General features: G+C 44.7%; 1 protein-coding gene across 1 annotated transcript; it reads left to right on the forward strand.

Annotated features, from left to right (window-relative positions):
* The first annotated feature begins 12448 nt into the window (after window positions 1–12448).
* On the forward strand, window positions 12449–189744 carry kcnk2a (potassium channel, subfamily K, member 2a). Its single transcript, XM_078557608.1, has 8 exons — window positions 12449–12579; window positions 13383–13693; window positions 125086–125203; window positions 130126–130286; window positions 145115–145252; window positions 160145–160331; window positions 170776–170918; window positions 188902–189744. Coding segments are annotated over exons 1-8 (1374 nt in total). The 5' UTR covers window positions 12449–12578; the 3' UTR covers window positions 189217–189744.
* The last annotated feature ends 98614 nt before the right edge of the window (window positions 189745–288358 follow it).

Genomic DNA, 288358 nt, shown 5'->3' on the forward strand with positions numbered 1-288358 from the left:
AGGCACTTAAGTGGCCACCGTCAGGCCTTCCCCATGATTGGAAGTCCAGCCTGCCAAGAGCTGCTGACCAATCAGAGGCTGGCAACTTCTCATTGCCATCATTGCCAGTGGGAGTGTTGCAACTGGAGGCAATGCATCCACCAGAGGACCAGGATCGTTGTAGGACCCCCTACCAAAAATGAATAAAGGTGGTATGGGAATTGTAGAGTTGGGGTCATGGAAAGGGGATGGTTTTCACCCTTTCCAATGCCAGATCCCTTGATCAGGCACACAGTGTTTGTCTATCAGGAACCACCACCCCCCCCAACCCCAAATTTGCTGGATGGCCTTCCAAGGGTGCAGGCAATCACTTTGATCCCTGACCCACCATTAAATTACAGTGGGTTCAGGGCTAATAGGTGTTAATTGGCTCATAAATGAGCCTAATTGACATCCTGCCCCTGGCTGACGGGAATCCCATTCACCCTCCAACTTAATGGGGGAGGTTTTGCTGCCGCCGGGGACTGATATGGGGCATCTCCTGCAGTTAAGTGGGCCTGACTGCCATGTTTCCTACTGGGACGGACTGCATTAAATCTAGCCCAATATCTGGGACTGTTGTAGGCTAATTGATTGTAATAGATTGCCATGACTAGGGAGCAGCTGTTTTATTGTTATTTCATGGTTGTTTGTGGATGGTATGAGGCAAACTATATGGACCTAGGTGTTTAGCAATTGCTATGTACCTATGTATTAGCCTTCTCCTGAAACCTTGCCACCTCCACATTCTTGACTACCTATTTACCTATTTTCTGTAGATCTTCTTTACCTGGAGCAAAATTCTAAAATAAAATGACTTTACTGAATGGACAATATTCTCATTCCCTGCACTCACTCATGTGATGCTATGCCACTGAAAACATAACAGCGTATTTCACAAATGTGCCTTCTTTGGTTCTCATATGAAAGGTAATTATTGAAAAATCACACCCACTTAACCTTGTTTAATGTAGCAGAAATTAATGGAATTGTACTCTGTAAAAAATTCTGAGTTTTAATCTTTTAAATGACCAGAATCAAACTGACAATTCCGATTCATGTGGCATCTCATTTCCCTGTGAATTTTCTCTTTGTTCAGGAACTGATGTAAAAGATTTCTGTGCTTGAGTCATTGGCACTGCAAAACATTGCAAACTTTCTTCAAGTGTCATTGAGAAATTAAAGAAATTAAATAAAATAATGTTAAAATGAGAGTCTATGGGTGGAATTTCCCCAAATTTGCACCAAGTGTGGTAGCGGGCGGGTAAAATGATGTTTTACCCACCAGCCATGATGGCGGGTTTTCATGCCCACCTCATTATTTTTGCTCTCCCGCCCGGGAAACATGCCATTTCCGTGGCGGGTGGGCTCTTATGCACCCACCCGCCATTACCCTGCCGCTGCATCACGTCGGACGCCATGTTTAAAGTCCAGCTGCAAGCACACATCCAGTCCTGCCAGCTCACCACTGCTGCATGGAAGACATGGCCCTGAAACTGAAGCCCCCAGTTTAATGACAGGTCTCTCGATCCACTGCTGGATGCCGTGGCGGCCTGTTGGGTTGTCCTGTACCCCCACTCTGGCTGCAGGGTGGGCAGCTATGTGATCAATCCAGCTTGGGAGGCAGTGGCAGTGGTAGTCAGCGCCAACACCCTTCAGAAGAGGGCAGCCACCCAGTGCCGCAAGAGGGTGAATGATCTCCTCTGTTCCGCCAAGGTAAGTCACTCTTCTCATCACTCTCAACTCACACACTTATAAACCCAGCGCACACCCACAAGGCCCTCACTCACGGCCAGTTCAAGGGACATCACCATTCACTCTCTCACACTCACTGTCATTGTCCTCATCCCATCCATGGGACCACTCAACACCCACACATGCCAGGCATACTTATCATCTAGCCTGGCAGGCATTCTGCTTACACTTTCTCCATCTCTATCATGTAGGACAAGCTGACACACAACAAGAGAGGGAGGTCGCAGACCAGTGGCGGAATGGCCGAAATCACGGACTTTGAAAACAGAGCCATCCAGCTGGCTGGTGAGGATCTGGACGGGTCCTGTGCTGACAGTGAGGTCGGCGGTGCTCTACCAAGTGAGGATCCAGCAGTGCAACATCCATCAGACAACCATGCTGTGAGTGATATGTCCTCTTTCACAGGCCACCACCATACACTAATTATCTTTCATTGCTTTCACAGGCACATCTGCCAAACAGTCGACAGAGTCCATGACCCAGGGCCTCCAGTCGAACCCCGAAGAAACTTCTGAAGAGGAATCAGGAGGCACCCTCCCTGAAGTCTCATCACAGCGCTCACCCACACCCTCCACCAGTGCAGAGATACACACATCGGTGGGTCTCAGCTTTAGAGTAGCCTCACGACCACAATCTGGTGAGCACATCATACTTTCTGATCCACAGCAGGCGGTGGTAGGGACTTCCCAGGTGACTAGCACTCAGAGGGCTGCTGGAGGCCAGAATGTTGCTGAGTCCGAGTCAGATGACGAGCCTCTGGTCACGGTCATGTCACAGTTGCTGGAGCTGCAAAGGCAAGCTAGGGAACATCAGGATGGGATGTCCGCTGCACTCCTCAGATTGCAAGGCACAATGTAGGAGTTCATCAGCCTTCAGTCTGAGGTGATAGTGCCGGCATGCCAATGCACTGAGGTCAACACTGGTAGGATGGCAGCCGCAATGGAGACCTTGGTCCAGGACTTCGATCCTGCACTGCTGCATGGGGTCAACTCCATCGCTGATGCCATAATTGGCCTCCATCAGTGTGTATGTGAGAGGGGTGCTGGGCAGCTTGATCTCAGTCAAGCTACCCCTTCCGCTCAAGGAGTCAGCCTGGGGCCCCCGGGCACCCATAGGGAGGAGGATCTGCAGGTGCACACTGCAGGCCCATCCATTCAGGTGACTCCTAGTGTGTCCGGCCATCTGACTCTCCCCTTCCTGTGACCTCAGTGGCTCCAGCTCCACAGGCTGAGGAGGGTGCCACTGCCACACAGCAGGACTCTGAAAGCAGGCAGGGGTCCCCCAAATCTTGGACCTCCAGAGGACACCCGCCAAAGTCATCACAGACTGGGCGTCGCAGTCACCAGGCTGCCTTCACCACTACTGTGGATGTCAGGGGAGGACCAAAACGTAGCGGTAGAGTTAGGAAAGTTAAGGAGAATTAGTTGCACAGTCTGGGCACAGGTGTTAATCACTTGTACATACTGTTCACTATTGTAAATAAACTCCCAAGAATGTTTCCATGCCTATGGCTCCTTGTTCTGATGGGCAGTGTCCTTGTCATTTAGATGTGAAACCTTTCTGCACAAGATAAAGGCAGGTGTCTCAGTCCAGGGCCTCTTCCCTGTGCTTTGTGCAGCCTTCAAACCAAAGTGACGGTCCAGCCTCACACTCCCTGGAAACATTACTGATGCCTGCACCTCGGCAGTGCTGGTCATTGCTGCCAGAATGTAGTGGGCAGGTGCCACAGAGTTCTCTCATTCTCTCAGTGGGCTCTCAGCACCTTTATGGAGGGGTTGGCCTCCATCTCTTCAGCATCTGTGACCATTGATGCTGTGCTCCAGCTCCTTAAGGGCTCAGGTGCTGAAGGTGGACAAAGCATCAGATGCTTCTAAAGTTTCACAGCTCGTCTCTATGTTGTGACCCTGATGATGGAGCACAAGCGAGCTGCCCTCGGCCAGACAGGAGTCGGACATTCTCAGAGGCTGTGTGAAGATTTATGGAGTGTCCTCATTGCATGTCGTCATCATCCTCCTGTAATCAAGCGACTATTAGGGCCTCCACCATGTCTCCATGACAGGAGCATTCTCACAGAGGGTATTCATGCTGCCATAAGCCAGGCTGGAGTCAACATTCACAAATGCAATGTGAGGAACTATGGGGTCCCCTCACTGCATGTCGTCATCATCCTCCACAAATCTAGCAGCTATGAGGGCCTCCCAAGTGCGCCTGCCTCATCTAGCCAGTGCGAGGGCCTCATCCCCATCATCGTCACCTCTGAGGACCTCCTCAGCCTCACTCCCATTGGCATCCTTCTCATCGGAGTAGACGTGCAGCTCATCGATCTCCTCCTCAGCCAGCTCCTCTCCCTGTTGGAGTACCAGGTTATAAAGGGAGCAGCAGATGATGATGATGTGTGACATCATCTGCGAATCGTATTGCAGGGCACCGCCAGACCAGCCCAGGCACCAGAACCTCATCGTCAGTATTCTGATGGTATGCTCCACCAAGGTGCGAGCTGCTGCATGAGCCTCATTATAGCGTCGCTCTGCTGCAGTCTGAAGCCGCTGCATGGGTGTCATCAGCCATGGCCTCTGTGGGTAGTCCTTGAGGAACGAGCCCTGCAGCTTCTGTGGGCCCTGGAAGATTTCAGGCACGTATGACTGACTGAGGATGTAGGCGTCGTGCACTCTTCCTGGATACCGTGCGCACACCTACAGGATGTATTTCTGGTGGTTGCACACCAGTTGCACATTCAGTGAATGGAAGCCCTTGCAGTTGACATAGTCCATCCTGTGTTGTGATGGAGACCTGAGCACCACCTGAGTGCAGTCGATGGCACCCTGTACCTGTGGGAACCCCTAGATCTGGGTGAATCCAATCGCTCTTGCATCCTGGCTGTCCTGGTCCCAGGCGAAATGCACAAAGTTGTGTGCCCTCACAAAAATGGCATCCGTGACCTCATGGATGCATTTGTGGGTGGAGGCTTGTGATATCCCACAGAGGTCACCTGTGGAGCCCTGAAAGGAGCCACTGGCATAGAAATTGAGCACCGCAGTCACTTTCACAGCCACTGGCAGTGGATGTCCCCCATGTCCCCCTGGCGCCAAATCCTGCAGTAAGTCGCAGATGTGTTCCCTAGACGTTTGCAGTCTTCGGCGACACTGGTTCTTGGTCATCTGTAGGAATGAAAGGCGGCATCTATAGACCCTGGGTGTCACTAGGCACCAACCAGCAATGACTCACTGTGGCTCTTGGGCGGCATGTGCAGGAGCCCCAGCCGCCCCTTCTTCCTGAGGTTGCTGCTCCTGCTTCTGCACAGCCAGGAGCCTCAGTTGTTCTCTCCTCCATCTTCTTCGCGCTCTGTAGGCCATCGGGTATACAGCTTGATCACCAGGCTTCATGATCCTGATGTACTCCTCCTGCAGGATGAAAGAGAGAGACATGTAGTTAGCATGGGTGTACTAAGAACCTGTGCTGGTTAAGTGTGCTTCCGGGAGAATGCTGGCCACCACTTGGATGGCCAGGGATTAGTGTGTTGCATGACTGCTCTGTTAGCTTGAACCATGGGGGAGACTGGTCCAAACCGGGATGCTGACATTGTAAGAAGTTGTGAGCGCCTCCTGCAGTGACTGTTACATGGCCAGCTTTAGTGAGGAGATTGTACAACATGTGCAGTCCAACTGCTCTGCAGTCCACTAAAGTCCTGATGAATGTACAGTCTGTGCCTGGGTGTTGGTGGGGGCAGGGGGGCAGAGGTCTGGAGAACTTGGTGACACTTTGATGCCTCTGTGTTGCTTTAGTCATCAGATAGCTATGATCCCGACCTCAATCATATCAATGTGGCTGCGCCTGAACTGTCTCAGTTACAGTGGAATGGTCACTTTCTACAGGTTTCCCGAGCGCGTGGCCCACCCTACCCCCCGCCCCGAATGCTTGTGTACTATATTCAATGGCCGCCCTCCCGCCACTAGTCACCTCAACAGCAAGGCTGCACTTGCCCCCTCACACAAGTCACCTCAACGGCAAGGCTGCACTTGCCTCCCGCTCCCCCTCACACTCAAAAGTCACCTCCGAGACTGGGTGGCACTTGCCCCCCACTCTCCCTCACCCTCAAAAGTCGCCTCCGAGAGAGGGTGGCACTTAACCCCGACCCCCTGGTGCCCCTGAAGTCTGCAAAGCAACAGGCGACCCTGGCGAGCTCTGCAGAATGTTACTGTGCACTCAACTCCAGTTTGCCCAAAGTGCAGGCCGCCAAGTGCACGTCGCTTCTGTGCTTTTGTGAAACACATCGGTGTGCTTTCCTGCCGACGTGGACAGGCGATCCAGCAGGGGTGCAAGAGCCTGACAGGGTGTCCTGATAATGATATGCTAATGTATTACAAGGTTCCCGGCGACCGATGGTGGGAAACGCGGCCCGCCATCGGCAGGCTGAGCGGACAACTGCGACCTGCCTTCCAGCTGTCGTGAAACTGATTGCGCCATATTGTCCGCTCACGCCACCTATCGCACCCGCCACCAGCTGGCACAGAAAATTCCACCCCATATGTTCAGAATGTGTATGGCCATGTGTCACACAAAAAAAATTTAAGTCATGTAATATTATAGTGAATGTAGCAAAACAGACTGAAGCAATGCTGGGGCAGCAAATAGAAGTTAATGGGCGCTTTTTGTTGGCAGATGCAGATAATCATGCCCTCAGGACCCTTATGGAGTCTCTTTTGTTTTCCATTCATATAAATGATTTGCACATAACTTTAAGTGGAGGTTTGATGATACAAAATTTGTGCCCATGGAAAACTGTGAGGAAGAGTTCACAGGACATAGACAGGTTAATAGGGTGGAAAGATAGCTAGCAGATGCAGGCCAGAATGAAGTTGTGCATTACAGAAAGAAGAGCTGTGAAATACATACACCATAAACAGTAAGATTATTGACTGAGTGGAGGAATGGAAACAGTCAAGAATGCAGATGCATATATTTTAAGATGAGATTGCAAGTTAAAAGGGCTATAAAAGACAAATATATATTGGCAGTTTCATAGAGGGGACATTGAATATAAAAGCAAGAACGTAGTGTTGAATTTGTATAAGACCTTCCACTGGACATCGCTGGACTATTGCATTCACTTTGGGACATTCCAGTACAGAAATAAAATTGGAGTCATGGTGAGGGTACAGTGAAGATTCTTAAAATTATACTAAGACAGATATAGTAACGAAGAAATACTCAAATAACTGAGGGTAGTTCACAATGAAAGATAAAGGAAGAATCTGTTGGAGGTTTTCAAAACCCTGAAAAGTTTTGCAAGTTAACATGGAAAAAATTGTTTCCACTGATTGTTAAATTAGTAACAGTGACATTGATCCAAGGTTATCGCAAGAAGAATAAAGGGAAAAGTGAGAACCTTTAGGTATGCATTATAATTTCTATGATTCCAAAACTGACGCCAATATTAAAATCCAGCAAAATTGATCACTGGTAGAAAGATAAACTTTTTAAAAATCAGAAAATTAGAGACGACCTAATCTTTGTGAGATCTACCACATTTCTCAACTAGCATAATTAGCTAACCTACTTTTATATTGGGTTTTAATGATTTCATCAGAGTAGAGATATTACAACTAACTGTCATGCCCAGTAATGGCATATCATATTCCTAACTTTTAAGCTACAAATTTCATTCAATGTGGACTCTTTGAAATTGACTTTCACGAGTCTGCACCGACACGTGAGAAACACCTGACCTACCTATCTAATCCCATTTACGAGCACATGGCCCATAGCCTTGAATGTTATGACATGCCAAGTGCTCATCCAGGTACTTTTTAAAGGATGTGAGGCAACCCGCCTCCACCACCCTCCCAGGCAGTGCATTCCAGACCGTCACCACCCTCACATCCCCCCTAAACCTCCTGCCCCTCACCTTGAACTTATGTCTCCTCGTGACTGACCCTTCAACTAAGGGGAACAGCTGCTCCCTATCCACCCTGTCCATGCCCCTCATATCCTTGTACACCTTGATCAGGTCGCTCCTCAGTCTTCTCTGCTCCAACGAAAACAATCCAAGTCTATCCAACCTCTCTTCATAATTTAAATGTTTCATCCCAGGCAACATCCTGGTGAATCCCCTCTGCACCCCCTCCAGTACAATCACATCCTTCCTATAATGTGGCAACCAGAACTGCACACAGTACTCCAGCTGTGGCCTCACCAAGGTTCTATACAACTCCAACATGATCTCCCTACTTTTGTAATCTATGCCTTGAGTGATAAAGGCAAGTGTCCCATATGCCTTTTTCACCACCCTACTAAAATGCCCCTCCGCCTTCAGAGATCTATGGACACACACGCCAAGGTCCCTTTATTCCTCAGAACTTCCTAGTGTCATGCCATTCATTGAATACTTCCTTGTCAAATTACTCCTTCCAAAGTGTATCATCTCACACTTTTCAGGGTTAAATTCCATCTGCCACTCATCTGCCCATTTGACCATCCCGTCTATATCTTCCTGTAGCCCAAGACACTCAACCTCACTGTTAACCACCCGGACATTCTTTGTGTCATCGGCAAACTTACTAATCCTACCCCCCACATAGTCATCTATGTCATTTATATAAATGACAAATAATAGAGGACCCAGCACAGATCCCTGTGGTTTGCCACTGGACACTGGCTTCCAGTCACTAAAGCATCCTTCTATCATCACCCTCTGCCTCCTACAAACTAAGCCAATTTTGAATCCACCTTATCAAATTACCCTGTATCCCATGTGCCTTTGCCTTCTTTATAAGTCTCCCTTGAGGGACCTTGTCAAAGGCTTTGCTGAAATTCATATAAACTACATCAACTGCACTACCCTCATCTACACACCTGGTCACCTCCTCAAAAAATTCAATCAAATTTGTTAGGCATGACTTCAGTCTGATAAAGCCATGCTGACTATCCCTGATCAATACTTGCCTCTCCAAGTGGAGATAGATACTGTCCTTTAGAACTTTCTCCAATAGTTTCCCTACAACTGATGTGAGACTCACTGGCCTGCACCCTGGCTTGTCTCTACAACCTTTCTTAAATAGTGGAAGCACATTAGCTGTTCTCTAGTCCTCTGGCACCTCCCCCATGGCCAGAGAGGAATTAAAAATTCAGGTCAGTGCCCCTGCAATCTCCTCCCTTGCCTCCCTCAGCAGTCTGGGACACAAATCATCCGGACCTGGAGATTTGTCCACTTTTAAGCCTGCCAACACCCCAAATACCTTGTCACTCCCTATATCAATTTGCTTAAGAACCTCACAGTCTCTCTCCCCAAGTTCAATACCTTCATCCTCATTCTCTTGGGTGAAGACGGACATGAAGTATTCATTCAACACTCTAGCGATGTCCTCTGGCTCCACCCATAGATTGCCCCCTTGGTCCCTAATGGGCCCTACTCTTTCCCTGGTTATTCTCTTCCCATTGATATACTTATAGAATATCTTGGGATTTTCCCTACTTTACCTTTAACAAGTGGACAATATGCTGCAAAGGTGGCCACCAATGAGATGACCTGCCTTGTGTATTAACAAAACTAACTCACTGTCTAATAGAGACAATAGGGAACATCCCAGACAAAAAGGTCTTCACTGCACATATCCTGAGGCCATTAAAGGACATTCTGGAATGGAATGTGTCTTTTTTGAAACAAAGAAGGCAATTGTCTTAACCCCGTCAGGATAAATGTCTTCAAACAATAAACCTGGACATGGCTAATCACCCTAAGGCCACCACCACATTTGGGAAAAGAACTGCAGTTGTGAGGAGTCACATGGTGAAGCAGCCATATTTATCCCTATGTAATCTTTAAGTGCTATCTGCAGAAAGATACAACATCAGAAAAAGGCAGTAACAACTATGCCTTAAAAGAATTAGAAGTTGTAACATTGCAAGGTCTCCAAGCCGTTCCTTTTTGAATCCATGAATTTAGCAAACTGACCTCCTGATAATGAGACTACAAGCAATTAACTTTGTGACATGCAGAAAGTCAATCCCTTTGAGGGGAACATAAGAACATCAGAAATAGGAGCACGAGTAGGCCATTCAGCCTTTTGAGCTCGCTCTGCCATTCAATGAGATTATGGCTGACCTTCTTCTTCAGTATCATTTTCCCACACTACCCATGTATCCCTTGATGTTTTGAATATGTAGAAATCTATTGATCTCAGTCTTGAACATACTCAATGACTGAGCTTCCACAACCCTCTGGGTCAGAGAATCCCAAAAATTCACCACCCTCTGAGTGAAGAAATTCATCCTCAGCTCAGTCCTAAAAGGCTTGCCCCTTGTTCTGAGACTGTGTCCCCTGGTTCGAGATGCCCCAGCCAACGGAACCACGCTTTCTGCATCTACCCTGTTGAGCTCTGTATGAATTCCCTGTAGAAACCCTGAAATGACTTTGTCATATCATTATGGTTGTTGATATCACCTAAACCACTTTTCAGGAGAATGATTGCAGAATTCCAAGGTGCAGAGGGATCTAGGTGTTCTTGTGCATGAGTCACAAAAAGTTAGTATGCAGGTACAGCATGTAATCGAGGAGGCTAATGGAATGCTACCCTATATTATGAGATGAATTGAACATAAAAGTAAGGATGATATGCTTCAGTTATACAGGGCATCGGTGAGACAGCATCTCGAATACTGTGTGCAGTTTTGGTCTCCTTATTTAAGGAAGGATGTAAATGCGTTGGAGGAGGTTCGGAGGAGGCTTACTAGATTGATACCTGGAATGAGCGGGTTGTCTCATAAGGATAGGTTGGACTGGTTGGGCTTGTTTCCACTGGAGTTTAGAAGAGTGAGGAGTAACTTGATTGAAGTATATGAGATCCTGAATGGCCTTGACAAGGTGGACGTGAAAAAGATGTTTCCTCTTGTGGGTGAGTCCAGAACTAGAGGGCACTGTTTGAAAATTAGGGGTCAACCTTATAGGACAGAGATGAGGAGAATTTTTTCTCTCAGAGAGCTGTGCAACTTTGGAATTCTCTGCCTCAGAAGGTGGAGGAGGTAGGGTCACTGAATATTTTTAAGGCAGAGGTAGAAAGATTCTTGTTAGGCAAGGAAATCAAAGATTATCAGAGGGTAGATGGGAATGTGGATTTCAAAACACAAAGAGATCAGCCATGATCTTATTGAATGGCAAAGCAGGCTTGAGGGGCTGAATGGTCTACTTCTGCTCCTATTTCCTATGTTTGTATGTTCGTAAGATGTTTTCTTCAGTTCTGCAGTGCATGTTTTCCAGAATAAGACAATCATGTGAATTATGAACTATTCTTTTGTTTATAACCTGTAAAAGTGCACTATTCTCTTCAACTGTACTTTCCTTGAGTATGTTTGTGTGTGTGAGACTGCATAATTGGGTGCTGTAGCAGAAGATTTTGGGGTGAGATTATAAATAAAGAATCCTCTTTATTTAAACCCATGAAAAGCTTACTGTTTGTTATTTAAATCATCCATACTCTCAGGGTTATGAGAGTAATAACTCTTCCTCTCACTACCTCTCAAGGCTTACTGGTTACAGACAGTTGGGAAGGGAACAGGGATTTCAGTAGTTCTCTCTCACCCTGTCTGTAATAGAAACCTTATCCTCCAGGTGCATTTTTTGGTTGCTGATAGCTCGACTGTAAAATGCTCCCAAATACCTTCTCTGTAACTCTTTTTTTCATCCAAGTACCTGCAAACATTAAAGATCTCTGGAGATTTTTTCCAACTGATTGTTCTCTGTAATTACTATGCCAAACAGTTTTAAAACCCCATTGAAACAGAAATATCAACATTTGAGAAATTAGGAGTGCAGAAGTTTATTTTTCTTTATTTTCTGTTTCCGATCAACCACAGCTATTGACTGCTTATGACCCTGACAGATTCTTTGAGCAAATGCTCCTTGTTGCATGTAATTGATCCTAATTGAGCAGAAAAGTGACCACCCTGAGAACACAAAATCCAGATGTAGCTTTTCCTCATGTATTGTAGTGGGGCTCTAAAAATAGTTGCATGTTTTTCAGAACTGGATTTCGTGTGAAGTTGTCAACTGGGTAGCTTGCTTAAATTCTTAGTGAACCCTTCTCTTGATCATTTGGAAACTGCTGTTGATCATTCAGTTGCCTTAATTTTATCAAGGGATATGTGCTTGCACTTAACGCCACACAGTTAGGATAGCAGTTTCTCTGTAATGTCCAAATATTTGGAGCTACCCCCCCCCCCTCCCCCGCCCCATTAACATAAATGGATTTATGGCCAGTTGCACATGTACAGTGAACCTGGTGGTGAACACAAAAGCAGGTGAATGATAGATACAGGAGAATACAACGTATTAGTAGATGCATTATAAAAGATAAATATGAATTAGCTTATTAAAACAATACTGACAGTTGTTTTATAGGTTATAGGGTTGTATAGGTTTCTATAATATGGAAAGGCTAATACTAATCACGTTTATTCAGTGTGACTAATTGTTTTCTTCCCGTGTATTTCCCATTCCAATAATAATCAGCATTGTTTAATTTACTTTTGGAATAATCGCGCTGTGGAAAGCAGAGGCGGTCTTCTGGATATGGGAGAATGACTTTCATGGTTGTAGATCATTTAAATGAAGCGAGGTGTGAGTGTGTGTGTGTGTGTGTGTCCTTCGGGGGGAGAGAGAGAGAGAGAGGGAGCCTCATGCGTTTGGATTAAGATGAACACGTATAAGCCATGTGGCAACAACATCCACTCCTAAATGCCTGACTCTCCCATTGAAAATGAACAAAAAGGATTGCTGATCTCCGAAAATAGGGTGAATTATTCGAACAAGAAGTAAGTACCAACCGCCTCCCTGGAAATCACTTCGATTTGTTAAATGCATTTTAAAAGCGTCTGCTGCTATTGTCTTTCTGGAATTAATGCTGAGAAAGGTTTTGTAGAGATGCATATTTTATTAGGCTATACTTGGGTCGGCTTTACCGAAAACCTATTCTCTAGATGTGAAATATATTTTTCAGAATATGGTTTTGTCCGTAGCCCGGAGAGTGCCCTGGGATCTTGTAATTGAACACTGTGTGGTGGAGGATAAGGTCAACGGAATTTATTCAGAATTTCTAATAAGATGCATATTTTCATTAATCTCTCATAAAACGTACAACACCTTGCGTTTTGTCAACTGTATGATTAATAACAATTTAGTGAGCGCATTGAAGCACGGTTTAATTTTCAAACATTTTAAATGAAATACGTCCTTTTCCTAAGACAGGAACTTGAAAAGTCTTGCGTGAAATCTTTGTTGTGAATACCAAAAAAAAGGGCTCATTTTAAAACCACTCCTTAAACAATTGTTGAGGCAAAGTGCATCGATGTTGATAATGTATGATTCCATTCATGTGCCCCGCAGTCCTGAGCTGCTCAGTATGTTCCGAGCTAATTTACTTACACTATTAAACAATTGCATTGTTTGCCCTTTTATCGTATTGCAAATATTCTGAACACATTTAAAACTTAGCATCCCTAGCGTAAATTGATTTTATTGCCTGGAAAATAGTGAGGCAGTAAACCATTTTTAATGTGGTTGACAGTGGAAAGAATGCCGTATATTTCTTTATATGTTTGGTTTTTTTTTAACCCAGTGGCAGCTCCTGACCTATTAGACCCTAAAACAGCAACTCAGAATGCCAAACCAAGGCTGTCCTTTTCTGCAAAACCGACCGTTTTAACTCCAGGAGATGACAGCGACCTGAACCCAACTGTCATGAAATGGAAGACCGCCTCAGCTAATTTTCTGGTGGTGGTGCTTTATTTGATTGTCGGCGCCACTGTATTCCAAGCGCTTGAACAGCCTGCCGAAAGCTCCCAGAAAACTGCAATTACCATCCAGAAACTGGAGTTTCTGGAAAAGCACATGTGTGTCAATTCCTTGGAACTAGAACTATTGATTCAGGTAAAAAAACAAGGTGCTTTTACCAGTTACTTACACACACTATAAATTAATGATTTCTTTGACAGATTATGTAATGTGCGGCTATACATAAACAAAACGTGCGATGATTGTTGCTTCCTATTGTGCACTTTGCTTAATGCCTTTACAGCAACAACTTGCATTTATATGGCGGCTGTAAAACAGTGAGATGCTCCAAGGCACTTCACTGGAGTGTTGTTAAACAAAATATGACACCGAGCCACATAAAGTGATACTAGGACAAGTGACTTGGTCCCAGAAGTAGGTTTTAAGGAGCATCATAAAGGAAGGTGAGCAAGGTATTGAGATGGAGGGGAAAAGCGAGATAAAGAGATGGAGAGGCATAGGGAGGTAATTCCATGAGCTTAGGCCGCAGGCAGCGAAAGGTATGGCCACCAGTGGTGTAGCGATTAAAATCAGGGATGCATGTGAGACCAGAATTTGAGGAGCAGAGAGTTCTTGGAGGGTTGTAGGGCATGAGGAAATTACAGATGGAGAAGCGAAGGCAATGCAGAGATCTGACAACATGGGTGAGATGTTTTAAAGTTGAGGAGTTGTTGAAGCTGTGGTGAAGGTAGCTCACTGAGCACATGGGTGATGGTTGAAAGGAACATAGTGCGAGTCAGGTTCCAGGCAACAAGAGTTTTGGAATAGTTCAAGTTTATGCAAGGTGGAAGATGGGAGGCTGGCCAGGAGAACATTGTGATAGTCAAGTTTCGAGGTAACAAAGGCATGGACGAGGCTTTTAGTAGCAGATGAGTTGAGGCAGCTGTGGAGATAGACGATGCTGCGGAGATGGAAGTAGGTGGTCTCGGTGATATGTGATTGGAAGCTCATCTTCGGGTCAAATAGATTGTGAAAGTTTTGGTTCAGCCATAGGCAGTGTCCAGGGAGAGGGATAGAATTGATGGCTGGGGACTGAATGCAGTGGATTTATGTCTAACACTCTGTGATATTGCACGAGGTTTGGTAAACTGTGGCAGTGTGAAATCATGTATGCACCTCTGGTTGGAAGCTGCATTGAAATTGTTCTGAGAATTACTACAACTTAGCTTTGTAACAACAGAGGTTATGATAATTTTGAGTTGGATCACAAACCAACTTCAGAGAGAAGTGAAGAGAAGCCTTACCTCTCAGCATTCTTACGCCCTTGGGTTTAACACTGCATGCTAAGTAGCACTAAACCAGGTTTAAGAAAAGTATTCCGAAGGTCCCATTGATCTCCTGAATGCTTTTTAATCATGCCTGGAGTTAATTTGACTGCATGGATGCCCCCAGTGTGTTCTCCAAACTCCTAGGTGAAAAATGGGCACCTAAGCATCCAATGTGGCAAGCAGGGCAAGCATGCTCATTCGCAGCCAGAAGTGCGCTGCCCACCATAGTAGATTGGGCTGATCCATAGGCAACCAAGGTACAAAACAAAACTACTTGAACTGATGAATAAAATGTTCAGTTAAGGTCCTATGCTAGTCGCCCTTTCTGATATTTGTCTGCCCCAACACTGGATTTGTCTTATATTAAACTTGATCAACAACTTTAACAGACTAGGAGGACCCTGCTGCAGAAACATTTAAAGGTCTCATCCACTTTTTACAAGTTAGTTGCTGCACAGGAAGTCAGGAATTTCCCCTCAGGTTTCCCCCCTGCCCTAATTTTGGACTTGCATCTTTCTCTAGTTTTTCTCCCATCTCCCCTCACGCCCTCTCTAAGCACATTTTAACTCTGAGAACTTTCTTATGTGGGTGTGACCATGGTAAACTATCCCTTCCCATCCTTCTTGACATGTCTGCACCCTTTCACACAATTGACCAGACCACACTCTTCCATTGTCCAACTCAGAACCGCCCTCAACTGGTTTCCATTCAGTCATAGCCAGAGAATCACGTGCTACGGCTTTTTTTTTCCCCATTCCTACACCATTACCTCTGATATCTCCCAAGCACCCATCTTTGGCCCCCTCCTATTTCTCATCTACATGCTGTCCCTTGGTGAGATTATCTGATTCCCAGTATACGCTAACAAAATCCAGTCCTACCTCACCATCTCCTCTCTTGACTTCTCCACTGCCTTTGTTTTTCATTCTGCTTATGTGACGTCCAGTATTAGATGAGCAAGAATTTCTTCTACTTAAATACTGGGGGACACGAAGCCATTATCTGCGAGCCCCACCATAAATTCCATTCTCTAGCTGCCAACTCCATTCTGCTCCCTGGTCATTTTTTGAGGTTGAACCAGACCATTTGCAGTCTTGGTGCCCTACTTGATACTGAACTGGTGACCTTATATCCTTTCCATCATCAGGACTATCTACTTACACTTTTGTAACATTGCCCATTTCTGTCCCTGCCTCTGCCCATCTGCTGTTGAAACTTTCAGCCATGCCTTTGTTACCTCAAGACTTGACTATTTCAGCTCTCTCTTGGCTGGCCTCTCAATTTGCATTCTCTGTAAATTAAAGTCATCCAAAACTCTGTTGCCCACATCCTAGCTTGCATCATATTGTCATTTATGGCACCAAAGGAAGCCATTAAGCCCATTCAAGTCCATGCTGTCTCCCTGTGGAGCTATCTAGTCAGTCCCACTCCCCCTCGATCCCTGCAGCCCGGTAGGCTATTTTCCTTGAAGTGCTCATTCAATTTCCTTTTGAAGTCATTGATTGTTTCCGCTTCCACCACCGTTGCAGGCAGCGAGTCCCAGTTCAATAGAATTAACTGTGTTTATATTAAAAAGTTCTTCCTCACATCAGCCCTGCATCTCCTGCCCAAAAACTTTAAACCTGTGTTTCCTAGTTCTTATACATCAGCCAATGGGAACTGTTTTTCCTTGTCTACCTCGTCCAAACCTGTCATAATCTTGTACACGTCTATCAAATCTCCCCTCAATCTCCTTTGCTCCAAGGAGAACAACCCCAGCTTTTACAACCTAACCCTGCAACTAAAATCCCTCATCCCTGGAACCATTCTGGTAAATCATTTCTGCACCCTCTCAAGGATCCTCACATTCTTCCTAAATTGTGGTGACCAGAATTGATTGCAATACTCCACTTGTGGCCTAACCAGAACTTTATAAAGGTTCAGCCTAACTTCCCTGCTTTTGTACTCAATACCTCTATTTATGAAGCCCAAGATCCCATATGCTTTACTAACATCTCCCTCAGTATGGCCTGCCACCTTCACAGATCAATGCACATGCATCCCCAGGACCCTCTGTTCCTGCACATTCTTTAGAACCGTGCCATTGAATCTATATTGCCTCTCCGTATCCCTTCTGCCAAAATGCATCACCTCACCCTTCTTTATATCAAATTCCATTTGCCACTTGCTTGCCCATTCTGCTAACTTATATATGTCATGTTGCAGGTGATTTGTATCATGCTCACTGTCTGCCACTCCTCCAAGTTTTGTATCATTGGCAAATTTTGGAATTCGACTCAGTATTCGAAGATCCATTTACATGTAGCAAAAAAAAGCAGTGGTCTTAACACTGATCCTTGGAGAACACCACTGTCTACCACACTCCAACCTGAAAAATAACAATCTGCTATGACTCGCTGTTCCCTTTAAGCCAATTTTTAAAATCCAATTGGACACTAACCTTCCTAATCCATGAGCCTCGACTTTGTTAAATCAGCCTTTTATGTGGTACTTTGTCGAGCACTTTCTTAAAATCCCTATAGACATCATGCACTGCATTCCCTTCATCAACCTTTCTGTTACTTCATCAAAAAATTCAATTTGATTAGTCAGGCATGATCTGTCTTTTACCAATCCATGCTGGCTATCCTTAATTAACTCAAACTTCTCCAGGTACCTGTGCATTTTTTCCCCCCTGATTATTGCTTCTAAAACTTTACTCACTGCTGACTTTATGCTAACTGGCCTGTGGTTGCTAGGGCTGTCCTTACATCCTTAATTGGATAAGGGTGTCACATTTGTCTCTCTCCAATCATGTCATCCCCTCCTGCCCTATATCCCAAAAAGATTGGAAGGTTATGGTAAGCCCTTCTGCTAATTTCACCCCGTCTTCCTCCAGGAACCTGGGACGCAAGTCATTTGGACAAGGTGACTTATCTACCCTAAGTATAGCCAGTCTTTCTGGTACCTCCTCCCTTTCAATTTTTACCTTATCCATTATTTCTACTATCTTAGCATCTACTGACATTTTGTCAGGTTATTCTTCCACAGTAAGCACTTGTACAAAGTGCTGATTAAGTATTATAGCCTTGCCCTGCATCTCTAAGCATATATCACCTTCTCTGTGCCTAATCAAACCTACTCAAGCTTTTACTACCCACTTACAATTTACATGCCGATAGAAGATTTTTGTATTGACCCTCCATTCTATTCTCATAATCTCTCCTTGCCAGTTTTATTTTCCTCTTCACCTCTCCTCTCAACCTGTGGTATTTTTCCTGGTTCTCACTTGAAGAACTCACCTGATATGCATCACACACCCTCCTCTTTTGTTTCATCATATTCTCTGTCTCCCTTGTCATCCAAGGGGTCCTGATTTTGGTTTCCCTCCCTTTCACCCTTGTTGGAATGTATCTGACTTGTAACTGAAGCATCTCTTCCTTAAAGGTCACCTATTGTTCCTTTACAGTTCTTCCTGTCAGTCTTTGGCTCCATTTTACCCTGGTATCGTATTGAAATTGGCCCTCTTACAATTTAGGCATTCTACTTTATAACGTTGCTTGCTTTTCTCCATTAGTAATCAAAACCTTATGATACCCAAGTGTTCCCCCACAGACACTCGGTCCACTTGGACCACCTCATTTCCCAACCTCAGATGCAGCAATACCTCCTTTCTAGTTGGGTTGAGAACATACTGATCAAGGAAGTTCTCCTGAACACAGTTCAGAAATTCCTCCCCCTCCTTTACCCTTTGCTCTAACATTTATCCCAGTTGATATTTGGGTAAGTCCTGCAATTCAATCACTCTATAGTTCTTGATAGCCAGAGGCAATGTTGATTATGCCCTATGGCTGCAGCAAGTGACATTGATCAGTAACAGCCTCTTTTGTGGTGAAGGTGCCTAAGACATTGCTCCTCTGAAAAGATTATGTGGAAATGCTCCCTGGAGACCCGCTCCGTGTATGGTTTCCTGCACAGTGTCCTCCTCTTCTGGGAGCAATTCCTGATCTTTCCTGGCTTCCGTGTGATTTTCTCTTCTATCTCTCTCACTCTTTGGAGACTTATAGGATATGCCCACCAAGTCCATTCAATCCATCTATCCTGTGCTCGCTGACCTAATTGGCGCTCTGCTTGGCTTTGCCTAGATTTTTAAAAATTCTCATCCATGTTTTCAAACCCGTTTGTGGCCTTTCTCATTTTCTGTAACCTCCTTCAGCCCTAGAGCTCGCTGAGATCTCTGCACTCTAATTCTAGCCTGTTGCATCTCCGATTTTAATTGCTCCACCATTGGCGGCCGTGCCTTCAGCTCCCTGGCCCCTAAGTTCTGGAATTCCTTCCGCAAGCCTCCCCACCTCTCTTTTCCCCTTTTAGATACTCCTTACAATTTATCTCTTCGAATAAGCTTTTGGTCACCTCTCCCAATATCTCCTTATGCCATTCTGTCAAATTTTGTTTGATAATGCTTAGTTGGACATTTTACTCTGTTTAAATGCAAGTTATTGTTGATGGCTTGTCATTTGAGGCTGCTAATTGCGCATGTTTTCTGACTGTGAAACTGACAGCTGAGAAGAAAATCTTGCTGGTGCTGCACTGTTTTTAGCTGCTTTCAATACAGCTGTACTGCAGTAGTGGATGGTAGATGTGGCTTTGAGTCTGGAGGGGGAGTGTAAGTATCACGGAAGCCAGGAAAGATCAGGAATTGCTCCCAGAAGAGGAGGACACTGTGCAGGAAGCCATACACGGAGCGGGTCTCCAGGGAGCATTTCCACATGATCTTTTCAGAGGAGCAATGTCTTAGGCGCCTTCACCACAAAGGAGGCTGTTACTGATCAATGTCACTTGCTGCAGCCATAGGGCATAATCAACATTGCCTCTGGCTATCAAGGTCACTCTGGATCTCAAAATTTCAGCCATCCTTTCAGGCTGCAACAGCTGACATCACTGATATTTCCCAGTTTGCAGTCCATTGCTTTATTTGACAGATCACCAAAGCTCTCTACACCAGATGGAATAGCTACATTTTATTCTCCATGGACAGAGCAAATCAGAATGAGAGAGAACTAGGTTTTGTATGCATGGCGCACTTTCCCAAGATCCAAGGTGTGGCCTTGGGTAACCCCATCACTAACCTCGGTTTTTATCGTCGGTAGAAAGGAATCCCGCTTCCTCAGTGTCCAGCTGGTCCGTGCCCGGTGTCCTGGTGACATTCATTCATCTGTCATCAGTCCTCTGTTCCATCTTCGTTTTAATAAGGATGTCAGGTCAGAGGGTGGTTCCTGGGCATCAAGGACTATCTCCTTCAGACATTGTTCATAACTCCAGTCAGGAGCCTAGCAGAGCAACAGAGCTCGCTTACATAATGTCACTAAAAACATAATTGTACAAACAATTGGATGCTTAAGCAATGGTTCCACTGCTTGGACTGTTCAGAAGGAGCTTTAGAGTACAGCCTCAAGTGAGTATTCAAACTTGGCATTGTTTTCTGTATGCCTTAATGAAGGGCCAGCCTTTACACCATCTAGGCAGCAAGAGATTCAGCAAAAGGAGGAAGAAGAGGTGCAGCATGAAGAGGAGAAAGAGCAATACAGGCATTGGCACTAGTGGCTCTAGCTGCTCGAGCTCTTAGAGGACAGCTCATCAAAATGTTTCATGTAAACCATTCCTCCCTTCTCAATATACCAAAAGCTACACAATCCTTATCACCACCGATCTATTTATCACCATCCATTTCCTTTCTTGCTTTACAACTCTTGCATTCACTTCGCTACAAATATAAGCACCATCACAAAAAAAAAGTTTATTCAACGACTCCATTTCATTGATATCTAACAGTTAACAGAAATAGTTATGAATAATTATGAATCACCCGTATGTGAGCCATTAGCATTTGTCTTCTTTTGCTCATTTACCTGTTCTAATGCTCCATCAAGAATTTCCTGCAGTGGTTACAGGTTGGGAAGTGGAAGGCTGCTGAGTATCCATTGAGAAGAACTCTGGTGACTGTGGCATAGAACATCAAGCAGCTCAGAGACTGGCTCCAGAATGTGGTGTCTTGTGCACACGCTCACTATCAGAAATTCCAGGGCACCTAACATTTCCTGATGTATGTCCATCATGCTTCTTTGGTAGCCTGTTTTTGGGTAAAATCCAATTTCTAGGCCTTGACTGCTGAGAACTTTCTCCTGAGCAGAAGGTCAGAAATTCAAGCAAGGCAGTGTAAATGGGGTACTACCTAACTGGAAACAATACACTGGAAACTCTCAGTGGTAGCTCCAGTGTAAATAGTGCATATGATTATTTAGCTGGTGCATTGAGACTATTTTAATTTTACTTTCCTGTCATCTATTTCAACCAGCTAAGTAAACATGATGCTCTCTCGATTTTACCAGTGCGCCAATGAATAGGATGAATAGGAAGGAAACATCTATTTAAATTTACTGTTGGAATAGAATGTAATCGTAGAATGATATAGCACTGAAAGAGGCCATTCAGCCCACTGAGTCTGCAGTGGGTTGAAGTGCAATTCAGGAAGCCCCACTCCTTCCCCATTTCCTGCAATTTTTTAAAATCTAATTCCTTACGAAAGCTACAATTCAATCTAGTATAGTAGATGGGTGAAATTAAAATTTATGCTGCTCCATAAGACAGCTTGTGAGATCAGTACTATGTTGTGAAACAGTAAATATGACAGATTTAAAAGGACAGGGTCACATTTATGCCCAGGTAAAACTGAAGTTCAGAGTTTAGATTTTGATTTTCTTTCCATGGCCAGTGCATGGCTTTTTAATGTTTCTTATTTGAGCCAAATTACAAAGATGAATGTTCATAGCTGAGTCAAATGTTAAGGTTAAGGCAACACCAACTTACAATTCTTTAGAGCCTTTTACATGGTTAAAAAGTCACAAGGCACTTCACTGGAACGTAATTGGGGAAATAAATTAACACCAAATTAATGGCTGAATCTTCCAAGCTTCAGGGCAGTATAACTGGGCGAAGGTGGGGGGGTGGGTTGGGGTGGTGGCAGGTACCCCGAAGATGTGCTGGGGATCTCCCCTGACCCCACTGGAAATTCCCAGGTAAGGTTTGCACGGCAATTGCCTGGGAAGTGCAAACTTCCCCATGGCAATTGCCCTGCACTGGGAACCATGCAAAAATGTGATTTAAATGGCAAACTTCGGATGGTTCCGACTGTGTTACATCAATAGTTACCCAGAAAAAGTTAGAAGGATTTAAACCACTTCTAGCTTCTGGGTAACTATTGTACAGACCCAGACCAACCCCCCCCACGGGACTCCCTTGATTAACGCCCCCTCCCCAACCCCCGTGGGGATTCTTTCCCCATCCCCTCCACTCTCAAGGCCTGACCCTTAGACACTTACCTTCTCCCTGGCCTGTCAAATACCTTTAAACTTGAATGGACCTTTAACTTACCTGGTTTATAGCAGCTAGTGCTGTAAAAAAAAGGGGGCGTGACCTCCTTACATCCGACTCTGCAGTGCTTGACTGAAGGCATCCGGAGCATGCTGTCCTGCACAGATCTCGCCTGGCCTCACTCGGAAAGTGGGGCAAAGATTGAAAAACTTTCAGGTAAGAAAGTAAGAACGGAGTGGCAATCTGTGGAAGTTCAGGCCCGATCGTTTCCTACATTACAACAGAGCTTCATTGACCGTAAAGGACTCTGAGAAGTCTGGTTGGTTGTGAAATGAATGTAAGTCTTTCTTTTTACCGAGTCGAAGAAGGAGACATTATTAGGTGACCAAAGCTTGGTCAAAGAGGTAGGTTTTAGGAAATATCTTAATGTAAGAAACAGAGGTAAAGAGGCGGAGCAGTTAAGAGAGGGAATTATAAAGCTTTTAGGGTTTAGATAGCTGAATTAGATAGCTGATTCTATCTATTACCAAGGGTAGGGCAAAGGCAGCTGGGGACGCACAAGACTCCAGAGTTGCTGGAATGCAGAATCCTTGAAGGATTGTAGGGCTGAAAGAGTTAACAGGGAAATGGAGACGCAAGGCCATATAGGGATTTGAATGCAAAGATGAGAAATTTAAATTGGTTACCAAAGCAGTTCAGTTAACACAGATATATTGGGTAAACAAGACTTGGTGTATGTTAGGATATGAGCAACAGACGCAGTCTTAATAAATGTTCAGGATGGTGGTTAGTTACTCCTGAAGACAATTCAGCCCATCATGCCTGTGCCAGCTCTTTGAAAGAGCTATCCAGTTTCTCCCAGTCACCTGCCCTTTTCCCCATGGCCTTGCAAATTCCCTTTGCAAGTTTTGCTTGAATCTGCTTCCATCACCCTTTTAGGAAGTGCATTCCCAATCATAGCTTACTGCATAAAAGATGTTTTCATCATTTTGCCTCAGGTTCTTTTGCCAATTGCTTTAAATCTGTGTCCTTTGGTTACTGACCCTTTTGCCTCTGGAACCAATTTCTCCTCAATTAATTCCCAAAAACCCTTCATGATTTTAAACTGATCAAGTCTTCTCTTAAATGAGTGTGATGGAATACTCTCCACTTGCCTGGATGTGTGTGTTTTTATATTCAAACTTAGTCATATTGGCATTGAAATTGAATTAAAAACTAAAGAGGTAAATAAAATTATCAACATGAATCCTAATTAACTTGTGGATTTAATGTTTTTGATTAATTTAATGCAACATATGGCATTCATTATCTTTCCATTTTTGTTGAGAAACCTGAGCCTTCTATCAATATTTGAACCATATACCCTGCCATAAATCTCAAAGAAATTCATATCTAATTTTAATAGGGTGGCGCACTGATATTTTTACTGTTATATTATTTTACATTTTTTTTGTTGAACATTGTCAATAGACTCCCTAAATTGCTGCAGAACTGAATATATTTTGATTTGTGATAAGTATAGAACCTATACTCTCAAAGTGTAGGAAGCTCTCAGTAATGGGTGAGTTAATGAATCACCACTGTACTGATAATTCTAGCTGTTCAAATATTTAATAATCAATATAACTTATATGAAACAGATTCCCAAATGTAGATCTTTTACATGTTGCAGATGCTTATGCATCACCCTCTGTATATACTAAATGTGTCTGGGAACTATAATGCTACTAAAGCTAGTTGTCATCAAGAGTGGGAAATAGGATTACTCTTTCAATTCATCAAGGCTATTAAATATTGAATTTTTCAAATTTAAAATAAATGAAAAGCTTTCAAATTAACAAATGTATGTTTTGCAATGCCTTCACCTTTTCCTGGATGAACAATTTATATTAACTCAATAATTGAAAATGTTGGGCTGAATTTTACCATACTGCTCACCCTGCACTGGAAGAAAAGTCAGTTGGCCTAAACAAGCTGAGGATTGGACTTCTGCCTTCAGTGGAAAGTCCCACCGTTGCATTGCATTGCTGGTCAATCTGATTGGCAGCCCTAGCAGTGCCAGAAGAGAGTTCTGGATGCTGCTGGAACTGCAAAGAGGCCCACAAAAAAATGTCATGGACACTGGAGACAGGAAGTCCTAGCAGCGAGCGGGGCGGGGAGGCGGGGGCGGGGGTGAATTTTGGAGACCAGGAGGGGAGGCAAAAATGGGTGGGGGTGGTACAATCTTAGTTGGTGGGAGGAGGGTGTGCCCAATGTACACAGCTGGGGCATTGTTTTGTTGTGTGGTACGCGTTTGGCGATTGTCTAGCCTCCCAAAAGTATGCTGCTCGATTCCATAATCTTTTTAACCAAAACTATTTATTTCCAGCAAGTATTTACACAATTGGACCTTCAAACGAGGTAAGAGCTTCTGTTCTTTTCAAGATCTCTCTTACTTTTCAGTCATGTGATCTGGCATCATTATTACATATCTGCTATTACCCTTTACCGGCACCCGCAAAGGACATAACCCCTTTCTTTCCCACCTTACCCACCCACCCCTGCATTATGGGGGCTGTGGGCAGGTGCCACCATGCCTGATGGATCACGTAAAACATAGTGTGCAATGTGTCAAATCATGGAGCTAAAATCCATGATTCTTGGCATCCCTTATAGACCGTCAACTCCTTGAACAGGATATTCGCAATCACCATATAGGAGCCTCTTCTCACAACTCTGACATTTTGCCACCATGGAAGCTCAGCCTTCTGCCAACTTGGCTTTGTGGGGGGTGGGGGAAGTGGTGGGGGGGTTGCAGTGTTAACAGGGTAACAGGGGCTTTCAGATTGTCAGAACACTTTTGTCCTCTATTCGCACGCAGACCTGTAGAAGTGCTAAGGCTCAGCCCTAGGACAGTGGTGTTGGCTCCATGGGAGACGCATCTATTGGCCTCTCTTGGGACAATACCGTGCTTGCTTACCAACCACCCACTCTGCCAGTGCCTGTGTTGCAAGTTGCTCAAACAGTCTGCAGGATCAAGGCTCATTGCTGCTCGAGGTCACTCATGACTATTTGAAGTTTCCTCAGTGGAAGTTCGACAGCATTTCATCTTCAAAATGTTAGCCACTAGGGTAGTGCATAATTAAAATCACAAGATTTCAAGGCACTGGTATCATTTAGATTTGGCAGGTGAACTGAATTGAGGCCTCAAGATTGGGCGCGCTATAGACAGATGGGCAGGGGATTGCAATTGCAGAGATTGGGAAAGTAATTTGGCTACCATAGTCCAAATCATTTTTGTGTCCTCAGCTCCTCTGGGATCCACAAAATTAATTTGACTCTTGCCTTCGGTGGATTTGTTTGGTTTCTTCCAGTTCTGACCAAAAGGCAGGAGCGTATTCATGTCATAGAACTTCCATATCTGGATTAAAAAAGGCCTGTTTTTTTTTCTTGTAATTTTGTTTTTATGTGTTATAACCTTCAAATTAGTTGTATGTGTGCATGATACTTAAGTGTTGTCTAGATGAGCAAGTAGCACTTGTGGATAGTTAGATAGAAAACTGGTGAGCTACAGTAGATGCAGTTACCCTGATGGACCTGAATCAGTGCCAGAAGTCACTGCTACTGCAGTTAATGAGTTCATTGCATTTAGAGAACACTGGCATTGGTGCAGATCTGCATGATGCTGATGATTGCTAACTGGCTGCAATTTATAATGCTCCATGCTGGAAGGTAGCGATGGTGCCACTTGATTTGTGTAAGCATAGAGCAGTAGGCATCTATGAGCTTTCAGGAACCTTTAGTGATAGTAACCTATTAATTATTTTTCAAGTGATGTCGAAGCTAACCTGGTTATGTTATGGGGCTTACACTATAACTTGTCTATCAGCATTGGGGACACTTAGGTGGGACACTCTGGCAGTGTATTTAGTTTGTGTAATTCAGGTCTCAGAAGTTGGTATTGCTACTTGATCACACCTACGTTTTTCATACGTTCATGGAATGTGGGCGTCGCTGGCTAGGTTGGCATTTGTTGCCTATCCCTAATTGCTCTTCAGAAGGTGGTGATGTGCTGCCTTCTTGAATCGCTGCAGCCCATTTGTTGTAGGAACACCCACAGTGCTGCAAAACCTTCAGCCTGGTCTTTTGCGCTGATGTGTTGGGTTCCCCCATCATTGAGGATGGGCATATTTATGGAGTCTCCTCCTCCAGTGAGTTTTTTAATTGTCCACCACCGTTGACAACTGTATGTGGCAGGACTGCAGAACTTAATTCTGATCCATTGGCTGTGGGATCGCTTAGCTCTGTCTATTGCATGCTGTTTGGCATGAAGTAATCCTGTGTTGTAGCGTCACCCGATTGATACCTCATTTTTAGGTATGCCTGGTGCTGCTCCTGGCATGCCCTCCTGAACTCTTCATTGAATCAAGGTTGATTCCCAGCTTAATGGAAATAATAGAGTGGGGGATATGCCAGGCCATGAGGTTACAAATTGTGGTTGTATACAATTCTGCTGCTGCTAGTACTGTAGCTCACCAGTTTTCTATCTAACTATCCAACTCAAGCAACTCAAAACTGGGCATCCATGTGGTGCTGTGGGTCAATAGCAACAGCAGAATTGTATACAACCGCTCCTTTGGTGAAATTAAGGTGAAAAATGACCTGCAATATGTGCTGTTGCTCTAACATCTATGAAAACAGCCCCATGAAGATCTGTATTTATATATCTCGGGTACTGCATTTGTCCTGTAAAAGCTATCCCCTCATCAGCCACCATCATTCCTAATCTTTCCTCACCGTGCTTGGTACCTCACCGTCTTGTGCTTCCTCAACACCATCATGTACTACTTCCATGATTTGTGAATCTGCACTACTGCCTGATGCAAGTGGAGATGTGGTGAAAATTGGTGTCAAATTCAGTTTTTTGGGAATAGTTGTTTGTCTATTTGCTTCTGGAAAGAAAATGGATGGTATACTAAGAGTGTAAAAATGCACTTATCTACTTCGCTGCTGCAATGTCACTGGCTGCCCTATGCTATTGTGGACAATTGTAGTGTGTGATGTTTCTGCATGTGTGCTTATCTATGGACCTGTTAATATAACCTCAACACATTCTAAAATTTCCCTTCCAGAAAAAATCAACTATTAATTCCTCATATGGAATAATTTGCTCAATGTGTGGGTTTTCCCACCTGCTTTCTGCTGTGCCCTTCTGTTGTTTGTTCATTAAACATAAGAGCAGTGGAAACTGCAAATGTTGGAAACCGAGATTAAAAAGTCAAAATGCTGGGAATACAAGGAGGTCTGCTACAACTGAAGTCTTACAACTGGCCAAAGTTAGAAGTCAGGACCTTTAAATGGAAGGCAGACAAGTCCCTTTTATCTATTTGAAAAATTTGTATGGGATATAAGGAAAGAGCAGGGGAGTGTGATTCATTGGTTAGCTCTTTCAAAGAGCTGCCACAGGCGCAATGGGCCAAATGGCCCCCTTCTGTGTTGCAAAATTCTATGGCCACAAATTTCCCCCCGTTGGGGGGTTGTACAGGGGCGGGTGTGACCCCAATCCCGATCCCAATCCTGATCCCGATCGGTGCCCCTGATTGGGGCCGCGCTGCCATTTTACGTGGGCGGGCCAATCAAGGCCTGCCCAGCATGACGCACACCTGGAAGCGCTGCGCGAACGAGTGCAGAGATGTCCCTGAGGCACAGAGGTGCCACAGGGAGATTTGTTTCAGTCTTAAACTTTAAAATAAAGGATTTTTAAACTTTTAAAATATGTCCCCTCATGTGACACTATCACATGAGCTGGGACATGTAAAAGAATAAATGTATACATTTTTATTAGCTTTTAAAACAGTTCATGAAATCTCATCCAACCCGTGGATGAGGTTTCATGAAAAATGTGAAGGCCTCCTGGGCTCTTTGCGTGCCCGCCAACCTTAAGGTTGGATGGGCAGCTCATTAAATTGAGTTAATTAGTTTTTAACAGGCCTTAATAGACCTTTGACAGTTCGGTGGGCACAAAGCCAAGTTGGCTGCACGCCCGCCAAACTGACGATCTAAATGACATGTGGTGACGTTGGGACGTATGCCCAACCTCACCGCCTGTCATTTTACGCGTCAGTGAGCGGACCCTGCCCCCCGCTCGCCAACGGGAAAATGCTGCCCCATGATCCTAAAGAACTAACCAAAACATAGAACTGAGCAAAACAACAAGGAATGTTGCTAATAAAGTATAACTACTGATACAAAGGTGCAGAAAAAATGCCTGAAAGCCTTGAAAAGTATTTTTGTGAAAAGTCAGACAACGACAAAAGGTTAGAAAGACAGCAAATATGAACTAAAGTATTACAAAACAGAAAGAATGGGGGAAGTAGCTAAGCTTTGAACTGCTAAAATTCAGATTAGATAGTTACAAACTGCTGATAACAAAAAAGATTACAATGTTCCTGAAGTTTGATCTTTGTTGAAGCACTATTGGCATCAAAGCTGGAAATTGGAAAAGTGCGCCAGAAAACTGTTACAGAATCATAGAACATAACAGCACAGAAATAGGCCAATTGGCCCCACACATCTGTACCGGTGGCTTCCTCCATGTAAACAATGTAGTTTAATAGCACTTTGCTGCATTTTACCATACACAAACACCAACATAATTACAGATGAGAGAGGTCATAAGCTTCAGTTTGGTTCATCGTATCAGAAACCTTTAAATTTTCTTATTGCAGCATCCAATTAGTTCCTAAATGACTCCAGAAATTTTGCTTCCATCAATCCACTTGGAGTCTGTTCCAAGTATTGATCACTCTTTTGGGATTGGAAGGGATACCGACATCAGCCCTTGCCATGCCAACTCATCCAGTATCCACCATGGACAAATCTCAAGACCTATGCAGTAATGAGATAAAATAAAGTTCTGTAAAGTAATGTTCTAAGTGTCTATTGTAGAATTCACTATGTTGAAAAAAGCACTCATTCAAAAAAAAACAATTTACTAGGAGGTGTGTAAAAACAATAACAATAGGGTAATTATATTAGGTGATTTTAACTTTCTCAACATTAATTGGGAAGAACATAGTATTAAGAGCTTGGATGGAGTGGATTTCTTGAAATGTGTACAGGAGAACTTTTTACGTCAACATGTAGAGGGTCCAACAAGGGATGGCACAGTGCTGGACCTAATTCTGGGGAATGAAGCTGGACAGGTGGCTGAGATGGTGGTGAGGGAGCATTTTAGTGATAGCGACCACAACATAGTACAATTTAAGCTTGTTATGGACAAAGAAATAGACAAGTTGCAAAAAAATGTTTTGGATTGGGGGAGAGTAGATTTTAGTAAAATAAGACAGGATCTGGCCAAGGTAGACTGGGAACAGTGACTTGTGGGGAAATCGACAGAGGAGCAGTGGGGGGCATTCAAAAAGGAAATTGGGAGGGTACAGGCTCAACATGTTCCCTGTAGGGTGATAGGAAGGAGTAACAAGCCCAGAGAACAATGGATGACCATAGATATTCAGGATATGATGCGAAGGAAAAGAGAGGCTTTTAGCAGGTACAAGGGAAGCAAATCAGCGGACGCATTAGTGGAGTACAGAAATTGCAGGGTGGGGCTTAAGAAAGCAATTAGGAGAGCAAAGAGGGGATATGAGAAAGCTCTGGCTGGTAAAAGTAGGGAAAATCCCAAGATATTCCAGAAGTATATCAATGGTAAGAGGATAACCAGGTCCCCATTAAGGACCAAGGGGGCAATCTATGGGTGGAGCCAGAGGACATCGGTAGAGTGTTGAATGAATACTTCACAACCGTCTTCACCCAAGAGAATGAGGATGAAGGTATCGAACTCGGGGAGAGAGACTGCGTGGTTCTTGAGAAAATTGATATAGGGAATGACAAGGTATTGGAGGTGTTGGCAGGCTTAAAAGTGGACAAATATCCAGGTCCGGATGATTTGTGTCCCAGACTGCTGAGGGAGGCAAGGGAGGAGATTGCAGGGGCTCTGACCCGAATTTATAATTCTTCTCTGGCCACGGGGGAGGTTCCAGAGGACTGGAGAACAGCTAATGTGGTTCCGCTATTTAAGAAGGGTTGTAGAGATAAGCCAGGGAACTACAGGTCAGTGAGTCTCACGTCAGTGGTAGGGAAACTATTAGAGAAAATTCTGAAGGAGAGAGTCTATCTCCACTTGGAGAGGCAAGGTTTGATCAGGGATAGTCAGCATGACTTTGTCAGAAGGAGGTCATGCCTAACAAATTTGATTGAATTTTTTGAGGAGGTGACCAGCTGTGTAGATGAGGGTAGTGCAGTTGATGTAGTTTGTATGGATTTCAGCAAATCCTTTGACAAGTTCCCACATGGGAGACTTATAAAGAAGGCAAATGCACATGGGATACAGGGTAATTTGATAAGGTGGATTCAAAATTGGCTTAGTTGAAGAGACAGAGGGTGATGACAGAAGACTGCTTTAGTGACTTGCAGCCAGTGTCCAGTGACGTACCACAGGGATCTGTGCTGGGTCCCCTATTATTCATCATTTATATAAACGACATAGATGACTATGTGGGGGGTAGGATGACACAAAGATTGGCCGGGTGGTTAACAGTGAGGTTGAGTGTCTTGGGCTACAGGAAGATATAGATGGGATGGTCAAATGGGCAGATAAATGGCAGATGGAATTTAACCCTGAAAAGTGTGAGGTGATACACTTTGGAAGGAGTAATTTGACAAGGAAGTATTCAATCAACGGCATGACACTAGGAAGTTCTGAGGAACAAAGGGACCTTGACGTGTGTGTCCATAGATCTCTGAAGGCGGAGGGGCATGTTAGTAGGGTGGTGAAAAAGGCATATGGGACACTTGCTTTTATCACTCAAGGCATAGATTACAAAAGTAGGGAGATCATGTTGGAGTTGTATAGAACCTTGGTGAGGCCACAGCTGGAGTACTGTGTGCATTTCTGGTTGCCACATTATAGGAAGGATGTGATTGCACTGGAGGGGGTGCAGAGGAGATTCACCAGGATGTTGCCTGGGATGAAACATTTAAATTATGAAGAGAGGTTGGATAGACTTGGATTGTTTTCGTTGGAGCAGAGAAGACTGAGGGGCGACCTGATCAAGGTGTACAAGATTTTGAGGGGCATGGACATGGTGGATAGGGAGCAGCTGTTCCCCTTAGTTGAAGGGTCAGTCACGAGGAGACATAAGTTCAAGGTGAGGGGCAGGAGGTTTAGGGGGGATGTGAGGGTGGTGACGGTCTGGAATGCACTGCCTGGGAGGGTGGTGGAGGCGGGTTGCCTCACATCCTTTAAAAAGTACCTGGATGAGCACTTGGCATGTCATAACATACAAGGCTATGGGCCAAGTGCTTGTAAATGGGATTAGATAGGTAGGTCAGGTGTTTCTCACGTGTCGGTGCAGACTCGATGGGCCGAAGAGCCTCTTCTGCATTTGTGTATCTGTGATACTACATTTATATTCCCTCAGCTACATAAAGCCTTATAACAACAAACATTTTGTTCAGATGTACGATCCCTTATAACAACGAGCATAGAAATTCATAGTCCCACTTCAGAGTCTATAATCACTTGGAGCCATCAATAAAACTGTGAAATACCAGGCTACTTACTGTGATAATGGATGGTTCTGAAACCAGACAGGCAGCAGTCATCTAATAATGGAAGCCCCAGGATTATGCCAAGAGGCAAAGTGAAATAGCAACAATGATTCCTTTTTAAACACGCCAGAGATTTTTTCAAAGATTTAAAGGGCAGGACTTTTCAACGGCTTTACAGCTTGACGGCTCCCTTTGACAGGTGCTTTTGACAGATCCTCTTGACACTTCTTGATAGTTGATTTTGACAGGTCTGTCGACAATTCTAATGAGCTTGACAGTTAATTGGGTTTATGCACTTTTACACACATTTGTGCCTAATTTTGACAGTCCCAGAAGGCACTATATCCAAAGGGATACCTTATCTCTTCAAAGGGGTTCCCTGAATGCTCTCTAACACCTCCACATTCTTCTTAAAATGTGGTGCCCAGAATTGGATACAATACTCTAGATAAGGCAGAACCAGTGTTCTATACAAGTTGAACATAACTTCCTTGCTTTTGTACTCTATACCCTTAGTAATAAAGTCTAGGTTTATTAACCACGCTCTCAAACTGACCTGCCACCTTCAATGATTTATGCATATAGACACCCATGTCCCTTTGCTCCTGCATCCCTTTTAGAATATTCTCTTTGTTTTATATTGTCTCTCCATGTTCTTCCTGCCAAAATGAATCACTTCACACTTCTCTGCATTAAATTTCATCTACCCATTCCACCAACTTATCTCTGATTTCTTGAAGCTCTATACCATCCTCCTCATGGTTCACAATACTTCCAATACTGTGAGGATAGGTTTATCTAATTTGGCAGGATGATGGACAACAGGATGAAACATTATAGAAGAAAAACCAAGGTGCACAGAGGACGGAGAGGCAAATAGCACAAGAGTAAAGAATAGTCCAGAAATAGGAGGGCGGGACCAGATATGGTGCAAATGTGAAGCAACCTAAAATGGGTTTGGAGTGCACAGATGATGGTAAATAAGGTTGTTGAGCTGTAGGTGCAAGTTGCTACATGTGAATATGTTATAGTGGCCATAACAGAGATCTGGATCAAAGAAGGGGAGGATTGGGAACTTAATGGACAGAAGCTTCCTGTTCCTGTGAGATGATTTTGAAGGTGGAACCAGAAACAAAATTAGGAAATCCCAAGTCGGACATCTCCTGGATACCTTCCTGTTTCTGAGCGATTTTGCGGAGGCAGGGTTATCTGGCATTGACTACTACGCAGCAGTAGTGGATAACTAATTATTATCAATTAACTGCCACTTTGGAGCAAATTGGTGATGCTGCTGGGATCTTCCTGGTGGCAGATGAACCTCCTGCTGGGGGATCAGTGAGGTCTCTTTAATTCTCCTCCTCCAAAGGTGCCAGAGGACCACAGCTGCGGCCACAGCCCATCCTGTTGAGGGCTTCCCCTTGACAATGAAGCCCTGGCAGCTGCCCACATTCATTTTTAACAATTGAAAGTTTTCAGAGGGCACCTCCATCTTGTGGCTTCCCACCCACATTGGTAGTGCCCACCTCTCCCCAGCTTGGCTTCTGGTCACCACAACCTCAAGTGCTCCAATTGGCTCTCCCTTCCTATTGGACATGGCTCCAAGAGGCCTGTTAATTGTGTCTCATCAAATGCAGATGCTTCCTTTATCTTAACCACTAAAATACACGCAGTTCCTGAGCTGGTGGCTGTGAATGTAAGATTGAGTGATGGTGTCTCTTCATTGTCATTGTTCTCTTCCTCTTCCTCTACTGACTCAAAAGGTTTCAGTTCTCGGTTATCTGAAATGAAATGAACAAGGTTGGATTGTGGTGAAGGGAGAGGTGAAAGTAAATGCATGTTGACACCATCTGTAGCTTGTGAGTCAGAGGAGATTGTAGGATAAGGGAGAAGCGGGATAAGAGATGAAGGAGAGATGCAGGTGTCCTCATTATTGATCCCTTCGGCCCTGCAAATGGGCACAGCTTCAGTGACATCCCTTCCTATGATGTCCAGCACTGTTTTCTACACGGGGGCTAAAATGTGCAGGTGTGCTTGTCCTCCAGGTCTTTGCTGCTGTCTGCTGTTATGTGCCACCTTCTCCTGCAAGAAAGAGGGAAGTGTGTCAGAGAGTGTCCTGCAATATATTTTCGGTTCATGTGGTCATCATGGCTCAATAGCTGCCAGTATGCGCGAGCTGTAAGCAATAGCTGTGAGGCTTGCAATAGTGCTAGGGGGGAGATGCTGATGTAGTGGTATTGCCACTGAGCTCATAATCCAGAGACCCAGGGTAATACTCTGAGGACCTGGGTTCAAATCCCACCATGGCAGGTAGTGAAATTTAAATTTGATAAAAAATTCTGAAATTAAAAACCTAATGACCATTAAATCATTGTTGATTGTTGTAAAAACCTATCTGGTTCACTCATGTCCTTTAGGGAAGGATATTTGCCGTCCTTACCTGGTGTGGCTTACATGTGGCTCCAGACCCATAGCAATGTGGTTGACTCTTAAATGGCTGAGCAAGCCACTCAGTTCTCAAGGACAATTAGGGATGGGTGATAAATGATGGCCTAGCCAGTGATGTCCACGTCCCATAAATACATTTTAAAAATGCATCACTGTGAGGTACAGCATTGAATTTTAGGGTTCAGCACTGATTTCAAGAGATCGTTGGTAGGTGAGTGTGCAGAGAATTGAACAGTGGATGAGGCGAGTGGCACAGTTGCAGGATTTGTCATTTGAAGATTGAGCTCACTTTGACAACTTGTGTGAGATCATTTAAACTTTTTCCTACATGGCATCCATGTTCTTGGAACTACACTCCTAGCATTGACCTCTGCCATTACTTGTTCCCACTGCCTCCTGAGCATATGTCTGGAGAGTCTCCTGGCCCCTTCTTACCACCTCTTCCACCAAGACTTTTAATATTTTAGATATTGAAAACTGTGGTGCCCATTCTTTCACATGTTGAGCCATTGATCAAACTAACACAGCCCTGATTACCTTCTGTAAAATCTCCCACCATTTTTTGCAGCTGCAATGCACTTCCCCTTTGTGCAGCCTGTCTTTAAGTAGCATTAGCCATTTGTGATATTGGGCCTCATGCTGATGAGCACTGCAGACTTGGGGGACAGTGTTGGCAGCATGCAGCATCATGTACAGCAGCAAACAGCACAAATTTAATGTGCAGCCTGTAACATAATGAAGAGGCATATGTTAATCACATACCGTGAACCTCATGCCCTTTTTCGAGGGTTAACTAATTTCTCCACTGCTACCTCTTGAGAAGTGTCAAAATATCAGCAAGCCATGATTGAGTCTTAGTATATGATTACTACTAATAAAAACACATTTTCAGAAATTGTACATCACAGTATGTAAGCTGGAGGAAACTTCTGGCTTGCTAAAGAAAAATGGCGTGAGTTTTGAGCTCTGTTGCTTGAGTGACACTTGCCCTCATCATTGAATTAAAGAAGCAAAACACTCCTATTGAGACTGTAACACTCAATTGACAATATGAATAGTATTCACTTTAGTCCAAGAATGATAAAGGCTATTGTAGTAATTATGGTTCTGGTTTTATTTAGTGTGTAATGTGCCTTTAAGAATAATACTTGTTGGGGAAGATCACATGATCTTTAGTAACCAACGGGAGAGTATTGCGGGCTACTTCAGCAGTCAGTGTAGAGATAGAGTTGGAGTTGAAAGCACACATGTAGTTGCTGCTGAGTTTATTGTAAATAAACTTAATGTTTCCACCCAAGAAGGGTCTGCAGATCAACTCTATCATTAATAGTACAACTCAGCCACCCTACAACAAACTGGTGATGAGGATAAAATAGGATTGAACAGAAAAAATCAAGTTAGAAAGAAATGGGCAATGTATCTCACCCAGTGATTGTAAGTAGCAAGAAGTTAGTAGTAAGTAGTTAGAATTGAAGAAGTTATCCCTCTCAAAATACCACAATTTGGGAGAATTGATCTTTTTGAACCAGCCACAGACGATAGGTCTCAATACATAAAATGCCTCAAATTCTTCTTTTCAAGCAAACGAGATTACGGGGGAAGAGAAGAGGCGAATGATCCTCTTGGGTACTTGTGGGACCAAAACCTACAGCTTGATTTGAAGTTTGACGGCACCCAGTACCCCAGATTCGAAGAATTTTGATGAATTGGTGGACCTCGTGAAGGGTCATTTTCAACCCAAGCCCTCAGTCACGATGCAGAGGTTCAGGTTTAAATCGCAAAATAGAGGCCCGGGTGAGACAATTGCATGCTATGTAGCAAATTTGAAGCAGCTAACGGAACTTTGTGAGTTCGGTACAACTTTGAACAGCATGCTCAGAGATCGTTTAGTGTGTGGTGTGAAAGAGGACACTATTCAGAAAAAATTATTGTCCGAAGTGAATCTGGATTTCAAGAAGGCGCTAGAAATAGCGCTGACCATGGAAAGTGCAGTGAGAGATTCAAAAGCAATACAGGGTGCGCAAAATGGCACCATCCTCCACTTCGGACAGGAAACCTCAGACAACAGAGGCGCGACAAAGCAAGACCTCGCCAAGAAGCAGGAAACAGCCCCTGCTATCCGAAGAATAAAGAAAAATAACTTAGCAGCGAAATCAAAGAATAATTTTAATAGAGGTGGAAACAATCAGTCTTTTAGCAATTGGCAGTTTAAAAAAATCGAATGCTGCTATTGTCATAGAAATGGACATATAATAAGGCAATGCAGGGAAAGATTCAAGCAGGCTTGTAAACAAAAGAAGTCCAATGAAATCTACAATATAGAAGAGCCTGAAACAACAGACATTTACTTGTTGTTTAATCTAAAAGTTGAGAACCAATATTTGTCTCAGTGAAAGTAAATGGCAAACCTGTTAAAATGGAAGCAGACACAGGAGCTTGCAGTACAGTAATTGGGAATCATACCTTCAGATATTTGAATAATGGTGAACATCAATTAAGCTTGGAATGAACAGTGGCTAAGTCAAAAACACACATAGGTGAAGACATTAAAGTAAAAGGCATAAGCAGAGTAACTGCCATTATGGAAACCAAAGAGTAAAGCTACCAGCGTTGGTATTAAGAGGAAGAGGACCAAGCCTTCTAGGGTGAAATTGGCTAAGGGAAATCAACCTTGATTGGCCACTGAGATTTCAAAAGGAAGCTGGAAGCGTTCCTATTTTGAAAAAGGAGTGTGTAAGGACTCAACAACCTAAAGAAATGCAGGCTGTCTTAAGCCAAAAACTGGAAAAACAGCAGAGAAACTCAGAGAGACTCTGCTTGATGACAGAGTTCAAGACGAGGTGAGCAACCTTCCTAGGGAAAAGAAAACCTGTTGAAAGACCTTCACACACTACAAGATACTTTCAGGTCAAAGTTTGTACCTCTGGAAAAGTAGGAAGAGAAACAGAAAGAATTCAGCACCTCTCTGAACAAACTGAAGAATCGGTTGACAGAGGGGACACAACAATGCTCAATTTTCCAGGAGGCAGCAAACAGCTACAAAAAAGAGATAGAAGAGCTGAAGAATCAGCTAAATGAAGCCAAAGATGTTTTGGAAGCAAAAGTTGCAGAATTTTCCAAGAAGCAGACAGATAATGAAATTTTGGGAGACTCAGCCACTGAGCTTAGACAAGTTGAGCTTGCATCTTAGAAGTCTGGCCAACAGTGAAGTCAGAAAGAAGGTTGAGATTAAAGTCTGTGCTAGAAAGAAGAAGGCACATAGAAAGAAGATACAGAAATACTAATATGGCCTTAATTCTGGCAGCAGATGGATTCACTTTTGTACATAGGCCTGGCAGTCAGATTTGCAAACGATGATGCCCTTAGTCATTTGCCTTTATAAGAAAATGAAGAGCACATCCCAGTTCCACAGGAACTTGTTTTCCTGTTAAAGTTTTTAGTTTCCTCAACAGTATGTGCTCGACAGATCTGAGACTGGACAAGTCGGGACCCAGTCCTATCTCAAGTACGAGAACAAGCACTACATGGTTGGCCTCAGGAGCCCGTAGCTGATGAAACAAAACCGTACTTCAACTGAAGACATGAAATAACCAGCCAGGATGGCATCCTGTTGTGGGGTGCACAAGTGATAGTTCCTCCAAAGGGAAGGGAGCCACATTTAATTGAACTACACAGTGCCCATCCAGGAATTTCCCAAATGAAGACAATAGCACGCAGTATCTATGGTGGCCAGGGATGGATGGCAAAATAGAGAGTTTAATAAAGCACTGTGTGCAATGTCAGCAACTGCAAAAGTTGCCAGTGACAGCTCCATTACACCCATGGGAGTGACCAGGTAGACCCTGGCTGTGGTTACACATTCACTATGTTGGACCATTCCTGGAAACAATGTTTCTGCTCATTGTCGATGCCCATTCAAAATGGTTGGACGTATATGAGGTGAAGTCAACGTTGGGCACTACAATTGAGAAACTACATCAGAGTTTTGCCATTCACGGCAAAATTCCAATAACAGCATAGCATTTACAAATGCTGAGTTTCAACGATTTATCAGCCTCAACGGTATCACTCATGTGAAAACTGCACCGTACCACTTTTCCTCAAACAGACTAGCCGAAAGAGTGGTTCAAACATTCAAGACATGCATGATAAAGCTAACTGGTGATTCCTTGGCAACCAAGCTAGCACGCTTTCTTTTTCATTACAGGGCTACGCCTCACACAACAACAGGTGTCACATCTGTGGAGTTATTGTTGAAACGCCATCTCAGAATGAGATTGAGTTTAATAATACCAAATTTAGAGGGGAAGGTGGAAAGGAATCAGGGAAACCAGAAAACTAGGCACAACTGGCATAGTCACAAGAGGAAATTTACCATGGGAGAGCCAGTATATGTAAAGAACTCCGTGGAAGGACCAAAGTGGCTACCGGGTGAAGTAAGTGTGGTGACTGGACCTCTATCTTACCACGTGGAGGTGGAAGGCCGGATCATCCGTTAACATGTGGACCATTTAAGGAAGAGAGAGACAAATCACCAAGGTTTGGTTCCACCAGTGACCATGACCGGGTCTGTATTTCCTGTTGAGGGTACTCAACTCAGGGCAGACATGTCTGATGTTCCTGTAAGGGTTGAGGATACAAAACTGCAAGTGCCCACTGAAGCACCTGATGTTCAGGTAAAGGAGGTACCTGACAAAGAATCTGAAGTTGTGAAGCTGCGACGTTCCACATGAACTAGAAAACCATCTGAACTTGTAAATTCTTAACCCTGTGTAAATATTATGTTGTCTTGAAAAATATGTACTTTAAATATAGCATCTAAAGCTGAGTTAAAGGGGGAGGAATGTAGAAATTATGGTTTTATTTAGTGTGTAATGTACCTTTAAGAATAATACTTGTTGAGGAAGATCACATGAACTGTAGCAACCAATAGGTAGTGGTTAGGTACCAATAGCATAGTACAGGCTACCTCAGCAGTCAGTGCAGCGACAGAGTTAGAGTTGAAAGCACACATATAGTTGCTGCTGAGTATATTGTAAATAAACTTAATGGGCAGAATTTTGCCATCGGCGGGCAGGGAGCGGGGCCCGCTCACCGACGCATAAAATGATGCAGGCGAAATGTTGGGCGAAACCCCCGATGTCATCCCGCCCCATTTAAATTTTCAGGAAGGCGGGGGCGCAGCAAAATCAGCTGTGGGCCCGCCGACCTGTCAATGGCCAATTGAGGCCATTGACAGGTTCAATTATACAATTAAAGGACCCGCCCGTCCAACCTTAAGGTTGGCGGGCAGGCCAGGAGCCCCAGCGGCAAATAGAGAAAACATGAAACCTCATCCAGCGGCGAGATGAGGTTTCATGCAGGGTTTTCAAAATTTTAATAAAGTTATTCTGTAAATTATGAATATGTCCCATCTCATGTGACATTGTCACATGAGGGGGACATGTGAGGGAATTTTTTTTGTTTTCTATTTTTAATATTTTTCAAAGTGGAAGTGCTCTCCCTGAGGCTGCACTTAGCTTCAGGGAATGTGCTTTTAGGGAATCCCCCCCACCCACAGAGGAAGCGCATAGTACTTCCCGCCGGATGTCACGCTGGGCGGGCCTTAATTGGCCCGCCCACGTAAAATGGCGCTGCGGCCCACTTCGCTGGCGGGGATCGGCTCCCCGCCCACCAGAGATTGGGTCTGGCCTGCCCGCCCGACAGGCAGAAAATTCTGCCCAATGTTTCCACCTGAGATGTGTCTGCAGATCAACTCTATCATTAATAGTACATTTTAACCACCCTACAACAGCTATGTACAATTTCACTTAAAGTTAGAATTGAATTCTGATTGTCAGGCTAAAGAGTTAAGGACTTTCTAAATATAATTGTTAATGATGCAGCTAATTTAACAAGAAGACCTGTTTAGCATAAAATTTCTGGTCATTTCACTGACAGTTAGCCATTTAAAATGAATGTGTTCCTACTGTTGTTTCAGAAAACCTAGGCCAGTGTGATACTCATATTTATATATGGGACTCAATACTTACAATGTAAGTTCTTACTTACAATGTAAGCCATGAAACATTTGTTACAGTGAGCGCAGTGCAAGCATAGAGTAGCACAGCAGCAGGAAAGTACAATGAAAATCATCAGACTGATATATGGAGTTGAAGTGACAATTGTACAATGAAGTTTTTTTGTTTTATAATATAAAATCGTTTCTTATTTTTGTGGACCTATTGAATGGATCCCAAATTGCTTTTTATTATGTTTATTCTGCTACATGACTCAGGTGTAAAAGTTCTTAATGTTGATTAACAATTCTATTCAAAGCCTTAAGTCTGTTAGTTAGAGGCAGAGCGAGGGTGTTTCCCCAAGTACCAGTCAATGTTGTTTGACAGTTCTGCATTTACTTTTCAAATAAGAATGGACTGGATTTTTGGATAAATCATTTAACTAATTACTCCTCAGGTAATATTCTAATCTTTTCATAAGGTGACAGGTTGCATTATTAGGTATTGACCACTTAAATTGATAAAACTGATTTCAACAGGCAGAACATTTTCTCTCTAAACTACGCCTTGATTGACAGTGTTGGTGGGTAATAGTACATAGACATTGCAAATCAATAGATAACACAGTAGTGTGCCATTTATGTGGTTATCTATTGTGTTCTCTTGTTTCTTTATGTGTATGTGGGGAGTTTGTCCAATTTCACAGAACACCCTTCCTCAAGGGATCATTCAGTTGATGCAATAATGTTGCCAAATTTGGTATGAATTTACTATAATAGTTCACTAGGCCCAAAAAAGATCTGAGCTTAGATGTTCTGAGGGTATGGCATATCTCTTATTGCTTTAACCTTACTCTTGGTAGGCTAAACCCACCCTTTTCTACCCTGTGACCCAACTACTGTAAAGAGTTTAGAAACATTTCACATTTGTGTGCCTTTGCCCGAACTCCGTGCCTTTCCAAATGTTGAATCACCTCTTCCTGGCTGTCATCATAGGTCTGCCTGTTTGAAGCTGAAATAAGTATTTCATCCAAATAGTACACTACTCCCTGAATTCCTTGCAGCCTTTGGAACTGAAATAGACCTATGTGTGTACTGATGATCAAGTGTTACTTAGGCTTATCATCTTACTCATGTTGCAGACAGGCATTTGTTACATCTAACGTTGAAAAATCTGGCCTGCTGACAGCATTGTGAGCAGGTCCTCCACGTTTGGCAAAGTATTGGGTGGATTACATTTCAGTACCTGATTTATGGTTATCTTATAATCACCACATATTCTTACACTACCACCTTGTTTTGGTGCTACCATTCTGGGAGTAGCCCAGTTACTCGATTCTAATTTAGAGATAATGTTCTCAGTCTCCAGGTCTTTTCAGTTCTTGCTCTACCTTCTCTCTTAGAGCATAGGGAATTGGATGTGGCCTGCAATGAACTGGCCTTGCATTCCTCTGAACATGTACATTACTCTTCTGGCCTTGAATCGGTTTGCTGGTTTCACTAAACACCTCAGTGCACTTGTTGATTTTGATTCAACATGAGAAAGCTCACTCCAATTTAACTTGAGTACTGCTAAAAAGTTTCTTCCAAAAAAGGCTGGTTTTTCACCTTTCACCACAATGATGGGCAATTTTGCACATTGCCAATTTGTATGCGACTGGAAGTGACGCACTTCCAGTTATGGGAATTTTCTCTCCTCCATAACTGCGTAATTCTATTTGCAATTTTCCAGCTGATAGTGACTGAACTTTTCATGATACAGCAATTCAGGATTCATGCTAACTGATGCCCTGTGTCGATTTCTATGTTTACCGGAGCACCATGCAGCACTGTTTTGGATCACGATGCCCTGCGAATTTCCATGAGACCACCTGGGGGCTTCTGACTATATGGATCTCAAGAGACCCCTCATTGACCTGCTTTTGTTCGACAACCGTATGCAGTGACTGTTGTTTCTTCTGGCCAGCATTCCCTCCATTTACCTTAATGCGACTTGGCTTAGCAAGATGAAACTTCTTGCAGCTGTAGCACTCTATCTTCACAAATGAATAATCCTGTGCCCCATGTTGGCCTAAGTGCCAGTAACAGGGCCTTGTTGTACCACTGCTACTACTAATTCCTACCATTGGGGCCTTCTGCTTACTCAACTGCAGCTTATTTACTTCAGGGAACTCCTGATGGTTGTTAACTCTAACTTCTCTCGATTCAGGTTCTGCCATGTCCATGGACAATGCTGTTTGGCAAGCTATTACATAAGTTAACTTTGGCAATGTCATCTACTTACTGCAAATGCAGCCGCTTTTTAAACTGCAAACAAATCTGTCCCACAATGCTCTTACTTGAAATTTTCCAAAATTACAATAAATTTTGGCTTTTAAAATGCCACGATAAACTTTCCAATATCCTTATTGGCAACTGATTCCTTGTTCTGAAATGATAGCTTTCTATATTCTCCAATAGTTGAGGTTTGTACAGCTCAAACTTAATCAAAATGTCTGACAATGGTGTGTCGTTTGGCTTTACTGGGGCTAGAAAATTCTTGAGCATTTCATACACTTCTGGACCTGTTTCCCTCAAAAATATCGCCCTTTTCCTTTCCCCCATTGCCTGGATTATTAGAATTTTTGAGGATATTGTTAGTAGTGAAAAGCATCTCTAGATGCTCCCGATACGACCTGAAAGACTCCTGGTCATGACAGTACTCCCCCAATTGCCCGATAATTCCCATTGGCAAAGCCATCTCCTCAGGTCAGTGCACCTACGTGGACAACACACTTTTCTCTAGACCCGATTTTTAAGCCTTTGTAACAAACAAAGAACACTCTCAAGTTCCTTAGTCGATTAACTGGAAATTTCTCCAACCCAACATTTTTCAACTAGGGAATCCATAATCCCATCCTCGTCATCAAATTTGTTGTATCTCTACAGCTAAAATCACGCTTGTGGACAACATGGTCATTGGTAACCGAGAACTTAGTTCTGCCTTATATACATACACAAATGGCTACAAGAGGGCACTATTACAGGGAGTGGTCAAGGTAAAAGATGAAATAAAACATACTCCAAGGTAAAAGTAACCAACATTGCACTAAAAAATGGCATTTTGCATTGGTCTTCATTCCTGCAACAGAAAAATCTTTTATGATGAAGCTGTATTTTTAAAAAATCAATTATCTTTTCATAAGCAAAAAGTGTCAGTAACACACCATCAGTAGTGCAATATTCTATTCCATGGACGATTCGCTGTTATTTTATTGAACAGATTTTGGAATTGAACTGTTAACTGAATATCCATTGGAGTGAGTGATCATGTCACTAAGCAATGGTATCATCCCTCATACTGACTAGATAAAAAGCAATATTTTCTTCAGGAGGATTTGAGTTAAATTATTTCTGACTGCTATTGTTAAGCACAGATCAGACAAAACTGTGGATTTATTTTATATGGTCCAATAATGGTTATTTATGTTCTTCATTGGGATGGTTTAATCACCTATCTATTATTGATGCTGCTCTAGTGTTCATTTGACGCTGCACTGCTGCATGTGTCTTATGTATTAAATTTAAATTTATTAAAATGTCTTGGTTTATGAAATCATATTGTACCATAATGATTAAAATGCCAGTTTAAAGAAAAAACTGCCAACAAAGTGATCATATAGGTTAAAAAATATAATTAAAGGCTTTCCTGATCTTAATTGTTCATGTAAAATGTTGAAAGTAATTTTATACTTAATGTTGCAGTTTTAGTAGTTTGTTACTCAATCTCCTTTTTACTTCTGGTGCTAGATTCAATCTGTCTATTATTGTCGGTGTTCTGTCCTAGTTATATAAGTTTGTCTTGTGCTTGTGCTTGTCTTGTAGAAATGTCCAAATAAGTTTTTGGAGAAACAATGCTCAATATTAAGGCTGTGTAAGGCAACATGACAGAGAAAACTTTGAAATTAAGTAAAGCATTGGTACCAAAATTGTGTTAGGGCCTTCAAATTAAATCATAGAATTGACAGTGTAAGTAGTGCTACTGCAAAAGGTAGCCATTTTATAATACCATGGAATTGGAAGTGAAGCATTAGAAATCAGGAGAGTATTAGCAGAAGAGTAATAACAATCAGCAACGTGGGAGCAATAGAGATAAATTAAAGCGCGGTGTTAAAATCAAAACAAAAGAGCAAATCAGAGCAAAAGAGAGCTGCTGGAGAGAAATCTGATGATGAGTTGTAGATGAAACTGAAGGGTCTGAAGAGAGAATGCTTTGATGGAGATCAAGGATAAGGATTTAGATTTGCTTTTTGGGTTTTGATTTATGATACCTAATAATTCCACATAAATCTCCTTCGCCCGCCACGCAATCGGCTCGCTGCTTCATCACGCTGGGTACCATATTTAAAGTGCAGCTGCATGCACATCTCCCAGTGCACTCAGCCCAGAAGACAGGATGGCTCTGAAAGGCAAAAAGACTGCAACCCCCAGGTTTAGCGATGTGTACTTCGAGCGCCTTTTGGACGCCGTGGAGGCCCACCGTGATGCCCTCTATACCCCCGCTCTAGCTGCAGGAGGGGCAGCAACATTATCACTCTGGCTTGGTCAGCGATGGCAGTGGTGATCAATGCCAGTGCTGCACAGAAGTGGTTGTCCATCCAATGTGGATAGAGGACAAATGATTTCATCCATGCCGCCAGGGTAAGGCAGCCATCTCATCACTCTAAACTCACACACTGAAGCCCATCACACATTCCCTGGCATCTCACTCACTGTCAGCGCAAGGGACATCACCACTCATTCTTTCACACACACCCTCACATCTCCATCTGGCCTCATCTCCTCTGGAGACTGTCTCCTCAGCCCTCACCATCCTGAGGCCACTTACACAGATCAACTTGTGCCCCCGCACAAACCGTGGGATACCCCCCTTTCCCTGTACAGCCCTCACTCACCCTGTAACCTCTTCCCTTGCTTGAGGCCACTTCTCCCCCTTCCCGAAGTAAGCCCATACCCAGTGCAAAGCCACCCCTGCCTTATGGCTGGTCTGGTAGGTAGAGACCTACCCGTGAACCCCATTAAAGTGCTGCGGTGCTGTCTGTGAAGCCTGGCGCTGATGACTGCGAGTGCTGCCTGAAGCAAGGTAGGCAAATAAACCTCGAAGTCCCGAGCGAAGTGCAGCTTGCTGGGTGCACGTGGCTTATGTGTTGTTGTGAAACACGTTGCACGCCAACATGGGCAGACGATCCAGCGTAGTGGGGGAGTTGAGTTCGGCAGGCTAGCCTTACAATGATATGCTGATGTATTACAATGAGTTTCCTGATGTCCAATGGTGGGAGACGCGACCCACTATCGATGGGCTGAGCAGACAATTGCAACCTGGTTTAACGGCGTTGTGAAATCAATTTTTGGCCTTCTCACCATATTGTCGGCTCAGGCCGCTGAACACGCCTGACGCCAGCAGGCACGGAAAATTCTGCCCAGTGTAAAACAATCAAAGAAGCATTTGCTCGAGATTGCACAGCGAAACATACTTGTCAGACAAGCACTGAATAAAAAAAAGGCAGTTCAGAGAGTGGAAAGCAGTCTGAGAGTGATTTTTTAATAGATGTGATTCAAACAGAATATGATATTGAAATAATAGCCAACCTCAAGATGAATGACAGAGCTTCTTGTATTAAGCTAAGCAAAGCAGCTCAATGTAATTTCATGTCACAGACAGTTTACAGGAAGAAAAGTACAAAATTGAGCAAGTAAAATATGAAGTTGGTGATATATGTTAAGTAAAGTCAAGTACGATATCAAGTCAATAGGAAAATGTAAACTAGTATATTTAAGACAAATAAGACCAGCACCAAAATCTAGAATTTTGAATTCTGAAACAGAGAATATAGTAAATCTTGGACTTGGAGATGCCAGCACTTGGAACTGGTTAAATATATTGGTGGTTACTAACAATAAATACCTAAAAATAGCAAAGAAGTATGTTATATATTTCAAGGTCTTGGAAGCATTGCAGGGTGCAAAGTAATTGATTAAAGCCATAAATTTAATCAGTTATACATTCTTGAAGGAATTTGCCAATCCTAACTGGTGATAAAGTTCATGATGAATTGGATGCAAGCCCTGCATCGCTGGTCTGGTCTTGCATGTTGCTGTTGAACATCAGAAAATTGGATTTGGCACCTCAAATGCATAAGCTGCTCCATGCTGAGCTGCCCAGTTGGAGTTTTTTCTTTGGTATTTTGCAGGCCGTATATGTTTAACTGAAAGAAATTGCAACTCATCCTAGACTAGAATGTCAGTCAAACAGCCTGACAACACAAAGGCAGTGAACTGAGAGAAGTGGTGGAGAAGTAAAACTGGGACTCATCAGCATAAATGTGGAAGCTGGCCCTCTGTTTGTGGGATGATGTTGCCGAAGGACAGCATATAGATGAGGGATAAAAATGGGCCAAGGATAGATTGGAGGAATTCAAACATGGTATTCCAGGAAAGATGGGAATGGATTTGGGAGGCAACAACACATTCAAGGACTTTTGAGAGGAAAGGGAGGATGGTGATGGGATGGTAGTTTGCAAGGACAGTGGGGTCAAGTTCTTGTTTTTTTGAGGAGAGAGATGGTGACAGCAGAAAGGAGAGCAAGACAACACCTGAAGAGATACAACTGTAGGCTAACATAGGGGCCAGGAGTGAAAGTTGGGTGATCAGCATTTAATGGGAATAGGATTGAGGGAATGGGAGGTGTGTTTCATGGGCCAGTTGAGCTCAGAGAAGACAGGTGAGAAACTAAAGAAAGATGCGAGTTCAGGGCTATGGCAGGAGAGAACTTTAGAAGAAATTTGCCCAGGTGGACCAGGGGAAGGGAGGGATGCAGCAGAGGCAGCTGATTAGATGATGTTGACCTCAGGGACAAGGAAGCCCATGAGCTCCCTGGACAGACTGTTGGAAGTGTGTGTGCAGGAAATGGGAAGAGGAGTTTAGGAATTTGGCCTGCAGTAGAGCAAGAACGCAGGGGTTATCTTGATGTTCCAGGATGAATTGTAAGTAGTTTTCACCGTTGCGAGTAAGACCACATAATGCTTTATGTGATCCAGCCAAATCTGGGATGATTGACCAGTGATGGCTTTCCCATTGCGTTTCTGCTATTGGAACTTGGTTAGAGATATTTTAGGGTTTCAGTTATATATGTAAAGGGTGAATCATGGGATCTAATGCTGGTAGGAATGCTAGCAACATGAGAAGGAAATCTTTTAATTTTAAATAAGCAAAATAAAAGCAATACAGTGTTACAGAATGCTGGAGTGATTTCATTTTATTGCAAATATATTGATGGCATCACTTTTCTGAGATGTTGACATGTACTTTGCTTCAAGATTAACAAACCTTCATTAACTAAATCTATGCTGTTGTCTGTTTTTGAAAAAATAAATATAATTTGAGAGAATATGGACATAATACAATTATTTAATATTATTGCAAACCATATGCGCTGCCTGATGCATATTTTATATTTAGGGCAAAAATCTTATGTTGAAATTATTTCCTTTTTACATTAAATTTCACCCAGTTGTGATTATACATCCACGTTAGCCATCTGTTACAATAATATAAAGGCAAAATTCTGGATATCTGAAACAAAAACAAAATGCTGGAAACTCTCAGCAGGTTTGGCAGCATTTGTGGAGAGAGAAACAGAGTTAATGTTTCGAGTCCAAAATGACCCTTCTTCAGAACAATAATCTATCACAATAATGTTGACTTAGTGGCTAGTAACTGAACCAAACAAGGCACTGACTCTGTGCTAGTGAAAAACTACCAATTTCCAAAAAGGTAGCTGTCATCAATGAGTACATTGTATTTACTACACAGGTATCACTGGAAAACTCCCATTACGTACCTAGCATGGAGACAAACCCTATGATACAACATACAAAAACGATAGGGAGGTGAAGACCAGCTGGTCCTTCAAGCCTGTCCCACACTCCTTAAGAGCTGGAGCATCATGATAATATGCTTCCTACCCCTGCAGCCATGTCCAGCAAGAGGAAAAAAAAAACCTGGAGAAATCTTGCACCAATAAGGGAAAATTGGGAAATTCCTCTCCGTTCCCCTCAGACATTAGAAATTCCAGGAAATCTACACTCAACATGAAGCTTGTTTGTAACCTCAGGCAGTGCATAATGCTGGTCTGTACCCAGTTTCCTGGTCACAACATGATTCCTTCATCCTTCCCCATTCCTCTGTTTCATCTCTATTCCAACCATACTGCCATATTTTTGGCTAGCTCCTTGCCAGAAGAGATATCCCATCCAGACATAGGCCGGGATTTTCCACCCCGCTCGCTCACGGGATCTCCCGGCCCCGCGGAAAGTCACTGGATGTTTTGCTGGCCCACCGCGCCACTGCAGCAGGTCCCGCCACAGCGTGGCCAGAAAATCCTGGCCATAGCTCATGACACCGTCAAGAACTCAGGCACAGGGGAAGTGGCAGCCTACAAAGAGATCCATGCCACCACCAGAAACCTTATTGTGCAGACTATCGCTTGCTTCTGAAGCTTGGACCCTCAGAAGAAGGAGCTCTGCAGCAGACACTTTACCATGTCTCCAAATGTGTCTTGGTGTGCCGCATCAATTTGCAATCCAGCGGGATGAGTCCTTTCCACCACCTGGGCAGGACGAAGTGGAGGAGAATACAGAGCAACAGGAAGAAGAGCTGGATAGCAACGCCGAACACCACATCTCCCCACCAACTCACCCAGACCTGTCAGAGAGCACCTTATAAAAGAGTGCTTCACATGAACCACCCCTCTGTTCCTAATACACCAAAATAATTTCTAAACCTGTCATCCTGCAGTTTAGCCTCATGTTACCCTCACTAGGTTTCAAATATTCACACCAACCCACTTCATAATTGGATAGCAGTCAAGTTGCAGAATTAAGATCCAAATTTGCGTGAATCCTCCTTGTCTTGTGTCCTAGTTTACCTATTTTAATGTTCCTAAGAGGAAGGCTACAGGGGCTTCTGATCAGGACACTTCTGATGTCTTTGCACATCTCTGTGCCTTGAAGGTCTGGCTGCAGACTGCAGCATCTTGGTGTGGGAGGGTCTGTCAGGGCTAACTGGCTGTGTAGCACCAGCAAGAGTACTGATGGAAAGGAAGGCAAGGGAACAGGAATGCCATCAGCCTGACAGAGGACAGGATGCTCCAGACCCCAAATACATCTTTTTAAGCAAAGTCCATAAGTAGCATATCACAAGATTCACATCTCTCTTACCAACAGCCTGTTCAAAGAGAGACAATTAAACCATGGAGATCACAACAGCTATTCTAAATGTCAAGTGAAAGATCTGTACTTGTACAACAACTTAGCATTTCTTTCACATTACCATCAATGCTTTTTGCATTTTTAACACCTATGGATCTGTACTTATATAACAGTTACCATTTCTTACATGTTACCATCAGTACATTTTTATTTATAACATCCATATTTAATTAATCAGAATCTGAATGCCAACGGCACTTGTCAGGACATGGTCAAAAACAAAAAGGAAAGTAGAAATGCACCGTTGCCTTAGGACACCTTTCATCATTTGAGAAACCTTGTACTGTATTCTCAGATGTTCATGGGTGGACTGACCCCTATTGCCTCGTAGAAAGAAGGCCAGTCGGCAATCAAAATGAGCAGGTGGCTCATCTGCCTGGATCCTGCTCATTTTCAACCATTTGGAAACGTTAATTTAAAAAGTTTTTCAGGCGGTTGAGATACCCGCTTAAAGCAGGTGGGAGTCATATTTATGCAAATCCCTGTCTAATTGTGTCAATAGGACTCCAGTGCAATTTTAGTTGGGTTCACCATAGCTTTTCCATTGGTCAGAAGCAGTTCTGTGACTGCTCTGAAGGTGCCCTCCTGGTAAAACTTCCCTTTCTTGGGCTGGGCGGTGCAGGAATTTGCCTCCAGACTCCACAAGAAATGCTTAGGCCCCTTCCATCCAGACTGCTCCCCTCCTTCACATACACACATCACTCTCCCAAGCCCCATTCCTGCCTTTTACCTGGAAGCCAGTGGGCACCCAAGGAACACCTAATCTGTGCCTGCAGCAGCCAGTCTCCAAACATCTTTGACACCCCACCATCCCGCCCCCCCCAAACATCTGGCTGGGAACTGTTTCATTTTGAGTTTGGGGTCCAGATAGGGTTTCTTAAGGGTTTGCCTGTTACCCTAAGAATTCTACCACAGGCGGTTATTTATAAAAAACATTCTTGTTTATTTACAGATCTATGTACATCTCAGTCCCCTGGTTGTATTTCTGCTTCTCACCAGATCGCAGTTACTTAATCATGTGACACTGCATCATAGTTACATCAGTAGTTACATCAGCATTAGGTGCTCCTGATGTTAACCCTTTACTCTACATCTCCCCACAAGTCTTTATTCCAACTGTACACATCCTCCTACATCTCCCCCCCAAAGTCTCAGACCTCACAGGTTAGTCTCTGTGGTGCCTTGACCAATCTCCCTGATCTGGTCCTGATTTCATTTTGAGGTTGAGTTGAGGATGAGCTATACTCTATCGTTGTTCTATTGGAGTGTCTTCCACCTGGGTGGGTAATGAATTTCTACTTGTTTCTGGTTCCTTGTCTCCATCTGTATCTATCTAGTATGTCCAAGGTTCCATTGGTTTCCTTCCCGATGATATCAAGGCTCTTAGGTTCCTTCTGATATTTCCGTGCTCCATCTCAATTCTATAAGATCTTGGCTGTGGAGCTCTTTCTATTACAATGCCTTCTTTCTGTTGATTTCGTATCCACACTCTCTCCCTGGGCTACAGCACTTTCAAGTCTTGTGCTCTGTGCCTGAAGTTGAAATTATGAGCTTGACTGTCTCTTTGTTGCTCCTCATGCTTCCTAACTCTCTCACGATCATCTGAGGAAATATAAGGTTGTAGTGTTTGTTGTATAACTAGGAGTTGTGTTCTCAGCTGTCTTCCCATCTATAGTGTTCATGGCGAGAACCCATTTTTTAGTGATGAGGTTCTGTAGTTAAGAAAAGCTACGCCAATTGCTGGGATTTTCCAGTCTCGCCACTGGCAGGCATCGTTGCAGGTGGGATGGGAAAATATGGGGAGCCTTTGACTTTTAATGACCCTCCAAATTTTCCCGTCCTGCCCACAATGATGCCTGTGGGTGTCGGAGTCAGAAAATCCCGAGCAATATCTTTGTTCTTTCTCATCAATTTTTTGGTTTTTCAAATTCGTCTTTCTGATTCTCTGTTCAACTGAGGATCTCTAGGTGAACTAGTCACATGCATGAAACCATATTAAAGCCATTAATTGGCCAGCCAACGTGAAATCGCAGTTGGGGGCTGATTGCGGACGGCGAATCTTTTCCCGGCCGCTCCCAGGCCCACCCACCCAACGACCCAAAAATCCTGCCCTAGCTTGCTATCCAACATAAGATTGAGGGGAATTTGAATGAGGACAGTATTAGGCTCATCTCTGATGCATGTCATGCTCAAAAAGATTGCCGAATCTCTCTACCTAGCCACGCACCAGGATGGCTATATTGAAAAAGTAGTGTACTCCAATAAGAAAACATTCAAGTGTCAATTTTGGCAATACTCTTTCCTCAAAATCTGAAGGATGTGGATTCAGGCCTCACTCCAGGACCTGAAAACATAATCTAGGTTGAAATTTCAGTGCAATTTTTAGGGAGCGTTGCACTTTCAGAGGTGTGGTCTTTTGGATGAGATGTTAAATTTGAGGCCTTGTCTACTCTCTCCAGTGGGCAGAAAATATCAGACGGCACTATTCAAGGAAAAGCAAAGGTACTCTCCTCCTTTCAGCCGATAATTACCCTTCACCAACTTCCCTATACAAAATGATGTGGTCATTTATCTCATTTCTGTTTTAGGAGCTTGCTGTGCACAAATTGGCTGCTGTGTTTCCCAAATTACAACATTGACAGCACATTAAAAGTACTTAGTTGGCTGTGAAGTGCTTTGCAAATTTCTGAGGTCATAAAAGTGCTTTTATATGCAAGTCCTTTCCTTTAATGTCTTCAGGAGAGGGGACAAAGTTAATAAAACAAAAAATAAAAAAAAACATGAAAAAACTGAATGTCTTCAGGAGAGGGGAGAAAGTTAATAAAAAATTTTTAAAATTTAAATGAAAAAAATTAACTAAATTGATAGATACATATATAAGTAATCAGTATAAAAAGATTTGACATGAAGCTATATATGGAATAAAATGTGGTTCATAATATTAACTTGACACGCCACAGCAGGGCTGTAAAATGCTGGCTTATAATTTCTCTGTTGGATATTGGAACATTTTAGTCAGAGTCTTGACATTTTGAGTAGGGAGTCCAAAACACTTTAAGATTATTGGTTGGCAAAACCCTTGGAAGTCGTATTTAGCTTTGCATTTAAAAATCATAAAGAATACTGCATTTTTTCTAATATTGCAAAGTAGTAATACTTAATTTTATATTACAACTGCAAGGAATTTTTCAGTAAGTGTAATATGCTTGCAATGTTTCTCTTTATAGTTCTAGCACAGCTTAAGGTAGCCTAGAGAGGTCAGGAAAAATAGAAACTGAGTTTTTAATAAACAATGTGTAATAAACATGGAATGCAGGGCTAGTTTCTTGTAAGAAACAGTAAACTTTATTTACAGACTCCTGATGAGGCTACATGCTTGTTCCAAGACCAAGGCTAAAAAACTCCACCACTAAGAATCCCCGCACTTAGGGCTCATTCGGCTGTACAGCCATATGATCCCCACAACAGTAAGAAATGGTTTAACTTACAATTATTACATTCATTTAATTTTAATTTAATTTAATCCTTTAATTTTTTTTACCCTCTTATTTACAAAAACGTTAACCCATATTATATACAATTATATACAGTTCATGCCATTATAAATTTAGTCTTTGAGGAGGTTTTCGGATTTGGGTAGAGCGACGCTACTCTACAACTGGATGTTTTTCTATTTGATCGATTTGCACAGGAACTGCAGCATCAGGGACATCCTTAGACAATGGCAGTTTGGAATTATTTACTTCAATAGAGATATCAGATATGCCTATTCATTGACGACCTGACACCTCAAAGGTCAAAGTTTCGACTTTGATTTCAGGTGGATTAACTAGTTGTTGGAGGGTTTCTCGACTTCTGAGATGATCCACGTGTTTCCTAACAATCCTGTTTTTCACTTCTGCCTGATAAGATGAATGTCCTGCTTCGAGATGATTGTACCAGGGAGCCACCTCGGCCCAGTTGCAAAATTTTGTGCAAAATCTGTCTCTCCCGCAGTTAACTCTTGGCCTGTACTGTGAACATTGTGACTCACTTTCTGATTACTCTAGTTTCTCTCCACCTTCCTCTCTAAATTAGGGAATACTAGTCTCAACTTTGTATAAATTGGCGCTTCGTTAACAATTCTGAAGGTGTTAAGCCAGTGATTGCATGTGGAGTTGTGCGATAGCTGAACAGAAATCTTGAAATTCGCATTTCTAATGTTCCTTCTGATAGTTTCTTCATGCATGTTTTAAAGGTTTGTACTGCTCTTTTCTGCTAACCCATTGGGATGATATGGTGCTGTTCTGACATGTTTAATCCCATTTAGGTTCACAAATCCTTGGAATTCATTGCTAGTGAAAGCAATACCATTGTCTGACACATTAACTTTAGGTAAACCATGAACACTGAAACTCTGGCGCTGGTTTTCAATAGTTGCAGACGATATAGGTGATCTCACTTCAAACACGTCCATCCACTTTGAATGTGCATCGATAATCACAAGAAACATGGTACCTAGAAATGGACCTACGTTGTTTATATGTAGTCTAACCCAGGGTCGACCAGGCCATTCCCATAGATGCAGTGGAGTTGAAACGGGTAACTTCTGGTGTTGCTGGCATTGGAGACAGTGTTTCACCATGTTTTCTATATCACTATCTATACCTGGCCACCAGATATAACTTCATGCAAGCATCTTCATTTTCGAAATACCAGGATGCACATTATGAAGTTCTTCCAATAATGGTTCTCTTCCTTGCACAGGGATAACAATTTTTGCTCCCCATAACAAGATACCACCTTGACAACTCAGTTCAAATCTATGTGCAAAGAATGGTTTTAATTCTTCAGAGACTTGTGCATTTGACCATACTTGCAATACCTGTTCATGGACTCCTGCTAAAATTGGATCCTGATTTGTCCAATTCTTTATCTATTTCATGCAGACTGATGAGGAGTCCCAGAAATTCAATACAAGTGCTACCTCTTGAGGTACTGGAACATGTGTAATACTATCTGGCAAAGGGAGATGACTGAGGGTGTCTGCATTTGCTTTATGCACACCTGGATGGCCGACAAAATTAAAGCCCATCTTTAAATTTTAGCAGAAGCTATCGGTGGGGTTGCCTTATCTTCACTAAACAAATCTACAGAGGTTTGTGATCTGACATTATGGTGAAGTGTTGACAATGCAGATATTTTTGGAACTTCTTTATTCCAAATACGATAGATAAGTCTTCTTTTTCAATTTGTGAGTAACCTTTCTCAGCAGTAGAAAGGGTTCTGGATACATATCCTATTGGTCTTTCAGATTCACCCTCCACCATGTGTGACAATACTGCTCCCACTCTGTAGGGAGATGCATCACAAGTGAGTATCAATTCCTTAGATGGATCATAGTGCACTAGCAGACACAACAAATGTTAAAGCTTCTTGACTCTTGTGAAGGCTTCCTCTTGCTGTGCCTTCCAGGACTATCTGTGGTTCTTTTTTAATAATGTGTAAAGGGGCTAACACTATTGATAGATTAGGCAAGAAGCGACCGTAATAATTTACCATGCCCACAAAAGACTTGAGCTCAGTGACATTGGTAGGAGAGGGCGCTTCTTTGATTGCCCTGACTTTCTCCCCTAATGGATGCAACCCTTGGGCATCCACTCGATAACCCAGATGCGTAACTTCCTTTGCTTGGAAACTGCATTTTTTTTTAAACAAATATCTCTAAAAATCTCTTTGAAACCTTTTTCAGGTTTGCCACATGTTTACTTCCATGGATCCTGTGATTAGAATGTCATCCAGGTACACTATAACTCAGGAATGTCCTGATGGTTTCCATGGTTCTTTGGAAAATCGGCAGATGACACACAGAAGGGTAGGCGTATATATTGGTACAGGCCCTTGTGCTTGTTTATGGCGACATAACTTCTCGATGTGTTGTCCAGCTTGAGCTGTTGATACGCATTACTCATGTCCAGTATAGTGTAGGATCTTCCTCCTGCACGTTTAGCATACAGATCTTCAATTCTTTCGATTGGGTATTTGTTTAATTTCGCAGCCTGTTCACAGTTCATTTACAATCTCCGCGGATGAGAATAGTTTAATCTGGTTTCATCACAGAGACTATAGGTGCTGCCCATTCTGAAAATTGGACTGGCTGTATTACTCCTAACTTCTCCAAAGTACATAATTCAGCATATACCTTTTCTTTTAGTGCGTAAGGCACACAGGCCTTGCCTTAAAAAACCGGGGTGTTGCTCCAGGCTCCATGTATATTTTAGCTTGTAGACTGTTGATTTTCCCCAACTCATCTCTGAATAGTCTGTTGTATTTTTTCAGCAGTCTGGAACTCCTGTCCTGACCTGACCTGAAAAATTTCCCACCAGTTTAGTTTAATTTTTTTCAACCAATGACGGCTCAGAAGGCTTGGTTCTTCTCCAGTTACAACAATTATTGGCAGTTAAGCTGTCTGTATGATACAGGTACAGAGGTGATGCCTTTCACCTGTATTGCTTCTCCTGTATCTGTTTTTAACTGAGCAGCGGTTTTCTCCAACTCAATGGCTGGGTACCTTCGCTGAGGTATTTAAAGATGTGTTCTCCCACCACTGTGGTTGATGCTCTTGTGTCAACCTCCATGAGGAGAGGCTTTCCATTTACTTGAGTGTAACAGTGATTGTTTCAGTTTTCCTGGTCTTCAGATTGTGTAGGAAATAAATGTCAACCTCAGTAACTTCTGGCTTATCTATATTGTACACTTCATTTAACTTGACCTGCTGTCTGAATGGCTGCTTTGATCTAGTCCTGCACTGTTTAACATCATGCCCTTTTTTTGTGGCAGTAGTGGCATTCTGCCTCTTTAAATCCACAGAATTCGGGTACATGATTTCCCCACAATGGCAATGCTTTAACTTCTGGGTTACTGGTTACTGAGCTGCTTCCAGCATTTCTTTTTGTTTTTCTAGCATAAGGACTGTGTCCCGCTTTGTGGTAGCCTCCCTGATCTGTGCCATGCCAGTGGCAGGTTCCCGTCCTAGCTGCAAAATGGTGCCATGTTGTACACTCTACAAAGTCTGTGAAACCCTCTCAGCACTATCCATTGCTAGTGCTATCTCCTTGGTGCGCTTCAGGTCTATCTCAATTTCTGCAAGCAAACGCGCTGAATGGTGTCATCATTTATGCCGTAAGTCAAGTTATCTGAAGTCACAGTGCTCCGTTAACTGTTTTAACTTCACAATGTATGTTGCGATTAACTCACTGGGGCCCCTTACTCAAGAGTTAAACTTGAATCTTTGCATGATCACTGGGGGTTTAGGCTGAAAATGGCCTTTCACGAGTTCTACTAGCTTGGTGAAGGATCTGGAATTTGGCACATTTGGAGCCGCCAAGCTACGGATTAGGTTATACATTCTGCTCTCACATTCTGCTCCCACATAAAATTAGGAGAATTGCCTTCTGTTTCTCCTCTGCCGTTATTTCGTTAGCTCCAAAGTAGAAACCTAATCACTCTATGTATTGACTCCAGTGCTCAACGGATGAGTCGCATGGGTCAATTCTGCCAAAGAGAGGCATTGCTGGTGAGTATACTTTTCTTTCGCTTCCTTTAAAATAAAGGAATACTCATAGTCGTGAGGTGAGGTGTTGCGTCGGCACTATTTATCCTCATCGCCAATTGTAATAAACTTGATCTGCAGGGCTAGTTTCTTGTAAGAAATAGTCAACTTTATTTACAGACTCCTGATACATGCTTGTTCCAAGACCAAGGCTAAAAAACTCCGTCCCTAAGATCCCCCGCGCTTAGGGCTGATTTGTCTGTACAGTCACATGATCCCCATAACAGTAATGGTTTAACTTACTATTACTACACAATGCTAATAGAAGTGGGTAAATTATAGTTTATAAAGGCAATCTAAATTCCAGCTTTAAAGGCAGTCACTCTGCTTAAGTGGCAGTTAATTGTCCACTTAAGGGCCTCAATAGGCCTAAGGGCAGTTATCCACCCCTCATAATATGGGGGACAGCTCAAGGATGGATGGGAAGGCAATGGGCTGGCAACACGCTTTATTTTAGGTGCCACCCCCACCCCCACCACCATCAACAAATATGTCAGGGGTGGGGGGGATGGGGAGATAAAATTTTTCTATTTCAGAAATGACATTGTTGCAATGGAAAAATTCAAAGAGTGACAAGGATGATTACAGGGGGTAGTATGAAGTAAAGTAAGATGGAGACATGTTGCAGTTTTTAGAACAGTGAAAGTTATAGATAAAACATAGCAAAACATATTTTTAAGATTCAATAGTGAGCTCAAAACTCAAGGAACAAATAACAGCATTTTGAACAAAATGAAATGTAAGAAGATTCTTCCCACAGAATAGTTGATTTACACAGCAGACTGCTAGACACGTAGCTAAATGTGTGTCAGTTCTTATGTTTTAAAAAATTAACCCTTGTTGAGAAATGGTTTAATGCGTACGGAAATATTAGAAGGTCTGCTTGGGTTCACATGGTGGTTAGGGAGGTAATATCTTCAGTAAGACAAAGTGGAACTCCATGATTGAGGGAGTTATGCATGAAATCTGAAAAATTTCATGGTGAAAACTTCATGGTGGTGGACTGGGCTAATGTAGGTCAATGAGCACATGGGTGATTTGTGAACAGGACCTGGATGTGGGCAACAGAGTTTTATGTGGACTCCATTTTAAGGAAGGCAGAAGAGGGAAGGCTATCCAAAGGAGGAGTGGAATAGTCTAGTTTGGATGTGACAAGACTGTGCATGAGGGTTTCAGCAGCTGAGATGAGTCAGGTGTTGAGGTGGGAGATATTACAGAGGTGGACTTTGCAAAGGAGTAAATGTAGGGTTGGAAGCTCAGTCAAATGGAATGCTGAGGTTGTAAACAGTTTGGTTCAGGCTGAGATAGTGGCTAGGGAGCATTCGTCTTCAAACTGATGATGAGGTCACATTTCAAGGATATAGATAGTTGAGGTGCCACAGGAATTATGTTGTAAAAAATGCATAATGCAAATTCTTATTTCCATATTGTGAGGTAAAAATTTGTCTAGGCCCATTTTCATGCCCAAACTTGGTGCTGAGGAGTTAGATGCACTGGAGGCAAGATGCCAAGGGTTTATAGAAATTGGTTCTCAGGCCTCATCAGGATAATTGGGGTGGCTTTCTGGCACTGGCTGTACAACCATAGGCAACTCACCTGATGAGAAATGTCAATTTTAAGCTGTCTGCCTTATCGGTAGTGGCCCTCAGGTAAGTCCCAGCAGGGGGCTGGAGTGGGCTAGAAGGAAGAGGGGAGAATCCTGAGACCTGGATATTGGGGGAGCATTCCTGCTCCTCCTGACTCCACAAGAAAGTGTTTTTTTTTGAAAAGATACTTTTTGTTGGCAGTTGCAGAGGATGTGAAGAATCCAGAGTAAGGTATGCTGCCCTGCTCATCAAGGACTAATTGTTCAAGGGGTCTTTTAACAGATCTTCACATATTCAAGAGGTTGACATGTCAACACCTGTTTTAGGCATTGCCTGGAATCACTAAAATGAGGGCCCCAAGAACTTAGCAGTGGGACCATTGCATGCATAAATAATACACACAACACCCCATCATTAAATTAGCATGCTTTGTGCCATTTAAATGGGTGCAACACATATTCTCAAGAGCTCACAATGTGCTACATAATCTGTTTAATTTCTTTCCTATAAAATTATAATGAACTATGGCTTTTAATCCATTAATGTCAGCCAGTTCTATTTTTGAGTATGTGCTACAGTACTGTTTACCATGATCAGAGCACACCTCCACAAAACCCTTCTTACTGCCAGTTTTTATTTTGGCACATGTTGTGATTTGACTGTCACAAAACACAATTTAGCAAGGGGCAAAGCATTTGAATTAATAAAAAGAATTACACAAAACACATGCGGCTGAAACATGGAATACTCCATTGCTATGGAAATCCAGGGACAGGTCCTTTTGAAGAGTTAAAGAGAAAGGCGGCTAACCAAATGGGACGGTACATCCAGAGCAGGAGGAGGAGTTCTTGAAGCACAGATTTCCCCAGATGTCCTGCAGATATTTACTGCAGGATGTCTTTTAAATTGTTTTGCAATTCCCGTCCAACAGCCAGCCTGATCAAGAGGCCAGCTGTTTGTCAGGATGGGAGGTGCATGGCATAAGGCCGCAGCTGGGGAGAAGTCCCGGGGTGGAGGTCATACTGGGGAAGAGGTCACGGGGATTTGGAGATTGTAGTTGTGGGGCAGATGGTGTTAGGCAGTGAGAGAATGTGGTCGGGACATGAAGAGATTGTGGTGAGGGGGCCGAGCGTGTTCAGGTGGGGCGGAAGGCAATTGTGGGAAGTCGACGGTCATGGAGCTGGAAACAGGCGAGCTTGTTGGGCCTGGAAGAAGCACTTCTGTTCCCCCTAGCCCATAAGCAGTGGTGTAAGGGCACCTACTTTATGGATCCATGCTTCTCGCTTCCTTCTACCTTTTGAGTTTCCCAAAGTCTGGGGAAACCTGGCTGATTTCAGTTAAAAATTAAAAGTTCTATAAAATGGAGCCTCCTTAAATGCCAATACTGCTGAGCGACCCAACACCAGAGAGCTGGTTGGCCACTTACCACACCCATCCCACCTTTGCTAAAACCAGAAGCAGGTGGGGAAGAGTTTGATATTTGTAAAATTTTAACTTCTCACTTGACCCAAACCCACCTGTTCGGTGGGATAAAATTGTCCCCGTTATCTCCAATAGGCACTTATACAGTGGGTGGAATCAACCCAGAAATCGGCAAAGTCTGATATCGGGCGGGGAAGGTGGCATTTGACCTGCCGAGGGCAATGGTGGCTTTTTCCGCTGTATCGTGCGGCACTTTGAAAAAGCGCAGAGGCACGGCTTTCATGTTGGATCACTGGCCGGGCAGCCTCTGATTTGCCCAATCCGCCATCACCTCAGGCCTTCAGTAATCCGGGCACCATATTTAAAGGGTGCCCCTGCACCCTTTCAGGGACTGAAAGCCGCTGGAAAGTCATGGCTGCCAAAAGGAGGAAACATGCCTCCCTCGAACACCTACAGGATGCAGTGGAGGCCCACCGCGATGTCCTATAATCCCGCTCTGGGCAAAGATCAGCAAGCAAAATCAACAATTCAGCAAAGAAGGACATGGCAGCGGTGGCCAGCGCCAGCACCCAGCAAAAGAGGACAGCCACCCAGTGCCAGAAGAGGATGAACGATCTCCTCCTTTCTTCCAGTGTAAGTCACTCCTCTCATCACTCTCAAATCAATCACACATCCACAGGGCTCTCACTCACTTCCAGCTCACCCACACGTGCCAGGCATCCTTCTCATCTGGCTTGACAAGCGTCCTGCTTCTACTCTCTCCATCTGTATTCACAGAAGGCTTTCGATAAAGTCCCACATAAGAGGCCAGTGGGAAAAATTAAAGCACATGAGATTGGGGGTAATATATTGTCTTGCAATGAGAATTGGTTGACAGACCAGAAAGAGAGCGGGAATAAATGGGCCTTTTTCCGGGTGGCAGGCAGTGACTAGTGTATTCGTGCAGGACAAGCTGGCACACAACAAAATGGAGAGGTGACAGACTGGGGGAGGAATGCCCGACAGCAAGGTTGTAACAGACTTTGAAAACAGAGCCATCCAGTTGGCTGATGACAATCTAGACCATTCATGTGCTGACAATGAGGTCGGTGGTGCTCAAGCAAGTGAGGATCCAGCAGTGCAACATCCATCAAATAACCATGTTGTGAGTCAGTTCCCCTGTTCCGCAGTCCCCTGCCATGAACTATTTATCTCTCCTTTTGCAGGCACATCTGGGAAGCAGCTGACAGGGTCTGCGAGCCAGGTCCTTGACTCCAGCCCCAAGGACACCATGGAAGAGGAATCCTCAGACACTCTAATTGAAGACACGTCACAGCACTCACCCACACCCTCCACCAACGCAGAGAAAAACACCTCAATGGTACTTAGTTCCAGAGTAGCCTCAGGGTCACAAACTGGTGAGCACATTGCACTGTCGGATCCACAGTAGGCAGCGGCAGGGACTTCCCAGGTTTCCAACACTCAGAGGGCTGCTAGTGGCCAGAAATGCACTGAGTTAGAGTCAGATGAAGGTTCTCTGGACTCGGTCATACCTCAGTTGCTGGAGCTGCAAAGGCAAGCTTGGGAAGATCAGGGAAGGATGTCCGCTGCGCTCTTCAGGTTGCAAGGCACAATGGAGGAGTCCATGCGCCTTCAGTCTGAGATGTTAGCGCCGGCATGCCACTGCATCGAGGTCAACACTTGTAGGATGGCAGCTGCCATGGAGACCTTGGTCAGGACATTGGTCTTGAATTGCTGCAGAAGCTGCACTCCATTGCTGATGCACTTGCTGGCATCCCTCAGTGTCAATGCGAGAGGGGTGTGGGGCATCTCGCACTCACTCCAGCTGCCCCTTCCTCTCAAGTAGTCAGCCAGGGGCCCTTGGGCACACACAGGGAGGAGGATCAGAGGGTGATGCACACCCTGGGGCCATCCACCCAGGTGACTCCGGGTGTGTCCGGCCCATCTGATTTCCCTCTTCCTGTGACCCCAGCAGTTCCTGCTCCACAGGCTGAGGAGGGTGCCGCTGCCACAAAGCAGGGCACCAAAACCAGGCCAAGGCCCTCCAGAGGACACCCGACCAGGTCATCACAGACAACAGGGCGTAGCAGTCAGCAGGCCACCTCCACAGCCACTGTGGGTGTCAGGGGAGCACCAAGACGTAATGGCAGGGTTAGAAAGGTCAAGAAGATTTAGTTGTACAACGTGGGCACGGGTATTAATCATTTGTACATAATGTTGACCATTGTGTATATATACTCCCAAAAATGGCTTCTTGTTATGTTGAGCAGTGTTCTTGTCAATAAGATGCAGAACCTTGCTTCCTTCACAAAACAAAGGCTACTGTCACAGTCCAGGGCGTCTCCGCTGTGTAGATTGTAACCTTTTGAACACAGTAACTATTTGGCTTCAAAGACACTGTCCAGATTAGTGATGCCTTCACCTCCATGTGGCTTGTGTTTGCTGCAAGAATCTCGTACTCAAGCGTCACTGGGTTCTGTGATGTTCTCTATGTGCTCTCAGCACCTTACAAACGGGGTTTACCACCCCCTATCTTGTCACCATTCCTGACAGGTGATGGTGTGCTGCTGATGGGAACAGGTGGTGAAGCCTGCCAAAGGATCAAGTTGTCTTAAAATCCATGTGGCTGCTTTTTCTCAGCAGTGTCTCGATGATATGAGCCTCTTCACAGAGCCTATGTGCACTGCCCATAGCCAGACCTTCCCGGGTGCAATGTGAAGATCTCAGGAGTTTCCTCACTGCATCTTGTGATCATCTTCTTGGAATCTTGTGACAATGAGAGCCTCGTCTGGCCAGTGCAATGGCCTCATTGCCTGCACCTTTGTCTGCCAGGACCTCATCATCCTCATCCGCTTTGACTTCCTCCTCATTGAAGGAGACATGCAGCTCTTCTATCACTTCATCACCCAGGTCCTCCCCACTGTGCATCACCAGGTTGTGTAGCGTGCAACAAGCCATGATTATGCATGACCCTCTGGGGAGTGTACTGCTGTGCTCCACCTATCCAAGCACCAGAACCTCATCTTCAGGTTCCAATGGGGGGCGCAACCAAACTCAGGGTTGTGGCATGAGCCTCGTTGTACCTTCTCTTCACCAGGAGTCTGAGGCTGTCACATGGATGACATCAGCTGTGTCCTTTGTGGGTAGCCCTCGTCCCTGAAGAGCCAACCCTGCATCTTGTGTGGTCCCCGGAAGATTTCAGGGATCTGAGACTTGCTGAGGATGTCCGAGTCATGGGGTATCTTGCACATATTTGCATGAATTGTTTGTTATGGTCGCAGACCAGCTGAACTTTGAGAGAGTGAAAGCCTTTGCAGTTCATATACTGGACAGCTTGTTGCCAGGGAGGTTTAAGAGCCGTGTGGGCACAGTCGATGGCACCCTGCACCTGTGGGAATCTGGAAATCTCAGAAAATCCCAAGGTTCTTGCTTCCTGGCTAGTCTGATCCCTGCCGAAATTGACAAAACTGTGTGTCTTGACAAAAAGGGCGTCTGTGATTTCCTGGATACATTTATGGTTGGAGGCTTGTGAGATCCCATAAAGGTCTCCAGTGGAGCCCTGGAAAGAGCCACTGCCGTTGAACTTGAGTGCAGCGGTCACTTTCACTGCCACTGGCAGTGGATGCCCTCTGAGTCCCTGTGGTGCCAAATCCTGCAGAAAGTGGCATATGCACGTGACCAGCTCCCTTGACATGCGCAGGCATCGGCGACACCAGTTCTTGCTCATCTGCAAGTAGCACATGCCAAGTCTGTAGTCCCTGGGCCTAGTGATGCGTCTATGAGCAATGGCTCATGGTTATTTTTTTATTATTCATTCAATGGATGTGGGCTTCGCTGGCCAGGCCAGCATTTATTGCCCATCCCTGAGTGCCCTTGAGAAGGTGCTGGTGAGCTGCCTTCTTGAGCTGCTGCAGTCCATGTAGTGTAGATGCACCCACAGTGCTGTTAGGGAGGGAGTTCCAGGATTTTGGCCCAGCGACAGTAAAGGGACAGCGATACATTTCCAAGTCAGGATGGTGAGTGGCTTGAAGGGGAACTTCCAGGTGGTGGTGTTCCCATATGTCTGCTGCCCTTGTCCTTCTCGATGTTAGTGGTCGAGGGTTTGGAAGGTGCTGCCTAAGGAGTCTTGGTGTGTTTCTGCAGTGTACCTTGTAGATGGTACACAGTGCTGCCACTGCTCATCGTGGTGGAGGGAGTGAATGTCTGTGGATGGGGTTCCAATCGAGCGGGCTGCTTTGTCCTGGATGGTGTCAAGCTTCTTGAGTGTTGTTGGAGCTGCACTCATCCAGGCAAGTGGGAAGTATTCCATCACACTCCTGACTTGTGCCTTGTAGGTTGAGGACAGGTTTTGGGAGTCAGGAGGCGAGTTACTCATTGCAGGATTCCTAGCCTCTGACCTGCTTTGTAGCCACAGTATTTATATGGCTAGTCCAGTTCAACGCTGCAACGAGGGGAGGACCTGGCTGAGGAGGAGATGGAGGAGCTGCATGTATCCTCCGATGAGGAGTCCATCAATGGAGATGACGGTTATAGAGGTGCTCAAAGGCAAGGATGCCTCATCACACTGGCAAGATGAGGCAGGCACGCTCAGGAGGCCCTTATAGCCGCAAGATTCTTGGAGGATGATGATGAGATGCAGTGAGGACAGTCCTGACATCCTCACCTTGCATCTGTGAATGTTTGGCTCCTGTGTGGCTGATTGCAGTGCACATACCCTCAGTGTTCAGCCTCATGTCATGGAGATGCAGGGGAGGCCCTAATAGTCAATAGATTCCAGGGGGATGATGAAGACATAGATCTTCACATTACCTTTGTGAATGTCTGACTCCTGTCTGGCTGATGGCAGCTCGATTGCGCTCCATGATCAGGGTCATATCATAGAGATGCAGCTGTGAAGCTTTAAATGCATCCAATCCTTTGTCAGCCTTCAGCACCTCAGCCCTTCAGGAGCACACTGTCACCAGTCACAGGTGCTAAAGAGATGGGGGCCAGCCCCACATCAAAGGTGCTGAGAGCACACAGAGAAAATGACGGAACTCCGTGATGCCTGCCTACGACATTCTGGCAGCAATGACAAGCACCATCGAGGTGCAGGCATCACTGATGTGCCCAGTGAGTGTGAAGCCGGACCATCACTTTGCTCTGAAGGTTACACACTGCATAGGGAAGAGGCTCAGGGCTAAGATACCTGCATTTATCTTGTGCAGAAACCAAGGCTTCACATCTGAGTGACACGAACGCTGCTTACCATAACAAGGAGCCATAGGCAGGGTGACGTTGCTGGGAGTTTATTGACAATAGTGAGCATTATGTACAAGTGATTAACACCCGTGCCCAGGCTGTGCAACTACATCATCTTAACCTTCCTAACCCTGCCGCTACGTCTTGGTGCTCCCCTGACATCCACAGCAGAGGTGGAGGCAGCCTCCTGACTGCTACGCCCTGTCTGTGATGACTTCGGCGGGCATCCTCTGGAGGGCTAAGACATGAAGGGCCCCAGCCTGCTTTGGGTGTGCTGCCGGTCTGTGGATTGGAGATGATGGGGTCACAAGAAGAGAGGGTTTGTATCGGCCGGACATTCCCAGAGTCACCTGGGTGGGTGGCCCTGGAATGTCAAGCTGCTGGTCTTCCTTATGAGCACCTGACGACTCCTGGCTGACTTGAGGAGAAGCAGAAGCTGGAGTGCGATCGAGCTGCTCTGCATCCCTCTCACATTGACACTGTTGGAGGCCAACTATAGCGTCAGTGATGGAGTTCAGCCCGTGCAGCAGTGCAGGAGTGATATCCTGGACCAAGGTCTCAATGGCAGCCTTCCTGCCAGTATTGACCTTGGTGCTTCGGCATGTTGCCGCTATCACCTTGGACTGAAGGCAGATGGACTCCTCCATTGTCCCTTGCAATGTGAGGAGTGCACCAGACATCTCTTCCTGAGCTTCCCATGATTATCTTTGCAGCTCCACCAACTGATTGAGGACCGAGTGCAGAGGCTCATCATCTGACTTGGACTCAGCAGATTCCTTGCTTCCAGCAGTCCTCCGAGTGCTGGCGACCAAGGATGTCCCTGCCTCTGCTTGCTGTGGAAAAAATTGTGCACTGTGCTGACCAGATTGTGATCCTGAGGCTGCTCTACATCTAAGTCCCATCGAGATGTCTGTTGCCGCTCTGGTGGAGGGTATGGGTGAGCGCTGTGGCGGTTCTTCGAGGGTGCTGCCCTCAGGGTCCTCATCCGAGGTGATCATGGCACTGGGGTCAGGGCCAATGGCAGATGTGCCTAGGAGAGAAAGTGGGCAGCCACATTAAACACAGAACAGACTTAGAGTAATGTTGAGAGGGGGATGATGTGGTGCAGGATCCTCGCGTGGGTATTTGCTCCTGACCTCACCATCACCGCAGGAATGGTCAACCTCCTCTCTGGCCAGCTCCAATGCCTGACTCTCAAATGGAGTGAGGACCTTGATGCCCAGCATCTATCCTCAGTCTGGGACCTCTCCCGTTGATTGTGCGTGATCTTGTCCTACATAAAGACAGATGGGGGGAGTGTGAGCAAGATGTATGCTAGGCCATATAAGAAGGATGCCAGGCGTGGAGCAATGGATAGGATGAGGAGGCTATCTCCAGAGGAGGTGAGGCCAGATTGAGATGTGAGGGTGTGTGTGAGAGAGTGAGTGGTGATGCCCCTTGAGCTGGCACTAAGTGAAATGCCAGTGAATGTGTGCTGGGCTTGTGAGTGGGTGAGTTGAGATTGATGAGATGGTTAACTCACCCTGGCAGCACGGATGAGACCATTCATCCGTTTTCTGCACTGGATGTCCGACCACCACTGCCACCGCCTCCCAAGCCGGAGTGGTGAGATTGATGTGCTTCCTGTGGCCAAAGTGAGGGTAGAGGACATTGCAGCGAGCCTCCAAGGCATTCAGGAGGCTTCCCAGGGATGTGCCACTGAACCGGAGGACTGCACTCTTCTTGACTTTTGTGGCCATGTCTTCACCAGAGCAGTCCTGGGCTACAAGCATTGAGAACTGTGTCTGTGGCTGCAGTTTAAATATGGCGCCCAGCGTGAAGAAGCTGCGAGGTAATAGTGTGGCGAGCAAATCGGAGGCCGCCTGCCAATGATCCGGCGTGTTTCCCGTGATTTTATGAGGCAGGAAGTGGATGAAATGATACAAAAATCCAGCCATTGGGTAAAACATCTTTTTTCATGCCCGCTACTGCATTTAGTGCAAATCTGGGACCATTCCGCCCTAAGTTCCTGATGTTTGATGGCGGAATCATGGCCCGCCATTTCTGGAGGGAGGGGACAATCACATCCTGGATTTACACCATGGAAAATGCGACTAGGGCCTTCTCCCGAGATTCTCCGATCTCGCCACTGCATGATCTGGTGCAGAAAATCCCGGCCAATGTTTCTCGGTGTAATTTTAAACTCTCTCAAACTGAGCCTGAGTGTGCTATTAACAGTATTGGTAATTATAGTTTACCATTCTGAAGGGAACACACCTCAAGGGAGCTTTCTACTGTGCTTCACTCCTGTTATATTCATTCCACAAACAACTGAATGAAATGGATGTTTATACAAATCCTGACCTAGATTCTGACTGTTTGGGCCTTCCACTTTCACACTGCATTGAGGTCCACAGGTAATTCTGGAAGAAAAGGGAGAGGTGAGTGCGAATGTGTGGCAGAGGTGATTTAGATGGACAGAAAAGGTGATCGGGAGGGATTGTGAAGGTGATTGGAAGGGGGTGATTGGGAGGTGACCAGGGAGAGGGTGATTGGGAGGGGGTGTGGTGGTGTGAGGATTGGCCAGCAGAACACTGCACTTGTGTTTTGGAGGCAAAGTGATCACTCCTGCTTCTTCCGACTCCACAAAATACTAAACATTTTCCAAGTTTTCGGAACTATTTGGAGTGGCCTCCATAGTCCACCTATTGACCGCTGGAATTTGCTTGTGTACTCCAAGTGCTAGTCAGAGGCAACTAAGACAAACGAATTTCGTAGGCTATGTCGAACATGAATACAGGAGTCTTATTCCCATATTTAGCAATGGTCACAGTGGCCGTGAGGATTGGGCAAAGGTCTTTAAACTGCTAAATTGGTTATTCTTCTGCCTGTGGGGGTGATAATGCTACATTTAGACCAAATTGCACTTTTTTGAAAAGTTTTCCAATTGATCAAGGAATGGAAGGCCCATGTTGAGAAGGCTAATAGATATGAATGGGCTTGTGCAATGGTAAAAGGTTTTTGGGAAAATTCTTGATTATTATCTCTTTTCTTTCCCAAAATTGACTTGTTGTTTGCTCCTCCATCGTGGTACCATCAACTCTTTTCACATTCATAAGCATCATCACTTGTTCACCTTCCCCAAACATTTAAATTGCTTTTAGGAAAAAATAATCAGATTAATTAAACCGGGTTATTTATTTCATGTGTTCCTTTCACATACTGTTTTTTTTGCCCTTTGGCTTTCAATTATTAGATTTATTAATGTTTGTATTTATTTATTTTATTAACACACATGCATGCAACGCATTAGCCTCGTGGTGTTTTCTCTACCACAATAAAACTTAATTAATCCAAAAAAAATCTATGCAGGTAGAATTCTGCATATGAAGTCTGTACTATGTTGAACATTCTGGAGCCAATTTCTACTTTGCCATCTAGGCACCTGGATATAATGGATTGGTGGTTCCATAGAACCTCCCTGATTTTGGAGGGCTATTTTTAACTAGTGTTGCATTGTTCATGCTCTGCACATTTGTACTTGAAAATTGATGACAGTGACCCTCAATCAGCACAGGATTGCCTTTGCAAACAACTTCCCGTAGTCCTAGATAGAATTTCTGCTCTGATAAGGAGGTGACATATCAGAGGATATATGGAGGCGGGAAAGAGAGAAAATTTGCCATGCCAGCGTTCCAGTTTGCTGGCACCACCTCACCCCCCCAAGCCATTTTCCCAGAGGTGAGATCGAGGGTGGAGGACTACCTGCCCTCAAGTGGCCTGTGGGCCCCATGCAGCATCAGAAACCGCTCCTTTGCCGTGAGGCAACCTCCTGGTGGCAAATTGGGAGGGCGGTGGGTGTTGAGCCGGTGGGAATGTGGCAGCACTCCAGGTCGGCTTTGAGGCCCACCCTGCCCACCTGTCAACAGCTGCAGCTACAGGTCGTCCTGTGGAGAGGCTCCCCCTTCACAATGGTAGCCTGGCAGCTGCGGCTATTTTTAATGCAACGTTTTTTAAAATTGCTGAGAGGGCATCTCTGATGGAGGTGTCCTCTCTCTCCCTTACCTGCAATTGCAGGGTGTGGTTCCTTCTGTGCTGGAGGGCCTCCTATAGGCCCTGTGGCTTTGAGAGCCCACCTGCTGCCCTTAATTGGATGGCAAGCATGCCCTCTGGCCATAATTGGCCAATTTGACTGTGACTGCTCCTAACACCATTCTGAGTCGGGACCTCCATTTGATCCCAGCGTTGGGGTTCCAACCCAAACTTCCAAATCCTGTATTCTGCCTCAAAGTTCACAAAACAGCCTCTTGCCTTTTACATGTGGGAATACAGTGTTGCTATTTTCAGGCCTGCCTTAAATTAGCATCAGGCCTTGGATGCTAAGGGGCAACCACTGTTTCCCTGCCATTATTAACTGTGGATACCTTGTACCTGTGACAACCAGCAGCTGAAGATTGGTGATTTGGCCTGATGTTTACTTTGAAGGCTTTTACCTAGTGGTCCATGCTGGGGGTCACTGCTTTTCCTGTTTGCGATGTTTGATTAATCTGACCATTTGTAATCCATAATAAAAATTTGAGTATTCTGAAAAACATTGCGTGACTTATACGAGTTGCTTTTTTTGTGCTCTCTCTTTACTATTTAATTATGAATGAAGATAGCTGCTTTGGTCTGTAAGCATCTTCTTTGTGTGATCATCGATGCCATTATGGTTCAGTAATGTAGGGGTTGGTTTTCACCTTCGCTGCCTGGATATCGTCGGACAAGCAGCTCATTGTAGAAGCTGTCTGGTTTCTCAGGCCAGATTTCCATTGCTTGAAAATTGGGCTTGCTCTACATCTGCAAGATTTTAATGGAATGAAAACCAGACGGGTCTGTAAACGGCATGTAGTCCATCTTGTGAGATTACCTCCCAAGTGGTGAAGATGAAAATCTACCCCGGTGAACTGAAAAACTCAGTGTTCTGTCAAAATATATTCTCTATAAATAGAACAGATTTTGGCTGAAAAGGAAACATACTGTTTCTCATTAGATTAATGCTGAATGCTGAGCTGTGGTTTTAACCTCAATAATGTTCATTGTGTCTTTCTCTTCGTCCCCGTTTCCTATATTATGTCAACAAATTTCAGTAAAGTTTTTAAATACTTGCAAGATATGCATGTAAAATTTAGCCCTAACCATAAAAAAACAAAGACTTTGCATTTATATAGCACCTTTCAGGACCACAAGACCTCTCAAAGTGCTTTTCAGCCAATTAAGTCATTTTGAAGTGTAGTCATTGTTGTAATGTAGGAAATACAGCAGCCAATTTGTACACAGAAAGCTTCCACAAACAGCAATGCGATCATAACCAGAAGATATGTTTTTGTGATATTGATTGAGGGATAAATATTGGCCAGGACACAGGGGATAGCTCCCCAGCTCTTCTTTTGAATAGTGCCATGGGATCTTTACTTCCGCCTTAGAGAGCAGACTGGACAGTGATTTAATGCCTCAATGAAAGAAGACACCTCCAAAGTGCAGCATTTCCTCACTACTGCGCTGGAGTGTCAGCCTTGATTTTTATGCTCAAGTCCTGGGGTGGAATTTACTTCAGGTGACCATCTATAAGGCATAAGTCAGAAGTGTGATGGAATTATCCCTACATGCCTGGATGAGTGCAGCTCCAACAACACTCAAGAAGCTTGAAACAATCCAGGACAAAGCAGCCCGCTTGATTGGCACCACATCCACAAACATTCACTCCCTCCACCACCGATGAACAGTGGCAGCAGTGTGTACCATCTACAGAATGCACTGCAGAAACTCAACAAGCGCCTTCCAAACCTATGACCACTACCATCTAGAAGGACAAGGGCAGCGGATAGATGGGAACACCACCACCTGCAAGTTCGCCCCCAATCCATTCACCATCCTGACTTGGAAATATATCGCCGTTCCTTCACTGTCGTTGGGTCAAAATCTTGGAACTCCCACCTTGACAGCAGTGGGGGAACAGTGGTAGCTGCTGGAAATGCACATACCAGAGGCCTAGGATCAGTGAGGGATCGAGGCCACAGGTAAATGAGGGGAGCAAGGGGATTGCAAGGTTGTGGGGGGGGTGTTGGGGAGGGAGTATCAGAGGCAAGGGTAGGGGGGGTGACTCTCAGCAGTGCCCCACTGCCCAATATTGGGCCTCTTCCTGATGCTGGGCCCCTCAATTATGCATTGATTGCCTGACAACAAGAGAACCCCCACCCCCCTCCCAAATGTGCCAGTGTTTGATTTGATTTTCGAGCTTGCCGCATGGCAATCGCCTCACCAGCCAGCAGTGGCAGGATGTCGCCCATTAATTGCCCACTTAAAAGTTCTCAATTAGCAGTGGGGTGTGAAGACCGGCCACGAGACTTCCCACCCCAGTCTTAATCTGGGCGGAGGCAGGGAAATGGCAGGTGCCCCACCCTGCTAAATGAGCTTTTGCCTTGACCCCATATATTATTGACAAGGTCAGCAAGGCATACCAAGATCATTTTGCCACCTGCATTGAGATATAATGTCCTACAGATTTTTCTTCTAGTGGTGCAATGCCCACTCATATTAACAGCATTACCTTACCCCAACTATTCCTCCTTCACGGGTGTGTTAGCAACATATTCAGTTGTAGAGGATAACACAGCTGAACTTGATGTTTACACATGCACACTTTCCAGTAGAATTAATTAATATTAATGAGTGGAATTCCTTCTATAGCCTCATGATAGCAGTGTCCTGTCACTATCCCAGTTGAATTCAATTAGCTTAACACAGAGAGATTGTTTCGTCAAGTAACAGCAGACTTAAAAAAAAAATGAAGCGGGTGTATACTCTCACGATTAGCTACAATAATGTTCACATTTTTTCACCCAGTTTATATTTAATTTAGATTTGATTATTTTTCTTCGTATATTTGGTAATAGGTTCTTTGTTTTAAGGATGAACCTATTTGTGGATAAGCTTGTATTCTTTTCAGGCAGTCCCTCTCTCTTCAGGTACCATGCCCTAGGGCCTTGGTAACCATGGACCTCCATGTTAAGTTTGCTCTGGAGCTGTGGCTCATCTTTGTTTTTTTGTTGGAAAAATATACTTTATTCATAAAATATCTGAAAGAACATTACAAAATATTTCTAAATGGCTGTCACAAAAAATGCAATCAGATTCAACTTTTACACATGGTTCATGAGGTGCTTCAAATACAATCAATGAATATTACAGTTATTTCAATATGGTCATTACAGGCAGTCAGACAGTGCAATGCTTTGGAGTTATCGACATACATCATGTTGCACTCTGAGGTGCTTCAACACAATTATGATACATTTAGTATTCACCGCATACAATCTTTGTGAGTCATACAGCCTGAGGTGTCTATACAATTCCCAGCCCCTTGGTGCACTATAGCAGAAAGGTCTCAGACAGTGACCTTTCCCCATTGCACCTTTGTGGCGGCTGCCCCAAGCTTTAGTGCGTCCCTCAGCATGTAGCCCTGGATCCTGGAATGTGTCAGTCTGCAACACTTGGTCGGGGACAACCCTTTGCGCTGGAAGACCACAAATTTTGGGCAGACCAAAGAGCATCTTTCACCGAGTTGATGATCGTCCAGCTGCGGTTGATGTTTGTCTCGGTGTGTGTCTCTGGGAACTGCCTGTAGAGCACAGAGTCCTGCTTCACAACACTGCTCGGGATGAGCCTCGACAAATACCACTGCTTCTCTCTCCAGACCTTCTTTGCAAAGGCACATTCCACAAGATGGTGAACAACAGTCTCTTCCTCACCACAGCCACCGTGAGGGCAACGTGCAGAGAGGGGTGAGAGTCCTGGTATGTAAAAAGGATCTGATGGGGAGGGCCTTTCTCACCACCAGCCAAGCTACATCTTATTGCTTTTTGGAAAATTCTGGCGATGAGGCATTCTGCCAAATGACTTCAACAGTCTGCTCGGAGAACCATCCCACAGGGTCCACCCTCTCCTTTTCCCGCCGGGCTTCGAGGACGTTACATGCCGACTACTGCCTGATGGACTTGCGGTCAAAGGTGTCGCTCTGCATAAATTTTTCCACGAGGGACAGGTGGTACGTCGCGGTCCAACTACTTGGAGCGTTCCACGGCAGCGTGGCCAGGCCCATCCTTCATAACACCGGGGACAGGTAGAACCCCAGCACGTAGTGACACTTGGTGTTGGCGTATCGAGAGTCTACACACAGCTTGATGCAGCCGCACACAAAGGTGGCCATCAGGATGAGGCCGATGTTGGGCATGTTTTTCCCCCTTTATCTAGAGGCTTGTACATCGCGTCCCTGCGGACACAATCCATTTTCAACCTCCAGATAAAGCGAAAGATGGCTTGGGTGATCGCCACTGCGCAGGAGTGAGGAATGGGCCAGACCTGCGCTACGTAAGGCAACACCAAGAGTGCCTCACACCTGATAACCAGTTCTTACCTGCAATGGAGAGGGAGCATCACTCCCACATGCCCAGTTTCCGTTCCACCATAGCCACTCGCTCCTTCCAGTTCCTAACGCATGCCCCGGTCCCGCCAAACCATATCCCCAGCACCTTCAGGCCGTCTGACCTGACGGTGAAGAGGACAAAAGATCGGTCAGCCCAGTTCCCAAAGCAAGCCTCGGAGTGAGAGGGTGAATGGAACACAGAGTGAGAAGGTGAGAGGCCCTTGAAGCGAGCGGAAAGCAGGCCTCGGAGGGAGAATGTGAGCATGCCTGAGAGAGAGAATGTGAGCGGGCGTGTGTTTGTACGAGAGAGAGGGGGGAAAGAGAGAGTGCGTGTGTGTGTGTGTGTGTGTGTGTCTGTGTGTGTGAGAGAGAGAGGGGAGAGCGTGTTTGCGTGTGCGAGAGAGGGGAGAGCGTGTTGGTGTGTGCGTGAGTGAGAGAGGGGAGTGTGTGTGTGTGTACGCTAGCTGCGCCCTTGATATTAACACATTAGTTGGTACTTGAAACAATATAGGCAGAGAGACCAATTAACTGAACAAACACTGGTAGTTTGTTGGAACTAAGAACAGAGCACTAACACGATGTGTGCTTCTTCAGTCACCCCCAGCTCTAGATTTACAGTTACCCAAGACGCCTGCACTGTGTAGCGATTGGTCAATACAGTCACATGGTCAACTAACTACATTCTCTTAAAGGTACATAGCACTCCACTTTACCACATCCCTCCCCCTTTACTTGAAAGTACAATTGACAAGCATCACAACATCCCAATTATATACATGAATAACTGTTTACAAGTCGAATCTCTCAGGAGGCTTCCTCGGACATGTCAAGCATCGTAGCTCAACGGCTTCAGCTGGTTTTTCCGAGACCCCCCTCTCGGGTCAACTGTCCTCCGGGCACTTCGGTGGAAGTGGGAAAGTTTGTGTCTTAGACCCTCTCGGGTCTAACAGGCCCCACCAGTACTTCCAAATCATGTCACATTTCTTCCATGTGCGGTGCAAACGCAAATGATGACGGCATCCCTTCTTGTGGGACTGTCTCTTTTCTCCGGAGATGATCCACATGTCAACTAATTATTTGGCTGTTTACCGACACATTGTAGGAGAGGAATCCAGTGTTGGCACTCACTTCGCCTAATAGCCAATTGAGCCCATCTCCAAAGTTCTTCGCGAGAACTGTCTCTCCCACCGTGAAATTTCTTTCATGATTATGGCCATCAAGTCTAGCCTTCTGGGCCTCTTGGCTTCTCTCCACCCTGCCCCCTAAATTCGGCCTGATAAGAGTTAGATGGGTGGAGATGTTTCTTCATTAGTAATTCAGCGGGGGCAATACTGGTGGTCGTGTGTGGTGTCGCCCGGTATGCGAACAAGAATCATGACAATGTGGTGCTGATGGAATCCCTGTCCAACTTTTTCATCCCGGACTTAAAAGTTTGGACCACCCGCCCAGCCAAACCATTAGAGGCAGGGTGGTAAGGCAAGGTTTTGATATGAGTTATTCCATTGAGAGTTGTAAACCTGTGGGACTCCCTGCTGGTAAATGCAGTCCCGTTATCTGACACGAGCACTTCTGGTAACCCGTGCACTGCAAAACTCTGGTGGCAGCAGATGTGGGTGACCGGACTTCGCAGACATCCATTCACTTGGAGTGTGCGTCTATTAGTAAAAGGAACATCATGCCCAAGAAGGGCCCCATGTAGTCGACATGGAGGTGCACCCATGGCTGCCCCGGCCATTCCCAGGGGTTCAATGGAGCTAAGGGGGGTAGCTTTTGTACCTGCTGGCATTGAAGACAACTTTTGACTAGGGTTTCGATGCCTGCATCCATTCTTGGCCACTACAAGTAGCTGCGCCCGAGCATCTTCATTCTACTAATGCCAGGGTGAGCGCTTTCTAATTCGGCCAGTATTTGCCTTTGCCTTCTTGGGGGCACAATAACCCTTGCTCCCCAGAGCAATATGCCATCCTGGCAGGTGAGCTCCTATCTGTGATTGAAACAGGGCTTCACGTCATCAGACTTTAGCTCGCCTGACCATCCGTTCAAGACCTGCTCCCAGATGTGAGATAAAATTGGATCTCAGCTTGACCACTCATGGAATATTTTGGCCTGGACAGGGGAGGAATCTGAAAAATGTATTACTAAGACAAGTTTCTGGGGAATTGGAACCTTCAAGTTGTTATCTCGCAGGGGGAGGCGGCTCAGCGTGTCAGCATGTGTGACCTGGCTTCCCAATCAGTTAATAAAAGTGTATTTGTAGACAGCCAATATCAGTGTCCACCTCTGGATGCGAGCAGATGCGATGGGGGGTATCGCCTTATCCTCTCCAAATAATCCCAGCACAGGCTTATGGTCGGATATAATGTGAAAATGGCGACCGTGAAGGTATTGATGGAATTTCCGAACACCAAACACAACAGACAAGCCCTACTTCTCAATTTGAGAATATCATTGCTCTGCAGCACTGAGTGTGCGAGATGTACAACCAATGGGTAGTTGGGAGCCATCCACCATCCGATGTGAAAGTACAGCCCCTACTCCATAAGGGGACGCATCGCAAGTTAAAATCAACTCTTTCTTTGGGTCAAAGTGGACCAGTAGGGCCGATGATCTTGACAATTGCTTCACCTTCAGAAACACATCCTGGTGTGGAGCTTACCAAATCCATTTACGGTTTTTCTTAAGCAATGCGTATAATGGAACCAGTACGGTTGATAAATTTGGGAGAAATCACCCATAGTAGCTTATCATGCCTAAGAAGGCCTTTAGTCCTGTAGTGTTTCTCGGTGCAGGTGCCTCGTGAATAACCTTGACCTTTTCTTCCACGGGATGCAGGCCCTGCGCGTCGACCTTATGGCCTATTAAACTACCTCTTTGGCTTGGAAAAGACATTTTTCTCACTTCAAGAGCACCCCTGCTTGTGAGAAGTGTTTCAGCACCTCCTCCAAATTAGCTAAGTGTTCTTTGTCATTTCATCCAGTGACTGAGACATCATCCAGATAAACAACGACATGGGGCAGTCCCTGAAGCAGATTTTCCACAGAACGCTGGAAAATAGCACACGCCGATGAGACCCCAAAGGGTAGTTGAGCATATTGATTCAATCCTCCACGTGTACTGATGGTCGCGAATTCCCCCGAGCCTTCTGCCAAATCTACCTGCTGGTAGGCGTAGCTCATGTCGAGTTTTGAATATGTGATGCCCCTGCCAATTTCGAATGTAATTCGTCAATCTTGGGTATCGGGTGTCTATCAAGTTTGGCCACTCTGTTTACAGTTAACTTATAGTCATCGCATAAGTGAACTCTTTGGCCTGGCTTCAGTACGGGTACTATGGGTGCCACCCACTTGGAAAATTGCACCGGTTGTAAGATACCAAACTTTTCCAGCCTGTTTATCGCGGTCTCGACCTTGTCCCGTTGAGCATAAGGGACTGGTCTGGCTCTGATAAATTTGGGGGTTGTGTTTGGGTCTGTGTGGATTTTGGCTTGTAGTCCACGAATCTTTCCTAGTTCGTGACTGAAAACGAAAGCGTCCTTTAACATTTTCTCTAAGTTTCTTGTTCTGATTTGAAAAATCTCTGCCCATTGCAATTTAATCTTTTTGAGCCAGTTGCAACCAATTAAACTGGGGCCTGCCCCAGCGACTCTATAAGGGGTAAATTTGCAGACTGATCCCCATATTGCACCAGGACTTGACATATCCCCTTTACTCATTTCTTTGCACAAAAATCTTTTTAATTTAGTGTCCGATTCTTCCAAACTTAAAGGATGGACTCATTTATTCAAGTGTCTGAACGTATGTTCTCCTATGACAGGCACAGATGCCCCAGTATCGACCTCCATCTTGATGGATTGCTGATTGACTCTAATGACTACCTGGATTGGCTCAGTTCTACCCACTTTCAGGTTGTATAATGAATTCTGCTTCCTCTGGTTCTTCAACAAGACAGATTTTGCAATTTCTACCTTTGTTTTTAAAATGCTGTCTCAGCCTACCTTGACGGTGCCACATTATGTGACCATTACGGAAAAAGCATTTGATATTTCTGAACTGTTGATCGCCTGCAGGCTGCCTGGATACATTTCTCTCGTTAATGTCATGGGCTTTTACTGTAGTACTGTTGTTCTTCAGTGGTCTGTACATAGTGGGCGTTCCCTGCCTTTCTGCAGAGTCCGCGTTTGAGCCTTTTGTTACTGGCCCTTCCCGCCCTACAAGATGGACAGCGCCATTTTGTGTATCTTTTATTGCCTCCGAGTCTCTAACAGTGCTCTCCCTGGCTGTTGCCAATTCTAATGCCTGACTGAAGTCTAGATTAGTTTCAGATAGCAATCGCTTTTGAATAGCATCGTTCCCGATTCCACATATCAATCAGTCTCTCAACATGTTGTTAATTGAAGTTCCGAACTCACAATATACCGTTAATCCCTTTAAATCAGCTACATAGCCAGCGAAGCCTATTCGTCAAATTGAATTTAGAGTGCTGCATAGTGACAGAGGGCTTTGGCTTCAGGTGTTTTTTTACAATGTTTACTAACTAGTCTATTGCGGCGGCAGATTTGGGTGACCTCACCTTGTATACATCCATCCATTTGGAGTGAGTGTCGTTAAATAAGTAGTCACGTGGAGGCGGCCTCGGCCTTCCCGGCCATTCCCAAGGATGCAGTGGAGCAGGAGGAGGAAATTTCTGCACCTGTTGGCGCTGCATGCAGCTCTTGACCACGTTTTCGATTTCAGTGTCCATCCCTGGCCACCATAAGTAGCTGTGCGCCAACATTTTCATTCTCGAGACGCCTATGTAATTCTATCAATAATGGTTGTCTTCCTCTAGGAGTCACAATGACTCTCACTCCCCACAGTAAGATGCCATCTTGGCAGGTGAGCTCATATCTCCTGTTAAAATAGGGCTTCATTTCATCCAACTTTTGCTTGTTAGACCATCCCCGTTTCCTGACGAGAGACAAAACTGGATCGCAGTCTGTCCATTCTCTGATCTGTTTGGCATTCACTGGTGATGAATCCAGGAAGTTTAATAACAAGACAATTTCTTGAGGGACGGGGATGTTCACATTGCTGTCCTTTAGAGGTAATCGGCTCAGTGCATCGGCATCTGGCATCCCTGCCGGTGGATAAAGGTATACTCGTAAGCAGCTAGCGTCAGTGCCCATCTTTGGATGCATGCCAAGGCGATTGGGGGTCTTGCGTTATATTCTCCAAACAAGCTTAGTGGTGGCTTGTGATCAGATACAATGGTGAAGTGGTGACCATGGATGTATTGGTAGAACCTCTTAACACCAAATACGATGGATAAGCCTTCTTTCCCTATTTGTGAGTATCTTCATTCTGCCACACGGAGTGCTTATGAGACGTAGCCAATGGGCCGTTCAGAGCCAACCGCCATCCGGTGGGAGAGTACTCCCCCTACTCCTTAAGGGGATGCATCGCAAGTTAAAATCAATTCTATCTTTGTGCCGAAATGTACCAACAGGGCTGATAAATGTAGTAACTGCTTTATTGCCATAAAAGCCTGCTGTTGTGCGGCTTGCCAAGTCCACCTGTGGTTTTTCTCGAGTAACCCATATAATGGAGCCAGTACTGTCAACAAATTTGGGAGAAAATGACCATAGTAGTTAACCATTCCCAAGAAGTACTTGAGTTCTGTGGCATTTTTCGGAGCTGGCGCCTCACGAATAGCTCTCATCTTGTCTTCTACTGACTGAAGGCCCTGCGAGTCGACCCTATGATCCAGGTAAACCACTTCTTTTGCTTGGAAGATACATTTTTCCCCTTTTCAAGCGTACTCCGGCTTGTAAGAAATGCTTCAATACTTATACCAAGTTAGCCTGGTGTCCTTCATCAGTTAGTCCTGTTACTAGGACATCACGATAAACCACCACATGGGGTAGCCCTTGGAGTAAGTTTTCCATAGTCCGTTGGAAAATGGCACAAGCTGATGAGACTCCGAAGGGTAACCTGGTATACTGGTAAAACCCGCTATGTGTGTGTTGATAGTCACAAAGTCTCCAGAGGACTTTTCTAGCTCGACTTGCTAGTAAGCGTGGCTCATATATGTAGTGCCACCTGCCAGTTTGGAGTACAATTGATCAATTTTTGGTATAGGGTGCCTATCAAGTCTGGCCACTTTGTTAATAGTCAACTTGTAGTCCCTGCATATTCGCAGACTCTGGTCAGGCTTTAGTACTGGAACTATGGGCGCTGCCCATTCGGAAAGCTGTACAGGTTGTAAGACTCCCCACCTTTCCAGCCTGCCCAATTCAATATCCACTTTTTCTTGTAATGCATAGGGGACTGGCCTCACCTTCAGATATCTGGGGGTTGCTCCAGGATCCACATATTGCAGCCCCTGAATCTTCCTGAGCTCTTCCCTAAACACAGAAGCATATTTCTGTAATAATTTTTGCCGATCTTTCATTCTGAGTTGAAAGATCTCAGTCCATTCCAACTTTATTTCCTTAAGCCAGTTCCGACCAAGTAGAGTTGGACCCTCCCGTGCTACCACTATCAAGGGTAGGTTACCAGACTGGGTTCCATATTGTACTGGTATGTTTACTTGTATGTTTTCGCCAGTATATGTTTTTAGTCTGGGACCTGAGTTTTCCAGTTTTAGTGAGTGGCCTCCTCCATTCAGATATTTAAACGTGTATTCACCTTTGACTGTCATCGATGTGCCTGTATCAACCTCCATTCGAATGGGTTTTCTGTTGACTTCTTTTGTCAAATAGATTGGCTCTGTTTTACCCATTTTTAAGTTGTGTAGCGAGTAAATATCTGACTCCGTTTCTTCTAGCCCCTCCATTATATAAACTTCACAACTTCTACCTTTTTTGAAATTTTGCATCAATCTTTCTTTACAGTATTGCATAATGTGCCCATTGCGAATGCAGTAGAAATGTTTTTAATTGTTGTTTGTTTGCAGGCTGTCTGGTGCCAATTTTATTATTAATGTGGTTTTTATCCGTTAAACCATTGCTTTTTGCTAGTCTGTTAATGGCGGTTGTTTCCTGCCTTTCCGCGGAGCCCTGCGCTTCTGCGCCATTTCTAGCTGGTGCCCCCCTCCCGACGTGAAGGACGGCGCCATTTTGTGCTCCTTTGATTTCTTCTGAATCACTGACTGTGCTTTCCATTGCGAGCGCCAACTCCAGAGTCTTGCTGAAGTCTAAATTCGTTTCTGACAACAACCTTTTTCGAATGTCATCTTCATTAATCCCACACACTAATCGGTCATTACTTAATGTCCCGAACTCACAGTGCTCTGTCAGTTGTTTTAAGGCTGTTATATAGCAAGCGACTGTCTTTCCAGGGGGCAACACATTGAATTGAATTTAAAATGCTGCATTGTTACTGAGGGTTTCGGCTGAAACTGGCTTTTCACTAAATTTACCAACTCATGAAAACTCTTGGAACCTGGGGCATTGGGTGCCATTAGACTACAAATTAAGCCCTATGTTTTACTGCCACATGTCGATAAGAGGATCGCCCGCCTCTTCTCCTTCCCTGATATGTTGTTGACCAAAAAGAAAAATGCGAGGCGTTCAGTATAATGTGACCAGTCATCGGTGGTCTGATCAAATGATTTGATGCGGCCAAATGTGGCATACTGGAGGGGGATAACTTTGACGACTATGGTGAGGGCTTACAATTGTAATATATTTACAATCGGTCTGCAAGGCACGGCTGATTCACTACAGTTGAGTTTTCGTGGCTTTCCTTGGTGTCGTCGACTGGTCGTGTTTTGCCTCGTCGCCAGTTGTTATGTTCTACTACGGGGTCACTTTACTCACGAACCGGTTGCACACTTATCTGTCAGCAGGTGAGTCAATTACAATACACTGCAGATGCAGAGACCAATACGAAATGAAGCACATGCTGTTTATTTACACAAACAACAGAGCACTAACATGATGTGTGCTTCTCCAACCAGACCCTACTCTAGATTAACATTAACATGGTAGCCAGCACTACACACTATTGGGTCTTACAGTCACATGGTCAATCTGCTCACATTCCCTTAAAGGTGTATTACACCTGAGATTACCACAGTATGTGTGAGAAGCAAAAGGGGAGTGTGAGTGTGAGAGAAAGAGAGAGAGGAGTATGTGTGTGAGAATGAGAGAGGGGAGTGTGTGTGTGTGTGTGTGTGTGTGTCTTTCACTACCACTCTCAGGGTTCTCATTCACCCCCCACCCCCACCCACCAACACGCACTCTTAACCATCCTCAGTGGGTGAGTGAATGAGCACCCTAAGACTGGGAGTGAACCGGACACATATACACTCACCCTCTCACGCTCTAATCATCATCTTAATTTATTATTCATTCATTTAAATTATCAGTTTATTGCTTTGACATTATTCTTTTGCTCAGCAAATTGTTTATTTTTATACAGCCACCTTTTTTTTGAAATTCATATTCAACGTTGTGCCAAACCTTGCCTTTCCGAAATTTGCGCATCGGCTGCAAAAATTGAAATGTGACCCCCCCCCCCCTCCGTGAAAAGGTTGGACAAGCCTGGGCAGGTTTTTCCGGTCGGCAAGCGGGGGCGGGGCCCGCTTACCAACACGTAAAATGACGTGGGGATATGTCGGGCGTGCGTCTCGTCGTCACCCTGCGTCATTTAGGTTTTCAGTTCGGTGGGCGCGCAGCCAATTTGGCTGCACGCCTGCCGAACTGTCAACAGCCTGTTAAGGCCATTAAAAAATGAATGAACCTCATTGATGGACCTGCCCGTCCAACCTTAAGGTTGGTGGACAGGCCGGGAGCTCAAGCGGGCCTCAGAAAAAGCACAAAACCTCATCCACGGGTGGAATGAGGTTTCATGAGGGTTTTTAAATTTTTAAGAAAGGTTTCAGTAAAACTTATGGACATGTCCCAACTCATGTGACAGTGTCACATGAGGGGAACATGGCAGGGAAAAATTTTAATCATGTTTATTAAAAGTTTTAAATCGGAGCTGATCTTCCTGAGGCAGCACTTTGCCTCAGCGAGATCTGTGCGCTCTTTCGTGCGCATGTGTGAAACTGCGCACTCCCGGCTGAGGCAATCAGCCCCCATCCGGACAGGGAAGCACTTCCTGGTGGACGTCACGCTGGGCAGGCCTTAATTGGCCTGCCCACTTAAAATGGCTGTGCCCCAACCCCCCGACAGGGGGGTGCCGATCGGAAGGCCGCCCGCCGGCGCCCACTCCTGCACTTCCCACCCGACAGGGGGAAAATGATGCCCCCTGTTCCAGTTATTGGTGTGAAACATTCATGAGTATGAATCTAATTTTGGGGTGAATGCTAATTGTTTGCATACATCATTAAAACTGATGCAGAATCAATAATCCTTACCAACTAAGCTATTTTATATTTTGCACAGGCACGCACTGTCATTGTGACTTTCATGATAAGCTCAGGCTCCTAAGAAAGGGCAGAGCAAAAAGAATTCTCTGTCATATATTCCTGACTGGTTTGATATAGTTTCAGGAAAAACTGCAATATGATCAATATTTAAATAAAAATGTTTCAGAAAATTTTGGGTATAAGTATACCCTTTTTGTTCAGTAACAGTGGTCTGTATGAAATATTAAATAGGTTTATGCTATCTTCCAATGCACTCCCCACCAGCAGACTACCTGCCTGTCCTCTTGAAATAATAATGTCCACCTTTCAAAATTGTGCAATAGCCTCTGAATGTGGCCAAGGACAGCCTAACTGAGTTTTATATTGGTCTTCCTGCTGTTATAAGCAGGTAGCTTTACTATGATCTGGCCAAGGATATACATCTGCTTTCTGCATTTAGTTGAAATTTCTGAGTGGGACAAGTATTATCTCTAAACTAGCAGGGCAAATTTGAAGAATCACCCACATCATATGTGGTCAGTAATATATAGGAACTCAAGATTTTCCATGTGTATATGGGCCTGAATTTTCAGCTTGGCGGGCAGGCGCGATCGGCGATTTCACACTGGCTGCCCAATTAGCTCAGCACTTCTGGGGTGGGGGCGGGCGGAGGGTGGGTGATGATGTCTCAGTGGGCACGGGCCCGTGCTGAGATAAAGCTCCCTAAGGCAGAGAGCTGCAGACCTGAAAACCATGAAATAAAGTTTTGAAAATCAGGAAAAAAATGTCCAAGCATCACAATCTGAGCGTACAGATGATAAAATGCTGTCCATAGATTTTTATTTTATTTAATAACGAGAACCTCATCCCGCCCTTCAATGAGGTTTCATGAAAAATGCCAAGTCCGCCTGGCCAATTCACTCGTCCGCCAACCGTAAGATTGAGCGGACCACAAAAAATCAGAGGCAATTGTGCCATCAATGGGCTTAATTGCCCTCTTAATTGTCGGCGGGCGTGCTTCTGACTTTTGCGCATGCTCGCTGAGCGAAATATCATGCGAGCGCGAGATGCTGTCAGGACACTTGCCCGACATCTTCTCACGTGACTTTTTGCCTGATCGGGTCATAAAATTCTGCCCCATGGAGTATGAAAGAAAAATTAAGGAATTAAGGAAAAGGCAAGAATAGAAACTGAGCCAGTTAGTCCAAAACACTGTGGAGACATAAGAACTATGTTGAAGGGCAAGTACTTTTGATAGAAATACTTGTTGTTTAGCATAAGTCTGAACTCATGGCACATTGCTTTCAGACAAAAAAAGTTAGATAGGTATTTTGAAATTTTAACTAATCTATTTTAGGGAGAGAGGGTAGAGAAAAATGTTGCAGGCAGGCGTCTTGCTTTTATAAAATACAAAGCTGCAAAGGAATCTTTTACTTGGCTCAGCAATGTAGGAAGGATGTTAAGCATTAATTTATTTAAATCAAGAGAGACATTGCACTGGTAGGGGGGGCATTGTGTGTTCAGTATTCCGTATTTTTATTCAAAGACAAGTTGTATTGAATGAATCAAGTGAGTCTCATTTTATCTATTGGTCGGCATGTGATCATAAATAAAACTAAGCAGCTTAAAAATTCATTTCTGTCCTATTATACCAGGTGTTTTTGTGTTCATTCTTTGAAGAGATTAGAGAGGATTTGGGAGACAAATGCAAAAGACAAATATCTGGTTCAGGTATCTTGGGCGCTATTGCAGCACCTGAGTTATTCTATTGCATAGTTAGATATTGAACAGTGCACACACCACTAAATGTAAGCTGCTCAGGCTGTGTGGCTGCAGAGAATACCCAAGGAAAAATCTTAATTTTACAATAATGCCATTCTAATGTATCATGTGTAAATGATAACTGATATGATTTTAACCAATTTTCATTCTCTCAACCTGATATGCTGTGTGGGAGATGCCATTTGTTGATCTGATTCATCTGATCTAGTTCCTTACATGATAAAATCTAATTCTCATTCCTGAAATGAGTAATGGATTTAATTTGTGTTGAACTGAATGTAACTTAACCTACTAGCAATATCTTAATGTAAATTACCTAAAATTCTTCCAAGATTAATTTGTCAGGAATCATGAAAAGAGATGGGGGTTGGTGGCAGGAAGAGGGGTTGGGGAGCCTTGGTTGGTGTTGGTGGGGGCAGTGTTTGTGTGTGTGTGTGTTTATACAGAAAGCCCAGATGTGTATGCCTAGTTTTGCCCTGGTGACATTCTGAAGATAGGAGATGTAAGCACAAGAAAGTCCAACTGGTACAAGAGCAAAATACTGCAGATGCTGGAAATCTGAAATAAAAACAGAAAATGCTGGAAATACTCAGCAGGTCTGGTAACTTCTGTGGAGAGAGAAACATCTGGCTGGGATTTTAAAGGGTGTTGGCAGTGGTGGCGCTGTCCGTGCGGACTGGAAAGTATGGAGCAAACCAGCCTCAGCCATTGAATCGCCTTCAGGAATGAAAACTGTGCTGATACCAATAATTGATAACTGCCCAGAAGGAAAAAACATTTTGGACTAGTACTCTTATTTTCCAGTTTTTACTGGTGTTCCATTTTAAGGTATACAAGACCAGTTCGAACCAGTGTTCTTATTTCCCAGTTCTTACTGTTTTTTCATTCTAGGTGATACCAACTTATTTCTTGCATGTGGCTGTGGAGCAATCTTTCATTAAAAGATTCATGTTCGCATGAAGAAGTTACTTAAGAAAGCTGACCCATTTGAAAATATATTCAAAGCACTTTCAACCCTTGAGACACTGATCAGAGCAGATTGCATAAGTAAACTCCATGAGTTACCATAAGATCACATGACCTTTCCTTTGAGAGCAATTTCAGCTTGCAGTGTGTTTTTCTAAATCATGTTATGTCTGAGCAGTCATTCATTTAAATGTCTAAATCAGTTAATTTTGGCCAAAGAATGAAAACAGGTGCCTAACAGCGTTAAGACTAGCCTGTTTGAAAGTTGGGGTTCAGGACACAGTTTTTGGTCTTCATTATTGATTTCTAGAATTTGAACTTGCCTGGAGGTGTTAAACCAGAAACCTGCAGGTTTAGCACATAAGCGCTGATTGGGCACAATTCTTGTGGAGCAGTATATACAGGCTCCTGGCATCCACTTCCGCTGAAGATATGGAGTGCTCTGGTTGGTACATTGAATGTGGCACCGGAGGTCTTGGTGGAGAAGGTCCAGAGGAGGAATGATGTCCTGTACCTAAAGGAAGAAAGGACACTACCTCGTCCTGTTATCCCTCTCTTCTGCTGTAGCTGGGATTGCTCCACCTGGCTTCATGTCCTCCTCCCATTCCTTGTCCAAACCACGGGGTTTCCTTAATGAGATCCCCATAACCAAGGACTCTCTTTCTTCTGGTGACCAATATAGGAGCTATTCTTTTTAGGTGAAAACCTCACAGAATTTCTAGAATAAATATTGCTTTTGTGTCGATGAAATATTGACAGTGCATCCCAGATAGTCTCCCGAGGTGTTATAGGGGTCCTCTTCACAGCTCCAGCAGCACTGAGAACGAAATGGTGAGTATCCCTTTAAGTAGCTGTTGCAATCAGTATTAATGCCACGTTTAGTGCTGAACAGCTGGTTGCTGTTAGGAAATGGTGTTTGTTGAAGTGCTACCCACCGCAATGCTGTGTAATCTCTTTAAAGAGTGTTAGCAAGCATTTTAAGTAGAAGTCACTTGTTTTATAAGCCAGGTGAATGTTCCTGATACTGGCTTCAATTCTTTTACCAAGATGGTGTCTTGCACTAAAAACAAGCTACACAGGCATTCCTGCTCAGGTACCCCATCTTGGTCACTATGGAGCATCAGTAGCATCTAAATGCACTTTCGGATATCTCCCCCTTTGTGTTTTCAGTCTGATATATATACAATGCATTTCCCATTCCTATGTGAAAGTACTGGTTTTAATTGCAAGGTGGGTTATGTTTGATATCTGGCCTGACCTGAGATTTATTACCTTTTTGCTTGGATATGTTAAACGTGTAGAAGTAATTTTGCATGTTTTACAAGGGAATTTTGTACTTGATACCATGAACTGTACATTTATTTTAGATATTGCATAATTATTAAGAGGGAACTATCATAACATCAAATAGATCTGTCCTTTTATACATTAATCACGTGTTCACTTTCTCACCATGTCCCTCAATCCTTTTTCCAGATATACATCAAATTATACAAGCATACGAAATAGGAGCAGAAGTAGGCCAATTGACCCCTCGAGCCTGAACTGGACTGTATCTCTATAGTGAAGACAGAAGCAAAATATTTGTTCATTTCACCCACCATTTCCTTATTATCTACTATTAACTCTCCATTGTCACTTTCTAGAGGACCAATGCTCACTTTACTTACTCTTTTCCTTTTTTAATACCTGTGGAAACTCTTGCTATCCATTTTTACATTTCTAGCTAGCTTCCTCTCATACTCTAATTTCTTACTCCTGTTTAACCTTTTAGTCATTCTCTGCTGTTCTTTATATTCTGACCAATCTGACCTGCCAGTCATGCTTGCACAGTTATATGTTTTTTCCTTAAGTTTGATGCTTTCCTTAACTTCTTTAGTTAACTATGGATGGTGGGTCCTCCCCTTATAATTTTTCTTTATAATAGGAATATACTTTTAAAAATTCATTCACTGGATGTGGGCTTCGCTGGCTGGGCTAGCATTTATTGTCCATCCCTAGTTGCCCTTGAGAAGATGGTGGTGGGTTGCCTTCTTGAACTGCTGCAGTCCATGTGGTGTAGGTACACCTATAGTGCTGTTAGGGAGGGAATTCCAGGAGTATTCTGAAATATCCCCTTAAATGTCTGCCACTGCTTCTCTATTGATCTATCCCTTAGCCTAGTATCCCAGTTCACTTCAGCTAGCTCAGCTTTTATGCCCACATAGTTGCCCTTATTTAAGTTTATAATACTAATCTTAGACCCACTCTTCTCCCTTTCAAACTGGATCTAAAATTCAATCGTGCTGTGGTCACAGCTACCTAGGGGTGCCTTCACTCTGAGGTCATTAATTAACCCTGTCACTTTACACAATACCAAGTCTAATGTAACCTGTTCTTTGGTTGGTTCGAGAATGTGCTGCCCTAAGAAAGTATCTCAAAAGCATTCTATGAACTCCTTATCCAGGATACTACGGCCAATCTGATTTTTCCAGTTTATATGTAGATTAAAATCACCTGTGATTATTACCATCCCCTTATCACATGCACCCAATATTTCTTCTTGTATACTTTGTCCTACATTACAGTTCCTGTTAGGGGGCTGTAGACCACTCCCACTAGTGACTCCTTTCCCATACTATTCCTCATCTCCATCCAAACCAATCTCCTGAACTAATGTCATCTCTAACTATTACACCAATGCCATCTTTGACCAACAGTACTACCCCTCTGCCTTTACCAAGCTTCCTATCCTTCTTGAATTTCATATACCCCTCAATATTCAGGACCCAATCCTTGTCATCCTGCAGTCACATCACCATGATCGCTATCAGGTCATATTTATTTACTTCAATGTGTGCTATTAATTCATTTACTTTATGAATGCTACGTGCATTCAGATGTAGAGCCTTTAGTTTTGTCTTTTTATCTTTGTAACATCTAGTCTTTACTATTGGTGTATTCTTAGGTTTTATCGCTCTGTCCCTTCCTTATGTTCTATGATCCTTATTTCATATATCACTATTATGGCCCCCTGCCTTGAGTAAACCTTGAGTTGAGTTGTTACATCTACCCAAGCTTGATCCCTCCCCCTTTGTTTAGTTTAAAGCCCTCTCTACTTCCCCAGTTATGTGATTCGCAAGAACACTCATCTCAGCACGGTTCAGGTGTAGACTGTCCCAACAGTACAGCCCCCACTTTCCACAATACTGATGCCAGTGCCCCATGAACCAGAACCCACTTCTCCCATGCTAGTCTTTGAGCCACACATTAATCTCCTTAATCTCATTTGCCCCATGTCAATTTGCACATGGCTCAGGTAATAACCCAGAGATTATTACCTTTGAAGTTCCGCTTCATAATTTGGATTTCTCATACTGACTATGCAGAACCACTTTCCTCATCCTGCCTATGTCGTTGGTATCTACATGGACCACGACCACTGGACCCTTCCCCTCCCACTGCAAGTTTCTCTCCAGCCCTGAGCAGATGTCCTGAACCCTGGCACTGGGCAGGTAACTCAGCCTTCTAGACTCTCGCTCTTTGTTGCAGAGGACAGTGTCAATCCCCCTCACTATACTGTCCCCTACTACCACTACATTCCTGTTGGTTCCCCCCACTTGAAAGGCTCCCTATACCATGGTGCCATGGCCAGCCTGCTCATCCACCTTGCAGACCTCATTTTCATTCACACAGGTTGTGCACACCTCAAACCTGTTTGACAATTGCAAAGTCTGAGGCTTCTCCACTACTGTCTGCTCAGTCCCATCACCTGCCTCACTCACTGTCACATCCTCTTGTTATTCACTGCTGACAAAAACAGACAATCCTGTTCTCAGAGACATGAATGTGTTCTGGAACAAAGTGTCCAAGTAGTTCTCCCCCTCCCTTATGTTGTGCAAGTGCAATGTCTGTAATTCAGCTTCCAGATCAGTATCCCTGATCCTGAATTCCTGTAGCTACTTGCACTTCTTGCAGACATGTTGTCATGGATTGCCTCGACGTCCAAAAGAACCCACATTCTACAGCTGCAACATAACACCTGTCCTGCCATTGCTATTTATGTTATTTAGTTAACTTAATTTAATTACTCAATTATCTTAGAATAATTCCTATGTTTGTCACACCTCTTTCCCCCATGCATCAAATTCCCACATGAGCCTAATTCGCTACTCACTAAGTCACCATCTTACTCCAGCATAGTCAACTGTCTCCTCACATGCCCCTTACTGACCATGTGGTTTGAAAAGCCTGTCTGGTTTATAGACCCTCTGATGAGCCACTAGCTAGTTTAGCTTCCTGCTACAGTAATTAACACCATTTGAACCAACTGGTTTCAGGTGATTGACAGATAACTGCCACTTCAGACACTTTTCTATTTAACAAGCTAGCCTAACTTACTTGAAGGCTAGTACTATGGCTGATCTTGATTCTTAATCTATAGTTAAACCTGAAAAGGACTTATCAGAACTTACCACGTGAATCTAATTCGCTACTCACTCACCCTGGAGTAGTAGCCTATCTCCTTGCGCACCTCTTACTGATACTAATTATCTTTTGAATCTATTTATCAGCCTCAGTTTCTCATTTGGAACATGTTCCTGAGCTTTATTACACTATATGTTGCACCAGTCTACAAGCAGAGCTCTGCACACTTTGCTTTCCTTGACTAAAGAATGGTACTAGAGGGACTGGAATAACTATTAATTATTCATGTGCTTGTTTAGCCTTTGTTGAATACTTTAATAATGTTAAAACTAATTATCATCATGAAAGTAATTAGGCACAATTTGTAAAAGAAAATCAGACTCAACACATTTCACATATCTCTGGAAATTTTCACAAGAGCAGTTGATCATTATATGTTATTTATGTAGCAGATTCTGCTAATTACAATTACATAGCTGAAAGCAATGTGCCTTTTTTCACCCAGCTAGTGGAAAATTTAGACATGCATAACAATTATTGCTACAAAACAGGAAAAATCTGGAGGGTTTTTTATATTTTTAAACATAGGTAGGAGCTAATCAAACTTTCCTGTTGAAACATTTTTTAAAATACCACCTGTTATGAGCATAATCAAGTTTCACAGTGAAATTTGATCTGAAACGATTTCTACAGTTTCTACAGCTTCCTGTTAAATTCTGGCTTTCACCTTTGGATTATGGCTTTCCATAACTTTAATTCCTTTTCTCTGACTTTTATTGCTTTTTTGTCCTTTTGCATCCCTTGTCGTAATGCACTATTGTTCAGCTCAAATGGTAGAGATTGTTGCTCTAGATTTGAATATGAAAATGCGTGCACATTAGAGCAGCTTGAAGAAGACTTAACGATTAAGTTATGGTCCCCCTTGTAGAATATTATCCAGCCTCAGCAAACCTGGAATAATGCTTCTTTTCCAGTTAATGTGCGGAATTTTCCGTTTATGAGACTAAGTGTGGTGGCTGGCAGTTTTGGTGGTGCTCACCCCGCTGCTCGGAATGGTGGGAACTCATGCTCGATACGGTGCTTGGAAGCTTATTAATTATGCACAGGTGAATATCGGACTGAATCACCTGGCAGATCGGGAGCTGATTCATCTACCTGCCATCAGCTGGCGGGGTCGAAGGTCCAGGCGCCATATTTAAATGCCAGTCAAACACATACATCTCATTCTGTCCAGCCCACCTGTCTCTAGGAGTCTGTTACAGGTGTCTTGCAGCAACAAGAAGAAGGCCGTAAGCCTCAAGAAGAAGGCAGCAACCTGAGTCACCCACCAGGCCCTCAAGGCCTTGATCAGAGGAGTGCGAGTGCACAGGGATGTCATATATCCCAGGGATGGACCCAGGAAGCAGACCAGCCTCACCTCTCCGGCCTGGGAGGCCATCGTACAGGAAGTCAATGTGGCTGGCAACCATGCTCAAAGTGCCATCCAGTGCAGGAAGAGGATGAATAATCTCATCTACTCCTACTGCCTTGGGTAGGTCATCCTTCAACTCCCTCCAGTATCAAACTTTCATCATAGCATCATGCACTCAAACGGCTACTCCCTTCAGGGATCTCACACAACCATGAGCGGGGAAAACAAATCACCATTCATTCTCTTAAGGAAACTTTTGCATCACCACCATCCCATCTGTCATGTTGCTCACAATCCATCCTCTGGCCTTTCTAGGGAGGGCTCACCACACACAGGGGACATGCATCTCACCCAACCGCTCCTCCATCCCTTTCTTCCTTCTTCAGACAGGGCAAGCTTGCACACAACCGAAGGGAAGGGGTGCAGACTTGGGGGAGGGACAGCCGACATCATTGCCCTCTCTGAGTTCGAGGAGGCAGCAGCCGAGCTGGCTGGGAAGGATAGGGATTGCTCCTGTGGGAAAGGGGAGATTGGTTTGTCCCACCAATCTAGTATGGATCACAGCTCCATCACTTCATGAAATCCTGCCATTCACAGTGACTCACGTGCAGTCTTATCTTGCTCATGCTCATCAACTAAAACTCAATTTTCTATTTAATAGGCAGCAGTAGATGGAGGCCCACAAGGCAGCCCAGCCTGAGTCGAGCCCCCAGACCACATCTGAAGAGGAAGCTCTGGAAGAACCATCACTGCGCTTACCTGCACCCTTCACCAGCGCAGAGACACACACCTCGATGGGGCATAGATCTAGATTAGGCTTGGGGTCACTTTCTGGGGAACACCTCACTGACACATCCCTGCAGCAGTCAGAGGCAAAGACAGCCCAGGTCTCCTGCAGTCGGAGGGCTGCTGGGGACCAGCCACCCACTCAGTCCAAGTCAGATGATGAGCCTCTGGAAATGGCCGTCAACTCAATGCTGGAGATGCAATGACAGGAGGCAGAACATCAGGCAGAGATTCGACAGCCACTCAGCAGACTAGAGTGAACAATGGAGGAGTCCGTCTGCGTTCTGCCTGATGTCATGGCTCCGACATGCGAGCACCTCAAGGTCACCATGACAAGTTTGTCAACCACCGTGGAGACCTTGCTCCAGCAGGTCTTGCCAGATTTGCGCTCAGCCCTGCACTCTATAGTCACACACCCTGGTGGCCACCACAAAGATGTAGGCGACACTGGGGTGAGGCACCTTGACCTCCCTCCAGGTACACCATCTCCTCAAGGAGTCAGGGCAGGGCCCTCAGGCACCACAGGGAGGATTAATGTCAGCTGGACACCCTGGGGGCCTCCTCTCAGGGCACCCCAGGGGTCTGCAGCCACTCACGGTTTGCTCTACCTGTGACCCCATCCACTCTAGCTGCTCAAACCTCTGAGGGTGCATTTGCCCCTGAGCAAATTACCCTTATAAGGCTGGGCCCTCCAGGCTTCAGGCCACCAGAGGACATCTGCTAAGGTCATCGCAGACATCAGGATGTAGCAGTCAGCAGGCTGCCTCCACCTCTGCTGCGATGTCGGGGCTGCACCCAGGCATAATGGTAGGTTTAGGAAAGTAAGAAATCTTGATCTCACTTTTGGGTCATGGGTGTGCTACCAGTGTAAAAGAATTACAGTTTTGTGAATACATTTGATGGTTATGTGAATATTTTGGTCAACCAAGGGCGTAGTGATTTTGCACAATGGAATCCTCTTGAGTTGAGGTTTAGCCATCCTCCCACTCAGTGATAGTGTCCCACTGTGAGGTTAACATTCCTGTGATGACAACCTCACTTGAACTAGTCTCCGCACCCTTTTGTGATGTCAGGGAGAGGTGTTTAAGTATTTGTTTGAAGTGTGTGATGTAAGCATTTCTAACCCTTCTTCCTCAAGGAGCACCATTGAGTGGGGGCAGCTCATCAGCATTGTTATTCTAGCAGCATTTGTGTCTCCTCAGTGGTAATGGCAGTAGAACAGACATGCACGGGAGGAGGAGTTCCCTAGGCATGTCCACACCTCAGTCCCAGCAGTGTTTGCATCATTAGATGGTGAAGAAAGCTTCAAGACTTCTCTCGCATCACTCTCATTCCTCAGTGGACTCTCAGTTCCCAGGCTGGGCGCATTCACAGGGCACTCACTTTTATGCCATCGGATTTCCAACTTTTTGACCGCCGCTGCATTCTCCGCTCCAGCCCACCACAAAACCAGTGGCAGGAAGGATGGGAAAATTCCACCCATTGAGTTAAATGAGAAAGGATTTCTAACTTTGTAGTTGGCCTCCTGATAGCTTTACGTGGTGAGATATCTGAAGAGGGGACACTAACTCTGGAGTGGTTGAAAATGCCGTATGTCCTCGTGGGCCAATATGTTAATGAGTTTTGTTTACAGTTCCATCAAAGAGAATCGTTGAAATGTAATTTAATTCAAGAGGAAAAGGCCTATGATTTCGGTTTTTGTGCATAAGTAGTGTAGTTGAAATAGTGTTAATTGTATGTTAATTGTATTTAATTGTATCCAAACAGTGAGCATTAACTGGGGATTCACACATGTTCCAAGAGAAAGCAACAGACTGAGTCTGTGCCAGTTGGTTGAGGGGCTGCAAGTTTGTTATATGTATCTCTGTAAATAAATGCTTATAAAAATTTGTAAAGGCTGGTTCCCGTTCTATCCTTCACCACTTGGCTTCCTGGAATATAACATGGTAGCAAAGAATGGTTGCCTCAAGATGAAGGTTGGAAATTAAGAAAATAAATTGAACAAAATGTTAAAATCCTAGTGGCCATTGTGGAAAGTAGCAGAAAACAAGTGTAAATTGTCAGGATATGATTACCCTCTGATGTTGTCTGAATCAGATGATCAGTGGAAGAATGAAGTGGGTATTTGGACACGGGTTGCATCCTCACCAAAGAGAAAACAAGTTACGGCCTTGGCATTGTCACTTTCAACAAGAAATAAAATCAGAGGCATTTTGTGAGCTAGATCCCTATCAGTTGGATAGTGATGAACGCTTGGATCTACTATTTGAGTTCTTGAATGAAATCTGCAAGAAAGATGATCTGTTAAATGCCAAGGAGACATCATCAGAATTTCATAGATTTTATAAAACAGATGGTCATTCCATGGAAGAATATATCATGGACTTTAACAGATTGTATAAAAGATTGATGAAATTCAATTTGAGGATCCCTGGGTTTTAAATTACTGTGTTGTGCCAAGGTGCCTCAGATGGACAGTCCACTGATGTTCTAACTGGAGTTTGGTTCTCGAAGAGGGAGACCCTGTTGGATCAGATGTCTACTGCTTTAAAAAAAAGATTCCTAGTGAATCAGCCTTCATGGAACAAGGAGACATTCCTCTGTGACACAAGGAATATAAGACTCAATGACTGTCAAATTTTGAAACAGGACATGAGCATGAATACAATAGAAGGATTGAAGACGAGTAGAATGAAGATGAAAGCAACTGTAGCACATTTGGATATTACAGCAGAAGACAAAATTGAAACAGCAATAATAGGCAAATTAATCCTGGACCTTAAAACAGTAAATAGGTGCTTCAGGTGTGACTGAAAGTATCATTATGTGGTGAACCAGCCAAAGAGAAGAGACAGATGGTTTGTGGCTTGGTTTCCACTTTGAATAATATTTATATTTCTCGTCGGGTAATTTTTAAAAATTCATTCATGGGATGTGGGCATCGCTGGCTAGGTCAGCATTTGTTGCCCATCCCTAATTATCCTTGAGAAGTTGGTGGTGAGCTGCCTTCTTGAACTGTTGCAATCAGTTTGGTGTATGTACACCCACAGTACTATTAGGGAACGATTTCCTGGATTTTGACCCAGTGACAGTGAAGGAACAGTGATATATTCCCAAGTCAGGATGGTGAGTGGCTTGGAGGGGAACTTCCAGGTGGTGGTGTTCTCATGTAGCTGCTGCCCTTGCCTTTCTAGATGGCAGCAGTCATGTGTTTGGAAGGTGCTGTCTAAGGAGCCTTGGTGAGTTCCTGCGGTGCATCTTGTAGATGGTACACACTGCTGCCACTGCGCGTCAGTGGTAGACGGAGTGAATGTCTGTGGATGGGGTGCCAATCAAACGGGTGCTTTCTCCTGGATGATTTCAAGGCTTCGTGAATGATCTTGGAGCTGCATTTACCCAGTCAAGTGGCAAGTATTCCATCACACTCCTGACCCGTGCCTTGTAGTTGGTGGACAGGCTTTGGGGAGTCAGGAGGTGAGTGGTGAGTTACTTGCCACAGGATTCCTAGTCCCTGACCTGCTCTTGTATCCATAGTATCTATATGGCTAGTCCAGTTCAGTTTCTGGTCAATGGTAACCTCCAGGATGTTGATAGTGGGGGATTCAGCGATGGTAATGCTATTGAATGTCAAGATGGTTAGATTCTCTCTTATCGGAGATGGTCATTGCCTGGCACTTGTGTGGCGCAAATGTTACTTGCCACTTGTCAGCCCAAACCTGCATGTTGTCCAGGTCTTGCTGTATTTGGACATGAATCTGTTCTGGATTGGGAAGGTTTCCCACTATTTATGAGTGACTTAGGTGCATTTCTTCAAAAACTCCTTTATTTACGCTTTGTACATACTAAACCTCTAGGTAAGTACATCTCTCTGTTGTAGACATCTTCTCTTCTCAGTCTCTTGTTCATGGTTGCTGATGTCACTGTTGCATGATGATCCACATCACTATTTCATTACCATAACTATTGACATATCATTCTACAACAGGGTCTACAAAACAACACAGTATGAGGAGAATTCTGAGGCAGAGGATGGAAATAGTGTTGAATCCGATCGGTTAACAGTAACAGTATGTGCAACAGATTGCTTAAAATGTTACCTTGATTCACTAAGCAGTGAAGATGGATGCAAAGTTAAGGAATATAGAAGTATTACTTCCTTTAGCTTTGGTGCTGACACCACAGTGAGGCCACTAAAGAGAGTCATAATTCCATATAAAGTAGCTGGAATAAGCCATTTTATAAGTGCTGATGTAGTCTCGAATGAAATACTGCTACTGTTGTGTAAGCCTTCTATGAAAAAAGGCACAAATGAAATTTGACATGGAGCATGATAAAGCAATTATTTTTGGAAAGCCAGTTGATCTGCTATTCACTGAGTTAGGACATTACTGTAACACCTTCACAAAACCTGATGTTACAAATCAGCTGGTGAGGCGAATATTAATATGGAACCAGGTGATAAGAATCAGAGAGAGAAACAAAAATATTAATTTATATAGATAATTTGCTCATCCTATTTGTTAAAAGATAAAAATCATGCTAAAGGCTGTAGTTGTGGTTGATGGAGAGCATATCAGGCTAATAGAACAAGTTAGCGAGAAGTGTGAAATCTATAAAAATTATCAGAGGGCACTGCCAAGTCCTACTCTAAGCCTTTCATTGGCATGTGACTTTAACACAGTAGTTACAATAGATCTAAAGGTAGGGAACAAAGATGGAAATACTTTCATTCTACATTTTATTGACCTGGCGACCATATTTAGTTTTTCTGCAATAATGCATAGTAAGGTCAAAAGGGTTATGATAGACAAAATCATGGCAAAACTGATAGGGGGTGGAATCTTGTGCACTCCTCTATGGCGAGTTTGGCCGGTGGTTTGGGGAGGTGGTTGGCATTTAATCAGGTGGAAAGGTAACAAGTGGGGACCCAGCCCCCTTCACTCCTCCACCCCGATTAGGTCAATGGCTATGGTCCTTTCCGCCCCGCCACCATTGGGCCCTTAAGTGGGCAATTATTGCCCACTTAAGAGCCTCATTTCACCCCCACTGGGGCCTGGGGGCATTCTGGGGCATGACAAGCAAATCCTGGTGTGTTTTTTAGTGGGCTCCAAGGTGGGGTACCATGTTCAAAAGCACCCAGTGCCTTATCAAGGGACTCAGCATTAGGAATGGGGTTCTACTGAAAGCCAACCCCTTGCTTTGCTGTCGACCTGTGACCCCCACCCTGCAACCTCCCCGCCATCATTGACCTCTGGTCTAGGATCCAGAGGCATTCTTAGGCCACGGGTGGGTGTTGTACCACCAGCAGCCCCCCTGGTGGTGCAGCCGGCCTCTGATTGGCCAGTAGCCCTTGGTGGGTGGGACTTGATCCTGAGGGTAGGCTCACTGTTGGCCAGTCAAGTTCCTGAGTGGAACATGTTGCAGTGGGCCTTCCCAAAAAGAGGCAATGTGGGGCTTTTACCGACTCGCCAGCCAGCAGCTGAGATGCCTGTCGCCTCCACAAAATTCACCCATGGACTGGACTTGGGAGATCAGTGAAGTTCCTGACTGATATTGGAGGGAAATTTCCCAATGGTGAAATCAGAGATGTGTGAAAATATGAACATCATGGTTATGAATACCACAGCTTTCAGCAGTGGACTTGGAGAATGGAATGATACTGTGATGATGAAATATCATTTTAGCTGATCAACCAGACTGCAAGCTGACATGTACAGTTAATGCAAGGAATTCATTCCAGACGGTTGAGGGCACAGTACCTTTCAATTAGCCTCTGGCTGAAATCACAAATTGCCTTCTGTGTGATCAACATCTTTGCTATAAGGTAATTCTATTTTTTTCTGCACATTTAAATGCTTTGCATGGAGGGTGACAGACTTTTATCAAGGCTGAGCTTTTATAGAAAATCCAGAGAGCACTCAGGCATCATGTAAGACCATCTGAGACAGAATGTAATTCAGGAGATTTGGTGTACTATTAAAGAGAGGGTCAAGGGCAATAGAAAGACCCTGGTAATGTAATAGGTTGTGAAAGTGAGACAGCACTTACCAAACATGGCAATCAAACTGTTAAGGTTTATTTCTCACAATTAATCGGAATTAATTACAAATCTAAAATGTGATGAAACTCTTGAGCAACAGAAAGGGGTAGATCAATAGCTGTACAGTGGTAACCTGAGTGATCATGACATACATGTCAGAACTATCACATCGCAAGTCGGTTGCCCAGTGTGGATGCTTGGATGACATATATTCCAGAGGGAAACAAAAACAGAATTACCTGGAAAAACTCAGCAGGTCTGGCAGCATCGGTGGAGAAGAAATCAGTTAACGTTTCGAGTCCTCATGACCCTTCGGCAGAACTGAGTATAGTCAGGAGAAAGGTGAAATATAAGCTGGTCTAAGGTGGGGGAGCGGGGGGAGAGAGAAGTTGAGGTTGGGGTGGTTTAGGGATAAGCAAGCAGTGACAGGAGCAGATAATCAAAAGATGTCACAGACAAAAGGATCAAAGAGGTGTTGAAGGTGGTGATATTATCTAAGAAAAGTGCTAATTAAGAATGGAAGGCAGGATACTCAAGGTACAGCTCTAGTGGGGGTGGGGTGGAAATACTAACAAAGTTTTAGATTTAAAAATAATGGAAATAGGTGGGAAAAGAAGAATCTATATAAATTATTGAAAAAAAAGGGAGGGGGGAGAAACGGGGTGGGGATGGGGGGAGGGGGAGTTTAAGATCTAAAGTTGTTGAATTCAATATTCAGCCCGGAAGGCTGTAAAGTGCCTAGTCGGAAGATGAGGTGCTGTTTCTCCAGTTTGCGTTGGGCTTCACTGGAACAATGCAGCAAGCCAAGGACAGACATGTGGGCAAGGGAACAGGGTGGAGTGTTAAAATGGCAAGCGACAGGGAGGTTTGGGTCTTTCTTGCGGACAGGCCGCAGCTGTTCTGCAAAGCGGTCGCCCAGTTTGTGTTTGGTCTCTCCAATGTAGAGGAGACCGCATTGGGAGCAACGAATGCAGTAGACTAAGTTAGGGGAAATGCAAGTGAAATGCTGCTTCACTTGAAAGGAGTGTTTGGGCCCTTGGACGGTGAGGAGAGAGGAAGTGAAGGGGCAGGTGTTGCATCTTCTGCGTGGGCATGGGGAGGTGCCATAGGTGGGGGTTGAGGAGTAGGGGGTGATGGAGGAGTGGACCAGGGTGTCCCGGAGGGAACGATCCCTACGGAATGCCGCCAGGGTGGGTAAAGGGAAGATGTGTTTGGTGGTGGCATCATGCTGGAGTTGGCGGAAATGGCGGAGGATGATCCTTTGAATGCGGAGGCTGGTGGGGTGATAAGTGAGGACAAGGGGGACCCTATCATGTTTTTGGAAAGGAGGAGAAGGCGTGAGGGCGGATGCACGGGATATGGGCCGGATACGGTTGAGGGCCCTGTCAACGACCGTGGGTGGAAAACCTCGGTTAAGGAAGAAGGAGGACATGTCAGAGGAGCTGTTTTTGAAGGTAGCGTCATCAGAACAGATGCGACGGAGACGAAGGAACTGAGAGAATGGGATGGAGTCCTTACAGGAAGCGGGGTGTGAGGAGCTGTAGTCGAGGTAGCTGTGGGAGTCGGTAGGCTTGTAATGGATATTGGTGGACAGTCTATCATCAGAAATTGAGACAGAGAGGTCAAGGAAGGGAAGAGAAGTGTCAGAGATGGACCATGTGAAAATGATGGAGGGGTGGAGATTGGAAGCAAAATTAATAAATTTTTCCAGGTCCCGACGAGAGCATGAAGCAGCACCGAAGTAATCATCGATGTACCGGAGAAAGAGTTGTGGGAGGGGGCCGGAGTAGGACTGGAACAAGGAATGTTCCACATACCCCATAAAGAGACAGGCATAGCTGGGGCCCATGCGGGTACCCATAGCCACACCTTTTATTTGGAGGAAGTGAGAGGCTTTTAGCTTTTTGTTTTTATCTCTATATTCCAGAGGGGTCTAGTGAATGGAGGCATGCAACAATTGTGGGGTATGCAGGAAAAGCCACTGGCAAGTATGAACATCGGTTGACTGTTCAGATAATGGCCAAGAAGTGAGGTTGGTGGACTAATGGCGTGAAAGAGTGCGGAGCAAGACAGCACAGGGCAAATACTGATAATGGGTCTGGAAGTGCCTCTTGTGTCAGAAAAAAGTGACATAGAATCGCAAAAGAACCTCTGATAGTGCAAGAATGAATTCTCTCAGCAGTAGACATGAAAGTGGAAGTAGTGGCCATAGTTTAAATGGACTTGACAATGAAACAAAGGCCATAGAATAGTCTCACAGCAGAACTAGAAGCAGAATTTCTCACTACCAGTGATTTATTTTAATTCATTCACGGGATGTAGGCTTCGCTGGCCGGGCCAGCATTTATTGCCCATTCCTAGTTCCCCTTGAGAAGGTGGTGATGAGCTGCCTTCTTGAACCGCTGCAGTCCATGTGGTGTAGGTACACCCACAGTGCTGTTAGGAAAGGAGTTCCAGGATTTTGACCCAGTGACAGTGAAGGAACGGCAATATATTTCCAAGTCAGGATGGTGAGTGACTTGGAGGGGATCTTCCAGGTGGCAATGTTCTCATCTATCTGCTGCCCTTGTCCTTCTAGATGGTAGCGGTTGTAGGTTTGGAAGGTGCTGTCTAAGAAGCCTTGGTGAATTCCTGCAGTGTATCTTGTAGATGGTGCACACTGCTGCTACTGTGTGTCGGTGGTGAGAGAGTGAATGTTTGTGGCTGTGGTGCCAATCAAGCGGACTGCTTTGTCCTGGACGGTATCCAGCTTCTTCAGTGTTGTGGGATCTGCACTCATCCAGGCAAGTGGGGAGTATTCCATTACAGTCCTGACTTGTACCTCGTAGATGATGGACAGGCTTTGGGGAGTCAGGAGGTGAGTTACTCGTTGCAGGATTCCTAGCCTCTGACCTGCTCTTATAGCCACAGTATTTATATGGCTAGTCCAGGTTCTGAATTTTGGTCATTGTCAATAAACTCGAGGATAACTTAATAAGAGAGGCAATAAAACAAAGGCAGTAGATAGTTTGAGAGAGTTTGGAGTTTATTCTAAGATAATAGGTAAGGGTCAAACAGCTTTGTTACATGTACTGAACAAGCTCTTACAGATAGGACTTATAAATCTAAAGCTGGGCTAGTTATTATTTGGTTTTGAAGAATGGCTGAGTGATTATAGATGTTAGAGTGTATTCTCACACAGCTAGAAAAGTAATCTTTTAAAAATACTTTTAGTTGTTTTGGAAGGATATTCATAGATGTGTAGATCAATCAATATAAAAGTTGTATTTCTGCGGGGCGATACTTTTCAGAGAAGTGTTTTTGAAACAGTATGAGGTAGTAGATACTGAAGGAAAACTATGAATACTGAACAAATGCATCTGCGGCCTCCAGGATTGGGTATTTTTTGATGAGATCTGTTTGGCTAAAAATAAGGTGCATTCAACTAAACCAGATTCCCCAATGTTTTAATGGTATCATAAATGGAAACTTTCAGTCATTTTCATGAGCATGTTGATAATACCTTATGGGTTGGTAGATAAATGTGTTTTTAATAAGTTTAAGGTCGAATTTAAAAATCAGGCTTGTGGGGCTTTTAAATATATTGATTTAGATATTAAGCAGAGTAGAACATCGAATAACTTGAAATCAACAATCCTATTTAGAGAGTCGCACTCCAATTGTGGTTAATTGTGCTCGGTCATCACAGAAAGATGATGTTACATCCAAAGAAGAAACAGAGCAACTGTGCAGTTTGATCAATCAGTTGAACTGGTTGTATATACAGACTAGACCAGGTGCTAGTTTTGATGTGTTGGAGTTAAGTGCTATAATTAAACACCCTGAAGTAGAAAGTAGAGAATGTTTTAAGGGCAAATTAAACATTAAGAAAGTTAAATTTGGATAAACGCATACTTATGTTTCCATCCTCAGGTGACCCAAGGAATTTGAAGCTAGAAATTTTTAGTGATTCTTCCTGATGGTGCACCAGGGCTTGAATTTTCAGCTCGGTGGGCGGGCCTGGGAGTGGTTGGGAAACGGACCGCCCACCGTGATCGCCCCCCCCGACCACAATTTCACGCTGGTTGGCCAATTAACAGCCAGCCAGCATGAAACACATGCATAAAAGCTCAGCACTGCGGGGTGGGAGGAGGGCGGGTGATGACATTTCCATGGGCACTGGTGAGCGCTGAGAGAAAGCTCCCTGAAGGCAGAGAGCTGCTGCTGGGAACTGCAGACCTGAAAACCATGAAATAAAATTTTGAAAATTAGCAAAAAAATGTCCAAACATCACTATCAGACGCCTGAGCATATAGATGATAAAAATGCTGTCCATGGATTTTTATTTTTATTTTATTTAATAACGGAAACCTCATCCTGCCCTTGGATGAGATTTCATGAAGAATGCAAAGTTCATCTGGCCGATTTGTCTGTCCACTAACCATAAGGTTGGACGGATCATGAAAAATTGGAGACAATTGCGCTTAATTGCCCTCTAAATTGCTGGTGGGCGCTTCCGATTTTTGTGTCCGCCCGCCGAGCGAAATATTGCTTGAGTGCGGGATGACGTTGGGACGCTCATCCGAGGTCTTCTTGCATGATTTTACATCCGATCAGGCACGTTTTACCCTGGTTTCATAAGATTTCTGATGGGTAAGAATGGGAAATGTTGCCCTTTGGTTTTGCAAACTAAGAAAATAAAAAGAAGTTTGATAAAAGTACTTGGGTCCCTGAAACACTGGCTCTTCTGGAGGGTGTGGATATGGGTTCCTATTTTTGACTATTTTAGGTGAGATTCAGTACAATGGGTGTTATGCAGAAAACTGTTCCTTTTGGGGTGATGTATGGGGGAGGTCTTGTGGTGCAGTGGTAGCATCCCTACCTTTGGCCAGAAGCTCCACTTCAGGACTTGAAGGCTACAGAAGGTCTGTTCATAATGTGGCCAAACAGGTTGATTATCAGCTAAAATAAGAAAGCAGATTGATCTTGCTGGCTTGAAACAAATTCTGGAGAGAAAAATAAATCTCTAACATTAAATGGGCTGATGCAAGTCATCAACCATTGGATTGTTTTGTAAAAAGAAATGCATATATGAATAAATTGTTATGGGTCCTAGAGGATGGGTGTCTTGCAATGTAATACTTTGTAGAGAATTATGGAGGTCTTTGATTTAATTTAATTTGAACTTTTGGTTGTACACATAAACTCTAATTTTTATTTAAAAAGAGAGAAAGGAATCTGTGTTAAATTGTACCCAGGTGGTGAACATTAACTGGGGATTCACTTCTGTCCCTATAAACAGACTAAAACTGTGGCTGTTGGATGAGGAGGTTCATGTTTGTAATGTGCATTTCTGTGAGTAAATGCTTTTAAAGTATGTACAGATTGACTCCAATTCTATCGATCACCACCTGGCTTTCTGAAATATAACAAATGGTGTTCAAAGTTTGTCACCAGCCATTTTAGATGACAAGCTAACAATCAATCAAATTGAACTTAATGATGATTAAGCAGATAGGCATCAGAAACTACTTCTTGCGAAAGTAATTCTGGCATGTTTGATTTACACCCATTCTGAAATGTATGCTAAATTCTAGTGGAACTGCCTGTTATCAGAAAGCGAGCCCAGGCCTAAAGTGGTGTATTCATCCAAAAACAGGATAATGAGGGCAAACACTGCTGCCCCAGAATTACACTTGACTTCAAAGAAAGGTATGTTGCCCACGTGACTCTTATTCTGGGTTCACTATAGTTGAAGAGGAAGAAATGATGGAGGTACATTGACAGGGACATGACCACAGCTTCAGAGTGAGAAATTTGAAGGATGTGTGCACAGAGGAATACTTAACATCCCTAACAATATGGACCCAGAAGAAAATACCTGCAACTGGCCAAGGAACAGTACATAAGAAGATTTCAGTTCTTTAGGGAGGCAGAAATAAGTTTGAGTCACACTGTTTAAACTCCCTCCAGACTGACACAGGGGATATCAGCAACATTTGTCAGTCTGCAGCCTATAGTTGCATTGAACAGGAGATAGATACCACATTTATTGGAGCAGATACACTCATCATTTTCTCCATGGACATATGGAAACCACAGGATAAGAGTCTGATGTTCGCATAGATGGCAGGATTTCCCAGATTCAGGTGTCATTCACTGCGGTCATGTCACTCCGCGAGCTCTCTCACAAATGCAACTGTTCTCATGGATTGCAAAGCCTGCCACTCAATTGAAGTGCAGTTGGTGTGTGAGATGACCAGCAACACATCACTGTGCCCACTTTCCTGTCATCACTGGAGGAGGGCCTTTGATGTAATGAGGAAAAGCACACTGATGGCATAGAGGATGTTCAAAAAACAGGAGAGGTTTCATGATTGCCTGCAGCCAGAGCAATTTAGCAGCTCATCATTGAAGAGAACTTCATCTGAACAATCTTCTATATTATCAATCATACTGAACACATGCCCCAGTCCTACTACCTTCATAACAATATGTGCTCAAGTATCAACTGATAATCATGTCAATTAATGTGGCAGGGTCACCAGATACTGTAGGACCACTCTCTACACACAAAGATTTCAAACAACATTGTGGTTTTATTGGTTTCCAGAAGGGCCTACAGATTATTTTTCATCCTGATGTGAGTCCCTAGTGTCTAAAATATTCTCTTTCACCTACTGTACTGCTTCTTTGAGGTGTTTCCCCTCCCCTCACTGCCCACCCCAGCAAGTGACTGCAGTGTGAGAGGAGGGTAGCTGCTCCATTCAAAAGCACAGGAGATGTTCATGGTTGGTGACTTAAACGAGCTCAGGCCTGAGAGGACCCAGCTCCAGATTGCAAAAAGTCAGCATTTGTTGGGGCAATCTACCCAGCTTGCTTTCTGAAACCAGACTGAGCATTGGTTTGGGAGGTCACAAAGGCACAGAAGTATTGTCATCTTTAGAGATCGCATCCAGAAACCAGGACAACTCTCCTGCTAACTTCTCTGGGTGATCATCATTCTTATTCCATCCATTAGTTTATTTCTGGGCGACAAAAGATGTCCTCCTTCTCGGATGTGTTTCGCTGGCTTGAGGTATAGCCTTTCCTTTTAAATAATTACCTGAAGTAAGCTTTCAAAATGGACTTAGTACAACCATTTCAGATCATTCAAAAAAGCCAAAGAGTTTCAGAAATCCTATTGCAGCACAAAGGACTTCTGCACCAAAGAGAATAAATACATTTTCTATAAATGATCATCTTCAAATTCTAAATCTTTCCACAAACAATAAGTTTTCAAATGGCAACTGCAAATGAAGCACAGACAGTAATCAAGCCCTCTGCAATTTTACCCCTCTCATTATCCCTTTAAGAATGTCTCTTGCTGAAGAAAAAGTAAAGCATCTATATTAGCTTCTATATGAAACTTTAATCTGAAATAACTTTTAGAATTCTTTGCCCAGCTATTTGTAATACATAAAAAAATCAATTGGTAAATACTGTTACAAGCTGAAGAAGACATGCCAAGTTGGACTGAGAAAATCATATTGATGTATGCTGGAATATCCTCTGCACTGCAGATGCTTGGACATTGCACCCTGCAGAGTGCAGCCATTGACTTAATGGCAACTGTCTTTAATTCAAAGAATGGTAACCGAGGGAAGAATATTATCAAACTGAACCCCAGGCTTTGGAAAGAGGCTGGAGCATTCAAACAAAATGTTAAAAAAATTATTGGCAAATGTAATATTGGAAATCCAGAACAAAAACAGAGCATTGTGGAAATATACAGAATAGTGGGTTAGTAACCATCTGTAAAGAGAAAAGATAATGTTCCAATGAAGGCTATTATCTGAAATGTTAATCTGTCTTCTTTTTACAGATGCTAACTAACATGCCGTGCATTTTCAGAATTTACAATTTTATAGTTAAATTTCATTATGTTTATGTGAAAGATATATATTGTCTATATCATAGATATCAGAAATTTCAACCACCGAGAGGATAAAAAGCCAGTTCAGAATATTTCGGGGCTGAATTTAAGTCACTTTCCAGTTGAAAAAGGAGCAATAGTGGTTAAAATTATGGTGCTTTATTTATCACCCAGTTCACGCTCAATTCTTGCCTGCTACTATTTACCTGGGAATCTCTACATGGGTAGCCTAAGCACCAACCTGTTTCAGCCAGGACCCTCATTCCAAGCTGCAAATCAAGGTCCTAGTGTACACTCAAGGCCTTGGCATAATTTTATGGCAACAATGGGTAGAATGGTTTATTGGTATTGGGCTGAGCAGCAAAAGCAATGCTCTTTTTTTAGGATTGATGTACAGTGCTCAGAACAGGGTGTGTTTTGGGTTTTTCTTTCTCCCCCAGAGGAGGGAGAGGACAGCTTCTTCAGCCAAGCAGGCATAAATGAAAGTGGCTGAGGAAGTGAGCAGCAGCTGTGTGGCCCCTCGAACATGAAGGCAGTGGGTTAGGAGGATCCAGGGCCTCAGGAGGGCATGATAGATAAGTGGTGTAACACTTGCAGGCCAAGCCCCTCATTCTGATTTTCCCAGAAACCTCCAGTACAAAACACTTGAGTACAACACATCTTGTACCTTCACTCATTCTTCTCTCTGCAGGGACTCACAAACCCATCTGAGCATCCAACACTCACACTCACTCACAGCACATTGCTCTCTTTCTCCATGCTTCACAGTCACCATATTCACATGTTGTCCTTCACTCCTCTGAACAAAAACCATTCCGAACATTCCCAGCTCCCTGCTTTCACTCCATGCAGGAGAGAAGATCTCACAACTTGGCAAGAATCAGAGACATGGGGCAGAATTTTACGCTGATCAAGCGGGCATGCACCTGACCCCATCCGACATGAAATCGCGCGTGATGATGTCGGGCAAGCGTCCTGACGTCACCCTGCGCTTGCGCGTTATTTCGGTTGGCGAGCACGCGCAAAAGTCGGAAGCGTGCCCGCTGACAATTAAGAGGTCACTTAAGGTCATTAATGACGCAATTATCTTTAATTTTACGTTGCCCGTCCAACCTTACAGTTGGCGGACCGGCAAATCAGCCAAGCGGCCTTTATATTTTTCATGAAACTTCATCCAAGGATGGATGACGTTTGTGGGAATAAATAAAATATAAATAAAAATTGGTGGACAGCATTTTTATCATGTATACTTTCAGGAGCCTGGCTGGGATGCTTGGACATCTTTTGCTGCTTTTCAAAACTTTATTTGAGGATTTTCTAGCCTGCAGCTCCTTGAGACAGCTCTCTGCCTTCAGGGAGCTTTCTCTCAGCATTGGCCCACACCCGCGTTGACATCATTGCCTGGCCTCTTCTTGCCCCCACCCCGGCAGCGCTGAGCTTTTCAGTACGCATTTCACGCTGGCTGGCCGTTAATTGGCCAACCAGTGTGAAATTGCGCATGGGGGTCGATCGTGGTCGGTGGTCCGTTTCCCGGCCGACCCCGGGCCCTCCGATCGTGCCTGCCCGTCGACCTAAAGATTCTGCCCATGGGGTTGTGGCAAGTTGGGACGGAGATAAAACGGGGCTGTTGGCCCTCCAGTGACAGGCACCTTGTCAGGCACTGGCATTGTGTGCCTACCTGGTCCACTGGGAAGGTGGTCTTGCACCATAAGGATGCGGATATCAGCAATGACCTGTGCACAAGCCTCAACCTCATGAGGCACTGGCACTTTCACATTTCAGGATAGCTGGTCCCCTGCAGGTAGACCCTCTGTTGCGCATCTCACCACCTTCAATATGTATCTTGGTGGCCATTCTGTCAGTCCTGTGGGAGCACATGTGACTGTAGAGAAGACAGTTTGTGCTTCTGCTGGTGAAGGTTCCCTGCCCTAGACCCTCACCAGATGGGGACTGTGTAGTTGCGTAAGCTATTCCCATGCTACTTCGAAGGCTGGCCTTAGGGAAATGCAGCTGAGGGTGGGTGAAGTGCTGCTTGGATGAAAGGCCTTCCAGGCAGTTGGAACTTGCCTTTAAAGCAACGATAGCATTTTTTGACAGGAGAGCTTTGCAAGGCCACCTCAGAGCCAGTCCATTTCTCAACTCTTCAGTGTAATTGATCAAAGCCTTCTCAGCTTGTCAGTGTCACAAAGGAAGTTCCTCCTGTTGTGCTCTCATGTACTGCTACCTGCTAGCTTGTAGACACAGCTTCATGAATTCAATAGCCTCCCTACCTCAGCTGTGAGGATTCCTGACTCCTCCACTAACCCACCTCTAAGAAAGGCTGATAAAGATGGGATCATGCTGGCAAACTGGCCCAATGCAATCTTTTCTAATTTTTCTGGCCTATCCCACCTTCACCCCTATCTCCAATGACCTAAAAAAAAGTTCTCCCCTGTACTATACTGCTTCTAAAAATGCTTAATGTACAATTTTCAAAAAAAAATCCTACCTGTTATCACCGCATTGTATCTTAATTTAAGGCAGCAATGAATGTGATTCCAATGACATCTGCTGAAATGTTGCAGGTTGAGCAATTTCCTGTAGGTTTTGGGGAGATTTCAGTTCATAGCAGGATCCACCATTTTGCTTTCATTATGAGCACTGCAGATAAAATTTTGCTGCACATTCTGGATTGGAAAGTCATTTAGTTTTTCCTCATTAGGGTGGAGGAAAGATGCTTCATGCTAGCCTGATCATGAAGGAGAAACAGAAATTTAACGATCAATTTCCAAAGTGCTGGATACCAGTTTTCTTGTTTCCACATTTTGTTAAGATCCAGCTCTTGCCCCTACCACTCAATCGGTCTTGTTAACCCAGGGTGGCAATCAGGCAGTTCAGGATCTACTTGACACTGGTCCCACAGATTCATGATTGTTTTTCATCATCAGATTTTGTTATAGATGGAAATCATGTCAGTAGATTAAGAATTGTATCTTCTTCATGATCCAGTATTTTTTAGGTAGAAGTAGCAGCCCCATTGCCTGAAGAACTTTGTCTATTAATGATAATTTTTTTTAGTAGTTTCTGACTCCAACGCAGAAGTGTAGCATTCTAAAGCTTTAATGGTAACAGGCAACTTCTTGTCCTCTTTCTGATTCATTAAATCTTGGAAATCCACCATGGGTACAGCATGGACACTGCTTAACACATCTGGCTTCACAAATTGATTGAGCAGAGCTTTTAGCAGTTAATGCTTTCTTGCCGGAGGTAGGCAACCCTTGAATCCTCAGCTTGGATGAAAATCATTGTAGGTTAATAAATCATCAAGCCTCTATTCAAGGAAAAGAAAGTAAAGATGCATTTCCTTGCCTTGTTAGCTGGTTTGAATTGGCTGAACTCAGCCAGGTTTTTCTGTTTGATTAATGCTTCTAAAATAGATTTTAAGGGGCTCCCATTAATTATTACATTTCGCTATGGAACAGCAGGGACTAAGCCACTTGTTACTCCGTGTTTTATTAGTTGAAGCTCATTTGTATCAAATCAGTGCTGGTATTGCTTGTACACCTCTTTTCATTTTATGTTACCACTAAAATAGTAATAAAATGTCCACTAGCAGATCTTCCACTAGTTTTGAGACTGCTTTAACAGCATCATTTGCTGCAAGATGTGCAAAATGGGAAACACAAGGCTACACAGAACTTGCTGTTTTATCCATCATGATTTTGGCAGAGTCAGAAGGGAAACCAATAACATTCTCCCGCAGAATATGGTGACTGGCAAAAACAAAATTTATTGCACTAAACAGATTTTGGATGTTTTCTATATTACATAGTTCCATGACCATGAGGTCTGTTTTGAAAACGTTTAAGTGTCTAGTGGGTATATTGAAAATACCTGATGATAATGCAAATATCATTGCTCTTATCCACCATTAAAGCAATCAGGCCTGGTTTAGCAAGTTATGACTGATTCAGGCAAGAGCTTTTACAGTGCCTCATGTATTCCCACAGGAAAATTCTTCTGCAGTGTTTGATTTGGGCTGCATCAACTTAATAAGTTTCATGAAATGATCCACGAATGCAATGATTAATCCATGTTGTGCAATAGCTGGGCAAAAAATTTGCTTCAGCATTTGTAACATTCTGGCCTAAAGCCTTCTAACCCAAGCTAAAGAAGCCTGCTATCAACTGTTGTGCTTTGCAGCTTGACTTACGTGTTTGGAATTTTCCAGGTGATTTTTGAGGTTGTTTACTCCAGAATTCCCAATGTAATGTTCTAAGAGCAAACAATATGTACTTATATTTAAATAATGTTCCAAGGAGCTTCACAGGAGCACAACAAAACAAGATATGACACCTATCAAGGTGATCAAAAGTTTGGTCTAAGAGGATTGTCTTAATGGTGGAAAGTGAGGTAGAGAAGCAGAGAGATGTAGGGAGCGAGTTCCGGAGCTTAGGATCTAAGAAGCTGAAGGATTGTCCACCAGTGGTGAAGCGATTAAAATTTGGAGCGGTGAAAATTAGATGAGCACAATTTCTTGTGAGGCTCGAGGAGATTACAGAAATAGTGAGGGGCACGACCATGGAAGAATTTGAAAAGAAGGATGAGAATTTTAAAATCAAGGCATTGCCTGACCTGGAGCCAATGTAGTTCACCGAGCACAGGGGTGGTAGGTGAACAGGACTTGGTGCGAGACATGGGCGAGACAAGTTTTTGATGACCTCAAGTTTACAGAGGTTAGAATGTGGGAGACCAGCCAGGAGTGTGTTGGAATAGTCAAATCTTGAAGTAACAAAGGCATGGATGACGGCTTCAGCAGCAGATTAAGTGAGAGAGGGGAGCAGTCAGGTGATGTAACGGAGTGGAAATAGAAGATTTTGATGATGGGGAGAATATGTGGTTGGAATGTAATTTAAGGGTCAAATATGACAAAGTTGCAAACAAACTGGTTTAATCTCTATGACTGTTGCCAGGGAGAAGAATCCAGTTGGTAGCTATGAAACAGAGTTTGGATCAGGGACCAAAATATTGGCTTCAGTCTTCCCAATATTTCATTGGAAGAAATTTCTGCTCATCCAGTATTGGATGTCAGATAAGCAGTATGATATTTTAGCAACAGTGGAGGAGTTGAGAGAGGTGGTGGTGAGGTAGAGCTGGGTGTTGTCAGCATATATGTAGAAACTAGTGCTGTGCTTTCAGATGATGAAGCTGAGGGACAGCATGTAGAGGAGAAATAGGAGGAGGCCATGGTTAGATCCTTGGGTTACACCAGAGGTAACAGTGCACGAGCAAGAAGAGAAGCCTCTGCATGTGATACTCTGGCTATGGTAAGATAGGTAAGTTTGGAAGCAGTTGAGAGCAGTCCCACTCAACTGGAAGACAGTGGAGAGCTGTTGGAGGTGGATTGTTTAGTCAGCCTAGTCAAAAGGTTGCAGGTAGGTCAAGAAGGCTGAGGAGGACATCACGTGGGATGTCATTTGTCACTTTGATAAGACCTGTTTTGGTACTGTGGGTAGGGTGGAAACTTGATTGGAAGAATTCAAACAAAGAGCTCTGGGAAAGATGGGCATGGATTTGAGAGACAACAACAGGCTCAAGGACTTTGGACAGGAAAGGGACAAATAAGACAAAATGCGTGCCCATTGCTTTATTAGTGGATAGGAACTGTTCCAGTTTGCTTATATTTGCATGTCAATTTTCCTTTTCTAACATTACCAATAAGAAGCTTCATGCAAATATATCCAAGGTTGCTAAATTTGTTGATGACACAAAGATATAAGAAAATGAATTATGAGGAGGACATAAAGAGTCTACAAAGGGATTTGGATAGGTTAAGTGAGTGGGCAAAACATTGGCAGATGGAGTATAATGTGGGGAAATGTGAACTCGTCCAATTTGGCAGCAAGAATAGATAAGCAGTATATTATTTAAATAGAGAAAGATTGCAAAAATCTAGGTGTCTAGTGATCTAGGTGTCCTGGCACATGAATCACAAAAAGTTAGTATGCAGGTACAGCAAGTGATTAGGAAGGCAAATAGAATGTTTTATGTTGCAAGGCGAGCGGAATATAAAAGTAGGGAAGATTTGCTACAGTTGGTGAGACCACATCTGGAGTAATGTGCACAGTTTTGGTCTCCTTACTTGAGAAAGGATATAATGGCATAAGAAGCAATTCAGAGAAGGTTCACTTGACTGATTCACAGGATGAAGGAGTTAACTTATGAGGAAAGCTGTGGAGGCAGGGTCATTGAATATTTTTAAAGGTGAGAGATTCTTGATTGACAAGGGTGTGAAAGGGTATTAGGTGGTAGACAGGAAAGTGAAGTTGAGGCTACCAAGCAGACAGGCTGAATGGCCTACTCCTGCTCCAAATTCATATGTTCGTAAATCAAGGCAGTAGAAAAACCCCCCGAGATTCAAGATTTCTATTGCAAGATCATGCGTGAGGCTTAATTTTATGCAGAAACTATATTTCTTGCAATAAAGTCGCAAGATTTGACATAGATGCAGGAGAAAATTTCTAGTCTGGCTTCATGGCGAAGTCACCATATTTCGTGTACGCCCAACACCGCACAATGACGAGCTGCTTGTGAGCACCTGAGAAATGCTTGCAACTTGTCAAGTTTTTGGAATCAGGCCTTGTGCTCAAAATGGCTTCTCCCTCTCGATGGAGATTTCAGGTCGGTGGTACCAATGCTGCTCCTGGTACCCACTCAATGGTCGGAATCATCCCAGGTTTGCACTAAGTGTGGTAGCAGGCGGATAAAATGACATTTTTCCCGCTGGCCGCAATGGCGGGTTTTCATGCCGCATTGTCCCAAACCCACCGCATTAGTTATGCGTTCTTGGGAAACATGTTTCAATGGTGGGCGGGCTTTCATTTGCCCGCCAAACCATCAACCCGCTGCTTCATCACGCCAGGCGCCACATTTAAACTCCAGACGCGCGCACCCATCTCAGTGCTTCCAGCCCAGGACTACGGCAGGAAAAGGCATGCTCAGCTAATTGCTTTATTGGTTTTTTATTTGGCATGAAAGGCAAAAAGACTGCAGCCCCCAGGTTTAGTGACATGTTCCTGGAATGCCTTTTGGGTGCCGTGGAGGCCTGCCGCAATGTCCTCTATTCCCACTCTGGCTGCAGAATTGTCAGTGGCGTGACCACCCAGGCTTGGGAGGTGGTGGCAGTGGTGATCAGTGCCAGTGTTGCACAGAAGAAGTTGGCCATCCAATGTAGATAGAGGGTGAGTGATCTCATCTGTGCAGCCAGGGTATGGCAACCATCTCATCACCCTAAACTCACACACTTGAGCCCATCACACATTCACTGGCATCTCACTCACTGCCAACTCAAGGGACATCACCACCCATTCTCACGCACATAACCACACATGTCCATCTGGCCACATCTCCTCTGGAGATTGCCTCCTCAGCCCTCACCACCTTGAGGCCACCTGCACAGGTCAACATGTGCCCCTACACACACCCTGAGTTACACCCCTTCCCCAGTACAGCCCTTGTCCTTCAACCTCTTCCCTTGCCTGAGGCCACTTCGCCAAGCAAAACCTTGCCTTGCAGGCATTGAAAAGCCACCCACATTTGGCTGTTCTGGTAGGTAGAAACCTGCTGTGAGCCCCCGTAAAAGTAATGTGGTGCTGTCTGTGAAGCCTGGCATTGATGACTGCGAGTGCTGACCGAAGCAAGGTAGGAAAACAAACCTTGAAGTCCCGAATGAAGTGCAGCCTGCCAGATGCACATTGCTTATGTGCTGTTGTAAAACACGTCAGCGTGTTTTCCTACCAACATGGGCGGACGATCCAGCTGGGGGCGGGCAGGGGTGGGGGGGGGGGGGGGGGGGGGTGGGGGGGGGGGGGCGATTCCGATGGGCTGGCCTAATAATGATATGCAGATGTATTACAATGAGGTTTCCAACGTCTGATGGTGGGAAAGGCACCCAATCACTCACGCCACCGACCACGCCCAGTGCCGGCGGCCATGGAAAATACTGGCCAATGTTCCAAAACATATAAGACTTTTCTTGGGGCAGAATCTTCGGCTCGGCAGGTGGGGGTGTGGCCCGCTCGCCAAGGTGTACAATGATGCGCGGTGACGTCGGGCGTGTGTCCCAACGTTACCGCGCATCATTTAGATTTTCAGTTCGGTGAGACGCCAAACTGTCAAAAGCCTATTAAGGCCATTTAAAAAGCCAAGAAAGCAATTAGCTGAGTTGCCCATCCAACCTTAAGGTTGGCGGGCAGGCGAAGAGCCCAGGCGGCCTTTGCATTTTTCATGCAACCTCATCCACAGGCGGGATGAGGTTCCATGAACGTTTTTAAAGTGTTTGAAAAATTTTTAATAAAATTAATGGACATGTCCCAGTTCATGTGACAGTTTCACATGAGGGGACATGTCCTTAAATTTTTTTCTACCTTTAATCAATGTATAATAAGTGAAAGTAATGCCTCAGGGAGGTTTCTGCGCTCTTTTGCGCGCATGCGCGGAAGAGTGCACTCCCGACTTAGGCAACGCCCCCAGCCCCCACAGGGAGCGCTCAGCATTTCCAGGCACGTGCCACGCTAGGCGGACCTCAATTGGCCCGCCCACATAAAATGGCGGTGCCCAGCTGATCAGGGGCGCAATCAGCTGCGTGCCCGCCCGTGCCCAACCCCGCACAACCCTCCCCGACAGGGAGAAAATTCTCCCCTTGGTTATTTGTATTATATATAGATTTTAATTATATTTTGCAATTAAAGCTATGAGTTGTTGAGCATGCAATTTGCAAAGTTATGTGACATTGAAGTTTAGTACAGCAAGTGTGAGGTTATGAACTGCAGTAACTCATACTCACGTAATGGCTTTAATGTAGAAAATATCCCAAAGCACTGCACAGAGATGTAATCAGGCAAAAACAAATGCCAGTCTGATTAAAGACATAATAGGATGGATGATCAACAGCTTCATCAAGTGTTGGATTTTAAGGAGGGTCTTAAAGGAGAAGAGAAAGGTAGAGAAGTGGAAGAGTTTGAGAAGGTAATTTATTTGATAAAGTAATGGGGAGGGTGGATGGGTGGAATGTGACTGATGTTGTGTACATTGACTCAAAAACTGTTGCGCCTCTACGCACTCTCAGTTCTGATGAAGGGTCATCAACCTAAAATGTTAATTCTTTCTTCCACTGCACAGATTCTACCAGGCCTGCTGAGTATTTCCATCACGTTTTTAAATCTTTATTTCAGCTTTCCTGCATCCGCAGTACTTTTCTCAAATATTACAGACGAGAGACTTCAATTACATGGAGAGTCTAGAGAAATTGGAGTTGTTCTCCTTATGACAAAGAAGGATAGGTGGAGACTTGATAGAGGTGTTGAAAGTCTTCATTGAGTAAGTCAGGAGAAACTGTTTCTAGTGGCAGGGGCATTGGTAACCAGGAGACCCACAGATTTAGGATAATTGGCAAACAAACCAGATGTGACATGAGGAAAAAAAATACACAGCGAGTTGTTGTGATCTTGAATGCACTGCTTGAAAGGGTGGTGGAAGCTGATTTAATAATAACTTTAAAAAGGGTAATTGGATAAATACTTAAAGGGAAAAAAATTCAGGGCAATGAGGAAAGAGCAGGGGAGTGGGGCTAATTGGATAGCTCTTTCAAAGGCATGAAGGGCCAAATAGTCACCTTCTGTGCTGTATCATTCTATGGTTATATGAATTGTAGGCTGAAGGCATAGCTGCCAACTGTGGGGCGAAGAGACATAGGAGCATAGGTACACGAGTAGGCCATTAACCCTCTTGAGCCTGTTCTGCATGTTTAATCAGACCTTGGCTGACCTGCGACCCAACTCTGTACACCAGTCTTGCCCCATGTCGCTTAAACCCTTTGACTAGCAAAATTTATTAGCCTCAGTTGAAAATTATCAATTGATCTAGCATCAATTGCTGTTTGCAGAAGAGAGTTCCAAATTACTATTATACTTTGTGTGAAGAAATGTTTCCTAATTTCTGGCTCTAATTTTAGACTATGTTCCCAAATTGTAGACTCCCCAACTAGCAGAAGTAGTTTCTCCCAATCTGCCCTATTTGCTCTTCCTGAAATCTTTAAACATCTTGGCAGTTGAGGTCAGTTGGGGAGGGGGGTGCGGGGTGCAGGGGGTTGGTGTTGGTGGGGTGTGTGTGTGTGGAAGAGGGCAGTGTTGGCAGGTTCAGGTTTCACAAAAAGCCATAGTCAGTGGAATTTGGGGATGTGTGTTGTAGGCTGCCACAAAAGTACATTCAGAAAGAACGAGCCACTGGGCAGAATCGTCCCAGGTACGCATAAAGTGCAATAGCAGGCGGCAAAAAGGACGTTTTAACTGCCGGCTGCAATGGCAGCTTTTCGCGCTGTATCATCCCATTTCCGCCTGATTAATTATGCAGCCACAGGAAACATGCAGTCTTGCTGGCAGGTGGCCCCTGATTTGCCCACCACATGCTACCTCGCCACTTCCTCACACAGGGTGCCATATTTAAATTGTAGCCCTGCGCACACTTCTCAATGCTTGTAGCCTAGGACTGCTCTGGTGAAGACATGGCCCCCAAAATCAAGAAGAGTGTAGCCCCTGATTCAGAGACACATCACTGGGATGCCTGCTTGATACAGTGGAGGCCCACCATGATGTCCTCAACCCCCGCTGTGGCCGCAGGAGGCCCATCAGTCTCACCACTCTAGCTTGGGAGGTGGTGGCAGAGGTGATCAGTGCCAATGCTGCACACAAGAGGTAGGCCATACAGTGCAGAAAATGGATGAATGGCCTCATCCGTGCTGCCAGGGTAAGGCAACCATCTTATCACGCCAACCTGCCCAGATGGTCCTGCGTAGGGGAATGGTTCTGGTGAGGAGGGCTTATAATTAGATGCAAATGTATTAAAATGACATTCCCGACATGCGGTGGTGGGAAATGCAGCCCGCCATTGACAGTTGGAGCAGATCACAAACTGGTTTCACGACGGCGTAAAACTGATTCTTGGCCTTCTCGCCATAATGTCCGCTCATGACCACCATGACGCCCAACGTCAGTGGGGGTGGAAAATTCAGAGGAGTTTGCAATAGAGTTAGGATAGTTAGAATACTGTGAATCATTGGTAAACAGCTCCACCTTAGAGCTTGTGACAGATGGAAGTTCATTAATGAAGAAGCTGAGGATGGTTGCATTGAGGTCGCTCCCTTGACAAACGCTTATGGCAATGTCCAAGGGCTTCGATGGCTATTCTTTGACAACCACAGTTGTCTTTCTCTTTAATAGGTATGACTCCAGCCACTGGAGGGTTTCCCTTTTAACTCCATTTAGTTCACTGTTTTCAATGCACATTTTTGCTGTTATTATGCTACCAAAATATCTTATGGAAACAAGCTTATTGTACTGAAGGTAACTATTATTTTTATTATTATTATTACGCTGTCAAAGTGTCACATTGTGGCATCCCTATCTACCTCACTGCTGTACTAAATAACATGTAAAGACAGAAGCACTCATCCAGAAATGTCTTTGTGTGAATTCCCATTTGTATGTGATGTGACTGTGAGTATCACATTTTAGAAATGTAAATTTCTTCTAGTGTTACTTCTCTTTATGTGAATTCCCTAGAAGTGGGTGCTGTGTGTATTGGCAGTCAGCCAAATATTCTCAAAGTAGTATTCGTAAATGAATGCATTTTATCAGCACTGTTCCATGCTGAGCAATTATTTATTATACTCAGGAAGCTATTTGGTCTTCATGCCTGTGATAAATTTAGGGTCCTTTTCAGAGCAAATTTTGCATAGTCCCATTTTCATGCTTTCATCCTATGTACTTCTATATTTTTCTACTTTGAGTAATTATCCAGAACCTTTTTGAATGTTGTAATTGATTTAGCACTAATCACACTTATGACTAAGCATCCCACATTATGGTAATGTTTTGTATGAAAATGTTTCCTCTTATCTCCCTGAGTATAACAAAGAAAGAGCTTGATTTAATATAGCATATTTCTTGATGTTAACAGCAACAGCATCAACTTGTATTTATATGGCGCCTTTAACATTAACATCTAAAACTTCCCAAGGTGCTGGATGTCTCAAAGTGCTTTACAGCCAGTAATATACATTTTGAGGTGTAATCACTGTTATAATGTGGGGAAATATAGCAGCAAATTTGCCATAGCTAAGCCCCACAATCAGCAATGAGATAAATACCAGATAGTCATTTTTAGTGGTGTTGATTGAGATATCGGTCAGGACTAATCTGCTCTTTGAATAGAGCCACAGTAATTTTTACATCCACCCAAGAGCAGGCAGGACCTCGGTTTAACATCTCATCCAAAAGACTGTACTTCTGACAGTGTAGCACTCCCTCAGCACTGTACTGGAGTATAAACCTAGATTATATGTTCAAGTCTTTGGAATAGAACTTGAAACCATGACCTTCTAACATGATTATGAGGGGCATAGATAGGGTAGACAGGAAGGAACTTTTCCCCTTGGTGGAGGGATCAATAACCAGGGGGCATAGATTTAAGGTAAGGGGCAGGAGGTTTAGAGGGGTTGTGAGGAAGAAATTTTTCACCCAGAGGGTGGTGGGGTTCTGGAGCTCACTGCCTGAAAGGGTGGTAGAGGCAGAAACCCTCATAACATTTAAGAAGTATTTGGATGTGCACTTGCGATGCCATGGCATCCAAGGCTATGGGCCTAGTGCTGGAAAATGGGATTAGGATAGTTAGGTACTTGTTGATTGGTGTAGACATGATGGGCCAAAGGGCATTTTTCTGTGCCATAGATCTCTATGACTTTATGACTCTATAACATATGGGGCAGGCTGGATGGACTGGAGGGTCTTTTCCTTTCTGTCATTATTATATAACTCAGATGAGAGTGCTACCACCAAGCCAAAAAAAATACATATATACCGATAATCCAGACCATAGCTTCTTCAACTTATCTAATGGAAATAATTTTACATATTCTTTGTTATTTTGAACACCAGTATCAAATCTCCCTTTATCATTTATATTGAACTGAGTATTATAAAAAGTATACTATATTATATATATTATAATATATTATAAAAGTATTATAAAACTCATTTATAAATGAGTTCAAGTGGCATTCTTGGATCATCTAAAATATATTTCCTTTCAAACCAATTCTTTACTAATTGTGGCTATATTGATTTGAAGATTCAGAACACAGACTAAATTAAATTTAGGAGCTAAAATTAGTTTGCATAGCATTAGCTCAGGCAGAGCAACAGAGACTTCCCACTGCTTCCCAGTCTGGAACTGTGTTACTTGCCGCTTCCTGTGCAGCTAGTGTGGTGTTGCTGGATTGACAGACGCATGAAGGTTTATCCCCTGGATGCGCTGGAAGACCTTGAATGGAGATATCCTGAAGTCACACAGCTTAAATGACTGATGCAATGCCAGGATTGGAAACTTGGACCATGTATGTCTAGTCCAGGGATCCCCCCACAAAGATCAAATGGGAACTGTGCTAATTATAGAGTGGGTCTACAAGATCCAGTGTATAAGAATACCTGATCCAGCTATGGTGACAGTTGTTGCAGTGCCTCCTGGTCTGTAACATGATCAGGAAATGGAATGAAGGAGGCAGAGGGGGGTAGTTTAGTGAGAAGGGCAAGAGGAAAAGAAGAGGTGAAGAAAAAGCATCTGGATCCTGTATAAGTGGACAGACAATGAGTGAGTGAATTGAAGGACTCTACTTCAACTTCAGCAACTTCCCTAACCCAAATGGAGCCACCATCACATCTAATTCTCACTCCCTGATACAATGTTTCCCTTGGCCAATATTGAACATAAAAACCACTATCCAAAACCCTCACAAAATATCTTTATAGGATGACACATCCAATTATACAAATAATAGTGAACTATTCACCCTTGTGCATTCCCTTAGCGCCTATCTTGCTGATGCCCTTGCCTGACCTAGAGCTGTATTGAGCTGCTATCCCAGTAGCTGCAGCATGGCTGGTGAATGCTCCTGACCTTCACTGGGGAAGGCTGCAGATGTCCATGCAGGACACCCTTGAGCAGCTCTAGGCCTTGAGGCTTGGTTTTGAACTGCACCACCTCAGCATGGACGACAGCAGCCTGGGCTGTCTGACTGAGGGGCAACAGCAAGGGCACTGGATGAGTGACATAGTGGAAGCACAAATACTGTCATTCTAAGAGAGAATGGCCGGTATGTCCTTCACAGCCACTCCCACTGTTGAAGGACAGAGTGCTGGACTGCTGCGAGAGCCTGAATGCCTCTTTGCGCACTGAGATCCACGCCCACAATCGCAGCAGTTTGAGCCTGCATGGCAGCAAGCATGGATCTCATCTTGATTTCTATCTGAGCTTCCATTACAGCAGCATAACATCAGGAGGATTCTGTCAGAGCTCCAGTGGAAGCTGAGGCATTGGCCACCAGACTCTCCATCATGTGAATTCTGTCACCTTCACAGTGGAAAGGATAGGCTCCAAGCTTTGCATGATGTCCTTTTCCACTTTGTAACTGGATTCCTCTATTACCCTACATGGTGACAGGAGACTTTCTGGCAGGCCTGCTAATGCCCCAAGCATCTTGGTGTTACATCATCATCAGTGTTTTCCTGCGGCCTAGCAGCTCCATATGCCATGGGCTGTGTCACCCCGGGCCCCATAACCTTTGAGTGCCAACTCCTCCAGGGGACTCAAGATGGAGACTTGGAACTCCCTCCCTCTTCAGTTCTCTGAATCTCCTTTGTTGTTGTGTGCTAATTTTTTCCTTCAAGAAAGAGGGCAGACTATCAGTGATTTTGTTGCACTGTGTTTGATAGCTGGCTGGGAGCTTAATAGCTGGCGGTCTGTGGAGCCAGTGAGAGGTGGGTGTGAGGCTGGCAACACCTGGAAGGCATATGTTGCAGTGTGTGATTGTCAGAATCCTGCCTGCCAGGGAGTGTTGCCGGGTGAGAAATGGGGATGTGGTGTATTCAGAGTGAGAGGTTGGTGGCGTAATGGGTATCAGATGCAATGTGAGAATGCTTTCTCTCATCTTGACCACCCATTGTAAAGTCATGATACTTTTCCTGGCATTGCAACCATGTCCTGGGAGCCAGACTGTGGACATTAACCTCCCTGGCAACGTGCTCTCATTTCCTTTTCAGGCTGCTGCCTGAGGGTTTCCTGCTCGCCCAGGAAAACATAATGTCCCTCCTGGAGTTCATCTTGTTTACCAGAGCCTCCAAGATGATGTCACTGAACTGATTAGTGTGCTCCCTTGTGCGCTGTGCCATTGTGATTTCTGCATTCTTGCAAGTTGATTTTTCAGCAGTCTTCAGGTCAGGTGTGCACCCTCCCTTTAAAAAGAAGTGACTCTTTAAGTGGCTCAGGCTGGCTGCACCACATGGTCTGCAAACAACATTGATGGGGCCCCCTGCAAAGCCCAGGCAGCGTGGAGGACAGAGAGGCAGTGCTGCTGCTGCTGCTACTCAGGTAAATGTTATGATCAATCAGGTGTGGTGGGTACGCCAAGTTTAGGTGTTGCCCACTTCAAAATGAATGGGCACATCGTACCCGAAAAGCAGAACTACCAATTTTGAGCCCCAAAGTAGAAATATTAAATGGAGGAAAAGAACTAAACTGAATTGCTATAAAAAATTGCAAGAACAAAGACACTTCTAAATGTGTTATAATCTATCATGTACCATCAGATTGTTGCTCAGAATCTTTGGCTATAGCTTTTTAAACTTTATAAACAATTATTATTGTTGTTAATGTGTTGTAGGTGTGAGTTGGCGTGACTGAAGTAGAAATGTGATAAAAATGTAAAATTAAAGCATTAAAGATAAAGAATTTACAGACCGTTCAGAAGACTTTAGTGAAGAGCTCTGCATGAGGAGGTTCTGTTTGCTGAAAGTTTTCAATCTTCTACAAGGAAACTTGCAGTCAATCTGCAGGGGAAACTCCACCTGCAGTGTTAAAAGTTACCATGGCACTCAATCTTTATGTCATTAATTAATTTCAAGCAGCCATGGGGACCTGTGTAATATCACCCAGGATTCCATCACAACATGCATTTATTACAATTTGATATGAACATTAAATAACAATGTGACAATCATGCAATTTTATTTAAGCCTACATAACAATTCCACGTTGCTCAGAACGGAAAGGCCAGGTTCCTGAAGTACACTGTCCTGAGAAAGTTCCCTGGTGGCAGGAATAAGTTGAGGAACTTATGATGTGGCCCCCTTCTATTTTCCTGGCCTGCCTGCCATCATGGTGAAAATTCAGCCCTAACAGTTGGAATTAGAGTACTCTTGGATATCTAGCATTGGTCGGCTTCTATCTTATCCATGGCATCATAGACTGCACCATACCTGAGCAACACCAGTAGGTGTCTTGGGACCACCAGGAACATGATAGAGTGTACCTTTGGCATTTTGATCATTCTGGGGGCTCTCTACAATATAGCTCAATCAAATGGGATGCACCATTCTGCAAAATGTGGCAATGCAGTGAGAACTGGAGTTGGTGGAGGCACAGTAACAAGAAGAGTCATCGTCGGACTACGAATTGGATGAAGATGAGGGACAACCACAAGAAGGATGGCAACACATAATAGCTATAGAGGCCAGTGAGAAGTTGATAGCACAATGCTCTCGATAACTTCTCTTTACTTAAAATGTGACAAAAAGCAGCTCAATATTCACAGTCCTTGCTACCACTTCACCATTCTTTTCATTCTATATTAAACAAAATTGAAACATGCAGCCAGTTTTTGGGGGTCAATGTCAATTTTGTTTGCTGATGTTCCTGTGAAGCTCCGTTAGGTGTTTTTTTTGTAGAAATGTTACATAAATGCCAGCTGGCATTGTTGTTTTAGCTGGGACTTTGAAGTCTTCATCTATGTCCTCACCAGAGCTGGGAGAAAACCTCGTCCTCTGGTAAGCTGTCTTCTGGGCTATTCCTGGCTCTGTGCACTAGTGCTGGGTGCACTGCCTTGTGCAGACCCCTCTAACTCATTTTCTAAGCCAACAGACATGTCATTCTCTGAGCTGCTGCTTGGGAATGATACAGCGCATGATGGTTCCTCGTTAGAAGAATTCTCCTCCTCTGGTGTTCTTCTGTAGGCTGAGAAGGACCTAGGGGAAAGAGAAAAAGAACAAGATTTACTGAGAAAAACATTATGAGATTACTGGCATCACAATACAGCTTGGTTTAGTCATTGTGTGATTGTGATTTTTTCAAGGCATGCAAGTAATAGTTAAAGACCCTATTCAGAGAAAGCCCTCAGTCTCAAAATCAGCTATCTCTTGTTCTCTTGGCCCAGATTAAAGGAAACTGCATAGAGTGTACATTGTAACATTAAAATCATGAGATTTTTAAAAATAAATACATAAATAAATCTGTTCTGTGCACATTTCCATTACCCAATTCTTCTTATCTAACATTGTCCCAAGCATTTCTTCTTCTAATCAATGAAATAGTCATCTGAAATTCATATTTGCAATAATTTGAACAATTTGACCATGTGAATAAAAATAATCATGTATAAATTGGAACTCTTTGTTGTGGAAGATGGGAAATCAAGACAAAGTGGGTACAGAACTGCCCTCTAAATAGCTATCTTTACAGCATCTGTGAGAATTTAAGCCAGTGAGATGAAAGTAAATACAGAGTTTAAATAAAGATGAAAATGATTAGTGATATGGGTGGAAGTGCATTATTTGTTAAAGGTATGGAGAGCATTGTAAGCTTTTCACATGGCCTCTGAAATAGAAAATGACTTTTCGTAATGTCCTTTTCCTGTGGCTCTGCATGCATGAGGGTGATATATGACAATGTAGAAGAATGACCTTGTCATTTTTTCTTAGGATGCATTTATTTTATGCTTTTGATATTGGTGTGAAGTGACTTTTAATGGGCACTAAACTTGTGTAGTATAACTGCAGTAATAAGGACTGACCTGACGCTCCAGCCAAGTGAAGTATGACTCCAGTGTCAGGTTTCACTCTGCGTTTGGACTGCTATTTTAATGTACCTAGACAGTTCTAATGTGAATGCACCCTTAGAAAGTAATGAGGCCCAATTTGAAAACTCTGTTTTCTTAGTCACGAGTCACTAGACAATTTTATCTTTGGTATTGTGCTATCTGTGTGCAACCTGTTGGAAGTTGGCAGCTTTCCTCATATTAAAACAGTTTAAGAGTGCCTGTGTTCACAGCAACATGACTTTTCCAGATCTCAGGCATCTATCTATCCTATTGACTCCAAATAAAATTGCCAAGTTAACCTGTGGTAAATGATAAATTGGTACTTTTGTGGCGCGGAAATTGAAAATAAGCTTTCCCAAACCTTTTCACTACGAACTTGTAACAGCCGCCCAAAAGGGAGAAGACTTTAATCCCATCTGTCAGACTAAATCTCAGGTTCCACTCAATGCCTAAGATTGTGGGCAACCATGTGCGGGAGAGATAAAAGCCATCAAAAAAACCATGTATAATACAAACAATAAAAATGTTCTTCAAACAAGATGGTGGTGTTCTTACTCAGTGTCCAGTTATGTCAATAAACTAATGCTTTATTATGTATGTCTTGCTGATGTTTGATTAATGATTTTGGAAGCTTACTGATGTATACTTTTCAAACTGACAGCATCTGATGGAAGCTGTAAATGCAGGTGTTAATCCTGCAGGGAATTCTACCAATCAAACCAGCCACTGGGACTTGGGCAGTTCCTTCTTCTTTGCTGGCACCATTATAACTACCATAGGTAAGGAGTTTATAATAAATCTTGCATCCATTATTCATGATATATATTCACTTTATTAATTTTGAAGGATGTGCATCGTGAGACTCCTGTGATTAGCACATTGCAGCTTTAGCAAAATCCACAAACTTGTTGATAACGATTTGTCCAAATTGAGATGAGCCATTTGACAAAATGGCCCCGTTGCCCTTTCAATACAAAGCGGAATTGACACTATTAACAATGCAATATAAGATATGTGGTTAACTTTTTTTTATTTGTGGTAGTAAATACAACTACACTGTAACGATATATAGGATATGCCTTGTATTTTTCAGTTACATTTTATATAGCGTGTAGTAGATTGTTTTCTATTACAGAAATTCTCTGATCATTTCAGGTAGTGTAAAACTATATAGTTTAGTAAATTTTTTGTAGTATTGTTTTTATACCATAGTTCATCTCCTAACCTATTACATATCAAAAACGTTAATTTTGGGCAATCGTAGAAAATGGGCGATATTGGATCAGCTGCCTGCAATACGTCTCTTCTGATTTTAATTTCCATTGAATTCAATGGAAACACATTAATATAGGTGGAGATGACAGGCAAGGTAACATTTCAGGAAAGGACATCATCAGAACTGGAAGAGATCACAGCTCCATAGTATTTAAAAAGGATCAGAATGAGGGGTAGGAAAAAGACAATTACAAACACAGGAAATGAAATAGAATGAACTTGTAAGGTGCTTGAGTGGAAAACTGGAGAAGGAATTAATTTGTAGGAGTTACTGCTGTTTAATCGTTCATTTGAACTTTTACTGCAATTCCTAATTTTTGCCACCGGATGGGACTGTACCAAAACACTTGTTGCAGAATGGTGGATATCTTGGTAAAGGTGAGCAAACGTTACTTTGTCCCTGGCTTTGCTAACCATCCACACACTAAAATACCTTTTGAAGTATGAAATGTTGAATTCCACACTTACCTAATTTTGCTGTTTCACATTGCTGATTCATGGCCCTGCATCTATTCAGCCCAACTGACCACCTGCCCCTGTGGCCACAGTTCGGTTGACCCTGATCGCTCTGAAAACTCTACCACATTTTCCTGATGGCTGTCGCAATCCTGGGTCCATTTATCCTCAAGAGCATCAGCTGCGACATCTGCCACATTTCAAGATGATATTCCTACGGAGCCTCTCCCCAATGGCTGCTCTATATCTCTCCCAATAGCCCTATCAGCACTTCTGAACATTGGACGAATGCCTTTGTCCAAATCTCTGTGCACTTTACCTGATGGTTCTGCTACTATTCAGCCTGATAATCTTCCTGAACCCTGACTTAATTGCTCAAAAGCCAGCTTAACATTTTGTTTATGCTCAGCCAAACCTCCTCTCAATGTTGCCCTCCAACACTCCCAATATTCCTGCTGCATGTTCCGGTTCTGGGGCCATCTCCCCCTAATGCTCTGTCTGTCAGCTACAACTTAACTTCTGAGATTGCTGCTCTTCAGCCCTGTGACCCTGGTCTGATGGTCTGCCTCGGCCCCTAAATGGCCCACCAAGTAACATTTTTGCAGATAGTACCATTCCTAGATGGTACTAAGGTGCCTCCCACCTCACAGTCTAACAGTTTGTGGATGCACAATCTTATTCATCAGTGTTTATTTGGAAGGAAACCTTCATATCAGCATCCCTCCTTCCCTACCTCTCTCCCTTTTTCCCCATCACTTCTGTTGCTCATTCTCCCCTCGTCCACACCCCAACTTTCACCTCATCACCTTTGCTTTTCTCCCTCCTTTGGCCCAATTATTCATTCTAGCCTCTCACCTTTCATGGCTGGAAAAGTTCAGTCAGTCTAAACTGCCAAACCTAGCCATTAACAAAGCTAAAATAAAGAGAGGGGGGATCCACCAAACTATGTAACAGTGTGCATGAGAGAGTAAGAGAGTGTGGTGTGGCGAATGCTCTGGGAACATGGGTTCAAATCCCACCATGGCAACTGGTGGAATTTGAATTCAATTAATAAAATCTGGAATTGACAGCTATTCTCGGTAATGGGGACCATGGGCAGGATATTGAGGTCAGCAAGCGGGAGGGCGTAAAATGACACGGGATGACGTTGGGTGGAACTCCTGAAGTCACCCCGCGTCATTTCAATTTTCAGGTCGGGGCGGGGGTGGGGGGCAAGCCGAATCAGCTGTGCGCCCGCCGACCTGTCAACGGCCAATTGAGGCCATTTAAAAACTAATTGAACTAGTTAAAGGACCTGCCCGTCCAACCTTAAGGTTGGCGGGCAGGCCGGGAGCCCTGGTGGGCTTCAGAAAAAGCATGAAACCTCATCCACAGGTGGGATGAGGTTTCATGTAGGTTTTTAAAAATTTAATAAAAGTTTAATTAAAAGTGATGGACATGTCCCAACTCATGTGACAGTGTCACATGAGGGGACGTGTCAGGGAAATTTTACTTTTCGACATTTACCATTTTTAAATTTGGCACTGATCGCCCTGAGGTAGCACTTAGCCTCAGGAAGATGAGTGCACTCTTTCGCACACATGCGTGAAAGAGCGCGCTCTCAGCTGAGGGAATTCCCCCCCCACACCTGCACAGGGAGTGCATAGTGCTTCCTGGCGGACGTCATGCTGGGCAGGCCTTAATTGGTCCGCCCACATAAAAAGGCAGTGCGCCCCCAATCAGGGGCGCCAATTGGAGGCACGCCTGCATGCCCCTGCTCTTGAACTCCCCCTCTCAACGGGGGGGGAAAATTCTGCCCCATGACAAACTATGGTTGATTGTTGTGAAAACCCATCTGGTTCACTAATGTCCTTTAGGGAAGGAAATCTGTTCGTACGTGGTCTGGCCTACATGTGATTCCAGATTCACAGCAATGTGGTTGACACTTAACTGCCCTCTGAAATGGCTTAGCAAGCTATTCGGTTCAAGGGCAATTAGGGAGGGGCAACAAATGCTGGCCTTGCCAGGGCATCCCATGAAGGACTAAATTTAAAAAAGATAATAGATAAATGCGTCATGTAGTATGCAAAGCCATGCAGACTGTAATTTCAGATTTAATTCCTCATTTATGCTAAATGAACTGATTTCAGCTGGGGTAGCAATAGCAACAATATTGGTTCATGCTACAAAAAGTAAAATAATTTAGGGAACCTTTTTCTGGTCATTGCCTAATATCCCCTGCTGGAAAGTATGTTTACATGGGCCTCAGTGAAGAAAATATTGGGCTTGGCTGAAATGCCATCCAGAGTTGAATATCCTGCTGACACTCTGTTTAGGCTCATGTGAAGAATTGTCACATGGGGGAACAATTGGAAGTTTCCTGGTGCATGTATAATTTCATACCAACAAGAGGGGAGGAGAAGTGAAAAATAGCAACAATAAAAACAGCAAAAGAAAGAAGTTGAATAAGAAAAAATCTTCATTGAGAATTTAACATTGTTGATTGATAAATGATGTGTAATGACACTAGTGTTTTCAACCTGTGAATATGGGATTGGGGTAATATATTGGCATGGATTTAGAATTGGTTAATGGACAGAAAACAAAGGGTGGAATTTTACATTCCCATTGTGGCAGGGGTGGGGAAGTAAAACGCAGCAAGCCATTCAAAATTTCATTGACTTTGGCGGGACTGGAAAATCCTGCAGGCGGGCAGGGCCATAAGATTCCGCTCAAAGAATAGGAATAAATGGGTCATTCTCAGGTTTAGCAGGCTGTGACGAGTGGGGTACCACAAGGATCAGGGCTTGGGCCCGAGCTGTTCGCAATCTATATCATTGATTTGGATGTGGGGACCAAATGTAATATTTCCATGTTTGCTGATGATGCAGGACTAGATGGGAATGTGAGTTGTGAGGAGGAATGCAAAGAGGCTTCAAGGGGATTTAGACAGGCTAAGTAAGTGTCAAGAACATGGCAGATAGAATATAATGTGGAAAAATGTAAAGTTAACCACTTTGGTAGGGAAAACAGAAATGCAGAGTATTTCTTAAATGGTGAGAGATTGGAAGTGTTGATGTCTAAAGAATCCTGGGTGTCCTTGTTTATGAGTCACTGAAAGCAAACATGCAGATGCAGAAAGCAATTAGGAAGGCATATGGTATGTTAGTCTTTATTGCAAGAGAATTTGAGTATAGGAGAAAGAAGTTTTGGTGCAATTGTATGAGGTCTCATCTGGAGTATTGTGTGCAATTTTGGTCTCCTTACCTAAGATGGGAGACACTTGCCATAGAGGGAGTGCAACGAAGATTCACCAGACAAATCCCTAGGATGCCAGGATTGTCCTATGAGGAGAGATTGAGGAGCCTGGCCTATATTCTCTATAATTTAGAGGAATGAGAGGTGATCTCACTAAAACATATAAAATTCTTACATGGCTTGATGCAGGAAAGTTGTTTCCCCTGGTGGGGTGTCTAGAACCAGGGAACAAAGTCTCAGAATAAGAGATAGGCCATTTAGGACTGAGATGAGGAGTCATTTCTTACTCAGAGGGTGGTAAACCTTTGGAATATCGTACCCCAGAGGGCTGTGGAGGCTCAGTCATTGAGTATGTTCAAGACAGAGATCAATAAATTTATTGATGTTAAAGACATCAAGGGATGTGGGGATAGTGTGGGGAAGTGGTGTTGTGGTAGATTAGCCATAGTCTAGTTGAATGGTGGAGCAGGTTTGAGACGCCAAATGGCCTATTGCTCCTATTTCCTATGTTCCTATTCTTGCTCCAGTATAATAACTATTACATTTCAAGGGAATATATTTGTTGAAATATAAAATGTATTTCTCCTATGTAAATATGTTGCATGCTTTCATGCTTGTCTGCTGAGGTACAAAATGCTGTACTGCTATCCTTAAATCCACTGTAAGACTTATTACAACTGTAAGAAGCTTTGATAACATAACTCTAATTCAGTTTGATCTTATTTTCTCCTAGGTTTTGGAAAAATTTCTCCAACTACTGTAGGTGGAAAAGTATTCTGCATTATTTATGCTTTGTTAGGAATTCCACTCTTTGGGTTTTTACTTGCTGGTGTTGGTGACCAGTTGGGAACCATATTTGGAAAAGGAATCGCCAAAGTGGAAGATGTATTCCTTGTAAGTTACATAAATATATTTCATAATAAATGAATGCAAAACTGTGAACTAAAATGTTAGAATCTATATTAACTTTTTGAGTGCTAAATTCCCCCAGGTGATATTTAAAACCCACGTAGCTTAAATAGTGTCGTAGAATTATATTTATTAAAATAATGACAATCAGAATTTCATTGACTTTTTAACAAGGCTATTAAAATAAACAGGAGCATTTTAAGATTGCAATATTCTTTAACACTGGAATATGATAGAACTATTAACAGTTTAAAAAATCTTAAGAATTTTACACAAGTTTACATATTTGTACAGTTGTATATTTTGCTTGCATATTGTATACAGGAGTTTTGTGTATGATCTCAGATGAATTAACAAATTAATTAAAATAAATGAATGAAATAAAAAGGAGAACAAGTCCTACAGAGATTCTGCAGGGAGAGGGGTGAAATGGTTCGCTGGGATCGCTAAGGAACATGTAGAAACATGTTATAATAGTGCTCAGAATGGCAAAGAGAAACCTGGAAATAAAACATATCTGCAGATGAAAAATAAACTGTAAAAAATTCTTTCAGTACCTTAACAGGAGGAGGGCAAAATAAAAAGAGGTGAAAACCATAAAACATGCTAACAGGGCTGTAACAGAGGGTGGATAACATTCCAAATGATTAATCCTTCTTATAAATACAAGACATGATCAGCTTGCCCTCCCTGAGTAGAGACAACCTAAATATAATTAATGGTTTCAATACAAATGAGATGGGAGTGCTAGATAGGCTAAAGGGCTCAAATATTACATTTGAAAGATAGATGGCATTTATCTCAGGGTACTCAAGGAGATTACTTTTATGGGGCATGGCCAGCTACTAATGGATGCAAGTTAAGCTCCCTTAACTAATCTAGTACATCTTCCCACTGCTGTCCCCATGGCAAGAACCAGTGAGTTGACTGTCAGCTAAGCGTTACTGAGAGGCTCTTAATATCAATGTATCTTTTGACTTTGACAGCATGGAATCAAAGTGGTCCTGTTTGGAGCCACTGCCCATCTGCTTGTGGAGCCTGTCTGCCCCTGGCTACTTTCAAGCTGCTGTGAAGTATTACCATTTGGAAAGTTAGAAGCACCACTTATTGGCAGGCTAGCTTCCACTTCTGATGTCCATGTCATTGTGCCTGGGTACCCAGATCTCATTGCAACAATGAGCTGATATTGCTGCCTAATAAGGCCTGTAGAGCAACCATCACTGCTGTCATAAGAGCCTCTGTTATGATGGGCTGTGCTGCAGAAGGCCCTGAAATGATCACTAGTTGCAAGGCTGAATGTATGCTTTTCAAATGTTGCCTGACAATCCTACATCTGTAGCCAGAGAACTCCTATGTTTTTCTGCCATGTATTGCAAGTGCCGAGCCAGATCGTCCCAAAGCTAAGGCAATAATTGCCCATGTTCTAAAATCATGTTTCTTTTAAAAGCTAAATGCCAGTTCTATGGATATTTGGTGTCAACAACTAGGGAGGGATATGACTCGGTGCTCTCAACCGGTGGTTCCTGCTTCTATGATGCCATAACCTCAGACTAGTGATTACTTTTGTTCTGTGAAAACCCAGAGTGCTTCCATCCAGCTGCCTTATCTATGTCCCAACATGTGGATGGTTTTGTGCCGATGCTTCCCTGAATCAGATACTTTCCTTTACTTGCCCGGTGAGGTGCTGATCGGCTGTTCTTGGGAGGACTCTTTTGTAGTTTCTGGTCACATACCTAAGGAGAGAAGCGAGTTCATAAATCGCTGCCATTGTTAAGCAGTTGTCAATGTTGAATTCTTGCATGGGATATTGGTTTGGAACAAAGTATGATGGAACATGCAAAAGGAAGAAGTGTAATGCAAATTCAGGGCTGCAGCCAAGTATCCTGCTTTACATTCTCAGCCTGCTTCATAAAACCCAACACTGGATCTGTGAAACAATTTCCTTGTGTGGGCTGATATTCATTATTGTAGCAAGGCTCTCTCCAATAGTATTCCTCTGCAATCTGTTATTTGCAGTTTTTTCCTACAAAGCAATAGGATGAAATAGTAAAGGTGAATATGCCTGTTTGGACTCTGCCTATCCCATTGATGAAGGTGTATTTTGTGAGAATGTTGAGGACAGAAAGATAGAGCATGCAGATTATGGTAATGAATTATGCTTGGAAGTCCTGGTTTCCTCGTGCAGAAAGAAGTGAGTGTAGTTCTTGCAAGTACACAGTGGTATTTCTTCAATGATCATGGCTGTGTGCAGAGAAGGGGAAGAGATGCATGGGCAAAAGGAATAAGATTTTGCTTACACCGGAAAGAGAGTAAGGCCTCGGTGTGGAGCACTGTAGCGTTACTGGTGCTGGAATTATGGAAGTCTTGAAGTCATAAAATGGCACAGACCGGGCTGCCAGTCACTTCTGGTACAGAGTGCATGGTGCTCCATGCTGGGTATGGGTAGCATGGGTACGCCGTGGAGAGAGAACATGTGTTCAGCTGCATGAAGAACCCTTCAACTAGCACTATTTAAAGGGGCAGACTTCCAACTTGCAGGTGAGATGCTGTTGACTTACTTCTGCAGCAGGTCGAAGTACTGTGGCTTGTTTCTGGAGGTTTTTTGGTCAACTGATGCATCCACCTAGGGAGGGAAGAGGATTTGGCCACCCAAGTCTGCACGAAGTATGGGGTTGTTGTTGCAATGCCTCTGGATCTGCAAAACGGCTGAGAAATGGAGCAGAAGCTTCAGAGAGGAGAAGCTCTGCGAAGAGAGGGGAGGAGAACTCTCCACAGAGAGCCCTACCCATCATGGGTTTTCAGTGAGCACTTCCTAAATCTCCATGTCGCTCTGGTGCAGTACCTGAGGCAATTCAGATTTAACAAGGTGGTAGTCACTGAGCCACACACCATCATTGGATTTGGAGCCTCACACTAGGGTGAGGATGGCATTGCCAGAGGCCATAAATCCCACAGTCACATTAAACTTATACATGGCCAGATCATTCTAGGTGGGTGTGTATGTTATATCTAACTCATCCAAGTATGCCATCTGTTACTGCATCTGGGAAATGACGGAGGCCATTTATGTGAAAAGAGACACTTACATTGTATTCTCCCTAAGCAAGGAGAAGCAGGATGAGAGGGCACATGACCTTGCCAAGATTAGTGGGATTCCTGATGGTGCAGGGAGCCATTGACTACACACATTCTGCAGGTCCCCCATTTCAATAGGAGAGGTACAGGAATCGCAAGGGCTACCGTTTCATCAATATGCAGTTGGTGTATGACCATGCATGGATCAAATTGATGGTCAATGTCCACTATCCTGTCAGCAGTCTAGGTGCCTTCATCTTGAGGCAGTTGGTCATTCCTGCCATCTTTGCACATCTAAGAAAAACCAGAGGGTGGATACAAAGAGACGAGGGATAATCCCCCTATACCTTGCACCATCTGACCAACTGAGGACAGCTGGTGTAGGAACATTGTGGAGCAGCCCATCAGTATACTAAAGCAACACTTCTGATGCCTGGATTGTTTGGGGGGGTGGGGGCGCCAGTATACACCAGAGCATGTTTCCAAGCTTGTGGTGGCCTGTTGCATCCTCCAAAACATCACCATTATGAAGGCACAGCCATTATCACCAGGATCCGGAGGTCAACTCAGGAGGAGATGGAGGAAGAGGAGGCAGAGAGTTTGCATCTGGGACCCTTAAACTCCAGACATGCCATCTGAGAACTTCACTTTACCACCATGGATTAACTATTCCCCACTTTACCATCTATCTGGAATGTCTCATCACAGGGCCCCCTTGGCTAAGATAAGCAATAAAAGCCACCAACAATAATCTTACCGTCACATCTTTATCCAAAACACATCTACTTATACAACAAAAATAAATTATTCATCCTTGTGCATTTCCTTAGTGCCTGTCTTGTGAGTGCTTTCGCCTGTCCAGGTGCTCCTCCTTTGAGATACATCAGCGGCTGCAGCATGGCTGTTGGAAGGCTGCTGACTTTCACCGGGGAGACTACAGATGGCCTTGCAGGATGTCCTTGAGCAGCTCCTGCCCTCGAGGGCCTGATCAGACTGCACTATCTTGGCAAGAGTGACAACAGTGTGGGCTGGAGGCTGAGCAGCAACAGCAAGAGCAATGTTGGAGTGTAGTAGTGTGGGTCACAAATGCTGTCATTCTGAGAGAGGACAGCAGGCTTGTGTTTCATGCGGCCACTGCAACTTCCCCCAGGACGGCACCTCAGCAATGTTAGCAGTCTTTTGGAGCCCAGGTTGTTTGAATGTCACAAGAGATTGCAAGCTGTGTTTGAATACTGAGATCCGCAGCCATGATGGCAGCAGTTTGTGCCTGCATGGCAGCAAGCATGGATCTCATGACCTCAGTCTGAGCGTCCACTGCAGCACTGAGATGTTGGATGACCTCTGCCTGTGCTGCAATAGAAGCTGAGATAGGAGCGAGCAGACGTTGCATCACGCTGGGTCTGCAAGTGCAGTCATGGGGTGGGCTATCGCTTCCGTGCTGGGAAGAATAAGCTCCAGGTTTTGCACAATGCCCTGTGTCATGTTAGTGCTGGACTCTGCACTCTCCTTAACAATGACAGGATGCTGTCTGGCAGGTCTGCTAATGCACTCAGCAAAAGGCCCAGGGTGACAACATCTGCAGCTTGCTCATCATGCCAGACAGCAGGATTAAAGTGTGCTGGGAGTTGTAAGGGACATAAGGTAGGATCATGCCGTTTTCCTCAATGTTCTTAGCAATGCTGTATGCCACAGGCTCAATTGTAGCTGGCTCCATGATGCTGAAACCAATCTCCTTTGTGGTACTCAGGAGATGCAGGCATGTTTGTTCCCCACCTTTTCTGCTCTACTCCCATCTATTGTGTGCCACTTTGTCCTGCAAGACATGGAGGGAAGAATATCAATGATTGTATTTGGATGATGTGCCTGCCTTGGCTGAATAGCTGGAGCAATGTGGAAGCAGTGAGAGGGGAATGTGAGGCTGGCAGCATTAGTATGTATGTGAGGGTGAGGCAGACTATCTGGATTCTAGGTATAAGTCCTGAGTGCCAGTGAGTTCTTCAGTGTAAGTGATGGGGGTGAGATGTTGGAGATGAAAGGCTGGTGTTGTTTGGAAGATACATTCACTGACCTAATTACCTATGAGAGGTCATTAGACTTCTTATGCCACTGCTGCCAGGTCCCTGGGTTTTGACTCTGGGAATTGACCTCCCTGCCCAGCTGCTCCTAATCTGTTCTGAGGGTGTCCTTGAGGTCCTCCTGGCCTACCCCTCCTGTGGAATCATGGTGTCTCTCCTCCTATCCACCTCCTCCACCAAGGCCTCCAGTGCTACCTCTGTGATACCAGAACCTTTCCTCTGCCCTGGTGTTCTATTTTCCTTCTGTATAATTGCAGCGATAGTATTCATCAACAGTCTCCTGTAATTCAGTGCAGCTCACTTTAAGCGGGACAGACTGCTTTTAACATCAGAAGACTGGCGGCACCATGTGCTATTAGCACATGCAGACTGGCCGTCTGAGTGCAGAGGCAGCCACCAGCACAAGAGCTACTTAGACCTAATGCTAATAGCAGTAATTGAGGCAGTAGCACCAAATCTGCATGCTGCCTACTTTCATCTCAACTGTGTGAACCAATTTCTTGCCCTATATATTTTTTCTAGCACGGGTAATCTTCATTTTCATTATAGCAGTAATGAAGTTGTTTTTTATTCTTTCACGGGATGTGGGCGTCACTGGCTAGGCCAGTACTTGTTGCCCATCCCTAAATGCCCTTGAGAAGGTGATGGTGAGTCGTTTTCTTGAACTTCTGCAGTCCATGTGGTGTAGGGATACCCACAGTGCTGTTAGCAAAGGAGTTCCAGGATTTTGACCCAGTGAAAGTGAAGGAATGACAATATAGTTCCAAGTCAGTATGGCGTGTGACTTGGGGGAGAACTTGCAGTTGGTGGTGTTCCCATGTATCTGCTGCCCTTGTCCTTCTAGTTGGTAGAGGTCACAGGTTTGAAAAATGCTGTCGAAACAGACTTGGTCAGTTGCTGCAGTGCATCTTGTAGATGGTAAATTGGCTAATAATTGAAAAACAACAGTGTTGACTTGGTGTTGGTTACAGAAGTGTCTATTAAAGAAGTCTTCATAATCTTTTGTATGTTAACAGCAAATCTTTATTAAATACTTGTAACCGTATACATATGTACAGTAAAGGGTACAGGCAAGGAGCTATCTCCATATCTAGGTCTTAACATGTCTCTGCTCAACACCACACTGACGCTAGGGCCAGGATTTTCCCTTCGTTAGGCGGCTGCGGTGGGTGGGCCTGGGAGTGGCCGCGAAATAGACCACTGCCCAAGATCAGGCCCCGAACAGAGCTGCCTCAGAGAGCTGAAGACTTTGACAAAGGAAAATTATGCTTTAATAAATGACATAAACATGTCCCCACATGTGACTCAGTCACAAGAAGAGGGACATGTTTAAAATTAAGTGGAAATTTTTTTTTGCGTTTTTTTACTTACCGTTGGAAACCTTATCCTGTCCGCGGATGAGGTTCCGTAAAAAATGAAAAGGCCGCTTTGCCTATTCGCCCGCCTGCCAACTGAACGGTTGAGCGGGCAGCGAAAAATAAAACTTAATTCATACTTTAAGGGCCTTAATATGCCTCTTAATTGTCGGCGAGCACGCTGCCAACTCTTGCGTGCGCACACCGACCGAAAGATCGCGAGAGTGTGTGATGACGTTGGGACGCTCGCCCAACGTCATTGCTTGAGATTTTATGCCCAGTTGGGTCAGGCGCGTGCCCACCCGATGGATGTAAAATCCTGCCCTAGTCATGTATTTTCTTACATCACTGTGTAGGTGGTACTATGCTCAGTCCCACCTTAACCCTCTATGTGCCAGACACTTATACTACGTGAGGTAATTAGCTTTCCTGTTATGACTAAGACAATTTTTTTGTGAGTAAATTTAATTTAAAAAGACAGTAAGAGTTTATGTATTGAAAAAAAACACTTTATGTAATATGACAAGTAAACAGTGACAATTTACCTTTCAGGAGGCAGCCTCCAGCGGTCCCTTTAAGAACATTTATTTGGTTGTAAAGTGCCTCAGTATACTGTGGTCAATCACTAATGAATTTGTAAAGTGGGCCTGAAACAGTTACTACCATTTGCATATACAAAGACGATTATGCTTATTCAGACGTGAGCACTGGACACCTATGTAGCAGCCTTTATCAATATGGCAGGTGATACATTTCTGGCATCGAGTGCACATGAATGCATCTTGCTGTACTGGATGTTGAGATACCTGTTTTAGACCTGTAAAATAGGTGTGGCATCAATGAATTTCTAGGTTGTGGTTTCTCTCTCTTATATGTCTCTGTTGACTTCATGTTGCAATTTTTCTCTTTTTCCTTCTTTGGTTGTGCCACTCTTTCTCTCTCTTCTTTCTCCCTTTCCTCTTCTTTTCTTTCATTTTTTTCCCTCTTTTCTTCTTCCCTGTCAGGGATGAGATGGTGGGTGCTATTGTTTTTCCTTCTATCCTTCATGACAAATTCACTAATCACTTAGGTAGGACTGGTAAGCTATGTTGTGAGTTCTTTGATTTGAAGATTGCAGTAGTATATATCACGTTCCTGGAGAGCTCTTACATCTTGCTTGGTCAACTAATCCATTCCAACTACATATGACTTTACATGTAACATCATATCCTGTCTGATGGTGTATACAGATTATGGACCACTTAAAGGCATACTACAACATTCCTCTTTTTCCCAAAGTTGTGATTACACACTTACAATAAATAAACAAATAATAACAAGGATGTCTTAACACTGTTTACATTGCAACAAAACTTTCATGCATTGCGAATTTACATGCCTCTGAAATGTAAGGGTGGTTTGCTAAAGTGACCTGATCTGGTCACCGTCAACTTCTTTCAGATCTCTGACCATTATTGCAGTGGTTTTAATTCATAGGTGTACTGCTTTTTTGTACAACAACATTGTGCTGGCTGTCTTCACCGTGATCTTCCACAGTGCTGTGTTCAGATCTCACCTCTGAACGTGTTCTATTTGCAATAGGTTTGCTGGTTGTTGCATCATTGGATACCTCCCTGAGTTGACATCAATTCCTGCGTAATGTCATTCCATTTGCTGTCACTACTTCATAGGATCCCAGCTCTCAACAAATCTTGGTTATTTCAGTGGAAACCAGGTCCCCTCTGTCGAATGTAGAACTTGAGCCTTCTGTCCTATGGTCAATTCTGTGCCTGCATATCGGTCATGTATATCCTTCACCCTCTCCAGTTTTTCCAGTAACTTGTCTTGTACAGCTGGAAACTTGGATAGGTGATGGCTTGGAAGAGTCATTTGAACTTGCCTTCCAAGCATAAGCTCAGCTGGCAAAGGTAAAGTTGCACTTAGTGGTGTAACATTGTAATGTGGAAGACTTGCTTCGTTTCCCAGCACTTAATTATTAAGGACTTAACAGTACGAACCATGTGTTCCGCTAGTTTATTTGATCGAGGATAATGCAGCGATGAAGTAACATGATCAATGCCTTACTTCTCAAACACATTTAAAATGGCTTGCCCATGTACCAAGGACCATTGTCTAAGACAATTCCTTGTGGCATCCCAAACAAACTGAAAATGGCACTCAGTGAACAGGCAATGCCTGCGGTTGGCATACCGTGTAATTGTCAAATTATCAGAAACTTGGAAAAATAATTCATCAGCAATAGGAAATTGTCACCACAAACACTAATAAGTCTGCAGCAATTCTGGTCTACTGGTGTGGTGGAGTTTTGTGAGGCTTCTTGTGCTGGTTAGGCTAGTGTGCCTGAGTCTCGCAGAGTCTCACCGCTTGCTCTTTATCTCTGCTGATCCCTGGTCAGTATACCGTTTCTCTTGCCAGATGCCTAGTGCGCTCAATGTCCATATATGTCTGGTTTAGTTGTGTCAGAATGTCTGGTCGGAGTGAGGTATATTACCCCTCTGGATATACCTAATTTATCTCAGTAGGCCCAAAATAGCCTAACATTTCCTATACTTCTTGCATGGTATCAGGTCAACATTCAGTTATGGTTTTCCACTGTGCCTAGAGTACTGGGTCTTTGGATGTCTCTTCTTGCAATTGTTGACATTTGTGTTGCTCAAACCCCATCAAATTTTCAACTTCTGCATCCAGTGAATCGACTTGCAGATCCAATGAAACATCTGCACTCTTCGGATTCAGCAACCTGTTCAAGGTGTCTGAGGAAACCTTACAGATAGTGCCTTCCTGCTCCATTTTGTTCAATTTGACTTTTAATTTGTCTTCGATATTAATATTGCATTTTCTCAGAGGGTCTGTTGGCGGAATTGCATCTTCCTTTAGGTGCAAGACAGCATCACCTTTAAAACCGCTCTTGTTCTTGTTGATCCCATGAATAGTAACAAGCTTGAGGTCTCTGCATGCTGGTAGATTTATGGCAGATGGACCTTGCATATCAACAAGATAAAAGATCTGTTGACCGCCATGCCGATTGATTGTAGCTGCATTTCAGTGTTGTCGTACAAATGCAATGAATTCATTCAATGCAGTTAACTTAGCTGTAGTTGGTTGTACCATTGCCTTCCAGTATAGGAGGTACATATCATTTAGTATCCTTAGGGAAAGATATTGACACTTGTCCCGGTATTGATTTTGACCCTCACTGTGTGCTTTCCAATCTTACTAGGACACACAGTATTAATGGTTGCAAATGCTTCCAGCGGTTAATTGCATCTGTGGACCTGGTAATGTTTACAATGTGGAACGCTTGTTTGCTCTCCTTTGTAAGGGCTTGGCCATCATTGTTTTTCATTCTGTCTGCTTTGTTAGCGACTTTGTGTACAACACTTGCTCCTATGCCTCACACATTCTCTTTTGCTGCCAGTGTGTTGCATTTGTTTTCTACTTGGTTGTGGCTTGCCCATGACCTCTTGCCACACCTCCTAAATTGGGTTTCTTACATTGGCATGCCCAATGCCCTTTAACATCACAAACCTTACAGTGATTCTGGTATTTTGGACAGCTTCTTGGTGGCAAAAGAAGCCCACATCTTCCATGTGGCATCTTAGCTACTGTGCCAATGGTTGAAGATGCACCTAGTGCTTTCAAACTCTGTTGGCCTATACAGATAGCTTCGTATTAACCCATCTTTCAATAAAGTGTTTTGGCTTTTCTAGGAGGTCTTCTGGAAAAGATTCAATGGGTGTCAATGCTATTACCAGCTCTGCAATTTTTTCAGATAACTCCATTTCAGAATAGTTGCAGTCCCAGCCTTTGGCTCTGCAACAAGTGACAAATTGGTCAGTTGACTCTTTTGATTGCTTTCTATGTCATAAATGCCAGCTGATGTATCCTGAAATTGATTTTCACACATAGTTGGTCTTCTGAGTGCGGTCCATATTTTCGAGGGTCTTTTTGATCATCTTCAGATAAACCTGGGGTAGAATCTTCGGCTTGGCGAACAGGGGCAGGGCCCGCTCGCCGGGGCATAAAATGATGCTGGATGACGTCGGGTGTTCCTCCCAACGTCACCCTGCATGATTTCCATTTTCAGGTCGGCGGGGGCGCAGCTGAGTCAGCTGCACGCCCGTCGACCTGTCAACGGCCTATTGAGACCATTGAAAAAGTAATTAAGGTCATTAATGGACCTGACTGTCCAACCTTAAGGTTGGCGGGCAGACCGGGAGCCCTGGCGGGCTTCGGAAAAAGCTTGAAACCTCATCCACGGGCAGGATGAGGTTTCATGAGGGTATTTTAATTTTTAAGAAGGGTTTCAGTAAAACTTATGGACATGTCCCAACTCATTTGACAGTGTCACATGAGAGGACATGGCAAGGACAATTTTTAAACATGTTTAATGAAAGTTTTAAATCAGAGCTAATCTCCCTGAGGTAGCACTTTGCCTCAGGGAGATCTGTGCGCTCTTTCGCGCGCATGCGCGAAACTGCGCACTCCCAGCTAAGGGAAATCCCACCCTGCCCGCACAGGGAGCGCACAGTGCTTCCTGGCGGATGTCACCGATTAAGGCCTGCCCACGTAAAATGGTGGCGTGCCCCCAATCGGGGGTGCCGATCGGAGGCGTGCCCGCCAGCGCCCGCTCCCGCACTTCCCCTCTGAGGGGGGGAAAGTTTTTCCCCTGAAGTATTTAGCCTATGAAGCCCCACATTTCTGATAGCTATTCTAATTTTGACTGTTTTTATCTGTTTCTGATGCAGTCAAATCAATGAAGCACAGTTCTATTTTTTGTTTGAAAGGTTTGAATTCGGAAAGAATATTCATTGCCTTTCAATTCATACACGGGAATTTTACCAACATATTACTGATGTTCCCAGGATTTTCCATGGTTTTCTAGATGGGAAGAAGCTTTCCTGCTTTCTTCCACAGCAAGGTTTCAATGTTTTGCAGGTCTGGCTGCCTTCACTACTTTTTTTTTTGCCATGCCCTGTTTTGGGACTCCATGGCACTGTGGGTCTGTGGCGTTGTTGCTCCCCTTTGCGTGTTTTTTTAAGCCCCATCCACGAAGCAGTATTTTGGCACAAACGGCGCCACGCCTCGATTATCTGTAATTGGTGCAATGGCCTTTTTTTTAGACATTTTTAAGCCTGTCTTTGAATCAACCTGACTGGCCCGATCCAAATTGACTGATCACATCCTTTTGCTACCAATCTGGTGGCCTCTTTGCACAGTAACTCACTGTTCCAACAGAGCACTGCCTGCCGATAATGCTTCATATCCCGAAGCTCTGTTGACAGCGTCTGCTCCACTCACAATATGCTGGTGTAGTCCCAAGTTGAATTTGGAGCTCGCCCAATGTTTCTTGCTTCTTTGAAGTTCCCAACTTCAAAGAACTGTGGGTGATCTCTCGTTTTGATTTTCTTTTTGTGTTTGAACTAAACGTGCTACTACTGTGTTGCATGTGGTGCTTTACACTCTGTAGAAGTTTGGGAAAAGAAGAAAAGTTTTGGAAGTTGCAACACTGCTGTGCAGCTGCAATTCTTCCAGATCTTCGAATTCTCAACAGCTGCCACCATGTGTTTCCTTCTATCCTTCAACACAAGATCACAAATCACTCAGGTAGAACTGGTGAAAATGTTGTGAGCTCTTTTATGGCTATGTTGTAATTTCTTTTAATGAAGATTGCAGTAGGATATACATGTTCTGGAGAGCTCCTACTCTAACATGTCTTGCTTGGTCAACTGGCACAGTCTAACTCCACATCACGTGACTTGTGACATCATATCCTGTGGCTGTGGTAAAAAGACCACTCGAGTTTGTAAGTTTCCAGTAAGCAAAGGTTTTATTCAAGCATATGCTGGGAGAGATCAGATCTATCCTGGTTGCGTTCCCAGGGACCTCTCAGTAATGTAAAGCCTGTTTCACAATTTTAAAGCCCTTGGTTCTCACATAGCAAAATACTGTTTGTTAGAACCCCCAATGACCGGTATTGCCTGAACACATACATCACCTAACCTAATCAAGAGTGGGGGTGCTTGTGTTGCAGATGTTCCCTGTTATCTCAGCATTTGGCCTCAGAAAGAGTTTGATAGTTTGTGAGCGTCTGGGGCCTAATGACTCCCTGTCTATTTCCTTATTTCCTTAACTTCTTGTTTACCCAAGCTGTGAAGGCCATTAAGTTTATGGCTTGTGATTCTTAGCTGGTTCCCACAGTACTGGCTATATTTCCTATCATACTTAGAAGCCCTCAAAACAACATTTGTTTACTTTAAGGCTGTTCACGAACGCCTTGATATCAATCTTAATATTAAATTGTTTCAATTATCCCAATTCACTGTCTGATCATGTTTACAGATTATGGACATACCTATTTAAAGGCATACCACACCAGGTGCTGTGATATGGCAGGGAAAACAACTACTAAAGCTGCAGGCTGTATTTGGAATGGGGTTTCATAGAAAATGTGGCTTTCAGTGGTTCTCCTGCTATCACCTCATCCATCCATGTGTGCTTCCCTCTATCGCCTCAATCCCACCACATGCCCAACTTCTTCATCTTCGCGCTATTCATTTGCCTTCCTACTAAACCTTCAATCCCAACACTGTGCCATCTTTTCTCCTTTGGCCTACCCACTCCAGCCTTGTATTCTCCCTTTCCCCTTGCACTGCTGTTACTCACCAGACCTTTAATTCTTCATTCACTCCCCCAGTCCCACTTGTTCAAAACAAAGGCAGATGACAAGTGGCTGCATGGAGACGCACCAACCCTCAACTGGTTTTTCTCCTCACATACCTCCCTATCTGTCTCCTTCAGAGGATTGTTTGCTTTCAATATTCAACTTGGAAAAAAAATAAATCAAGTTGGAGTGAGAAATGAAACTGCCTCTCTGTCTTTTTTCTCCATGCCTCTTCCTTCCCCAATCCCCTCATCTCATAGGTGATGAGAGAAATTCAACTTAGAGCTAAAGGAAGCATAAAGTCAATGGAGAGATGGCTCTTCGTGGCATTCTATGCAGACCTGAACTAAATTTGGCTTTGAGTTACATAAATGCCACATGAGTATGGTGGGCACCAATTGGGCATTCTGCTGTAGCTTTTCAGTTGGGGAGAGAGGGAAATCCACCAGCTCCTATGCTGAGGTGGTCAGGTCTGATCTGGGGCAGGGAGAAGCCATTCAGGGGTGTGGCCAGGGAAGGGATCACAAATCTTTTGTGGCTCATGGGGAATGCTCCTGTTTCTCCTTCCTGTTTCTGACTGGCATCCTGTGACTGAAAGTTGTCAATTGTGTGTATGGTGGAATTCTGCTGTAGTTTGAGCGGGGTAGATCCACCACAAACTTTGAAGCTTTTTACTGTGTAAAGGTAACAATTCTCCCCTCTGTCTCTTGGGTGGAAGCCATTAGTAGTGACCATTCTCAGCAAAATACTGGAAGCAAAAGCTGGAAGTAATCAATTGCGTCAAAATTTAAATGGTGATTTTTTAAGACAACATTATATGAAGGAAAATAATCTATTCCACTTCCTCACCTTTCTCTCTCTTAGCCACCCTTTTGTTTCAGTTTATTTTTCTTTCTGCATTAGTCTCACTTTTTAAAGGTTATTGAACACAAGACAACAAATACAACAGATGTTTATCAGAAAACTGTCATTTCTTCTCACACATCACTGTAAAAAGCAACACTATGAATTTTACTTAAGGAAAGCTTTTGACATTTGACTTCCAGCTTTTCTTCAAATAAATTTAAAAACTTCTGAGCAGAAATTGTCAAGGCTAAAGAAAGATTATTTCTCAGTGTTGCTGACTGAACAGTACTGATGTGCCCTGGACATTTGGGTACACTGCAGAAGCTTTGTTTGAACAATCCTAATCTTGCTCACAGCATCACAGCCCTGGGCAAAAATGTCAAGATCAAGCTCAGGCTTTTGACAAATATTGACGCCTTCCAGTAAATACTTTAATGAGATATTAAAAGATAAAGATTGTGGTGTTATAGATAAATTCAAGTATATTGTTACGAAATATTTAGTTACTGAGATGAAAATGGTGGATGTAAAATAAATTGGAAATAATCTTTAAGAAATCAATAGATGGATTGTGCAACCTACTAGCCAAGTGCACAGTCAGTGTGAAAAGTTTACATAGGTGTTTTCCATTATAAATATGGGCATGGGATTTTATAATGGAAAATTTCAGACAAAAAATATAGTAAACACATGGCAACAAGAAGGCAAGTGCTGTAGGCAAGAAATGTACACAAGTATAAGATTTGTAATATAGCTTACTTTTCCTTTACTTTTTTCTGTCCTGATCCCTTCTCAAAGCTTTCTTCATCCACCTCAAGTGTAACCCATCAAACTGCTCATTTCCACCACAGTCTTCATACAAGAAAATATGAGAGGAAACAGAATCCCAGGACTGTTTCCAAACAACGTTCAAAATTCAAAGTTGAAGGTTTGAAGGTACTCATGTATTCTTATTTACATGAAGAACGTGATGATTATGTTTTATTTCTTGAATAATTTAAGTTCAAAAGGATTGACAAAGCTTTAATTTTTAAAGGTTGAAACAAGGGTAAATCAGGTTAATCTTTTAGAGGTGATTAGCACAATATTGCAAATAAGCTTGAATTTTAAAAGCAGCTTCATTGAAATAAAACATTTAAATCTCTTTTGTCTGATCCTTAATGGCTCCATAGATCCCTTCTTGCATCACTGTCATAGTCATTGCTTTGTGATGCCCTGAACTTTCTTCATTCACATCAGATTTTTTCTTGTGGTGGACGGTTTGGGCGATCCATCTGGTGACCGGAAGTGGCAACCATTGAGGAATTACATTCAAAAGACAAGCGTGGGATTTAAGCACAAGCTCCCCTTGTAGGAATCAAGTGATCAACTGATAGATCCAATAAGGGTTTTAAGCTTTAATATTTAATTCCACTCTCATTCCTGCCTTTTCATTTTCCTTTTCTTCACACTTGGTTGCACATGTATTTTTAGTTTAAACTTTTTAATTAATATGCTTTTCAAATCGTAGATTAGGTATACTTGATTTGATTTGGGGCAGCTATTCAACATAAATTCCCCTGAGTTTCAAACAGCCAGAGCAGGTTTACAAGGTGGGCCAAAATACTTCACATCCATTGAATGACTTCCCAAAGTCAGGTACCAAACCATTTGCTTTTCCTTTGGTTCTTCTAGCACAGTTTGTTAAATTATTAAACAATGTTTTGCTAGATTTTAGTTTTTCTTTAAGCTTAAGCCTGAGATGCAGTTACATTTGGGGATCATTTTTGGGGCGAGGTGACAAATGTGAAAAGGTAACATTTTGTTCATTTTTTTACTATTTGCTCATGGGATGTGGGCATTTCTGTAGTGCCAGCATTTATTGCTCATTCTTAATTTCTCTTGAAGAGGTGGTGGTCTTTTTGAGACAACATTATATGAAAAAAAATAATCTATTTCACTTCCTCATCTTCTTGAACTGCTGCAGTCCATGTGGCATATAGGTACACCGATAGTGCTGTTAGAGAGGCAGTTCCAGGATTTTGACCCAGCAACACTGAAGGAACAACATTTATTTCAAGTTAGGATGATGGGAACTTGCAGGTAGTGATGTTCCCTCCTGCCTGCTGCCCTTGTTCTTCTTGATGATAGCGGTTGGGGATTTGGAAGGTTCTCTCAAAGGAACCTTGGAAAGTTACTATAGTGCACCTTGCATAGGGACATTTAAAAAAAAAAAGACTGTGTCTGTACAGTCCTATAAAATGCCCTTTTTCAGTCTCCTTGCACTGATTTTCAAGCATTGGAGCATGTGGATGACTAATATTGCATGAAGGTAGAATGATAAGGTCCAGTCCAGCCAGTCATCACCATGGAAATGTTGAACCAAATCGAGAGTGTGCTAATTTTCCAACACCTGTTGGCATGGCTAGAACTATGGAACTATAAAAGTAAACATTTATATTTTTATGTGTATTTATTTATTTTTATGTGTATCTGTGCAGTTCTTGGATCTGTGTAGGAGATTATATACAGCAGTATTTAATGGAGGCGAGGGAGCACTGAGTGGACAACCCCAGCAGATTTGATTTTCGGGCTTCCTGCATGGAGAGTCCCCCACCCTCCCTTGGTGAATACCAGAGGCATTCGGATGAAGCCCTTATGTGGGCATTAATTGCACACTTAAGGGCCTCAATTGGCAGCAGGGAGGGAAGGATGTCCAGGAGCCTTCCTGACCCGCACTTAATCACATTGTCAGGAAAGCATCTGGGTCGCCACCTGGTTAAATGCCCTCCCTGCCACCAAACTTGCCTCAGAGAAGGGCATTAAATTCCACCCACGGACTCTGAAATTTTCATGGGGCAAAATTAATGCAGGCTTCAGGGGTCTTGCCCAGCAGTTGGAGAATTAGTGAGAGCTCCATTTAAGGCCTGACACACTAAGCATCAATTAGGCATTAAACTAGGCAGTGCAGAGCATTCCACAGGATCAAGGACCCCGGGGATCAAGAAATCCCACCACCCAAGAGCTACTGGCAAATCTTGCCTTTGAGTCAGAAGGTTATGGGGTGAGCCCTGTTCAGAGCTTTTAACACCTAGGGGAGAATTTTCTGATCGGCGAGCGGGGGCGGGGCCTGCTCACCGATGTGTAAAATGACGCGCAGTGATGTCGGGTGGGCGTCCCGACGTCACCGCACGTAATTTAGATTTTCAGTTCAGCTGGCTCGGCTATGCGCCTGCTGAACTGTCAAAGGCCTATTAAGGCCTGTTAAAAACTAATTAGAACAGTTAAATGAGCTGCAAGTCCAACCTTAAGGTTGATGGGTGGGTGAATAGCCCAGGCGGCCTTTGCATTTTTCATGAAACTTCATCCACGGACGGGATGAGGTTTCATGAAGTGTTTTAAAATTGACGTGACGTTCAAGCGGGTGGCAGACTGCGTCCAGCTCCTGAGGGTGTTCGAGGAGAAGAGAGACCTGCCGGAGATGAAGATCCTGACGGCGGAGCCGCACTTTTCTCTGCCGTTGCAACGGGAACGTGTGGTGATGGTGCATGTGTACAACCCCTTCGTCCCTGTCGCCGACGCGGTCACCTTCCTCACCAGGTACTTCGATAAGGTGGGGAGCGGCACCGAGATTCGAGACGACTTGGGGATCTGGACAGGCAAACGCCTGTTTAAGGTCACGCTAAAGACCGATGGTAAGGGAGCCATTTTCCACCCTCCTTCCAGTTTCGCTATCGGGGGAAACCGTGGCTACCTGGTCTACGCTGGGCAACCCAAGCATTGTCGCTCATGCGGCAAGGCTGGTCATGTGGCGGCCAACTGCAGCGCCTCCCTCTGCAAGATCTGCAAACAGGAAGGGCACCAGACAAAAGACTGCAAACAGGCCAAGTGCTGCAACCTGTGTGGCGAGGCAGGTCACCTCTACAGGACCTGCCCCAAACGCTGCCGTACTTACGCACAGGCAGCCAAAGCCGACCAGGGGGAAGCAGAAGAAATGTTTCGTGTCACTCCAACCACCAAGGCCCCCAGGGAGCTCAACGGGACAAAGGAGGACACAGAGAGAGACAAGGTGGAGAAAGAGATTGAGGCAACAGAGAGCCAATCAGCAGCACTACCCCCTGTACCTCCCAGTCCTCAGGACAGCGAATCAATGGAGGAGGAGGCAGCAGTGGAAAAGCAGCAGGGGGAGTGGCGGACGGTGAAGAACAAGAAAAGTAAGAAGGAGCGAAGAAGAAGCAAAGGCATTTCCCAGAGAAGCGGCAAGAGGCGTCTCCCATCCGACACGGATGACAAGGGCAGCAGCTCTTCGGATGATGAAATGCCAGGGCGGCACCGACAGTAGAGGCGGCAAAGCTCCAGGGCGTTGGAGGACGAGACACCCGAGCTCCAGAAAATTGGAGACAACAAGGAGACCAGCGCACCCCAACTTTGCCTGCAACCTGAGGAGGCCAGTGAACCACAGCCCCTGGAATCTGGGAGCAGTGAGGCAATCATCGCACCCCAGCTCCAGGAAGCCAGGAACAGCAACACCCCAGAGGGGGTGAGTTTTGGAGAAGCTTCTCCAGCAAAGGTCATCTCAAAACCCGCTCTCTACGTGAACCTCCAGATGCCACCGGAGCAGAACACGGCCAAGGAGATCTACCTCAGCCCATCCAAAGTGAAGGAATTTGAGCTCACTACGGGTATGAAGGAGCAGACTAAAGGTCTGGGACTCTCAGAGACAGTGGGTTTGGTAGGAGAATAAATGCTTTAAAATGGGTTTAAAGATTGTATCCATAAATGTGCGTAGCATTAAATCTACTACGCGATGTGTTGCGACCTTGGACTACCTAGCCAAGGTCAAAGCTGACCTGTTGTTTCTGCAGGAGTGTGCGATACCGCACCTCAGCTCCTACAGGCAGTGGTCACGATGGTGGTCCCATGGGCCATCGATCTGGTCGGGCGGAAACGACTCTCGTTCCTCCAGCCTGGGTATTCTGCTGCGGGGAGGCAACTTCACCGTCTCCGAGGTCAAGGAGGTGGTGGGCGGGCGACTCCTCGTAGCAGACGTAATGTACAAGAACGCTCCACTCCGGTTAATTAACGTGTATGGCCCGGCACAAGGGGCTGAGCGGCTGGAGGTTTTTCAGCAGCTCCCACTGCTGCTGGCGACCTCCAGGCCGGTCATTCTGGGCGGTGACTTCAACTGCATCATCGATGCGGCTGGACGATCCGGCAGGGCCGGCAGCAGATTGGACGCTACGTCCAGATCCCTGATGGAAACAGTTAAGGATGCCAAGCTGCACGACGTCTTCAGCAACCCTGCAGACGGAGCGCAGCGTAGATACACCTGGTCGCGGCCAGACGGGTCCATTCGTTCCAGGATAGACTTCCTGTTTGTGTCCCGTGCATTCACAGTCAGATCCACCGAGGTCAAGCCGGTGTTCTTCTCTGACCACTGCCTCCTTCTGGCGGACTGCCACTTGGAGAAGGACCTGAGGGTGGGCAGGGGGGCATGGAAGCTAAATGTGCAACTGCTGACCCCAGAGAACATTGAGGAGCTCAAGAGGGATTACAAAGGTTGGAGAACCGTGAAACCCCTCTTTGAGTCCCTGACACACTGGTGGGAAGCGATCAAGGGAAGCATCAAGAGGTTTTTCATCCTCAAAGGCACCCAGAAAGCTAGAAAGGAACAGAGGGACATGTCCCGACTCCAGAAAAAGATGCAGAACCTGCTCCGGCTGCAGTCGATGGGGGTCGATGTCAAGGAGGAGCTCCAAGAGGTGAAGGGCCAGCAAGCCTCGCACTTTGCCTCGGAGGCCTCCAAGATCATCTTCCGTTCCAGAGTCCGCTCCGTGGAGCAGGATGAGACGTGCTCACGTTTCTTCTTCCAAAAGGTACACAGAGAGTGCTCTGTGATCAGCAGCCTGAAGGAAGAAGACGGCTCAGTAAAGTCATCACGGTCCGACATTCTGAGGATCAGCAAATCCTTTTATGCCGGATTGTATGACGTGAAGCCCACGGACAGCACGGCCTCCCAGTCCTTCCTGTCCTCTATCACGGAGGTCTTAGACCACAGTACGCGGGAGAGCCTGGACAAACCGCTAACTCCTGATGAACTGACTAAGGCCCTTGAGTCCTTGGAGAAGAGTAAAACTCCCGGAAGCGACGGCTTGCCGGCGGAGTTGTATTCGGCTCTGTGGGACTTGATCGGCCCAGACCTGCTAGGAGTGTACGAGAGTATGCTTCTGGCCGGTAGTATGTCAGAATCCATGAGGAAAGGCATCATCACCCTCATCTACAAGCACAAGGGGGAAAGGGAGGAAATTAGAAATTGGCGACCCATTTCACTGTTGAATGTGGACTATAAGATTCTGTCCAAGGTCATCGCCAATCGGGTCAAATCCGCTCTGGAATTGGTGATTCACCCTGACCAGACCTGCTCTGTGCCAGGCAGGAAGATCTCTGACAGCCTGGCGCTGCTCAGGGATACGATTGCCTATGTACAGGACAGGGGTGTGGATACCTGCCTCATCAGCTTGGATCAGGAGAAGGCCTTTGACAGAATATCACACACCTACATGGTGGAAGTGCTCTCCAAAATGGGGTTTGGGGAGGGAATTCGAAATTGGATCCAACTGCTCTACACTAACATCAGTAGCGCAGTCTCAATCAATGGGTGGGAAACAGATAGCTTTCCGATTAAATCTGGAGTCAGGCAGGGCTGTCCTCTCTCGCCTGTCCTTTTCGTGTGTTGCATAGAACCCTTTGCCGAGTCCATCAGGAAGGATCCGGGCATAAGAGGAGTGACGATCCCAGACAGTGGAGGCACTCAGGTAAAAGCCTCCCTGTACATGGACGACGTCGCCGTCTTCTGCTCGGATCCACTGTCGGTGCGCAGACTGATGCACATCTGCGACCAGTTCGAACTGGCCTCGGGAGCCAAGGTAAATCGTGGGAAGAGCGAGGCCATGTTCTTTGGGAACTGGGCTGACCGATCCTTTGTCCCCTTCACTGTCAGGGCTGACGGCCTGAAGGTGCTGGGGATATGGTTCGGAGGGACCGGGGCATGCGTTAGAAACTGGAAGGAGCGAGTGGCTATGGTGAAAAGGAAACTGGGCATGTGGGAGCGACGCTCCCTCTCCATTGCGGGAAAGAACCTGGTCATCAGGTGTGAGGTACTCTCGCTGTTGCTGTACGTGGCGCAGGTCTGGCCCATTCCAGACTCCTGCGCGATGGCGATCACTCGAGCCATCTTCCGCTTTATCTGGAGGTCGAAAATGGATCGTGTCCGCAGGGACGCGATGTACAAGCCTCTAGATAAAGGGGGAAAAAACGTGCCCAACATCGCCCTCATACTGATGGCCACCTTTGTGTGTGGCTGCATCAAGCGGTGCGTAGACCCTCAGTACGCAAACACCAAGTGTCACTACGTGCTGATGTTCTACCTGTCCCCGGTGTTGCGAAGGATGGGTCTGGCCACGCTGCCGCGGAACGCTCCAAGTAGTTGGACCGTGCCGTACCACCTGTCCCTGGTGGAAAAATTGATGCAGAAAAACACCTTTGACCACAAGTCCATCAGGCAGCGGTCAGCACGTAACGTCCTAGAGGCCCTGAGGGAAAAGGAGAGGGTGGACCCTGTGGGATGGTTCCCCGAGCAGACTGTCAAAGTCATTTGGCAGAATGCCTCATCGCCAGAACTTTCCAACAAGCACCAAGACGTAGCTTGGCTGGTGGTGAGAAAGGCCCTCCCCGTCAGATCCTTCCTACACGCCAGGAGTCTCACCCCCTCTGCACGTTGCCCTCGAGGTGGCTGTGGTGGGGAAGAGACCGTTGTTCACCTCCTTGTGGATTGTGCCTTTGCAAAGAAAGTCTGGAGAGAGATGCAGTGGCTGCTGTCGAGGTTCATCCCGAGCAGTTCTGTGACACAGGACTCTGTGCTCTACGGGCTGTTCCCAGGGACACACACCGAGACAAACATCAACTGCAGCTGGAGGATCATCAACTCGGTGAAAGACGCGCTTTGGTCTGCCCGAAACTTGTTGGTCTTCCAGCACAAAGAGTTGTCCCCGACCGATTGTTGCGGACTGGCACAATCCAAAGTCCAGGACTACGTGCTGAGGGACGCACTAAAGCTTGGGGCAGCTGCCGCAAAGGCGCAATGGGGAAGGGTCGCTGTCTAAGACCTTTCTACCACAGCGCACCGAGAGACTGGGAACTGTTTAGAGCCCCTCGGGCTGTACAGATCAAAATGAAAGGCTGTAAATGATTGTAATACTGTTTGTACTGATGCACCTGGTGATACATTTTGTAAAAGTTTAACCTGGATTGTACCCTTGTAATGGTGTTTTTGAAATGGTTTGGAATGTGATTGAAGATATTTTATAAATAAAGTATATTTTTACAAAAAAAAAAGTGTTTTAAAATTCAATATAAATTATTAAAAAGATTAATTGACATGTCCCAAATCATATGCACATGAGGAGACATGTTTTAAGGGATTTTTTTTCCTTTATTTAAGTTTTAAAACCTTAAACTGATCTCCCTGAGGCACAGAGGTGCCTCAGGATGATTTCTGCGCTCTTTGACGCGCATGCGCGAAAGAGCACAGGCCCCGACTCAGGGAATCCCCCTCCCCCTGCCGGCACAGGGAGCGCTTCTGGGCGACTGTCATGCTTGGTGGGCCTTAATTGGCTTTAATTGGCGTAAAATGGCGCCGATCGGGTTCGCACTCGCTCCCGCCCACCCACGCACAACCCCCCCCAACGGGGGAGAAAATTCAGTCCTTAATCTAGTTTGATACTTCGATGTTGAAGCATTTAACCAAGCTCATGTATGCCCCCTCAGTCAGATGTAAATGATCCTATGGCACTATTCGATGAAGAGCAGGACAAGTTCTCCTGATGATCTTATCAATATTTATCCAACAAGGAGCATGAGTGAAAAACTTGTTAGGTATGTTATTGTTGTTTGTGGGATCTTGCTGAGTGCAAATTGGCCACTGTGTTTCCCTTCAATACAACAGTGACTACAATTCAAATATATTCCATAGGCTGTAAAGCAGTTTGGATCATGAAAAATATGATATATATCCAAGTTCTTTCTTTCATTTATATCCTGCCCGGCGTGATGTTGATCAGTTGAGCATGAGACTTCCAATAGGGTCATTCTGGCAATGAATTATATGGCCTCCTGTTTGCCAAATGGTCTTATGAATTTATCTTGTACCCTTGTCTGATCTTTGGCAAAATGTTGGTGCATCAGAGGTGGCTTTGTGCTGATTGTAAATCTGAATTTCCTCCTGTTATGTTGAGGGAATAGGCCTAAATTCCAAGAATGTCAAAGGGGATGGTGAATTGCCCTGAGGGATTAATAATATTGAATTTTTGGCTGTGACATCAATAAAAATGAAGGGGCAGGGGTTTGGCTAAAATTTGATTTGCTCAGTTATTCAAGCATTTAACTTGGCTCCTCCCACCTCATTACCATGACTGTAGCAGCAGCTGAGCTGGTCCCATGCTGCTGGTTGCTTCTTCGCACTGCTGGCTGTCACTGCTCTGCAGGGCACCAAAAAGCATTGCGCTGATAACATGTGGTACAACCAACCTTCTCTTCTTAAAGGCAGTCTGCTCTTCTTAAAGGGAAACTGCACAGAATAATAGGGTTCCAGACTGATGGATGTTGTGCTGGAGATTAGTAGTGGAAATGGGCAGGAGGAGAGATCCCATGGTTCCTCGGGGGTCCAGGAAGCCACTGGGAATTAATCTCCCCGAACACCCTTCGAAGGGAGTGGGAGCAGATGACCAGGGAGATTAATTCCTATTTATGGACCTGAGGACTTGGCAGCAGTGCCACAAGTCTAATGACCTCACATGGATGGTCAAGGTCAGTGAATGCATCTTCACATGACATCTCCTACCCACCACAACACCAGCCTCTCATTTTGCTCAATGCATCGCACAACCACCGCTAACCCAACAGCGCTCCCTAGCACTCACATCCCATGCCTAATATCCAGATACTCACTTCACCCTCAAACATCCTCCTGTGAGTTACACACTCACCTCTCACTGCACCCAGACTCCTCCAACTATTCAGCTATGGCAGGCATATCACGCAAACATATCGCTACACAATCACTGACGTTTTGCCCCCTCTCTTGCAGGAGGAGGTGGCACACAATGGAAAGGAGCAGATCAGAACCTGAGGAGAAAAGGATGCCTGCATCTCCTGAGTCCTACTGAGGGGATAGCTCTCAGCATTATGGTCCCGGCTGCAACAAAGCCCATGGCATCCAGCATGAAAACATTCAGGATGACGGTATGTTCCTATCTTCTGTCCCTTCCCAATTCCCCACAGCTCACGCTCAACCTGTTACCTGGCAACTTGAGCAAGCTGCTGATGGTGTGACCGTGGAACTCTTGCTTCCTACCCCACTCCCCTTTTTCTCACTCCAACTTTTCCCTTCTGGGCTTTCTGCTTTCAGACACCCAAGAACTGCCACCCACCCAAACGCAACAGCCCAAGGGCAGAATTTTCTGCCTGTCGGGTGGGTGGGGGTGGGCCCGACCCAATCTCCGGCGGGCGGGGAGCCGATCCCCGCCAGGGAAGCGGGCCTTGCCGCCATTTTACGTGGGCAGGCCAATTAAGGCCCGCCCAGCGTGACGTCCAGCGGGAAGTGCTATGCGCTTCCTGTGCGGGCTGGGGTTATTCCCCAAAAGCGAGAGTGCCACATGAGATGGGACATGTTAAAATTTACACTATAACTTTATTAAACTTTTTAAAACCCTGCAGGAAACCTCATCCCGCTGTTGAATGAGGTTTCATGTTTTCTCTATTTGCCTGGCTGACCTGCCAACCTTAAGGTTGGACGGGCAGGTCCTTTAATTGTTTAAATGACCCTGTCAATGGCCTCAATTGGCCAGTGACAGGTCGGTGGGCCCGCAGCTGATTTTGCTGTGCCTTCGCCTTCCTGAAAATTTAAATGGGGCGGGATGACATCGGGGGCTCTGCCCGACATCATCCCACGTCATTTTACGTGTCGGCGAGCGGGCCCTGCCCCCTGCTCGCCAGTGGCAAAATTCTGCCCCAAGGAGGAAGAGAGAGAGAGAGAGAGAGAAACAGAATTGGTGAAGAGGCCTTGATACTTGATCTGACACTCTCAGCCATCAGCTTAGATATTGGTACTGCATGTACCTTATAGGCTAGTATAGGGTTAGGATCAGCACATGGTGAGTCAGCAGGCATGAGTAGGCTGCAGCCAGGCTAAGGGTAAAGGATGGCTTGTTTGGCAGCTCTTCAGAAATTGCAGATGAGCCCTGCAACAGAGAACTCAGACGAGGACTGCGATGGGGTGACGTACAGGAGAATGCTGAGGACATGCACACTGACATGGTGGGTGTATTGGCTGGCCTACCAGACATTCTCCTGTCACTGTCAAGGAACATAGAGTAGTCAGGCTTTAACTTAGCAGAGGCCATCGCACAGAGCTTGCCCTCTCTGCAGCTTCCGTCCCATCTGCCTGTCATGCTGCAGACCCAGGGGCGTTGCAACTATAGCTCCCACACTTCTTGCAGCCTTTGTGCGCACAGATCACCAAATCCTCTGTCATCCCAGTGGGGCAAATTCAGGAACTCACCACAACACTTCCTTAAGTGCTACTTAAAGGCAGTGTGTGCCTCTTAATTGGGAAATTAATTGCAGCTACATTAGTTAGTGGGAATTGTTTGAAAACAAACTTTTTGAGAAATGGCTGAATACGTGAGATTGCGAGCAGCAAGGTTTTCTGAAAATACACTTCAGGTCTTGGTGCAGGAAATAGAAAGAAGACAGATGCCCTGTGTCCACAGGCAGTGGAAGCCTTGCAGACGTATGCTCAGGAAACAGTGGGAACAAGTAACTGTGGAAGTCAATGCCAGTGTGTTGCTCCAAAAAGATGCATACAGTGCAAGAAGAAGTATAATGATCATACACAAGTTATCAAGATGAGTGAGTTCACTCTTCAAATGCTATATCCTATCAACAACCCTGCTAGCCTTGTCCACTGCTTAATTCACTACACCCTCATTACCCACCTACCAACAACCTCTATCAATTAGTAACCCATCCTTAAAATTCATATGTTTACCTCACTCTCATGCGCTTAGCACATTTGCAAGCCTCAAAATTCAGAACTCTCACATACAAATAGCTATTCACCTATGATGACCACATCAGTCAAACCTATTGCAGGACACTCCCTGACACTGACACACATCGGAGAAAGTGATGGATAACAGGATTCAGCAGCAGAAAACTGGGGGAGGACCAATGCACCTACGTGTTTTAACCCGCACAGAGGCAACACTGTTGCCATCATAGGAGGGGGCATTGCTGAGGAAATGGCCTCTGGTGGCACTGGAGGGATTGAGGATGAGGGAATCTGAGTACTTAAGCCTCCTGATTTCTTCTCACTTCTCTGTCATCCCACAATCTCTTCTGACTCACAAGATGCAGAAGATGTAGGTTGTCCTCTTCACCCCACCACTTCGCAACCCTTGTCCCTATTTGATTTCAGATACCTGAGAACTGGAACCTGCCCAGTCAGAGCAAGAAGAGGAAGAAGACAGTCATGATGAAGTGACACTGTCACTTGATCTTACGCTCTATTCTTTCAGCTCAGAGACTCACACTGCACATGGTGAGACAATGGGCACACATTTTCAGGCGCCAGGGTAGGGAGATCATAGGTGTCAGCTCACGTGGGGGGAGATCACACATTAATTTTGCTGAAAGGAGCCAGTTGAGGACTTTAATAAGTCAGACTACAGAAGAAGGCTGATGAGTATGTATAACAAAATGCTCAGTGCATTGGGAAGCCTTGCAGAAAGCTTGCACGCAATGTTAAGGAGCATGGAGGTGTTCACCTCAAACTTGGCACAAGGTTTTGTGCAGAGCTTGGAACCCATCCTTTCCAACAGGGAATGGGTGGTCACCTCCATCAATATACCAGTGGAACCCCCATTGCATGACAAACAGCTTCCATCGGAGCTCTCACTGCTACAATGGAATCCTAGACTTCTGCCTTGCAAGCTCAGACTGCTGCCATCACTGTTGAAAGAGGTTTGTTCACAGCAGTCCAGCAATTTGTTCAGCAGGATTGCTGAGGTGCTGCCCCAGGAGTGTGGTCTGGAGCAGAATTCTGGTTGTATACATTATTTAATGAGTGAATTGATAAATTTAGATTGGAATATGCATTAGATGGTGTTCTTTATTTCTATAATGAACTGAGGGAGGAACTAATAATGGTTAGAAAGAGGATGATGTAATGCTCAGTAAGAGGAAAAGTAAGGAGTGTGGCACAATTGGTGAATGGGGACCTGCATTTGAGGGTAGTGATATTGCTCATGAATAATCTGGTCACATAGAGCCTTGGCAGAAAGAAGGTCTGTCATTTGTAGCATCCCTTCCTTTTCCTCTTACCCCACTTCCTGTATACTTCCTCTTCTTCATGCTTCTGCTCCTAAGCTTCTCATCTCATAGGTGATGGCAAGCAATGGATGTTCCCTCATAATGTATGTAGCAAGCAACATACTATGATAATACCCTCTAAGCTAAGTACCACAGGGCTCCTCCAAGGCAGTCCAGCCAGCGAAGTATTGCTTGAGGATGCTGAAGCTGTGCTCTATAATATTCCTTATCACAGCTCTTATTGTAGGCCTGTGCACATGTGCATGGGTTCCAGACCGGAGTCTTGAGCCATGTCATGAGTGGATAACTCTTGTCGCCCAGTATCCTTTGACTTGCTGTGCTGGTTCCGATACTGGTGGATCAGCGTACCATTGCAGAATGGAAGAATCATGATTGCTGGCAGGATGATAGACATGCATATGTTTGTTGCACTGCCAGTGGCCACACATTAACTGCACATTGAGGGAGTGGAATCCCTTATGGTTGATGAATATGGCCGAGTTCAGATAAGGAGCACGCAGGCAAAATGTGTGCAGTCAGTGGCACCTTGCACCATGAGGAAGCCGATAATCCTTGCAAAACCATGGGCTTGCTCCCCCTGCTTGTCTCTGGCAGGAGGGAATGAGATAAAAGCATTTCTCTGTATATAGAGAGCCTACCTGACCTCCTTTATACAGCGGAGTACTTCAAGCTGCAAGACGTTGCTTATATCTCCAGCAGCCTGAAATGAGATAGAGACATAAAAAATAAGAGCCACTGTCAAAGAACAGGCAGAGGCATTATTGTTCTTACCCTAATTTGAGGTTGCAGATGTAGCTGCAGTAGTTGATGGATTTCAGCCAGGATCTCTTTCGTGAACTGAAGGCAACTCCTGCACTAGTCATCGCTGAAGTTGAGGTAAGAGAATTGCTCTCTGAAGACCCTCAACAGATATGACCTCCTGTTGAAACATCTTCTCCCTTTCCTCATCCTTCCTCTTCTTGCAGCATGTCCTACTCTGCATGACCTCACTTCAGTCTCCCAGTCATGTTTAATTCTCAGAAGAAGTTCTGCCAGGCCACCAATGTTTTGAAACTGCTTCTTTCAGTACACAACTTTAAATTGCACAAAAAGTATGGAAAGATCAACCAGACCACTCCCTGTAGAGTACTGCAACTTTAACCAAGTATAAGAAACTCCTCAAATACTTTCAATTACATCAGCAACCAGAAGAAATAATCCAGCAGCTAACCTGCAAATACTTCATGATCCGTTTAAATAGCGCTGGTGGGGGGTGGTCCTTCATGCCATTTAATGTTGTGTTCAGCTGATTCCACCATGTTAAAATGGATCTTGTTTGAGTGGCCTTTCTTTATGTGTTCTCCAAGTTTGAGAGACTGCCCTTGTGAGATTGTACAAATTCTAGGCTGACACTTCAATGAAGTACTGAGAGAGTTTTTTTTTAACCTATCTATTTACACAGACGTGCCTTGAGGAGTTAAAATGTCTTTGAAAGTTGGAGATTTTGTTTTAAAATACATTAATTCCAAACTCAAGACAATTGGTCAGTCACCAAATCCTAATGGAATCTTCTATTGAGCTGTATAGTGAAACTGCACGGGCAAGCTTTCCACCTATGCAACTGTGGTTTTACTGTGTGTCAAGCATTTGTGATTATCTAGTTGATTCCATAGTAGATAATTTGTCATTGTTCCTGTGCATCTCTCTCTCTCTCTTGATGGTAGACTCATAAAACATAATTGGTATTAGAACTAATGGATTTATAGGGCTGGAAATTGGTCTAGAACCTGTTTTTGGGCATGAGGGCTCATGATTTGTGATACGATCATGCCCTTTGCTGTGCTGCCTCCACATTAGAATGATTTCAGCATTCAGCTGGCATGACCAGTGCTACTAGCTAGCTGGACACTCTATAGGGGGCCTGACAGCAGTGAGGCTAGCATGTGTTCCAGCTAGCCTTCAGCTCTTAAAGGCAGCCTGTCCCCCTTAAAGAAAAGCTGCACTGATTCACAGGAAATTGCTGTTAAATTTAATTGCTGGAATTCTGAACAAGGTAAATGGAACACCAGACCAGAAAATGAGCTCCCATACTTACCAGTGCTCCACTGGAGGCATTACTGACACAGTTTGGTTACCATGTCCTTGTTGAAATTGTGTCACTTCAGGCATTGCTCCTGGGTGATCCCAAAGAGAAGTGATCCCAAAAAGCCTCAGTGGATAGGGCCTTCTGCCGAAGCACGGGCAGCGCAATTTTCTTGCCTTGGAGCTACCGTGATGCTTGCACTAGCAGAGTGCAGACATTTGCATTCATAATCTGCTGTTCCATAGTCCTGTGGTAAAAATGTTGAAAAAGGCTTAGGGGGGGGTGGGGGGAGCAGAAAACAATGACATGTTTTAGAATCTTTTTTCCTTCTTTTGCAGGAATGGAAGATTAGTCAAACCAAAATTCGTGTGATCTCTACTTTTATATTTATATTGTTTGGATGTCTGTTGTTTGTGGCTATCCCTGCTATAATTTTTAAACATATAGAAGGTTGGACAGCTTTGGAGTCTATCTATTTTGTAGTGATCACCTTGACAACGATTGGATTTGGTGACTTTGTAGCAGGTAAGATTTGCCTATATTTGTGTTTATAAAATAAAATTACTCATTGAAACATAAAGCGACGTTCTAAATGCATAAATATGCCATGATTTCAATTTTTTCAAAAAGAAATTTGAAAATTTACAACTGTTTCATTGTCCTATTGCATGTTAAAACTTAGCATCATCTTACATTTCTAAATATTAAATATCAGTTTTCATTCATTTAACCAGTTTCAAGTGTCTTGTGGAACTCCATGAAGGATATCCACCTTCAGGGAGTATATAATTTCTTTCCCTTATCTGAATGAGTACTGCATGAGTGGCTGTTTTCTGTCACTGGAGTTACACCAGTAAAACTAGAATTTATAAGCTTGCCCATTGATGTGAAGAAAGTGGAAATGGGGAGTGGAAGCATAACCTCTGGCTGTCTAAATAAACTCAGTGCATGCTATAGAAATTGGGCTGAAAATGACAGCACAGATTCCAAGCTGATATTTTGTTGATAAAGTAACAATAATATTTTTTAAAATCCTAAGGCTGTGAGCTAGCAAGAGATATTACAAATAAGAACAGAAAATGATTAAAATACTCAGCAGGTCTGGCAGTATCTATGGAGAGAAAATTGCAGTTTATATTTCAGATTGGTGACCCTTTGTCGGAGTTGAGTTCTGACAGACTATCTATTAATCAGTTCATTTTCTTGTTTTCACCCCATCTGTTTCCCAAGATGGGCCACCGTTCTCATTCCCTGTCTCAATACAATTGAGTGGAAATCCAGTGCTGCCCCAGTATTGCAAACTGGACAGACATCTGGCATCAAGGGCTGAGGCCAACCACATTGGCCTAAATTCAAGGTCGGGAACCTGGAAGTGGCCGTGGTGGGACTTTGAGCCCGATATTCCCAGAGGCGGCCGATTAAGAAACAACCCCTGCGTGCTCTGCCTAGTTAAGGATGGCAGGCAAATTAGAGAACTGGCAGGACCAAAGGGAGGGCCCACAACGATGTCCTGCTAGTAGCCCCACTGGGAAAGGTGGGCACTGCTGAGGCATCAGGCAAGCACGAGTTTGCCTCAACATGGAGGTGCCCTTGGTTGCCTACGGAGAAGTCAGCAAGTAAAGAGGCCCAAATCCAGTAGTGTCATCATGGGGGAGGAGAAATCCCTCCACAGGAATAATGACAAACACGGTCGCAGCCTTTGATCCCTGCAGCCCCATCATTGGGACATGGAGACCTTGACTCCAATAGCCACCCGGCGTTCTGCTGGGAGGCTGCCTCAAATGAGCTAGCAGCCCCCCCACTCAGCCGCGGGTGGAGGGGAGCACTTCAATAGTGGGAAAATACTGGCACTGTCACAAAAAGGCCCCGAATTGCTGCCTTAATTGGCTGCTAGCCTCCAGTGTAGTGGGCAGATGACCTGGCTCTCAGCCTGCCCCTGAGAAAGTCCCCCACTGGTGGCAATGCATTGGGGAACCATCCCGACATGGCTCCGCCTCCATTTCTGTCCCCCCCACAACCTCCAATACCGTCGCCAAGGATCCGGGAAAATATAGCCCTGAGGTGCCATTATTTTCAACATCCTTGGGCAGCTTAAGACTGTGCCTTTTAAGGGTAATCCTGATGAATCAAAATCCTAATTCTGGGTCTTGCTTTTATGTGTAGCTAAGCAAATCATTTTTAAACAAGTGAAGTGGGCACTCAGTAGAGCACATACCTCTGCCATTTTTTGTGAATAAACACAAATTAAACCTGGGACTATAACAGAGAATGCATGTGAAGTTTACTGAAGGCTTGGTTGTTGCATTGTTATTAATATATTTTGGGGGTGAAATTCAACTTTGGCAGAATCCAAGATGGGAGGTGTCAGATATGCCACTAGTTACACACACTGTCTGATTCAGTTTATTGGCCAGCTTTTATCCCAGTACCACCAAAACAGGTTACCTAGTCATTTATCTCATTGCTGTATGCAAATTGAATACTTCTTACATGACAACAGTAACTTCAAAATATTTCTTTGGGCTGTGAAGCACCTTAAGAAGTTCTAAGGATGTAAAAAATGCCATATAAATATCTTTTGATAAAAAATAATTATCATTAGGCCACATTGTACATAAATACAGTTTACTCCTGTTAATTTGAAGTTGCTTGATTTTAATCATCTGCTTATTCAAACTCAGATCCTGCAGAAAGTGTTTCCTGTGCTGTTTTGTTAAAATAGCTCAATTATAATGATTCATTTGAAGTACTGGATAAATTATTTTTTCAAGAAAAACATGACGTCAAATTAATTGTAAACTGTGCTCACTGATCTCAGGGAAACATATACAAACTGAATCAATAAACCACCTGGCACTGAAGCACTATTTTCCGTCTAATTAGAAAGTCAAAAGTTAAATATATCTCTTCCTCCAGGTACAATTTCCAAAGAAGGGCATTGGTGACCATGGACTTACATGATCATGCTTGGAAAACTACAGCAGTGGTTTGCCATTGCCTTCTGCAGTAAGGCTGACCAGGAAACTCTCCCACTCTCACTGCCTGCCACCAGGCGTATAGGAAGGATTTACAGGCTGATAATCAACCTGTTTGGCCACATTATGAACGTACCTTCCATGGTCATCAAGTCCTGAAGTGGGACTTGAACCCTCTGGCCTAGAGGCAGGTACACTACTACTGCGCCACAAGATCTCTGTTAAACATGCATAGAATAAAAAACACCTATCTCAGTTTATGTCACTTGAGGCATGAGGAATAACAATGAAGAAATCCAGGACGTTAATTGTATATGTGATGGTAATTTTGTGTCACTGCAAATGTAAATCTAGGGGCAGAATCTTCTGTTTAGCGTGTGGGGGCGAGCCCTGCATGCTGATGCGTAAAATGACGGGCGGTGACGTCGGGCATGCATGCCGAGGTCACCCCACGTCATTCCGACCTTTAGTTCGGCGGGAGCGTACCGGAGTTGGCTGTGCACCTGCATAACTATCAAAGGCCTGTTAAGGCCATTAATAAACTAATTAAAGTGATTGTCAGGGCTGCCCGTCCAACCTTAAGGTTGGTGGGCAGGCGAAGAGCCCAGGGGGGGCTTGAGGTTTCATGAAGTCTTTATTAATTAAATAAAATTTTTCATGAAAATTCATAAATGTGTCCCAGCTCATGTGACACTGTCACATGAGGGAACACGTATGAATATATTTTTTTGCCATCTTTATAACTGAACTTAATCGCCCTGAGGCAGCTCCGTGCCTCAGGGAGATTTCTGGGCTCTTTTGCGTGCATGTGTGAAAGAGCACAGGCCCCAACTCTCCATCCTACCCCGCCCGCACAGGCATGTGGCACGCTGGGCGGGCCTTAATTGGCCCACCCACGCAATACGGCGGCGTGCAGCCGATCGCAGGTGGCGATCGGCTCTGCGCCCATCCGCACTCGCTCCTGACCCGCCTGCACGAGGAGAAAATTCTTCCCTAGGAAATGTATGAAAAGTGAAGAAAGATTGGCTAAGATACTTTTAAAAATAAACCACAAACATAAAGGGCACATCAGTATAAGGATAATCAAAATAAGGTTGGGGCTGATAAAAGTTAAAGGAGTTAAGGTTGTAGTGAAGAGTAAACAAATGGCAGAAATATTAAATACCATTCCATTTGGTCAGGATTCCATCCTATGCCAGAAACATCATGATTTCCAGTAGGGAACCGTGGAGCAGAAGGGCTCTGCCTGGATAGTCATTATATCAAGCTGCAAGACTGGGGGAGTTTTTGGGCATTTTCTAGAATTCTGTACATTACACCTTTGTAAGCCCTAAATGGAATACTTCCCAATTGAAAGCTGGCATGAGTTCTGTTGAATTAAAAACAAAAAACTACTGGACTAGTCAGCGGGTCTGGCAGTATCTGGAGAAAAATCAGAGTTAGCATTTCAGATCGATAATCTTTCATCAGAACTAGGAAAAGTTAGGGATGTAGCAGGTTTTAAACAAGTACAAAGGCAATGAAAGGAGAAGGGGGTAAAACAATGAAATGGAAGGCCTGTGAAAGGTAAAAGGCAGGAGAGATTACATGAGAAAAGGGTTGGCGGTATGAGGCAAAAGGTAGTGGTAGTGGGACAAGTAAAGAAATAAGAAATGTATCCAGAGGAAGTGTAGATGTTAGAAGAACAGAAGCTGCAGCATTTTGGCCTCCTGAATTTAAAGATAATAATAAGTAAATGTGCCCTTATGAATGAAGAGTAAAAGACAAAGCGTGAGAGTAGCACCATCACAGACCAAGCTGGCTGAGCACTAAAGGACATAGCTGCTAGATTGGGTCTGCGGCAGTTGGTGAGGGAACCAACAAGAGGGAAAAACATACTTGACCTCATCCTCACCAACCTGCCTGCCAAGATGCATCTGTCTAAGACAGTATTGGTAGGAATGATCACTGCACAGTCCTAGTGGAGACCAAGTCCTGTCTTCACCTTGAGGATACCCTCCATCATGTTGTGTGGCACTACCACTGTGCTAAATGGAATAGATTTTGAACAGATCTAGCAACTCAAGTCTGGGCATCCATGAGACACTGTGGGCCATCAACAGCGGGAGAATTGTACTCAAGCACAATCTGTAACCTCATGGCCCGGCATATCCCCCACTCTACCAATACTACCAAACCAGGGGATCAACCCTGGTTCAATGAAGAGTGCAGGAAGGCATGTTAGGAGCAGCACCAGGCGTACCTAAAAATGAGGTGTCAACCTGGTGAAGCTACAACACAGGACTACTTGTGTGCCAAACAGCATAAGCAGCAAGAGATAGACAGAGCTAAGTGAGTCCACAACCAATAGTTCAGATCTAAGCTCTGCAATCCTGAGACATCCAGTTGTGAATTGTGGTGGACAGTTAAACAAATCAGTAGAGGAGGAAGCTCCACAAATATCCCCATCCTCAATGATGGAGGAGCCCAGCACAGCAAAAGGTAAGGCTGAAGCATTCACAACAATCTCCAGCCAGAAATGCTGAGTGGATGATCCATCTCAGCCTCCTCCGGAGGTCCTCAGCATCACAGATGCCAGTCTTCAGCCAATTTGATTCACTACACATGAGATCAAGAAATGGCTGAAAACACTGATAATTCAAAGGCTATGGGCCCTGACAATATTCCGGCAATAGTACTGAAGACTTGTGCTCCAGAACTTGCCGCGCCCCTAGACAAGCTGTTCCAGTACAGCTACAACACTGGCATCTATCTGGCAATGTGGGAAATTGCACAGCCTTGTCTTGTACACAAAAAGCAGGACAAATCCAACCCGGTCAATTATTGCCGGTTCAGCCTATTCTCCATAATTAGTAAAGTAATGGAAGGGGCCATCAACAGTGCTATCAAGCGGCACCTGCTTAGCAATAACCTGCTTGCTGATGCTCAGTTTGGGCTCCGCCAGGGTCACTCATTACAACCTTGCTTTAAATCCAACCTGGTCAATTATCGCTGGTTCAGTCTACTCTCCATCATCAGTAAAGTGATGGAAGGGGCCATCAACAGTGCTATCAAGCGGCACAAAAGAGCTGAACTCCCGAGGTAAAGTGAGAGTGACTGCCCTTGACATGAAGGCAGCATTTAACCGAGCATGGCATCAAGGAGTCTGAGCAAAATTGGAGTCAATGGGAATCAAGGGGAAAACTCTCCACTGTTTGGAGTCATACCTAGCACAAAGGACAATGGCTGTGGTTGTTGGAGGTCAGTCATCTTAGTTCCAGGATATCACTGCAGGAGTTCCTCAGGGTAGTGTCCTAGGCCCAACCATCTTCAGCTGCTTCATCAATCACCTTCCTTCCATCATAAGCTCAGAATTGGGGATGTTCGCTGATGATTGCGCAATGTTCAACACCATTCGCGACTGTCAGATACTGAAGCAGTCCATGTCCAAATGCAGCGAGACCTGTACAATATCCAAGCTTGGGCTGAAAAGCGAAAAGTAACATTCACGCCTCACAAGTGCCAAGCAATGACCATCTCCAACATAAGAGAATCTAACTATTTCCCCTTGACATTCAATGGCATTACCATCACTGAATCCCTCATTATCTACATCCTGGGGGTTACCATTGACCAGAAATTGAACTGGGCTTGCCACATAAATACTGTGGCTACAAGAGCAGGTCAGGGGCGAGGAATCGTGCAGCGTGTAACTCACCTCCTGACTCCCCAAAGCCTGTCCACCAGCTACAAGGCACAAGTCAGGAGTGTGGTGGAATATTCTCCACTTGGCTGGGTGACAAAAACACTCAAGAAGCTTGACACCATCCAGGGCAAAGTAGCACAATTGATTGGCACCCCTTCCACAAGCATTCACTCCCTCCACCACTGACGAACAGTGGCAACATGTGTACCATCGACAAGATGCACTGCAGAAACTCACCAAGGGTCCTTAGGCAGCACCTTCCAAACCCTCTAACACCTAGAAGGACAAGGGCAGCAGATACATGGGAACACCGCTAGCTGTAAGTTCCCCCCCACAGCCACTCACTGTCCTGACTTGGCAATATATTGCCGCCGTTCCTTCACTGTCGCTGGGTCAAAACCCTGGAAATCCCTCCCTGACAGCAGTGTGTGTGTACCTACACCACAGGAGCTATAGTGGTTCAAGGAGGCAGCTTACTACCACCTTCTCAAGGGCAATTAAGAATGGGCAATGGGCCTAGCCAGTAACACCCACATCCTGTAAATGAATAAAACCAAGCTTCCCAGACTGAAAATATGTGGTGAATAGTTCCCATAGGGGTCTGTGTTGGATTAACTCTGAGTCACTATGGCCTGGATTTTCATCCTGAAGGTGGGTAGTGGGAGTCAGGAAAGCTCCCGGCTGGGCCTGCCTGCTTCGGGAGAAAGTGCATGCACTTGTAAATGCATTAGAAGCAGTTCAGAGAAAGTTTACCAGGAATGGATGGGTTGTCTTATGAGGAAAGGCTGGACAGTTTAGTCTTGTATCCACTGGAGTTTAGAAGAGTAAGTGAGGACTTGATCAAAATCTTTAAGATCCTGAGGAGTCTTGACAGGGTGGATGCGGAGAAGATGTTTCCTCTTTGGGAACTAAGGGTCACTGTTTAAAAATAAGGGATCGCTCATTTAAGATAGAGATGAGGAGAAATTTTTTCTCTCAGAGGGTCGTGAGCCTTCCGAGCGCTCTTCCTCAAAAGGTGGTGGAAACAGAGTCTTTGAATATTTTTAAGGCAGAACTAGATATATTCTTGGTTAGCAAGGGGGTGAAAGGTTATTGGAGGTAGGCAGGAATGTAGGGTTGAGGTTATAATCAGATCAGCCATGATCTTATTGAATGGTGGAGCAAGCTCGAGGGGCTGAGTGGCCTATTCCTGCTCCTAATTCATATGTTCATATGTAAAGTGAGATCTTCATTACTGGGGGCAGGTGCAGGCTGGAACCGAGCCAGCCGATCTGAGAGAAGTTTGGAGGCAGCCACAGGATCTGCTGGGTGCGGAGGTGCGCTGTTTAAATAGCAACAAGCGTAATGGATGTCTGGGCTCTCTGCCAAGCCTCATTATGTAAGCTTGGCTGAGAGCCCAGACAGCCTGTTGTAACACCTGTACCCCAGAAAATACATTGTTTGATTGACAGTTCAGTCTCTCTGATCTCTGCAGCCACCATAGGGTTAATTTGTTCTATACAATGTATAGTGGGTCAATGGGCATGTAAGTGCCATAGGTTGGCATAGGGATCATGAGGGGTCAATGGGGGAGGGAAGGGTGCGGTGGGTGGAAGAGCAGAGTTTGGCATGGGGGGGAATAAGGAGCCATAAGAGGTGGGTGGAAGGGCTGAGTTTGGTATCAGAGGCATGAGAGGCCATGTGGGGTGGGTGGAAGGACAGAGCTTGGCATCGGGGACATGGGGGTGGGTGGGGAACATAGTTTGGCATATGGGGCATGAGGAGGGTCTTTTGAACTTATCTTTTAAAAGGTCCCCTCATGCAGACTAGGGTTCATGACTCCTCTGAGAGGCCGTGAACCATGACTCTTTAAAAACCTGGCACAACTCCATGAAAATTGTGCCGGAGTAGGACATGCCTATCTCCGCAATGGAGCCGCCCAGCTTGGGAGTGCCTGATGCAAGCTTTTGACAGGAACCAGCTCACACCCTTGAAAGGCACTCCCGACAATCAGACAGCCAAGGAAAGGGGTCAGGAATCCCGGAAACAGGACCCGCCCACCATTTTTAAAGGGCTCTCGAGTCATCCCAACTTGGTGAAATTCTGGGCCTAGATGCTTAAATGATCTGGACTTAGGGTGGGATTTTCTGGCCCCTCCCACCATTGGGGTCTTCTGGTTCAGCCGAAGTCAATGGGGATTTGAAAGGTCTGCCGCATTCATCACAGGGAAACCCGCCATGACGGGGCCAGAAAATCCCGGCCTTAGTATTTGGGGGAACAATATTTGGAGACGTGGTAAATTGTGTTGGGTAGAGCAAAAGACTGTAAGAGGATAAAGATAGGCTAGCAGCACAGATGGATAAGGGGAAGACAGTTCAATGTAGCAAAGGCTTAAGTAATACATATTAGAAATTAGAATAGAGAAAGAAAATGATAAAATCTTCAATTGGGTCGAAGCACAGAGAGGCTTTGTTGTTAAGATTCAGGGGTCATTAAACATGTTTCTACAAGAAGATAAGTCCATGAGAAAGGTAAACTGAATTCTTGTTTACTTTAATATCTAGAGGTAGAAGATACAAAAACAAGGAGATAACGTTAAAGTTGTACAAGAACTTGGTTTAGCAGTTGGGGCCATTGTATACAGTTTTAGGCACCCCATTATAGGGAGGATATAAAACAATGGAAAAGGCTCAGTTTATATTCACCAGAGTTGAGGGCTTTATTTTTGAAGTGAAAAATTGGAAGTTTGGCATTTTTTTCACAAGAGCTGAGAAGGTTGAGGAGTGACTTGATAGAAATTATCAAGTAAATAGGGAACATTTAATAAGATGAGCCTAAGAGGACACAAATTTAAGATAGTCACAAAAATAATTCCAACAAAGGTCAAAAAATACCTTTTTCATAAAAAAACAGCAGCAGAACCTAGACAGGGCCAAATGGCCTGTTTTTGTGTTGACATTTGTGATTCTATGATGTTGATGCAGGCTTTTCTGGAAGGTAAGGCATACATAGATAAAAACAAAAAACTACTGCGGATGCTGGAAATCCAAAACAAAAACAAAATTACCTGGAAAAACTCAGCAGGTCTGGCAGCATCGGCGGAGAAGTAAAGAGTTGACGTTTCGAGTCCTCACGACCCTTCAGTTCTGTTGAAGGGTCGTGAGGACTCGAAACGTCAACTCTTTTCTTCTCCGCCGATGCTGCCAGACCTGCTGAGTTTTTCCAGGTAATTTTGTTTTTGTGAAGGCATACATAGAGTTGAGTTGTATTTTTGGGATTTTCCATGATTCTGTTGTTAACTGTCAGTTGAATTCTGGTGTGACTGACAGTTTGAAATACAGCAGAATTATTTTCTACAGATGGAATTAATTTTTTAAATTATTAATTATTTTACAAAATATTATAAAGATAAACTGGTCAATATTTTTTTTGGACCTCACATTAAGGTAGCTCATCCATCCCTCCCATTATTATCTTCAAACCTCTCCATAACTTCATCTCACCCCATCTCTGCAATATCCTCGTTTCTCTTCCTGTCTTCATTCTTTCAACCCTGTGATCTTTTATGCATCTTTGCTGTCCTCAGAGTGGTGAGAGAGCCATGAGCTGTTTTGGCCTTACAGTTTGAAGCCTATTTAAACCCCCAAATCTTCCCTTTCCTCTCCACAAATTTTTTTTCAAAACCAATCTTCTTAATTCGGCTTTCAGTCACTTCCCTTAACTCATTCAGCATAGCTCACCAGTGGCTCATTTATTTATTTTAAATATTTTCCCTAACCCATTCAATGTACTTTGGAACATTTCCTACATTAAAAGTACTGTATAAAACTGCTTCATATTTTCCTCCATTTTTCTGAATGAAGTTTGAATGGCTCTTTTAATTCCAAATTCAGAATCAATTATTCCACAGTAAAATTCAGAAGAATATCAGCAACTTTAGTAGTGTAATATTCCTTATAATCTCTGAGACAGGCTATTAAGTTAGCATCAATTATGTTGTGGTCTAAGCTCATTAGGCACTGAGCTTACATTTTCCAATCCTATTTCACTCATGACTCTTAGCCCATTTTTGGAAACCTTTTGTGGTCACTACAATGCTACAATTTTCCTCATGCCAGTGCTCAAAGTGCAAGTTGAACTTTTGTTGTATTGACCTTAATAAGACAACCTTGTTAGCCTCATATTAACATTGCTTTATGCTAGAGGGTATAACTTTTACTTTTAAAAAAATGCTGGCTTCTCTACTATTGCCCTCTTTCCTTCAGAACAGAACTGTAGGCTATAGTTCATCTGGAATTGACTGACTTACTATTCTTTTAATGATGTTTAGGAGAGAGTCCTGATAAAGAATATTTAGACTGGTACAAACCTGCTGTATGGTTCTGGATCCTAGTAGGACTTGCTTACTTTGCCGCAGTTCTGAGTATGATTGGAGATTGGCTTCGTGTCATATCAAGGAAAACAAAAGAAGAGGTATGTTGCTCTTAACTGTTTACATTATTCCTTTAATACAATATCATTTTTATGTCAGAAATAAAAACTTAAATTACTGTAGAACCTTGTATGTTGACCATCCCTCTAATTTGATGTTCCTTTCTAGTCAATTGTTTTTCCCCCCCCCAAGTCCTGATTTAAAAGCAATGTTTAGTACCTTCTATATATTTGTTCCATTAATTCAACCATCTTGTTATCCACAGAATTGATTTTTTTTTTAAAAATCTTAGCCTACATTTGTAAAGCAGCTAAATACACTTTACATATGGCATTTCTGTAGTTTACACATTCTGACCTATGGTGCCAGTGGCTTAGCTGGGATTATGTTGTTAAATTATGTTCCTACATTACAGCAATGACTGCACTTCAAAAATACTTCATTGTATGTAAAGTGCTTTGGGATGTCCTGAACTCATGAGAGACACTTTATAAATGCAAGTTCTTTTTTGAAAAACTGATTCTTTTATCATAAGGGCAGCATAGAAAACTCAGGCAAATGGACAAAAGAGTCTTTAGTCAAATGTCTTTTTTCCACATTTGGGGGAGTCCAGAACAAGCTGACAAAGATAAGCTAGCTACTAATAGATCAAAGAAAAAAATAGGCATTTTATTTTTACCCAGAGGATGGTGAGAATGTGATATGTCCTGCTACATTCAGTGGCTGAAAGATTGAAGCTGAGGCTTGATGCACAATTAAGGGAGAAGGTAATAGAGAAATACAGAGCAGGGCGGGAACAGATAATCATAACTGGAAGAGGCTCATGCGGAGAATAGTCACTGGCAGAGAGCAGTTGGATCCAATGGTCTGTTTTTTTGGCTTTTTTATATTCTTTCTTGCGATTCTATTCTTGCAATGTGAGCATCACTGGCAAAACCAGCGTTTATTGACCATCTCTAATTGCCCTGAGAAGGTGATGGTGAGCCACCTTCTTGAACTGCTCATATCGCAAGAATGGAATCGTAGAAAAGGATATAAAAAAGCCAAAAAAACAGACCATTGGGCCCAACTGCTCTGTGCCAGTGATTATTCTCCACATGCATCCACGTAGTGTAGGTACATACACAGTGAAGTTAGGGAAGGTGTTCCAATATTTTTCCCCAGCAACAGTGAGGGAATGGTAAATTTGTTTGAAGTTAGGATGGTGTGTGGCTTGGAGGTGAACTTGCAAGTGGTGGTATTCCCATATGTCTACTTCCTTATCCTTATAGGTTGTAGATGTTGTGTATTAGGTAGATACTATTGAAGGAACTTGAGTTGCTGTATCCTGTATGTGGTGCATATGGCAGCCATAATATGCCGGTGTAGAGGGAGTGAATGTTTAACGTTATGGATGGGGAATGAATCAAGTGGGCTGTTTTGTCCTGGATGGCGCTGAGCTTCTTGAGTGTTGTTGGATCTCATCCAGGCAAGTGGAGAATATTCTATCACACTCCTGACTACCTCTTGTAGATGGTAGACTGGCTTTTGGGACTCAGGAGATGGGTTACTTGCAAAATAATTCCTAGCAATCAGAGCTGCTCTTTTAGCCACAGCATTTATATGGCTGGTCCAGTTAAGTTATTGGCCAATGGTAACACCCAGGATGTTGGTGGTGCTGGATTCAGTGATAGCAGTATCATTGAATGCCAAGGGGAGATTGTTAGGTTCTCTCTGGCACTTGTGTGATGCAAATGTCAGGTGCCACTTAAAGCCCAAGCCTGAATACTGACCAGGACTTGCTGCATGTGGGCATGGACTGCTTCAGTATCTGAAGAGTTGTGAATTGTACTGAACATTGTGCAGTCATCAACAAACATCCCCACTTTTGACCTTTTGTTTGAGGAAGGTCATTGAGGAAGCAGCTGAAGATGGTTGGCCCTAAGATACCCTGAGTAACTCCTGCAGCGATGTCCTGGGACTGAGATGTTTGGTCTCCAAAAACCACAGTCATCTTCCATTGTGCTAGGTATGACGCCAACCAGTGGAGAGTTTTCTCCCTGATTCCCATTGACTTCAGTTTTTTTAGGACTGCTTGATGCTACACTTGGTCAAATGGAGCCTAGATGTCAAGGGCAGTCAGTCTCATTTCACCTCTGGAATTCAGCTCTTCTGTCCATGTTTGGACCTAGGCTGTAAAGAGGTCAGGAGCTGATTGGTCTTGGCTTTGATTCGTCCAAATTGAGCTTTGGTCTTCTTTCTTCTTCTTAGACAATCCCTCGGGATTGAAAATTACTTCCTTCCACTTTGGTTTGATGGGTTTGGAGATGGGTGATAAGTCCATCTGCAGAGTCTGCCACATATGGGGCAGGAGGTGTTTGACAGGTTGGCTAAATGGGTTGTTTGGAGGTTCGTGTGCTCCCTCTGATGCCTCAACTTTGCCTCTGCACATTCCTGGGAAGTCTCTCAATGTGTTTGGTGCTCTCCTGAATGAACCTTCTCCAGTTTGTTTGGTCACAAGCCAGGGTCTCCCATCAGTCCACAGTTATGTTTGACCTCTTCAGCGATGCTTTGAGGACATTCCTAAAGCATTTCTGCTGTCCTCTTGGGAGTCTCCTGCTGTGACCAAGTAGAGTAGTTGCTTCGGGGAGTCTGATGTCAAGCAAACAAATGACATATCTCACCCAGCGGAGCTGGTTTTGAGTGATTAGCACCTCGATGCTGGACAAGTTGGCGTGGGAGAAGATGCTGCTGTTGGGTCACCTGATTTGAAGGATCTTGAAAAGGCAACACTGGTGGCACTTCTCCACTGCTTTGAGGTGCCTGCTGTAGATTGTCAAAGTCTCCAAAGCATATGGGAGCTTGCAGATCACTGCTTCCTAGTAAACCATGGCCTTAGTATCGTGTTTGAGATCCTGGTCCTCATGCTCTTTTGCTCAGTCGGCCAAAGACAGCAGGTTATTGTTGAATAAGTGCTGCCTGATAGCACTGTCAATGACATCTTCCAACAGGATGATTGAGAGTAGACTGATGAACAGTAATTGGCTGGATTGGATTTGTCCTGTTTTTTTGTGGACAGGGACATACCTGGAGAATTTTCCACATTGTTGGATAGATGTCAGTGTTGTAGCTCTGCTGGAGCAGTTTGGGTAAGAGCGTGCCTAGTCCTGGAGCAGGAGTTTTCAGTACTATAGCTGGGATGTTGTCAGGGCCCATAGCCTTTGCTACACCCAGTACTTTCAGCCATTTCTGGACTGGAGATTTTATGTAATTCTGTGTTACCTCCTAGAATTCTACTTAATTATTTGTCATGAAAATCTCATGCTGCAAATCTATATGACCCCTTTGAAAACCTGTTAATTTAGCCTCAACCGTCCATTGTTCTACTGACAACCCATTGATCGAATTTATGGGTCAGAACTTCCGAGGAGTGGCAATCACAGTCGGATTGCCACTCCGCTCCTTTCTACTTACCCAGGTCGGAAACTGCACATTTCTTGCTGGCTCTTCCGACCCAGGCCCGGTGAGAACTGTGCAGTGTACCTGGTTCCCGAGGCCTTCCAGTGCAGGGCATCAGCGCTGGTGAAGTGGAGCCATGCCTCATTTTAATGGCACTAACTGTCCGAAACCAGTTAAGTTTAAAGTTTGGGATGCCAGGGAGAAGGTAAGTGTATAAGATAAGTAGGTAGGATGAAGTTGGGTGGTGGGCAGGGGCGGTGGTAGGATGGGCTGGAGGGTTTGGGCAGTCAGTCAGGAGGTGGGAAGGGTAGTTGGCTGGTCGGGAGGGTAGTCAGGGTGTCGAGCGTGCGGGGGTAGTTGGGGGGGATGGGCTGTAGTTGGCTGGTCAGCAGGGTAGTTGGGAGAGACGGGAGGATAGTCGGTGGGGGTGGAGTGTTAGTCATGGGTGGAAGGGGGTAGTCTGGAGGTTGGGAGGGTAGTCTGGAGGTGGGGGGGTGGTAGCCTGGTGGTCAGAGGAGGTGGGGTTAGAGGGGTAGTCAGGGGGTGAGGAAGTAGTCAGGTAGTTGGGTGAGTAGTCAGCATATTGGGGGTGTAGTCAGGTGGGGTGGGGGACTAGCTGGGTAGTTGGGTGGGTTGTCGGTGGGTAGGTGGGTTCGTCCGGAGGGGCGAAGTTGGAGGGGTGCAGCATAATTGGGGGTTGGGGAGCAGTCGGGCGGTTGAGATGGGCATTGGATAGTTGGCTGGGTAGTTGGCATGTTGGGGGTCTTGTTGGGGTGTTAGGAGGGTAGTTGGGGGTTTCGGGGAGGTAGTTGGGTGGTTGAGATGATGGCTGGGGGTGTTGAGGTGGGTCGTGGGTTGTCGATGTTGGGGGTTTGGGGCGGTGGTCGAGGGAGGTAGTCAGGAGGTGTGGGGTGACGGGTGGTTGGAGAGTGGAGGGGGCGGTTGGGAATGTAGTTGGGGAGTCCAGTGGGGTGTCAGTACCAGTTACCCGGGATTTAGAAGTGGTTTTAATTCTTCTAACTTTTCCTGGGTAACTATTCAGCTAAGAGAGTCAGAATCATCCAAAGTCCCCGATTTAAATTGGAGTTTCAGATGGTTCCCAGGGCAGGGTACTTGCCCATTGGAAGTTTAAACTTCCCAGGTAATTGCTGTGCAATCCTTATGTGGGGACTTCCGGGGATTCCACCAGCCCATCTTCTGGGGTACCTCTTGGGTACGAGCCCATCCCCCTGTCCACCCTCCCGTACAAACAGAACATCCAGCTGTTGATAGGAATTTTGTACACCTTTGGGTAATTTAACTCTGTAGGAATGTAACTCATGACAAGCATTCCCATTGACTCTCCATCAGGCTTTTCTCTTTGCTATTTCTGTGCTGGGGACTGAGGGAGTTATCATCAGAGGACAGTGAACAGCTTGTAAGAGACAAAATGGCTCTTCCAGGAGGGCAGGGAGGGAAAGGAATGGTCGATTTAAAATGTATATAGAATCTCAGATGCTTCCTGAGTGATGAAATATTTTTGAAGACACAGTGTTGTTTCATAGGTGAATGTGGCGGCCAAATTGCACATAGCAATATTCACAAATTACTAATGTGATAAAGTACGAGATCTTGATAATAATGATTGAAGGAATCATTTTAGGTGCAAGAATGGCCTTCTATCACAGTACATTTACAGTGCAGAAGGAGGCCATTCGGCCCATCGAGTTTGCACTGGTTCTCTGAAAGTGCATTCCATCTTGTCCCACTCCCCTGCCTTATCCCCTTCAAGTAGTGCTACAGGATCTATATGTGCCCTCAAACTAAGACTGTCCAGTTGTTTAATATTTCGCCTGAAACTCCACTTCTAATAGTGCAGTCAACACTCCATCTACATTATTTATCTACATTATGGAGTGGGACTTGAACCTGCAACTTTCTGACTTGAAAGCAATAACTAAGGCAAGCTGGAACTGAGATGGGATATTCATGTCGTGATTCTTACAGACAGAAATGTGTTTGATTTCAATGCTTACTCTGACCTCTTAAGATTGGAGCCAATTTCATGGGCTACACAAATATTCTTGCTCAATGTGCGGTCTTGCAGAGCCCAGCTACAGTTGATAGAAATGTACTTTGCTTTTTCAAAGCTGTGCAATTTAAATTACTCCCTGCCAACTTCAGTACAGATTCCTGCTGTCAATTTAAAATATTCTTTCTCTTCCTCTATCCTGCTGGGTTGTTTCTGGCTTTAAATCAGTTGCAGGAATTTAAACTGAATTTAGTTAAAGAAGAGAATTGTCATTCACATCACAGCATAGTAATATGTCTGATTTCTATCACCACTGCTGAATGGAAAGTGAAGGAACAACTTTCACCAACAGAAGTAGGGATATCAGGGGTCGAGTCACTCTTAAGTCAACCAATTCACCAAATTGGTCACTTTTGATAGCTGCTGTGGTTGGTTAACTTGAAGTGCTTTTACAGTATAGCAGTGCCATGTACCTTTCTCCATTGGGTTCCAGCAGAATTATTGGCCAGGATTTTTCAGATGGCGGGGTTTCCTGTCCCACCCCCTGAGCCTGTAGGGAACACATCCAATCCTGTACTGGCTGCCCCACAACTTTAGAGAGCTGCTGTGACAGAAGCAGTAGTGGCCACTCCTGGGACTACAAGCAGCCCCCAGAGTCTAAGAGCCGGAGGCCAGAACCAGGTAATTAGAAGGTGTCTCAGGGCGGGATGGGGAGGTGAGGCCCAGGGAGGGACGGGGGTGTTGGACGAGAGGCTGTGGGGAGGAGGGAGCGCATGCAGGGAGCAGACCTTGTTGTGAGGGGTGCCTGATGTTGAAAGGAGGCCGTTGATGGAGATCTCCCTTCCCACCTGAGGCCTGAGCAGAGTGATTTTCTGGGCTTCCCCTTCCTGCTCCTGAACTCCTTCCAACTGCCTCAAAATTGAGGCTGTGCAGGAAACAGACCTTAAGCGGCCATTAATTGCCCACTTAAGGTCCTCAACTGGGTCAAGAGCAGAGAGGCTGGCCTAGGCCTTACCTATCCCGCTGTAAACTTACATGCAGGTGAGGGGAGGCAGGAGCCTGTGGGAAGGCCATCTGGGGAATTTTACTTGCCCCCCTCCACCCCCGCCTGCAAACCCGCTGGCAGGGGACCATAAAATTCTGCCCATTGATTTTGAAATTAAGCCCCACAATGGGCGGAAAGATTCAGGGAAGAGGGAGTGGTTAAAAAAATAAAATAAAGCAATCCCACATTTAGCACTCTTAATGTGTTGCAGAAAAATGGTGTGCTAAAATGAAAAGCATTTCTCATATGAAAGCATGTAATAAGGGTGTGTTAAATTCCTGATCTGTAATTTTTCAATTAAAAACCTACTGGATGCCTTGAACCTAACTGTCCCTAAATCCTCTTTATACTTTCCACTCTTGCTACTTGCCACTCTTACTGCTTAATACTCTTTCTACTTATCTCCTGCTCATTGCTTCCCACCATCTGTTCACTGCCCCTCATGCTCTTTCCTGTTCGCTGCTTCCCTCTCCTGACTCCCTCACTCCCTCTCATTGCTTCCCTCTCCCTACTCCCTCACTCGCTCCCGCTCATTCTTTCCCACCACCTGCTTGTCACACTTCTTGCCCCCTCCCACTTGCTGCTTCTCTCTCCCGGCTTCCTCACTCCCTCCCGCTTGCTGCTTCATCTCCCGACTCCCTGACTCCCTCCCTCTCACCACTTCCCTCTCCTGACTTCCTCAGTCCTTCTCGCTCACTCCTTCCCACCACCTGTTTGCTGACCCTCTTGCTCTCTCCCTCTCACCGCTTCCCTCTCCCAATTCCCTCGCTCACAGCAGCCATGAGTGAGGTGGCAAGAGGGGCAGTGAGTGGGAGGGGGTGAAAGTGTTGGGAGAGGAAAGCGGGTTGGGAGAGGCATCAAGTGGGAAGCAGCAAGTTGGTTCGGAGAGGGGCAGCCAGTTGAAGGGATTGTGAGGGTCAGGAGAGGGGAGCGGCAAGCGAATTGATGGGAGGTGTTTAAAGAAAACAGACTGATCATATGCAGTTACAGTGTGGTTCTTGGTGCATGTACAAAAACCATGGAAAATGAAAGTGGAAGTCAAGGCCGGCAGTGCCATTGGGCAAGTTCCCTAAACCACAAACTGCACTAAAATGAAAATGTGCTATTAGAACGCACTTTAAACAGGGAATATCTGTACATGAAACTTACCTTAATCTGCCATGCATACTTTGAATGACAATGGATATTGGAGAGTCTGAATGTCCCGCTGTGCAGCAATTAATTAACAGGTTTAAATTGGACTTCCAAAGTGCAATTGTGAAGGCAATTTAAAGTTGTGCTGTTGCTGCATGGTTTGCCAGATGTTCGGAAACCCAGTAGCGAAAGTAAGTTAAGAACTTCTGGTTCCAGGAAGTAAGTGCTTCTGCCAGAACACCATGCGAGCCACAAGGAGCTGAAGTGCTCTCCCCCTGCACCCCCCCCAAGACTCCTCGAAGAAATTTTCAGCCTCCACTCCACCAACCCTGTTCACCAGCCTCCCTCCAATGCCCACAACATCCACACCCCCATCCCCACCCCAGCCCACATTGGTGACTTCCTTCTAACAATGTTGGTGGACCTAACTCTATCGGAAGTCTCTCCCTCCTCTGGATCACAGTCTCTCCTAACATCTGATTGCTGGGTATCTTCTCTGAGGACCCCCGACTGTGGCCTCCTGCTGCTGGTGTTCACTCCCATCCACCCATCATAGCATCCATTTGGCAGGTGGGAAACAGAGTCAAAAAATGTTAATGAACAATTAAGTTTGGCAGGACATCAGCATTTCTGGCCTTATTAGGTTCCTCAATTGTTTTTGGTCTCTTCTGGGCCCTTCCTGCCTCCCATTGAACATCAGGGCTATTGAGTTCTTCTGTGCCTTGGAAGACCTATAATATAACCCATTGGAAAAGGGTAAGACAGATATGGCTTAAATTTCCTAGATATTGTTTACTTAGAAATAACAAAGGTAGATAAATGCAAAGTGACACACTTTGGTAGGAAATTAGAACTCATGAAGCATATCGCAATTGGTATTGTGTATATGAACTTTCAAAAGGCATAGGTGAAATTGAAACTCTTGCGAGTAAGGGGACAGTGGCAGCATGGATACAAAATTTGCTAAGGGACATAAACCAGGGAGTAATGGTGAATGGTTGGTTTTCAGACTGGAGGCATGTATCCCAGGGGTCTATGTACTCTTTTATATATATATTAATGACCTAGACTTGGATATATATACAGGACATAATTTCAAACTTTGCAGATAGTTTAAAACTCTAAAATGTAGTAAATAATAAGGAGGGCAGTAATAGATTTCAGGAGAACAAAGATGACAGGTCACAAATGGGGACACATGACAGATGCAATTTAATGCCTCTTGTGGCCTCTCCCTGTTAGAGATGAGGAAGTGTTGATGAGTGGTGGTGGCTTTGGCACCATGCGTGCCTTCCACATTTTTTTGTTAAAATGGCTTTGCAGTGCTAACGATATCGAAACAGGAAGGAAACCCTGGTTGGGATACTTTAATGACCACTGCCAAGATTGGCTTGATGGTACCACTACTCACTCAGATGATTAAGTCCTGAGGGACATTTCTGCGAGACTGGGGTGGCTGCAGTTGGTGAGAAAACCAACATGAGGGAATAACCTTGTCCTCACCAATCTCCCTGTGACAGATGCAGCTGTCTATGACAATGTTGGTAGGAGTAACTAGCACACAATCCTCATCGAGCCCAAATTCCATTTTCTCTCTAAGGACTCCCTCCATCATATCACCTGAGTAAATGCAATAGATTAAGAACAGGTCTAGCAGCTCAAATGAGTGTATCCATGAGGCGCTGTGGGCTATTAGCAGCAGCAAAATTGTATGCCACCAAAATTGTAAATTTCATAGCCCAGCTTAATCCTCACTCAACTGCCGCCATCAAGCTAGATGCCTGCTTCAATGCAGATTGTAGAAGAGCGTGCCAGGTGGTACACCAGGCATACATGTAAGTGAGGTGCCAACCTGGTGAAACCGTTACACAAGATTACTTGCATGATAAAGAGATAAAGAGGTGTGTTATGGACAGGACTAAGCGATCCCACACTAACAGATCGGGATAAAGCTTTGCAGTCGTGTGGCATCCGGTCATAAATAGCGGTGGACAATTAAGCAGCTAATGGGAGGAGGAGACTTTATCAACATTTCCCCATCTCTAACATTTGCAGAGCCCAGTGTTGTCCAGCAGTATGCTCCAGAATTAAAATTCACCAAGCCTGAACCTTAAGCCAACGAGTGTATTTTGGCCTTGCCCTTAACCATCAGCCCAAAACTCACTCCACATTAAAATCGAGTCCATGGTTTTAAATAGTAGAAATTCACAGGGTTTCAGTGCTCAGCCTTTCATTCCCAAGTTCCAGTTTCTATGCTTTAGGCAATGCGACCATGACTCTATTCCTTTTCAGCACTTCCACAAAATGACACCTATTGTTTTCCTTTCTTAATTGTGACTAGTCTTCAGGTACATTGTATTACTATACAATAGGTTGTATTTTCCTCTCAGTATCAAAGGAATGCCTTTCGCCATTTACATCGTGTGTAATTGCCCACAGACTTTGAGTGGCCTTGTCATTGGAGATTGCAATCATCTGGCATCTGCTTCGTTGCGGCGTACTCTACATGGAATTTATTATGCTTATGATCAGTGCAAGCAACAAAGAGATTCTTCAACAAAACAAAAACAGAATTACCTGGAAAAACTCAGCAGGTCTGGCAGCATCGGCGGAGAAGAAATCAGTTAACGTTTCGAGCCTTCATGGCCCTTCGGCAGAACTGAAGCATAGTTAGAAGAAGGGAGAAATATAAATTGGTTTAAGGTGGGTGGGGGGGGTGGGGGGGTAAGGGGAGAGAGAGACATTGAGGATGTGGTGATTGTGGAGATGAGCAGATAATCAAAAGATGTCACAGACAAAAGGGTCAAAGAGGTGTTGAAGGTGGTGATATTTGTCTGGGAAAAGTGCTAATTAAGAATGGAAGACCAATCTGATTGAAGAATCTTCACTGTACCACCAGATTCTAAACCAGGAAGTGAAAAAAGAACAAGGACTATAAGTTACAATTAAACCATGTACAGGAAGAAAAATAAAGATTGGGAAATACATATGGGATTGAGGGAGAGAGATAAAGGAGAGACAAAAAAACTTTTAAAATCATATTTTAATGTTTATCTTCTTTAAAACCTCCAACATTGATTGCCTGCCGAGGGAATGATACTTCATATTTGTAAAAATACTTTTTCAGGACCAGAGAGATTGTTCAGCACTTATGACTATTAAAATCTTGTTTACTCCTAAATGTATCAGCACTAATATTTTCAACCAATTTTTAAAATTTCTTTCATGGAATCTGGCCATTGCTGGCAAGGCCAGCATTCTATTGCCCATCCTTAATAGTCCTTGAACTGAGTTGCTTGCTAGGGCATTTCAGAGGGCAGTTAAGAGTCAACCACATTGCTGTCGATCGGGAGTCACATGTAAGCCAGACCAGGTAAGGATGGCAGATTTCCTTCCCTATAGGGCATTAGTGAACCAGATGGGTTTTTACGACTATGATGATATTTTGGTGGTCACTATTACTGAGGCTAGCTTTCAATTCCAGATGTTTTATAAATTAAATTTAAATTCCACCACCTGCCATAATGAGATTTGAACCTGCATCCCCATAGCATTAACCTGGGCCTCTAGATTACTCGTCCACTACATTACCGCAATATTACCAATTTTAGAGCAGAACTAGTGGATATGTACCACACATTTGTAGATTTTTGCCCTTAACTGTGCATGTGTAGACATAGAATTTGCTGTCAGATTTACCCTGATAGCTTCACTGTTGTCATTACAACAAAATCCATGCCATTGCCTTGATGGCATATATTATCCATGATGCAGTATGACAAAGTGGCTTGCAATCAGTCCAAGCAGCTAATTCTGCAAAGTGGTACAGTAATTGCATCTGGTACTTCGCTTTGTTTGCCTTTGGTTTCATTTTGATGGGTTGTCCTTTTCTTACTCTACGTAGTGCACCTCTGCACTTTTCTTTAATCATGCAATTTCTGCATTGTGTCTAATTTTACTACATTGGACCTCAGCTATGTGGGGGTTTTGCTGATTTGCCTATTTGTTGCTTAGCAGAAATAAGAATAAGTGTTAGAGAATTTTTTGTTCAGTGAGGCATTAGTCTCTTTAAACGTTATACTAAACGTTAGCTGGAGCTTGTTTAAACGGGCGAGCGCGACCTTTGCGCATGTGTGCGAGTGTGCGCTACATAATCTCGCTGAGGCAGAAAGCTGCCTCAGGGAGATGAAAATATAGGAAAAAAAATTCACGTGACTCTGTCACATGAGCAGGGACATGTTATTAATGAAAAAATAAAGTTTTTATTTTTATTTGCTTTTGGAAACCGTAAGGTTGGACGGGCAGCAAAAAATTTATTTTATTTAACTTTTTAATGGCCTTAATAGGCCTTTGAATTGTCGGCGGGCGCGCTACTGACTCCGGCGCACGCCTGCCGACTGAAATATCGCGCGAGTGCGTGATGACGGTAGGACGCTCGCCCGATGTCATCACGCGTCATTTTATGCTCGGTTAGGTCAGGCATGCGCCTGCCCGCTGAACGAAAAATTTTACCCAGTAGCTCACGAATTGGCAATTTCAATTATTTATTAGACCATTTGGGCTGACATATAAACTAGAATTCTAAAGTCTGATTTTATTTAAATTCAGTATATAGTTCTTTTTTATATGCTGAGATCGAGGAATGCTGTGAGTAACTTATTTACACAGCTTTCTAAAATTCAAATAGCCCAGAAAAAAATGTTCATTAATGCTCTTTGAATTTTGGGACCAGTCTGACAAAATGTTTTTTTTAACAATTAAATTTAAAATTAATTCGATAGTCAGTTCTTAAGGGCATTTCCATAGTAAATCATAGAAAGTACATCATGAAAGAAGGCAATTCCACCCATCACACTTGTGTTAGTGGAAGCTCCTCAACGTCCCATTACTTGACCCCTTCACCATGTTCATTTGAATTCTTCCTGTTGTGATATTGTATGCTTGCCAATGAGACAATGACATGTATCTTTAAGAAGTTGCTTAGTGACATCACTATGACACAATGGGCAGAATTTTCCTGTTGGCGTGTGGGGGCGGGCTCTGTACGCCAACGCATAATATGACGCGCGGTGACATCGGGCATGCGTTCCGACGTCACTGCGCGCTATTGTGATATTTGGGAAGGCGGACGCGCTATAAGTTTGGATGCGCGCCCGCCATCAATTTATGGGCCAGTCAAGGCCCTTGAGGCAGCAATTGATCTTGATTTTTCGCAGCCCCTGCAATCTTCAGGACGTTGCACAGGCACAACGGGCAGGTGGGCAGGAGACATTTGTATAAACCTCATCCACGGGCGGGAGAAGAGGGGTGAGTGGGGTCGCGAATGTGATCTTTCAGGTATTTAAATGTGAAAGTTACTTATACTTACCTGTATGAGCAGGAATACTTCAAAACTCATACCGGCTGCTTGGACAGGAATAAAAGCCTTGGTCAGGACTCTACAGTAAAGATCATTTTTGGGGCCTGCAGCTTTCAGGAAGCCTTCCCTTAGCCTGGGAATGGGAGTTGTGCTCACCACTGGAGGCACCTCCTCTGAGGAGGAAGGGAGGGCCAGAAGGGGGAGGAGGCCAGGAGTCCACATTAAGCCTCCAGGGGAGCCACTTTTGGGAGGAGAGGTGCAGGCACAAGGGGCGCAGGGCCAACAGGAACTGCAAGGCAGAAGGGGCCGCAGATGACGCCAATATCGTGCTGCCAGGGTTTACAGGTGGCGAAGCAGCTACCTCAATATGTCTCAGGTCCAGTGCCGAAGGAGGCTCTGTCTCTCAAGGGAGACAGTCACCTCCATCTGTCAGATGATAGGCCCTGAGATCTCCGCAAACTGTGTGGGTGGACACCCCATGCCGGTGCCTCTAAAGGTCTCAGCTGCCCTTAACTTGTATTCCTCTGGCTCTTTCCAGGGGTCGGTGGGTGATCTCTGTGAAGTCTCCCAATCAGCTGTCCGCACTTCTGTCAAGCAGGTGACAGACGCTCTATTCAGACGTGCATTGACTTTCATCCACTACCACTGGAATGATGCCAGCCAGACAGAGCGAGCCAGAGGCTTCGCGGCCATTGCTGGCTTCCCCCGAGTCCAGGGTGTAATAGACTGCACACATGTGGCCATCAAGGTGCCAGCAGGTGAGCCCTGTTGTCAACAGGAAGAGATTCCACTCCATGAACGTGCAAATAGTGTGTGATCACAGGATGCAGATTCTGCAAGTCTGTGCAAGGTACCCAGGCAGCTCCCACAACACTTACATACTCAGACATTCTCAGGTGCCGAGGCTCTTCAGTGCTCCAGCTCGGCTGGATGGATGGTTGCTGGGTGACAACGTCTATCCCCTCAAAAGATGGCTCATGACGCTTCTCCACCATCCAAGAACAGAGGCTGAACAGCGGTGCAATAGGAGCCACGCCTCCAAAAGGGCTGTGGTGGAGTGAAACATCAGTCTTCTCAAGGTGCGTTTCCAATGCCTGGACAGCTCAGGGGCGCACTCCAATATCCCCCAGATAGTGTGTTGCTGATAGTGGTTGCATGTTGCACTCTCCATAATCTGGCGCTGGAACGGGGCGATGCAGTGGACGAGGTAGACATAGACGCAGTTGCTCCAGATGCACATGATGAGTCCAGCAGTGAGTCTAAGGATGAGCACGCACAGGAGAACACTGAGGGGGTTGACGCTGACCCGGGCATACTCCAGGGAGACAGGGACACCCGGGAGGCTTTAATCCAAAAAACCTTCACCTAGCCCAACACAGATGGACCCTGAGCACGCCAGGGCTGCAGGCTCCACACTCAATACCTGAGTGCTAAATCAGCCTGGACACTAACATTAACTAAGGCCCTTGTCAATAAAGCTCAATGTCAAACAACTCACTCATAAGATCATGGCTTCCCATCCACTTGCAGAAGTAAGGAATCACCCTGAAGCATGGCAACATGTCAAAATTTATTGAGGGAACAAATGTAACTTCATAAAGCAAAAAAAAAGCAGTGTTGGACATCACACCAAGTCTTCCAGAAAGTAATAGGGGCCAACATAAAAGCACCAGTGAGAAACCCGTGGTGTGCATAAGATGCCTTAAGTTTACGCTTATGGGTGCTATGCCTAGGTGCTGTCCCCTCGCTGGCACTGGCATCTGAGACAGCCTGCTCACTGTGCTGTCCTGTTGGCCTCGATGACCTTGGCGGATGTCCTCTGGCCTGTGGAGCATTTGATGACCTCCCCCCCACCACCCTATGAGAGGGACCGGCCAGTTCCACAGCTGGCATTTCCCCAGTCACCGCAGCCTCATCGGATCCCACGGTCAGCTGAGGTGACCAGCTGAGGCCAGTGCCACTGTGAGGGCTTGCAGGTCCGAGCACAACCCCAGGAAGCCCTGACTGGTCTCCTGGAGGAACCTCTCTATGGGAGTCGCCACTCTCTCCATGGAGGAAGCATGGCGCTCAGCCATGAGGCTCATTACATCAGTGATGCTCTGCGTGGACTCCTCAAGCATGGGCACCATGCCACACATAGCCTCATGTATCTCCGCCAGATCATCCTGCATACACTGCTGCACTTCCAGCATTCAATGCCTCACGGCTGACTCCAGAGGCACATCATCAGCCACTGACCGAGCACGTACCGATTCCCAGCAGCCTTCCGACTGGTGGTGACCTGGCCACTCTCTGTCTCTGCCCACACCTCAAGCAAGTGTGAAGTGCCCTCACTGCCGTACCCCGGGAACTAGCCGAATATCTAATTCCCACCGAGGTGCTAGTATCTGTGCTGGTGCCTGCCTGGCTGAGATGGTGTGACGCTGGTGAGTAGATTTGCTTTGGGGCTTCAGGGGTGATAGGTGGCCCTCTGCCTCATCCTCCTGTCCCTCGGAAGAAGGACCTTCCGCCGCAATGCCACTTCCTCCAGGAGGGCAGCTAGGCACTCGTCGGAAAAACAAAGGGCACACTGCCCCAATGGCCTATCTTATGGCCTGGCCTGCCCTGATGGCCCACCCTCTGGCCTGGCCTGCCCTGATGGCCCACCCTCCGGCCTGGCCTGCCCTGATGGCCCACCGTCCGGCCTGGCCTGCCCTGATGGCCCACCCTCCAGCCTGGCCTGCCCTGATGGCCTACCGTCCGGACTTGTGTCAGGCACATTGCCCCTCCGATGTGCTCTTCTCCCAGCCATTGTGAGCAGCCTTGCATAGGCTGCCAGGCCTTCATTTAAACAGGCTGCCGGGTCGCCATTGGACCTGGCAGTCTGTGCACACCCGTCGCTGCCCGCCCACTCCTGCTATCCACGGGAGTTGTGAACTACGCTGGGTGGGCCTTAATTGGCCCACCCACGTAAAATGGCGGCGTGGACCTGATTGCAGGCGGCGATCGGGTCGACGCCTGCTCCTGTACGGCCCGCCCGACATGGGGAAAATTCTCCCCAATGTGTAAGGCTGGAGAGTAAAAGATACAGCCTCCATGTTAGATGTTCACTATTGCCTCGTGATCCCTCCTGCAGATGTTCACTACTATCTGTGATTCTGTATTAGTAAGACTTTATGTGTACCTAATGGCTTATAGTCAAATAATTGACCAATGTAACTGTCAGGACCCAGGCTAGATCAAAGCCTGAGCAGAGCTGTATAAAGGTGAAACTAGTAATAAACTTCACGTAATTGTGATTGACCAGAACCCTCTTCAGTCTCAATATGTTTCTTAGCATAGATAGCAGAGAGGCAGGAACAGAAAATGCTGGAAAAACTCAGCGGGTCTGGCAGCACCTGTGGAGAGAGAAACAGAGTTCATGTTTCGAGTCCATCTGACTCCTCTTCAGAGATAAAGAGAAGTAGAAATATGGTGGATTTTATACTGTTTGAGAGAGAGTGAAGCAGGTGGAATGGGATAGAAGGTCGGGGATAGGTGACAGCTAAGGAGAGATTGACAAAGATGTCATGGACGCAAGACAAAGGGAATGCTACTGGTAGTGCTGAAGAGTAGGGAAGATGCTGATAGTGAGGTAAGATAACAGAAAGTGTTCAAAGCAGAACAAGGGTCAGCACTCTGTGAAAGCAAAACACAAAATCAAGTGACAGATGGTCCTGTGGTGGAAGAGGGTTTGGAGAAAGGAATAAAAAAATGAACAAATCATTAAGGGCAGAATCTTCTGTTCGGTGTGCGGGGGTGGGTCCTGAACTGTCAAAGGCCTGTTAAGGCCATTAATAAAACAATTAACCAATTTGACAGGGCGGCCCGTCCAACTTTAAGGTTGGTGGGCAGTTGAAGATTCCAGGCGGCCTTTGCATTTTTCATGAATGGGCGGGATGAGGTTTCATGAAGGGTTTATTAATGAAATAAAAAATTTAATCAAAATTCATAAACGTGTCCCAGCTCTTGTGACAGTCACATGAGGGGACATGTCTGAATAATTATATATTTTTTAAAGTTTCCTTTTGATCTTAATCTCCCTGAGGCAGCTCCATGCCTCAGGGAGATTTCTACGCTCTTTTGTGAGCATGCGCAAAATGCGCAGGTCCCAAATCTCCCTCCCCCCGCCCGCACAGGTAGCGTTGAACGCTTCCGGGTGCACGTCATGCTGGGCGGGCCTTAATTGGCCCACCCATGGAAAATGGCAGCGCGCATCCGATCACGGGCGGCGGTCTGCTCCACGCCCGCTCCTGACTGGCCCACCCAACGGGGAGAAAATTCTCCCCTAAGTATAAAAAAAATTAAACATCTTTTAAAAATAAATAAGTAAATACATTTTTTCAATATTAAATGATTTGTTCATTTTTTCATCCTTTTCCCCAAACCCCCCTCCCCCCACAGGGCCATCTGTCACTTGTTATTATGTTTGGCTTTCACGAATGCTGACCTTTATTCTGCTTTGAACACCTTCTGCTATCTTACCTTTATGTCACTATCAGCACCTTCTTTACTCTTCACCACTACCATTAACACTCCCTTTGTCTTGTGTCCATGACATCTTTGTCAATCTCTCCTTAGCTGTCACCTATCCCTGACCTTCTGTCTCATTCCACCTGCTCCACCTCCTCTTAAACAGTATAAAATCTATCATATTTCTACTTCTCTTTAGCTCTGAAGAAGACTTATACAGACTCAAAACATTAACTCTGTTTCTCTCCCAATAGACGCTGTCAGACCTACTGAGTTTTTCCAACATTTTATATTTTTAATTCAGATTTCCAGCATCCAAGAATTTTGCTTTTATTTTAGCACAGAGACAGATTCCTTTATCAAATTCTTAACTAATGTCTATTATATGATATACTCACTTAATAGTCACTTATGGCAAAGCTTTCCATGTTCCAATGATTTTTTTGTATGAAAGCATTTCTTCTAATCTCCTTTACAATATATAAAAATATATTGTACTTGGAAATTAAAATATATTATGGAAGTCTATTTTGTTTTTATGTTTAGGTTGGGGAAATGAGAGCCCACGCTGCTGAATGGACAGCCAATGTCACGGCAGATTTGAAAGAGACTCGCAGAAGGCTGAGTGTGGAAATTTATGACAAGTTCCAAAGAGCTGCATCCATCAAAAGGAAACTGTCCTCAGAACTAGGCGGGCAGCAAATGCAAGAGTTAACTCCGGGCAAAAGAACATTGTCAGTTAATCTAGCTGATGAAAAAGATACTCTGCCAACTTTGTCAAAAAATGGTAGTCTTTATCTTAATGGCTTAAGTTCTCAATATGCCAGTGGAGAGATCTCAGTAATTGAGGCCATTAAGTAGCAAGCATGAACAGTGATCAATAAATTCATAGAATTTGAAGCCAAAAAAAAAACAAACTTTTTTTTTGAAGAGCAAAAGACAATTGCCCTCAGAGAAACCATCACTGGATAAAATCTTCATTAAATTCACAAGGTCGCAAGATGATGCTGCTGTGAAAAAATGTAGTTTGGAGTTCATTCACTTCAATTTATATTTGACCTGATTTCAATATTGACCTGTAACATTGCTTTATACCTACAGAAATTCTAATCAGTGCCTTAGCTTTTGGCAGATGCAGAACTTATGTCCTTTGCATGTCCGTATGGATATTTTGGTTTATTGTAAATTTTTACCCATGACTTGGTTATGGATTGCAGAAGTGATATCTGAAGATGCCAGATTGAAGGTGAACTCAAAGAACATCAAAACAACACTCGTAACCCTAGTTTGGATACACAGCAGCTACAAGAGTTGCAAAAACATTCTTTGCTCAGAAGGATAAATATACAATGTTCTTTCAGAACAGCATCTTGCAAGCCAATTTTCAGCAAGCAAAGAAGTTTATTGAAAAAATCAGAAAAAGTGTGGGATTTGCAGGACTCAATGACTTAAATTTGAGCACTGTTTAGCAAAGATATATTCGAAAAGCATTGGAAACATATTGCATTTTTTTTTACTATATTTCAGCATTTTAATTATATGTATGCTATAATATAATTTTTTTCCTTACCATTATCAATGAAATCGAAATCCATCAAAGGTTTGGCATATAAAATATGCCGCTATACCACAGCAAATCATACCTGCTTGTATCTTTTCTCAGTTGCTTTATACCTCAAGGTATCATTTTTCCAGACCGTGGGCAAGATTTTGAGTTCAGCGTGCGGGTGCGATTGGCGGACCTGGGAGCAGCTGGGAATAGGGCCGCCGCCCGCGATTGTCCCCCGACCGTGATTTCACGCTGGTTGGCCAATTAACGGCCAGCCAGTGTGAAAGGCGCGCTGAAATGCTCAGCGCTGCTGGGGTTGGGGCGGGAGAAGGGTGAGCGCTGAAGTCAGCGCGGGCGCCGGGGAGCGCTCACAGAAAGCTCCCTGAAGGCAGAGAGCTGCCTCGGAATTAAGATCAAGAGCTATAAATAAAGATTTTCAAATGCCAAAAAAAAATGCCCACGCATCAGGATCAGTCACCTGAACATACGGCTGATATAAATTCTGCCCAAACATTTTTATCTTTTTTTAAATTAACATTAGAAACCTCATCCTGCCCTTGGATGAGGTTTCCTCAAAAAGGCAAAGGCCGCCTGGCCGATTCACCGCCAACCATAACGTTGGACGGGCAACAAAAAAGTCACCGTTGATTGCTATGTTAATGGCATTAATAGGCCTCTAAATTGTCAGAAGGCGCGCTGCCAACTTTCGCATGCGCTGTCGACCAAAATATCGCGCAAGTGCACAATGACGTCGGGATGCTCACCGATACCATCACGCGCGATTTCACACTTACGCGGGTCAGACGCGTGCCCGCACGCCGAGCAAAATATTCTGCCCCATGTATTATATCTAAATGGCAAAGATGATTGTTAGTGACAGGTGCAAAAGGTTTCCTAGAATTCCTTTTGCAAACACCAGTAAAGAAAAATACTTGTAATTGAGACTATTCCCCTTATTCAGAGTATAAATTGAACAAGTGAGTTATTAAATATCTGTTTTATTTTTGAGTGCGTCCCATTTTTCAGAAATACTCCACTTTCCCCTTCAAAGAGGGGAAGGTTTCCTCTCTGCCCTTTCTGTCCTTTATAAACAGGTTTTTGAGTTTGTCACACATAGAACACAGAGGGGAGCTCTCCCAAACTTTCCCAAATAGTTTCAAATTCAGCAAACATGTTGATTTTATTTTCTGAAGGACAGGAAAAGGAATTTCTTTGTCTAGAGGGTGATGATATGAAAATGTTCTTTGACTGTAATTTTAACTCCCAAGAAGAGGTGGGTTTAGGTTGAGTGAGATGTAAAGATTTTCGAAACTTCAAATCTGACCCCAAGCTGACCCTGACCCACTCATGCCAGCTTTTAATAGAGATGGGCCATGGGGCAGATGATCAGTTCACTCTCAGGAGGTGTGTCGGTCAGTAAAATATTTTAACAATGCTATATGGCTCCATTTTAACATAATTTTTTTAATCCATTCCGGCCTTGAGAAACCCGGGTGGTTAAAGAAGGTGAGGAGGGCCAGATCCATGAGCCCTCCTGCATTTACAGCACTGCTTGAGGGCCAGTAGCAGCAGGTGTACTTCCTCCGTGCTCTACAAACTAACCTGTTTCCCTCCACATAATAGGCCAACCCTCGTCCACTTCTATGATCTCCAACACCATCACCCCCAACCACCTCTAAACCCACTATGATCTTTGATACTGCTCTTGATTCCCCATAGCCTGTCCACCATCTACAAGGCACAAGTCAGGAGTGTGATGGAATTCTCTCCATTTGCCTGCATGAGTGTAGCTCCAACAACATTAAAGAAGCTTGATACCATCTGGGGCAAAACAGCCCGCTTGATTGGCACTCCATCCACAAACATTCACTCCCTCCATCACCAACATACTGTGGCAGCAGTGTGTACCATCTACAAGATGCACCGCAGGAACTCACCAGACCTCCTTAGACAGCACCTTCCAACCTATGACTACTACCATCTAGAAGGACAAGGACAGCAAGCACATGGAAACACCACCACCTGGAAGTTCCCCTCCAAGCCACTCACCATCCTGACTTGAAAATATATTGCCGTTCCTTCACTGTCGCTGGGTCGAAATCCTGGAACTCCCTCCCTAACAGCTCTGTGGGTGTACCTACACCACACAGACTGCAGTGGCTCAAGAAGGTAGCTGGCCACCACCTTCTCAAGGGCAATTAGGGATGGGCAATAAACGCTGGCCTAGCCAGTGGCATCCACATGCCATGAATGAATTTTTTTTAATCTCCAAACTTCTCCTGACCATCTTCCCTCAATCTCCCCAACCCCCACGAGCTCCAGCACCCCCAACCACAGTCATACTCCACCCCCAACAACTGCACTCTCTTCCATCCCCTGCCGCCCCTCATTTTTTGCACACATTCTGCTGTTAATTTCAGCAGGACATCCTGCAAAGTTGTACTTCTCTGTTTCCCATCCAGAATTCCTCCCTCCCTCTGCCTGCCCGTAAATGTCAAAACCTAGAAGTCTGCTGTTTGTTTTAGCATAATTAAGTTGTCTAATTTCAGAAATGTTGCATTGCAATGTACAGTGGCAGAAGTCAATTATAATGACTTTTTTCTTAGGAAAGTAGGAACAGGATTAGGTTATTAAGCCTCTAGTCTGTTCAGCCATTCTATTAGATCATGGCTTATCTAAACCTTTCCATTTACCCTCTATATGTGTTGATACTCATAACTAATTAAAACCTAATAATCTCAGTCTTAGAAATTTCAGTTGACCCAGCATTCATTAGGTTAGTGTTTCAATTCACTTACTGAATTCACCCACTGAACAAAACACCAAATCATATTTATATAGCACCGTTAATGTAATGAATTGCCCTGACATGCTTCACAGAAGTATTACAGAATGAAGTGTGACACCGAGTCGCATAAGGAGATGCTAGGTCAGAGGTTCACTCAAAGGGGTATGTTTTAAGGATAGGCAACTGAAAGCAAGACCACCAGTGGTGGAGCAATTATACTTGGGAATGCACAAGAGGCCAGAATTAGAGGAGTGCAGATACCTCGGAGGATTGTGGGGTTGGAGGAGATTACAGAGATAGAGAGGGGAAACGACATGTAGGGATTTGAAAACAAGGATAAGAATTTTAAAATCAAGGCGTTTCTTGACCAGGAACCAGTATTGATCAGTGAGCACAGGCGTTCTAAGGGAACGGGACTTGGTGTGAGTTAAGACATGGGCAGCAGAATTTTGGATGACCTCAGGTTTATAGAGGTAGAATGTGGGAGACCAGCCAAGAGTATATTGGAATAATCAAGTCTAGAGGTAACAAAGGCAAGGATGTGGGTTTCAGCAGCAGATGAGCTCAGGTAGGGGTGAAGTCAAGCGATGCTACGGAGGTAGACACAGGTGATCTTAGTAATGGCAAGAATATGAAGCTCATCTTGGGACCAAATAGACACCCAGGTTGCAAACACACTGGCTGTAGCTCAGACTGTTGCCAGGGGGTCAGCAGCTCGGGAACGGAGTTTGGAATGTGGACCAAAAATGAAGAGCAATTGTTCATTGTTTAGCTCATAAAGAGCAAACAATTGGCCTTTTATAGATAAATGGGTGATTCCTTCAGTAATAGAATATAAAATCTCAATTCAGAAGCAGTCTTGGGGTTCATTCCCATGACAACCAAATACGCCAATGTGAAGCGTACTTTCATTTTCTACAAATGCCAAATTTAGACGTCGGAATTTCATGTCCCGTCCCACCAGCGGGATTTTCCAGTCCGGCAGAAGTCAATGGGCTTTTGAACTGCTTGTCTCATTTAACGGCTCCACCCCTGCCGTAATGGGGCCGTAAAATTCTGCCCAGGCCGTAAATGCCAACTTGAATCTAGAGTTAGGGCCCAACCTAGCACCAAAGTAAATTGATTGAGACTCACTAGAGAAGGGAGCCATAAATACAATTAAGGAAAGATAGATTGGCATCTCACAACCCCAGGACATCCCAAAGCACTTTATAACCAATGAAGTACTTTTTGAAGTATAGTCACTGTTGTAATGTAGAAAATGTAACAGCCAATTTTCACACAGCAAGCTGTTGCAAACATCAATGTGATAATGGTTAGATAGTTTGTTTTAGTCTATCGATTGAGGGATAAATATTAGCCAGGACACCGGGGATAACTCCCCTGCTCTTATGCAAAATAGTGCCATGGGATCATTTACATCCTAAGACAATCGAGGGGGCCACGTGAAAAACAGCACTCCCTCGGTACTGTACTGTAGGGTCAGCCTAAATCATGCGCTTAAGTCTCTGGAGTGGTTCATGAATCTGCAATCATCTGGCTCAGATGCTAGATTACTACCAACTGAGCCACATCATAGCTTTAAGCTACAATAACTAATGGATTGTCTTCATTCTGCAAAACATGATCTAACTCTAGCTTTTCTGTCTGCCTCTACTTTTTACATGTGTCTCATAGATCAGGATTCATTAAATCAACCAGCTTGTGATATTTTTTTATGGTCAGTCCAAACCCTTAACATTCAGATCCTGAACCACAATCCACTAGAATTCCACCTGAGTCCAGCTGAAAGTAAGAGGATGGAAACCTTATTTTTCCCCTTGTTGCCTTTTGAGATCACAAATGAAAGCCATTTTATAGACCTGAATTTAATTCTAAATGTTGTGAGTCTACAGCACAACGTTGACGAATACCTGACACATGAGGGAGGTTGGTTCTAGTTTGTTATCAGTCACTTGCATGATGTTGGACAAAGTAGCAAATGCATATGCAATCATAGTTCATCAGTTCACAACTGAAGGAAGAATAATGGACATCCGGGCAACTGTTCAATATTTATTAAATGCGCTCTTATACTGATTTTGCAATATGTATGTTAAGATAAGTCCTTCATACTTACAAATTAAGAAAAACAAATGATAGATTCTTGATCCCTAAAAATGTAGTAGCATTAGATTAGAAGCTTATGTACTTATGTATTTTAATTTACATTCTTTGAATACATTAGCCTAGTTTTTGCAAATACCTGCAGGGTGTGGGAAGTTGGAATGTTATATTCAAATGTAATTGAACTATTCTAGTTAATATTTCATAATCGAGATTGAGATTCAGAAATGGAGGTTTTGTTTTTCTGTGACGCTGTACCCTACTTTATACCCACATTCCTGTAAACTGAAGAGAGAGAAACTGGGATCAAAGTGTATAATTTAATAAAGTAATTTTACAGAGTCTTCTGGTTCTGTCTCAGTTACCCAAATATGAAATAGAAAACTAAACCATATATCAAGATTAATTGCTTCACCTTTGCCTTAAATGCAAATTTTAAAAACTCGAAATGTAAGTCAGCTTTACTTATGAGATTAGTTACATAGTGACAGCGCTAAGTAAGTCGAATTGCTCATTGCTCTGATGTTTGGGATTAGCTGTACTGTCTTGACAAAGCTGGGAATGCACGCTATCAACGTAATTTGCAGATCCATAAGTTCCAGGACAACAACTACTTGCATTTATGTAGCAGCTTTAAAGGAGAAGAGGCACAATCAAAAAAATGGATGCTGAGCCAAAGGAGGAGATACTAGCTGGGTGACCAAGGAGATGTTAGGCACACTGAAACTTGAATCCATCAGCTAAACAAATGATTATTTTGTTCAGCCCTTGCTTGGACAATTGCCTTCTGCAAACAGAATATCACATCCTTGGTTTAAGAAAGAGAAGAAATGAAGATTCATGGCCCCATCAGTGAGAAGCATTATCGCTGGCTAACGATGGAAGTTAGTGAAAACTATCGCAAATTTCAAAGTGTATTTCATAATTGCTTCAACATTGTTATTCCAAAGCATTTCAGTTAAAATGGCTCATTAATTGGTTGTCCTCTAACTGAACAAACTTTCAAAACCTAACAAATTTCACTCAAATGGTTCGAGAAAATTGGTGTGATAAACAACACATGGCTTGAAGGTTTGCAGTCATGGATCTTCACTACATAAGGTGATTAGGCACTATGTTGCCTATTAAAGAGCATATTGTTGGTGAACACTTTTTATTTTAGACTGAATATGATTCCATGATATAAACTTCAACCATGCTAATTCATATTACAATGAACTTAAATGAGTTTGTATGCTATCAAAACTGACCTTAAGTGATTTGTGCTGTAATTATAGGGTATGAAATAGAATAGTTACCAAACAGGCTTCCATTTGAAAACTTAACTAACTATAAGCATGAAATAAAAGATTAAATAAATGTTCTGAGAATTAAACATTTTATTCTTTCATAAAAGGCGCATTCAAGCTTGTTCTTTAGTTTAGAGTTCCACTATCTTTTTATGATCAATTTAATCAAAATCCAATGAAAATGTAGTAACTTGCAGACCACTGTCATCAGTCACTGAAAGTTTCTATTCTCCTGAAATTAATTAAGGAATCATTACACTACTGGGTGTATTCTATATGCCACTGACAAGTGGGAAAGGTATAAAGGAACAAATTTGCAAGGGAATTACAGAGAGGTGCGATACTATAGAGCAGTTATAATGATGGATTTTAATTAACCTAATAGACTTGAAAGTTATGCCCCTACACCCAACCCCCCCACCCCCTCCACCGCCCCATTTCACCTCAACCCCCCTATGTCAAGCACTGGTACTGGGATTAGAATAGTTAGATACTTGTTTGACTGGCGCAGACTCAATGGGCCAAATGGCCTTTTTCTGTGCTGTAGGCCTCTATGACTTTATGACTAGTACTTCCATGCCCATTGACACACTATACACTGTATAGAACCAATGAACCCTTCAATAAATAAACATTGTGAAGTTGGCTGCAGAGATCAGAGAACAAGAGCTGTCAATCAAACAGTTTTCCTTGGGGCGCAGCTGTTTCAACAAGAGTAATGGATGTCTGGGCTCACAACCAACTCTTGTTGAAACAGCTGCACTCCAGGGAAAACATTGTTTGATTGACAGCTCTTACTCTCCAATCTCTGTGGTCAATTTCACAGGCCAGGAATTTACATTTGGAGGGGGGCAGGAGCGGGAGCGGGCATGGGTGGACGCGGACCTGAATGCTGCCCATGATTGGGTCCGCTCCGCCACTTTATGTGGGCGGGCCAATTAAGGCTTGCCCAGCGTATTTGCCGACTCCCGTGGATAGCGGGAGTGTGCGAGTGGCGGCGGGCACGCACAGACGATCAGGTCCAATGGCGGCCCGGCAGCATGTTTAAAAGAAGGCCTCGCAGCCTCCTGTAGACTGCTCAAAATGGCCAGTTGTAGGCCGCAGCAGAGGGGTTTGGGTGTGCAGGCCAGGCTACAGGGTAGGTCAGAGGAGCAGGGCAGGCTGCAGGGTAGGTCAGAGGAGCAGGGCAGGCTGCAGGGTAGGCCAAAGCGCCCCTCGTTTTTCTGATGAATGCCTTGCTGCCCTCCTCAAGGAGGTGGCAGCACAGCGGGAGGGGTTGGTCCCCCAGGATGGGAGTAGGAGGCCCCCCACCACGTGACCAAACATACCTGGGAGGAGGTGGCGGAGGTGGTGAGCTCCTGCGACGTGGTGCGGCACACCTGGATCCAGTGTCGCAAGCACTTCAATGATTTGTTGCACTCTGGCAGGGTGAGTACCATCTTGGCATCGGGCATTTAACCCAGCAGGTAGCCTTAGCCTCTGAGACCCCCCCCCCAAAGTCTTACCGTTGTGACTGCTTTGAATCGTTTAGGGCATTTTTCCTTTACTGGGTAGCCAAGCAGATAGTGCCCATGCTGAGGTCAGCCTGAGTGGGTCATGAACAGATGAGTCCTCCCCCGCACCATGTCTTAATCTTAGTTGCATGTGACTGGTTTGGGGGCAACCTGGAGGAGCTGCTGCTAGGCGCATACTCAGAACTCCAGGACATGTCCTATTCAGGGTGATCAGGTGGCGGAAGGGGAACCTCAAGGTGTCGTGGCAAAGAACCATCTGCTGCCCTCTATGCTGCACGTGGTTGCGCCTCCTTGCTATGGGAGGAAATACCGTGTGATTCCTAATGTGATGTAGGCAGCATTGTGTCCAAAGGGGCATGGGGGGGTGGGGAGCAGGCCTAGCATCTTGGTCTGAGTGATCAGCAGCAGCGGGGAGAGGACGCACTGGAGACCTGATATGCCCCACTCTGGCTGGGATGTGGCGTGCACGAGCAAAGCCCATGTGCAATTTGCCCTAATGAATGGTCTTCTCTCTTTTTCAGGAGAAGAATGCTTATAATACATCCAAGCATGCGAGGACTGGAGGCAGCCAGGCACAGCTCTCCATGTTAAGCTGTTTCAAACAGGAGGCCCTTGAGCTGGAGAGGCACCATGCACACAGGTCTACTGGTGTCGGTGAGGCTGGGGTGGCATGGCCAGGTATTTAAGGCCAACAGTGAGGTCCGCATTGTCCTCCCAACAGCCATAGCACTGATGATTGTTAAATTAGTTATTGTTGCAACATTGCTGGGCCATTGGTTCAGGAAGGTTGAGCGCATAATGAGCCAGGGAGACAAGCATGAAGTTTGTCAGTGTATGCACGCTAACTGATCCACTGTCCTTGTTCTTCCTCTCAGCATCATCAGAGCACAGCCGGGAGCAGGAACAGCAGATGCCCCCTCTTGCACCTGAGGGCCCTGAAGTCTCACCAGCGTCACACTATTTCTGCAAGGCAGGCACCAGCACAGATACTAGCACCTTGGTGGGAATTTGGACATCGGCTAGCATCCCAGGGCACAGTGGTGAGGGCACTTCACAGTCGTTGGAGCAGCTGGCAGAGACAGAGAGTGCCCATGGCACCAGCAGTTGGAGGACTGCAGGGGACCAGGCACATGCTCAGTCAGCACCTGATGATGTGCCTCTTGAGTCGTCTGCGATGCAGCCAGGACAGGAAATGCGGCCGGGTGTGCAGGAGCATCTGGGGGAGATCCATGAGGCTTTGCTTGGCTTGGTCTCCTTGGTAGAGGAGTCTACGTGGATGATCGCTGAAGCAATGAGCCACATGTCCGAGTGCCATGTGTCCTCCATGGTGAGAGTGGCGACTCTCATAGAGAACCTACTCCAGGAGACCCGCCAGAGCTTGCTGGGGATGCGCGCTGACCAGCAAGCTCTCACGTCGGCAATGACCTCAGCTGGTCACTGCCAGTGTGGGAGATGGTGTGGGCATCAAGCTTCCTGGCTCATTGCACATCCATCCACGGCGAGCAGGGAGGTCCGAGGTGACCTCACGTTGACGCAGCAGCTGCCTATCATCTCTACGGGCTCCTCTCAGGGCGCTCTGGATCAGGGCACCAGCTCCTCCGCCCCTCTCCCAGTGACCGTATCATCCGGTGAGGCTGCGATGACTGGGGTGATGCCAGCTGTGCAACTGGCAGCTCACTCCCAGGTGGAGCCAGCACAGGCTCCACGAGCCAGAGGACAGACGCCAAGGCCATCAAGGCCCACAGGACAGCAGAGTCAACAGGCTGTCTCAGATGCCACTCTGAGCGATGGGGCAGCACCAAGACATAGCACCTGTAAACAAAAGCATAAGGCACCTTAGGCCCACCACGAGTTTCTCGCTGGTGCTTTTCTGTTGGCCTGAGATTAAGTCCTTCTGATTTCTTTTGGATTGTTTACACTATTGTTTAATAATTGTGGGAACTTCTGATTCCAACATTAAATGCCAGATGTGTGACCATGGCTGAGGGTGGCTCATTTCTTCTGCCTGTGTATGTTTAAGAAAAGTGTCATGACTGTTTATTTGGAGATTCATCTTTATGTACAAGGCCCTTAGCTACTGCTGATGATCTGGCAGATTTTGCGCTTAGTTGTCGAGGATTGAGGCGCCAGCCCAGGCTTGTCCTGGTGATCCATCTGTGTTGTGCTAACTGAAGGTTCTTTGGATTAAAGCCTCCCTGGTGTCCCTGCCTCCCTGGAGTATGCCTGGGTCAGTGTCTACCCCAATCAGCATTTCCCTGTGCGTGCTCATCCTCGGACTCACTGCTGGACTCATCTCGTGCAGCTGCAGCTACTGCGTCGACATCTTCATCATCCACTGCGTCCCCCATTTCCAGCGCAAGATTGTGGAGAGCGCAGCATGTGACCACTATCACCAACACACAATCTGGGGGGTACTGGAGTGCGCCCCCTGAATGGTCCAGGCATTGGAAGTGCATCTTGAGAAGACCGATGGTTCTCTCCACCATAGCCCTTGTGGAGGCGTGGCTCCTATTGTACCGATGCTCAGCTTCTGATATTGGATGGCGGAGAGGCATCATGAGCCACCTTCTGAGGGGATAGCCCTTGTCGCCCAGCAGCCATCCACCCAGCCGTGCTTGAGCACTGAAGAGCCTCGGAACCTGGGAGTGTCTGAGGATGTCAGGGTCGTGGGACCTGCCTGGGTACCTTGCACAGACTTGCACAGAAGATGTAGAATCTTCATCCTGTGATCACACACTATCTGCACGTTCATGGAGTGAAATCCCTTCCTGTTGATGAAGGCACTGGGCTCACCTGCTGGCTCCTTGACGGCCACATGTGTACAGTCTATTGCACCCTGGACACGGGGGAAGCCAGCAATAACTGCGAATCCTCTGGCTCGCTGTGCCTGACTTGCCTGGTCCCAACGGAAGTGGATGAAGGTCAATGCATGCCTGAATAGAGCATCTGTGACCTGCTTGTCACAAGTGTGGATAGCTGATTGGGAGACACTGCAAAGATCACCCACCAAGCCCTGGAAGGAGCCAGAGGCATAGAAGTTGAGGGCAACTGTGACCTTCAGAGCCACTGGCATGGGGTGCCCACCCACACAGTTAGCAGAGATCTGAGGCCCAATCACCTAACAGATATAGTTCACTGTCTCCCTTGTCTCCCTTTGGCACTGTACCTCGGACATATTGAGGTAATTGCTTCGCCGCCTGTATACCCTGGCAGCAGGATAGCGGCATCTTCTATGGCCGCTCCACTTTGGACTACCTCTTGGTCCTGCGCCCCTTGTGTCTGCACCTGTACTCCCAAAGGTGGCTACCCTGGAGGCTGAATGTGCACTCCTGGCTTCCTCCCCCTTCTAGCCCTCCCTTCCTCCTCGGAGGAGCTGCCTCCAGTGGACAGATTAGGCTAAGGGAAGGCTTCCTGAAAGCTATAGGCCCGAAAAAGATTCCTCACTGCAGAGTGCTGACCTGAAGGTTAAGAGTCCAGAAAAAGCAGCTGGGATGCATTCTGAGGTACTGCAGATCATACAGACAAGTTTAAAAAACTTTCTCCAATAAATACTTCACAGACTAGATTCATGGCCCCACTGAGCCCTCTTATCCCGCCCGTGGATGAGGTTAATAGAAATGTCTCCTACTCACCTGCCCACTGTGCCCATGCGCTGACTCAAAGATCGCACAGGCGCCAAAAAATTGGCATCAGTTGAAGACGAAAGGGCCTTAAGTGGCCTGTTAATTAATGGCAGGTGTGTGTTGAACTTCATCGCGTACCCGCCCAGTGAAATATCATGATGGCGCATGGTAACGTCGGGGCGCTCACCCAACATCACCATGCGTCATTTTACCGGACGTGCAGGGCATGTCAAATGAAAAAATTCTGCCACAATGTTTATTTACACAAGGTTAAGTGGTTTCAAGGGCTTGCGGTTTCTCATTATGGAATTTAAAGATTCTGGATGACTGACACTTTTATTGCCCTATCGTGAAATTACTTTTTTCTTAACATAGCGGAAAATATTGAATGAATGATTTTTTAAAGCTTTTTTTTTAGCACATAATACTGTCACTAAAGGGTTATTTGGTCCTATACAGTGTATAGTGGGTCAATGGCATGAAAGTGCCATAGGTTGGCACAGGGGGCATTAGAGGCCATGAGGCGTGGATGGAGGGGAAAAGCTTGGTATTGGGGAAATGAGGATTGATTTGTCCAATTTCAGCCTGCAGCCGCCCAATGAAGATCCCATCTTTGCAGGCCCTTTCTCTTTTTTCATTCATACATGGGATGGGGGTTTCGCTGGCTAGGCCAGCATTTATTGCCAACCCTTAATTGCCCTTGAGAAGGTGGTGGTGAGCTGCCTTCTTGAACCGCTGCAGTCCATCTGGTGTAGGTACACCCACATTGCTGTTAGGGAGTGAGTTCTAGGATTTTGACCCAGTGACAGTGAAGGAATGGCGATATATTCCCAAGTCAGGATGGTGAGTGGCTTGGAGGGGAAATTCCAGGTGGTGGTGTTCCCATGTATCTGCTGCCCTTGTCCTAGATGGTAGTCATCGTGGGTTTGAAAGGTGCTGCTTAAGGAACCTTGGTGAGTTCCCTGCAGTGCATCTTGTAGATGCTGCCACTGTGCGTCAGTAGTGAAGGGAGTGAATGTTTGTGGATGGGGTGCCAAACAAGCAGACTGATTTTGTCCTGGATGGTGCCAAGTTTCTTGAGTGTTGTTGGGCCTGCACTCATCCAGGCAAGTGGAGAGTATTCCATTACACTCCTGACTTGTCCTTGTAGATGATGGACAGGCTTTGGGAAGTCAGGAGGTGAGCTACTCACCCCAGGAAGTGTCTCTAACCTGCTCTTTTAGCCACATTACCATGGTATTTATGTGACAAGCCCAGTTCAGTTTTTGGTCAATGGTAACCCCCAGGATGTTGTTGGTGGGGGATTCAGTGATGGTAATGTCATTGAATGTCAAGGGGTAATGGTTAGATACTCTCTTGTTGGAGATCGTCATTGCCTGGCACTTGTGTGGAGTGAACGTTACTTGCCACCTGTCAGCCCAAGGCTGGATATTGTCCAAGTCTTGTTGCATTTGGCCATGGACTGCTTCAGTATCTGAGGAGTCACGAATGGTGCTGAACATTGTGCAATCATCAGCAAACATCCCCACTTCTGACTTTATGATGGAAGGAAGGTCATTGATAAAGCAGCTGAAGGTGGTTGGGTCTAGGACACTACCCTGATGAACTCCTACAGTGATGTCTTGGAACTAAGATGATTGACCTCCAGAAAGCACAAGCATCTTCCTTTGGGCTAGGTATGACTTCAACCAGCAGAGAGTTTTTCCCCTGGTTCCCATTAACTTCAGTTTTGCTAAGGTGACTTGATATCACACAGTCAAATACTCCTTGGTGTCAAGGGCAGTTACTCTCACCTCATCTCTGGAGTTCAGCTCTTTTGTCCATGTTTAAACCAAGGCTGTAATGAGGTCAGGAGCTGAGTGGCCCTGGCGGAGCCCAAACTGAGCTTCAGCGAGCAGGTTATTGCTAAACAAGTGTCACTTGATAGCACTGTTGATGGCCCCTTCCATTACTTTACTGATGATTGAGAGTAGACTGATGGGGCGGCAGCTGTCCAGGTTGGATTTGTCCTGCTTTTTGTGTACAGGACATACCTGGGCAATTTTCCACATTGCTGGGTAGATGCCAGTGTTGTAGCTGCACTGGAATGGCTTGGCTAGGAGCGTGGCAAGTTGTAGAACACAAGACTTCAGTACTATTGCCTTAATGTTGTCAGGTCCATAGCCTTTGCAGTATCCAGTGCCTTCATCCATTTCTTGATATCACGTGGAGTGAATCAAATCGGCTGAAGACTGGCATCTGTGATGCTGGGGACCTCTGGAGGAGCTTGAGATGGATCATCCACTCGGCAATTCTGGCTGAAGGTTGTTGAAAATGCTTCAGCCTTATCTTTAGCACTGATGTGCTGGGCTCCTCCATCATCGAGGATGGGGATATTTGTGGAGCCTCCTCCTCCAGTGAGTTGTTTAATTGTCCACCACCATTCACGACTGGATGTGGCAGGACTGCAGATCTTGCCTGTTGGTTGTGAAATCGCTTAGCTCTGTCTATATCTTGCTGCTTATGCTGTTTGGCACACATGTAGTCCTGTGTTGCAATTAATCAGGTTAACGCCTCATTTTTCAGTATGTCAGTTGCTGCTCCTGGCATTCCCTCCTGCACTCTTCATTGAAGATGGGCAGGCAAGCAACGAATTTACCTGACTCCTGCTACCTGCCTCAGTGGTGGAAATCCAGGCCAAAGTAACAGGGTGGGTTGATAAAGGTAATGTGATTAATGTGGTGTACGTGGGCTTCCAAAAAACCCTTGATAAAGTGCAACATAACAGGCTGTCAGAAAAGTCAAAGCCCATGGAATAAAAGGTACTTTGACAGCATGGATGCAAAGTTGACTGGGTGACAGGAAACAGAGAGCAGTAGTGAACAGATGTTTTTCTATATGGGAGGAACATGTACAATGGGGCTCTCCAGGGGTTGGTAACAGAACCACTACTTCTCTTAATCTATGGGCAGAATTTTGCACCCACAGGCGGGCACGCGCCTGACCCGATCAGGCGAGTCTCCCCATGTCATCATGCACTTGTGCGATATTTAGCTCGGCAGATCCACACAAAAGCAAGCCCGTTGACAGTTAAGAGAGCAATTAAGTCATTAACGGTGCAATTGTCTCCGATTTTTCATGGCCCGTCCAACGTTATGGTTTTTTTTTCACATTACCTTTAGAATGATCAACCTAAACGGAGTTGGTGTACTTGGTGACCGCTTTGGTGCCTTCGGAGATGGCATGTTTGGACAGTTCCCCTGGCAGCATGAGGGGGACGGCGTTCTGGATCTCCCTGGCCGAGATGGTGTGGCGCTTGTGGTAGTGAATGAGGTGCGAGGCCTCGGAGGTGGTGTGATCGAAAATGTCAACAACGCATAACGCTCACGGCCTTAGACGAGATCCTGATGGAAGGGCGGACCTAGGTCAGCACCCTGTACACATAAGTGGAATAGCTCTGCTTGCGAGATTTCCTCTACATCTTGGGCGGCTTCTTGGTGATTTTAGTCTGAGACTGCTTCGACACCTTGCACCGCCCTTAGCCGCAGCCGCCACCTCAGGCATTCCACTCGACTTGGACCAGCTTGGCGGACAGGCGAATCAGCCAGGCCGTCTTTGCATTTTTCATCAAACCTCATCCAAGGGCGGGATGAAATTTCCGTTATGAAATTAAATAAAAATAAATGTCTGTGGACAGCATTTTTATTAGCTATATTTTCAGGCGTTTGATTGTGATGCATGGCCATTTTTTGAAGCTTTTTAAACCTTCAGTTGATCATTTTCTGGACTGCAGCTCCCTGAGGCAGCTGTCACGTACCCATGGAAATGTCATTGCTCGCCCTCTTTCCGCCCCCACCCTGGCAGCGCTGAGCTATTCAGCGCACATTTCACCCTGGCTGGCCATTAATCGGTCAGCAAACGTGAAATCGCGGTCGGGGGCCGATTGCGGTCGGTGGCCTGTTTCCTGACCGCTCCCTGGCCTGCTGATTGCACATGCCTGCCAAAGGTAAAATTCAGGCCTGTATTGACGACCTAGACTTGGGTATTCAGGGCATAATCTCTTAATTTGTTGATGACACCAAATTTGGAGGTGCGTATTTTGAATTGTGAGGAAGATGGTGAGAGACTTTAAGAGGAAATATACAGATTGCTGGTGTGGGCGGACATGCAGCAGATGAAATTTAATGCAGAGAAGTGTGAAATGATACATTTGGCAGAAAGATAAAGGAGGAACAATATAAAATAAAAGGTGCAATTCTAAACGGGGTGCAGGAGCAGAGGAACACAAATATACACAAATCATTGAAAGTGGCAGGCCAAGTTGAGAAAGTGGTTAATAAGACACACCAAATCCCGAGCTTTGTAAATAGAGGCATAGAGTAAAGAATTAATTTTGTTTAGTTTTAATTTTATTTTAGTATAATTTTAATTTGTTAGTTGTAAAGGGTGCATTGTGTGTACTTGTTCCTTCTGTTCTGCACATTGCGCCTTTGTCAACGATGTAAAATAGGTGACAACCATTACCTTGTTCATTCTTCATGGCATTGCCTTGACCAATTAGAGTCAACCTGCCTGTTTTGAATTTTAAAAAAGCTTGGCAGTTAACTGGTGTATTCTCCATGGCAATGCCTCTACCAATCAGTGTCCACCTGCCAACCAATCAGCACTCTCTTCTCCTGCAGTGTAAATTGTTATTCCCTTTACAATTTGGTATTCTTGCAAATTGTTCTGATCAGTGCAAGATAAAATGCTTCAACAGCATGCCTTCTTTCAGCAATACTTTACATTGCTTTTTAACTATATTTTAGATGTCCAAATGAGGGGCTCTGACCCCAATGGCTCAACAAATTTATTTAGTGAACACTTGAGATACATAAAGCAGGAAGATTCCCAGTCTGTGATGAACCAGCTGATCACATAAAAATAGAAGCTTAACAAATTGGACTCGACATGCTCACATTAAGGAGGAAACAATCGTTGTGTGCTCCTGCTTTTAATTACTATCCAGTAACCTCTGCTGGAAATGCACGTGTGCTGAAATCAGGATAAGAATAAGGCCAGAGACAAGTCTGGATGCGATGCTGCCCGCTCCTTCCCACAGGTTCACATGTGATTAATGACTACGTGGATCACTACCGTACAATTGTTCCTCAACAAGGAGTCAATGATCTCAGCAGAAGAGGGAGGGGAAAATGTCTGAAAAAGAAATGTTGCAAAAACATTTTTCAATTATAGCTGCTGGAACTGGAATTGCTCAGGAGACACAGAGATTAGCTCCACAAACTACATGAATGGAAACAGTTCAGTTCATTTCTCACTCTTAACAGGAATAAAAAAATGAACATAGTCTTCGATATATAATTGTTATGTACCAATAAATAAACTAGCAAAGTATGGATACAAATGTTATATGAAAATGTTTGCCTGTTATTTTGCAATGTATTCTTCCTGACTATTCAATAGTGTATATATGTAGTTGTGCATGCTTTTGATAAGATTCTTAATTTGTAGTTTTGATAAGATTTTTAATTTGTAGTGGTATATGTTTATGATTTTTTGTGTTGTTGAAATGTACTTAGTGAGAAATCCAGAAGAGGTTTCAAATTATTAGCCAAATATATAAGATTGGGAGATTTAATCCCCAAGCATACAATATACTAAATTTAGAGCTGCTGTCATTTCAGTCCTGTAGAGGGATTGCAATAACAAACAATTCAAAACACGAACCTCTTCCCTGAATCACAAAAATCAATCACAGAATTTAGCCTCACTGGAATGCATACCAATATTCAACTGTCTGAATTTTCTGTTCATGTTTTTAAAATATGTTTTCTCCAATTGTGTGAAAGCAGAGAGAGGTAGGTTTTCATCTTTTGCTCAGGTGCAGATTAGCCATCCATTGTAGAAAGTGTTAGTTTACATTTCCATTGATTTCAATTAAAATCATAGTTGGACGGTTTCTTTAATGGGCAACCATTCTAGAGTGCCAGATTTATAGGGGAAAGTTGAAAAGATGAAAACTGACCCGTTTATTGGTATGGTTCAACTGATGCTGTTCGCTCTCACTAAAAGAAAGAGAAAATCCGTCATCTGTTTTGATTCCCTGATGATGCAGAGTCTCAAGGCCCACAGCAGAGCACACATCATCTTCTCCAGCGTTGTGATGCAATTGATGTACTGCCAGTCATCTGGGTCAGTCCTTGCCACTGTATAAGTTGCATTAGCCAAGAGATAGCAACTTGGCTCATGCATTAACCTTGTTTCTCTTATCTCACCTGCGCAACAAACATGGTGTTAGCTTCATCAGCCAGTGACTTTTAAAGAAACCAAATCATTGTGAACCAACTAAAGAAGCTCTGTTAGCTCAGCCAGCCAGGATATGATGGCCATTCATGTGTAGAAGAAGCGACTTCACAGTCCATGCAACTGCTCTAGGCAACCAAGCAGCTCCATTTAGAGATGACCTGCCTGCCCTCTGCAGGGGATGTCCAATAAAAAGAGAGCAAAAAAGCCTCGCTTCAGCCGCCTACAATTCCTGACAAAATGTATGACTTCACAAGTTGGAATGTCTGAAATCTCATGGACAATACTTCACTCCCTTAAAAGACAGCAAACATTAACTATGAGCTGTCCCATATGAATGTTGATGCTGCAGCACTGAGTGAAACATAGCTTATAGGAACTGGTTCACTCCGTGATTGAGACAATTGAACAACCTGAATGTCAATTAGAAAGACTCATGTGTGCACACATCCCAATAAATCCAACAGGTTTTGGTACCTTCATCAGTGACTTATGCTTCAACAATGTCCTACAAGTTAAAGAAAAGGGAGAGATTCTATGATGAACATGATCAATTGTAAACAAATGTACCAGGAAGTGACAAAATATTTATTTTAAGAGACTTTATCTGGGGCTTTTATGCGTTATAGCCAAATAAATGTTAAGTCTGAACTCTTAATATCATTATATGCAGTAGCATGCTGTCTCTCTTTCTTTGGCCCTGATAACCCCATGCAAGTTGCTAGTACTTGCGAAGCCTCCACAGGCAGCTCTCCTAACAGGCAAATCAAATATTGGGCTGCCTGTCTCACAGGAAAGAGAAAGGGCATTTCAAAGAGAACAGGCAGAGTAGGTGGAAATTCACAGGAAGTTTTTTTTCAAAATAAAAAGGAAAGTGCTGAGGGTAGAAGTGACTTTTGAAAATTGAGGTGTTTTCATTATAATTAAGTTGGACACATGAAGTCAGTGTGCTGGAAATTGAAGGGAAAATCTGTTGGAATTATAGGGGTGCAGAAAAGTTCTGGAAGTAAAAGTACTGTGGGTTCTGAAGTTCAGGCACAGGAAAATCCAGTGGTTTGTGTACAGGTAAAACAGGGAGAATCAGTGATAGGTAAAGAAGTGGGAATGTGTTCACAATTTGCCCAAGAGAATTCAGAGCAGCTGGTTGCAGAGATGTTTAAAGATTTTGTATGTGAAGAGAAAGTCTTTCCATGTGTAGAGGTGGAGTAGGTAAAAATGTTAAAATTTTAAGAGGCACAGGGGCTAGTCAATCCTTAATGTTGTGGGATAGTGATATTTGTTGTTCAGAGGGAGCATTGCAGAAACAGGTGATAATAAATGGGATTCATTGAGATGTTAAACCTATTCCCTTGTGGAAGGTAAATTTAAAGAGTAAGTGGAAAACAGATGAAGTGATTGTTGGAGTGGTGGAAAAATTGCCCATTGCAGGACTTCAATTTATCTTGTGTAATGATATAGCTGGATCACAAATGTGGGTGTTGCCCTTGGCAGTTGAGCAGCCTGTAGAGGTGTCTTCAACAGAAGTGTTGCAGAGAGAGCATTCTGGATTGTTTCCAGATTGTGTGGTAATAAGATCACAGGATCATAGGTTGAAACAAGAAGAACAGGAAGTTCAAAGGCAGGGAGAAGGTGGTGAAGTCCAATTAGCTGGCACTATGTTTGATAACATTGTTCAGGAGGAAAGGATAAAGGACAATTCAGCTGAAGTGTTTAACTCAAGGCAGTTGGTGGAGTTACATAAAAGGGATTTGCAAATAAAACATATATATCACTCAGCTGACTCAGAAACAGAGGCAAAATGTATTCCAGAATTTTATTTGCTTAAGGATAATGTTTTAATGAGAAATTCGAGGCCATATTGTGTTTCAGCAAATGAAAACTGGAGTGCAGTGCATCAGATTGTATTACCATTTTGATATAAGGATAGCTCATGAAATTCCAATGGGGGGACATTTAAGAATTAGAAAGGCACAGGCAAAAGTACAAAAATATTTCTTTTGGAATGGATGCATAGGAATATAGTCAAATTATGTAGAACATGTCACAGATGTCAGGTGATAGGGAAACCACAAGCAGTGATTAAGCAGGTACCTTTAATTCCAATTCCAGCATTTGAAGAACCTTTCACTAGGGTCATGATTGATTGTGTAAGACTCCTCCCTAAGACTAAAGGTGGAAATCAGTACTTACTGACAATAATGATGTGTCTACAAAGTTTGCTGAAGTGATACTTTTCAGATGTATTACAACAAAGAAGATTGTGGAAGAGTTAACTAAATGTCTTACAAGATATGATTTGCCCAAAGAAATACAATCAGACCAGGGTTCAAATTTTATGTCACAGCTGTTTAAGGAAGTAATGAGCAGTTTGGGGATAAAACAATTTAAGTCAACAGCTTACCATCCTGAGTCACAAGGGGCTTTGGAAAGATGGCATCAAACTCTTAAAAACTATGATGGGAGCATACAGTCAGGATTATACACAGGATTAGGATAGAGGAATTCCATTCCTGTTATTTGCTATTAGGGATGCTCCTAATGCACTGACTTGTTTTAGTCCTTTCAAACTAGTCTATGGTCATGAGGTAAGGGGACCAATGAAATTAATTTATGAGAAATTGGGTCAAAATTCAGAAACTACTCTCCTGGATTACATATCAAACCTCGGAGAGAGATTGGTCAGAGCATGTGAGTTGGCTAGGGAACATTTAAAGATATCACAGCAAGTGGTGAAAGTGAAGGCAGACAGGAAAGCTACAGCTCGGAATTTTGTTGCTGGAGATAAAGTGCTAGTTCTGTTACCAGTACTGGGTGACTCATTAAAGGCAAGGTTTAGTGGGCCTTACAGGATTGAAAAGAAACTGAGTGAAGTAAATTATTTAATAAATATCCCAGAAAGAAGTAGAAGCAGGAGGTGTGTCATGTAAATATGCTTTAAAAGTACTTTGATAGGGAAGAGGACCAAAAGGAGGTATTAGTTATGGTAGATAATGAGAAAAAAGTAGAAATGCAGGATTCTGAAATTTATCTTCCTCTAATCAAATTAGATGATGAGGGGGTACTTGAAAATTTAAATGTAATACTGAATTACCTTCCAGACAAGTGTCAAAATTATTTGGAAAAGCTATTGCAGTCACAAAAAGCTATTTGTGGAATTAAGCTGGAGAGGATGTGTCTGTAGAAATTTCATCTTCGCTAAGGCAACGTCCTTATAGATTAAATCCGGCAAATTTATCACAAGTACAGAAAGATTTTGAATTCATGCTTCAAAATGATATCATTAAGTCTAGTTGCAGTAACTGGAGTTTGCCTATTGTGCTGGTACTGAAACTGGATGTAACACAAATGCTGTGTGTGGACTATCGAAAGGTGAATGTGGTGACAAAAGCAGATTCATATCCAATACCAAGGTTGGAAGATTGAATTGAGAAAGTGGGACAATCAAAATTCATCACAAAGATTGACTTGCTAAAAGGATATTGGCAAGTACCATTATTGGAGAGAGCAAAGGAGATATCGTTTTTTGTGATGCCAAATGGGCTATATCAGTTTAAAGTCATGCCATTTTGTATTAAGGATGCACCTGCGACATTTCAAAGGCTAACACAAAGTAATTTCAGGTCTGAACGAATGTGCTGTTTATATTGACGACTTGATAGTTTTCAGACCTACGTGGGAGGAGCATTTACAGCATCTGGAAGAATTGTTTTATCGACTATGATCTGCACATAGTGAGGCACTGGGCATGAGTGGGCTGCATACATGTCAGGTGACAAGTATAGTGCAGGTGCCAGCTTGCTAGATGTGGTGAGATGGCACACAGGTTCTGCTACAGACGATTCATATGAGGATTTCATTGAGGCAGTTCTCAGAAGAACAATAAAATACTTTGTTCTCTGGGAAGTCTGTCAGAGAGCTTGTAATCAATGTCAAGGACAATCGAGGAGTCCAGCACCAATATCGCACTAGGTTTTGCGCAGATCATGGAGCCCAATCTTTCCAGTATGGAAGTGGTGGTCAACTCCATTCACACATCTGTGGACTCAACTATGATGCAACTTCCATGGTAGGACAAGCAGGAGCCACTCAATGTCTGAGTGCTGCAGTGGCAGAACAGATTACTGCCATCATGGCTGTGGATTGATGTATACAGAAGGGCTTGCAGGGTTTCACAGCAGTTCAGCAATCAGTTCTGCAAAAGATTGTTAAGATTCTTAAGGGGCCGGCCCATGGGTTTGGCCATGCCTCCATGGAGCTTTTCCTCTCTCAAGCAGACTACATTCATACTCCACACCTGCCACTCCACAGGTTGTTGTCTCATTGCCAACCAGCCCAGATGGCTACCACCCATGTTGAACTAATGTAGCCTGCAACGAGGCCTTTCATGCCTAGAGTTGCTCAAGGTTGTCTTCCAAGGCCTTCTGTAGTCTTCTCCCTTGAAAGTCAGCAATCTTCCACCAGCCATGCTGCAACCTCTAGGGTAGCATTGCAAAGGAGCACCAGGACAGGCAAAAGTAGACAGAAGACCTTTGAAAATGGGTGATGTGCTGCCTTTTGAATGCAATATGGCATGATTTCATTTATAAATCTGATTTAGAATGTTTACTTGTGATTACTTTTAGTTTCGTATTCTGGCCAAGTGGACACTGAAGATCAGTGACAGAGGAAAGATAAGGGACAGAGTTTGTGTGGATTCTGCATGTGTCTGAGCTGTGTTGTATATTTTATTTCTTGGATCTGTGCCGAGGTTGTAGTATAAGGGGTTAGCAGATGGGATATGCTAGTGTATGATGTAGTTGATGATGTACCACTGATACTAGTCAGTCATGTGTTAGACTCCACCTTGAGAGAGGATACAATCATACTTAAAAGCTATGTACCTACTCTGTAACCTGTTTAGAAACATAAAAGTAATAAACAAGTGTTAAGCAGATACCAGAGTATGTCTGAAGTTCATCTAAGAACCAAATCCCACGCTTAGAGTCCAAGACAGAAAGACTGAATCTCAGAACATGCTGGCAGCCGTGGAGACATCAATGTAAAAAGAAACATTGATGTTATCAAAGGATCCACAGAGTGAAGAAATCTTTGGAAGCAGCTTGGAGAGATTTTGGCAGAAGAATGAGGCACACTGGGGAGAAGTGCCTGACCGTGCCTGGTGGGGAGTCCCTGCCCTTGCCCCGCCCACTTGACTGCCTCTAGGACCCGCAGAGAGGTCAGCAGTGGGAGTTATAGAAACATCATTTTCTCTGGTACCACATCAGATCTTCATGTTAAAGAGCCCAAGCTCCAAGTTAGTTCCTTTCTTTATGTAGTCGGTCCAATAGCAGATGAGGTTCTCCTAAGGCAGAGGGTGCAGGAGTCCACTGTGGACTTTGACCTCCATTATTAAAGCCTTTGACACTTATTTTAGCCTGAAGCAAAATTTAGTAACTAAACAAACATGTTTTAACTAGCGCTCATAGCGACCTAGGGAATCAATTGAATTATTCCTAACTGACCTCTATCGCCTAGCTAGTTCGCACTAATCCGAGATCACATAGTTGTGGGTGTTCGGGATGAAATACTCTCCGACTTTCTGCAGACCAAAGATGATCTTACATTGGATCAAGCAGTCCAGAATGCAAGGCAGACTGAGCTTCAAGCATTTAATCAAGCTATAATTCGTGATGACGCAGAGGCTTCACATGACTCTGTGGGTTGAGTGGGCCCATAGGCAGTGGTCCCACCCATACGAAAGCCTGCCAAACCAAGCAAAAGGGTGGGAAACTCCACACTGGCAGCCATTTTGAAGTGCTTGCTTTGTGACACAAAAGCCCAGCATAGATGCCAAGACTTCCCAGGAGGGGTCTCGGAATGCTTCCAGTGCAGCAAAATTGGACATTTCAAGTGTTTCTGCAAATCCCGTAATTTTATTCGAAGATGCAGACCAACAAGTATTTATCGAACATATTCCTTCTCAAAAATGGAAAGTCCAGAAAATGATGACTCTACAGAGTCCCTAGGTGAAGTTGATAGTCTTAATCCAGGCTACTGGTCAGTTACAGTCCAAGTTCAAGGCTTTGATACTTCTTCTAAAATTGATACTGGAGCTGCTGTTAACATATTAGCAGATGATCTCAACTGGTTTCAGCCCATGACCTTTTATCCATCAGACATCAAATTACAAGATCCAGGCAGCACAGACCTTCCAATCAAATGCAGGATTATTGCTCCCCTTAGCTACAAGAGCGACAGATTGTTGATTTTCTATATGTTCTTCACAATCAACATACATCCTTATTGAGTGGTGATGTTGGATTTCTAGGAATCCTAGTAAAACCAAATGATGTTCATCATCTCAATGACTCACTGTCTTTCATGCAACAATCTTCAAACTTTTTTTTGGAAGCAATGGAAATTCAGCCTTCAGAAGCTGAGGAAGTTTATACACTCAGCAGTAAGTTCCTTTCTTTCACAGAGACACCATCCACTGCACCCAGGGCAGACATGGAAACTATGAATCTCTCTGTTCTTCATGAAGTAAGGTCAGAGCTGGCAGATATAGAAGGCACTGCAGCAGACAGTGACCATCAACATGAGGATCTGCTGGACCTGAATTAGCTTTTCCAAGAGACTGATGAGGAAAATCCCTTGCAGTACTGAGTGAGCTCACAGAGATTGAGGTCCTATAGATTGATTCATCTTTCCCATTAATGGATGCACCTTGTGAAGTCTCTGTCACCTTTTTAGAAGAATCAGCTGTGCTTTTAGTGGCTGAGCAGCATTCAGATCTTAGTTCTAGTGAATCTAACAATGTATAGCCTACTTTATCTTCTTTTATTCATGAAGAGTCTTTCACAGAGAATGCTTTGTCTGAATCCAAGTTAGAGTCCATAGAGGCTCACACTGCTAAAGAACTGGCACCTTCCAAGGGTGAAAATTAATTGGCACCCATACTTAGTCCCAGCTGAAAGTTTTCTTCCCTCCAGAGCTGGAGGTCAGCACAGAAGCTGTGGCAGGATCTTTAGCACTTCCGAAGCTGTAGAATCCTGCAAAACAGTTTTGTCCCAGAGTTGTTTGTTTACAGGAAATTCTTAATTACAGAAGCTGAGGTTATCTTGTCTCCGTATTCTCAGTAATTCTTCCCATTGACGATAGTAGAGCAGCCTCGTACAGAGAGAAGTGTGGCTCTCTCACCACAGCCTACAGAAAGTAGGTGGTCCTCTCGCAGCATCATTGGGAAACCACCTCTTCTTTTCCTGACAGTTGTACAGGAAGTTGCACATTGTTTCCTCCATCATCTAAGCTCTCAGATCTTCAATGCCTTTTCGGTGTTTGATACAGCAATCGATGATACAGCTGTGACAGTCTTCACAGGAGTTGAAGATCATTCCGCTTCAGAAGCTTCTTCCCAGAATCCTTTGAGAGAGTAACAAGTTCCTCAGAGTATCCTGAGTTCTTTTCTTCTAGTCCCAGAGGGTCCAAAGTTCAATTCTCTTCAGTGTTCCCTTCTTGATCAGGCTTTCGTTGAAAAATCTTCATTGTCCTTGCAGTTCAGTTATGCTACAACCGACACTGAGCTTTCAGCTATACTGGTGGCAATGCTGATAAAGTGTTGTCCTATTCTGCAGATGATGATGTCCTATCAGATGCAGAAGAAAACCCTTATGTCTTCAAACCATCTTCCACAAGGGTTGAGAATACTGAGGGAGATTGAAGCCCCCAGAACTGTTACTTGGGGTGGGGAAGATTGGAGTCGGAGTTGAGTTAAATAGTTAAAGACATAGTTTCATGTTGTTGTTAAATAATAGAATAGCATACTTGGGGGGAGGTGTAGTATAAAGGGTTAACATATGGGATATGCTAATGTATGACGTAGATGATGATGTACCACTGACACCAATCAGCCATGTTCTCCCTGGACTCTATGGACTCTACTTACTATTCTCTATGTGTTCTCTATAGACTCTCAAGAGAGAGGGAGGTTGGAATCATGCCTAAGAGCTACATGCCTACTCTGTAATTGGTGTATATGCAGTACTGATAAACAAATGTTAAGAAGATACCAGTCTGTCTAAGAATCAAGTCCCATATCTAGAGTCCAGGACAGAAAGACCCAGTCTCAGAACAGAAATGACACTAATTTCTGTATGTGTAACAGGTTTTATTCACAGTGCTTACAGACAACAGGCCACAGTTAGCTTTTAGTCAATTCACTGAGTTCTTAACAAGCCACAAAATTCATCACCATCTGACATTGTGATATAACCTGCAATCGAATGGTGGCATTGAATGATTCAACAGGGTGATAAAGGACAGTCTGAGAGCTAGAAGTATGGAATAGGCATTTTAAAGCAATGAATAAAACCTGGAAACTAGTGTCATCTCTGGATAAATCCAAGGTATAAAATATACAACAGAGTGCACACCAGAGTCATCAGTGGATAATCATTGTCACCAAGGAGCCACCATTTGGTTTGCCATGGTGGCTGTAATGCAGCTGGCTCAGCTGACTGCCACAGAATAAAGGCATGACAGAATACTTGTCATCGATCTACGTGAGCCATTGCCTACTGTCACAAACCAGTTGGATGTTGAAGAAGTGGAATCCCTCTCAGTTGTGGTACATCTTATGGTTGACATGTGATGCCAGCAAGGCTATGTGCACACAGTCAATGACACCCTCCACCATGGGGAAGCCTGTCATCCTAGGAAAAATGCGTGTTTGCTCTACCTGCTGCTTTCTGGAAATGAGAGAATGAAATGTAGTTACTTCTCCTTGAATAGAGAGCCTCAGTGACCTGCCTTACACAATAGTAGATGGAAAACTGTGAGATGTTGCAAATATCTCCAACCTCAGCCTGGAAGGAGTCAGACGCATAAATGTTCTTTACAGCCAGTGGCAGCACAATCCTCCTACCCTGACGTTGCTGTTGTGGCTGCCGTAGGCGGTAGATTTCAGTGAGGACATCCTTACTGAAGCGCAGTTATCTCACACATTGTTCCTTACTGAAGTTTAAATAGGAGAATTGATCCTTGCACACCTTGGGCAAATATGATAAGAGCTCTTTTCCACTTCCTCCTGCTCTTACTTTCTCCAGCACTAGTTCTGCTCTGTGTGGCCCCTGTTTATTCTCCAAGTCATGCTGTATTCCAAGGGGAACGCCTACTAATGCACCCACACCTAGGAGCAACAGGGTTTGTACACAAGCCTTGATGTCAGCAAAAGCCCTTTAGCACCTGACACACTATTCCCTGTAAATTTGCAACTTGAAAGAACTATGGAAAGCAACAAACAATTGTAGAATTGTAGCGACGGCCAGGAGAAATCAAACAGCATCTAACCTATAAGTAGCTGGTGATCCCTTTAAATTGATCTGGTGAGGGCTCCTTGCTGCTGCTGAATGCGTGTTCAGCTGTGCTAGTTAAGAAAAGGTGTTGACTGCAGCACTGAGTTCCAAATTGCTACTGCTGGCATCAAATCAATGCTGCACATTGATTAATGTCTCAATCTGGCTGCTCTGCATACTTCCAGTGGATGCTCACTACGCATGCAGCAATAGCTGCACCCAAATTACATCAGCATCGCTCGCCACACAAGTGTGAGTGTGCACTGTGGGTGCTATTTTGGAGCTCTAAGGCACTTGCATCAGCCAAGGAATAGGCACCAGCAAGCCCGATTTCCCAGCCTCTACGTAGGTGGCCATTACGGGAATTTTCCTGTTTGTGAACTGAAAAGCTACTGGGCTCCGTTTCTGGAAAAGTAATTACCCTGAATTTCCCTCTAAAAACTTACCCTTTCGCAGCAAAGTAATTTTACAGCAGGCAAATTTGTCATTTCTTAAAGGCATTTATTGTCCATTAGAGAATGGGCTCAGCTGCTAGCTTTTTTGTGGCTGTTTAAAGAACTGTTGGCTCATTTTTCTCTGGTTACCTTCAACAGATTGATAAACTTTCAAGAGATGTTCCCAGTCATCTGCAGGGATGGCAGACGACGTCTATAGTCCCTGGGTGTCGCTAGGCGCCGACCAGCCACGGCTCGCTGTCGCTTCTGGGTAGTGTGTGTAGGAGCCCCGATTGCCCGTTCATGAGGTTGCTGCTCCTGCCTTTGAGCGGCCAGGTGCCTCAGTTGCTCTCTCCTCCATCTTCTATGGTCTCTGTAGGCCATCAGGCACACAGCTAGGTCACTAGGATCCAGTGAGGTGTCCCCGTAGATCCTCACATCGCAGTTGTGAACGTTTGGCTGCAGTCTGGCTTATCTAAGCGCCAATACCCTCTGAGAGAACGCTTCTGTCACGGAGATGCAGTGGAGGCCATAATAGTCGCTTGATCGCAAGAGGATGATGACAACATGCAGTGAGCACACTCCATAGATCTTCACACGGCCTATGAAAATGTCTGGCTCCTGGCTGGCCGAGGGCAGCTCGCTTGTGTTGCTTGATCAGGGTCATCTCAGAGACACAGCCATGAAACTTTAGACGCACCTGATGCTGTGTCTGCTTTCAGCACATCACCCCTTCAGGAGCTGGTGCACAGCATCACTGGTCACAGATCCTGGTGTGATGGGGGCCAGCCCCATCTTAAAGGTGCTGACAGCACACAGAAAGTATGAGAAAACTCTGTGGCGTCTGCCCACTATATTCTGGCAGCAATGACCAGCACTGCCGAGGTGCAGGCATCAGTAATGTTTCCAGGGAGTGTGAGGCTGCACCATCGTTGTGGTCTGAAGGCTGCTCAAAGCACAGAGAAGAGGCCCTGGACTGAGACACCTGCCTTTTATCTTCTGCAGAAATGTTTCACATCAGAGTGACAAGAACGCTGCTCATCAGAACATGGAGCCACAGGCAGGAAGACATTCTTTGGGAGTTTATTGACAATAGTAAACATTATGTACAAGTGATTAACACCCATGCCCAGGCTGTGCAACTAATTCTCCTTAACTGTCCTAACCCTGCTGCCACCTCTTAGTGCTCCCCGAACATCTACAGCGGAAGTGGAGGCAGCCTGCTAACTGTGACGCCCTGTTTGTGATGAATTTGGCGGGTGTCCTTTGGAGGGCCGAGACTTGGAGGGCCCCAGCCTGCTTTTGAGGTCCTGCTGTGTGGCAGTGGCACCCTCCTTGGTCTGTGAAGCTGGAGCTGCAGATCTCACAGGATGAGGAGAGTCTGATGGGCTGGTCACTCCCAGAGTCACCTAGGTGAATGGCCCTGGAGCGTGAACCTGCTGATCCTCCTCCCTATGGATGCCCGAGGGCCCCTGGTCGACTCCATGAGTGGAAGGGGTAGCTGGAGTGAGATCGAGCTGCCCAGCACCGCTCTCACGTATACACTGTTGGAGGCCAACTATGGCATCAGCGATGGAGTTAAGCCCGTGTAGCAGTGCAGGAGTGATGTCCTGGACCAAGGTCTCCAAGGCGGCCGCCATCCTGCCGGTGTTGACCTCGGTGCATTGCAATTCCAGCGCTATCACCTCAGCCTGAAGATGGACGACTCCTCCATCGTGCCTTGCAATCTGAGGAGTGCAGCAGACGTCCCTTCCTGATTTTCCCAAGCTTACCTTTGCAGCTCCAGCAACTGTGACATGACCAAGTCCAAAGGCTCGTCATCTGACTCGGACTCAGCAACATTCTGGCCTCCAGCAGTCCTCTGAGTGCTGGGGACCTGGGAAGTCCTTGCCTCTGCCTGCTGTGGATCAGAAAGTGCGATGTGCTCACCAAATTGTGGTCCCGAGGCTACCTTAAAGCTAGGTCCCACTGAGGTGTGTATCTCTGCGCTGGTGGAGAGTGTGGGTGAGCGCTGTGATGGGACTTCAGGGAGGGTGCCTTCAGGTTCCTCTTCGGAGGTTTCTTCAGAGCTTGCTTAGAGGCTCTGGGTCGTAGACTCCGTCTGCTGCTTCCCAGATCTCCCTGCAAAAGCAATGGGTGATTATTAGTGCATGGCAGTGGCCTGTGAAAGAGGACACATCACTCATGGCATGGTTATCTGATGGATATAGCACTGCTGGACCCTCACTTGGTATACCAGTACCAACCTTACCATCAGCGCAGGACCGGTCCCGATCATCGCCGGCCAGCTGGATGGCTCTGTTTTCGAATTCTGTCAGGACTTTGAATTCTGGCATCCCTCCACCTGTCTGTGACCTTTCCCTCCTGTTGTGAGTCAGTTTGTCCTGCCTGGCTAGAGATGGGGAGAGTTTATTAGGATGCCTGCCAGGCCAGAAAATAAGTATGCCTGGCCTGTGTGGGTGATGAGTGGTCCCATTGATGGGATGAGGACAATGATGGTGTGTGTGAAAGAGTGAATGGTGATGTCCCTTGCACTGGCAGTGAGTGAGGGCCCTGTTGGTGTGTGATGGGTTTGTGAGTATGTGAATTGGGAGTGATGAAAAGAGCGACTTGCCCTGGTGGAACGGAAGAGATCATTCATCCTTTTGCAGCACTGGGTGGCTGTCCTCTTCTGAAGGGCATTGGCGCTGACCACCACTGCCACGGCCTCCCAAGCCAGGTTGATGACATTGCTACCCATCCTGGGCCAGAATTGGGGTAGAGCACATCCTGGCGGGTCCCCACAACATCCAACAGCCACTCAAGGGATCCATCGTTGAAGCGGGGGGCTGCAGTGTTTTTGCCTTTGCAGGCCTTGCCTCCCAGGCAGTGGTGATGAGCTAGTGGGGATGAATGCTTTGCTGACGGCTGCCTTTTAAAGATGGCAGCTGACGTGCAAAGCGGAGTGATGGCGAGTGGGCGAATGAGAGCCTGCCCGCCATGGAAATGGCGTGTTTCGCGGGAGTGAATATATAATGATGTGGGCTCGGTAAGTTACAGCGTGAAAACCCGCCATTTTCATCGGCGGGTAGGACTCCATTTTACTCACCTACTACCGCACTTAGTGCAATTCTGGGAAAATTTAGCCCTTAGACAAATTCAACAAAAATTCCTTATTTTTGCACATAGTCCTGTTATGACTAAAATGGTCATTATCACGCTGCTGTTTGTGGGAGATTACTGTGTGTGCCCACTGACTGCTACATTTCTTACATTTTAACATTGGATACACTTCAAAAGTACTTCATGGGCTGTAAAGCACTTTGGGACACCTTGTACTTGTCAAAGGTGCTATATTAATGCAAATCTTTCCTTTTTTTCTTTTTAACCCAGAATCCCACTTGCTTTTGTTATGATATTTTCTACCCTTCCTCTAACCTTTCAAACCTTATAAATCAGCACCCCTAGATCTTTCTGTTGAGGATCCAAATATTCATTTCATATTTTCTTTCAAAATTTTATTCTAACACGTACTACATCACATTTCTGCTCATTGAAAGGTAACTGCCATCTGTCTTTGCTGTGCCTTCTGATTTGGTATCATCATCAAAGTTCAATATTGTTCCTCTTTTGCTAACCACCAGAGCACTTATGCAGTTAGAAAACAAAAAAAAAGATTCTATCTCAGTTCCTTGGCAGACATCACTATCCACACCCCACATAAAATATCAATTTACCACCCACTCTTCACTTGCTCTCCATCAATACAGTTAAATTCCTTTTAAAACCTCACACTTACAATTTTTTGACAAGTCTCTTATTAAACACCCTCTGAAAATGTGTATCTACAACAGACGTCACTGTTGTTGTTCATTCTGTAATTTCGCCAAAATATTCAATTAATTTACTCAATTTTGCAAATCCATGTGGACTTTTCTTGATTAACCCATATCTTTTTTAGTGTTCACTAATTTTATCCTATATTTTGACCTCTGCACATGGCCACATTATTCCCACGTGATGCTGCCAGCATGTCACTAACTGCCCCTGTACACAAATGAGTTGACCTTGTCATGATGTCCCAGGAGATCCACGTGACATTGTTGGGCGCTAGCTGCTTGTTATCACCTTAGTTAATTCCAGCAAGTTTGCCTGATGATTCCACTGGACTATGTGGGACCCAAGCAACAGTAGCTGACACCATTGGCTCAGGTTACCTACATTACAAAAGCAGCCTTCGTCAACAGATTTAGTAGCCTGATAATCAATTTTTACTGCAGTACATGAGACAACGGTCAGTCTAGATAAAGGTTACATACACAGGAATAGGAAAGGTAAATGTATTGGAAAGCCAAAGCAATGAGTCTGTTACAGCTTAAAATCCTAGCTTATAAAGAATGCTCACTCGGCAAATCCAACATGAAATTAAGAATGAAAGTCAATGTTCAACCAACGGTCTGCAAAATGCACATGAGGAAGAAGAGATCATTGGAGTAGCTTTTTTTTAAATTTGGTGCTTCGGAAAAGGAGACCTGCCCACTGGTAAATGAATATGGGAAATTTAATTTTCCATGTTCATTTAATTTTGCATATTATACATATAATTTTCCAACTATTTAAAATAATGATTAGCAAATGGTACTCAGCAGACATGTATATTTTTAGCATGTGAGGATTCTTGCCAGTATGCAAATCTCCAAAATTATCTTCCCATTGAGCTTGGTTGGACCTAGTTTTCAAGTGTTCTTTAAAAATCATTCACCCAATAAATATTATTAAAAGCTCCAGGTTTTAAGATAGCATCATACACCAATCTTCTGCTGATTGTTTGTCATAGGGACATTGATAAATCTTTGATTTTAGTCTTTCCAGCACAGGGCTCTGCACATCTAGATCATAAATTGTTAGAAAATATGAAGTTTGTGAGACTGTTATGTTCTAGGACTGTCTCTTTACTTTAGGGTAAAGTTGAGAAATGAAGGGGTCATGTGACTGTTCTGAATTCTGCCCAACAACAAGCCTGGGTCATTTGGTTGTTAAAGGCTAAAGTGAGGCTCAAGTTATCTTACTGGGAAGAAGGTGTGAGAATGACTGGGGAAGATGTGTTGATGACGGATAGACTGTTAATCTCCAAGTCACAGGGAGGTGTTAGGAATGTCAGGTTCTTTAAAGAGTGTTAGGATCCCCAGCTGAGGTTACCACTGGATAAGTCTGATCCCAGGGTAGAATCCAGTTTGATAGATCCTAACTTTTATTTGTTTGTTTAGATGCGTGGAGAGGGACTACTAAACAGAGTCACCGGAATCAGCTAATGAACTTTTAACAAACGCATAAAACATTTATTAAACAAGAAAAGATTAACTATATTACAATACTCCTTCGCCCACAACTATACCTATACAGATATGTACAGATTTGTAAGGATAACACAAGTTACAAAAGCTATCTTATATTCCAATGTTCACAGTAAGTGCAGTCCATGTAGACCAGTAGACAGCCTGTGGTCAGGCACACCACACTCTGAAACCAAGTGAAAGATACCACCTCAATCAGGTACTATGAATCTCTCCTCAACTCCCCCCAGATGCTTGTCACACCATGAACCAACCAGTCTCACTGAACTCCATCTTTCACAGGAGGGTGTGAAAGACTCGCATTGGAATCTTCTCCCAAACCGACACTTTCTCTCAGATGCCCTCTGCAAGGGTTTACCTCCAGGGTTTCGAACTCTCCTTCCAATGTTCCTCTTCCCTGGGTCACCACATGCATTCAAGCTGTCTTCCATGCATCTTCTCTCTCTCTGATTTAGCCATCAACAGCAGTGGTGTTTCACATGCTTCACATGCCCATAGCAATGAGTTACAGACCTACAGCCGTCTCTTTGGACTTTCTGGGCTCTTGCATTAAATCTGCTTTCTGAAGCTTTTGTCTCTTTAAATCTGAAGCTTGGAGCCTTTCTCTCTGCCCCTCACTCTTAACTTCACTTAACAGGAACTTTTACAGGCTCCTGTCTTTCCTTTGACTAGAAAGTCTGCTTGGGACTTTCTCCTGTTCCACTCCCCTGGATTTTGGGATCTTTTCTTTAGCTTGAAATTATTCTTCAATCCATTAATCCATATTACAACTCTATGTGACACTTACAGTCTCCAGTATCTCACAGGGGCTTCATTGCTGATGGAGAGAGATTGCCTTGGGATAATGTTGTAATATACTGTACTAGTTACAATATTTAACATTTCTTCTTTATTGCAAAACCTAGGGATGGAAGCAAGGCTCGTGCAGAGCAATACCAAGTTTTAAAGAGTAAGAGACTGAAGAAGAGGGAGTAATGGATAGATAATGTCAATCTTCTTATTCAGTTTTCTGTCCAAAGGAATGTCTGACCTCAGTGGCATGGTCTCCAACACAGGTAGGGCAAGGAGGCAGTTTTGGAATCTACCCCAGCCAGAATTGGGGTTGAACCCCAAGCTTTTGGCACCAATCTGATCTACACCAGCTATCCAGCCAATTGAGCCAATCAGTTCCCAAGGAGTCTGAGTTGCTGTGTCATCATACACTTCTACATGCATGTTGTCATCTGGAGCTATGAATAATGATTGTAGAGGCTCCATTTTCTTTCCATCGCTGACCAGGAATCTCTCCCACTCTAACCATCTAGCCATTGGTGTGTGTTAGAAGGACTTGCAGATTGATACTCAACCTGTTTGGCTGCATTGTGAATGCACCTTCCATGGCCATGATATCAACCCTAGGCTTCAAAAGAATATAGAAAGTATATACTTCTCCGGAGTTAAAAGCAAAATACTGCAGATGCTGGAAAACTGGAATAAAAGCAGAAAATGCTGGAAAAACTCAACAGGTCTGACAGCACCTGTGGAGAGAGAAACAGTTAACATTTTGAATTCATGTGACTTTTCTTCGGAGCTAAAGAGAAGTAGAAATGAAATGGAATTTATACTGTTTTGGGGGGCACAGTTGGTGATGGAACAGGTAAAGCAGAATAGAAGGTCAGCAATAAGTGGGAACTAAGGAGAGATTGATAAAGATGTCATGGACACAAGACAAAGTGAGTGTTAATGGTAGTGGTGCAGACTAAAGAAGGTGCTGATGCTGCTGAAAGTGGTCCCTTTTTATGCTTTTTCCCCAACCACTGCACCCCCCCCCCCCCCCCCCCCCCACCGCCACCCCTACAGGGCCACCTGTCACTTGTCCAATCTGTTCTTTCACAGAGGGCTGACCCTTGTTCTGCCATTAACACTTTCTGCTTTCTCACCTTTATATCACGATCAGCACCGTCAGCACCTTCTTTAGCCTTCACCACTACCATTAACACTCCCTTTGTTTTGTGTCCATGACATCTTTGTCAATCTCTCCTTAGTTCCCACCTATCGCTGACCTTCTATTCTTCTTTACCTGTTCCACCCCTCTCCGGCAGTATAAGTTCCATCTCATGTCTGCTTTTCTGAAGTTTGCTGTCTGATTTTGCTTAATTTACAAATATACCATCTTGCAATTGGTTGCCCTGAATTAACAGGCACACCAGATCATAAATTGAGTGCAACCAATTGCAAGATGGTATATTTGTAAATTAAGAGAAATAAGGCAGGAAACATCAGAGGAGCGCCAACTATAGTAGCATTGATAAAATATTAGACAAGGAGATAAAAGCAGGATGAAGAAGTGGAGAGGACAGTGACGTTGATACAAAATTAAAGGTGAGAGATTTAAAAGAGGGCAGGGGGATAGTTTTTACTCAAAGTGATGTAAGAATTCACTCCTAGGGTTAGGCAGAAATTATGACCCTGAATTTTTTCAGACCTCCTGTTGCAGAACAGCCATAACTTTGCCAGAGGTGTGGCAGAAAGCCCAAGAAAATTCAGAACCTATGCAAACATTGAGGATTAGGTTGAATAGGTGGACAAAGGAAAGCAGGTTGAAATGATATAGGAACACGATGGGTAAATGTGATTCGAACTGCTTGTATGCATGGCTAATAAACACCGGAATAGGTTGGCTGGGCCCGATGTTCAGTTTCATGTTGTAACTTCAATGCATTTAGAGAAAGAATTATAGAGGGAGAAGTTACAAGGTCTGGGGTTTGCTTTATTTTAATTATAAGACTTATGTCAATTACAATTACAGACAAAGTTGGGAGAGCTGGTCTAAAGGGAACTTCCAGTTCACTAGCTACAGGCCACGTTAGATATGAATGTGTTTTCACGGGCTTCACGGAATTTATTCAATTTATCACAATAAGTACAAAAATGTAATACTTAACAACAGGAAGTAGCTCACATTCACTGTGGAATACCAGTCCTCGACCTCCTGTCGACTGTGGTTCTCATCTTTTGATTGAAGTCTATCTTTCTTTTTTCACCTTGATGATACTCGCTTATTGTCTTACAAATCTTTATTTTATACCCTTTTTCACAGCTTGGTTCTGTGCCATAATAGGTAAAACTCCTTTTCTGATCATCTGATTGATCAGTAATTGCCTCATTTCTCTGCCAAGGTTATACCTTGAGCTGGCATGTATTTTAAGACCCTCACAATCATATAATTTGTGTCTGTTGTTTGCAGAGGCTACAGTCTCACACTTCCTTGATATTGTTAACTATGCAACTCCTGCCTTTGTCTTTGACTGCTCTATGACTAAAAGGTTACAGCTCCTGCTGCTGTTGCTCTGTGCTCACTTAGCTAACAATAGCAGCTTAAAAGGGTCAAAAAGTGCAGAGTCTGTTTCTATAGCTCTTTGCCATATAGGGTGCATTTACAGTCTTTTACTGGACAAAGGGCAGAGAGTTTCCCTGAGGCTGTCCAAAGTTTAATGCAATTCCAGTAAAGTTTTGCATTAATTGAATTAACCATCTTACATCGCTTCTCAGTATTACATATCATTTATACAAAACTTTAGCTAATATTCAACTGACCTTATCCATCATGCTTTGTGGTTATGACACATACAGAATACAATTTTAAGAGATAAGCTTAAAGATTTGACAGCTAAGTTATAACAGTGGCCAGGATTTTCCGTGCCCCCTAGCGTCGGGTGTGATCGATGGCAAGCGGACAATATGGCGCGATCGGCTTCATAACGGCGTGAAACCAGTTTGTGATCTTCCGTTCAGCCCTCTGATGGCAGACCACGTTTCCCGCCATTGGACGTCAGGAACCTCATTGTAATAAATCTGCATATCAATATTAGGCCTGTCTGCCGGAATCGTTGCCCCCTCCCCTACCGCTGGATCGTCCGCCCACATCACCAGGAAAGCATGCCGATGTGTTTCACAATAGCATATAAAAGGAGTGCAATTGGCGGGCTGCACTTTGAGGGGAAGCTGGAGGTGGGTACACAGTAATGTTGTGCAGTGCTCACCAGGGTTGCCTGTTGGAACTCAAGCTTGAGGCATGTTGGGGAGTGCGAATGTGGACTATAAGATTCTGTCCAAGGTCATCGCCAATCGGGTCAAATCCGCTCTGGAATTGGTGATTCACCCTGACCAGACCTGCTCTGTGCCAGGCAGGAAGATCTCTGACAGCCTCGCGCTGCTCAGGGATACGATTGCCTATGTACAGGACAGGGGTGTGGATACCTGCCTCATCAGCTTGGATCAGGAGAAGGCCTTTGACAGAATATTGCACACCTACATGGGGGATGTGCTCTCCAAAATGGGGTTTGGGGAGGGAATTCGAAATTGGATCCAACTGCTCTACACTAACATCAGTAGCGCAGTCTCAATCAATGGGTGGGAAACAGATAGCTTTCCGATTAAATCTGGAGTCAGGCAGGGCTGTCCTCTCTCGCCTGTCCTTTTCGTGTGTTGCATAGAACCCTTTGCCGAGTCCATCAGGAAGGATCCGGGCATAAGAGGAGTGACGATCCCAGGCAGTGGAGGCACTCAGGTAAAAGCCTCCCTGTACATGGACGACGTCGCCGTCTTCTGCTCGGATCCGCTGTCGGTGCGCAGACTGATGCACATCTGCGACCAGTTCGAACTGGCCTCGGGAGCCAAGGTAAATCGTGGGAAGAGCGAGGCCATGTTCTTTGGGAACTGGGCTGACCGATCCTTTGTCCCCTTCACTGTCAGGGCTGACGGCCTGAAGGTGCTGGGGATATGGTTCGGAGGGACCAGGGCATGCGTTAGAAACTGGAAGGAGAGAGTGGCTATGGTGAAAAGGAAACTGGGCATGTGGGAGCGACGCTCCCTCTCCATTGCGGGTAAGAACCTGGTCATCAGGTGTGAGGCACTCTCGCTGTTGCTGTACGTGGCGCAGGTCTGGCCCATTCCAGACTCCTGCGCGATGGCGATCACTCGAGCCATCTTCCGCTTTATCTGGAGGTCGAAAATGGATCGTGTCCGCAGGGATGCGATGTACAAGCCTCTAGATAAAGGGGGAAAAAACGTGCCCAACATCGCCCTCATACTGATGGCCACCTTTGTGTGTGGCTGCATCAAGCGGTGCGTAGACCCTCAGTACGCAAACACCAAGTGTCACTACGTGCTGAGGTTCTACCTGTCCCCGGTGTTGCGAAGGATGGGTCTGGCCACGCTGCCGCGGAACGCTCCAAGTAGTTGGACCGTGCCGTACCACCTGTCCCTGGTGGAAAAATTTATGCAGAAAAACACCTTTGACCACAAGTCCATCAGGCAGCGGTCAGCACGTAACGTCCTAGAGGCCCTGAGGGAAAAGGAGAGGGTGGACCCTGTGGGATGGTTCCCCGAGCAGACTGTCAAAGTCATTTGGCAGAATGCCTCATCGCCAGAACTTTCCAACAAGCACCAAGACGTAGCTTGGCTGGTGGTGAGAAAGGCCCTCCCCGTCAGATCCTTCCTACACGCCAGGAGTCTCACCCCCTCTGCACGTTGCCCTCGAGGTGACTGTGGTGGGGAAGAGACCGTTGTTCACCTCCTTGTGGATTGTGCCTTTGCAAAGAAAGTCTGGAGAGAGATGCAGTGGTTGCTGTCGAGGTTCATCCCGAGCAGTTCTGTGACACAGGACTCTGCGCTCTACGGGCTGTTCCCAGGGACACACACCGAGACAAACATCAGCTGCAGCTGGAGGATCATCAACTCGGTGAAAGACGCGCTTTGGTCTGCCCGAAACTTGTTGGTCTTCCAGCGCAAAGAGTTGTCCCCGACCGATTGTTGCGGACTGGCACAATCCAAAGTCCAGGACTACGTGCTGAGGGACGCACTAAAGCTTGGGGCAGCTGCCGCAAAGGTGCAATGGGGAAGAGTCGCTGTCTAAGACCTTTCTGCCGCAGCGCACCGAGAGACTGGGAACTGTTTAGAGCCCCTCGGGCTGTACAGCTCAAAATGAAAGGCTGTAAATGATTGTAATACTGTTTGTACTGATGCACCTGGTGATACATTTTGTAAAAGTTTAACCTAGATTGTACCCTTGTAATGGTGTTTTTGAAATGGTTTGAAATGTGATTGAAGATATTTTATGAATAAAGTATATTTTTGCAAAAAAAAAAAAATGTTGGGGAGTGCAAGGGCAGCCCTGTGGTTGAAGTGATTTGGAGGGGGAGGCAAGGTCAGCCCTGCTTTGAGATGACTTGAGCGGGGGTGCTAGGGCTGCCCTGCAGTTGAATGTAGCACACAAACATTTAGGGTGAGGGGTAGGGTGGGCGAGGGAAGTGGCCATGCATTAGGGACACCTTATATGAAGTGATCATTCCTCTTCAGCAGAGACAGTTCAGGTGCAGCCATTGATGTGATTGAGTGTTTTGGTGGACGGCAGAACAGTTCGAAGACTGCGCGCATTTTACAATCCCCTTGCTAAAGCTGGCCATGGAGCAGTCACTGCTGGAGACGCTCACTGCCCCTTGCAATGTCATCATCCCAGTTTGGACCAGTCTCCCTCATGGTTCAAGCTAACAGTGCAGCCTTGCAGCATGGGTTAGGAGAATGCCCGTGCCTGAGCTGAGAGCATATCATGCAATCCAATGGGCAAAGCTGCTGTCAATTGGTCAGTGGGGCAGAGGTGGGTGGGGTTTCGGACAGCCATGCAGCGCACTAATCTCTGACCATCAAAGTGGTGGCCAGCACTCTCCACAGTGCATTAAGGGGGCTTCACACTTAACCAGAGCAGGTTCTTAGTACACCCATGCTAACCATGTGTCTCTGCTTTTCATATTGCAGGCAGAGTACATCAGGATCATGAAGCCTGGTGAACTAGCTGTGTGCCAGATGATCTAGAGAGAGCAAAGATGACAGAGGAGAGAGTGACTCAGGCAGCTGGCTGCGCAGAAGGAGGAGCAGCACCCTCTGGGAGAAGGGTAGGCTGGGATTCCTGCACATGCCGCTGAAGAGCTGCAGCGAGCGTCGCTGGTCGGCACCTAGCTAGACCCAGCGTCTATAGATGCCACCCTTCATTCCTGCAGATGACCGAGAACCAGGGTCACTGAAGACTGCACATGTCCAGGGAACTGGTTGGTCACATCTGCCACCTGCTGCAGGGACATGGAGGGCGTCCACTGCCATTGGCCGTGAAAGTTTCCGCAGTGCCCAATTTCTATGCCAGTGCTCCTTTCAGGGCTACACAGGTGGCCTCCGTGGGATGTCACAAACCGCCACCCACAAATGTATCCATGAGTTCGTGGATGCCATCTTCAAGAGGGCACACAAATTTGTGCATTTCTTCCAGGACCAGGACAGCCAGGATGCAAGAACGATTGGATTTGCCTAGATCTCGGGTTTCTCACAGGTGCAGGGTGCCACTGACTGCACTCACCCGGTGCTCAGGTCTCCATCACAACTTCCATTCGCTAAATGTGCAGCTAGTGTGCGACCCCCAGAAACGCATCCTACAGGTCTGCGCACGGTTTCCAGGGAGTGTCCATGACTCATGCATTCTCAGTCGGTCACAGATCCCTGACATATTTCAGGGTCCATAGGACCTGCAGGGATGACCCCTCGAGGACAAGGGCTATCTGCAGAGGACGTAGCTGATCGCACCCGTGTGGCGGCCTCAGACTGCAGCAGAGCGAAGGTATAATCAGGCTCATGCTGCAACTTGTAACTTGGTGGAGCAGACCATAGGGATGCCGAAAATGAGGTTCCAGTGCCTAGACCGGTCTGGTGAAGCCCTGAAATATAGTCCACAGAGCGTGTCACGCATTGTCGTTGCCTGCTACGCCCTTTACAACCTGGCGCTGCAATGGGGAGAGGAGCTGGCTGAGGAGGTAATGGAAGCACTAGAGGTCTCGTCAGATGAAAAGGATGCCCATGGGGATGAGGGTGAGGAGGCCCTCTAAGGCGGCTAATATGAGCGTGAGGCACTTGCACTGGCCAGGCGAGGCAGGCGTGCTTGGGAGGCCATCATAGCTGCTAGATTTATGGAGAATGATGACAACATGCAGTGAGGAGACCCCATAGATCCTCACATTGCATCTGTGAACATTTGACTACAGTCTAGCTTATGGCAGCGTGCATACCCTCTGTGATAATGCTCCTGTCATAGAGATGCAGTGGAGGCCCTAATAGTCACTGGATTGCAGGAGGATGATGATGACATGCAGTGAAGACACTCCATTGATCTTCATATAGTCTATGAGAATGCCTGACTCCTGTCTGGTCAAGGGCTGATCGCTTGCGCTTTGTGATCAGGGCTATATCATGGCGACACAGCCATGAAACTTTAGAAGCACCTGATACTTTGTCCGCCTTCAGCACCTGACCCCTTCAGGAGCACAGCATCACTGGTTACAGATGCTGAAGCGATGGGGGCCATCCCCACCTTAAAGGTGCTGAGAGCACACAGAGAGAATAATGGAACTCTGTGATGCCTGCCCACTACATTCTAGCAGCAATAACAAGCAGCATTGAAGTACAGGCATCAGTAATGTGTCCCGGGAGTGTGAGGCTGGACCATCACCTTGGTCTGAGGTCTGCACAAAGCACAAGGAAAAGTCCCTGGACTGAGATACCTGCCTTTACCTTGTGCAGAAAGGTTTCACATCTGACTGACACGAATACTGCTCATCAGAACAAGGAGCCATAGGCAGGGAGACATACTTGGGAGTTTATTGACAATCGTGAACAGTATGTACAAGTGATTAACACCCGTGCCCAGGCTATGCAACTACATCTTCTTAACTCCCTTATTTTGTTAATTTAGTTTAATTGGTTGACTCTTAAAAGAGTTACATCTTCTTAACGTTCCTAGCCCTGCCGCTACGTCTTGGTGCTCCCCAGCGGAGGTGGAGGCAGCCTGCTGACTGCTACTGTGGTATGATGGCTCTGGTGGGCATCCTCTGGAGGGCTGAGACCTGGAGGTCCCCAGCCTGCTTTCGGGGCCCTGCTGTGTGGCAGTGGTACCCTCTTCGGCCTGTGAAGTTGGAGCTGCTGAGGTCACAGGAAGTGGGGATTCAGATGGGCCAGACAGTCCTGGAGTCACCTGGGTGGATGGCCCCGGGGTGTGCACCTGCTGATCCTCCTCCCTGTGGGTTCCAAGTGCCCCTGGCTGACTCCTTGAGGAGCAGGTGTAGCTGGAGTGAGGCTAAGCTGCCCCGCACCCCTCTCATGTACACACTGTTGGAGGCCAGCAATGGCATATGCAATGGATTTGAGCCTGTGCAGCAGTGCAGGAGCGACATCCTTGACCAAGGTCTCCATGGCAGCCGCCATCCTACCAGTGTTGATCTCGGTGCGTTGGCATGTCGGCGCTATCACCTCAGCCTGAAGGCGGACGGTCTCCTCCATCATGCCTTGCAATCTGAGGAGCGCAGTGGACATCCCTTCCTGATGTTCCCGAGCTTGTCTTTGTAGCTCCACCAACTCTGACATGGCTGATTCCAGAGGCTCAATATCTGACTCGGACTCAGCAAATTTCTGTCCTCCAGCAGTCCTCCGAGTCCAGGCACCTGAGAAGTCCCTGCCACCACCTGCTGTGGATCAGACAGTGTGATGTGCTCACCAGATTGTGACCCTACGGCTATTCTAAAGCTAGGTCGCACCGAGGTGTGTGTCTCTGCACTGGTGGAGAGTGTGGGTGAGCACTGTGACGGAACTTCAAGGAAGGTGCCTTCCAATTCCTCTACAGAGATTTCTTCGGGGTTTGATTGGAAGTCCTGGGTCATGGACTCCATTGGCTGTTTCCCAGATGTGCCTGCGAAAGCAAGGAGAGATAATTAGTGCATGGCAGTGGCCTGTGGAACAGGAAACATCACTCACAGCATGGTTTTCTGATGGATGTTGCACTGCTGGACCCTCACTTGGTAGAGTACTGCCGGCCTCACTATCAGCATAGGAGCAGTCCTGATCCTCTCCAGCTAGCTGGATGGGTCTGTTTTCAAAGCCCATGAGGACCATGATTTCAGGCATTCCTCCACCGGCAAGCAACCTCTCCCTCTTGTTGTGTGTCAGTTTGTCCTGCATGAATAGAGATGGAGAGCGTGTAAGCAGGATGCCTGCCAGGCCAGATGATAAGTATTCCTGGCATGTGTGGGTTTTGAGTGGTCCCATGGACGGGACACCAGTCAATGAAAGTAAACAGGCAGGCACAGCAAGCCATTAGGAAGGCAAATGGTATATTGGCCTTCATTGCAAGAGGATTTGAGTTCATAAGTAGGGATGTCTTACTGCAGTTATACAGGGCCTTGGTGAGATCACACCTGGAGTATTGCATGAAGTTTTGATCTCCTTACCTAAGAAAGAATATACTTTCTTTAGAGGAAGTGTAGCGAAGGTTCACTAGGCTGATACCAGGGATGGCTGAACTGTCATATGAGGAGAGAATGAGAGGGGATTTGAATGAAACGTATAAAATTCTAACAGGCCTAGACAGACTAGATGCAGGGAGGATGTTTCCCCTGGTTGGGGAGTCTAGAACCAGTCTCAGGATATGGGGCAGGCTATTTGGGATTGAGATGAGGAAAGGTTTGTTCACTCAGAGTGTTGTCAGCCTCTGGAATTCTCTACCACAGAAGGGTGTGCAGGCCGGGTCTCTAAGTATATTCAAGAAGGAAATTGATAATTCTTTGGATATTAGGGGCATCAAGGGGTATGGAGAAAAAGCGGGAATATGGCATTGAGATAGAGGATCAGCCATGATCATATTGAGTGGTGGAGAGGGCTCGAAGGGCCGAATGGCCTACTCCTGCTCCTAGTTTCTATGTTTCTATGAGGACAATGAAGGTGCGCATGAAAGAGTGAATGGTGAAGTCCCTTGAACCGGTGAGATTCCTGTGAATATGTAATGAGTTTGTGAGTGTGTGGCGGAATGGAGAAGATCATTCATCCTCTTGTGGCACTGGATGGTTGTCCTCTTTTGAAGGGCTTTGGCTCTGATTTCAGTTGTCACCGCCTCCCAAGCCTGGTTGGTCACGCTGCTGCCCATCCTGCAGCCAGAGCGAGGGTAGAGAACATCACGGCAGGCCTCCACTGCATTCAAAAGGTGTTCCAGTGACACGTCGCTAACCTGGGGGTTGTAGTCTTTGTGCCTGCCGTGGACATCTTCCCTGCAGCAGTCATGGGCTGGAAACACTGAGATGTGTGTGTGTGGCTGAACTTTAAATATGGTGCCCAGCATGTTGAAGTGGCGAGGTGATGGCGTGGCGGGCGGATCAGATGAATGGGCCTCAGGCCGCCACTTTCGGTCCTTAAAAATGTCCAGTCTACCTCAAATTACCCTGGAAGCGTAGGGTATCTCAAAAATTTGAGCAACAGGTGAAACTTGCCATTCTACGTTGCCATCAAAACGGCGTGTTTCCTGGGAACGTATAAGTAATGCGATGAGTTTGGGACGTTACAGTGTGAAAACCCACCATTGTAGCAGGCAGGTAAAACGTCATTTTACCTGCCTGCTACCATTCTTAGTGCAAATCTGGGACAATTCTGCCCATGTTGTCAAAACTTTTTGTCTTATACTCATCAGGACAATTTGCAAGAATACCAAATGTAAAGGGAACAACAATTTATACTTCATCAAAAGAGAATGCTGATTGGTTAACAAGTGGACTCTGATTGGTAGAGGCATTCCCATGGAGAATGCATCAGTTGACTGATGACTGACAGTTAACTGCCAAGTTTTGTTTAAATTCAAATCAGGCATGTTGACTATGATTGGTCAATGTATTGCCCTGGGGGATGAAGCAGGGAATGGCTGTTGCCTGTTTTGTTTAATTGAAACAAGTGCAATGTGTAGACATGTTCTTTCTGTCTGCAAAGAACAGGGCTCTGTATATTCATGTATGTAGCTTCTAGCACATGTAAGTGCTCCACACCAAGAACCTGACTGATAATCTTGAACTGGTAGTCAGCGTAATTCTTGGCACATCCATGATTGTTTAGCAAATGTTGTCTAATCACAGAATCACAACTAATGTTTGATACTGTTTTTTGAATTTTACAGGCACGGGCTGGTTGGATACAGTCGGTACCTCGCCAGCTGTGAATAATGGAAGGGACATGCTGTTTGATATAATCCACCAGTCTTTCAGACATACGGCCTACATACCTAGTATCATAGCGGCACTGAAATTCATATACCATATTATTCATTTCTGTCATAGGCAGAACGTCTTTGGCTTGACGGAGGCATCCTCACCCTGTTAACTAGAATGCTACTTGCGTTGCTATTGTGCAGTAGCAACGTGAAATGGCAAGTTTCACCTGTTGCTCAAATTTTTGAGATACCCTACACTTCCACGGTAATTTGAGGTAGACTGGACATTTTTAAGGACCGAAAGTGGCGGCCTGAGGCCCATTCATGAGTTTGCACGATGTACAGCAAGGAATGATCTGATCAGGGTAGTTATTATCCCGTAGGATGCCTTTGATGTGCCCTATTTTGGCATCAAGTTTGCATGGTGAGCAAATGGCTCGGGTCCTATTTATGAGGTTGCTGTTAAGGCCAATATTGTAGTGTGTGGAGCTGTAGGAATCCCAACGCATCTATTGAACAGTGAAAATAGGGTTGCAGTAGACAGTTGTACAGAACCCCATAGCAGATTTCTCAACTAGAATGTCAAGGAAAAGGAGCTCATTTGACTGCTCCATTTCAAAGGTGAATTTGAGCGCAAGATAGAGCCCATTAAGGTGTGTGAGGAAATTCTTACATGCAGCTGTGGATTCAAATATTGCAAACGTATCATCTACATATTGGAAATGTGCAATGAGTATGAGGTTGGGTGTCATTCCATCGAAGATGCATTTCTTGTGGAGTCCAACAAAGAGCTGGGCCTAGAGGAAATCCCATGGCACAACCATCTATTTGGCCATACATGGTGTTGTTAAAACTGAACTCAACTGCATGAGTTGCTGAGTTCATAAATTCAATGAATACTAATTCATACAATGGCGGTGGGTCTAGATTGCTATGATATAGTGCTGCAGTGCAAATGCTCATGGTTGAGCGGTACATTGGTGAATAGTCTAGCAATTTCCAATGAGCACATGAACGTGGCATCGCTATTGACATGCAAGTCCTGTGTGGTCTTCACAAATGTGAAGGAATACTTCACCGTGTATGCAGAAAACTTGCTCAAAACTGGTTGTAGCAACTTGCCCAACTATTTGGCCAATTCATATTGTTCAGAACCAATTATAGATAAGATAGGCCATAAGAGATCACTTTTGTGTATCTTGGGCAATCCATCCATACATCATGTCTTGAGGTAGAAATGCTCTAATGCTCCTCAAACCTGTTCGGCCATTCAATAAGATCATGGCTGGTCTGTGACCTGACTTCATATACTCGTCTTTACCCCATGTCCCTTAACACCTTTGATTAGCAGAAATCTATCAATCTCAAAATGAACAATTGATCCAACATAATTACCATTGCAGAAGAGAATCCAAAATTTCTACCCCACTTTGTATGAAGATGTGTTCCTACTTTCACTCCTGAAAAGTCTGTCTCTAATTTTTGACTATGCCACTAGTCCTAGGCTCTGGAATAGCAGAAATGGTTTCTTTCAATCTATCTTATCCCCATAATCATTGAAAACTTTGATCAAATCACCCCTTAACCTTCTAAATTTCAGGGAATACAACTTTGTACAACCTCTCCTCATAGGTTTTTCACCATTTACAAAATACCCTGAACTATTTATTTTAGGTCCATAGTGGATGACGTTTATTAATAGTAGTAAAACTCATTAGATTGGCTGTTGACGATTTCCTATTTATCTTAACTGGGGAATTTCAATAGAGGGAAGGAGGACATTTTTCGAAATAATAAAAATATAAGCAGAGGCAGGACTATAGACATTGGCCTGAATTTTTCGCTTGTTAGGCACGTGCTATCAGCAGGCGCAGGAGCAGATATAAAACAGGCCCCAACCGCGATTGGCCCCCAACCACGATTTCATGCTGGTTGGCCAATTAACGGCCAGCCAGTGTGAAACGCGCACTGAGAAAGGCTCAGCACTGCCTGCGGGGGTGGGAGGAGGGCAGGCCCTGACATCGCCGCGGGTGCTGGTGAGCACTTCCAGACAGCTCCCTGAAGGCAGACAGCTGCTTCAGGGAGCTGCAGACTTCCGCAGAATAAACAAAACTTACAAAAATGCAGCAAAATATGTCCATGCAACACAATAAAGCACCTGAAAGCTTACCTCATGAAAAAACAGTCTCTAGATAGCTCTTTTTATATTATTTATGCACGGAGTATTCACCCCACCCTGGATCGAGGTTTGAGCAAAATAGTAAAGGCCGCCTGGCCAATTGGCCCATCTGCCAACCGTAAAAGTGGACAGGCCACGAAAAATCGCTTTCAATTGTCTCCTAAATGGGCTTAATTGCCTGCTTAATTGTCAGCGGGCATGATCCCGACTGGTGCGCATGCTCGCTGAGTGAGATATCGCCTGAGTGCGCAATGATGTTGGGACGTTCGCCCGAAGTCATCTCGCGTTATTTCGTGGCCGAATGGGTCAGACACGTGCCGGCAGACAGAAACGGGACATAAAATTCTGGCCATTTGTTGAAATTTAATCAATAAAAATAATTGTTTAATTAATTAAACACTATAAAAATGGCAGGGAAGCTGATGTGTGGCGGCTGCAGAATTTGGGAGCTCATAGACACCTGTGTGATCCAAGGCAAATGGGCCTGCAGTAAGTGTCTGCGGCTGGAGGAATTTCGGCTCAGGGACGCTGAACTGGAAGCCAAGCTGCAGACACTGCAGCGCATTAGGGAGGGGGAAGGTTACCTGGATACTTAGTTCCAGGAGGCAGTCACTCCCTTTAGGCTAGGGTTTTCTGATTTGGTCCATTGTCAGGGACAGGAGGATGTAACTGCGAGCAAGACAGGGAAGGGGATTGAGAAGCTCGAAGTGGAGGAGCCTCAGCCTTTGCAATCGTGCAACAGGTTTGTGATTCTTGCAGCCTGTATGGATGAAAGTGGAGGCTGCAAGGTGGATGAGTGAACTGACCATGGCACCATGGCACAGGAAGCCATTCAAGCAAGGGGAGTTAATAGGAATGTTGTGGTAGTAGGGGACAGTATAGTCAGAAGGATAACATGGTGCTCTGCAGCCGAGAGTGAGAGTCCAGAAGGCTGTGTTGCCTGCCAGGTGCCAAGGTTCAACCATCTACTCTGCGTTGGAGAGAAAGTTGCAGGGGAAGGACAAGGATCCTGTTGCCGTGGTCCAATTAGATACCAACAACATAGGTAGGATTAGGAAAGTGGTTCTGCTTAGAGAGTATGGGACGAAATTAAAAAGCAGAACGTCAAAGGTTATAATCTCTGGATTACTACCTGAGCCACGAGTAAATTGGTGTTAGGTAAATAAGATTAGAAAGTTAAATGTATGGCTCAAAGATTGATGGGGTAGAAATGGATTTCGATTCCTGGTGTACTGGCACCAGTACTGGGAAAAGTGGGAGCTGCACCATTGGGACTGTCTTCACCTGAACCATACTGGGACCAGTGTTCTGGTGAGTCATGTAATTAGGGCAGTAGAGAGGGCTTTAAACTAACTTGGGGGGGTGCAAGGGATCATGTGAGGGAAGAAGTGATAGATTAAAGAGAGATAAGGCAAGAGAGCAAGGTAGCAATAATGTAACTGTTGATCAGAGTGAAGCAGGAATGGACAGAGCGTACAAGCTTGGGAGTGCACCAGCAGCTAAGGCTAGAGGTTGCAAAAATAATAAAAAGACAGAATTAAAGGCAATCTATCTGAGTGCATGTAGCACTCGCAACAAAGTAGATGAATTGGCAGTTCAAATAGAAGTAAACAGATATGACCTAATTACTGTTACGAAGATGTGACTGCAGGGTGACCAAGACTGGGAACTGAATGTTCAAGGGTATCTGACATTTAGGAAGGATAGGCAAAAAGAAAAAGGAGTTGGGGTAATGCTGTTAACAAAGGATGAGATCAGTACATTAGTGAGAGAGGACCTTCGATTAGAAGATCAAGAGGTAGAATCAGTTTTGGTGGAGCTAAGAAATAGCAAGAGGAAGCAAACATTGGTAGGAGTTGTTTATAGGCCACCAAACAGTAGTGGTAATGTGGAGCACAGTATGAATCAGGAAATTAGAGGTGCATGCAACAGGAGCAATTCAGTAATCATAGACTGTGTAAATGTAATTAGCACTAATGCTGTGGAGACAAATTCCTGGAACGTGTACTTGATGGTTTTCTAGAATAGTATGTTGAGGAACAAGCTATTTTAGATCCAGTATCATGCAATGAGAAAGGGCTAATTAACAATCTTGTTGTAAAGGGCACTTTACAAGGGAAGAGTGACCATAATATGACAGAATTTTATATTAAGTTTGAAAGTGGTGTAGTTCAGTCTGAAACTAGGGTTTTAAGTCTAAACAAAGGAAATTATGAAGGTCTTTGGGGTAAGTTGGCTGTGGTAGAGTGAGAAACTACATTAAAAGGTATGAGGGTAGATAGGCAATAGCTGATTCATGCCAGTAATCTCTCCATTACTGTTATTTTCTTTACATTAATTCTATTGTGTCCCCGTCCCTGACTCAATAATAGGTGCCTTGGGATGCGTGCCATCCTGACCTCTTCCTCTAAGGTAAATACTGATCTGCATCATGCATTATCTTATGATTTGCAAGCTGCAGATGGTGTAAGCATTCATCCTTTACATCAACCCTCCTCCCCCCACCACAACCTTAAGCTTCTGTCTTTCTCCTTTCAGATACCCAAGACTTGCCGCTTGACTAGGTAGTGGTGGAACAACAACAGGTGAAAGGAGGGTGCCGCTGCCCACAGCAAGATACCGAAAGCAGGCCGGGGACCTCCAAGTCTCAGCCCTTCAGAGGATGCCTGCCAAGGTCATCACAGACCTGCCTCCACCTCTGCTTTGGATGTCAGGAGAGCACCAAGATGTAGTGGCAGGGTTAGGAAAGTTAAGAAGAATTAATAGCACAGCCTGGGCATGGATGTTAATCACTTGTACATACTGTTCGCTACTGTCAATAAACTCTCAAGAATGTCTTCCTGCCTATGGCTCCTTGTTCTGGTGAGTAGTGTTCTTGTCACTCAGAGGTGAAACTTTCTGCACAAGATGAAGGCAGATGTCTCAGTCCAGGGCCTCTTCCCTGTGCTTTGTGCAGCCTCACATTCCCTGGAAACATTACTGATGCCTGCACCTTGGCACCTCATCGGAGGAGACCTGCAGCTCCTCCACCTCCTCCTCAGCCAGCTCCTCTCCCTGTTGCAGCGCCAGGTTGTGAAGGATGCAGCAGATGACGGTGATGCATGACACCCTCTGTGTTCTGTATTGCAGGGCTCCATCAGACCAGTCCAGGCACTAGAATCGCACCTTCAGCATCCCGATGATCTGCTGCACCACATTAAGAGCCTCATTATAGCTTTGCCCTGCTGCAGTCTGTGGCTGCAGCACAGGTGTCATCAGTCACTGCCTCTGTGGGTAGCCCTTGCCCCTGGGGAGCCATCCCTGCAGCTTCTGTGGACCCTGGAAGACTTCAGGGATCTGTGATCGGCTGAGAATGTAGGAGTCATGCACACTCCCTGGAAACTGTGCACACACCTGCAGGATGCGTTTCTGGTGGTCGCATACCAGCTGCACATTCAGCGAATGGAACCCCTTGTGGTTGATATGGTTTACCATGTGATGCGATGGAGATCTGAGCGCCACATGAATGCAGTCAATCCCACCCTGAACCTGTGGGAAAGCTGAGATCTGGGTGAATCCAATTGCTCTTGCATCCTGACTGTCCTTGTCCCGGGTGAAATGCACAAAGTTGTGTGCATTCCCGAAGATGGCATCCGTGACCCCAAGGATATATTTGTGGGTGGAGTCTTGTGAGATCCCACAGAGGTGACCTGTGGAGCCCTGAAAAGAGCCACTGGCATAGAACTTGAGTGCCCCTGTCGCTTTCAGGGCCACTGGTAGTGGGTGCCCTCCATGTCCTCATGGTGCCAAATCCTGCAGTAGCTGGCAAATGTGACTGACCAGTTTCTTAGACAGGCATAGTCTTCGGCGACACTAGTTCTCGATCATATGCAGGAATGACAGGCGGCCTCTATAGACCCTGGCTGTCTCTAGGCGCTGACCAGCAAAGGCTCATTGTGGCTCTTTGGCGCCGTGTGCAGAAGCCCCAGCCACCACTTCTTCCTGAGGTTGCTGCTCCCATCTCTGCACAGCCAGGAGCCTCAGTCACTCTCTCTCTTCCGTTGCCTTTGCTCTCTGTACACCACAGTGCACCCAGCTCATTCACCAGGCTCCATGATCCGGATGGAAGAGAGAAACACATGGTTAGCAAGGGTGTACTAAGAACCTGTCCTGGCTAAGTGTGAAAGCCCCTTAACGATTCCCGGAGAGTGCTGGCCAACACTTGGATGGCGAGAGATTAGTGCACTGCATGGCTGCCTGAAACACCACCCACCTCCGTCCCAGTCCACCCGACTGATTGGCAGCAACTTTGCCCACTGGACTGCATGCTATGCTTTCTGCTCAGGCACAGGCATTCTCCTAACCCGCGTAGCAAGGCTGCACTGTTAGCTTAAACCATGGGGGAGACTGGTCCAAACCAGAATGCTGACATTGCAAAGGTCAGTAGCGCCTCCAGCAGTGACTGCTCCATGGCCAACTTTAGCAAGGAGATTCCACAATGTGTGCAGTCGTCCACTAAAATGCTCATGGCTTTGCCATCTGTGCCCGGGGGGGGTAAAAAGCTTTGCAGCGCTTGGTGGCACTTCGGTTTCTTTGCATTGCTTGAGTGGGAAGATAAGCTAGAAGCCTGGCTCCAATCGTATCAATGTGGCAGCGCCTGAAGTGTCTCAGTTGCTTTCTGTCTGCAGGAATGGTTGGTTTACACACTTTTCCCGAATGTGTGGCCATTTCCCTCACTCGCCCTACCCCCCGCCCTGAATGCTTGTACACTATATTCAATGGCAGGCCTTTGCCACTGACCCCACCACCCCCCCCACTCCCCCAACCCACAAGTCACCTCAATGGCAGGGCTGCCCTTGGCCCTTCCCCCAACAAGTTGCCTCTACGGCAGGGCTGCCCTCAACACCAACCCCCAGTGCTCCTCAAGTTTGAAGTCTAACAAGCGACTCTGGCGAGCTCTGCACAAAGTTACTGTGTACTCACCTCCGAGTTCCCCTCAAAGTGCAGCCCACCAAGTGCACGTTGCTTTTGTGCTGTTGTGAAACATGTCAGTGTGTTTTCTTGCCGATGTGGACAGACGATCCGCTGGGGGGGTGCGGGGGGACGGGTGTACAATTCTGGCGTGGCGGCGTAATAATGGTATGCTGATGTATTACAATGAGACTCCCGATATCTGATGGCAGGAAACATAGCCCGCCATCAGCAGGCTGAGCGGACGATTGCAAACTGGTTTCACATCGTCGTAAAACTGATTGCACCATATTGTCTTTTCACGCTACTGAACACACGCGATGCCGGTGGTCACGGAAAATTCCGCTCAACATCTTAGATGATGGCAAATGTGAAATCAAGTGATGGTGCTACGTCTTCATCATCACTTTCTTCTACCACTAACTGGTCAGGTTTCATTTCTTGGGTATCTGAACAGAGAAAGACACAAGGGTAAGATTGTGAGGTTGAGGGGTGTGGTGCTGGGGAAGAGGAGAGGGTCATTCTTATACCATCTACTACTTATAAATCAGAAAACAGTGTGTGTGATGAAGTGGAGATGGCATGTGAAAAGGAGGTTTATTATATGAGCACCATCATCTTTGATGGTTTTAGCATCTCCATTGACCATGACCTCAGCAATGACCATCCCAAAAAAGCCAGCACAATCTCCTCCTATGAAGTTCGGGACGTGCAGTCACATCTGTCCCCTTCTGGTTAGCACCTGTTGCCTTCAGTTACATGTTACTTGGTCCTGCAAGAGAGAGGGAAGTGTGCCATCGAAGTGTTGTGCATATTATTTGGCTGATGTGGCTGCCCAAAAACCTTGCAACCCACTCTCTTCTATGTTGTGCTGTTATTCTGTTCTCTGATTGGATTCCGCACACAGTGGACTCTCAGAAACTGCTCCAGTCGCAATGACCTCCCCTTTAAGCAGTGCAGGCTGGCTGTTCAGGCACACAGTCTATCAACAGTACGGTCAGCACTGGCTGGATGCTGCAAATATGCAAAACAGCAGGCAGCAAGTATGCCACTTGTGTTACAGTCATCTCAATCTTCACGCCTGGTACACCTGAATTCTTAACACATTTGTTCTGATGTAACACATTAGTTCCACATTCATATGGAAATCACGTGAAACATAAGTCTGAAAATGCCTATAGCTGTGCTTATCAGGAGTTCAGTTAAGCAGGTTATTGCCTCCATTGAAATAGAGTAATGTGATCTGTACATGTCATAGATTCACAGCACAGAGAGTAATTATCAGGCTGATATTTTCTTTCTTCCTTTTTTAAATTGCTTCTTTATATAGGTTAATTAAAACTTGTTATTATGTCTCACACGCTAATCATAGGTTTCTGTTTAACGTTTTGGGCCTGGTGCCAGCACTACCGCTGATGAATTCATAACAACATACAACCTGCTTTTATCCTTTAAACTCTGACATGAAGACATTCCTCATTGTATTAGAAGTTAGCTACTTTGAAATGTACTGTTGTGTTCATGATGACTACTCTTTTAACTATTTTATACTATAAATGCTTAAATATTTGTTAATATACAGTGACTTGATTCAATACAAAGGACTTTAACTCTGCAGTATCCAGTGAAGAAAATGACTAATATAAATGTGATTGAATCTCTTGTCTGACTTTAACTTAATTGGTCTTTAACAGTTCCCTTTAACTGACAGTAGCTTTCAAAATTATGCATACAGGTTATTATAAGGAAGAAAATAAAACAATCCTCTAATGCCCCCACTAATATTAATTTGCCCTGAGACAACCAGGTATATACTGCACTCATTAAAACCAGAGCTTGGGGCTGCCAGCCACCTATAAGGTACCTTTTTGAAAATTCCTTCCAGTTCAGGCCAGGCTGAAGATAGGAGGCTGGGTCAGAGGGAAGTGAGGCAATTGATGCATCTTCTTCCATCCTCAGCTGCTCCTACCAATGTGGCCAACTGTCCCCCTTGCCTAGCAGCCTTTCTCCCAACCTCAGGCTTTACTTACCTGAGGGCCACTGTGTGAGTATCAGCAGGCCAATCTTGGTTTTGCTTCTTTGCTGGCTGTTTCTGCTGTGCCAGCGCCATTGAAATAAAGTCCCAGGCCAGTACTTGGGGTGCCTCGATCTTCACCATTCAGGTATAGGGAATGTACGCTACAAACCTCCACATGTGCACACACCCTGAATTTCTACCCAAATGCTGAGAAATTCCTCATAACTGTTGCTGTTCTGCCAACCTTACTCTGCCAGAAGTATAGCAGAAACACCGTGTGAACATGTCAACAAGGCCTCCACAATTCAAAACAGAAAAAGGGACAAGCCTAGCATATACAGGCCAGTGAGTTTACAAAAGTGGAGGGAATGTTGATAGAATTAATTGTTAGGGCCAGAATAAGCAAAAGAGATACGCTGATTTGGTTTTCTGAAAGTAAACATGTTGAAGTCGTACAATAAAACCCTTTAACACAGTTACATGTAATGGGTGAAAGATGATCAGAAGATGCAATGTATATACATTTTCAGAAGGTATTTTACATATGATGTTCCACTCAAATGATTGTTAAAATTGAGTTTCATGGAATTGGAGACAATCCTATGATTTTGATAGGAAATTGGTTAGGCGATGGAAGGCAGAAAGTTGGAATAAAAATTCTCAGAATGGTGGTCCATGACAAGTGTTGCCTTTTAGAATTTAGTGCTGAGGTCCAACCTTTCACTCTCTCTCTTTCTCTATTGGCAGAATTTTATGGCCTCATCGTGGTGAAGGTGGGGTTGTAAAATTCAGCGAGGTGTTCGAAAGTCTATTGACTTTGGCGGGGGTGTAAAATCCCGCTGGCATAAAATTCCACCCTATGAAAACCTTGAGCATAGAGGGCAATATATCCAATAATAGCAGATGCATTTTAACATAACAAAGTGTGAGATAGTACACTTTGGATCTAAAAATTGCAAATGGGAATACAATGCAAATAAGGAAAAATAATGAACAAAGGGAGTTAGAGATCCAGGCACATAAATCATTAAATGTTCATGCAGAAAGTAGTTAGAATGGCTAATGGGCTTTATCACAGGAAGAATGGGGATAGACTTTATGAACTAACTTCTAATACATAGCCTAATGCAACAATTAGAGCACATGGAAGTCACAATGTTACATCCATACCACATGAAACTGAGAACATGAGTTCATACAATGTGCCTTATGGAATATAGAAGCAGGAAATGCAACCAAAATTTAGCTAAGTGCTAATCAGACCTCATCTGGAATATTGGAGCAGAATTTTGAAATCTGCGGAATCATTCCTGCCTGTTTTGTTTTAGGTGCTACAGCTAAATAATTGGGCATAAATGCACAATGTCTTCATGTTAGAGTCGACCAAAACAAACAGGTGTGAAGGAGAAGGAAGGCTAGTGTCAGCTGGTGAAATTATTGTAATAAATGAAAAAAATAGACGTATTCCATCCTCAGTTATTTATTACATTATAAATATACTGTTATAGAGTTGATCTTCTTCAGACAACTTTTCTTAGTGGAAACATTTAACTTCATTTACAAGACAGCAGCAGCAACTACACGTGTGCATCAAACTCCAAAACTAAAGCAGAACTCAGCAGAGGTTCCCCGTGCTGTTAACCCATTGGTTTACACATATCATGCGATCTTACAACACAGGATTATTCTTAAAGCTACAGCCATACATTTCCCAAAACTATAATTACTACATTCCTCCCCCTTTAACTTTTCTGTACATTTTGTATTTACAAGGATATTTATCTCATGACATTACAATATTTACACAGGTCATGAAATTATAGATTCAACCTTTCAGGTGGATTTCATCCGTGTGGAATGTCGCAGCTCCACGACTTCAGATTCTTTTGCAGGAAACATATTCTCTCGAACCGCGTTAACATCTGTTACCTCATTATGCACTTGCAGTTCAGTGTCTTCCACTCCGACAGAGACATCGGGCATGTCTGTCCTTGGTTGAGCAACTTCAACAGGAACCACTTGTTCAGTAATCGTTACAGGTGGAACATCATTTTGTTGGGGTATCTCTCTTTTTCTTAAATGATCCACATGCTTACGGGTGATCCGGCCCTCCATTTCCACATGGAACGACAATGGTCCAGTCACGGAACTCACTTTACCAGGTAACCACTATGGTCCTCCACCAAAATTCTTTACATATACTGCTTCTCCAACAGTAAATTGTCACTCACAACTATGCAAATCATGAATCGCATTTTGGTTCTCTTGACTTTTCTCCAGCTTCCCCTCCAAATTGGGGAGCATTCGGCTTAATCTTGTATGAAGGCGGCGCCTTTATGAAAAAACAGGGACATATTCGGAACTCCTGGGTAAGCAAATGGTGCAAACTGGCACTTGTATCACTGGATTGACTTGTGTTTGACCAGCGTCTGTGTATGGTAATTCCGATAGTTACAAGTGAACAAATGGCACAGTCATGAGCTGCCTCTGATCCAGATTTCTAGAATGACTCACAAAATCAGGATGTTGAGTATCCGACACAGTATGATTTCTTTTAAAAGTCAGCACCTCATCAATAATTCTGCATCCTCTTTCTACATGTCTTCGTCTTTCTACCACAGAATTTAGTCTCAACCTTCTTTTTGACTTCACCATCAGCCAGACTTCTCTCAGGTGCAATCTCAACTTGTCTTAGTTCAGTAGCTGAGCTACCCATGACTCCATTATCTACTCGCATCTGGAAAGATCTTCGACTTTTGCTTTCAAAGCCTCTTTAGCTTCATTCACGTGTACAATAAACTCCATAACTAAAGAAGAACTCCCTCTGTAGAGGTTCCCCATGCTCTTAACCCATTGATTTACACAGGTCATGTGATCTTACAACACAGGATTATTCTTAAAGCTACAGTCCTACATTTCCCAAAACTATAATTGCTACATATACCAGAAAGAGTAATTTATTTCATGCTCAGTTATTCATGAATCTTATGAAGTACTTATATTTTAGGCAATAGTAGAAAGATAATAACTAGTTCGCAATTCTAAAACTATAATTAGTTCGGTATAGATAGTCTTTAATCCTTCTCTCAAGAGCTGCCGGAGCCAACTGTCCTATTATAATTTCTTCAGAGCCAGATAAGCTATTAGCTCAAGATCAAGTTTAAAAATTTGAAACAAGGCAGGGTGCTGTTCTGTAGGAGCATTAACTATAACTACATCAATTAAAGTACCAATTAAAATGTTGTCAATCACCCATATACCTGAACAAACCTTTAGCAGATTTAAACTTGATTGAATGCCTTGGCTCCTCCCTCAAGCAAACTTTCTGGAGGCCAACCAAATAAGCACCATTAAAGTTCATGATCATAAGCTTGGACCTGATTTGCATAAATGAAGCTGGTTTCTAATCTTATAGTTAAACTCCAACTTCACACACACGATTGAGGAAGCCAACAGCAAGTGAAAAGCTTAGAAAAAATGAGTTTGCCTTTTGTCTCCGTTGTCTTATTTGCTATATTAATATATCTGCTATATTAAAACATCTAACTTGTGGTTCGTGAAACATCAAGCAGGTTATCATGTTTGCAGTCTCATTTGACATGACTGATAACTGGGGTTCTATTCTAACATTAGTTGAAACGCATTGGCCTGGCTTTTCGCTCCTGAGTTGAGAGTGCAGAGTTGGGAGAATTCTTAGCTCCGCGAACCTGCCTCTTGAGAGATTGCTCCAGATGGTCAGATTTTCATTCCTAGGAGTTGGGTCTGCTGACCCGAGGAACAATTTGGAGGCAGCACAGGGTCTGGCTGGTGCAGAAGTGGGCTGAACAAAAGGCTGGCCTCGGTGATCTGGCACTTTATTTCAGCTCCAAAAAGAAAAATAAAACAAAAAACAGCACTCTAGCCCTCACCCCTCAGACCCCCTCACCACCCACATACTCCCACCCATGCCAGTCCATGCCACCTCATGCCCCCACCTATCCCCCATGGCCCCTCATACCCTCCATGTGAACCAATGCCCCTCCATCCACCTCCCATGATCCTTTATAGCTCCTATGCCAACTTATGACTCTCCACCCACTCCCACGGCCCTTTATAGTCTCTTGTTGTGATGCAGCATATGATGTGGGCCAGGTGGATCAAATCCATGAGGGGAACTTGATCACACAGTCACAACTGTTTTGCAATTTGTATTTTACTTTGAGATGCATGCCTTGAATTCAGTAGTAATAAGTCCACCAAGACTTAGAGGTTTTTTCAAGACTAAATTAAACATTTATTAATAAAAGGAAAGATTTTAAACACATGCATAGGTCTACAAATTACTACTTTAATAATTCCTAAATTTGCTAATTAATCTGGCTCCCAGTTACACCTCTGTTAAAGCAACAGTAAAAACAAATAGATTTAAACAGACCCAGGCAAAGCGCACAATACCCTGGACAGTGATATTCAAAGTAAGTTTTCTTAGCTTCAGTTCCTTTAGACAATAACTTGATGCACAGAAGCTGGAGGCTTTTCACACTTGTTAGATCTTAGAATTCCTTCTCCCTTACACATAACCTCATCTCCTTTACACATGTTTCTCCCTTTTAATGCAAATTCCATTGTTCCCATATGTTTTTGCAACTTCACTTTTCTCATAATATAAATCCGTTGACAGTGCTAATTTTATCAGTAATGTTTGGCTAAGTGTAACATCTTACCATCTCTTTGAAATTCAAACTACCCTGGCTTATCTATAAGTGCAAATGTTCCTCACACTCTAAAACTTCAGCCATGTTTACGCATTTAGCATTTCAAACCTAGCTTCCCTTTTGATAACTCAAAGCCTCTAGACCAACTGTCTCCAATTCAATTAATTCCCACACACGCAAACACACATACACATAAACTATCCAAACTCCACTATTAACCCACTTATACGATAAATAACAATAATGTTTTGAAAATTATTATTTTTGCATGATATTGTGTCAAGTTAATGTCAATTCAAGCTAACCCATGGCTCCCCTCCCCACCAACCATCATTTTCCCTTACACCCTCCATGCTAACTCTCGCAGTATCAGGACCCGTGCTGAATGGAAATAAATTAAAGTATTGATGAATTCACTATTAAAAAACATTCATTGATAAATCTCATTCACTACATTTAATTCCTTCACCCACTTAATTCATATAAAAACAAGCATTTGTGCCCAAGGTCTCACATCAATAGCCTCTTGGAGCTGTCAATCAAACTGTAAAGTGACAGGAACCCCACTGTGATAATCATAGGTTGCAAAATCTGTCTTGCAGCACTAATCCTACAATGCTAACATTCAGGTTCATGTTAACAGACAGAGTGAAATAGCAAGCATTGTTTTTTAACGCTGCTGACACTATTTTTTCAAATATTTAAAGGGCAAGACATTTAAATGCCTTGATAGTTTTACAGCTCCCTTTAAAATTCCCTTTACAGCTCCCTTGGCAGTTCCATTAACAGTTCCCTTGGCATTTCCCTTGAAAGCTCCTTTCACTGCTCCCTTGGCAGTTCCCTTGACAGTTCCAATGAGCTTGACAGTTCTAATGAGTTTCTCCACTTTTTTCACACACTCGTGTATACCTCTCCCAAAGGACACTTTACCCCAGGGACCATATCCAAAAGGGTCCCCTACCTCTCCAAAAGTGCTACCTGGAGGAGGGCGTTCCGACATCAGAAAGTGCTGCCTCTTCACACGTTCATCCAGCATCCCAGTTGCAACAGCACCCTACAAGATACAGGGACACTTGTACGATCCTCAGTAGCTTAGTGCCTGCATGCCTTCAATTTGGCAAGGCTCCTCATGGAGATCCATCAGAACCAATGCAGCCACACACGATGTGTTACATCGATGGTGACACAGAAACCTATCACTTGGGTCAAGACAGAAAATGAAATGCCGCTGCTGTGACTGCACTTAGAGATGACACAGCTGGCTGTGATACAAGCCCCTGACATCCAATATAGTTTAATTTATGGAACCTGAGCTGCATTTCTCCTAACCCTACCGTGGAGGTGGAGCACCCGAGCATGACGAGCCTGATCTTGAAATGCCTCTTACTCATGACTAGTGTGCCCTCATGGCCAGCCCTCGCCCTAGAAAAGTCCAACATGATCAGAGAACATGAAGCCCTCAAGAGCACGTGCCATTGCTAATGAGGAGCACTGTTCTGCTTCATCACATACTCGCTCCTATCCCTTTGCACCCCTCCATCTTGCCTGAAGCAGCAATGTGTGAATCCAGAGCATGCCTAAAGGTTGTTTTGGTCTCCAGAAATCACCATTTGGAATTAGCATCAGTAATCTCTTGAAGTGTCAAGTCAATGGGACACACACTGCAGTCTACCAACTTTGTGACTTGACACTTCTCCCCGCAATAGTAATACAAGAAACGCTTAAGGTTGTCCCAGTTTTTGCTAAGCAGATTGACACTGGGAATGTCGGAAACCTGTTTGGCTGAGGGCAGCACACATGAACTCTGAGTATAGGCTCAAATCATTAGAGCCCTGAAAAGAGGCAGTGGGCAGATGGAGTGGGATGGTACATGAACCTTCTCCATGTGTGAGCACATCTCTTCTTAAACACCACAGCTTCACCTTTCAAGAATGCAGAGGAGATGGGGCATGCCCCTGCCTCAATCTTTCAGAACCAAGAATGCACATGATGGGACCCTGTGAGGAATGGGAATGAGGTTCGTTCCACAAGCATACTTAACATGAAGGTGCAGACATTACTGATATGGAGAATTGTATTGAAATGAGACACTCACTGTGGTGAAATAGTAGCACACTGCACAAGAGAGAGGCCCAGAATAGAGACCATTGCCGTAAGTGGGTGCCGGAACCAAGGTATCACACGTGATTGACAGTAACACAGCTCATCAAAAGAAGGAAACATAAATAAGAGGAAATATGAAATGATTGCAAGTCTATTTACATTTGTGAACATTATATACATGTGATTAACTCGTGCCAATGTTATGCAACAACATCTCCTTCAATTTCCTTACCCTGCTGCTGCATTTTGGTTCTCTCCCAACATCAACAACAGAGGTAGTGGCCTGTTATCTGCTGCGCCCTGTTGTCTGTGATGACCTTGACCGGTGTCCTCTGCAGAGCTGAGACTTGGTGGGCTCTGGTCTGCTTTGAGTGTCCTGCTGTGAGGCAGGTGCATCCTCCTCGGTCTGTGGAGCTGGAGCTGATGGGATCACAAAAAGAGGGAATTTGGATCGGCCAAACACTCCCGGAGTCACCTGGGTGGATGGCCCAGGGGTGTCGAGCTGCTGGTCCTCCTCGCTATGGATAGCCAAGGGCCCCTGGCTGACTCCTTGAGGAGAAGGGGTAGCTGGAGCAAGATCCAGCTTGAAGTGCCTTGCAGCCCTCTTGCGCTGATACTGTTGGATGCCACCAGTGGCAACATTGATGGAGTTCAGCCCGCCCAGCATTACAGGACCAATGTCTTGGACCAAGGTCTCCACAGCGGCCGCCAACCTGCCAATGTTGTCTCGGTGCATTGGCATGCCAGTGCTATTACTTCAGGCTGAAGGTGGACAGACTCCTCCATCATAAGTTGTAACCTGAGGAGTGCAGCTGACATCCCTTTCCGATGTTTCCGTGCTTGTCTTTGCAGCTCCAGAAACTGATTTAGGACCGAGTCCAGAGGCTCGTCATCAGACCCAGACTCAGCAGAATCGTGGCCTCCAGCAGTCCTCCAAGTGCCAGCGACCTCTGATGTCCCTGCCTCCGCCTGCTGTGGAGCAGATGGTGTGCTGTGCTCACCAAATTGTGACCCCGAGGCTGCTCTAGAAATAGGTCCCACTGAGGCGTGTGTCTCTGAACTGGTGGAGGGTCTTCAAAGGCGCTCTCCTCAGGTTCCTCATCTGAGGTGTCGTCGGGGCTGGAGTTGAGGCCCTGGCTCGTGGCTGCCCTCAGCAGCTCCTGAGAGGTACCAATGAAAGAAAGGAGAGATAATTAGTGCGCGGCAAGTGACTCTGAAACAGGAGAAATCACTCACGGTATGGCTGTCTGATGGATGTCGCAGTGCAGGCAGGATCCTCACGTGGGTCTGCGCCACCAATCTCGCCGTCAGTACAGGCATGGTCTATGTCCTCTGCAGCCAGCTGCATGGCTCAGTTCTCAAAGTCTGTGAGAACCTTGATCTTGGGAACTCCACCCCTGGTATGGGGCCTCTCCTTCCTATTGTGAGCCAGCTTGTCCTACATGAAGACAGGTGGAGCGAGTATGAGCAAGAAGCATGTGAGGGCAGATGATAAGGACGCTTGGCACGTGTGGGTGGCATGGAAGCCCTGGACAAGATAAGGACGCAAATTCCAGAGGAGATGAGGCCAGGTGGAAATGTGGGGGTGTGTGAGAGTGAGTGGTGATGTCCCTTGAGGTGGCAATGAGTGAGATCCTTGCCAATTTGTGATGGGCTGGTGATTGTGTGAGTTGAGAGTGCTGAGATGGTTGACTTACCCTGGAGGAACGGATGAGATCCTTCATCCCCTTCCTGCACTGGGTGGCTGACCTCTTCTGCAGGGCGTTTGCACTGACCACTGCTGCGACTGCCTCCCAAACTGGGTTGGTCGCTTTGGTGGAAGGCCTGCAGCCAGAGCGGGGGTAAAGGACATTGCGGTAGGCCTCGATCATGTTCAACAGGCTGCCCAGTGAGGCATCACTGAATTTGGGTGCAGCATGCTTTCTGCCTTCACTGGAACTGCTGCAGAGAGTGTGAACGCTGTGCTGGGAAGCCATTTAAATATAGTGCCCAGAGTTAGGAAGCACTAAGGTCACAGTGGAGTGGGCGAATCAGATGCTGCCTGCCAACGGAATGGTATGTTCCCCGTGGATGAATAATAATCAGCTGCGATGAGGACAATTCGCTGCCTAAAGCTACGATTGTGGCCAACGGGTGGAACGCCGTTTTTCCCACCCGCTAATGGACTTTGCGTATTTCAGGGAAATTCCCAGCCGATGTGTGTTTTTTAAAAAGTGAATAGCTGCTGCAGTGAAAACAAAGGGTATAATGAAATTTATTATGCAACTACCTTTAAAGAACATTAACTGACACTCAGCACTCATTTTATATGGGTACTGAATTCCAGCAGTGCTGTTTAGGTGCTTAGACCACAGGATGACAAACTGTTATCCCAGGATACAGCAGGCCTCAGGCACTAGTCCCAGATGAGCATCCATGCTATAGCAGCCAAGTATTGAATATCAGTCACATAATTCTGCTGGATATATCATCTAATGAACTTCTTGCCCACAAGCAGCATTTTGAAGATCAATTGCAATTATTCATTCGGATTCAAGTTTTCACTTTTTCATGGGATGTGGGTGTCACTGGCTAGGCTAGCATTTATTGCCCATCCCTAATTGCCCTTGTTGAGAGATCATTTAAGAATCAGCTACATTGCTGTGGGCCAGAACAAGTAAGATCTCCTTCTCTAAAGGACATTAGTGAACCAGATGAGATTTGAACCCAGTTCCCCAAAACATTGCACTGAGTCTCTGGGTTACTAGTCCAGTGACAATACCACTATCCCACCCCTAGGTACTGTAAGTGAGATTATATTAAATACTTCAATGATCTCACCCACAGGCCTAATATTAGTCAGGTGTAGCATCATGATAATTAGATTAAGAAACATCTGCTGATATATTGCCCCCCTCCACTGAAGTAATTTGTTCCATGACCTGTAAATTGTGCTGTGGAAATTATATTAACTCCTTATTTTAAAAGGTCCTTTGTTCACTATTTTAGCAGAGGTACTAAATAATCTAAAAGGGTTAATACCCCTGATAAAATAGTGGACAAAGAAATATTACCTGAATTTATTTAGCATTTTGATTGTATTGTTATACAACAGTATTTCCAGGCAGACGTGTTGAAGAAATTGAACAGTGGAAATTTCCTTGAAGCTTCGTGTGAGGTGATACACTTTGGGAGGAGTAATTTGACAAGGAAGTATTTAATGAACGGCATGACACTAGGAAGTTCTGAGGAACAAAGGGACCTTGGCGTGTGTGTCTTTAGATCTCTGAAGGCAGAGGGGCATATTAGTGGAGTGGTGAAAAAGGCATATGGGACACTTGCCTTTATCAATCGAGGCATAGATTACATATGTAGGGAGGTCATGTTGGAGCTGTATAGAACCTTGGTGAGGCCACAGCTGGAGTACTGTGTGCAGCTCTGGTCGCCACATTATAGGAAGGATGTGATTGCACTGGAGGGAGTGCAGAGGAGATTCACCAGGATGTTGCCTGGGAAGAAACATTTAAGTTATGAAGAGAGATTGGATAGTCCTGGGTTGTTTTCGTTGGAGCAGAGAAGACTGACGGGTGACCTGATCGAGGTGTACAAGATTATGAGGGCATGGACAGGGTTCATAGGGAGCAGCTGTTCCCTTTAGTTGAAGGGTCAGTTCAAGGTGAGGGGCAGGAGGTTTAGGGGGGATGTGAGGAAAAGCTTTTTTACCCAGAGGGTGGTGACGGTCTGGAATGCGCTGCCTGGGAGGGTGGTGGAGGCGGGTTGCCTCATGTCCTTTAAAAAGTACCTGGTTGAGCACTTGGCACGTCATAACATTCAAGGCTATGGGCCAAGTGCTGGTAAATTGGATTAGGTAGGTAGGTCAGGTGTTTCTCACGTGTCGGTGCAGACTCGATGGGCCAATGGGCCTCTTCTGCACTGTTTGATTCTGTGATTCTGTGTGATTCGTGTTCTTTGGTGCTCAGGTTTTGGCAGAAATTCAGCAGGAAGCTTATTTATATTTGTAAATGGAATTTACACCCAAGTCATGGTGCAAGAAGCCCTGAAGAAATTCCCAATGTCTAAAACACTGTGGGATTAGAAGGTCAGGGTTGAAAAATGAAGGAGTGAAGGATAGCTATTCGCCTTAGGGAGTAAGATGCATTTTGCAGAAAGGTTTAAAAATATGTGCAGAAATCAGGAGAGAGTGATTATATAGTACATGGGTCTCTGGAAGCACATTACTCATTTATTAGAGTTTTAGGCATTAAGCTATTCCCCATTTAAAATTCTTCTCAATATTTATAATACCACAGCTACAGACTTTATAAATTTTTTATGCAAACTAACTTTAGGTGAATAATATTTCATTACTCATCCAGGATTTTTAATTCTCTATTTAAAATGAAATGGTTAGGATGGGAATATAAAAGTTTACTTCTCATTTTGACCAAACGCTGGCTGCCTCTGTGATTAATGAAGGTGGAAAAAAAATCAATATTAATAAAGCATTTATCATAGACTTGCTTAAATCCCACTTTTTTGCCAGGTGCTAAGGCAGCCAGTTGATGTGAAAAATGGTTGGGGGGGAGCGAGGGGGGTGGCGGGTGTGGTGGTGGCAGGGGTGATGGGTTGGGGGCACTCCTGACCACATCTTGCACAAAGCACATTGATCACCATGGGCATAAGTTTTATCTCAGCGGGCAGGCACACACCTGACCCACTCTAGTGTAAAATGACGCGCGTTGACTTCGGGCGCACGTCCCAATGTCAATGCGCAGTCGCGCAATATTTCAGTCGGCGGGCACACGCCGGAGTTGGCAGCATGCCCCTCAACAAAGAAAAGGCCTATTAAGGCCATTTACAAGGTACTTAAAGTGAATTTTTCGCTGCCCGTCCAACCTTACGGTTGGCGGGCAGGCAAAAAGGCCAAGCGGCCCTTGCACTTTTTAGGAAACCTCGCCCACGGGTGGGATGTGGTTTCCTAAAGCAAATAAAAGTAAAATTAAAATTTTTTAATTTAATGAATAACATGTCCCTGCTCATGTGACAGGGTCACATGAGGGGACATGTTTAAAACATTTTAATTTCTTTATTTTAAAAAAAAACTCTTCAGCTCCCTGAGGCAGCTCTGGTCGCCACATTATAGGAAGGATGTGATTATCAAGTGCGCACTCGCCATGCATGAGCGAAGTTCACGCTCACCTCACTCGCCCTCCTCCCCCCAATGGCAGCACTGACCCCTGCAGCTCACATTTCACACTGGGTGGGCCTTAATTGGCCCATCAGCGTAGAATCGCCTTCCGGCCTTGATCGCGGGTGGCGGTGGGCTTCCCAATTGCCCCCACCCACCCCCGCCGAGCCCGCCCGTCAAGGGCAAGATTCTGCCCCATAATTGTGAGGGAGATAGCATGGGTGTGCGCCAGAATTATGCAGACAAAGCAGATCGTGACATCAGGCAGTGTCTAATGCTGATTTGTTGCTTGACCTGCCATCCTGGACCTCACAGCATAAATATAAAGTTCTTTCTTAAACTGTGCAGCTGAACATGATTCTATCACATGAGAAATCTCCCACCAGCACTATTTAAAGGCAGCAGTATCCAACTGGAAGGATAGTTCTCTTACAAATGCGAAGTTTATATTTTTGTTACGCTTTGGGATTGTCTTAATTTAAGGTAAAATGGAGGAATGAAGTGGTCACGTGACCTGCTCTGAATTCTGCCTGACAACAAGCTTGGGTGAATTGGTTGCCGTGGGGACAAGAGTGGGGGCATGCAGGTGACGAGACTTGATGAGGAGGTGCAAGACTTTCATACCTGTGGACAATGGCAAGAGCATCTGTGCACACTATGGGTAGACTGTTCGTGTCCATGTCTCACAGGGAGGATTTGTAAATGGTTATTCTTTAAACTGTTTATTTAATTCCAAGATAGAATGGAGTTGCAGGGGTTTCTAGAGGATAGCTAATTAGCATTTTAACCTGGATACAAGGCCCAGGTGATTCATGTTGCCATGGAGATGTGCTTTGGGAAGGGAAAAGTCTATTGAAAGCCAATGTGATATTGGGTTGCAGGTTTTCTGAAGATATCTATGAACCTCGTTGACATAAGTTAGTCTGATAGTATCTGAGAGAGAGAGAGAGTGAGTGCAGAGAGCAGTCCTGCACTGAAGCAGGGAAAATGCTGAATCTATTGTTCACCATGCAAAATGTGGGTGGGAGCTCATGCTCAGATTGAAGAGATCGACTTTGTGAAGGTTTAAGCAAGGCTGGAAGATTCACCTAGCTTTGGCCACAGAGAAGGAGTTCCCAGTGTAACCCTCACAGTGAAAAGTCAGTCCTGGGATTTGAAGCTACCCAACTGGAAAAGCAAAAAGGATGCAAGCCATCAGGAGTGGAGAATAGCTTTGGACCTGACCCAGAAGAAAAAAGTATAACTGTGGCAGGGGATTTTCAGTCATTTTAAAAGTTAACCAGGGAAGCTATTCTCACCTTTAAACCATAAGTTACCTAATAAATAATGGTTAGCTGAGTTGCTTTTAATTTATTCATTGTAGTAAAAGTCTTAAAACTGGAAATATTGTCATGTGACCCTTCCTGTTAGTCACTGGAAACTCAAATATATTTTTAAAAGTTACTGATCTCTACCAGGATTGTAACAGTTGCTTTTGATGATCTAGTTGCTGCTGCAGAGTTAGTGGAAATACTGGGTTGGAGCAGTTTTGACAAGTTGGTTCAGTCAGCAGGGAATGTGCTAGATATTGTGAAGGACTTGTGTGCTTCTGAAAGGCCTCTGAATACACCACCTGCTGCCTGTATTGGGGGCTATTGTTGTTGTTCCCCTCAGGCTGCAGCATCAAAGAGAAATGGACCATGGGCGGAAGAGAAGACAAGCTGCTTACAGAAAGAAGAGCAGGAGGAGGGATCTCAGAAGGAGGTCTTGCCCACGGGGGAGCATTTTCCTACCTGCACTTATGCCAGGAACAATGGGAAGAATTTTAATCACCAAGGGAAGGTGGGCTCGGCTCGGATACCGTGTTAAATCTCCAAAGAGCGGCATTGGGTCAGAAACTTACCATGATCCCAACTGCTTCTGGGTCAGGCCCAGTTTTGTTTTCATGTGTGCGGGGAACCCCTGTGCAGCTGTGGGGAAAGGCACAACAATGTGCAAACAGGGAAACAACTTTGGATTTGACCCTGAATCCTGATTTTAACAGCCAACGCTCAGATTCCCTGAGTTCTCTGCATCTTGCCAGGGTCACCGAGGCATGTGTACAACACAGAGGCCAGAATTTTCCCATGCCCCCTGCGGCAGGTTTAATAGCAGGTGGGGGGAGGACAATGTGGCAGGAGCTCCAATAATCGGTTTCACGCTGACGTAAGATGACGGCGGGATCTTCCGCTCCCGCCCGACATGGCAGGTCACAATTCCCTCCAGAGGCCGGTGTGAAACCAATTTACATCCTGTTAATGGGATGAAGGCCCATATGGAATCGCCCCTCCCCCAGGCCAGATCGTTCACGTCACCAGGGGAAATCATGCCAGTCCAGAACACATCTGGACCAACTTGACGTGTACATATTGGCACTTAGCTGGAAAAGGCCTGGGGCTGCCCCTGGAGTTCAGGATGGGGGCCTCCAGCGACCATGGACCCTGGAACATGCAGCAGTGGGTGGGGGGGCACATTTATCAGGTGGATCGTCCAGCTTCCAGCTTCAGTGTCTTTGAAGAGGTCCATTTCCCAGCTTCAGAGTGTTCCAAGAGGTTCATTTACTTTCTTCAGGAAGTCCATTTTCTCTCTTCCACGGTGGGTCAGTTCTGTTGGACATCTTTTAAAAACGACGCCCGATATGATGGCATTGTGCAAACCACCCAGCCCGCCCTGCTGCGTGGAATGTCACAAAACCCCCCCAGTGTGTATTTAATGATGCCAGTCGTGCAATACGCCACAAATTCCCAGCGGCCTCCGAGATGGGAAACACTTCCCTTCCCTGTCCCACCATGGGACTTGGTCCCAGGAGAGAAAACTCTGCCCAGATGTGCTGGGAAGACATTGTAAAGTGAAATTGTTAAATTTGTGGCCAGCCACTGGGAAAAAGCCTTTGTTTGTAGGATTAGTTTTGAGACCCTGAAATCACTACATTGAGTTTCAATTTCAACTTTCTGGAAGTATTTAAACTACTTTGAAGTACACTCACCTTCATCTCAACTGCTTTGCTGTCAGCCTTCAGTGTAGCATGGAGGCAGCTTATAAAGTAGTAGCAACTCACTGAGGGAGGAGGCTCCACAAATATGCCAGTCCTCAATGATGGAGGAGCCCAGCATATCAGTGCAAAAGATAAGGCTGAAGCATTTGCTACTATCTCAGCCACAAGTGCCAAGTGGGTGATCTATCTCAGCCTCGTCCAGAGGTCCCCAGTATCACAGATGCCAGTCTTCAGCCAATTCGATTCACTCCAAGTGATATCAAGAAACGGCTGAAGGCCCTGGATACTGCAAAGGCTATGGGCCCTGACAATATTCTGGCAATAGTACTGAAGACTTGTGCTCCAGAACTTGCTGCGCCCCTAGCCAAGCTGTTCCAGTACAGCTACAAACTGGCATCTACCCATTTATGTGGAAAATTTCCCAGGTATATTCTGTACACAAAAAGCAGGACAAATCCAACCCAGCTAATTACCGCCCGATCAGTCTACTCTCCATCATCTGTAAAGTAATGGAAGGGGTCATCAACAGTGCTATCAAGCAGCTCTTGTTCAGCAATAACCTGCTCACTGAAGCCCAGTTTGGGTTCCGCCAGGGCCACTCAGCTTCTGACCTCATTACAGCCTTGGTTCAAACATGGACAAAAGAGCTGAACTCCTGAGATGAGGTGAGAGTGACTGCCCTTGACATCAAGGCTGCATTCGATTTCTGGGGATGCCCTTCAGAGTGCCATATCAAAGGCCTCCAAGACTGTCATGGTCTGATGCCCTTCGCAGCATCATGCTGCAGGGAAGAGTGGAGTTGCAGCAAGAGTAAGGTGCAGGATGGCTGGCATTCTCCAGAGGAGGAGTGGAAGAAAGAGAAGGATAGGGAAAGGATGAGGAGGAAGAGGAGGATGAGGAGCCAGATGTGTTCATGGTGCCTGGTTGCACACCCGGCTGCTGAAGAATTCCGCTATGTACTCATTCAGGCATGCTTTACTTCATATGAGTGCATTTAGCTACCTGAGAATTCCTTCAGAATCCTTATGTCATGCCCAAGACACATCTCATTCCAACAGCCTACGAGCCAACCATTCCACCTCATACCATTCACCTGAAGGCTACTGTCCAAGATGAATGGAGGATAGAACAAAATAGAGGCCATGAGAATAACTCAAATAAAGTCTTTCATTCATTTAAATAAACACCACTATAAGATTGTTATACACACCCAAGTGAATCCCCTTGTGCAGCAATGAAGTCTTTCTCATCCATTTCCTGTTATGCCTACATGGTGCAAGCCATGAGTTTCAGCTACTTTGACACATGAGCTTCTCATGGCCGGAGCCTTCTGAATTTTGGAACTCGTAAGGGCCTTGTGCAGGGGCAGATAAGGGGCGGAATTTTATGGCCCCTCCCGCCGACTGGATTTTTCGGTCCCGCTGAAGTCAACTTTTGAATGGCTCACCACATTTTATGGCCTCGCCCAACACCGAGATGGGGCTGTAAAATTCCACCTTTGGTCATCAGGACAGGAGGCATGATGTGCAGCTCTGTCTAGGGCAGGGGTGAGTGGGAAAGAGTTGAGAAGTGCGGGAGCCTTGAGAAGAGCCTAACTTCCATGTGCCCTTTCTCCATTTTTCCATTCATGGCCCACCTGCACTTAACAGCAAGTTAAAAGCTGGAGGATGCGTGGCTATATGTCAATGAGACATTGCATGATCTCTGAAGCTCAGCATCTATACTCAGCTAAGCAGAGCTCGGAGTGTCAGGTGCTCTCCAATTGGAATTCTCCGATACTGTCCCCATCTCCAGCATCTGCTCCTGTTATATCTCATGTGCCACCCTGTCCAACTCTAAAGTGTGTACCTGCGCTTGAGGGTGTGCATTTGTCATGTGACAGTGCATCCTCCAGCTGTTCATCCTCCTTTGAGGACTTCTTGACCTAGTCCCTCATTAGGTCCTCCATAACCAGTGATGGAACTGTGGGAGATAAAGGGCATGAGTTATTGCTAACATTGAGAAAGGGTACAAACTCAGTAGAGTGCAAGTCATGATATTTCAGTTACTGGTAACATCAATTCAACATGAGTGACTGTTAAGTGTCAAATGGCAATGCAACATCTAATATTGTCACTAGATCTTTGTGCCACCCTGCCAATCTGTAAGGTGCGCTCCTCTAATGTGGTCAGGGTGATGATGGCTGTAGGTCAACATCCAGCTCTCGGCCACTCCCTGAAGTTGATTGCTCTCTTAACCTGCAATGAGAGAAGGCAAAGTTATGAGTGTGAGAAATGGATTTTCTGGAGAGGAGGGAAGGACAACATTTGTGGAGGGTGACTGTGAGGCATGGGTGTGAGATTGCCCAAAAATGAGGGTGAATGTGAGTGTTGGCTGTTGAGGAGGTGCTTGGAGAGGGAGGGCTGAGTGGAGGTCAAGGTATGTTGGTGTGTGGAATGTTGTGGAGGAGAATGCTGAGAAAGTCAGAGTGTGGAGATTAGAAGCTGAAAGTGTTACACACTCACCTTTTCTGCCCTCTTGAGGTCCTAGATCCTCTTGTCGTACTGTATCCAGTTTTGAGGGACCTTCAGGTAAGAGTCAGAGACTGGAGATGGGGCATTATTCCCAGATCTCCTTTCCATTTCTGTGGTTGCCGAAGCCACAGGAATCAATGTCCAATTCAGCCATTCTGACCCTTGCTGCGGTCCCTTTAACTAGAAATCCATCCTTTGACAGAAACAGCACGTTGTCCTGCTTGCCCTCCCTGATTAGCTTAGAAACCAGGAAGCAGGCTGTGAATGCCTTGGCTGAGTTAAAGAGCCAGGTATAATGTGCTACAGAACCAAATGGGTTCCTGACCTGCTATTACCCACCCTCCTGCGTGTGGGTCAGTTTGATTAAGATTCTGCTCAGTATGTTGGGTGGTACAATTCACCATAAGGAGGTGATCATAGAACCAGTACCACCACTTGAAACTGGGCCTACAGCCCCAAAGCAAGGTGAAGACAGCACTGTCAGTGGCTGTCAGGGTGATCATGGTCCTGAATTTTTCATCAGCGAATCCTTCAGGTTGGAGCATCTCACAGTTCACCATCCATCACTGTGTCTGATGGTCACAGAGACTCTGCACACAAGGAGAGGGGGCTTCTTCATTGTCTTCTTTCTAAGCAGAGAAAAGAAGGAAGAGCAGGCTTGTGGCTTTTCCAGGATACCAGGTTTCCACATGCTGTATGCAGCCAGCATCTCCACAATCGTGGCCTTGAAGGTGGCACATCATAATGGGGTGATGTACCAAAATCACAAAAGGTACCACTCTCTCAATATGCATTGGTGTACAATCACTCCAGAAGATTAAGCTGGGGAATGCCTACTATCCTGGCAGCAGTAACGAAACCTCCATCTTGCATAAGTCCACAGATCCAGCAACCTTTAACCTCCGCTTTGAATCAACGGGTCGCTGCTCGGCAACAAGGTCTATCCGCTGTACATGTGGCTGATGACTACCATCCACAATCCCACCCCACGTGGCCAGTGCTCATGCATTGAGGGCCATGCTGAATGGAGGAATGTCGTTGAGCAGACCATCGGCACAGCGAAGCAATTGTTCTGCTGTCTGGACACTTGTTGGGGGCGGGGGAGCCCACCAGTGATGTTCCACTCCCTCAAATGTTTAGCTGGTGTGCAACCATATGCTGACCAGCATCTGATATCTTGGCAGCAGTCTTGGTGCCTCCATTCTGCAATCCACTGTATGATCTGCACTTGAGCCATCACAGTAAACCAAAGTGTGGCTTCTGGGTGACAAGGGCTATCTACTGGTTTCACGACTCACTAGGGATAGTGTGCTGTAATATCAAGCTCCACTGCTCCCCAACCCGAGACAAATGTGAAAAATTTGATTAGATCACCAAATTGCCTAACTTTACTTAACTGTTTAATTTAGATTAACAGAACACGAGCGCCAGGTTTGTAAACTTAACAAGTAAATAACTGTTTATTAAACAAATTGTCCTTAACCAGTGGCAAAAGGAAGAAATATGAACTGCTAATTTTTAACTCTATAACTTAAACTCTACCCCTTTTTAACCCCTATACACAAATTCCTTGCAGTTCATTGTTAATGACATGAGATGGTCTTCCAGCACTTTCAGTCTGTAGTTCACTGGCTAAAAACTTGCTTTTCAATGTCTCTACTGGTTATTTTTCCCTTTTCCTCTTGACAGGGGGTTTTCAGAGAGAGCAGCTTACAGAGATATGAAGAAAAAGCAAGCTAGCTAGCCTTGTAGATTTACTGGAATCATACACGCACAGGAAAGAAAGGTTTTAGGTGTGTTCTCTTTGCAGACTAGGATCTCTCTGTTCACTGCTTTCACACAATACCTTGGTCATCCAATCAGGAGCCAATTAAAGTGTTGTTGCTAGGCAGTCCCCCTTAGTTCAGGACCCCTTTCCAGCACCATTTTGCCCAAACTGGCACACTCTGTTCCAGGAGATAGCAACATTGTATATTCCTCATCCTGTTCCAGTGAACAGGTCTTTCAACTGCATCCATGGTAGTCTTTAAAACCACGGTCCAATTTTTAAAACCACAGTCCAAGAAAAATAAAACAATAGGCTTTTTACACTGGCTACATGGTTGATGCCTCTGATGGACAACCCACGCATACACGTGAGCATCAGGCATGCAATGAAAGTCTGGTTATTTGCCATATGAAAACATGATAGAGCAGACGGCTGGTACGCTGAAACAACACTTCAATGCCTGGACCACTCTGGAGGAGCAGGTATCAAGGCTCATGGTGGTTTGCATGCCATATGCTGTGCAACCCCATCCACATAACAGAACACCCTTTTGCCACCAGCTTTTTGGCAGCCCCTGAGGAATAGAAGGAGGAGCAGGAGGAAGGACAGGAAAAGGAGGAAGGGAAATAGAGGGGGCAACCTCGGCAAAACCTTCTGGCCAGGCTGGCCATAAACAACTCATCCAACTGCGAAAGCAGCAAGTACAATCTCCAGTGCAGCATTTAAAAATCTTGGTGACTACTCTCTCCCATGTTGTGCTATTATTGTGTTTCCAAAGTCAGAATGAGTTTTAGAAGAACTTCCAGCACCTGATCCAGCCGTGATGCTTCCCCTTTAAGAAGTGTAGACTGACTTTAACTGGTGCTGGCCGCTCATGATTTTGGGCCTCCAGCTGAGGTCTGCAGCCACTCAACACTGATTAAGTATTGGTCGCACGCTACAATCATGTTAATTAGTAGGCAGCACAAAGTTGTTGTGTTGCCTGCATCGGAAGCTATGGGCGTGTTTTATTCCCAGATTGCTTTCTCCACACCCTTTTTGGAGAGTATTGAAAGTTACCCCCATAGAAATTAAAAAGAAACAAAATAAAGAGGCATGATAAATGTCAGGCTCATAATACAGTAGGGAACTAAGTTGAATTTTAGAGAAAGTACAGTAGAAAACTGAATAAAGAAAGAAGAGGTGCTAAGGCAGCATTTGAGAAAAGATTACCAGGTAACAGGATCCAAATGTCTTTTATAAACATGCAAATAATAAAAAGATGGTCACAAGAAGGGGAGGGCTGATTAAGGACCAAATGAGATTTTCTTGTGGAGGCAGAGGCTGCAGTACTAAATGAATTAATTGCACCTGTCTTTACTCAAGAAGAGGATGTTGTCAATGTCACAGTAAAAGAGAAGCTCGTAGAGAAATTGAATTGCATTAAAATAAATAGATGAGAGATTCTCAAAAGATTGACAATGGTCCAAAGCTGAAAAGTCACCTGGCCCAAATAGGATGCATCCAAGGTTGCTGAGGGAAGTAAGGATCGAGATAATGGTGGCTCTTATTGCATCTTTCAATTCTCGTTGGATATGAGGGTGGTGCCAGAGGACTGAAGGATTGCAAACATTATACCATTGTTCAAAAAAAGGGAGAGGGTTAAATCAGCCGCTATAGACCAGTCAGCCTAATGTCGATTCCCTTCAACTAAAAGTTGACAGTTCCAGCTCGTAGGACTCAGCGTTCCGGGATTCCTAAATATTCTTCATATATACCCCAGACTCCTATAGTACACACTGATCTTCATTTTTAAAATTTTTCCACTTGTTTTGCAATAGAAGAATAATTGCAATGTTAAATGGCTCAATCTGCAGAAAGAAGAGAATATAATATGAATATTTGGCCTGGCTCTTAACTGCTAAATTACTCAACTGAACTATACATTATTGCAGCAAATTGCTATTCTAAATTACAAGTTGGATTCTACAGTGACTATCATTTTTAGATATTGCAGTTTACAATTAAACTGAAGATTATACTTTACAATTACCATGAAGAACAACTACATATTTAATGTATTAAAAATATTACATCCATAGCCCCATCCTGTCTGTAATATCTGCTGCAAAACTGACTTTTCTCACTATTGAACACAAATATTTTTCAACAAAGGTATTGCCCCGATTAGCTTGATTTAATGTTAATTTTCATGTTCTTGTCATACTTCATGTGCTAAGCTTTTCAGTATAAATTCCTACGCTCAGACTTGTCACAATCGTTGCACAATCAGTTTGTGAAGAAATTTGCTAAATTGGCTGTGGCAACTCGGCGAGTTTTAGGTCAGTTTTCTTTTTCAGTTGCACTCATTTCTGTTACAATTTGCTATTTGAAGCCAAATGTTAGTGGAAAAACCCTTAGCGTTCACCCACTTTCTCCAGTCTGTTGACTGAAAATATTTCTTTGACTTCCAGAGACAACCACGGTGCAAACAAGAACTTGTTAAAAATACCCAGTAAAGACCAAACCTGGATATTAAACAAGAATGGTGTGTGGTACACCGCTTCGACGAACTGTTGCTGTTCCATTCACGTCTTGTAGAAAATCCACTCCATAATACAGTACAGCTTTCTATAATACATCAAAGGAAGAAACTAGTGTCTTTAGATCAGAGACTTTTTCATAGTTTACTCTCCATGTGGACCTACATTGCAATCTATTTACACTGTTAATTAATATTCTGTTGTATACATTTAATAAAGCACTTTTGGTAAGTAAATTGTTCAGTTAAACACACTATTTTGCAATTGACATTAGCTCCAGTAATTTTTAGCAAGACACCAAGATCATTAAAATGCTTCAGCATTCTCCTTCTGTCTCACGTCTCCGTAATGAAATGTGCTCACCACCAAAACTAACAGATTAATATTCTTGTCAAATAAAGTGGGAGTCAAGAACCGTTTATTTTGAAAACAGAAGCAAATTGGGAGTTAAAATGATTGCTGAATAAATAACTAGATTTAGAGTATTTGTAAATTATGATGATGTATTTTTTCTCTCTGGTCCTATTCAAGTTAATTCGCATTTAACAGCTCATTGTCCTGTGAAGAATAACAAGTTCTTTGTGTCTATTGTACTTGTTCTCCCACTTGAACCATCACATTCTATTTCATGCTAATGTAGTTATGTATCATTCAGTGACACCGTTACAGTTACATAACATGTCCCCTATATTGCTATACTTTGTTATCTGACTGTTGCCAATCCATATATTTAACCTTTAAAATGTTTTTCAGACATCAAAGCAACCATTTTGTAAACATCAAGTTCAATTTAATACCTTAATTCCCTTGGATTTCACAGAGGCAAACTATCATTTTATTTCATGAAGCATCTGTTGTTCGACACCCAAGACATTGTGCTGTAAATCATAATTGCAGATATGATGATGTACAGTCAGACAACTGGAGGAATTTCAGTAGTCAATTTTTTCAAAGATCATGAGCAGAATTTTCCCCCTGTCGGGGGCGGGGGGGGCGGCGGGGGAAGTTCAGGAGCGGGCACGTGGCGGCGCGCCTCCAATCGGCACCCCTGATCGGGGGCGCGCTGCCATTTTACGTGGGCGGGCCAATTAAGGCCCAGCCAGGATGACATCCGTAAGGAAGCGCTATGCACTCCTTGTGCGGGAGGGGTCGGTGGTGGGGGGGAACCTTTGAGCCAAGAGTGTGTTCTCTCACGCATGCACACAAAAGAGTGCACTCATCTCCCTGAGGCTAAATGCTGCCTCAGGGAGATCGGCTCCACATTAAAGAATGTTAAAAACAGAATAAGAAAAATTCCCCTGGCATGTCCCCTCATGTGACACTGTCGCATGAGTTGGGACATGGCCATCATTTTTAATGACACTTTTATTCAATTTTTAAAAACCTACATGAAACTTCATCCCACCCGTGGATGAGGTTTGATGCATTTTCCAATGCCCACCAGGGCTCCTGGCCTGTCCGCCAACCTTAAGGTTGGACGGGCAGGTCCACTAATTACGTTAATTACTTTGTCAATGGTCTCAATTGGCCATTGACAGGTCAGCGAGTGCACAGCTGATTCGGCTGAGCCCCCACCGACCTGAAAATTGAAATGAGCCATGGTGATGTTGGGAGTTCCGCCCGACATCATCCTGCGTCATTTTACACGTCGGCGAGCGGTTCCCACCCCCCGCGCACCGACTGGGAACTCTTGGTCCATGATTTCTGGAGGAGGTGGTATTGAAGCCTATTGTTTTAAGATACTGTTGCAACAAACCTTGACAAAGGTAGTCTGGGTTTTGTCTTAAAGACTCAGTATTTTGCTGCCTGAGAACAGCTCCAACCAATGACCCAAGTGCTGTCATGTAACCTTCTGTACTAATATCTTGCTTGCAATATACAAAGTCAGCTGGGTATGTAGCCCCTGAAATTAATTTAGCAAGAGCAGTGTTTTTACTATCTAAAGCACAGCAACGCAACATAGGTAATAAAACATTGAGTAAAAGTCTGCATCATGCTGATGTACATTACCACAGAGTAATCATGGATGATTTTAATTTTATGTTCTGAATTATTTAGCACAAAATAAATCCACTTTTGTGACAAGCTTTACATATGTAAATAGCATCACATTCCTATTTTCACTTACATTAACATGCCTTTGCTTTGAGGTAAAGCTGTACCTTATAACATAAGTCTGAAAGTTATGAAGGTCAGGAATGATCCCAAAAGCATTAATCAAGAGAGCAAGGACTAGAAAGATATCTCATAGAGAACTTGCCAGGCCCTCTCTGAATACCAGTTTTCAGTCCACATTTCCCACTGGCATAGATGTTTCTCGCACACAGTGGGCGGAATTTATTGCCCTTCCCTGAGGCGAGTTTGGAGGTTGGGGGGCATTTAATTGGGTGGGAGGGTGCTGGGTGGGGTGGGGACCCCACCCTCTTCCTGCCTCTGCTCTGATTAAGTCTGGGGTGGGAAGGCGCATGGATGGTCCCACTGTTCCGCCACCAATTGAGGCAATTAATGTCCACCTGACGGCCTCACCCCGCTGCTGCTGGTATTCAACCAATAGCGGGTGGAACAGTCACATGCGCGAAGCTCAAAGAACAAACCCTGCCGGAGTTACTCACGGGCATCCAGGATTCCATTGTTCAGTGCCTGATTGAGGAACTCATCATCATGAACAAAGGTAGGGAGGGAGAACCTCTGAGAGCCAGCCCCCAACCTTGATGCTCACACCCCCTCCTCCGCTCTCCTGCAATCCCCACCTCATGATCCCCAACCCACCTTCACTCATCTGTGACCTGGGTCCCTTGGTGATCTAAGGCCTTTCCCTGGATGCATTGCTGGCAGCTGTCATCTCCTGCTGGTTCCGCCTGCAATGGAGAGGGGAATTTCCACTTTTGGGATTCTTAACCTTGGGGAAGGCCCACCACTGGCCACTTAAATGCCTGGCCAACACTTAATTTGGCAGGCAGTCCCCAAAGGAGGTGATGCGGGGCTCCTACCAATCTCCAATGGATGGGCGAGAGACCAACGCCTTGTTTAATTACTGCCCAATGTGTGAAAGCTTCATTAGGCATGAACACTCTATGTAAATGAGAGCACTGCTAAAGGTCCTCCATTTTCTAAGCTTCAGGCAGAAATCCAATCCACTATTATTTTTTTTTTCATTTTTTTAGTCATTTGTTGAATGTGAGCATCACAGGCCATTCCACCATTTATTGACCATACCTAAGTGCCCTTTCAAAGGTGATGCTGAGCCTCATGTTATGTTCATGCATTTAAATTGGGCATTGAAGGGAAACACCATTTTTGAATGTAGGAATGGGAGCTCTTAAAGGGACACTGTCAATTTTTTTTACAACTGCAATGTTTCACCACGTGTGGGGTGCACTTTCAGACCAACCATAGGTCAGGTTTTAAATAAGTTGGGATAAGAGCTTGTCTGCCCTCACCTCCCATTATGCCACTGCCATTGCATTCGTAGATCTTGACAGATTCACTTGGAAATGAGTGAGTCAAACTGTTCCTCATGCTTTGGATTGGTTTGGAAATCTGCTATCTACTATAAGTGCACCTAACCACAACCTTAGCAATGGAGCTAACCAAATATGACTACAGTAGTGGTTTCATTGAGTTAGTAACACAAAATTATCAAATAAGATATGTATGTATCAAGCCATAGCTCTAAAGGCAACTCTCTCTGTTAGAGAGAGACATTTTGACTACTCATAGCTTGAGGGGTGCCATTCTGCAAGCGTGGGGTAAGGAGAGGAGACAGAGCCTCCATGAATTACTACAGCCAGCATAGGGGTTGAATGTGCAATGTCAACATCATTCTGCATCACAATCTAGCTACCTAGCCAGCTGAGCTAACTGGCCCCCTAGCAGATAAACAGGCCATTAAAAATAGGCATTTTCCCAGCAATATGCTTTACATATTCTTCCAAGTTAACTGCTTACTTTCTAGGTCTTCATCTTCTTGAGTTCTCTGACCCTCAGGTCCTTGGTGTTTATTTGCTGGACCACAGCAAAGTGCCATGGTTTTTATGATGGGCTGGTTGAGGAAGCAGGCCCTAAATCTACTTCAGCTGGGACAGGGACTGAACACCATGCCGCTGGCAATAATCTGATCAATGGCAGGTGCCTAGCCAACCAAGCTAACCGCCCTGCACCTCCACCCCACCACCCCATGCTTTTGGTACACAACTAATATAAATCATAACACTTTTCAGGCAAAAATGCACTAATTATTGCACAAGTTGGCTGTTCCATCAGGCTAGTCAGCATTTTCCTTGGTGAGAATCAAAACTCAGAACCTCAGAAGTGCTCCAGGGGTTGGGACCACTTCAGTCTCCAATTTACTTCAATGACTTGAACTCAGAAATTCAATGCAAATTTGTCAAACTTGCAGATGATATCAAGACAGGGTGATATGGGGGTGGTGGGGGCGAGTGGTAGGGGGATTTAGTTGGATTAGGTGACTAGAGTATGATGCAGAATGACACCAATGGCACAGGCTCAATCCCTGTACCGGCTGTGGTAGTTCATGGAGGCCTGCCTTTCCCTTGCTTGTGGAATGATTCCTCTCAGGCTGGTGCGGGTCATGAGCCCATGCCCTGCACTCCTGACCTGGCTGGCTCCACTGGGGGTATAGACATCTCCTAGTCCCCTGCAATTTTCATGGAGTTGAGTGCTTTTCCAGGACTCGTAGTTCACGGCCCCTCAAAGGTGTCATGAACCATAGGCTGGATGAGGGAACCTTTTGACAGATAAGTTCAAAAGGTCTTATCCATGCTCCCAGTGTCAACCTATGCTCCTCCATGACCCCTCATACCCTCCATGCAAAGCAATGGCACTTCCAAGCCCATTCTCCCAGTATACACTCTTTCCAGAACCAATGGACCCTATAGCAATATTGGCATGTCTCAAAAAGCTTTAAAGCCATTCATTCATTCCTAACTTTCTACTTTCTTAAAAAATGCTTTTAGTACTGCTCTATTAAAGGCAATTATCCAGACCCCTTAAAGTATCAATAAAGGAAACTGCAAGCACTTGACCCCTCTTTATCTTGTGAAAATAAATATTGTGCAATTGAGAAATAGTTCTTGTGCCTGTGGGTTTTTGAGATTTTCATATTCTGTAATTTTCCCAGTTGGAGGGAATTCCGATCCTACAGAAAGGAGAACCATTTAAGAAAGAATTGGATTCTACAATGAGGGTGGAACTTTTGGATCTTTCAAGATGGATGATCCAAGATGGACTGAATAGCCTTCCTTGTTCATAATTTGATTATGATCTTATGGTGTAGAAGTAGAAGTCACCCAACCTCTGAGTGCTGCAGTGGAACCTCAGACTCCTGTCATTCAAGCACATCTGTGTACACACGTAATCCAAGGGGCTTTCAGGCTCTTCTAGCAGCCCAGCAACCTGTGCTGCAGCCGATTGCTAGAATTACTGGGGTGCAGGCTTAGGGGAGTGGCAGTGCTCCATGGAGAGAGAATGTGCTGTTCCCTCAGGATGGGAAGCTATACACATATGTACAGAAAGGAGATGTGTTGGTTGCCTCCTCCTTTTTCCCTACTCCTTCTCTTCTTTGCCTTACTTTTCCTTCTTGTCCTCTACTTTCTCCTTCTCCTCCTCAGGTGCTCGCCATGTACCTGATGGCAAGGACTGCAACCTCATGATGGCAAGGTTGTGCACGATGCAGCAGACCATGATGAATTGTATCATATGCTCTGGAGAATATTGCAGAACTTCTCCAGAGTGGTCTAGCCAACAAAAGTGTTGCTTACTATCCCAGCTGGATGACACTTCATGTGACAGCATGGCTCTCGTTATATGCATGCTGTCCACATGCGTATGAGTTGTGCACCAGAGTCATGGGGTGATCAGTAGATTGCTTACATTGCCCAGTAGACACCCTCTGGTCTCTCATGAGGACTCAAATGCTGTTGATACATTTGACCGGTGCAGAACAAAGACATCATGACTGCTGCCAGAATATCAGACATTGACATGCACAGTGCACTGTGTATGGCCACACACCAGTTGCACATTAAGGGGACGAAATGCTTTGTGGTTGTGGTACATCCTGAGTTTACACTTGGCATCTGCAAATCAACATATGTGCAGTCAATGGTACCCTACACCATGGGAGAGCTCACTATCATGGCAAAGCTACTTGTACATTCAATTGCTTCTCTCTGGAAAGAGACAATACCTTGTGTCCCCCTCCCTTTTCATACAATATGTAAATCATCTCCAATATACAACAGTGGACAGTGAACTGTGAGATGTTGAGGGTGTCATCAACTCCAGCCTGGAAGGAGTTCAACGTGAAGAAGTTCATGGCCATGGTTACTTTCCAGCCACTGGCAGTGTTATCCTTGTCCTGCTCTGAGGCTGCAGAACTGCCTGTAAGAGATGGCAGAATTCAGTGAGAACCTCCATGGTGAAACATATACTGTTCCTGGCTTTCGGTTGAAAAAGAACAATTACTCCCTGAAGATTTTGGGTGGATATGCCTCCTGCAAGAAGCCCTCGCCCTTCTCTGAAGAAGAGTCATACGGACTCGAAAAGTTAACTCTGTTTCACTCTCCACAGATGCTGCCAGACTTGCTGAGTTTTTCCAGAACTTATTTGTTTTCATTTCAGATTTCCAGCATCTGCAGTATTTTGCTTTCAACCTCTCCCTCCTACCCCACTTCTCTCCATCCTCCTCCCTCTGCCAGCAGCTTCTCCTCTGTGTCACCTCTGCTCAATTTCCCTGTCATGCTGCAGGCTTAGAGAGTTAGAAACTATAGCAGCCATGACTGGGAGCAAGCGTTGTGAAGTGAGAACAAACTCCTTCACTATGTGCCACACCATTCCCTGTAATCTTCACCAACTTTAAATAACAGCACAAACTACTAAATAACTATGAACTCAGCAACGCCCAGTAGAAATCAATCAGCAGCTAACCTGAAAGTAGCTGATGATCCCTTTAAACAGCTCTGGTGGCAGGGTCCTACCTGCCACTGAATACAAGTTTGATGTGCAATGTTGAGGGAGGTTGTTAGATGAAGTGTTAAGGTTGAAAATGACACTGCTACAGTCAAACCAGCTTTACACGCTGACAGGAGTCATTACTTGCCTACTCTGCATGCTTCCAGCATAAGCTCCCAGTGCTAATGACCTACTGGAAACAGCATTTGGCATGACCTGCACCTGAAATGGCACCCATAGCTCTGAAAATGCGGGCACTATGCAACTACAAATTGGGAGTAGGCCACTCGGCCCCTTAAGCCTGCTCCGTCATTCAATGAGATCATGGCTGGTCTGATTGTAACCTCAACCCCACATTCCTGCCTACTCCCAATAACCTTTCACCCCCTTTTTAATCAAGAATCTATCTAGCTCTGCCTTAAACATACTCAAAGACTGCTTCTACCGCCTTTTGGGGAAGAGAGTTCCAAAGACTCACGACCTACTGAGAGAAAAAAAATTCTCCTCATCTCTGTCTTAAATGAGCAACCCCTTATATTTAAACCATGACTACTATCTCTAGATTCACCCACAAGAGGAAACATCCACTCCACATTCACCCTGTCAAGACCCCTCAGGATCTTGGAGGTTTCAATCAAGTCGCCTCCTATTGTTCTAAACTCCAGTGAATAAAAGCCTAACCTGTCCAACCTTTCCTCAAGATGACTTGAATTTTTCAGTCTTTTAATAAAAATTTCCCAAGCATTTTATTTTCCCAGCAGAATGTTAAAAACAATATTTCCATTTTTCACTGCTGTAGTGCTTTGAGCTGTTATGATTCTATGAGTGAATTTCCAATGGCACAATCATGAAATATTTAATGAAAGGCAAACCTAGAAGTTCAGTTAAAATTTGTTTTATGGAATACATAAAATGGATGCTTTGTTGAGCATAGCTCCTCCCTCGGGCACAGCTATCTCAGAAATTCCACCCTGTAGAGAATGAACTAAAAATACAACCAGTAGAAATGTATTGATTATATTTTTGTGTGCTTGCTTTAATTATTTTACTTTTATGTTTTTTTCCCATGCAGTAGCTGTTATCAAACTTGGACACCTTTATTAAAGTTGGACCACTCATATAATGATTCAAATTTCTTTCAACTGGTATTTAGGAGCTGGAGAATATTATTAAGCATGATTTGAATGTGCTTCCAGTAGCACATCATAATGAAACTGTTGTGTGTTAGCCCCGAGAATGTGGCACTGTAATGCAAAAGTTCCAATGATTAATATGTACCGTCAGTTTGACAGGCAGTGCCCACTTCTCCACATGGGTATAGCTTCCAATTTGCAGGAATCTGGAAAAGCTGGCAATGTGATAACACTTTTGATGTTTGGCAAACTATCTCTGGGGACTGTTGAGAAAAATGGATGAATTTGCCATCATTCTGAAACAGTGCATCAATCATTGTTCCCTGAAGCAATAAAATTAGACACCACTAAGAAAATTGAAAATTTCACAGGCCTAAATTGAACTGTTGGGGTAATTGAAAACTCCATCCAAATCAGTTCCCATCTTTTGACACAGCTCAACCATTACCTCACTGTTTAACTTGAATAATATCAGACAAAGATCTTTGCACGTATATTTGATTTGGGATCTATGAACCACTTCTCAAGCATAGTGCTCGGTCTACATCTTCTTTGTTTGTGCACCACTCTTTCCTTCTGTTGTAAGGGTGGCCGAGTTGTGCTATTAATGATAGAATTGATCTGCAGACACTTCTTGGGTGGGAACATTGGGCAAAATTTTAGCTCGCCGGGCAGGCGCGCGACCGACCCGACCGAGCGTAAAATGACGCGCGATGACGTCGGGTGAGGTGTCCCACCGTCATCACGCACTCGCATGATATTTCGGTTGGCCGGCATGGGCGGGATGAGGTTTCCAAAAGCAAATAAAAATAAAATAAAAATTTTAAAATTTAATTAATAACATGTCCCTGCTCTTGTGACAGAGTTACATGAGGGGACATGTTTTCTAACATTTATAAAATCTTTTTAAAAAATCTGTTAATCTCCCTGAGGCAGCTCTGTGCAAGCGGGCACTCACGCACATGTGCGAAGTTCGCGCTCACCCCACTCGCACTCCCCACCCACACAAGCAGTGCTGAGAACTGAAGCTCGTGTTTCACCCTGGGCGGGCCTTAATTGGCTTCCCAACTGCCCCCACCGAGCTCGCCTGACAAGGGAAAGATTCTGCCCATCAAGCTTATTGACAATATACTCAGCAGCAATTACACATGTGCTTTCAACTTCAACTCTATCTCTAAACTGACTGCTGAGGTAGCCCACGCTACTCTCCTATTGGTTACTATAGATCATGTGATCTTGCTTAACAAATGTTATTCTTAAAGGTACATTGCACACTAAATAAAACCATAATTACTACACCTTCTCATTCTCCTTTGATGGGTCTGTTCCATTAGTGTGCATGTTGTGTCAGCCCCAATATACACTTCCTCCAGTGGCAGCAAATTCGAAACCTATGCCTTCTAATTCTGTGCCTGCAATCCAAGTTATAAATGCACATTTGTATATTGAAATCCACAATTATATGTTTCTAGACATTTTAACGACCTAGGCCATGGTTTTTCCTCAAACTGTTCTCTAGTTGTCCTATGTTCTATGTGTCTTATCTCATAACATAAAATTCTAGGTCAAGAAGTTATTCCTCGCATAAAAGTCCTTATTGCTACTCTTCAAGGAAGCTTCTCCATTATAATAATATCCTTTCAATATAGTGTACATTTTCATCATTAGTGGTCTTGGACACATTTTGTACATTGGGAGTACAAAGCTCTGAAGCCCTGGAGCTCTGAAAATGAAAATCTGCTTGAATATTCCAAACATATGAGATCAGAATAACTTGTATTGAAAGGTGCTTGAAATGTTTTCTAGTAGTTTATTAACTTTGTTCATCCCATCATCATGCTTGCAGGTCCAGGTCCAGAAAGGTTTTTTGTGATTACTTGGCCGTAATGAAAACCATAGTTTACAGCCCTATGACTCTTAAATACAAACATGTGTTGAGGTAATAATTGGTTAGTACTGCCAGCTTTAAATGAGTGTACAAATCAATCCTTGTGCTGGAATGAGTACCCACTGACAACACCATGGCCTGAATTTTATCCTTGGTGGTACGCCAATTAATGGCCAGCCAGTGTGAAATGGACATTGAAAAGCTCAGCGCTGCTGGGGTGTGGGCAAGAAGATGGTGAGCCCTGCGAGAGAGCTCCCTGAAGGCAGACAGCTGCCTCAGGGAGCTGCAGACCTGAAAATCATCAAATAAATGTTTTAAAAGCTGAAAAAAAAGTCAATGCATCACAATCAAGCGCCTGAAAGCATACCTTATAAAAATGCTGTCCCCAGATATTTATTTTTATTTTATTTCCTAACAGAGGTTTCATCCCGCCCTTGGATGAGGTTTGATGAAAAAAGCAAAGTCTGCTTGGCCGATACACCTTTCACTGTAAGATTGGGCGGGCCACAAAAAATCACAGACAATTGCGCCGCTAATAGACTTAATTGCTCTCTTAATTGTCGGCAGGCTCGTTTCCGACTTGTACGCGTGCCAACCGAGCGAAATATTGCGCGTGTGCGCAATGACGTCAGAATGTTCGCCTGATGTCACCTTGTGCAATTTCACGCCTGATCAAGTTGGGTGTGCGAGCCCATATCTCTCAGCTCAACGCTCACTTCCAGTATGAGGTATATTCCATTGTGTTATCAACCCCAGAGACTGACAAAGTGTAAACTTAATGGATTTGTGGCTTAATTTGGAAATAGTTTATTTCTCCCAGACAGGATTCATGGAACCAGTTAATGGCATCTGCAGATATTCTTTCCTGAGGATTCAAGTAAAACAGCTATAGATGAATGCCAAAACCCAGCCATGTCACTTTGCTTTGTTTAAGAGGAATTAAAACTAAAATTTAAAACAAAGGCATATATTTTTGACTACTACATACGTTGGTCCAAAATTTGCTGTTAGAGGAACAGCAAGAATAATAGTGCTCACCATTATTTATGTGTAATTAAGTGCCACAATAACCTCAGGTTCGGGCAGATGTGTGATTAGCTATAGGAATCTGAATATTGCTCTTGGAGATGCACTGCTCTGTCGTCAGCTTCGCGAAAATGGTATCTTGCTGTCTGGTTTCTCATTCAAATGTATTGAGAAGCGTGAAGTTCCTGTGCATGTACTGACTATACCAGGCTTGTCCAACCTTTTCGGTCGGGGAGTCACATTTGCATTTTTTTCTCAATCAAGGGGCTGATGAGCAAACTTCAGAAAGATAAAGTTTGGCACAAAAATAAACTGAATTTCAAAAAAAAAATTGAGGTAGTAAGAAAAGAAACAATCCTGAGCATAAGTAAAGCAATGTAATAACAATAAATTGTTAACTTAAAAAGAGCAGTTAATAAAAGTGACCAGAGTGCGAGGGCCAATGTGTGTGTGTCCAGTTCAATCCCAGCTTCAGGGTGCTCATTCACTCACCAGCCTCAGCTTCTCCAATCTAACCTTGTAGCTAAAATTCCTCATCTCTGGTAAATCTGCTCTGCATCCTCTCAAGGGGCCTCACATCCTTCCAAAGTGTGGTAACCAGAAATGTCATAATACTCCAGTGAGGGCCTAACCAGAGCTTTATAAAGGTTCAGCATAACTCCCCTGCTTTTATACTCAGTGCCTCTATTTATGAAGCCCAAGATCCAATCCTTTTGCTAATCTCTCCCTCTATATGTCCTGCCACCTTCAAAGATTGATGCACATGCACCCCTACATCCCTCTGTTCCTGCTCTTTAGAGCTGTGCCATTAAGTCTACATTGCCTCTCCCTATCTCTTCTTTGTATTGTTATGATGTGGCAGATGATGTGTGACAGATGGATCAAACCCACAAGGGAAACTTGGTCACACTATCACAATGGTTTTGCAAGTTGTATTTATTATGGAAAGATGTGTGCACTGAATTCAGAAGTAATGAGTCCACTAAGACCTTTATAGATTTTTAAAAACGAAATTAAAATATTTATTAACCAAATAAACAATTTCAAGCACATACATAAGACTATAATTACTTATTAGTATAACAGCTCCTAAAATTCCTAATTAACCTGACTGTCAGTTACACACCTCCTTTAAGGCAATAGTCCAAAATAGATTTTAGATTTAAAAACAAAATCAGCAAGTTAACACTGTAATAATTTGACCGTGAATTCCAAATAGCTTTCCCCAACTTCAGTTACTTTACATAGTAGAGTTGTGCACAAATGGCTGGAGGCTTCTTGAGGGCTGTTTCACATACTCCTGTTAGACCTTACATGGCCCTCTCCTCATAAAGCCTTTCATTCTACTTTATATATGTTTTTCTCTATCTTTAATATGTAAATTATGTTGTTCCATATGTCTTTGAAACTATCTCTCTCATAATAAAAAACTTTCATGTTGCCAATATTGTCAGTAACCTTTGGGAAAAATAAACACAGCCTTGCTTACCTGGCTAGTTGTAAACAGACTAACATTCCTTTGAAATCCAAACAATCCCTTCATTTATCTAAAAAGCATTCAAATTCCCTTCACACCTTACATGCTAAGCCAGCATCCATGTTTACTCATTAGCATTTCAAGCGCATTTCTATACCTAGCTTCTTTTGATAATTCCAAACTTGCAGTCTACCTGACTCAAAATGTAATTAAATCAAACAGACAGACACAATTATACTCATACCCATAAACCTACTTTACAATACACTAGAAAAATATTATGAAAATTATTATGCTTTTGTAACATCATTAAATTCCACCTGTCACTTGCCAGCTGCTAGCCTATCTATTTCCTGTTGCAGTCGATTAGCATCACCCTCACTGTTTGCCACTCCTCCAAGTTTGGTATTATTGACAAGTTTTCAAATTTTACTTAGTATTCTAATATCCAAGTCATTTGTATATAGCAAAAAAGCAGTGGTCCTAACACTGATCCTTGGAGAACATCACTGCCTACCACCTTCCAGTCTGAAAAATAACCATTTACCAAGTTGCTTTCTGTACTTATGCCATTTTTAAAAATATCTAAGTTGACAATGACACCCCCACCCCCCCACCCCCCACCCCCCAACCCCCTATTCCATGATTCTCAATTTTGTTAAGCAGCGTTAAGCAGTGACATTTTGTCAAACACTTTCTTAAATCCATATAGACAACAATGCTTCATCAACCTTCTCTGGTACTTCATCAAAAAATTCAATTAGGCTAGTCAAGTATGATTTTCCTTTGACAAATTTATTTTGGCTATCCTTAATTAACTCAAACCTCTCCAAGTACTTATTGATTTTTTTCTCCTGATTTTTAAAGCCATACACAACACTGATGTTAAATTAACTGGCCTGTAGTTGTTCGAACAGTTCTTATATCCTTTCTTGAATAAGGGTGCCACATTTACACTCTCCAGTTCTGTGGCACCTCCCTTATATCTAGGGAAGATTGGAAGATCATGGAAAACGCTTCTGCTCTCTTCACCTCCACTTCCTTTAGCAATTTTGAATCCAGAGCATCTCATCCACTTTAAGCTAGGCCAATCCTTCCAGCAACCCCTCCCTCTCAATTTTCACCCCATGCATTACCACTACTATCTCTACTTGACTGATATTTTGTCAGATTCCTCTTCTTAGTAAACACTGATACAAAGGATTTATTAAGTACTCTAGCCTTGCCCTACACCTTTTAGTATATATCAACATCTTTGTCCCGAATATGACCCACTCCACCTCTAACTATCCACTTACTATTTATTTACCGGTAGAAGATTTTTGTGTTCCCTTTTATGTTAACTGCCATTCTATTCTCATATTCTCTCTTTGCGAGTCTTACTTTCCTCCTCGTTGTCCCTCTCAAACTATTGTTTTTGACCTGGTTCTCACTTGAATAATTCATCTGACATGTAGCATACATCCTCTTTTTTTTGTTTCATCATATTCTTTATTTCCCTTAACATCCTAGGAACCCAGGGTTTGGTTCCCCTATTTCTTCAAGTTTTAGTTGTTGAGGAATTTTACAAAATATTTTTTTTAATTATTTTTACTTCGCCTCTCTCTGGCAACTATCTGAGGCTAAACCAGGCTGTGCGGAAACTTAGTGCTACTTTTGACCCCAAGATGAACTTTTGACCTTATATCTGCACCATCACTAAAACCATCTATTTCCACCTCTGTACCATCAACCAACTCTACCCCTGTCTCATCTCGTCCACCGCTGAAACCTTCATCCTTGACTTTGCTACCTCAAAATTTGACTTTTAAAAACAGACTGCTGGCTGTCTCCCCTAGTTCTGTTCTCCACAAACTTGAGGTCATTCAAAATCTGTTACCCATACCCTAATTCACACCATGTCCCATTGACCCATCTCCCCTGTGCTTGTTGATTTACTCTCAGTTAAACTAGGCCTCAATTTTAAAATTCTCACTTTTGTTTTCAAATCCTGCATGATGTCACCACCCCATCTCTACGATCTCCTTCAGCCTTATAGCCACCACCACCACCCCCCCACCCCACCCCCCCAACCACCCCACAAGATGTCAGTGCTCCACCAATAATGGACCTTTTGAGCATTTCCGGCTCTCAAGCTCTCTCTTGTCCTTTAAGGCACTCCTTAAAATCGTCTCTGACCAAGCTTTTGCTCACCTGGTCTAATATCTCATTATGTGGTTCAGCATCAAATTTTGGTTGATGATGGGCAGAATTTTCTGGCTGACGTGCGGGTGGCGGAGCCCGCATGTCAGCGCTTAAAATGTTGCGCTCTGACATCGCGCGAGCATCCCGATGCGGCATCGCGATATTTCGGTCAGCAGGACGTGTGTCCGCCATTAATTAAAGGCCTCGTTAAGGCCTTAGCTTGCCAATCATTGATGATTTTGAGGGGCCCGTTCAAACTTCGGCACGGCGCACGGGCCCAACGGGCAGGCGGGTAGGTGATTTTTTATTAAAACTCATTCACTGGCGGGATATGTGGACTCAGAAGGGTTGTTCATGTTTTTCATGAAGTATTTAATGCAGAAAGTGTTTTAAACTAGCCTGTGTGATTGTTAGCAGTTCACATTGATTTCCAAGAGCTTTTTGTGTACTTTGAAACCAGTCTGCAGACAGTTATCTTTATCGGGCCTGCAGCTTTCCGGAGGCCTCCATTTAGCCTGGGTATGGGTTCTGACATCTCCACTGGGGGCAGCTCCTCTGAGGAGGAAGGGAGGGATAGAATAAGGAAGGAGGCCAGGAGTGGACAATCAGCCTCCAGGGGAGCCACCTTTGGGAGGCCAGGCGCAGGCCCAAGGGGCACAGGGCCAAAAGGTTGTCCAAGGTGGAAGGGGCCATAGAAGACACCACTATCCTGCTGCTAGGGTATACAGGCGGCGAAGCAGCTACCTCAATATGACTGAAGTGCAGTGCCGAAGGAGGCTCCGTCTCTCAAGGCAGACAGTCAACTATATCTGTCAGATGATTGGCCCTGAGATCTCCCCTAACTGTGTGGGTGGATACCCCATGCCACCCCAGTTGCCCTCAACTTCTATGCCTCTGGCTCCTTCCAGGGCTCAGTGAGTGATCTTTGCGGTGTCTCCCAATCAGCTGTCCACACTTGTGTCAAGCAGGTCACAGACGCTCTGTTCAGATGGGCATTGACCTTCATCCACTTCCGCTGCGACCAGGCAAGTCAGGCACAGTGAGCGAGAGGCTTTGCAGCCATTGCTGGCTTCCCCCGTGTCCAGGGTGCAATAGACTGTACACATGTGGCCATCAAGGCACCAGCAGGTAAGCCCGGTGCCTTCATCAACAGGAAGGGCTTCCACTCCATGAACGTGCAGATAGTGTGTGATCACAGGATGCTGATTCTGCAAGTTTGTGCAAGGTACCCAGGCAGCTCCCATGACACCTACATCCTCAGACACTCCCAGGTGCTGGGGCTCTTCAGTGCTCCGGCTCGGCTGGATGGTTGGCTGCTGGGTGACAAGGGCTATCCCCTCAGAAGGTGGCTCATGGCGCCTCTCCGCCATCCAAGAACAGAAGCTGAGCAGCGCTACAATAGGAGTCACAGCACCACAAGGGCTGTGGTGGAGAGAGCCATTGGTCTTCTCAAGATGTGCTTCCGTTGCCTGGACCGCTCAGGGGGGCGCACTCCAGTACCCCCCAGATCACGTCTCTCTGATAGTGATAGCATGCTGCACTCTGCACAATCTTGCGCTGGAAAGTGGGGGATGCAGTTGACGATGAAGACCTTGACACACTGGATGAGGCTGCACATGATGAATCCAGCAGTGGCTCAGAGGATGAGGAAGCACAGGGCGATTATGAGGGGCACCACGCCGACCTGCTACTACACCAAGGAGGCAGGGACACCTGGGACAATTTAATCCAGCGAACCTTCAGCTAGCTCCACACACATGGATCTGCAGGACCAGCATTGCCTGGCGCTTCCACACATGGCACTTAGGTGCTACATCTTCCATCTCATCAGCTGCAACTAAGGGCTTAGTGCAGAAACATCAATGTCCATTCAAACACTCATGAGATGTCTGTGAAACATACAAATGCAGCACAAAAGAAACACCCTCAGCCATGGTCAGAAAACTGGACTTTATTCCATTGAACATCAAACAGAAATGTCTCTATGACAAACATAACTATTTGTTCCCTAACCTAAGGCCAACACAAAATCACCAGTGACAAACCCGTGGAGTGCCTAACGTGCCTTATGCTTCCGTTTGCGGGTGCTACATCTAGGTGCTGCCCCATCGCTCAGAGTGGCTTGTGAGGCAGCCTGCTGACTCTGCTGTCCTGTTGGCGTCGATGACCTTGGTGGGCATCCTCTGGCCCGTGGAGCCTGTGATGGCTCCACCTGGGAGGGAGTGGCCAGTTTCAGAACTGGCACCTCCCCAGTTGTCGTAGCCTCAACGGATGCAACGGTCACTGGCAGAGGGGCAAAGGAGCTGCTGCCCTCATCCGGAGTGCCCTGAGAGGAGCTCGCAGTGACGACAGGCAGCTGCTGCCCCGACGTGAGGTCACATTGGACCTCCCTGCTCACCGTAGATGCATGGGCACTGAGCACCGACACTTGGTTCCCAGAACATCTCCCACATTGGGAATGACCACCTGTGGCCATTAGCGCTGTGAGGGCTTGCAGGTCAGAGCGTAACCCAATTAGAAGAGTCTACATCCGATCGAAGACCCTCTCCATGAGAGTTACCAATCTCTCAGTGGAAGAAGTGTGAAGCTCTGTCCTGAGGTTCATGCCTTCACTTGCACTCTGCCTGGACTCCTCCACCGCAGAGACAAACTGAAGGATACCCTCATGCAACCCTGCCAGGTGCAAATGTGATTTCTGCTGCTTGTCCTGCAGCTGCATCAGTGCCAGACTCAGCATGTGCCTGGTTCCCTGCAGCCCTCCAGCTGCTGCCGCCATCGGCACTCTCTGTCCGTGCCATCTCCTCCAGCGATTGTGAAGTGCCCTCTCCACTGTGACCCAGGACACTAGCTGACATTAAACTCCCCACCGAAGTGTTTGTGTCTGCGCTGGTGCCTGGCTGGCTGAAATGATGTGCCGCATGTTGCACGTCTTGGGCCTCAGGTGTGGAGCGGGGGCTCCGGTGTCGTTGGTCGCGGCCATGCGGTGGTGATGCTGAAATAAACAACAAAGACAGTGCATCAGTTAGCGTACAGTCAGTTAAACCTTTCATCCCTTTACCCCCCACCTCATAAGTCACTCATCCTTCAAGACCCTAAGGAGACGAACATTGGTGGGGTGGAAAAGTGTCAAGAGGAGGCCCAAGCATTAGACGCGCATACAGACAGGCTGGTCAGATGGCGTAAGGAATGCCACATGGAATGTTATGTGGCATTGGAGTGGGGAGAATGCAGAGGTACCTGACCTGGATGCATGCTGGCCTGGAGAGTTGCAGTGATGAGGAAACATTGCAAACACTTGTGACATTTGCCATGGAGCACAGGAGATTGACAGGTCACATTATTGACCTTCATACTTCATAGAACAGGGGGGCAGAAGGCAACATTCCCCCTTGGCGCAGGGATGAATAACGTGGTGGCATTTATTTAAGTTTAGTGCCATGAGGTTGACAGGTGAGGTGCTGAGGACCTTTTGGACAGAGTAATGTGGGGCGCACTGGCTGAAAGGGAGGTGGAGGTACCAACCCCCCTAAGATGCAAAACGTCTTTGGCTGTGCAGCAGCGATGCCTTGGCATGTTAGGCCATGGGGATAGTGGTCACAAATGGGATAAGGCGTCTTTGGAAGGTGCTGGAGACACGATTCCTCAAGGGGACGAGGGGCCATTGTGTATGACCCACACGTCAGAGTGTCTCAGTCTGTGAATGAGCAGTGTTGCTGCATTAACAATTGCAGCAAACATCAGTGGTTTGGATGGTGGGGAGACAGAGTGGATGGGACTGTGGACCTCAAATACCTGGCTGCTGGACCCCAGCCTCACAGACACCTGTCACCCTGGCCGCCTGCCTCCTCCCCAGTTCCATGGCCTGCTCTCTGAAGGTGGTGAGGCGCTGGAGCAGGGTGTGCCCACCACCAGTCCTCTGGCGCTCCCTGAGATTGTGCTCAGTTTTTGCCTGCAGAACAGAGAAGAGGATTTATTGAGGCTGATCGCTCATGTACTCTGCACGCACACGCCGCACCCCAACCACAGGGGCCCATCTGAGGCCCCCAGTGGCTCCGTCCACACTACTGGTGATCAGTCCCCAGAAGATAGTACGGCTGCTCCCAACCCCCTCCCCCAACGGACACCTTGGACACATTCGGCGTCCATCACTTTCAATAACACACGGGTCTTACCGCCCATGGCAAGGAGGTGCAACTAGGTGCAGCTCTGAGGCCAGCAGGTGGCTCTTAGCCACGACACCTTGAGGCTCCCATTCCACCATTTCATCACCATCAATAAGACATGTGTTGGAGTTCTGAGTATGTGCCCAGCTGCCTCCCCTGCAGGTTGCCCCCAGATTACTCAAATGCGACAAACGCCAACATATGCTGCGGGGAGAACCCATCTTCTCCTCAACCACTAAGACTGATGTAAGCATGGTCACTACCTGTTTGCCCACCCAGTGTGCGCCAAATGCCCAATGCAGTAACGACACTAAGACATGGGGCGGTGGCGGGGGGGTGGGTGGGGTGCGCAGCTCAAAGGCTAAGGCTACCTGCTGGGTCAAATGGCCAAGGCTAACATGGTACTCACCCTTCCATTGCGCAGCAAATCATTGAATCGTTTGCGGCACTGTGTCCCTGTGCGCCGCACATCATCATGGGCGCTTACAGCATCACCAACAATCCTCCCGCATCTGCCGGGTGACAGGGGAAGCCCTCCTCCGGATACAAAATATCCTGACGGCTGGACACCTGTTGGAGGAGGACAGCAAGGCAGGCACCTGAGAAGCGAGGGGCACACTGGCCCCCCGCTGGCCTCTCCTGCAGCCTGTCCCCCTCCTCCTGCTCCTGCTCCTGTCCTCTGAGAGCAGCCTGTCTCTCTCTGCGAGTGGCCATGGTGCACTGTCTCCACGAGGCTGCCTGGCCACGCTTTGTACAGACTGCCGGTTCCCCATTGGAACCAGCAGTCTGAACACGCCGCCTCCGCAACGATTTTCCCGCTCTACACAGGAGTCACTAACCCGCGCAAAATGGCGGTGCGGCCCGTTTCGGCGGCGGCAATCAGCTGCCCGCCCGCTGCCGAGTTGGTCGGGCCCACTCGCCCCTCAAGGGCAAAATTCTGCCCAATGCTTTTAAGCACCTTGGTACATTTTATTATACTAAACATATAAGTATATATAAATGCAAGTTGTTTTTATTGTTGTTATCTTCCTGTCTCTCTTAATCCAATTTTTCTTTCCCTCCCTTATTTCTTTACCTGTTCCTGATTTTACATTGATTTCCTTGTGCTGTTAATTTCACAATCCTTCAATCTCATTGGTTAAGGAGGTACATAGCCCCTTACACTGTTCACACATGTCCCAGGTGCCTTGTGGAAGGCTGCACGTCATCTCCATCTCACAATTTCAGCAAGTTGCTACACAAAATATCATGGAGCTTAAAAAGGCAAAGGCAAGTCTAATCAACGTTGGGCATCAATCATTGATCAGCTACAGCAAACTTTAAGCCATTCACTCCAAGAGAGGTGCAATGGAGGACTATGTTGAGATTCTGCATTGTTGGATCATGTATTCTGTTCGAAAAGCTAACCATTTCAGTTGACATTTGGCTAATTTTAAAAGAAAACTATACATTAGTCAATATCTCAGTGGTATTTAATCCCATACATTTTTTTATGGGGATTCACATCTCACACAATAAAAGAAGCATGCATCTCTGTTAGGAGATATAGATAGTTTAAGTAAGTTATACTTGTGCTTGTGGGTGTTAGGAATGAGTTTTAGCTTTAAAGTTAAGTTTGATTTGTATTTCTGTATCCGCATGTTAAGAAAGGTCAAATTGAGTTTTAGTTTCACTTTAAAAGGCTGCTTGCATTTCTAATGCAATGCTTACGACCCCTGTAAAGTGAAAGTAAATACAAGAGCAGGAAGAACAGTGCTGTTGCCTGTCAACAGGGGGCCAGATAGGCAGTTTCCTCCCACAACCCCACATACAGAAGAAGAAAGGTAGCAGTTTGTTTTGGAAACAGCCTAAAAGGGGATAGGTAGCAAGTCCCAAGCTAAAGAAAAGCCCCATAAGTCCAGGGAAGTGGAAGAAGAGAAATTCTAAAGAAGACCTTCTAGTTAAAGGAAGGACAGGAACCTGGAAAAAGGTCCTGTTAAGTAAAGTTAAGAGTGAGGGGCATAGAGAAAGTCTCCAAGCTTCAGATTTAAAGTGAGAACAGCTTGCAAGAAGCAAGAAGGATCAAAGAGGCAACTGAAGGTTTGTAATTCTTTGCTATGGGCATGTGAAGCAGTGGTGTACTGTTTAGGCTGAGTTGCTGAGAGTGCATGGAACACAGCTTCAATGTATGTGGTAACCCAGGGAAGAGGAACATCAAAAGGAGAGTTCAAAACCCCTGGAGGTGAATCCCTGTGTAAGGCCTCTGAGAGAAAGCATCAGTTTGGGAGAAGATTCCAAGGTGAGGTCCTGGAGAGTGGAGATTGAAATCCCTCATGTGAAGGACGGAATTCATTGAGACTGTTTGGCTCATGGTGTGACAAGTGTCTGGGGAGAGTTGAGGAGAGATCCATAGTATCTGATTGAGGTGGCATCTGTCATTTGGTTTCAGAATGTGGTGTGTCTGAACCACAGGGTGCCATAGGTTTACATGGACTGTGTACTTGCTGTGAACATTAGAGTATAAGATAGCTTTTGTAACTTGTGATATCTTTACAAATCTGTATATATCTGTAAAGATATAGCTGTGGGTAAAGGAGTATTGTAATATAGTTCATCTTTTCTTGTTTAATAGATGTTTTATTCTCTTGTTAAAAGTTCATCAGCTGATTCCTATGACTGTTCAGTAGCTACTCTCCACGTATCTAAACAAACAATAATAAAAGTTAGGATCTATCAAGCTGGATTCCACTCTGGGATCAGGCTTGTCCAGGGGTAACCTCAGCTAGGATCATAACAATCCCCTCATAACAACAATTAAAGTTCAACCATTGACATGTTGATTGACAACTCCTGCAGACTCACGTTAGATCTTTCATGGCTGGAAAAGTAGAGAAAAACTTTCCTTTTGTGGTGATTGCTGCACAGAGAAACTTCATTTTTGGGCAAGTCTAGAATATATTATTTAAAATTTCTGTGTGCATTTATTTTGTTAATAAACTGACCTTGCAGTTTTTACATCAGCTTTTTGTTTCTTCACATAACAATGGTTTGACTTTTGTGCAAAATGAAAAGAATATCTAAATAAATAAGCAGCAGTATATATTGTTCCTCTGACATACATGCAGAGCAATATGCCTATCATCTTGAATAGATGACAGCAAAAATATCAGTGAAACATTATGAAAAATTATATATTTAACTCTCTTTCTGTTAATGTAAGAATGCTGCTCAGGGACAATATAGGCACTTTAAGAAAGGCACATTAACCACTATGATTTGCAACTAGCCAAAGGCCATCAATATCATATCATCCAGGTCAATGCTCACTTCCAACCAAGTGTTAATGATGCTTTTATTTTGTGCCAGTCAACAATACCAGTCATATTTCAAGGTAAAAGGTGTCCACAGAAGTTCTGCAGAGTGTCCTGGTCCAAGTCCTATCTCCAGGTTTCTTGGAGTATCTTCTGCATAAATTCTCATTGGACAAACAGCAGTAAAGTAAGCTGAGAGACTAAGAACATCAACCACAACCTCATTAAAATGCTAATACTGGTCCTCTGCCTACTCTAGATGCAGGCCTATAGTGTGCATTTGTGGAGCCCAGTAAATGCCCAGGCAGTGCCATACAGACAGGGCTCTGACACAGTGGGTAGAATTTGGAACTCATTTCACCCACTTTACAACTGTGAAATGAACATCCAAGAGCCAATTTCAGGGACCCTGTTCAACAATGTCTGCTGAAGGTGTCCAACTGGAAATTGGGTTGGATGCTTTGCACAAGAGGTTTACAAGAATGGTTCCAGGGATGAGAAACTTCAGTTATGAAGATAAATTGGAGGAGTTGGGACTGTTCTCCTTAGAGAGGAGAAGGCTAAGAGGAGATTTGACAAAAGTGCTCAAAATCATGAGGGAGCTTAACAGGGTAGTTAAACAGAAGCTGTTCTCGCTCGTAAGATGATCGAGAA

Source organism: Cetorhinus maximus, chromosome 14, assembly GCF_964194155.1.
Source record: "Cetorhinus maximus chromosome 14, sCetMax3.hap1.1, whole genome shotgun sequence".
Classification (NCBI taxonomy): Eukaryota; Metazoa; Chordata; class Chondrichthyes; order Lamniformes; family Cetorhinidae; genus Cetorhinus; species Cetorhinus maximus.

Coding starts and splice junctions, on each gene's coding strand:
- kcnk2a (XM_078557608.1), top strand. Junction 13,694..125,085: donor AACTAGAACTATTGATTCAG/GTAAAAAAACAA, acceptor TCAAACTGACAG/CATCTGATGGAAGCTGTAAA. Junction 125,204..130,125: donor CACCATTATAACTACCATAG/GTAAGGAGTTTA, acceptor ATTTTCTCCTAG/GTTTTGGAAAAATTTCTCCA.